This window comes from Typopeltis vanoorti, chromosome 4 (assembly GCF_054136105.1).
Source record: "Typopeltis vanoorti isolate ZY-2024b chromosome 4, IOZ_Tvanoo_1.0, whole genome shotgun sequence".
Classification (NCBI taxonomy): Eukaryota; Metazoa; Arthropoda; class Arachnida; order Uropygi; family Thelyphonidae; genus Typopeltis; species Typopeltis vanoorti.
Genome location: NC_143552.1, coordinates 38,610,564 through 38,898,921, shown reverse-complemented (window position 1 = coordinate 38,898,921; position 288,358 = coordinate 38,610,564). Strand labels below are relative to the sequence as shown.

At 35.3% G+C, this 288,358-nt stretch overlaps 2 protein-coding genes across 2 annotated transcripts; one reads left to right on the top strand and one right to left on the bottom strand.

Moving 5' to 3' along the window:
• The first annotated feature begins 152,635 nt into the window (after positions 1-152,635).
• Positions 152,636-226,662, top strand: LOC150107237 (uncharacterized). Its single transcript, XM_090391746.1, has 19 exons — positions 152,636-153,121; positions 154,006-154,115; positions 161,921-162,101; positions 168,036-168,107; positions 199,890-199,953; positions 204,211-204,287; positions 206,998-207,068; positions 210,847-210,979; positions 211,752-211,822; positions 213,129-213,198; positions 213,603-213,740; positions 215,352-215,486; positions 217,275-217,328; positions 221,302-221,370; positions 221,550-221,621; positions 222,562-222,648; positions 223,943-224,052; positions 224,175-224,201; positions 226,623-226,662. Exons 1-19 carry the CDS (start codon positions 152,636-152,638, stop codon positions 226,660-226,662), a joined length of 2,067 nt encoding a protein of 688 aa, XP_090247872.1.
• Positions 226,663-226,809: 147 nt separating this feature from the next.
• LOC150107236 (uncharacterized) lies at positions 226,810-276,549 on the bottom strand. The gene is made up of 8 exons (XM_090391744.1): positions 276,180-276,549; positions 244,099-244,699; positions 237,968-238,038; positions 236,443-236,651; positions 234,324-234,444; positions 230,947-231,016; positions 228,219-228,337; positions 226,810-226,887 (listed from the first exon to the last, which is right to left on the bottom strand). Exons 2-8 carry the CDS (start codon positions 244,685-244,687, stop codon positions 226,810-226,812), a joined length of 1,257 nt encoding a protein of 418 aa, XP_090247870.1. The 5' UTR covers positions 244,688-244,699; positions 276,180-276,549.
• Between the last annotated feature and the right edge of the window lie 11,809 nt (positions 276,550-288,358).

The following is a 288,358-nucleotide window of genomic DNA, read 5'->3' as shown; positions in this document are numbered from 1 at the left end:
TTGTTAAGGTTATAAATACAGTGATATTTACCAATAATTGTCCGGACACCTCTGTTATTATTTGAAGTTATAGAGCAGTCCAGGTTTGTTAATAACAAAAGCCGGTGTACGGATAGTAGGAAGCAGTATTTCATCGTAGCAGTTGAATGCAGGTGGCAACACGACGTGAACTCAGTGACTTCGAGAGAGGTATCATCGTGGGCTGTCACATTGGGAGCATGTCCATACATGCTATGGCCGCTCAACTGGAGCATCCAAAATCAACGGTTGGCGATTTGATCAACAAATGGAGACGTTCTGGCATGACTAGTGCAGGATAACACCCAGGGCGGCCGCCGGAAATGACTGTCAAAGACAGGAGTGTGTTAAAATGAGTGGCAGGCAAACGCCGGCTACAATCGGCACAGAGCATTGGTGATGAGGTTCCAGAGCACCAGTAACACTATGCTGAGCACTACTACTGTATGAAAAAACTCCATTTACTGGATTTCCACTCAAGAGCAGCGGCACACAACAACATCACAACAACAACAACGAAAAAGGCGGCTTGTCTGGCCTGGTGCAAAGAGCGTGTGAACTGGACAATTGACCAATGGAAAACGGTATTGTGGAGCGATTAATCACGGTTCACCTGTTTCCCGTCTGATGGTAGGGTGTTGATGTGGAGGCAGCCTGGTGAACTCTTGTTACCACAGTGTATTGTATCCACAGTAAAGTTTGGTGGTAGAGGAGTAACTGTGGAAACAAGAGATGGGTGTTAAACGATTGCTCTGGCCTGCGCAGAGCCCTGACCTCAACCCATTGAACACCTGTGGGACGAATTGGAACAGTGATTGAGGTCCAGAGCAGCACGTCCTCGATCTGACGCCAAACTCAGTGCTGCTTTGATGGAAGGATGGAGACAAATTCCACCTGATATCTGCCTCACATTGGTGGAAAGCCTCCCTCAAAGGGTGAAGGAGGAGATGAAAGCCAAAAGTGGACATATCCGATATTAGGTTTCGCCTGCTGGTATCAATTGTGAATTGCTAAAGTGTCCGAACAATTATTAGCAGATAGTGTATCTTCAACCTACCCATTTTGAGAAAGGCCCCAGTATTACAAAAGCCCTCTTTCTTGATGGAATTGCAACCTTTGAATGTTGCACTTTCCTTTATCCTGTTTTAGTGCTGAAATACTCCAATAAAAAGATTTGACTTCTTCGATTATAGGCAGCTCTGTCATTGCAAGAAATTAAAATTTTAGATCATCGTATAAGTGGAGACTCATTTTCCTACTATTGAACGATATTAGTAGCCGTAAGTAATATATATATATATATATATTAAACAAATCTACTTTTTTAGAATACTGAATAAATTTTTGTGCCATTTGTGTTAAATATACTACTGCCACTCTGAGAAGACTAGTTAAGAAGCCAAATACTTTAAAAAAAATGTTTTTATTTATTATTATTTTTTGTTGTTGTTGTTTCCGATATTCTTTGGCTATCGGAAACCGACAGCTAAAGAATACGTGCTAAACAGATATATCAGACTATGTAGACATTCTACTGCCCAATCATTAAATTAATGGAGCTCGTATGAAGCGAATTATTCCATCATGATATGCTATTAAGTCTGTAACTTCATCCTTCCTCTCTTACTCAGCGAGCACAGTCATACTGTCCACTGCTATGACTGTCGCTTTCCAAACTTTCATTGCCAGCTAAACGTAAGTCTTATGTAATCTCCAAGCTCTCCAGGGAATGCTAATTCCCTGGAGAGCTTGGATTATTAAATGCGTTTAACATTTCTTAATATTCCTTAAGTTGGCGTGTTTATTCAATCCTCCATTGTATATTTTCTTCATATTAAGAATCGTATGTAGTACGATGAACGCCATGCGCATATTTTTCACGAGCTTTGCAATCATTTAATAGAATAATTTTAAAATAGTATGTTCTTTCATATATCATTTCTACAACAGTAATCCCATAGTAAATCGAATAGTTAGGCCATCAAACGTTGCCTCTGGCCTCTCCAAAAGGGCATCCTTTTGAACACTATGCGATCGGCCACTGAATATAGGAAAACGTCACTTACGCAGTGTATAAGCAAAATACTTTGTCACATGCGTCACCACGCGTTCTAGACGATTATTTAGAAATGCTGCTACTCAGTAATGGTCAAGAGTGTTGATCACAATAGGGAAAAACAAAGCATTTTTCGGAGTTCGATAAAGGCCTGACTAGCTGGTGCCACGATTTGGAAAGCAGCAGAGTTGACTGTTTTCTCAAAAGTTGCGATATCCCAGGCATTTAATCATTGGAAAATAACCCACATTGCTTGTCTAAGATGCATAACTATGGTTCTAAGATAGTTTGTTAGGAACGAGATCACCATCGTCTGAGAAGGCTTGTACGGACAAATAGGACTTCCTGTGTTCAGCACTTGACAAGCATTTAATGAAGGCTGTTCCCAATCTATTTCTCAACTGTGGGCAGGGAATTGAAGAAGTTCGGTATTAGTAGTCGCATGCCTCTACGGAAACCACTGATTTCGGCGAAGATCCGAAATGTTCGTCTACATTGGTATCGGGAACACCCTGACTGAACATTGAAGACCGGAGAAATGTAGTGTGCCCCAATGAGTCACGAATACTTTGTTCTGAACATATGGCAGGCAGAGAGTTTGGCGGGAGCCCCATGAAGCAACGAACTCAGTTTGCCTTGTAAATGCAACTAAAGGTTCTGGAGATGGTATGATGGCGTAGGTCATGTTTTGTGGGTAGAGACCGGGTCTCCTGATATTACTGGAAGGTCGGGTGTCCTCTAAAAAATATCTGAACATTGATGAAGTCCATCCTGCAATATCGAATTTTTTTTATCCAGCAGGTGACGTTTGTTTCATGGACGACAATGCTACTGTCAGTCGTGCAAGAATTGTTCAGCAGTGGTTCAGCGAGCATGACAGCGATTTATACCATCTTTCCTGGCCATGGCACAGCCCTGATCTGACCCCTATTGAGAATGTATGAACATTTCCAACAAAACAGATCCGAGAGCAAAGTTTTTTTTCGTCAAATCTGAGCCATTTAAAGGACTGTTTAGTGACCCCTTACACACACACGCCAAACCGCACATGTGCTGTAAGCTGTGCTAAAGGAGTTCCAACAAAGTATTAAATAAAAATTTCGAATTCAGTGGCTGATATGTGTAGTAGGGCGAATTGATTTTAAATCAGTGCAACTTGCACAGCGGAATATTGTCGTATGAGAAAAATAAACACTTTTAAATCATCATAAAAACTAAAAGCTGACAAGATGTAGCTGGGTCTAAAACGTGAAAATTAGTTTAAAAAATAAAACGAATATACAATTATCTCGTTTGTGATTTTACAAGTTTGTTAATTTGATAGCCTTTTAGAAAGGATTAAAAAACATCGAAACAGAATGAAATTTCTGTGTTTTATGACAGTGTGTCTACATAATTCACACATTTTCCGTCTCTTCAAGACCTACATTCTTCACCTACAATCGTCTTTCAGGTTCTCCTTAGATAGAAAAGGTGAATGCCTCTGTTGTGTGTTCCGATGCCTCTCAGTTATAAAATTCCAGAAGTCGAAATGCCTTCTTTTGTTTGCACATGATTTTGACCAAAATCAAATTGGCCAATTGATTTTATTTAGTCACTGAACATGTATTTTTCAAGCAAAATGCCTAATGACATGAAATGTCTAAACCATTTGGTCACTAGTGGGATTACGGTAGGCATCTCCCAATACGGTCAGGCTTTTCTTGGATTAGACCGTATTTCACGGTTTTCGGTATAATAAATTATCAACTCCCACACGCAAGTGAAATTTCGCATAAATATATCTTTAAGAGATAGCATGCGAAGCTTGAGACACCTCTGTGATGATAATACTGTATAACTATATGATGATGATACTACACAAACTACCTTGAATAGTGCGTGCAGAATAGGTGTTCCAGAGACATGACGAAAACATGAAAGAGAAAGTGAAGACGAAGAGGAGGTAGGAGAGGCAGGAATGGATTAACACTCGAATATAAATGAATGTTGAACAGCTGCTTCTGCTCGCGATTATTACAAGCATAATAGAAAGTTGAGAAGAGGCGGATATCAGTTCAATATGACACCGCCAATAGGCATATCTGTAGAAAAGACAAACGGACGAAACATACCGTATGTACGATATCAATCGGAAGGAGTCCATAAGAAAGAGAAAACGAGCATAGATTAGTCGAAATGCCTTCTTTTGCACAACATTAAGAATTTTAAATTCGGTATTTGGTGTAGTGTGCCAAACATGAGAATATTCTACGACTTGGTGGAGTAAATGAATAGGTTAGAAATAATGCCTTGAGAGAGGAAAAAGGCACTCCATTTCTGAAGGCTGTGTAAGCTGTGGATTTGATGTGTTTGTGCCAAAAAAGATTGCAGTAAATGTCAGCCGAAGAAAAAGGATCTGATCTCGTCCGGCGATCTGCTTATCATGAAAGAAGAGGTGTAGTGAATATTTTCTCTAAAAATGAAGCCTGGACGAATTTTATTGCATTGACGTTGACTAGGTTAAAAATCGAACGAAGATATCATTCTTTAATGCACTGGTGGTAAAAGATCTTGAAGTTTAAAACGTTGAGTACTGACAAGTTTAAGAAATGAGTAGGAGGAATAGATAGACTGGATTTGAGGTCGGTAAAAGAAGGTCATTTATGTACAAGTGAAAAAGGGTATCCAAGAGAACATACATCTCGAACTCTCTTGAAAGACGAAGGTACAAATTGGCAACCCAATTGCAGAGGATGAAAGTTAGATAATAGGATAGCAATTTGTTGAGCAGATTTCTTTTTCAGACCCGATCGAATGTATTAGAAATGTCAAGAGCAAAGCATAAGTTTATCCAAACACTTCTGTGGTATTTGTCTGGCGAGATCTAACCTAGGGTGGAAGTTTTGATACGGTTGTAAAATAGCGAAGTCCATATAGCAATCATATTGTTATCGCTTTTTATTTTTATTTGTTTATTCAAAAGGGTTGAACGTAAGTCATTTTTACCCTGCGAGGTAAATGCTATTTGAGTATATACAGGGTTTCCCATAAGTCACGAAGAAGTTTAAAATGTGAATAACTTTTTTGATTATTTTTTTTTTTCATTTCATTTTATTCAGGTTTTCTAAGTAACATTTGGGAAATTAATCATGGAATCTTTCCAAAAGTTCAAGACCCAATAACGAACCAAACTCGTGCAATTTTATTTTGAAAATTGTTTCGCGTATAATTTAGCGAGGATCTGCAATTAATTGGCCGCCATGTTTTCCGGATCTGACAGCTCCTTACTTCTTCTTATGGGATTCCCTGAAGGAAAAGGTATATGTGAACAAGCCCCAGATAATCCAACAGCTGAAGGAGACCACGAATGGTCTCCTTCAGCTGTTGGAAAAATAAGATAATTAATAAATAAATAAGCTATTAAATCTTTAAACTCCCTTCGTAACTTATAGGCCAACTTTGTAAAGGCATACAGAGCCTCCGTGGCTGAATTAGTTTTGACGGAGCTCTTTGATTGGAAAGACCTGAGTTTGAATCTTCCATGTGATGCGAAGTACCTTCATCGGGGATTTTTAATCAAAAGTGAGTAAGCCGTTCTCATACGGATACCAGTTAACTCACCAGAGTTTCTTCTCTCTCTAAATATTCAGTTTTTTTTTTATTTATTTTCGTCCTTCAAAACACGCTACCCGGCTCCGTGAACAAACACACATCTTTAGACATGGAACACTACTGCAAAAAGAAAGGAACCGGAAACCGTCTCGTTGTATCATAATTCCCTAGCAAAGTAGCATTGCTATTCCACTAGCCAGTAAATTGAGGAGAAACACACACACACACCAAGCGCACAGATACGGAAGCTGATAAATGCGAGAATAGAATCCCTTAGTTGCACTTCTAAATATGCCTGTGGGATAACAGAGCCAGATGATTTTTGGTATCTAAGTTAATTAAGATTTTCGATGCCTTTCTTGTGAAAGACATCGAAACATGTAAACATGCAGTGGTTTGCTTTTTTATATATTTTAAGAAGAGATTCTTCTTGATCGCCTATGAAGCAGTTAATATAATGATACCAAGAAGTGTGCTCAGTCTTTGGGTGGTGCAATGAGAAGCCGTTTGGATGAGAGAGAGAGAGAGAGAGAGAGAGAGAGAGAGAGAGAGAGAGAGAGAGAGAGAGAGAGAGAGAGAGAAAGAGAGAGAGAGAGAAGGCAAAATCACAGATGAGCAGAATTGCGCCTACAGGTATTTGAAAGAGTCCAAGACGCACCCCTGCCATTTGTACAAAAATGGAAGAGTTCCATTTTTGTAAACCTTTCACCCTCAGATTAGGATTTGTTAATGACTACATTTCATTTGTATTGCGCTTCAATGTAAGCTGAAAATAAATCTGGATTTCCGTTCTCAAACCACTCTTGCATATTCTAAATGTTTTTCTTAAGCTATCTTGATACATTTGTGGGAAACCAAGACTTTGTAAAAAACGAATTTTCATTGGAATTAGTAATGAAGGCCAACATTCGGAAGGAGAATTTCTGTAGCCATCGTTTTTGGATTAGGAGTGTGCAAATAGTAGTTTGGGATAGAAAGGGAGAATAAAAGTATTGGAGATCATCCCATATTGTGAGTATGGATTGATCTCCAAAGAACAGGAACTTGAAAACACATGAGGGAAGGGCTCTTCATAGGAGAGGAAACTGGCCTAAGATTATGGTTTGAATTTCCGAGAGATACGGTGATCGCTCTGGCATATTTGAGAGGGAAACTGGTTAATAAAATGAAGGGTATTAGAAAGGAGGGTATGTTTTGGTATTTTAGTTGATAGATAGAATATTTATGTTAAATCGCTGTTACATGAAAATACTAGCCTAATAAATGCTGCTAATACATTTGGTACAACATAGCTAGTCCATTGGATATATGTAAAATGGCATCTGCTAGATCACTGGCCGTTAATTTTTATGTTGTATCTGGAATAAGTGAGAAGTAACGTCTCGTAAAGTGAGATTACTAGCTGCGTCCTTTGCGATGCTCTGCTTCTAACAGGATGATTTTCTATGGAAACTCTTCGCATAACTTCGGTATTTGGTTGAGTTTTCATGTTCAAAATTGGAATAAAAATATGATTTTTTTTTCATATTTTTTATTTAATGCTGTGAAAACTGATCGGAAAGTAGAGCACTGGACATTGATTTTTTTCCGCCACAACAATTCTTCCGATCGGTCTACTTTACGAAAGAATTTCTGACCAAAAATAGCACAATTGCCATTCCGCATCATTCGCATTTTGTAAAACTGGGCAGAAACGTTTTTTTGAACGATTAGTATTGGAAGAACGATGTGACGGTATTTTTGCTATTAAACCACTAAATAAAATAAAATAAAATTCTATTCCCATTAAGAAAATATGTATCTGGTTAAAAAATAATAATAAACAAATAATAATAAATAAAAATAAACAATCATATAGGTAATAAAAAAGAACAAATTTATTTATTTATCGATGAATATACAGTTAATAATAATACGAATGAATGAAACCATCCATGGAATTTTGCCCCGTTGACAATAGTGCTCAATTCATATTAAAAATAAGAACTCTTTATAGTGTCTGTGATTCTTAGTATTCAAGAATTCATCAGCATATTTACTCTGAGAAGACTGATCGTTTAAACTGAATATTAGGAGAATAGACGGCTATCTGAAGAAATGATGAAATGATGAATCTGAAGAAATGATCATAGAACGTATAAAAACAGGGGCTGATTATATTCGAAACCAACGGATTACAAGTTCTAAGAAAAATACTAATGAAAACACTGATAAAGAAGCGGTAATTATATTAATTAACAAAAAATATTGCATTTAATCCCATATAAGTTAACTATTTCTGTTCCCACTCCCTTCTTCTTTTCTTTCCATGAAAAAGAAAGACGTTAATGATGATGATGATTATCGTCATCATCATAGTCAGAAAACATTTAAGTTACTCATTTGAAGGCGGATTTAACATAAGCGAATTGTAATAATGACATTTAAGATGAACCAACACTAGTTAAGTATTTCAATTAGACATTATTATGGTAACCCACGAGCAACGATAACAAATGATTGTTGACGTACACAACTATTGTGCGTCCTTTCATACACCCATCAAACAAAGAGCTACTTTTCTTTTTATTTCACCTATTTCTGCTTCCAGCTACATCGCAACAGTTAATTCTTACAGTCCCGTGGCGCCTCAGCCGCTCAGAGTGGGCCGCTCCGACTGTCAGCGGCATGGCTGACAAATCGTGACAGATAGCGCCGTAATCGGAAGCGTCGTGGCCCGTTTCCGAGCCTGACAGCGCGTGCCTGAAGTGGTGCCTATAATAAGACATTTTATAACTCTCTGTGTCATCCGCTGTTGGCACTATACTGACAGTTGGGCGGGTTCTAGGCACGCTCTCCTGCCAATCATCGTGATGCCAGCGCTCAGTAGTACCGCCCTCGTGGCTCTCCGCTAAGTAAACTATAGCCAGTAACTAGGGGGATGGTTGTTGTAGCAGTAAGGGCAGTAGGAGGCGAGAATCTGGGTTCGGCATTACATCTGTGGCACAGAGAAAGAATCGGAAGAAGAGATAAGAAAGTCGAGGACACCAACATGTCGTGTGCTTAGTAGGACAGGTTACTCTCAGAGATATGTCGGCTTGTTCGGAAGGTCTTGCGTGATGCGTGAACGCACGTGTTTCTGCTGTCGGTCATTCTCTAGTCAGGTGTCGCGTCCACTGTATCATGCAGTTGAGTTCAAATGACAGCAATTTCTCTATACAGGAAACTGTGTCACTGGTAGAAGCTACTAGCTCTCCCCCCATGTCTGCTACCTCTACTACGGCAGCGTCGCCAACGGGTGTGTCCGGTCTAACTTCGACGACGACCTCATCATCACCCGTTGGAAACACCCGAACGGACAACCAACATGTATGTAAATCCGTAGGAAGAAAGGAAGCGTCGGCCAAAGTGATTTCTTTCTCGGTAGCATCACTGCTGGCAGACGAAGCTGACCCAAGATGTTCTATAGGAGCCCGCAGCGGTTCAGCTAAGTTCACTGTGCACAGGAGTCAGGACTCGAAGGAGCTTTTTCATCAAGCCGAACTTTCTACGGCGCTGGAAAGTCCGACGAAACAAGCGAAGCAATTCACCGTCGACGGGATCTTGGAAAACGTGACTAAGCCTAATGTGGTGCCAATTGGCAGGTATCCTGCAGTTCCTCCGCCCTCGTTCAGCAAAGTGTTGGCACTACCGCCTGATGTTGCATCTCCGTGGACTCATCCCCTCGGAGTTGCACTGCCATGGTTCCAGGCAGCAAGGACTCTCTCGCCTATACAGAGTAAGTATTTCAATTTTAATTATTTAAATAAATCAGCGTTTTGACTAGTTGGGATGCTGTGGGGAAAGAATTATGAATGAAAGGAATATGCAGGTCAAAGTTCACCTAAAGTTATATGAATGCGAGACTGCCGTCATACGTGCCATGCTCTTAGCAGTCCAGAGTTATTAATTTTTCTTCTTCATGTCTTGTCGTTCTTTTTCTTTTTTTCCCTTGCTGTTGTTACAATATTTTCGATTTTTAATTTCAAACCAATCCTGATTTTTTCCTGCTCTTCTAAAACTTTTAGACCTTTTCCTATTGGTAGCAAGCATTATTTCCTATTATACTAACTAACATCATCGTCAACAACCATTGGTCCAATGCTCGTAGGTGTCCAATACCAACTATATTACCAAGTATTATATTAATTGAAAGTATCAATTCATAAATAATTCTCTTTGTCTTATTCTTACTTAGCAAAAATAATTCCCAAAATTAACACGTCTTTATTAGCTATCACAGCTTGTCAAACTAGAAGGGATTTTCTTTTTAAATGGATTCTATCGCATTTTGACTGTTGGTGACTTTTAAAGATATTCGAGAAACGTATTAAGTGTAGCTTACTTACTGAAAACTCTAAGTAATGAATATATTACTGAGATACCAAGTAGAAGAAAAGGAAATGAGTAAATGGATTGGGTTTGTCATTTTTGCCATAGCAAGGATCTCTTTGGAAACTAACAACAGAATATTAGTAATCTTAATTTCTTAGAACAATAGTTTTATTTACTGTAACTTTTCAAATAAGAAATTCTAATAATAATAATAATAATAATAATAATAATAATAATAATAATAATAATAATAATAATAATAAGTGAGATTTTGTTCTAAGTTAAAGGTTATTTAAAAAACTAAAACGTTCGACCCTAATGTCATATAAATAAAATATTCGGATGTGCCATGATTTGCTAGAACAAGACGGTGATAACTTGTTTGCAATATACGCTTAAAGGTTCATAATATTAAATTTTTATAAGGAAGGTGTGACTTATGGTACATTAGTATCAAAACTGTCAGTGGGATGAGGATTCCTTAATTCTGAAACCGTGCTCTAGAGATCAAACGTAAAACTTTTCAAGCTACTTCAGGCCTCCAGCAAGCAGGGTGATGATGCCACACTGCGCGATAAAAATCATCTACTCCCTAAAGACATTTACAAACACGCCTACCTACAATGGGATTCGACTTCACAGCCTGTCGGTTAGAGAGATGTTAAGCTATCCATTTGGCCATCCAGGTTAACAGCCTGATTCAAGATAAAGAAAGTTATAGTCATAAAAAAATGAGAATAGGTAGATGTATAATATCTTAATTATGTATGGTCCATTTCTCAGTTAAATCTTCATGTCTAAGAGACGTAGATCTCCTCCGACCTTAAACGAATCGCTGAACAAACGGCGAGAAACTCTGTTGTATTCAGTATTAGTCCACCATTTAATCGCCACGTCCTCTTTTGAATAATCTCATTTCAACAGTGCCCGGAACTGGGCTCGAATATGGGATTCCGACAAGAATGGAATTCTATTAATAATAACTTCGTATTCAGTTAAAAGATTAGTCTGTTAAAGCAATGTAAATGATGTTGAAACGTAATGAATTATAAATCCCCAAATTTTAAGATATAATCTCTTTCTTCTGTAAATGATGATATTATTAAGAATTAACATTTTTATTTAAAAAAAGTGTTTAAAATTAAATATCTTTAAATGAAAGAAATAATAAGCTGCAAAAGCTTTAACTGTTTGTGGTCTCCTCTACGGATTAGTAATCGTTGAAACTACGATACATTAATGACTAAAATAACAATAACAACAACAAAGAAAAAAAGAATAATAACAATAATCTCATTCCTCCCACAAAAAAAAAGAAAAAAGGAAAAAAGAAAACATACAAACGCTTACAATTTTGTTGTTTTTTTGTAAACAACAAGAAATGAGCTAAATGGGTTTCTCTGGAAGTTTCAGATTTTCCATCCTTTTCACCTACACTTGAAAAGTCTTAAAATATTTCTTACATTCTAGATTAACGGGATTCGAACCTCGATATTTCGAATCCAACTCGTAGTCAATATTAATAACGACCTTTAACTTTAAGTGAAAAAATGAATTCTCCCTAGTGAACTACTTAATATTATTTAATTAAGTAGTTTATTATGACGAATTCATTTTTTTACACTTTGAAAAATTAGAATTATTTTCAGCTACGGTTTCAACAAATTTACGAAGTACACCAAAAATAATCACTAAGAATAATTTCGCATTGAGATAACGAATCAGAGTTGTTCTCCATGTCGCATTTGATATTTCATACGATAAATTATACGTACTTTTTTCTCTGCAATATATCAGACATTTTTAATACTTACCTCATAAATTTCATAATTAGTATGATTTCAGGGAATAAAACTCGGGTCTTCAACATAATCCCGTACACGAAAAACAACTAATAATATTTTATTTACTTATTTATTTTTGTTTTGCTATCATCTTACTAATTCAAATGATTGTATTGAATTCTTAGAGAACACTTGCTAGTTTCACTTAATTAGGAATGGTGTCTTACCATTGACATCGCTTCATGATATAAGTGATCGTAAGTCTTACAAAAAAAAAAGTAAACTTTCAACCGATGTCAATTGCATCTTATATAAACGAAAATTTACTCTTTTTTAAATAATTGATAGAAGTCTACTTAATTATGGAGGATAAAACTTCATACATTGAAATTTTTGAATTTTAATTTATTTTTCATATATTCCATTATTCTAATTCATAATGTAAGCGGTAACGAAACATATTTATCATCCCTGAATGCTTCTCGGCCATTATTCTAACAAATGTGTTGGACAGTTCATTCAGATCGACGAATGACAGATGGTAGTCAGTTCATTATGTAATTATTTACTCAACTATCGATAGTAAATCTTAAATATAAATTTGCTTTAAAACTCTTGGAAGTACCTTTGTAAACACATCAAATTGATTTATATGCTCCTTATAAGTGAGATGTCTTTGAAACTTTATAAGTATTGTGGATATTTAGCGTCACTAATGATGGTTACAGCATCAAAATTAAGGTAAAGTATTATAATAATATTTGAAAGGGATACGTAAAGTACTTGAAATTTCAAATGCTTCAGGCAGTTTATACTTCGCATGCTTATCATCGTAATCATCTTAAGATGCTAAACATGCGTTACCTCAACTACTGTTGCGTACTTCGGTATTAAATACGTGATACTTTAGAAAATTACCTGAAACTGTGCTTGAGATCAGTAAAGTGTTTTTCTTTTTTTTTTCCTCTTCAAATCCTACATATCTCGGGATTTGAAGAGAAATGTACTACGAGATATGTAGTACATATCTCGTAGTACATTTTATAATATTTTATCTCTACTTAATATTCTCTGGACTAAACTGTATTGAAATATTGTGTGAACTATATACGTTTTTAGTCAGAATATATTTCAAGAATACTAAAATAACAGAAACAGATGTGGCAGAAGATTCAAAGCGATGCTAACAGAGTGATAACTGGAGTTTGTATTACTAACAAGACAGTTTGAGGTCTGCGTTCTCGCTAGATACCCTAAGTACACCTGTGGAAACAGATGTGCTTTTTTGTATATTTTTCGTCATTTGTTGAATGAGCGAAGCACAGAATTACTAATATTACGTAAATATCTCTATTCTGTATTTCAGGTGTTCAAGCAATAGTGAAATTATAACATATAACAAATATGTTCGTCACGCAACTGTAAGAGAGAGAGAGAGAGAGAGAGAGAGAGAGAGAGAGAGAGAGAGAGAGAGAAAGATTGACTTAACAGTGGAAAGTAGGGGTATTTGTTTATTCAGATTCGGCAGATGAAGTGGCTACACATCCTATACGTTTCTGTTCTTTCATTCTTTGTGAACATCCTTGAAGATGGAACCTCTTTGGAGAATATATTTTGAGATGATCATATAAGCATGATCTTTCGCAGGCTTCAAATTCTCTGAAGGTTTAGGCAACATCAATGGCAAGTTATATGCGAGGTTTCATGACGATGGACAAGTTAAGAGAAGATTTTTCCGGGTTTGTTTATATTTTCATTATAATAGTGAGAAACAAAGAGAAAAAATTTGATTTGCGTATAAGCGAAAATAGGTGAGTATGATTGATTTCGATATTCTGAATTCAGATAATATGAGTTTAATGTTATCTTACCGTCCTCATCTTTTCAGGAGCCAAAATTATATGTTGGAATATTAATATATGTTGAAGTCTGTGAGAATTTACTTATAAGTTTTCCCTGAAGAATTCCGCTCATAGTTGACATCGAACCAACAGAAATAAGAAAAATGTTGGTCAGTAGTTAGTGTATCTGTTTTCCAATCAACGGCAACGGGTTCGAATCCCGTCGAAGGCATGGATGTTTGTGATTGTCTTTACATGGGAGATGCATCTCAGTGTGTAATATATTTAAAACATGCTTTAAATATATTTTTACTTTGTAATAATATATTTAAAACATATAAAATTAATAAATAATCGAACAGATTCTTAGCCTATCCACGTTACTAATGTATTGTAATTCCCCATCCTTTGGATTAGAGTCACATAAAAAATTAAAAAAAAAAATACGTTCCATGGTCACTAGGATTCTCTCCATACCACTGAGATAGCAAATAGAATTTACTAATGCATATCCATTAACTGTCTTCTTAAATATCATGCATATCTGCAGTAACTTATGTTGGAAACACAAGTCCGGTCCTGATCTCCCACTTTAAATCCATTTGCAATGCAAATGCTTGCATAACTAGGGGGAGTGAAGTGTTTTCTTATATTTTAACATAGATTCGAACACAATTTGTATATGTTTTCCATCAACAAAGCAAAATCGATCTGCATATTCGTGACACGCAATATAAAGAAACAGCGATGAAAATGACGCAGCATCAAATGTACACCAAAATAATCAGCTACACCAAAATGCATTCCATAAAGATCACTTTGAATGCACAATACCGGTTGAAAGAAAGCAAATGCCAAATTAAATGGGGGAAAATCGAGATTTGACATCTGGTATTTCCCTCGTAAGTCCAGTGATAGCCTCACATCTGCCTGCGCTCACTTTTCATGGTAGTGCAATCAGGACTTATGAATGAAGCCTATTGGACAGTGGCAGATATATTAGGATCACATAATCATATAACGCAACACATCTAATACCGTTGTCGTGCATATTATTCAGGATACTTGAAAAACAGTATTTTGCTGGAGTATAATCTCCTCCTTGTCCTTAATTTAACTTAGAATGGTTCTGTTGTGTGTGAAGGTCGGATTTTTCAATCGTAAACAAACAAACAAACCAATTAGCCAGAATACGAGAAGAATACAAGCGATTAACTGTCATAACGCACAACCTACATAGTCGTAACTGCTTCGGGCGTAAATCCAAAAACAACCCAGCAACAACAGTTAACTCGAAGGCCATCACAAACCTTCTTTGATGTAAAGGAAGTTGGGTGAAAACTGACGCTGTCTTGCTTTGCTCGTATTGAAAATTAAGTGGAAAAGCATATGCATTCTCAAATGGTATAATTAAAGACCGTACCAGAAGGTAAATACAGCATAACGAAAAAAGAAATATATTTCTTCCATAGCATAAGTCAGTGTCGAATTTAGAACTACTCATTCAACTCAAAGCAAAGAGTTCGAAATCAGCCACTTTTAGGTCTCCTAGATGGGCAAATTCAGCAAGTGGAATCCATGGCTTTCAAACGTAGAACAATATCGAGGATTTGCTTTGAAATTAAATCTCAAACCCACTCAATTCTGCACACTGTTCTCACACTTGCCGGAGCACCGAATCTTCTAATGCTCTAAAATTCTCGATACTCTTCTGAACAGACATTTACTTCCGCTTTAATTTTCCGGAAGGCACTTCCACAGGCACTATTCTACTAAACTGGTTTCCATCATTTTTCTACTTTTTTCAAAGCTTATAATAATACAAGAAATAGTCGCTCAACATCCGTTCAGAATCAAGTGCAAACACACTGAAATATTTTCTTTTCCTCTTTCATTGTATCTTCTTCCACTCTTTGAAAAATCCTTTTCACTAAGTGTTCTCTAAAAATTTCCTTCTGTTCAGAAGAAAAGAACATCAGTACGTTCCTTCTCTCTTTCTGTTAATCACTGCTCATATATGGCCCTAATGTGTTGCAAGGATTAACAACTAATCAACTATCTACACACAAGCATGTACATTCGATTTCACTCTGCACAATTTCATTAGCAAAGTTTTACACATAAGTTTATCTAAATTTAACGGATAATTAATTGGGATTAGAACATAACAGTAAGCTTTAATGCATATTATGTGTTAGCATCGTGTATAGGCAAAACTTCAGTAATCTGAGAACCTTGATCTGAAGATCAAATATTGAACTTTTTCATACCATCTTATTGCCATAGAGTTTTTAATGTCTTCGAACCTCCAGTAAGCAGATTGGAAGTCTCCCACTCAATAATGAAATTCATCTGCCATCTAAATACAATTACAGGCATGTAAGCAGCGGAAACGGAAGTCATGCTCAGCTAACAGGGGAGGCAAACACAATGTTACTCAAATAGGAATATGTTTTCATTCTGTCCGTCTGTTATTAATTTATTGAATTTTTTCATGTACATTTTTCCTGAGGAAAACTTTAATTTTGGTAATAATAGATTTATTGAGGAGTGTATTGTTGTTGAACTCCTTTATAATTGAATAAGTTAACATATTTTGTTGTTTTTTTCTCTTTCTTTTTTAAGGAAATATCATAATGTAAAAAAGCAGTTGTGATTGCCTAGATCGGGAATTTGTAAACGCCTCTTTCTTAAATGTAATTAAGTCATAGGCGTTTGCTGCAGCCTTTGATGGTTCGAATTTTGCACAAAAACAATTCATGACTCAGGCACTTTCCCAATCTGTGTGTGTGTGTGTGTGTGTGTGTGTGTGTGTGTGTGTGTGTGTGTGTGTGTGTGTGTGTGTGTGTGTGTGTGTGTGTGTGTGTGTGTGTGTGTGTGTGTGTGTGTGTGTGTGTGTGTGAAAAAATTGTTACTTAGTGCCATAAATTGCTCAGCAATCGATATATGAAGGCTTGGAATAGGCTTAATAGGCACCGAAGTTGATACTGAGATATTTTAGGCTTTTTCAATTTCTAAATCCCTCATTAATAAGGAACCGTCACGCTCTGGCGTGTTTCATGCTAATATGGAAGTGATATTTGTATGCTTTAGGTTAATATGCTGGGAAGCTCGATGTAAATTTCATACTTAAATGATATTTGAAATTTTGTACACGTAATAATATTTGGTAATATGATGGAAGAACATGTCACCATTCTAGTCAGTGACATGCAAGTCTCTCTCTCTCTCTGTGTGTGTGTGTGTGTGTGTGTGTGTGTGTGTGTGTGTGTGTGTGTGTGTGTGTGTGTGTGTGTGTGTGTGTGTGTGTGTGTGTGTGTGTGTGTGTGTGTGTGTGTGTGTGTGTGTGTGTGTGTTTTGTGTGTTTGTGTGTGCCAGAGAGAGAGGGAGAGTAGATAACTTGTGCTTTGAAAGGTCCAAACCCTAACGCTTGTATAAATTTAGATGTATAAACTTAATTTCAGAGAACTTTATTTGCATATCGAAAAACTTTCGCCCTTCATCAACTGAGTGGTTTTTGATTAATCAAAATCAACTCATCTAAACTGAACTCCTTGTATACTATATAGGAACTTGCTTTTCTGCTTCTTTTATGAAGTTGATAACACCGAACGCTAATGTGAAAGAGATGCTATAGAATGATTTTATTCTAAGCTATGCAGAAATCAATGGTGATGACGTGAATATCAATTTTCGTATTAAGTTATATGCCCAAATCAGCACATTAAATATGAAAAGTGAAAAGTTTCTTATTTATCCGACAATAAATACATCCTTCTATATCCACTAAAAGATCAATTGGAAAGAGATTTGGTCCTCAGTTTAGAATCAGTCCATCCAAACTGATTTCTATGAAGACTTTAGAACATTCTATACTTTAAAATAATTAACAATTGTCCATAATTTTATAATTGATTAGATTACCTTTACAGGTTTTAATAAAAATCTTCCCGTACTGATTTATTATTATTATTTTTATTTATTTTTTTTTTGAGCTTCAAGAGGGTTCATTTGTACACCCACACAATAAGCACACCAGGAATCAGCTGATCATATACCGTACTACAGTTCACCGTAAACTACCACGGCACCATCATCTGTCATTCACTAGTTTAAACAAACGCTACACGTTCAGTCAACAGGCTTGGTTTCGAATGTTTCATTGTGCGCCATTTGATTGCTGTGCGTTCTTCCCGGAGACGAGTTCCCACTGTTCGGCACGTGCTAAGCATCGCTAATTTCTCCATTCTGTTCGGCGTGTTTGTATGTTTAAGTTGAAAAGGAAATGAACACAATGAGTTAAAAAATAAAAAAATAAAATAAAATAAAAGCTAGAAGTAAAGAATTTTAGTTTGGATCAAGATGTGATTTTTTATTTGACTCTAGGTGCACAATAAAAACAAATTCCTTCTTAGTCAGAACAGGAATTACCAAACATTTGAGGCTTATTAAATGTATAAAAGCAAATGTGATTACTTTATAAGTGGCAAAATATGGAATTCGTTGAATAACATCTGGAAACCATATGGGCTGAACTCTGTTAAAACCAATCCCACAGTCGTTGGTAAATTTAATGTAGTAACAAAAATAAATTAAAAAAAGACTCTGTCTGCATGCAAATAATTTATTATTTCTTTTTGAAAATAAAATACTAATAAATAAAATGATAATTATCATATATGGATACAAAATAATCTTGAAGAAATAAATAGAAGTTTAATTATGTTTAAAATATCAATTTTTCTATTGATATTTCATTGAATTTATTATCTTCATGTAGATAACTCTGAACTTTTATGGTAATAATTATCGACTATTATATCTAAAAATTGATTTTCACCGAAATTTTAATACCTCACTTGTTTCAGGTTTTAATCTCACTTGTTTTAACCAACTTATATTACTAATTTAAACTGGTATTCATTACCTCCCGTATACAGAACTGGTTCGAGTTCTCCCAGTACGCCCAAGGAAAGTTGGCTGAGCAATAATAATAATAATAATATTAATATTAATAATAAATTTAAATTAATTACTATAAACCTTATGTGAAGAGAATAGTTTTTTTGATTGAAAAAGTTTTTTTTTCCCGTTTTTCTAAATTAGAATCTCAATAAGCGTCTCATCTTTAATTCAATGAGCTTGGGATTCAAATCCCACTATGGCTCCTATGTTTGTGAATACGTTTGGGAAGCAAATAATTTTCACCGCAAAGTGTGAGAACGTTTCTCTTCTTATTAGAGGTTTGATAAAGTTGTGTTTGGTCTATAGGGCATGATTCCCAAATTATCTTATATTTAGGCGTACCAGAAGTACTGAAAGTGCTATGGGTTTCGTGCGTGGGATTATCACAAGAGAAATGTCTAATACACCTGCTTATCAGTAGATCTGCCTCGCTTACCTTTCTGAAAAAAAAACAAATACATACAGGAAATGCTTACATCACATTCTGTGATTTAAAACCATAACCTCCGTAGCTCAGTCGGTATGGACGAAGCCCTTTGGTCAGAAAGACCTGGGTTCGATTCCCGCCCATAACGTGAAGAACTTATATCTATTCTTTTTCGACTAAAGATGAGTTAGCCGGTCTTATACTGAGGTAGAGTTTTTTCCCACTTAGAAACTCGGGTTTTTCGTCCCAGAACAAGCAAATCATCCCCATAAACACACACGGATTTACGACAATATGTGGAAGAGATAGGGTCCCCACCACATCTCGTAACGCCAGTAGTTAATTAACCATGGGTCAATCCATGGTACTCAACCTCCTAGATAGGAGATGGCACTTGAATAGGATGGGGATGTAAAACCAATCGAGCAAGTATTTAATTTAATGAACCAAAATTGTAGATAATCCGAACCGATGCTCTGCTAGTTTTAATATCCAGTCTATGGGAGTGAATACGAAAAATTAATAAATCGACGATTGTCCAATACTTCTGCAATATTATGTAGAGATAATCGTGGAAATGTATGAAAATAATAGCAAATGATGTAATATCTTGGTATCTGGGTATCGTTGAAATTATGACCTAAACATATAAAAGCGAGGAGTATATCATGCCAGTTAGGACGTTTGGACTGTTTTAACCGAATTTCAAGAAGAAAATAATAATCTCCATTTATCAATCGGATACTCACTGCCTGGCTGTTAGATGTCACAACTGAATGCTAAATTCTGCACTTTTTTTTAATCAATCTGAACAGCTTGAAATAAATTTTTCTGTTGGTTCAACGTTAACTTTTTTTTTAATACACTAGGATTACATCCTTGGGCAGACTATAGTTTAAATAACCGGAAACCCTACCATCGAGACCAAAGATAGAACTTCTTCAAGCATCGTCATGCTTCTAATCCTAATAGCCTCGGCGGGACCTCACAATGGACGAAGAAATTCATTTATTATCTAAGATGATTTCCCACTGTTACTATTTTCATTCTACTTTTAAGAATAGTGATTTGGATGTTTTTAGTGCAAAAACTACACTAAAAAGATGTGGTCCATAGTGCAATGGTCAGTGTTTCACTATTGAGCCCAGATTATCTTCGCTAATGGGCAAACACCATTGACTGGAGGCAAGTGGATCGTTGACTTTCCAAGAAATGGCCACATTGGTCGAACTAGATGGCTGCAGAGAGACAGCTAATGGTGTGATATGTTGGTGTATTTTGTCTGTTAAATGCAATATATAATGTAGAAATAACGTTTAATGCAACAAAGTAATTTAACAATACATGATATTTCTCAGAATAATGATAAAGATTGAAAAACATAGAATGGAGGGGTTAACACACCCTTCTTGGAAATCCAAGTTCTCGATAGTCTATTGACGCGACACCCACCCACATGAAAGTAATACATTTGGAGTGAACATTTCAGCTGGTGTTATACTGGTGATTAAGCATGATAATAATCTTAAATCAAAAAGGGTACTCATCAATTTAAAAAGCTACAGTGGGTCATTAATTTTAGTGTGCCTTTCTTTATTTTGTAGTTCCATATTTATATATAAATCGATTATAGGAATGAATATAATATACAATATTCTGATTAAATATTTCGGCTTACTTTTCAGCTTTGTCGAAATATATACATCTGTGGCATTTCTTACTTTGGGATTCGATCTCAAAGAAAACAAAAAAAAAAAAAAAAAAACGAAAGAACACATCGCTTCTTATTTTACATGCATTATTGGGACATTTGGAGTAAGAACCGAAACAACTACTAAGGTTATAAGGGAGTGTATTACGTCTGTTAGTTGCGTGTGATCTTCTGGCCGGTTTATTTGTTTTGTTGGATGAAAATTCAGAGGTTCCGAACGGCAAAACCCTACCACCTCCATATGAGATTGGATAACTCACTCTCTCTCTCTCTCTCACCTTCATCTGAAGAGCCCTAATAAATGTTCTACGCATCCCGGACTGAATTCGAGCCGAAATCTTTCTAAGCAAATGACATCGTCGATAGCCACTGAGCTACGGAGGTTCTCACTTATTGGGCTAAAGCAGGCTTTCCTAAACGTATTTTATTGTCATACGGTACTTAATTTTTTTGCCATCCCATAGTCAATGTTCTCTGGCCATTTTGTAACCTGTCTAAGAACGAGTAATTCAAATTTTGTCGAAAAGCTATAATTAAGACATTTTCACTTTCGTGATGTAATACGAATGTTGTATTCGCAACCAACGGGAATATATCACTCTTTCGAAGGAGCCTGAGTGGCCATACAGAAGAGCTCTATTTAGTGTCGAGCTAATATAGAGATGAAAGGTGTTTCTTCCTATTACATTCAATTAACATACATACTGTAATTCCTTCATGGTCTTACGTTCTGCTAAACGATCTTAACCAATCAAAAAAGCTTTCGACCGCAGTCTTCAGAAGAGGCGCTTATCATAGAATACAATTTGTACACACATCCACTATTATATCTCTTGAGAACTGAGAATATTCTACCCTTCTGTGGGCATTTTACTTCTTTCAGGAAAATTTTGATTTCATTTCGCTTTGCTGTTATGAAACTCAGAAGAAAAGAAGAGATGAAACATTAGTCAACTACTACAACTGCTACAATTAGTCTCTTTCTCGAGTTTGACTCTTCCCTCGTGGTTTGCGATTCGTTACATCTTCCGCTCTATAAAACAGGCTGTGAGTTCTAATTGCACTGTGATCATTGATGTCTGTGGATGTTCGTAATTGTTAGAAGAATTGTTGGAGTTGTGAATCGGCTTAAAAAAAAGTTTCATGTTTGGTTTCCAAGGTTTCCAGATAGGACCCCACCTACGAAAGGATCACAACCTTTCTTAGGTGGGGAAGAGATTCTGCGTTTTGTGCTGTATTTTGATTCTTTATCTTCCACCTTTGGACAGCACTATCGTATACATTCTTTTCTGCTGCCAAATGCTGTTTCAAAGTATTAGTTTTCACTTCGAATTCGTTGCATTTGCACATATCCAAATAAATAATACAACAAAAATACTCCTTTTTATTAAAAAAACCGCTTTTCAATTTTTCAGGAAGGTAGTAAAACGCCTAGTAAACATTGAACTGTTTCAGGAATACTGATTACAGAAGAATTTCCAATGTAGATAATCATACTGGAAAACAAACTCTACATTTAAGATGGCTAAAGTCATTATACTTCGTCAATATTTTGAATTACCTTCCCTCACTCACTGCCACCCAAACAAATCCCAGATATGCCGTTATTAGTTAGTGTGTTTCTCGCTTTCAGGATTGTATTCGTGATCCGATTCCCATATTTGAAAATCTGCAAGTCTATTTCAGTACAAGGAATTTAAATATTGTAGTCATGGCCTTTCAGGTCTGGAAAGGAAACACATAACTGACAATTCAATTTGACGTTTCTTTTTTAGAGTGACGTCATCATTCATTCATAATCGCAGGAAAATATTTCACACCTTTAGTCATACTAAAAGTGTTTGAGGAATGGTACAACGCTGAGGCATACCGTTTCATATCTTTGTACATAAATTATATGGTTGAAAGACCTGGGTGTGTAGGCCATCTAACACGGAAGGAAAAATATTTAGTTTCAACTGAGGTGTGCTAGTGGTCTCTTACGGAAATGGCATCCGAAAATTCAGTTGCTTTCTGCTTTAAAACGCACGCACATAGACAAGTAAGTCTTGAAGGCAAAAATAACCAATCGGTTGGGGAACCCACAGTTGTTAGACCTTTTCATGCTTAGCTATCTTTCCTATTCTCAACAAGAACTGGATAATTTAGGTAATGCAAATGATAAGAATAAAACAAAATTGTAGATAATCAGACAAGTCACTAAATCTGTCTAATATCGATTTTAATCAAACTCCGTGTGTTCAGCTTCTCCGTATATTCATGCAAGCAATTAAATCAATAAGTCACAGGTATTGACTTAATGTTGCCAAAGTGAATAGCGGTTTACATTATTTTTCACACTTCTTTTGAATTTACAGATTGGCATCTTAAGACCACCACTAAGACTATTTATTTCACAAGAATAATTCACTGAGAATAAATCTATCATTCCTTTTCAGTCATCATAATTTAGATGAATCCATCAATTTATGATCCAAGTAAAATTTATCCCTTTTTTCCCGCGAGCACTTTTGACACGATCGATAAGGATCTAGTTTTTTTTTTCTTTTTTTTTTGGACAGAAAAAGAAGCAGAAGCCCGGATCGAAATCCATCGAAATCCATAGAGTTTCATGCCGAAAAAACTATCTGCAGGCCCAAGTGTAAATGATCACTTGGTAAGTACAACACCAGGGCAACTCCATGTAAAGGTGGAGCAAGATCCCTCACTAACTTTAATATTCTCTCATAATGTAAAAGCCAGCTCCTAAGAGATGTATAAATACTGTTTTACATTATGAGAGGAGGTCACTACCCAGACCGGTTTCAACCTTTTTCGAGGTCTCATTGCATGGATTTGCCCTGGTGTTGTACTTACCAAGTGATCATTTACACTTGGGCCTGCTGATAGTTTTTTCGGCATGAAACTCTATGGATTTCGATCCGAGTTTCGTACCCGGCTATTAAAACATAAAGGGATTTACCATCCCCCTTTCTATTAACAATTTCGCCGGTAAAATAGCCTTTCGGCTTATTATATTAAATGAAGCAGAAGCCCCTTTTCTCACTTGGCGCATCTTAAAATAAACGAATACAAAATGAAATTCAAAATCAAGATTCCCCTTCTAGGGCCTTTTACCAATCATTTGCCTTCTCACCAAACAATATCTAGCTTTCACAGCTCTCTCTCTCTCTCTCTCTCTCTCTCTCTCTCTCTCTCTCTCTCTGTGTGTGTGTGTGTAAGCAGATCCCGACGAGGGAGATGACGGTTGAAATAATATATATATATATATATATATATATATATATATATATATATATATATATATATATATATATATATATATATATATATATATATATATATATAATGAATTATATAATGAATTATATATGAATTATATAATGAATTATATATTATTATATATAATGATTATATATGGTTTGAATATTCTCGTTGACTTACCAAGGAGGGTATCACAATTAAACCCTTTAGCCTACTCAGAGTAGCGATGCAATATAGGCTTATAATGTTTCTTGAGCAGAATTCAAATTGAAAATGTGCCCGAGGGGTGAAATAAAGTGATATTTTAAAGGCTTATTCAGTATTCTATCTTTAGTTATTATTAGAAAAACGTCAGCGCGGTTAACCTGGTGGCTATGCGCTTCGCAACCATATGCCAGGGGAAGGAGTGTCCTAGGTTCGATTCCCGTCGGTAACGTGAGGAACTTCAGGGTTTTCCTCAGCCATAGCCAAGTTAGCCGGTCTTGGGAGTGGATAGTAGGGCTTTTTCATCCCATCCCGCAACCAGGCAAACCGGCCCCGTGAACACACACGGATGTACAGTCATAAATACTTAATCCCCCTATTAGGGAGTTCATCTCGCCCCAGTAGGGACGGGGGGGGGAGGAAACTCCATACCAATAGTTCTGTACCACTCTCATGATCACCAAACTTTTTTTGAATTGCATATAAGAATAAATTCCTCCACAGGTGTTAAATAACTCATGTTTGCAGATGTCTTTATTTATGCAGGCATCTACAAACACAATGTTTATGGATTTCACATACAGAATTTCTTAAAACAAACGGATTATTTAGCTTCTTGGAATTATGACAGAGGCAACTAAGGTTTGTGAGACGCCTATTATTTAGGTTAAACGTGGGCCTCCCCAGAGTACAGATTGTCGTCTATTTTCGGGATGATAACTTACCACCTTCATATGAGAGCAAATAAACCTGGCTTCAACTGAAAAACTATTTATTTGTAAAGTCTCCTCGTGTCTTGCAGGATTCCGATCCAAGAGTTTATGATCGATCAGCAATACAACATCCTCAGGAGAATGTTACGGGGGGGGGGTTCTAAAATAAGTAATCTACTTATTTTAGGTTCTAAAATAAGTTCTAAAATAAGTATATATATATATATATATATATATATATATATATATATATGATAGACACTTCTCTGTCTCATATTTAGAATTTATTTTGGAAAAGGAAATAATAGGGTGCCTTTGCTATGTCTCTTTCCTTTCTTATTTTAATTACCTGAACATTTTGCTATTAGAAACTACGATATATATTCGAGTTTTAATAAACTCAAGGCGAAGGATACTTCTTTTATATCTTAAACATCTTAAGCGAATTTTGAAAATGTCATTAATGATATGCTGAAACACCCTTAACTTCTTCTTATGTTGGTGTTTTTAATTCAAAAATCTGTTACTTAATAAACAACTTTAAATTGTATTTTATATTTTGGAATGAAGGATCACCAACATCTGAAATTCTGTCATGAGGACTCTTTCATCACAGAAATATCACTTACATAATTAACAGTTTGACTAAAATTTGATTATGTATACGTGTTTGGATAAAATATCAAAATTGTGGTAAAAAATTATCATGAAACAATATTGTTTATTATCGATAAAATTATAAGTTTGGTATAATTCAAAATTACTTAAAAATAAAATCAATTATCATAACCCCAATAATGTTCTAAAACAAAAACCATAACAAATGTTATGTCTTTAATTGTAATGTCCAAATATTTAAAGAGACGGAGTAAACATGATAAGCACTACACTCTACTATTGGCGAAACTGCATATAAACAACAGTGGAACTGCACGACGGACAGTGCCGCATCACGCTAATAGCTCACGTCTCACTATGATGTGCATATGCTTGCGTGCGTATCAATATGACACTGCAATAAACACAGTGCTGCTAGTGTCCTTCGCCCTCCTAAGTGCTAGAAGATGATTTTTATTATTTTTTATACAAAATAAGAGGATTGTTGATGATAAAATTAAATATTACAAGCAAATAGAAATAAATTAATAAATATATTTATATATCGAGAAAAATTGGGGATGCTACAGTTCCGCGGTGCCTATGCACGAGCCCCCCCCTTGGTGGTCTCATTCCAGAAAATGAGTTTCTCTCCCAATTAAAAGTTATTCAGTAATACTTACACCCACGGTGGGATGAGCACCCAAGTCCTACGGCTTGTAAGCAGTGGAATCGAATCCCAATTCCCAATAGATCATTACTCCACTTTGTTCAAAAATGCCCCTTCAATCTGAAGTATCAATGGGAATATAACTGAAACATTTCACTCAGGTACAACACTGAAGATTATTCAGTCTTTAGTAAAAATGAATACAATTTTTATTTTGCGCGCGCACAATTTCTGAATCGTATGCGTAGTGTAAATTCAAGTTAAGTGAGCGAATGTTGTTTTAGAATTACAGCTAAAACCACAAATGCTACGAGGCCAGTGTCCTGTATCTGAGGGTTTGCCTGTTTTCTAGAATGAAAAACCCGGGTTTCCTGAAAGAACAAAAATCTTTTCACCACTACATGAGACCAGTAACTTACTTTCAGGTGACGTAGAAGAAAAAGAAAGATATATATAATAATAATAATAATGAAAACTTAGGATGGTTCTTTATGTGCTAAATAGGATTACAACTCTGGGCTTTGTAAGCAGAGGACATCGTCGAAACCAACTGTACTTCAGAGGCCACCCAGAAGTAGGAGAAAGTAACAAATGATATATTCAGAATCGCTTCATCCTTTATTCCTCTGTTATTTCAATCATTATCTTAAATGAGAAGAAAAGCCAGAAAACAAGAGAAATGCAGAGAAATATAGGTCTGACCTGCTATTTATAGCAGTTTGTCTACAGGCGATAAACCTCACTCTACCTACGACCTAACAGCATGCGAGCTAAGGAGATTAAACACAGATACTCAATAAGCTTGTATCCACCGCCATCACCTGATTATACATAGCGTGATACGAATGATGAATACCTGTAGGTAAATAGTTGTTGGGAGACACGCCAACCAGTAGATAGTTATCTCCACGAGTCTTCTCGTTTAAGTCCGCTTCTTTGGGAGTGATAGGTTTAGGATTCTTTGCAGCGATCGATCAGATGCTCGCTGGGAAAGCATTTATATGAATTTTATTCGGAAAGCGCTAAAAGCCACAGGATTGGAATACATTATAGAATATTATATCCTGAACAAGTTAACTATAACAGAATACCGAACAAGTATGTAATGTATTTAACTTGTTTCAAATATAATACCTGTACTTATCGTGTTTATACTAAATGCAACCTATCCTGAACAAGGTTTATTTTACGCTACATCTGTCTGTAGTAAGTACGTATACTGGATAATACAATGTAAAAGTACAGTATGTAATACAATATTATCCAGAACAAGTGCAGAAGTTTTCTTCTTCCTTTTATTTATTTATTTATTTTAATGAAATGGCTTAACTTGTGCGAGAACCTGGAAAAGCAAGATGGAACAAGTCATAAGAAAATATTATAGTATATAATTCCGAATTTTTCGTTGTACTTTACATGGATAACCTGAAGAAGCTGTAATCTATTGAAAGAGTCTATTTCGACTATCTGGAGAGAGAGAGAGAGAGAGAGAGAGAGGGGGGGGGGAATGCTTCTTCATTCAGATCTCATTCTGTCATTAATTTCTAGTAAAGCATGCAGGTCATTTCCCTGTTTCTATTTTCTGAGGGCTTAGTTTCCATTACTCATTACAAATCTACTTCCCCCTACACTCCTACAAGCTTTCTGACTGTCTCCAAGAGAACAACTCAATCGTTGCTTTGACAGCCGACACCGAGTTTCGTGAACAGGGTCAATTTAGCCAACGGCTTTTGTTTCCTCAAATCAGCACGAGGTGTGAAGCCAGCGGCCTTGCAGAGGAAACGCACGTTCCGGCGAGGGGTGTGGCGCCATTGAACGAGAAGGTGTGTAAGCCTGTTAACTCTCGCAGTAGTCTCTCCCCTCCTTTCCCCCATTTCAAACCATCGGGTCGGTAGGCGCTCTGATATTTGTAGACGCTACTAAAATTAGGACTTTGCATGCTCGCCTAAAGGGAGGGAAACAGAGGAGGTTATTTTGCCCTACCGGAACTATAGGAAGGGGGCACTGGCTTCACTAAATGAAGATGTTGATTCTGGAAACGAATACTACACTGATGTCGTTGAACATGGTAGATTGCGTGCGTTTGGGCAATAAGCCTGATTAGATGCTATTGGCTCGTTACAGGTATGTTCATTATTCTACGTTTCCTTGACAAATTTGACTCTCCTATCCTTTTTCCTCCCCCCACCCACCCATCCCTCGTTCACCTTTGCCGACGTTGTTCAAATGGTTGCTGAGGCTGATTATCAGATAGTAGCGTATGAGTCACGCCTGACTTTATGACAACTCTTTGCTGTTAGAATTAACCCATACATTATTGACAATTATAATAATTGGAACAGTGATAACTTTTAGGAAGTTTCATATCTTTACCAAGTTGCTAATTTATTTTTGTTTATTATTATAAGATTCGTTTCCTTAATGCAAATGTTCATAATAAAGATAATATTAAGTATTTAAAATGCTACAACATTCTGTTCAAGTCAATAGCCTGGGTAGAATGAGTTGTGTGTGTGTGTGTGTGTGTGTATATATATATACACACACATACTGTTTCTCCTGTTTTTTATATTAATCGATATTTTCTGTTTATCCAACTTTCTCCTGGAAGGTTTCTTCTTTCAGTTATATGTTCGCTTGCACAGTAGCAATAAAATTGTGTATTTATGACTAATAAAAACTGTAATCTAATTGCTGAATAATATATTTATGAATTATGTTATGTTTACCGCAATAAAATAAATCATAAAAGAGAAAACAGTTTTCTGTAAGATATCAGTACCGAGGGCCGAATAAACAAAATGGAATGTTTCTATAAATGTTTTTTTTAAATTATTTTATTACTTTTTAAAATCAGTACTTTTGCATCAGCTATGATGGAATTTCCGCAAATCCACTAAAATATTTTAAGAACCTCTTTGAAAACTACAATTCTAAAATAAAGGATATAAAGAAAAATGCGTTAAGGATATCAAAAGCAGTAACGTCATGCATTCTTTTTTTTTTTTTAATGTCTTTAAGCAATTTAGAGATATATATACCTAAAGTTGTAATTGTAATCCTCATGTGCTGATCATATCCAATATAGCCAGAATGTTGGACTTAGGTGAAGGTTGAAAAAGATTGAAATCATGGAACCAACACAGTCATATTCCTGCTATATCTAATTCCGAAATCTCTCTTTCAAAGAAAAGAAAAAAGAACAAACTGAACTTTGCGAATATATTGAAGAAGAATTGTTTGTTGTTTAGATCAGGCTATTACAATTGTGGCTACATGACGACAATTAAAGGCAAACTAACATTTAAATTAAGCAACTGAAGTGTTTGATAGCATTCTTGATAGTACTTGTAGTTTATTCTTAGATGAGTTCTGTCGACAGTCAAAATACAAGAGAATGATGACGATTATTGACATGTGATCTGAATACAAATAAGTTAGCATTTTAATTAAAATTACTTATGAAGGAAGGATACTAAGCTATCTTTTAGAAAGATCATCGCTATGCTAAAAATCAAAAGAATCTGCAAAAATCAAAAAAATGAAGTTTCGGTCCGAGTTAATAACTATTGTTTAATATTAATATCACCTTCTACGCGGGAGTTGCCTTGATATTGAACTTCTGTAATAAAAAACGCAGTTCTCTATAGGAAATAGAATTTTTTTATGACATGAGAAAGGCTCTTGATTCTCTTTGTCTATTTGTCGGCCATCAATGTTTTTGCCCATCTTCTATTGTTTTTTGCCTGTCTATTTTAGCTCAGTGGCGAAGATGTTATGCTCTCTTTATCCATCTGTTGGAAAGAGCTGGGTTCGAATTCCAACTATGACGCAAGAAACTTCAACAACGATTTTACAGCTGAAAGGGGAGTAGGCTGCCTTTATCAAAAATTAGCAAAATCCCCTCTTACCACAGAAAATTCGTGTGTTTTTCCCCATAAAATAGAAAACTCGGCAAGAGAACACGCGCTATGCTTATGCTGTACATTGTATTATATATACACTTTAGTATTTTCAAATGTCATTTTAATCAACCAACCCTAACTTTATTTGCCGATAAGGATCCAATTAGAACCAAATTGACTGTGTGATAATAACAGTCCTAAAATCAAAGTGTGAAACAATATGTATGGACAATAGGGAACTTCGCATCTCCTTTTATATTAGTTCGTTTCAGGTATCTTATACCGAAAGCAGTCATTGTTTTAAGGCATGCGAAACTATTGCACTGCATCGCATTGACAACATTCATTTCGTACATTTACTCAGTACTGTTCACTGATTTAGCTTATCGTTACCCCTCCTAATGGTGGATAAATATTATCCGGTAATAATTTAAAAAGTTCTTCGAGAGCATTCTGCCAATCATAAGCGAATGTATTTATTGGTTTATTTTGAAACTAAATATAAAGGACAGTTACTCAAGAACAGCACAAGTCACGTCTGCTGGATAGAGAAATCTTAACAGATTTTGAAAACAACGAGAGTGTAGCTAATTCTGATCCACAATGTTACGGGAATTGCTGTTGCAAATGAATTCGATCGAAATCAAATCTCTGATATAAATGGACTGAATCAGTAACGGAAGGGATGAATGATCAATTTATCAATTTAACTTTCTCCATCTTCACGGAATCGAGAAAATTTATAGAGCTTTATTAAAGTTTGGATTGCTCAAGGAACCATTCTCTTAGATGTGAGAAGATCAATATTCGAAATGTAATCCAAATTTTATATAATTATCTTTGAAGTCAAGTAATGCTGGAAGGAAAAGATAAACCTAATTTCTTTGAAAATAAATTGGGGATGCACATTATTTGTTTATTCAAAGAAAGCTCAAAGATTCTGCGTACAAATAAAGTACTGTTAATTAAAAAAAAAAAACAAAAAAAAAACTTTGTACAGAATCAGAATCTTAGATATCCTAAAGGCATGTGATTACCGCTTCAAATAAATCTGAAGTTGGGAATGATATGAAATATCGTTTCATGCACTTACCCTGGAGTCTTAAAAACATTATCGTTGTACTTATCTGGAGAGTCCACCGCTGTTGGACTCTCCAGGTCGGTACACTTAGACAAACAAGTTGTGTAACAAAATGACATGAAAGTCATCGAAGCAGATATCATTAGGTTTCAAGTATAAACTTAATAGGTACTGTATATGCCGTATAACTGTCGCATACGGACACTGCCTGCCAGTGTAGAACAGTCGATAGGATCACACGGAAGTAATCGAATGAAGCTTCGAACCAGGAAAGACTAGGGTTCAAATACAATTGGGGATCAATGGGTGGATATTTATATTGACATTTCAATATTACCTAACACACGTTAGGCGATCTTAGTTTTACTTCTTGAAGAACAGGCAAACCAGATGGAGAACAAGCGCAGTACATCAGAAACTAATTTCAAACACCGAAACATACATCTATACCTGGAAAAATGCAATAATTTTGCTCAGCATCTTGGTGAATGTTGTAACCTGTTGAAAGAAGTAACTTAAATCCTATGCAGATGAAATGGAGAAAACGTAAGTTTTCACCGTTCTGTTTCGAGATTAGTCGTAATTCTGGTCACTTCGTGCCTCTGGTATCGCTTTAGGCGATGAGATTGGAATACGAAAAAGGGGCGGTCAGTACCTGTTTCTGTTTCGTTCATGACATTTTATCACCTATAGGCAGCTTATTTCGTCATGTTCTAGATGTCGTTAGGTTAATATTTACGAGATATGATAAACGTGTATTTTCGGATTTCTCTTTCTCCCGATATCACAGTTTTTATTATTTTCCACGATGTTCACATCAAGTGGCTAAAACTGTCTCAGAAACCTTTCAGAATTATAAACTTGCTTTCAGAAATGGAACAATAAGCAGAACTGAAATATTTCATTTGCTTTCCAAATTCAAAATCGTAGGGACCTTTTATCGTGCTGGAAATTGGGAAACATTCATCAACAAGCACAGGAGGATAAAATGCAAGGTGATCGGCAAGAACTAAGAATCCCCGATCTATTCCGCAAGAATTATGTTTCTGTGCACGAATTCCTTACCAAAAAAACATTGGCAAGATTATTGTTCTGCATACTAATAGATGAAACTGTTACGACTTAAAATGACATCAAGTTATCGGGCTCATAATTATTTTATTATCCAAACTAAAGTGTAACTAACTAAACATACACACGTAAACCACAGTAATTAAATTTTTAATAAATAAATAAACTAAAGTGCCTTGTTTTACACGACAAGGAATCCATAAATGTTTTCTTGACGGATCCGAATAAGGATAAATAACACTGAAATCATCGTCGTCCTTATTGGTGGAAGGGTTAACGTATCAGCTCTCTAACAACAGGCTGTGGGGTACAATCCTACTATGGCTATGAATGTTTGCGAATGTCTGTAGGTGAGATATGAATTTTATCTCTACACCACCTTGATAATTACTGTAGACCTGAATTGTCTTGGAAAACGTCATTGTTTATTGTCTACAAGAGAATTTTCGGCAAGTAGCGCAATTAACCTACATATGGTTGTGGCATATGATCACTTTATATATTTTCTTAGTCGGAATTGACAGAGAAAAATAAATCTGATTTGGTTTGCAGGATACTTCAATGAGTTGGTGTGTTCAATTGGCAATGGACCCCCCCCCCCCCTCTGTGAGTGAGTGTGGTAAGGAGGTCGGCAGTGATATAGTGCAGTTAAGCCAATGAGCTGCGTCTATTTTCCTTGCCAGCTGTGTGTGTGTGTGTGTGTGTGTGTGTGTGTGTGTGTGTGTGTGTGTGTGTGTGTGTGTGTGTGTGTGTGTGTGTGTGTGTGTGTAGGTATAAAGTGTGATCGGGGACCGAAGGAAGGTTCACACACATTATTTGACTGAGTGCAATACGTGTCTGAAATATAATGATGTGTCCAAGTATACTTATTTTTATATAATTTTAATACCGTTATGTATTTTATTATCTGACATAGAACTTTCGCTTCCTAAAAGAAAGTCGTACAGCTAACTCTAAGTATCTTTTATTAGAACAGTTAGATAATGGAATTCTTTCCAAAAGAATTCCGGTACATAATACAAATTACTCCTTTAATAAATTCCATTCTTTACTTAAATATTAATTCATATTTGCATATACGATACAAAAAAATAATAATTTTTCTGAATGCCTGGTATTTAAACGAGGCATTTTCAAAAAGTATATACATTCGCCTACATGCATAACACAGTAGGGCATATGTGTACAAGTCTAAGCAAACCGGGCCGCCGACCACTGCTAGATGTGTTAGTGATGAGCTTGTAAATCAAAGTTTTGTTACTTGGTACTTTTTGCAGTGTTTCAAATTACGAAGCGCCTTGTTTGCATTTACGATATTATCAAGTAATCAGCTATGTCAACAAAAAAATAGGACCTAATGTATACACAGATCTTTGGATGGTTTCGTCGATTTGATGAGGAAAGAAAGTGACCCTCCTCGAGAGTCATCGAGACTGTGAGAGGGATACCAGAAGAATTTGAAATTTCTAAGATGTCGTGCGAGTGAATTTTATCCGAAAATATGAATAAGTAAAGCGAATTTCAGCCACAGATTTACTGACTGATACTGACAGTGAGGTCATTAAACCTAATTCTGCGAAGTTACTTTTTTGAGATTATGCTATTGCTGTTTCCATAGTCGCTGAAAACTATGTGAAAACGTGTTGTAGTATAAGAAGCTTAAATCATTTCTTTGTACAACATGCCGATTTCAGTGGGAGGTGAGTTTTATAGCATTGATAATGTATGTATGTGGCCAATGTTTCACATTGGCCACATACCGCAGGCACTTGAAATATCTGGGAAAATACTGCTGTCCGATACTGATGCTGTCTTTAAAGAATCATCAAAATTCGGTGAAAAGACAGGCACACTAACATTATTGTTTTGACTAAACTAACTGCACAACTATTAAGGGCAATAATTACCCATCACCAACTTCGCTTGGTTGCCAGTATAATCATTATGCCAAATACCCAACTTCCGAAACAGATCTCGGAACTCCAAAGGGAGCCCAAAAATAAAACGAAGAAACCTTGAGGAATTACCTCAAGGCGAATACAAAGAAATGTAACATGGGTATAAATAGTTGGAACTCTCTGACTGTACATCTTCAGAAACTATTTGATGCACCACGGAAATTGAGGAACGAACATAAGAAAGCAGAATCAAAATTGCACATTCCTTAACAATCTGCCTCCTGAATCGCGCATACGTCCTAATCAGCAGTGTCCACACTTATGTTTGGGTTAGAGAAGTCAAATCATACTTGTTTGAAGGTGAATGACAACGATGATGGCTATAATACTGATCGTCAGTGTTTGACCTAACGATGTATTATTGGTTATTAAGATTGAATTAATACAATATTCTAAGAAATTTTTTGAAGTGTTTAGGGTCATACCAGAAGAAACAGAATGACGAAGCCTTATTCTGAAGATATGTGGCATTCTTAATTTTTTGAATTAGTATGTATGCTGTTGATAAGTCGCGACACCGTTTGTAAACATAATGCAATTCATATGAGTTCTGTTTAGTTGCCAACTTATCTCATGTTTCGCCAACCTTAATGTAGATACAGTTTCTTGGAAAACAAGTGACTACGTAGCACTATCGAAGTCTTCAATTTTTAAAATCTAAATTAAAAAAAAAAAGTTGTTAGAAACCATGGATCAGAGGAAGTGATCATTTATTCCGAAAGAGTGTGATATGCAATGATTGTATTTCATATATTCGCGATAGTCCCTAATAAAACTGTATCAGCTGAGTATTTCCAATAAATCAAGTTGACCTTTTCAAGCTTCTGCACACACCGATATAAGCAAATTCTTGCATTTATTAAGATAGTCTAATCTAACTGAACACATTGATGATCAGCTTAATTCTAAGATAAAGATAAAAACGTACTTTCTGATTTGATGGTTATAAAAAGAAGATTTTTAAAAAAGCAAAAAAGGTTTTGAAAAATATACCGCTTTCTTAATGTTAAGATGCTCTCACGGTGTAAGATTATGAAAATAAAGCTGGTTTTTCGTAGCCTTGAAGTTGGGTAACTTGACATAACAAATAACCAAGGCGGTTGAGCTCTTCTCTGGTGCCTACGTTCTCAAAAAAGAAGAATGTAAGATGAAAAATGACACGTCTAAGCCCCTGCGGTATTTCCTTTTATCTCAGGGTCGATAACGTAACTAGCACTTCTTAATCAAAGATTACGTTTTAGGTTACACGTTCTGTGGAAGGTTATGGTCTTATAAAATATAAGCTTTTTTTTGTATGTTTACGTCTATAAAAGGCATCAACTGATGCTTTTTACATATTATGTTTGGCTTTCGAATATTAAATATAATACAAATATTAACAGAATTTTACTCTGAAGGCACTACGTAGATTATGCATTTCATTCTTATAATAAAGAAGGGGATGGTATTGGTCTAATATGTAGAAAAAGTGATTACTGCTAAAAGGATTTTGATTTAGAACAGGATCAGAGCAGCCCCCCCCCCAAGTGGGCTTGTTTATCCCAACAAATAACAAATATGATATCTGAGATCTTTTTTTTTTTTCTTTGTTGAGCAGGGCCTGAATGAGTGCCGTAGGTCCAGATGTTCATGTCAGTCGGAAGTCAAAGCGGTTGAAGGGTGAACAACAGTATAAACAAATATTCTAGGCTGCCATCTGTGAGAGAAAGGTTTTCCACAATGTGGAATCTTTCCAAAAAATCTCAGCACTGTCTAAAACTTATAAAGTGAAAACAGATTTCTATTTTATCATTTGCATTATGAGTTTCCGATATGCTGCACTAGACCAAAGTTGTAGTTTTTGATTGTAAAGTGTTAATGTGCTTTTTCCTTGTCAAATAGCAAATAGCCACCTGTTTATATACACTCGGTGAAGTGAAATACGTCCACACACACACACACACAGTTTTATATATACCGTATTCAAGAAGACAACTTTCTGCGTTACTACGCTATATTTCTAACTACATGAGCATATGAAGTTGATATTAACAAAACATAAAGAAAGTGGGGAGTTTAGAAGGAATGCGTCTTGAGGGTTATACCTAAGAATAAGTTTTTGTTTGCAGTTATGGCCTAAACAACTAAAGCTTATGAGGTCCGTGAATTATGTCTGCTAAGTGTGTGTGTGTGTGTGTGTGTGTGTGTGTGTGTGTGTGTGTGTGTGTGTGTGTGTGTGTGTGTGTGTGTGTGTGTATTTCTAGATGGTTAGTCTGTTTAAGAGATGAAGAAATATTCCAAGTCGGTATGAGACCGATGTTCGCTTTCTAGGCGAGATTCGAACCAAATGTTTATAGTCAAATGGAATCGTCGATAACAACTGATCTACCTCAGAAATAGAATCGAAGGTTTGTTATAGAATTCGAAACGAGACGATATGCTTGATTTGTTTTTCGCCTTGGATTTTCTACTTCTTCTTCCTTTGCGTATTAGGTTTAGCGGCCTGTTACGTATTAGCTTCATCGCATATTACGAATTCGAAACCGGAAATCCCACGGAATAGGTCGGTCACCCCTATTTCAGGAGTATCCTATGTCTGTAGATGCGTGTGTTCACGGAGCCGGTTTGCCTGTTCTGGGGAACGAAAAACCCGAGTTTCCGGGTGATAAACCCCCTACCTCCGTATGAGACGGGCTAACTCACCTTTCGTCGAAAGAGACAAGATAAAGGTTCCTCACGTCACTGATGGGAATCGAACCTAGGTCTTTCCCACTAAATGGCTTCGTCTATACCCACTGAGTTATGGGGGCTCTCCTCAAATTGAATTTTGAAATTTATTGTTTCGTAGCCTCCCTGGTTGGCGAGTGGTTAAGAGTATCTGCTCTCCAGTCAAAAGCTACCGATTTCGATCTCACCTTGGCATGGATGTTTGTGATGGCTCTCATTTACATTTAACGATACAAATATACACTCTTTCAACATGGACTGGTCGTCATGAGAGAAGTAAATCCAATCCTACTGCCATTAGATTGCAAGCGATCCTCCTTAGCAGTGAAAGAGATCAGTGACTAACTTCATTAATATTTCCAGAGATGTTTGCACTTCCATCTCAGGAATTTTCCTTGCAATGATAAACCTCAAGCCTACATATCTATCCAAACCAGAATTGTATTTTAATTTTCATATATAAGAAAAGTCTGAATGCACTAGTTACTTATGAATACGTTTATCTTAAAACGTCATCTTTTATTTTTTAAAAGATGGTCGGTTTAGAGCAGTTAAAATCGAGATATCCCAGTATTTACCACTAAAATTCCACTCCCTGAATGAGGATTTATTTCATGAGTTTATAGTATTTATTAAGGTTACATTTTTCACAGACGAAAGTTGCATTTATGTTTCCAAACGGAGTTTTGCTATTTCCAAATATTTTGAAGTCATTCATTCATTCAGTCATTCATTCAACTTCAACTTTGGCTAGTGAGGGAAATAGATAGAAATGGTTTCAGTTTCATTATGTTCAGCATTTCAGTCGCTTTTGGTACACTATGATTCAGCTGAGTTCAACTTAAAGTTTAGTCATTTCAAAAGGCAAATTCATTCACTCAAACTGTAGAAGTAGTTTTATTCAATATTAAATACAGATGTTGTGAAAGTAACATGAGTTGGATGTACTCCTCCCAAAGTTATACAAAATTTCATAACTGCTTCAGTTAGAAAATTGAAATCCTACAACAAGAAGATGGGGGGGGGGGGGGGAGAATTTTGTTGAACTTTATTATTTTTTACAACTGCTTGATTATAAAAAGACATTTTTCAAATTATATTTGTCCAAAACAATGCACAATTTTACTAGCTCAATACGAATCCTGATTTAGTGAAAATTATTGTATTATCAATTAAGAAAAGTAGTGGAAATAACAATCATTTACACAAATATTATCACAAATGACGCTTTCTTATTTTTATTCAATGCACGTTTAAATATTATTGGATCCATTTTTAATGAATGTAGAAAATGAAATCCATCATATGTGCTGTAGATTTTATCTTTCTTCTTTTTTTCCTGCTAGAACCTGGAGAGCCCCCGAAGCTGCCCGCTATGAAGTGCCAACTCCGGAAACACAAGAGCAATCGTAAGCCCAGGACGCCGTTCACTACACAGCAACTCCTGGCCCTCGAGCGCAAATTCCGTACCAAGCAGTACCTGTCAATTGCAGAGAGAGCCGAGTTCTCCAGCTCCCTGAACCTCACCGAGACGCAGGTAAAGATCTGGTTTCAGAACCGTCGGGCTAAGGAAAAGAGACTGAAGGAAGCGGAGATCGAGAAGTTGCGAATGGCGGCGCGTCCACTGATTCCCACGTTCGGTTTCGGACTGACGGCCGCTTCTCCGTTTCTGCACAACATACCTCCGCCTGCACACCTTGGCTCGATGACAACAACCCGGCCAATGATAGGACCTCTAGTCGCACCCTATCCACTCTATACAAGCTCGCAAATAAACAATATTCAGCTGACCGCTTGTCCCCAGTGAAACGGACACGCGGGGGGGCGAAGAGTATTCGCTCTCAAAGGTAGTTTGTTCCTCTTTTTCACGTTCCACTCCTCGCTCTGGACAGATAGTCGATGATTCGATGTGTGTGTGTGTGTGTGTGAGAGAGAGAGAGAGAGAGAATGAATGAATGAATGTAACAAGATTGCACCGTACTGAAAGTTCGATTTGGGAGTTCCTTTACCAGTTGTAATTTTGAAAGCCCGAAAAAAACTGTAAAGAGTGTTTTTGCGCATGCGTCAAGCCCTAAGGCTGCGTGTATATACAGTATTGACAAGATATTGCCACCTGCTGCTTATTAGTTAAAGCTGGTCGGACCGATGTATGAGGGCTGATGATCCGTGACAATAAAAATAATTTCCTCTGCTCTCACTACTTGATTTATTTCTAAAATGTCGCATAAGAGATGTTATCTTCGTTTATCTACTGCAGACTATCAACATTCGTTTGTTGTCTACTTCAGTTTAGGCATCATTTATGCTACCAATGACTATAACAAAACTACCCTTAGAATTTCCCACCGTTTTTAACATCATAAACAACAAATGGCTGTTCTTCCTGGAACACCATTTATATACCATACCTCTCGTAACTGAAAGTACAATAATTACAGCAAATTATTGTAAGAACAATTACTTTTGCATATAGAAAACGTAGTATTTTAATTATTTATTCATAAATAGTTTCGTAGGCTGATTTTTTGAAGCCTTTGCAATGGAAAACATAAATTAATGTTTTAATGCAACGTACCTTACAAAAGATTGCCTTTCTGTCATTTTTGAAACGTAAAATTGCCCACACATTGACTAGAATTCTGATTAGCTATTTATTTCACATTATCTTCTCCACCCATGTCTAGTCAGAAGAAGACTGATGTGTATGTGTGTCCCTCCCACTCATCAATTCATCTCTCACTCGTATTTGTAATCTTAAAATGTTTGTGATATAAAAGCATGACCTGTCAGAACTGAGACGTTCGAATATAACTCCCCAAAAGCATTTCCCTACTTTCTGTCGTTATAAACTTTTATAAGTAAACCATGGACTGAAACAGTACGTGGAAATGTCAATATACTCCCCTTCATATGAAGACAGCAATGAATACGAAATTCTCATCTTAAATAATAGAATGCATATCATACAAAGTGTTCCACAGTGACTATTGTCAAAGATGGATGTTAGTAGTTTGCACACGTAAACGGGAATTTATTGCTCATAGTAAAAGCTAATATCATTACACTGGAGTGCTTTAATGTTATCAGTACTTTATGACAAGCATCTTAAAGTGAATAATTTAATGAATCTTTTCAAAACTATACTAATTGAGGAACATATAAAGGTCGCTTTTATATCAAAGATATAATAATATTTTAGATATTATTATATCTAAGTACAGTACGGTATTACGCACAGTTTAAAGAAATTTAACTGATTTCTTTTTGAAATTTTTCCAGAAATTAATATTTTGTAAATCAATAAAACCATTCATTTTACCCACAATGCACTGTTACATATATTGGGTCAAATCTAACTGCACGTTTTGTGTATGCAGTCTACAGACAAATCCACTGTGCTTAGACTACATCACTGTTTACATTTGCGGTATATAGGCGCACGTGCCAGCTCGGCGGCAGCCGAGGTGCAGATTGGCGGCAAATGCTCCCGTATTCATTCCGCATCACTGTGCAATTTTGTCACGCACAAGTTACCGTTGAACATCCGGCTCGTCAATCTTGAAAATTACACAATGCCCATAACAAGCAGTAATACACCGCTGTAGCAATAAACTACGCACTGATCATTCTGATTCTAAGTGTGGGAAAACTGCGGTAATGCATCCTGGGCATAGAAAACCATCATCTGGGAGAAACTACGAGGATCACAGTGCAATTCATGAAAAGTTGATAATTTAAGAAAGACAACCTTTAATCAGATACATCCTCTGATGGATGGCAAGTTGACCCGAACTGTTACTCTTGTATTTCGATTGAAGTATACCCATCTAACGCGAGTAATATCTTTATGCAGTCAATACCGACTACACAACGATGTATTCAGGAATATTCCGCTTGCAGCCCACTCTATAGTGGACTGATTTCCAGAATCTTCTGGAGTCTATAGAGGGTTCTACAAGGGTTGTTAAGATCATAAATGGTTTATTACTGATAGTGCTTCAGTTAGGGAGGTTAATCCTATCAAATTATGTGTATTCTTCTGTCTGGTTTGTTTATTGTGCGAGATGACAACCCGAAGTGTCCGGGAGGGATAGTCCTACCACCTCCGTCTCATACGGAGGTGGTAGGACTATCTGTCTTACAATGTTCGAAAGATGAGATGGTTCATTATCGTGCAAAAGTGACCAGCTGCCTGCATCACGATACTCATGCCGTACGCGACGAATTTTCGCTATCAATCGCTTCAAAAACTTCGAGATAAAACTCACCATTGACCGTTTGGCCAGGCGTAACGAATTCTTTGTGGATAATGCCCTTGGAGTCGTAGAAACAAATCAGCATTTTCTTTACTTTTGACTTCTCCAAGCGACTTTTTTTCGGATGCCCCTCTTCTGGTGGTCACCACTCAGCACTCATACTCAAAAAGAGTTCATACTCAAAACACCACGTTTCGTCACCAGTAATGATCGTTTCAAGGAAGTTTGAATCCTTGTTCAATTCGACACATTTTTTTGGTCGTCAGTCAACTTGTGGGGAACAAATCGCGAATTCAGTTTACGAAGCCCCAAACGCTCGGTCAAAATGTTGTGCACAGTTGATGTTGGCATCCCCAATTCATCTTCAATCAATCTCACGGACGATTTCGGGTGTACTAATATAGTAAAGCTGATCGGATGACTCTTTCAGATGGAAGTTCTTATAAATGTCTCTTCCCCCCTACCCTTCATAGAAGAAGAAGATTCTAACATCTAGGTCTCCAATAAAAGACACGATCATTCTTACGACTGCGCTACGGAGACGTGGGGGGGGGGGGATCGAACAAGCTATTGTTTTGGTGATGTGGTCGAAACATTTTTATATCGGCAAAAGTACTGTTTGACGATTAAAAAAAAAACGCACCTTTTCCACCAAAACACATTCTTAACACAGCGCGTGATAATGTATTTCCACTCGTTTTCATATTGCATTCATGTTTTTGTAATACAAACCTCAATTTTTATATTTCTAGCCCCATATTCCTTCTACAAATGTTATTTCAACTACATTTTTTTCAACTATCCAAAAGTTATACCCCCCCCCTCCCCAGACAAGCACCTGTCTCCTGAATTGACTAAGTTGATGACCATCCGGTTACAAGAGCTAAGAAACGTTTTAGCTGTTTCTCTGTTATTTTTAGAATTATATTTTGTTACTTTTTACTATCTTGATTTCCTCTAAGAAATTGTCTAAAAACACCTGAAGTGGGCGACTGTTCGTTCTATTATCCAAGAGAATGGCAAAAAGGTCAAAACCTCCCATAAAAGAAGAAATATGGAAAACGTGGTGATAGTGGGTCCAAGAATTCTATAGGTATAAATCATGAACCGCCTAAGGCAGTTTGCATCTTCTGCCCAAGAGGGAGCCTAAATTTTCGAGTTTAGATATACCCTATTTATTAGTCATTTTATGCTTATTGATGACCCTGCAATACCTTATACGGCCAACGGTTATGTGCAGAGCATATTTTTGTATAATCAGTATAAAAAACCGTTTGCAGTTATATATCAGATTTTGGATTGAAAAACGAATAAATTGGATTGCTTACAACCGGTGCTTTAATCCATATAGAGTATATACATTAAAAGTGAGGATGACTAGATAAGTGCATTCGCATCTTTGCTTGTAATATAATATCGCAGTAATTAATGTCTTGTCTCAAACTTGGTGGATAACAATGGAACGTGAGAAGGGACAGTGTAGAATCCACACTGTAGATAATGCGGTCCTTAAGATATTGCGAGATTTGAATGATATAAAACACAAATATATTTTACTGTATTTATTTATTAATTCCGCATTATAGAACAGCTCCCTGCAGTGTTCTTCATCCGTTTGAAGCATGTATTTTTTTAATAAACTAAATAAATCAGTGTAATATTCCTTTCGAAAACACGGTAAGATGAAGATTTCAGAAGAAATTATAAAAAAATAATAATATTTCAGTGCACCACCATACCGTTTATGATGAATATTTGTGTATCTTGTTTTAATAGTTTATCTTAAAACAAACTCAAGACATAATTCATTTTATAGTACTTAAGTAGTGGATGGCAATAACTGACGGTCTGTTCACAGAGGACATCTTAATTAGCTATATTTTTTTTTATAAAATATAGATAATTTTAATAAAATATTTTATTGGTGTTATACGAAAATTTGCATATCGTCAATTAATGCGTAATAAAATGAAATGTTCTACAACTAATAACTGTTTCTAGGTAAGCGCTGCGCCCATCTAGAAATAACTTGAATATAGACACCAAATATTCAGCTAACAGACTGTTAGCTGAATATGTTGTGTTAACAATAGTGATCATAGCTTGTCAATATTATTCTTTCAGTATACTTCAAGTAAAAAAAAAAAGTTATTCATATCTCTTAAGAAAATGAAACCTGGTCAACTATTAAAACAGAAATGTAATTCCCATTTCTGTTTACACAACTGAAAATCTAATGATGAAAGTCTTCTCTCACGAAATGTCTAACGCAAACTAAGAGTATACAATTAAACTTATATGAGATATGAAAGGAATCGACAGTTTGCAATTGCATTGTTTGACAGAAGATAAACGCTTAACAAACTTCGTCCTTGAAATATTACAAGCTTAGGAAGCGGATGGCGTGACTGTTACTCTCCGAAAGCACCATTCTATATAATTCTCAGAATGGTTTGTTTACTCATAATACCCTAAGAGAAATTTCTTTTGCAAACAAATACACGGTGATTGTAATTGATCCGCTAAATTATTTTCCTTCAAAACATGTCACAAATATGAAATTTCAACAAAGAAATCCATAAATTAGGTGTAGTAACTCGTTCCAGAAAAACAGGAAGAAAAATAGATTTTTTTCCCCAAAAAATAAACACACGATTTAAAATCTCGGTAATGAAGAATATACCACATTGTCCGAGGAGAGACTAATACTGCACGTCGAACGACGCACGCGAGTGTGGTGACGTCATAAGTTATTGTAAGTCACGCAAAGTTCCTAAAGGAAGAACTAGGAGATGATTTTCATCTCCGAGTTATTTCAGTAAAAATGAACGAGAAATAATAATCTGCATTACTCTGAAACAGTCCCAAATGGTCGACTTTAAACTTTCATGATGATTCGATAACCTTCCATCTTTCCAGGTGTTTAACAGTTATAAGGATTCATCATACAAACCATTTGTCCGACGGCTAGGAACTATATTTATCGCGGATGACTAATGTACTTATCTTCAATATTACACATAATCAGAATCATTGCATAATTTTTGTGCAAATTTAAATATAACACTTTAATATATAATCTATTAATAACAAAACATAATAAAACAGTCACATGATTGTGTATACCGTTCAAATTTAATTATAGATTAGATGAGTGAGATGAATTATACATGTCACTAATTCAACAAGTTTCTACTGCTGGTAATATAACACTTTCAGAGAATAAATCTGGCTGTGCTGTAATCCGAATCATGCGTAAGACTATTATTGCAATTCACCTACATACTACCTACAGTAAAATTTGTGCAGGTGTTGCTGATGGCTACCTACACAAATTATATACGTAATAACTTTATTAGGATGTATCCTCAGCCCGTTGTTCATACGCTATTCTCGAAACGTTTATTTGTTTATTATTATTTATTTCACATGCTATCTTTAACGTTGATTTGCTGCTAATCTAAAGCTGGGATCTCGTATAATTGAAGTAAAATGCCTCGATTCTTCTATAAGTCAAATATTATGTTCCGATCCTTGACTATATTTTCAATACTTTCACATTTGGTAATCAGTTATATGCCATTCTAAGATGCTAAATGAAAAGCTGAAGTGATATTTAACAGGAGTAGTAAAGTTTTGAATATGGCATTATTATAACAGGCAAGAAAATAATCACTTTTGGGAGGAACCGGTTATTTCGATGGAAACACACGTGCTGTTTTATCCTACGCTTGTCCTTGAGAACTTCAGGAATTTTCAAGTTACCTGTGAACACTGACGTAATCAGATATTTTTGTTGTCTCAATAATATAACCTAAGGTTTATAAATTACAATTTGTAATGCAAAATGAAGTTACTACTGTAATAACTTCATTACAGAACCAATTGCAGTACGAACACACAACACTTAACACAATATAAATAATGCTATAAATAATATAAAAGAATATAAATAATACCCCGAATTTCAATGCTTATAAGCATTGTTATCAAAAATTATTACAAAATCATCGACATAGCCAAAGCAGTTCAAGGAGCACATGGAAACATCTAAGACTCTTCAAAGGACAAGACATCAACAACCAGGGCTGGCGGAAGCGGGCATGCAGAGCATGCGGGCGCCGCCGCGAAGGGGGCGCCGCTGCCGAGGCATGGTTAGTAAGTTCATTTTTCGGAAACAAAATTTTTATCATAAAAACAAAAAATTCTTAGAATGATCAATATTAAAATAAATAAGGCCGAATATACCGAATAAAAATTATAAGAAATTGTATATTGCAGCCTCTTTGATCAGCTGGCTGTTTACAATTTTGCAGCTAGAGCAGGCTAAACTTGCCTGCAGAATGTTGTGTCTACTGCAGTCTATCTAAAGTGAAACGGCGAACGGTTTTTATGCAAACGAATTTTCGTACAAAACATTTGTTGCTAGTTAGCCAGTCATATGGTACGCATCTCGGTAGGCTGCTGACAGTAGCGCAGTGCGGACTATTATTTCGTCTCTGTGTCGAGTTGTGTAATAATTTCTTGTGGGTATAAAATAGAAATGGAATCAAAAATTTAAAAAAAAAAAAGGTATCCGGTACACAAAATCGTAAGCGTCATGCTGCGATAGAAGCAGATATTAAGAAACAAACTGGGATAAATTTGTTAAAATATTAAAATATTCTGATGGAGATTGTAACCAACTCGATACATCAGAAATCAGAGTTGAAGAACCGTGCATATCATCCAGTTTTCATGAAAGTACTATTGCAACTGAACAAAATAACAAGACGCATGATTTAAGTGAAAAACAGTTAGGAGAAATTTAGTTGTAGTTGACCACAAAACTAACACATTGTTAGTCTCTGTAAATGTAGAAGATCCAGGTGAATGGGGAAATATTGATGAAAAATTACGAGTTGTTTTAATTGAAATGGGGCCTGTTCAAAAAAAAATATATAATATATCCCAGAGATACATAGGTCGTAAATTTGGCGACACGTATTATAATAGAAAAATGGAAAACGGGGAGCTCGTGCCAAGAATATGGCTCATTTATTCCGAAACTTTAAATTCTGTTTTTTGCTTTTGTTGCAAACGTTTTGGACCTACTGAATCAAGTAGTCTTGTAGAAGGTTATAACGATTGGAGAAATTTAAGTAAAACTTTGCATAGACATGAGCCTAGTTTAACTCACATGAAAAATTTCTTAAAATGGAAGGAACGTGATAAAATTTAAAAAAAAAAAAACTACTATTGATTGCCAGACTCAAAGCATGTATGAAATGGAAAAGAAACATTGGACGAGTGTTTTAGAACGCTTGATTGAATTTATAAAATTCCTTGGTCGCCAAACTTTAGCTTTTCGCGGATCATCTGATAAATTATATGCAAGGAGTAACGGCAATTTTTTAAAATTAGTCGAACTGTTTGGGAAGTTTGATCCCGTTATGGAAAAATCATGTTAAACGAGCCCTACATCGAAACGATAGAGAACACTATTTGAGTAAAGACAAACAAAAAGAAATATTGGAAACTTTAAGTAACGCAATCAGGGATACAATTTTATTATCAATTCGAAAATCTAAATATTATTCCATAATTTTAGACTGCACACGTGATGCAAGTAAAACAGAACAAATGACCATTATGATTCGCTTTGTTTCCTGCGACAATGGAATTGTCAGGAAAAACTTTTTAGGTTTTGTAGATATATCAGATTACACAGGACGTGGTTTATGTGCAACAATAATGGAGCAACTGGAAAAATGGAACACCCCCATTGAAGACATGCCAGGTCAAGGGTATGACAATGCAGCAAATATGAACGGTAAAAAATATGGGCTCCAAAATTTCCTTTTGAACAAAACTCCTCGAGCTTTTTACGTGCCATGTGCTGCTCTAAATTTAATCATTAACAATGTAGCCAAAGTGAATGTAGATATAATTAATTTCTTTGCAATTATTCAAGAATTATACAATTTCTTTTCATTCTCTTACAAACATTGGGCAATCCTTTTAACGTTTGTAAAAAAATTAACATTGAAACAGTCATCAAAAACGCGATGGGAAAGTAAAATTAATGCAATCCGCCCTCTACGATATCAGTTAGGAGAAATTTACGATGCACTTTTTGAAATTTTAAATAATGAAAATTTTAATAAAGAAACTCAGTATGAAGCACAAACATTATGTGCTAAAATAAAGGACTACAAATTTATTTGCTCTCGTATAACTTGGCATGATTTACTTAACAGAATAAACCTATGAGTAAAATGCTTCAAGAAAAAAATATGAACATTACACTTGCTTTACAATCTGTCGAAAACTTAAAAATATTCTTACAAGAGTATCGATCAGATACAAATTTTAAAGAAGTTCTAAAAGAGGTGGATGAAGAACAAGAATTTAAAACTGGTACGGAAGTTCGACGACGTAAGAAGACACGACAATTTGACTACGAGCCAGGCGAACGTTCCTTTTCCAAGTTGAAATTGATTAAAACCTACTTAAGAGCAAGTATGTCACATAAAAGGCTTGTTAGTTTGGAGTTAATAGCTATTGAAAATGCTATATGTGAGGAATTGGACATTAAGACCATTATTTCTAATTTTGTGAATATGAAATCAAAAACCCTGAAAATTTAATTTAAAAAAATTCAAGTATATTTATGTAATTTAATTATTTATGTTATTCTGTAAAGATGTTATTTTTTGAATACTTATAGTAAATGTTCTAATTATTTCTGAATTCTTTTCTTATTTTCCCATCTATCTTGAGTTTCTTTTATTTTCCTAAAAGATAGTTCCACTTATAAAAATTATTAAAAAATTTTACAAGTTTCTAAGAATTTAGTAACTTGTAAAATGAAAAAAATTTTTAAACTTTAGTTCAAATAAATTTTAACTTTAATTAAAATTCATTTTAATTTTGTTAGCGATTTGGGTCGGTGAGAAAGCCCGAATATAATCCCTGTATCATTATATTCAACGATTAAAGTGAATTGGCTTTGTCAAAATTTGCATTGACTTTTAAGAATTTTTTGAATATTCGGGTTTTTAACGATTATCCTGCCTAGTCAACACCCCCGGTTCGTTACATTTAGCGAACCAACGTGTGGCTGTTCTGTCAAAATTTATTTAAGAAATTTCAAATAATTTAAATTTTTATTATCGTGAAAGAACCACACCACACACTCCCGGATCGTTACAAGGGGTGCTTAGATAGAAATTGCATGCGGGCGCCAAAGACCCTAGCGCAGGTTCTGACAACAACAACAACAACATCAAAAATTATTAATAGCCGGTTAATATATATATATATATTTACATTATTATTTTTAAATGACTAAATATGCATTGTTTAAAATTTTGTTTTCATTTATCCATTAATATTTCAACATTTTTTAAATATATATATTATTGTCAATGATGTTACTGTTGTTGTCACGCAAGCATCAGTTTATTTATTTATTTTTTATTTATTTTTTATTCTTTTGTCCTTCCACAGTCAATTCCTCAGCCCCTGAGGGCTGTGGATTGACAAAGTGAATGGTAAACAAACAGGCCGAGCACAAAATAGTTGAAATATAGTATTTTTTAAAATGATGTTAGCTTAAAAGTGCCTAATTTTTTAAGTTCATTAGTTGATTTTATTTTGTGAATTTTAAAATTGGTTCATTTTTGTTCCAACTCAGAAATCATAACTAAGAAAGGTTGATCCTTTCTGACAGTAGGAAATAAGAGTCTCTCCTTCAAAAATCCACTTCATATTTTTTGAAAAATAGTTTTAATCTAGACTGTGTTTGAAATCCCTGGATTGCTGATATGTCTCTCGCTTTTAGATGTTTTCTTAATCTTAATCATTTTCTCAATCATTTTGATCTGTTTTTAAAACTGGTGATGAACTCATGGATTATCGTGAGTTAATGATTACCATGAGTTTTTGATTCTATTGCATTAACATCGGTTTAAAAATTTGCTTGAAATATATCGCTGCTGGTTTTCGTTCGAGTTATCTTGTACTCAGTATCGGCATTCATAGCTTTCTGCAGATATAATTTTCGTCTTTAAATAGCTAGTAATTATTTGAGTGCATATACGATCAAATGAAATCCTATCCTATTCAATTCAAAATGTATCGGGTAGGCTACGGGTGACCGTAGACAAGAAAAAAAAAAACGCATTAAGTGTTAACCAAGCTGAAATTGTGGGCACTAATCTTAAGTAGTTCACATGAAACGGAAAAAAATCAAAGAAAATCTTATCAGGATTAATAATAATAATAATATATATTAATCGTTACGTGGCAAAATTTTCAGAGGAATAAGATAATCTTGCTGTTTTCATGAGTTCTCTTGAGATGTCTTGAGTCTGCATTCAGTTTAGAAAGCTGAGCTTAAATATGACTATTTTTTTTCTCTAATAAAACTGCACTGACTGGATACAAACTGATTAAGATGACAATAGAATAAGAGATATCTGTTGGTAAGATTATCAGTTAACGAAAGTAATTTAATGTATTAATCAGATAATGGTATGAGGATAAATCAACAAATTGCTACTTATATACTAATTTAATAAGAGTATTTTAGAAATATTAATTTTAACATCAGTCACCAACATAAAAACATACATTTAAAAAGATATATTCTGTACCTACAACAAATATAGTTCTTCTTCTTCTTCTTTTTTTTTTCCCGCAGCATTATTTACACAACCCCAAAACCCTCTGGTGATTTCATTGACTTTTTTTTTTTTCCAATCATCATTTTTGAGGCATTTCTATTTCAGGCATTTGTCCAAACTATCATCAGAAGAAACATATTATCAGTGGAATATTTAGTTAATGGATTTTACGAAATGAAACTTAACACAAAACGAGCAGGCAATATTGCCTCAACCATTACAGCACTTGAATTTATCTATAATACTAGAACTACGTATTTTTGTTCCTAGTTGTGCCAATGGAAAGATTCTAAAACACAGACTTCTACTTTTTTTTTTTTCATTTGAAAAAAAAAAAAAAATATTTGGAGGACAATGAACATTCCCTCAGCACCCCGCTTTAGGAGTGGCAATGTCCTTATCGACATCATTTATCTAAATAGATCTGTTTTCTAATCTTGCGGACACTCCTTAAAGCTACTTCAGGCTCAACAGGATGTCGCGACATCCATTTTAAGAATTTTTGTCCTAATCATAGCTACTAATGTTGCAGCGATAACAGGTAGACAATGAGAGCCTAAGGTGTGCTGGTATGATACGTGGACATTTCAAGTAGTCATTTCTCGTGTTTATTGAATCACGCTGATTTTTTTTTTTTCCTTCCCGGAGTATATCCCATAAAGATTATACCAAGTTTCTCACTACACCATTTCTATTTCTGCCTAAGTTCTAAAATCACATAAATGCACAACACATCAATTAATTAATTTGGATTTTACTATTAAAACCTTAATCATTGTCTTTACAAATAACGTCACAATGAAATTAAAATAATTTTCAAAAAATATTTCGTTCGTTTTGAAAGGACTGTAAACAAAAATTCTCAAACTAAATGGAATTTAAATTTAAAATTTTTGAAATAAATGATCAGATGAAATTTAAACAGAATTTTGAATCATAATAATATAATCAAAAGTCTTCAATACTGGAATTCTTCCTAATTTGATAATTCCATAAATATAATGAAAAATGAAGCAATGAATTAATAAAAAGCGAAGTTTGTTATAGTCGAAATTTTATAAGTCAATATAGAGTAATAGAATATAAGATTGCTAAGATTATGCACATTTCTACCATATTAGCTATAATGCACATCCATTCTGAGTGTTGAACGACTGTCACTTAATAAACCAAAAGCAAAAAGATCAGTGCAATATTGCATCTACATGGGAGATTGTAATCACTAAAGGTGTCCACCACTTGCATCATCGTGTGGCAGCGAAGAATACACGCAGCTAATGAATAGCTATAAAATATCAGATCCACCCCCCGATTTGACTTGTGCCGGTAAACAGGAAAGAACTAGTAATAGACATGGATGGCAAAAATACCCTCTTCTCATCAGAAATCATTGTACAGAAAAAGTACAGCTAGACTGCCATTAATAACTCATATATTATAACTCCAAGTGTGATACTCAAAGATATAACTTTTTTTTTAATTATAATCTGTTTCTCAGGATAACGTAGGCTCTGTGATCAAACCATTAGTAAATGCAATAATTTATGAATGAATGAGAGAAAACTTGAGTTCTCTCTCTCTCTCTCTTACACTCGTTTGCTTTCTCTTTCACAACCATGTTAACGCTCTCAGGCAGCTACTGACATACCTTTAAACCATGTTTCATTTCTTCTGATAATGGCTTTGTATCATAGAAAATTGTTATTATTATTATTTTTGAACAATAATACTGCAGTGCCCTGGAATAACAGACACATCGTTTAGAAATATTTTAAGGGGTTCAGTCTTAACATAGACGCAGTAATATTTCAAGATTATTTATTCAATGAAGATCATTCGTAAAGACGTTTTTTCAAATGAAAATTTCTTCTTCTTCTTCTTCTACGCGTTATTCCCGCTTTCCATGCAGGGTCCGCGTGTTACTTTAGATGCGACTTCTTGTTAGTACTACTCCCAACCGACCCGTCGCCTGGTCTGCCGCTGGGGGGGGGGACATATTTTTGACTGTAGAGGCGTATGTTCACTGGCCGGTTTGCCTGTTTGCGGGATGAAAAACGCCAGATAAACTGGGGGAAAAAACCCTACTGACCGCGCCCAAGACCAGCTAACTTGGCTATGCCTGAGGAAGATCCTCAAATTCCTCACGTCTACAATGGGAATCGAACCTGGGACACTCCTTCCCCAAGCATATGGTTGCGAAGCGCGAAACCACTAGGTTAACCACGCGGTTTTCAAATGAAAATTTATAACTATCGAAAATCTGAGGGGGGGAAAACCAACAAAACATTGTATCTATTTAAATAATTGAAACTTAACTATAATTACTAGTATAATCAACCCCCAGATAGCCAAACCTAATTATTTTTAAAGATGCTAATATTCTCATCACGCACAAAGTCCGACTTTAAAGAGCCAGAGATATATGAATGAATTATATGTGGGATATGAATCACGCGCATAAGTGATGTACATAATGCAAGAATAGGGCGTGTGCGCCTATCAGTGTAGTTTACATTCAAGTTTCTTTATTGTAATAGAGGTACCTTTCGGCAATTTTTCTGCAAGTTTACTCATGAAATGACATCATCTATTTCCAGATTAAATGATTCTATACAACGATATCTTATATTCATGATGTCCACTTAATATTCCTTTCTTATAGTCTCAAAGAAAGTGGCTGTTTACGATGGTTCAAAGATGCCCATAAAAAGAATTCGCATACGATACAAATTGCCCGTGAAAGGAATGAATTTGTTCGTCGTTCTTTTGTGCAGAGAAGATCGATCATTCAGACAATGTATTCACGAATCCTTTCCATACGAACAACCACAAAGGATATTGTGATTAATATTCTGTTGGTGAATGCATTACAATAATTGTAATAATATTTTGCATTGTTGAATCTTCTCTCCCCACATTCAGTTTCCATTTCTTGTTGTTTTTGCACATTGGAAATGATTTTTTCTCCTGATGAGGGAAAGTCCGTTGTCCTGCTCAACCATCTGAGAATAAGCATCACAAATAACAGGTTTTGAGGTTTTCCAAGTTGTTACCGCTCAGTAGCTAACTGGCCAACAATGGCTACGTGTCACGAACACTTTCCACGCTCAAGGCGTAAGTTAAAACGTGCTGGGCTATCATCGTACGAGCTATTCATTTGAAAACTCATCATAAACTCTCTCCCCCACCATACTTCTTTCCCCAATGCTTGTAAAAGCTATTAGGAAAATTATTTTCACATGGATATAAATGAAGGTAGCATAAATGAGTCTGCGTGCGTGTTTCTATCCACTTATGGCAGCTGCTTGCCTGATAATCGCGCAACTAACTTAAACCCATCAATTAGGAGACCTGCGTTCTCCCAGAGAAGACGCACACACTGTCCCGGTTGCTACGGGTGCTTAGCGTCTTGGCGACGCCCTGTATTTGTTCGGTAAACAGTTTATTGGCTCCTTTTTTTTTTTTCTCCCGCTTTTGCGTGTTCTCTAGACAGATATTCCCTGCTGCTACTGGCACGACGCCTATACAACTGTGTACCTTTTCCTAAATGTACAGTTCCTTGTCTTTTTTTTTTTTTTGTAGTATATTCTTTTCGCGATTGTGTTGAAACTGTTCAATCTATCCAAGTAATGGATTTCGGCGAACCAGTCCGGTAATAGAAAATTTTTGTATTGGTATACATCGAAATAACAGTTTACTGTGAGGGGCGGAACATGGTTAGGAATTCAATTTGGAATTCTGTGCTAGGAACGTTACAGTACAGACTTGCGTGAAGAGAGAAAGGGAGAGATTGAAAAAGAAGTAGCCAAGAAACGTAGATGAAAAATGCACGGTTAACCACAATTCATTAATAATAAAATGTACAGAAGAGTAAAAAAAGAAATGCAGAATTCAAATGTTGTTGACGTTTGCACTTTTAATTTCTTATATTTCGTCATCTTTGTACATTCATGCCACATTCTCATTTCAAATTGCAATTTGAAATGAGTCGTTGGGAGAATTTTGTAAAGTTGAGATACGATAAAACTCTAGATTGGTTATATTTTCAGGGCTGGGATCGTAATCTCATTTAATGTGATCTCGCACTGCAACTAAAAATCTTAAACAGATTTTTAGATGCATTGCGAAATCACATTCCAGGCGTTATTCGCAGTCAGAAAGATTTTTCAATGTTTTCAGAACTATGGGTAGTTTAAATCTTTTCTTGATTTAAACCAGATTAAAAGAAAAAAAAGCTTGGTTACAAGAAAAGAAGCTGAAGTTGAAAAAATCTTACTAAAGTATCTGATAAAATATTCTTTAATACGAAAGCCAAACTTGAATTTTATGATGTCGAAATTTTCATTAGAATTTATTTCTGCATGTTAATAAACTATTTCGTTGAGAGCACAGGCGCAATGTTTCTATGACAACAATAAATTCTGCTTTGTAGCAATGTGCACTGATACTCCTTCCAAACGATTTTTATTTGAGTACAATTTATGTCAGAAATGGTATTGAACGAAAAATGGGATATTTTAGGAGCGTACTGTTATTGGTTAAGAATATTGAGAAACGTGAATACTACAAGAGTTTCTGATGAATTCACCGCTAGCATATTACTTAGGGATAAAGCAAATCCAGAGTATCATAATTCACTAATATAGCATGAGATACCTTTTCAGATTCAACGTATATGAGAAGAATAGCATGTAAATTGTCACAGTATGGTTGCAGTTTCGCGCTTCTGATTTATTCAGAATTTGAACATCGCTGTTTTCAGTTTGCAAATAAATTTGTGGGCAGATGTTAGAGAATTAGTGCCAAGTTAATTTTCGAAATTAGACAAATAGTAGAATTCTTAAGTTATTTGTCCACACATACTGTTACCAAACACACCGAAAAACGAAGGTAGAATTCACACTGTAAAAAGAAGGTAAGAATTCATTCTCCTTTTGAGTCCATTCAAATCCGCCTTCTCCCATTTTTTTTGTTTTTTACACAAGTTACTGGTTACTGGCATAATGTCGTTTCGTCTATAATTAAAAATTCCACACATTTCCGTATTTAAGTTGTGATTTATTGTGACTAATACGGATATTTCAATATATTATTAATATATCTACTGTTGTTATTATTTATTAGTTAAAATAAACATATAGTCAACATGTTAAAGATCACAATAATTGCACTTTGGTATGCACAACGAAAAAGAAATTCAATCAGCAATCAGACCTACGATAGTTACCGGTTATTAATGTAATTATGGAGCGGATCGTTCTTGAAAATTTTAAACCTAATCCACACTACTTCAAATAAAAACAACAACAAAAAAAATGTCGTGGTAATCTTAATCAACGTGCCTAAAGCTTATGACATACTTGCTGGAACTTTGTTAGAAATGCCAAGTAAAGGCACATTGAAATAGGTAAATTATAAGCACTAACCTGCATTAGAGGGTTACCAGTAACTAGTAGAGTTCTATAAGAAGTCGTTCGTCTTCCCACTCTCTTCAAATATCTATATGCATGATATTACCCAGCTACTCGCAGAATCAAGATTACTCAAGTTAAAATAGCATGATCTTTGGAATTTGCCTTGATGCTGATATGAACTAAAATAGCTGCAAAGTCTTGATAATGGCGATCCAGGCAGTGCAGATTCAAACCCTATTCCAGTATAGATAAAAGTATTAAACTATCGGATATTATGCGAAGGATTTTAAGGTACGCTGAAACAACCTATGCTCTCTCTCTGTCTCTCTCTCTCTCTCTCTGTTTGTGTGCATATATGTGTTTCAGTGTTAATGCAATGGTTTGTGTACATCTGATCTCTTGCCAGCGCATCAACAGAACTTCTAAACAATAACCAACCATCAAAGCTCCTTTATATACTTTATAGGTATAATGTGCAAATGAAATAAATGTACCATATTAGTACATGCTTTATTTAATTTATTCCATTTATTGTAACCACACAGCTAACAATCAACTTAACATTTTCTTATATAATTTTCATGTAATTTAAGATACGCAGATGATACTACAATCCTCATAGCAGAAACTAAGGGAAATCTGGGGTGGTTAATTGTGATGGTGGTTAAGAGGGAAAGCAACAAAAGGGACTTAATTTAAACATCAGCAAAACAAAAGTGATGCCTTTTGGCAATTTGGATGAATTTAAGATTGAGGAATATAAAACAGAGATCGTTGAAACTTGTGACTTGCTGGGGTCCATAATAAGAAAGGATGGTAAATGTGAAGATAAAATTAAAATAAAGATAGCCATGGGGGGAAAAGCTATGGCAAACCTGACAAAAATGATGATATGTACAGGCTTTGATGTAAAGGCTACAAAAGTTAGAACTTTCAAAGCAATGATATTTCCAATAGTGATGTATGAGCCTGATCATTTAGAAGAAAGACAGAAAACGGATTGATTGATTTCATTTATGAGCGTGGAGGAGACTATTAAGAAGCCCATGGATTGCAAGAATTACTAATAAGAAGATATTTGAGAGTATAAAGATAGAATGCTTCTTGAATGCTTCTAAACAGAAGCGATCATCGCCTCCTTGATGCACTTTGAACATGCGAGCAGATAAGGCAGTTATGTTGGGGAAGATTCAGGGCATGAGAAGAAAACAGCATAAGATTTGGGCCAGCATAAAGAACTTACCAACTTGAACTTATAACTACTGAAAGAAAAGACAGGAGGCCGAGTGAGATGAAAGTTCTTTTTTCGCAAGATTACCAAGAGTTGAAAGCGACTGGATAGCACATAACAACAACAACAATATGTTAAACCAGCGGAAATGTATGTCCTTCATATTCTGGCAAAGATGATTAGAGAAAGATTGCGAAGTTTTTCTACCTTCTGCAAGACGTCGACTATTTGTAATTTCTTTTAGTAGAAGTTAAAAATATTGTGCGAAATTCATCCAGAAATAGGAACATTAGTTTCAAGCTAATATCTTATGAGATATTTAATTCCGTTGACTTTAGAGAACAATCACAATTTAGTCTTTAGAGAACAGAACAGTATTTTAAGTATTTTAAAAAAAAAAAAAAAATAGGAAATCTGGTAACGCTTAAATTTTTTTTTTTTTTTCCACTAGCCAGATGAAGCCTAAGAATGAATTTCCTATCTTACGAGAAAAATTAGTCCATTATGAATAAAGAACTACAATAAAGTCTCCGGAAGGAAAGAGAAAAAATCGGAAGAAACAATAAAGAGATAAAAAGAAAAATAGAGAAAAAAAGAAAGTAATATAAGAAGGAATAATAATGGTAGGAAGGAGAGAACAGTACGACTTCCATTTTTCTTTTCTTTCTTTCTTTTTTTTTTTTTTTTTTTATTCTTTCAGCATCAAGTTACTTGCACTGTGGAGAGAAAGCCACATGTGGGAATAGTTCGGATCGACAGGTATTTTTGCACCCAGTTGTCAACGGCGACCAGCTCGTCTGTGACAGATGGTCCATGCGAATGTAACTACCGTTTTACGAGCTGAAATAAATTCTGTCCACATACACTTTCCTGTCGGCAACGCCAGCAATAATGACATTGTTGTTTAATTGTGTAAATAATGAGGGTGCCGAAAACTTCCAAATAATCTCCCTCTGTGGATTGCGGAAGTTTTATTAATCTTTTGCTTCGTTTCCACTTCCGGGACTCATTTATCACGACGGCATAATTTTTGGCTTCAAATTGCGGCGTCATTAAGCCCTTTTTAATGAGGGAACGGCAGTTCTCGGCTTCCTGGCTACGTAATTAGATTCTTTGTTTCACAGATTCACTTCATTACGTACCATTAAAAATGAATATTAAGTGGGGGCGCTGTTGGCACACAATATTTGCCTCGTGACAATAGCACGGGTGTCAATGAGTTTTACTGCTCGAACAAGGCATAGGTTTTGAAAGTTTTCCTGACAGCAAGCAATTCTGATAAATGATTACCTGGCTTCGTTCGTTTCGTATTACCTGCTTAATAAACCTGTCGATAGCGCGTGGGGGGGGGAGGATGTCCAATTAATTATATTTGGCTGTTTACTACGATATGAACGGCGCTTGGAGGATCTATTACTTTCTGACAACCTAATCGTCTGCAATATTGCCGACGATAGCAAGAGCGATATGTTGCCATAGAAACCGAAATTGTCACCTGGTCTTTGACGAGTCTTAACATCAACGGGGGGGTGGGGGGGTGACGTGTCGGTGCCTGAAACAGATCAGGCCGTATTATATCTATGTGTACAGATAATCTGCGCATAACGACAATGTACGTTTCTAATTCGGTCACACGTATTTGGTTGACGAATGAAGGACGTCCGAGTCTATTATACAAACGAAGCCGATGGGTTGCTTGCTTAGAGTAAGTGAGCAATCGATGGTAGGGGAATTGTTAAGATTGCGTTTAAATATGAAGAAATAGTAATCACTATGTATGCACGTAGATGATCACACCGGCAAGGAAACAAACAGACAAAAAAAAAAAAAAAAAAAAAGAAAGAAACATAAGTGCTGTGAACGCAAATGTTTCTGTGCCCTAATCCGTGTCAATAAGGTACACGTGAGCGATGGTAAAAAGAACCATGGACCTTTTCTAATTCATTTTCAATCGAGGAAGGAGTTAGTTTGCTGGACACCTTTCACAGTTTCTTGCTTTTCTCCAGATAATTTTTAAATTGTTCTCTAAACATACTTCCGCGAGCATATTAGCCGATTATCACGATATTATAACTGAGTCTTCGGGATAACACAAACACTACATTTGTTTACGCCATGTTAAGTATATAGTAATGTGAAGTCATTTAAATGTGTTAAATGTGTAAAACAAATATACTCACTATTTTTGAGTGGTATAAGCAGACTGAAGTGTGAAGTAATGAAAAAAAAATGGAAGACACTTCCTTACATTTTTGTGCGTGTGTGTTTGCGTTATTTTTTACTTGGATGAAACTCTGTATAAAATAAAAATGTCTTAAGAGAGAAGGACAAGGATTACCTGTAGCACTTTACAACTAAACAAATATTTTCAATGTGACTAACGATCATGAAAGTTTAGAATCTCTGATTGATTCTAAAGATTAAAGCAACTATTTGCATTAAGCGATGCGATGACTCCAATCCCTAAGTCTAATGGAAGATATGCATTGTGTAGTTTCAAGGTGCCAACTGCGACGTGTCTTTAAGTGACTGCATTATCTAATATCTTTACGATAAGAAACGAATCTAAACTATGAGATTAAGTATTACAACTCTCTAAAAAAACACAACTGTAACGGAAATCACTCTAATACATCGTTATCTTTATTGCTGTGTAGTGCATTGATGAACTTTTACTCAATTATTATTTGAAAAACTTGAAATGGTTTTGCATAATAATTAAAATAACAGAATAGCATTCTAGTATGGTTCGCTGGTTGTTGTTTTTATTAGTTTTTTAATTGCTTTGTTATAAAATATACCACAGCATTTCGAGATAGATTATTTAAAATTTTCAGTTGATCACTGGAATCTAATGCAATCTGGAAACATGTACGGTGTACGACAAATAAATTCGTGGTGTTACCTTTATTGTCAGCATTTAAACGCGGTACAATTATCATATTTAAGCGAACATTTTAAGTAGTTTAAAATGCTGTTTCGAAATCAGAAGCTAGTCTTAGCAAGCAGTCCTAGACAACACTCCTCCCACTTGGCCTTGCAGTGGTTTCTACGCTGACAGCAAAGTGATGGGTATCGCAATCATCTTCGCATTCCCTTACTCGGCCTGTAAGGCAACGTTTCAAAGTAGTCACCAGAATTGACAGCAATGACAGAAACTTAATGGAGACATCATGCTCAATGACTTAATGGTCGTGAAGCCGGACAAATGACCATAGTGAGTAACTGCTCATTACCCCCGATCTTTCCCTATCCTATTATTTCCTTTGGTACGGGAGGGTACCGGAGTGTCATACGTTTTATAGCCTCTTGCCCTAGGTAGGTGGGCTCCCTACAAGTTTCTAAATTCACTCCCTTTCTTAAAACGTTCTCGGATTCATTTGCCCAAGGTCAATTGACGTAGAGGTTGTAAATATCGCTTCGGTTGTCAAAGGAGGGGTGCTTGAAGTGCATCCGTCAATGTAATGACTCGTTGTAGCATTTTACTTCTTGCTGGTAGCTGACAAACAAATGAACTGCAATAAGAGAGGCAATTGCTAAATGGCACCATTGTGAAGCAGTTTTGCTCAGAGACAGTTGAGTACATTTCTGGATTGTAAAAAGAATTGAATGAAGCTGTTCCAATTTACTTGAGACGGCACTAATTATGTGCGCTTCAGACAATGTAGGAAGTTTGCACTTGACAAAACAAACTGTTTTAAAATGCGATTAAGTACAGAACACATAAGTGCAATGACGTATACTATATAAATAAACGCTATGAAATTGCAGAGTCTTTTTTGAATATATTAAGTTCTGGCTGAAAAAAAATGCATTAAGTGCCTTCTCATCAACATACTTAAAAGCCTAAATCATCGAAATACCCGTATATCAGCTTTTATCAGCGTTTTCTTAAAATTTCTGTTTCAAATTCTTTCAGGTAGGAACCAGTCTAAAGTTTTAACGTCGTGAGTTCTAATTCATCATGATCATAGCTAGGAAAGGTGCAGCCTAATACCGAAACAATTCATTTCGTATTTACGCTGAAGAAAATCCTGCTGTGAAATATTAAGAATAAGAACAGACCTAACACTCAATTATATATGATTACACAGGGAGGATTAACAGCTTTCTCTCAGATTAACCACATTAATTAAGTTTATATAGAGCCAAGTTACTTGGTCCTGACGGGTCATTGAGTCGAATATATTAAAGAGGAAATGAGATTCATCTTTAGTTTTGGTATTTACGTAAGCAAATTGCATACATACGTGTTATAAGTTACCAGATCATTTAACCTTATTATTCTGAGAAAGTTAAAAATTATTTCAGCTTCTCAGCTTAATATAGTGATGACCTCGTTCTGAAAAAAAAAAAAAAAGCAGCACATGCGAAATAAACAGATAAGAAGAGTGAAATTAAAAGGGAAAAAAAAACAGAGTGATATAAGAAATCGTCAAAGATTACACCTTTTATCTAATGCAGTATGAAGGCAACTCATATCGAAAATCATACATATTTCACAATCTTATACACAACTTTCTAATTTTACTTTTCGCTTTTGTGTTCAAATAAAAGGCTAATATATTAATACAGGACTGTGCGATTGCTTAATTAATTCAGGAAGAGTCTTTCTGTATAATCCAAAATAGCATAAACCGCGTATCACAATATATATATATGAGTACATCGCATTACAGTTATATGTTTAAACAAACTATTTCTAAACAGTTTACATGTAGTGCATTCATCATTGCGAGTAAAAATAATGTTTATTTTATTTTATTTTATTTAGTACGAAGGGTACGATGTGCCCGATCTCCTATTTTACTAGGAGATCGGGCACATCACAATTCACTGTTGATAGTTTCCAGAATCGTCCAATTAGAGATAGCTATGAAAAATATAAAATATGTCATCAAAAGATCATGCAATAGAAGGATACTAAATTAAGAGACTATTGTGGAAAATAACTATATTCTGCTGAAAAATAAGTTATAAAAAACTTGAAAGTAGACGAAAATCTTATATGATGATCTCTCCCGTTTCTTTTAATTAATTAATTAAATTTTTATTTTCATTTTCATTTTAAACTAAATAGGTGGCTATAGACTCCGACTATATTTATATACAATTTGAGAATAAATACTGAAGGATGAATACACCATAATTTGTTTCTTTCCTGTTTCCTTCTTGTGTTTTTATTTTAGTAAGTGAGAAAGAGCAAAGTCGAATGTCTAGCCCAAAGAAATAATTTCATCAGCTTTTTTTCTTATGTATATATATATATATATAGTATGTGTGTCTGTGTGTGTGTGTGTGTGTGAGAGAGAGAGAGAGAGAGAGAGAGAGAGAGAGAGAGAGAGAGAGAGAGAGAGAGAGAGAGGGACCATCGCTTAACTCGATTTCCTCTTTTGAACAGAATGAAGTGGGGATTTGGGTACCCAAATCTCAAATGTCTAAAAGTACGACACTTTTTGCTAATATCGAATTCTTTAGCATCTCTGACTGGTTACTCAATGGATCTGAGGAAGGAAAAGACAATTTGAGTGGTGGACGTTGATATCTCCAAGGAATATGACCTCACTGTTTGGATATTTCGGCCCCTAGAAATTGAGATTTAGAGATAGGTAGCAAATTGTCAGAATAATTATCAGAATTTTGAGACCGGTAGAGACAGCAAATAAATGTGACAAGATTTGGTAAGGGAATCCGGAGTCAAAAAATGTAAATGTTTCGCTCTTAGGACGGAAGAAACTGTTTAAAGTGTAGATCGGGTATAGAAGATGTTTCATTCGTCAGCTGAGGTTCTTAAAGAATAATAACAAGCTGGTTAGATGACTGTGGGTGATGGAGTACAAATTGTTTATATCTCTTAACGCGAGAATGTTGTAAAGTGTAAATGGAAACTTTTTCTTTGTAATGGTTATTTGTGTTTGTTTTTTTTAATTTCATGTTAGATTTTTGTTGTTTTTATGTTTTAAAATCCTTTTCCTTTTTTTGTTTGAAATATCTTGTAATTCTCGTTAAAACTGCATTTAACTAATTTGTCCTTCTTGAGGGACACGCATTGGAAGGTTAAGCGACTAGCAAAAACACCGCCCACACAGAGGGAAACCAGTCACCACTCCAAGCGTGGTCTCGACAGCCCCACTTCATACCAACATACTTGGTCCCCTACAGACACGAACTGGCAGATAAGAGGCAGTAGAATTTATCACTAACTGATCAGAAGCTATAGAATTCGTTACTATCAGGTTGGATCCCTTGTACTATCTAGAGGCCGTTCTCTGTGTAACCGTTTTACTGCTTTTACTACTATACCCTCGAATCAGGGAAGATCCATGTTCCTATAATGTAACTGGCATGTACTTGAAGAGTAAAATTCAGTGGATCGACTTAACGGTCTCTCTGTCTCTGTCATATATATGCATGGTGAATGTTTGTATTTAAAGTAGGTCTATCGATTGGTAGTGATTTTCTGTTATTATAATATACAGTATACATTATGATAACATATTATTTATGTATAGATGTCTATGAGTATCTTTAAGAGGGAGATGAATTTTATCGCAAGGTGTGAGACCATTGCCCCGCTTATTGGAAGCCTGAAGTGCTACGTCAGTCACGATCTACTTCCAGCTTACTGCATAAACACAATTTTTGACTTCGAATAAAATGTGCCTCTTATTCTGATTCAGGAGAAACAAACAAACGAAAAGAGTTTTACAATCTTTCTCTTAGTATGAGGGGATAAAAATCTCTCAAATTTAATTTAACTTACGTAAGGCAGCGGGAAACCACCTTGCTCATAGTCACTTCCCTAGTATGGTAGCATAGCTGCCCCTACCATCCGTAAGGATGAAAGTAAATCCTTCCATTCCAAGGCGTAAACATTTCATCTACAAACCAAACAAGTGGAAGCCACTTGACATTTATTGTTGCATCAGTTTCTTTAGAAAGATCCAAATAAATACTTTGGTTCTGTATCCACAGTCTCTTCAGACGGCCCGAGAAAAGTCTGTTGTAGAATAAAGGAAAAAAGAAGTAATGAAAAAAAAAAAAAATCAGAAAAAAACGAAGATCAAATTATTAGCGAAATGTTCTCCAAGAGAGAAGATATGATGGGCTAATAATTTCGCCATAGGTTTCAATAGAAAAAAGGATGGGAAACCATCTTCTGTAATGAATATGTGATGTAATGTAGAGGAAAAAGCATTAAATATGATAGTTTGTTTCTTTGTTTCCCTTATAGTGTTTCATTAATAAAAGCTTTCTTTCCTTTATAGTGTTTATGCTATTCGTCATTTGCACATGAGTGAGAAGAAATTATAAAACTGCAAAAGTATTGAAGTTCTTCTTCTTCTTCTTTGGTGCATCAATCCGAAGATCGGTAAATATAGCAGCACATCACAACATCCTGTCTTGTGATTTCCTTTTTATCTCTTCATAACTCTTAGCGCCAGTTAGCATCGTTATGTTATTTATATATGAAATTACTGGTCTGCCTCGTGGCCTCTTTCTTTCTACAGTCCCCTCCATTATTTCTGAAATCAGTCCCCCATGTCTCAAATGGTGTCGACGTTATGATGGATAAAAATATGCAGATCAGCAAACCATAATCAAGAGAAGGTGCACAGTCTATTTCCAATGTTCACTGTGTGAGAGTAGAAGTGACGTCTTCTCTACAGCATACATCACCGCTTTTTATTCTGGAATTGTGGAGTTTGACATTTGAATCAACGCGAAAGAGAGAGAGAGAGAGAGAGAGAGAGAGATTTTAATGATGTGTGTGTGTGAACGACCCTACTGTTGCCGAAGCAACAAAGGTTATTAAACTAGTGTGTAAACTATAAGGTCAGCATATTATCATCTGTTAATTGAGTTCGTTCTTGTAGCCGAAGTGCCTGTTTTGAGGGATAAGAAAGAAAGACAAAATTTAGGCAGCAAAAAAAAAACAAAAAACCACTCCGTATGAGACAGGCCAGGCGTAGTTAAAAGATTAAAACAGGTTTATTATAATGCAAATACACATGATGTAGTTTTACTAAACAATTAATTTAATTTATTAGTTTGGTTGGACGGATCCAACTCTCAGTTAACAGGCGCTTGGTTTAAATCTTAATGTGGCATCCACACTTGTTTAAGCCTTTATGCGTTGAATGATTTTAATCGTGTGGTGTGGTGTGAAACCGTCAGCCTTCTTCCTGTGGTGACTTGAAAGATTGCGTTTTGTCTCTAGAGCATGATTTCCGGAATAGTTGACTCTCAATCCACACCATGATACGATGAGCACGATAAGCTTACAGGCCTTTGTGTGTGCGTGCGTGCGTGCGTGCGTGTGTGTGTGTGTGTGTGTGTGTGTGTGTGTGTGTAATAATCAAGGCAAAATGAGGGGATATCGAGATCCCAACCATCTCGTTTCGCACTATACTCGTCGCAGTTATTTTAGGAACAAAGAGAAATGGAGGATCTTAATTAGGTTACCGAAGAGGGGACTAGGAATTTTTTTCGAACTGAACCAATCGTGTGATGTTTATTGAAGATTTCTTATGTACCGTGGATGAAACAAATTGGCTGGCATTAAAGACTAAGTAACTAACACTGTAAGACTCGCATAATATACTTTTAATTGTTTGTGTTCTCCAGTCAGCTGAGGAGAAAAACATCACCACCTACGCACGAGACCAGTTAACTCACCTTCAATTGAAAACTTATAAAGTTTCCCCGAGTCTTAAATGTTGATATTGTAACTTTAATTACGTCAAACTAATTTTCTGGGAAATGATCGTGTTTTTTCTTTCGAAATTGCGTTATTATTCTCTCGGGAGTGCCATTTAATGGTGAAGAAAAAGTTACTTTGTTCTTTCTGTATCGATTAAGTGAGCGGAAATTTATTTATAAATATTTCGTAAATGTATTTCTCTTCGTTTATTGTTAATGTCGTCGCTTCCAATTAAGGAAAACTAACTTTAGACTGCGAGCGACTAGATTTCTAATTCTCAGACGATTAATCACATCTTTAGGGTTAGTTATTTGCTTAGATTGGTTTTGGTAAATTGTAGGATATGGTGATTAGTCTTATGTCTAATATAGAGCTACAAGTAAATTAAGTGGGTTTTCCTACCAGCTCGCTGGATTATGGGATAAAAAACCTTCCTAGCTTCTCATAAACTGGCAAAGTCAACTTCAGTTGAATAGCATGATAAATGATTTTTGCATCTAGGACTTTATTCGAACCTAGGACGTTTTACCCAAATTACTTTGTCGATACCGACAAAGTAAAGGAGGCTTGTGGCATAGTCTCAGTCCTTAATTAGAAACAAAAATTATTTTTTTTTTCTAAAGTAGACCTAGAAGGATCTCCAGTGAGTAAATAATGAATCTATGTTGATAACAAGAAATTATATTCAAAAAGGCTCATCATTGAAACATTTATTTGTCTAATATTCCTGATTTTCTTAACTCAACGGTACTGTTGGAATCCGAAACGCTTGTGATTTTTGCGCTGTGAGGCGTGAATATTCAAGAATTAGCGGCGACATGGTTAAGACTCATAAAACAAGCTGTGTTGTGTCGCTGACTTCTCACACATTATGGTTAATTAGAACCAGAAGAGAATTTCCTTTAGCTCTCTCTCTCTCTCTCTCTCTCTCTCTCTCTCTCTCTCTCTCTAATGACAGATTTCCTTCCCCCCGTTGTCATTTATCTTTCTCCAACTGAAAGTTTAAGCTGCCTACCTAGGAGGTGGGGATAAGCAGGATCAAAATTCGTAAAGTATGTCTCTAAAAGCTACATTTTTCCCCTTTTTGTGTTTTCTGTTCATTTGATGGAAACTTTTTAAGCTGTATACTTGATTCATGACCACGTTTTCAGTCTGTTTTAAGTATGTTGTCATTTTTTTCCCCTTGGTTGCTGTTCTTTCAGCACGCTCTTCGTTGGCAGCGTGGGTGTAAACGTTATATGTCATAAATTGTCTTCTCCATTCCCCAATCTTCCCTCGAGTGAAGCGCTGTCATAATATATCGAACCAGACGTTCTCCGCCTTCTCATTTCTTATTTCCACTTTTTCGTGTCTTTTGTTTTTACATTAAGAAAAGTGCGGTGATAAACCGCAAAGATCGCTTATGCATGGTATGCAACTAAGCTTGAATCGGAAAGCGACTAGGTGTGTGTGCGTGTGTTTGTGAGAGAGAAAGAGGCAGAAAGAAGGAAAGAGAGAGAGAGACTGACTTTATCATTCATCTAAGCCTTGGCCCCTTCCCTGGGGTGATCTGCATAGCATCTATCACTGAGCGTCTCCAACTGTCACCCTTTCTCCGACAGAAGCGAAACTCTCCCCCCTTTTCTCCTCATTTCTTCCAGCTTACTCGCGTGCACTCATTACCCCCTCGGAGTAAGAAGTTTGTAAAACTCCCGACTTTCTTAAATGGTTTCTTTATTTATTTATTCAAATTCGGGATTACCTCCACCGGCACTAAGGCGGTACTGTATATCATTTTCATAGCGATCACATCGTTTGCATACAGCGTTCAAAGTCGCGCGTGTCTTTAAGTCCCTTTTTCCTTGCCTTCGTATCTACCATTCATTCTGTTCGCCGGCTAAACAGTGCTTCATTAGGTGCCGTCAGGAAAGGTACGGAGCGTACAAAAAAAAGGTAGATCATGCTAGACCAGGAAATACTGATCAATCACACATTCTCCTGTAATCCCAGAAGGGTAGAAAGGGATTGAGGACTGAAAGGCGTTGATGGGCATTATAAGCTGTTTTTGTGAAAGTGTCGCGTTTTTATTATGGCTGATCTTAATGCTTCCAGAGGAATTATCAAACACGGGAGCGCCAGATGAACAAGAAAAACCGTGTGTGGTTTGGGATCAAGCGAGGCTTACTGTTCTAATTGAAGCTGTAATCTAATTCCTGATCTACACACACCGAAGGCAAATACGCAGCTTAATGCGTTAACCTCCAGCTCAATCAACAGTCGTATTAATACTCTACTGAGTTTTAAATCATGCTTAACGATGTCTGGAGTAAACTACGTCATTCTAACATGAAGGTTCTCAGTGCAAGGATTCCTAAGTACGTTCTGCATATGGAGAACTGTCCATCAAAAATACATTTTGCTAAAAAATATTGACTTATGAAAAAGTGTCTTACGAATTATGTACAACTTATTTCAATTGATAATTTCTGTTCTTAGTAGAGGCTCAAGATAATGACCTCAATACCCCTTAAAGACACCAAACACTTCAGTAAATATGCGCAGTTAACTCATGTCATACAGAAATGACTTATGGCCTAAGTTATCTGGACACTAATCTACTTTTCACAGATACTCATGTAATAGTAATCATATCACATGTCTGCGTACACACACACACACACACACACACACACACACACACACACACACACACACACACACACACACACACACACACACACACACACACACACACACACACACTTCATCATAGAATAGAATTCTTTTTAATTACGTTTCATCTTGTCTGAATCCCTCATGTTCAGAATATTCTTATATTGAAGTACAAATAGTTGAATTTTATTTTGTTTATTTTTTCAGTCTTTACCTTTTCAGTAGGGGAACAAATTAGGAATGATTCCACTCTATTATCACTCTATCAATCTATTATTCGAAATTTTTAATGAATTTAAAACGATGTTTCTGGACATTATTAGAGTCCCGATTTTATTCAGATATGTCCTATCGGAAACGTTTAAGAACTTTTTTTTAGCCACAACCAACTTTGTTGTTGAGAAAATAATATATTGCTTTCAACTATTCACTTAAACTAGAACAATAATCCTTCATTCATTCTATTTGGAAATACCCAATACCAACACATGTAAAAAGTGCTTTTTAGCTAAAGTGAGTCAGTTTCCTAATGGATATGACAGAGATTTTCCTCATGAAAACTTGAGTCACTCTCTCGTACAGAAAAGGTCAAACAAGATGAAAAGTATTTGACTTTAGTTTCCCCAAAGTAATTCACATCACAGGAAAGTATTATTATTATTATTTAATTATAGTTAGTTTCACAACATGATTAACCAACGAACCGGCCTTGACGTCAATAATTACATGGATACGGAGGACAAAAAAAAAAAAAAAAAAAGCCATAACTCCAAAACATAAAAGTTTTGGACGCCAGGATGGTAGTACAGAAAAGGTTTGACGGTTCTTACTGTATAGTATTTGGAAATTGGCTGAACATGCTAACTATAAACACTACATCTTCCCAACTAGAAAATTGTAGGTAAATGTTTTTGCTCTCCATTCCAATAAATATAAAACTGGAAGAGAATATTACGCCAAATGACAAATTTACACCTTATGAATTTTGCTGTGAATAATGGACTGTATTGGTGCTGATAAAACATCACTGCCTTAAACTTCTTTTGACTTCAGTATCTTAATCATTTATCTTAAGGAATGCACACTTTTAGAACTGCATGTCTGTTCTGTTTAGTCTGATATTAATATTTTTTCACTTTAGTTCTCCCCATCCCACACGGTTTCTATTTTGTTCATTTAAAAGTATGTATATTTCAATAAGTTCGTATTTGAAACTTTCCTTCTTTTGGGAAGTCCGTGACCTATAATTATAATAACTAAAGGAAGATGAACAAAAAGAAAAAAAAAAAAGTGCCTACGACATCATAATCACCCACCAAGTGAATAACAGCAGTCCCGCTGATCGGCAGGTAATTATTCTATCCCCTGTATAAACTGACCCCGAAGTCTGTGGGCAGCCGCAATCAGCTGGTGGTACCCATGCTCTGGAGGATTTAGACGAAAAGCTAACACCATTAGCCAGAAATCGAGCGGACTTATTGAAGTCAATTTGTTGAAAGCGGACAGGGAATGCTTAAGCTACCGAATATCACTGATGGCAGAGCTCGCTAGGGCTGATGGTAAGCGCCAGTCATGTTCCTTCATTCGCCGGTTGATTGATTCCGCCTAAATGGCTGACTCCACATCAGAGACACCCTGCGGTGATCGAATGCCCACCGCCGGTGGCTTTGCGGGACTACAGCTGCCATTCTCATTCTGACCAGGGTCGTCAGTCAGCGACTGGCGTGATGGAAGGATATGAATCACAACGGAATATTAATAACGGAGTCTACATGCAGCTCGTAATAGCGTTAAGCCTATTTTTCGGAAACTTGCGATATTAAAAGGACGGGATTAGCGGACCCTATTAATTCTAATTACGCAATGTGGTGGTATAGTTTTCATGCAAATGTGCCTTCGTCATACAACGGGCTTTGGCAATATACAAGTTGTATGACTTTGTCGCAAATCTTATTAATCTTAGGTTCAAAAAGATTGAGAAAACTGCGTAATCAGGGGATAGATACAAGCCATAAAGAAAGAGCAAAATGAAGATAGTGTCGACACAGTCTTGTGAAAAATTAGCACTTAACAGAGGGGAGGAGAAGGCGAGAGCATCTAGGGTTGTATCGTTTGGCCGCTGCGGACTAAAAGTTTAATTCCTGTTTATCACTTTGATAACCATTAGAAACATTAAGGCATGGAAAAGAATACCAGTACATTATGTTATATATTATTGAAGCGGTGCTACTGGTAATAATTTGTTAATATTGCCAGTTTCATAACATATGCTAATATAAGTAGTAAATATTCTCTTTTTTCTTTTCTTTTTTCTTTTTCTTTTACTCCCTCCAACGACTCTTCCTTGATATATTCAGAGGAAGGATGCATAGCTTGGATGGAAAGACCTGGTTTGAATTATATTGTAGAAATGCTTCTAATTACTTTCATTCAAAGCAGAGATAATCGATTGGTTTTGCCCCACCTACAAGATTGCATTTTGAAGGTGACCATGTTTATTTTATTTTATTTTATTTTTTAAATTCACTAACAAGTAGTATGTTTTAATTTGTAACTGTTTTGCTTTCTGAGCCTTGTTTTGGTGGCATGAGTTACATGTTACTTCAAATATAAGGTCCCATCATTTAACCTGTTACACATTATAATAATAACGTTTTAATATTTCTGCTTCTTCTTCTTCCTAACATGAATCTCAGGCCAAGTGGCTTGTTCCGGTCTCATGCCACCTCTTTCTTGGTCTTTCGATTCTTCTTTTCCTACTTATTTTGTATCTGTATAATATTTTTGGTAGTCTGCTGTTGTCTATTCGATTTAAATGATCTAGCCATTTTTGTTTATACTGCCTTGTGTAGTAATTAATTGGTTTCATTTTCAGGGATTGTAAGATTTCTTCATTTGTTTTATGGTCCCACTTGGTATATCCCGCTGTTTTTCAGAGAAACTTCATTTCTGAAGGAGAAGAGAAGTGTTTGAATTCGTTTTTCATCTTTCCTTTTTATGGTCGACGTTTCACTTCCGTATAGTAGAGTTGGTTTTGACAAGATATTATGTAGTCTGATTCTAGCGTGTTTTTGTACTAGGGATAGTTTAAATATATTATTTATTATGCCATTTATTTTGACAAAGTTTGATATTTTGGCGTCGATGTCTTTTTCTTCTTCGTATGATAAATCACATCCCAAGTATCTAAAAGTATTTATTTGTTCTAATATTTTATTATCTATCACTATTTTACTTCCTATTAGGTTTTTGTTCCTTTCAATGGCATTATTTTTGTTTTTTCTTTAGATATTGTCATATTATATTGTTTTTAGATACCATTTAATGATTTGAATGATCTTTGTAAATCATCTTCTGATGTAGCTAATACTATTTGATCATCTGCAAATAGTAGTGTATCTATCTCCATTTGTGGCGTTATTTGTATACCAAATGGGTTATACTGTTTCCAGATTGTTATAATTTTATATATATATATATATATATATATATATATATATATATATATATATTGAAAAGCAAAGGTGATAAGGGTACTTTCCATTCTGAGATGTGTTCTAATTTAACTGCTATTTTATTTCCTGTATACATTTCTTGAATGGATTGTAAAAGTTGGTTTGGTATATTTTTGTCTACTAACTTTGTCAAAAGCTCTTTCATAATCAATAAAGGCCACGTGTGTTTCTCTTTGAAATTCTTTTCTCTTTTCTATTAATAAATTTAAAGTGAAAATTGGATCTATGTAGGATCGGCCTTTTCGGAAATCATTTTGTTCTTCTAGTAGTTTATCCTCTACAATACTGCTTAGCTTCCCTTTTAATATTCCTGCATATAATTTATATCCACTACTTAGCATACTAATTTTCCCTGTAGTTATTGTAATCGTCTTTATTTCCTTTTTATAGATTGGAGTAACCAGTGCTTTTTTCCAAGAGTTGGGAATTTTTCCAGACATCCAAACCATAATAAAAAATTTCAGAAGTCTTTCACTAAATTTTTCATCTGCATTTTTGTATAGTTTTATATTTTCTTCTCCTGCTGTTTTCCTATTTTTCATCTTCTTTATTGTTTTAATATTAAAGATATTATACTCTTCTTCTATTACGCATTATTCGAGCTTCCCATGCAGGTCCGCGTGTTACTTTAGATGCGACTTCTTGTTAGTACTACTCCCAACCGACCCGTCGCCTGGTCTGCCGCTGGGGAGGGGGGGAGTATATTTTTGACTGTAGAGACGTATGTTCATGGGGCCGGTTTGCCTGTTTGCGGGATGAAAAACGCCAGATAAACTGGCAGAAAAAACCCTACTGACCGCGCCCAAGACCGGCTAACTTGGCTATGCTTGAGGAAGATCCTCAAATTCCTCACGTCTATAACGGGAATCGAGCCTGGGACACTCCTTCCCCAGGCATATGGTTGCGAAGCGCAAAGCCACTAGGCTAACCGCGCGGTTTTAAGATGTTATACTCAATTACATTATTTTTTTTTTACATTCCTGCTAACTTTTATAGTTGGCTTTGATATTTTATGTATTTTATGAGATTTTTGATGTCATGAGTTACACGTTAAGTTTTAAGTTGGTACAAACACTTGAGATTTTTTCCCCTTTATTAATCTACGGTACCGGAAAATTTTATGAATGCTTTACATAATTCTATTGAAGATAAGGCACATATAATTGAACATATCTGAAATCTAAGGTCTCAAAATTTTTCTATTCTGAACAAATCTCTAAAGATGAATGGCTTATATCGGCACCTCAGAGAACAAGTGTTTTATATAGCAATACATCTACTGAAGGTCAAAAACCTGTAGTACCTTATTACTGTGGGAAGGATAAGTTTTTTTGGTTGCAAAAAAAAAAGTGTATAGATATAAGAGAGTTGATTGAACTTGAGGAAGAGTTAGTTTTACTGCACGTTAAGCTGCAAACCGACAGTTACATGGCGAACAGCAATTACGTTTAAATATAAAGAGTTTGATGAGAGCGACAGAAATATAAATACATAGTACCAGTGTTCTTATTGTGATAAGACAGTGGAGTGCCTGTAAGATGGGTCATTCTAATTCCAACTATCATCCTTTATGTTTCCTCTAAATCAGGGCAGCTCTTAATCACTACTTTAGCTCTTTTAATCGCTCTGCCTTTACCACTTGAACAATGTGGTGAACAATTTTTACACCACAAGCAGGACAATGATCACTAAATTAGATGATTCTGCCTCAGATAAAACTCCTTTCGTTCATTTCTTAAAAATAAGGGAATCATTATGGCAAGTTTCGATAATGTACGTTATACAAGTAAGAAATATTCGGTAATTTGTTCAGAAGTGATGCACTTTAGCACAATTGTGGTTCCAGTTTGCCCTACTGACCTAAAATCTTTATTATACCCTGAAATGTAGTGTCCAAAATACTTCTTACATGATGTCCTTTACACTTTTTCGAGCAGCGCAATATCATACTGGATATGTAGTGTCGTTAACATTTGGGGTCGAAAATTATAACGTTTGCAGAGACTTTATAAACTCATTGATACAAAATTATAATTTAAATATTTCGGCAAAATATTGAAATATAAAAACAAGTGACGATATATTATCACAAATAGGTTTTGGAACACAACTAGATTACGATACGTGTGTTGACTTATGGAATATCGTGGCGAAATTTAAACGAATGCATTTATATTCGATTATCTAGATACGTATAGATAAGAATATGTACCTTTTCTACATTCGTGTATGTATCTTATATGTTTCTTTCTGATGAGTTCAGCTCAAAGAAAAATCTACACCGATAAATACTTGCAGATTTTTAATATGGCACAGGTTATATGGTGATAGGATAAGTAGATAAATGGTGAGGAATACTTTAAGTTATGACACAAGATATGAATTACGCTGTCATTTCTAATGCTGAATCTTTTAAAGCTAGTGAAAATGGCCTCTGCTAGCACTTTCCTCACACGCCTCTCCAGCTCACCGCAAATGGAGAGGCGTGTTCCTTGCAACTTAACCCCTGATTATGTTTAATGTAGTCAGAATGTTTCTCTCTCTGCTGTCTAGTATAACCCTCTATGGTCAATCACTTCATCGAACCACTTTGTTGACCATAATACAAGAGTCGGTGGTTGATGCTGTTCTCTCAAAACCTGTGAGACACTTGTCATGGAATTACTTTTTGCATGCCATGTAGGAAGCTGTAATTATTTTAAGGTTTAAAAACGACTCCACTATATACTATAATAAACATTCTTCAGAAGTGAGCACGTTTTCACTAATGCGCTCGAGAGATGGAACAAGGAAATTGCTATACAAAGCATTGGCAGGGTTTTCTCCAGTGTTCTTCTTTAAGGTTAAATTATTGTGGATAAGATTTAGTTAGAGCGAATGCCTAAGGAGTCTACTGCAGTAGATGTGAAAAAAAGTATATGGGTATTTAATAACTATAATAATTATTATAGGTATTAAATATGTTATAAAAAACTGCAAATCGAAAAGATTATAATCTTTTTGATTTGCAGTGTAGTTTGATTTAGGAATTGTCAGTTTATTCTAGCTTGATCCCATCATTACTATTGCTGACAATTGTTTCTGGTTATCGTTTTAGGCAATTATATCATATCCATGAAATTCTTATTGTCTTATGCATAATCTATACTATAGATCGGCTCATTGTTGCATCATCTCGTGATTTTGGGAATGTACATGGAACCGTTAACTTCGATGAGGCAAGATGTAATGTCCAGCGCTTAACAAATTTGTCAAAATAGGCATGGCCCACAGTATTCTTTAACGTGGTTTTGAAGAAGAACATCTCTTGATCACACTATGCACTTTTGGTGTTTATGCTCCACGATAATTCTACTGCGTCTATGACTGCGAATTTTGTTTGACAATACATATACTATATATAATGCTCTTAAGCCCGTTTTTCCCCTGAAGATTCGAGGTTGAAGAGTTCCTTGTTCAGTAACAGTATGCTTTTCATCTTGCCCTTACAGTTTCCATATAATGGATATTAAGAAGTTGAGTGTCTCTAAAATCGGTTGAGTTCTCTAACCTGCATGTGGAATTTGATATTCGACGTAGATAAGTTACTCCTAGTGGCATTTTGAGTGAAATGAACGAGGTGCTACGTGCAGTAATCTTTATTCTCGTTCACCGCTGACATAATTTTCATCGTCATGGGTCTATGGAACTAATGGCATCACAAACGTTACAAAATACTCAGACTTTTGAGTCGTAGACATTTTATTAAAGTGGATGTGGACTATTATAAAAATCATATGATAACGTTAACGAGTGATACCAATGATTGCACGTCGAATGAAAAAGTGTAGCTCTCCTTTTATTTCTGAACAGTCAGTGTACGTAGGCTATCATATTATATTTCGACCAACAGATGGAAGGTGATATAAACGCTGGAAACATTAACTTTAGATTTTTTTCTTTAAAAACTTTTTTATTTTATTTTATGCAACTCTCCTTGCTATTACAGTTACTCAGCAGTCTTCACAACTGGTCAAGGACGAGACGCAGTATTGACACACACACACACTTCCTTCCATCTCATCTGATGAAGGCGATAGTTGCTTCCTGGACGTGCGTGTTCGTTTGAGGGAGGCTCCAATAATAGGGTGATCATGTATTATACTTCAGCTCATACTTACACGGGACGCAATTAAGTGACCAATAACTGTTTGATAAGAACCAGCAGTTGATCTCACTCCCCGCTGATCAAAGACTGGTCACTCAGTGAGGCAAACTTTCTCGTTCGTCCCCACAGCAGCCCCCCTCCTCTCTCTCTCTCTCTTCCTCGAGCGCATTATCTGTGTCCGCGCTTTTATCACTTTGCCGGCAATTGGACTACGTAAAGCTACGACCCGCGACAATGCATGCCCGTCGAGCGGCGCGGAGCTAACAGGAAAGGTTATTGTAGCTTCGGGGACGATATTCAATTTCGGTTCGACAACTCGGGGTGTCTTTATATGTGGTTATCGATAAGCTACCCGTTATCGGTGGCCCCCTCTTCTAGGAGGGGGGGGATATATGTTGGTAATTCAATCAGACCACGACGGGGTCAGTAGCCGGTTTTACCAGGACCATTACTTCCAGAGATCAAGTCTAACGACTTGTTCGAAATTTCAGGAGACGACAGGCAATGAAAAAAAAAAAAAATTTAAAAAAAAAACTCGCCGATATAATTTTATTTTTATTCATTTGCTCGAGTAGAGTCGAAAGTGATATGAACACAGAAGTGTGTGAACGTAATGGTGGCTGCTTCTCCAATGTTCATACAATTGTTAATCATTGAGATATAAAAATATAATGGAAATGAAGGGAATTTCTTCATAGGAATTTTAATAATTTTTATCCATTTATCGTATTTCATTCTCCCAAGGTTTTAGCATTTTATTTCTTTTTCTTTTTTTTTTAAAGAATAATTGTAAATGGACAAAATTTAAATTGTATGAAATATGCAGATGATATAATATTATTTAGAGTTATTGTTCGCTGGCTAAATTTTGAAAAAAAAACTATTAAATACGGAATAAAATTAGGATGGTCTGGTATGACAAAACTTAAATACGTATGAGAAAATTCACATATCAAATAATTTAAAATTAAAGTATTATAGCGCTATGATATTCTTCACAGATCTTCTTTATGTTGCAGAAATTAGGGTTATCAAAGAGAAAGGAAGAACAGAGACTGGAAAGCATTGAAAACATGTGTTTGAGGAAAAGAAAAAAAACATTATGGAATGGAATGAAAACCAATCAGGTTATGAGAGAAGAATTACAAGGAAATAGATCAAAAACATTAAGTGCATGAATGGTTTGAACTCGTACAGAAATTTAAATAACTCAGCTGCTGATAGATTGGAGTGAAAAGCTATTATTCATGGTAACCTCAACCCGCCAGGCTGATTAGAGTGGATGATAATGATGAAACTGGTAGACAATTAAATCTCCGCATTTCATATTGCTCAGGTTAAGTGCAATTCTGCACTTAACTGTCTTGGTAATTCAAACTAGTATTGATAATTCTAACTAATACTGATATTTATAACTATAATTTCATAATTTATCTATCATTTAAGTACTTTGTATGCTCTAATTTGTCTCCTTAGCTGACTCGATGCAGAAGCCCATTAGTTCGAATCCCGTCTAGAACGCAAAGAACTTTTATTGGGGCTTTTCAACTGAAAGTAAGTTAGCTGATCTCACAAGCAGGCGACAGAGTTTTTCCTCCCCTAAACTCGGGGATGAAAAACTCTTTTTTACCCCACAAAGAGGCAAACCAGGCCTCGTGAACACATACACTACTTACAAAGAAGTGAAGGGCCACCACATTGAGAGGAACAAACAGCCATAGCGCCCACCTTCTTAAGATGTATGACCTCTTTTCTCTGCTGAAACAGAAACAATGTTACTGGCCATACTTTCCACAAGCGATGACAATTTTTGAAAATTCTTCCTATAATCATGTAATGAGGTCCTGGACTGTTGAATAGCGGACGTCCCTTGATCTCAATCGATGCTCCAATTCATCCCACAGGTGTTCAGTTAGGTTGAGATGAGGGCTCTGTGGAGGCCAGTCGAGCGTAGTGACGTTCATGTCCACAAACCACGCAGTTACAGCAGCAGCCTTTTTCAGGGTTCTTTTGCTGAAAGAGACAACAATAAATTCTGTAGAAACACCATAAAGTAAGAAATTTTGCATTTTCCAGAATGCTCAGATATATCTCGGAGTTGAATTATCGTGGCACGACAAACAGAGGTCTGAGACCAAACTACGAAACACAAACTACGAAAAACCCTACCATCACACTGCCACCTCCGAATTTCATAGTTGGGGTTACGCACTCTGGTAAGAGAAGTTCACCCGCATCCGCCACACCCACACCCGTCCATCTGCTCGGTAAAAGGTGCAGCGTGATTCGTCACTCCATAATATAGCTTTTTAATCTTCCACGTCCCACTCTACAAGCTTTTTGGAATACTAAAGACGACGCTGCATGTTGTTCGGGTAATGTGGAGTTTGCATATTGCGAGCTTTATCATGGAAACCCATATTGTGAGTCTCGCGTTTGATTTTTTTTTTTTTTTTTTTTTTTCAGATTCGTGTTCCAGTCGATGTCCGGAACTCCGCATTCAACGTGTCGGCCGACGAATGGCAGATTTTACATATTATCCTTCGTAGTACCAGCACTCACCGCACTTACATTCGGTGAGTGGGGGGTAAATCGTCCACTGCGGTTGCACTTGCAGTTGACTCCCTGAGCTTCGATCTCAGTATGGTATCACCGACTGTTGATCTGAGATGGTCCAGTTTGACCGAAAGTTGTAGATAGGCCTGCAACATGGCATCCTTTCATCAACTTTCCTTCAAACTCCGTCAGTCCCTTCTCGCAGACATTTCAGCCGGACACAGCTGTACTGACTTAGGAGCATTATATTCCTCCAGTTTATACCAGCTAAAAACACGCGACTCGTTAGATGGCACGATGCACCTTGTCCGTGGGGATGTCTGTTAACTTCTCTCCGAACTGTGTATGTATAGACATAAAAATAGAATCGCAAGTCGGCTGCATTCAATTGTCTAAAGCCTCTAATAAAAGGTCTTAATCCGTCTTGGACTGACGATAATTGAATAGATGAATGGATTTGTGTGTTCGTTTATTCTGAGATGCTCAAAATATTGCACAAGATATCCTGATATATTCTAAATATATAAGAAAGAGGGGGAAATAAACTGAAGAGTCTTCTTGGATATAAAAGTTTACTTTCCTCTACCAAAGATCAGTGATTTTTGGAATCTTATGAGTAAAGGACTAGTAGAAGTAGATATTATGTTACTGTAGAATCAACAAATCCACAGCCTGTTTGTTGGACAGCAGAGATCCAGCATGCAAATATCATTGACTAACATGTTCAAACCTCGGATCGACATTCTCTTTTTATAAACGCCGATTCTTCTTCAGTCGTTTTTCGTACTATTTCCCCAAGGATCTTAAAATGCTTAGTGGGGTGAGTGATTACCTATAGCAAGTTGTTTACTGGAGTTCTTAAGGTATTAAGAATCAATTCTGCACCTGTTCATTGTTGTTGTTGTTCTAGGATTGTGCCCACGTTGCTATGTGTATTATAGCTAGAGCTTCTGTGTCTAGGCTATATTTCTCTTCGTTTTCTCGGCATTCTCCCTTCAAGTGCATGCTTAGTAATGGAAGCGGCGACTGGGAAAGTCATTATAAATAATTATCAGGTCTCAGACTGCATTGGAATCCCAATCTTCTTAGAACTGACATACTGTAAAGTAATTTTGGTCGCAAAAGAGAACAAGGAAATAATTTGACATGAACACTCAGTACAACCAGTTGTTTCTAAGCGGTATTTCGTGTACTCAGGAAGAATCTTCAGTGCTTTAGTTATGAAAACACTGCTTAGAAAGAAGTCAATGAGCACTTCCACTGGCAAGGTACATCGTACCATGCTTTGTAACGAGTCATGTGTTTGTAGCTGGTGTATATTGGAGGAATTGATGCTCCCAAGTGAGTGCAACTGTGTCTGAGTGAAATGGCTGCGAGAAGAGAACTGACCGCGTTTCAAAGAGCAGTCGAACGGGATGCCATGTTGCAGGCCTATCTGTTTGGCAAATTGTGGACAAATTAAGTCATCTCAGATCAATAATCAGTGATGCCATACTGAAATGGAAGACTAGGGAGATAATTGCAAGTGGATGATTCACCACACTCACCGAACGTGACCGTAAGTGCTAGAAGGATAATATGTAAAAACTGCCATTCGTCGACCGACACGTTGAATAGAGAGTTTTGGGCATCGACTGAAACACGAATCTGCACAAAAAACATTCAGAATCAAGGCCCACAACATGAGTTTCCATGGTAGGATCACAGCATGCAAGATCCACATACCCGAATCAAATGAATGTGCAAACACGTTCATTTGATTCGGGTAATGTGCAAACACGCTCTTTGCACCACGTCTTCAGTGGTGCAAAGAGCGTGTACAGTGGGGCATGGAAGCTTGGAAAGTTGTATTATGGAGCGACGAACTCCACTACACCATCAACCGTGGATGGACGGGTTTGGATGTGACGGATGCCTGGTGAAAATCTCTTACCAGAGTAATCCCAACTATGAAATTCGGAGATGACTAGGGCCGGATTTAGACTTGCTAAGGCCCTAAGCTATACAAAACCCAGAGGCCCCCTACTGTTTTAAATTACATCAGCTGGTCTTTTTTTTTATTTTAGGCCCCGGCAGATTGCGAGGCCCTAAGCTGTAGCTACAGCTTATTTTACGTATAAAATAAGCTGTAGCTTATTTTATACGTAAATCCGGCACTGGAGATGATCCTGGGACCTCTATGATGCCACGAACATTGAACTCCTAGAAGAATCTGTACATTCTGGACAATAAAATGCTTCCTACTTTGTGGCATTTCCGCAGAATCGACCATGTTTCTTTCAGTAAGACAATGCACCGTGTCTTAAGGCTGCTGCTGTAACTGCGTCGTTTGTGGACATGAACATCACCACACTTGACTGGCCTCAATAGAGTCCAAGTCTCAACCATATTAAACATCTGTGGGATGAACTGAACAGTCAAGGCGGATCAAGAGACGGTCGCCCTACAACAGCTCAGAATTTCATCACATATCCACAGGAAGAAGGTCCAAAATTCGCATTAATCGCTGTTGTACGCTTGCGGAAAGTATGACCCGTAGGATTGCTGTATTTATGGTAACGAAAGGAAGTCCTACATTTTATTAAAGTCGGATCCATGGTTGTTTGTTCCTCACACTACGGTGTGTCTGTTGAATTCTGGTGTAGCAAAAACGAACAAACAAACAAAAAATAGTTCGTATATTATTTCTACAAATATCATCAAGATATAAAGATATATTTTCTTTTTATCACGTGACTTGTTTATATGAGTCCCACACGCCTGAGGATAAAGACCCTGTAGTACATCAGTCTGCGTATGTGAGGGGGAGTTAAGAGAGAGGGAACTTATTCGTATTCGTTTTGAATACCTTGGGGAACACTTGATTTGTACAGAAATCCAGAAATTTCAGTTATGCCAATAAAAATTCCATCTAGTAAGGTGTAATTATAGGAATAAATTTAAATACGAAAAGTATAATTATTTTTTATTATTTAAAGATCATTATTTTCCGTCTTTCTTCGTGGATGTGAGCTTGTTATCTAAATAGTTCAATGCTATCTCGCCTGCTACTAAAACATTAATTTATGTGCAAAGCTCATTTCAAACCATTCTAACAGGAGGTTAGTAGAATGATAAGGACTAGTGTGAAGCATAGTTACATTTTTTTTGAAGACTTTAATGGCTGTATTTTCCAATCTACTCCCAATTATTCAGATGATTACTTTAAGGTTGTATCAAAATTGGCAACGTGCTCTTTTAGATAACGGGTAATAGCTTTGGCTGTTCTCAGCACAGCGAATTTATCTCAGTGGAACACAAGTGGCTGCACAAAACCGCATCTCTCACAACTGCCAGACACAGAAACAATTTCATATTACACTAATAAGAGCTACGATAAAGACTAAATCTACCAGCATTTTTATAGCAGATATTGATCAGTCTTTTCGCTATTATCGCTCCCTATATTTTTGTTTGCATTGTCCGGTTAGCCTAATAAAGCTACAGCCATTTCTTGGAGCAATGAAGCTCGAGCAATTCCCGATTAAACTAATCACATAATGGGCTTTACAGTGAGCTTGCACGTGGCACGCTCTGTGGTATTTGCATTTCGACAGCACCCAGAGCGCGCGGACGCTCAAACACAAAATAATGTCAATCTAAATGATCGCCCTTTTATTCTGGTTGGCTGATTGCACGCACGCTCTGCCAACACGCGTGCGCCGTGGACGAACCATCGTCCCGCTCACTTGCAAAGGCGAGCGAGTTTGCGATCGAAGACTCCTTCCCCTCCCCCACTCTTCTAACCGTGTCGAGAGCGAGTACAGAATATCTCTCGCCCCGCACGCAAATCATTTTCTGTAACGGAGAATAATGTTGTAAACGGGGTAGTGCAATGTTTACTCGGACAACCATTAACGCTCCGACTGCGTTCATCTACGCTTGCAAACGGCAGTCGATTCACAGCCAGCGTCGTAGTCGATCCGATAAAAATCCAGCTAACTTGATGGACTTTGTCGCCATGCATTTTTCATTAGTTCTAAGGAAAAAAAAAAAAAGCCACTTAATCCAACGATTACTGCTTGTTGACACCCAAACAGCCTAATATGGCAAAACGGTGACTATTATGATCCTAACTCAGGCAATTTATCGACATTCGTGATTTGGCAGACGCAAACACGAAGTTTCCGTTGACTAGCAAAACATAATTTGAAATATTATTCAACACACACACACACACACACAAACAAAAGGCAACAATTCTGTGTTTTCTTTCTCATTTTTAATTTTCGTTTCTCGGTTTGAATATTAAAGTCAGATCATGTGATCAGTAGTGTTAGGCATTAGATTATTTCTGTTGACAAAGCAAGCCATTTAAGCAAATTACCAAAGCTTTTAATTTACGCATTGAAAATGGTTAATACATGTCGAGATAGTCTCCATCCTGGTCGACCGATATACATTTCTTTCTTAAGCATAAATCACATTAATTAATGTGATTTATGCTTAATTATATTTTTTTATTATATATATTTAATATATATATTTATGTATATTATATATATATATATATTTATGCTTAATATATTTTTATTGCTAATAATAATAATAATAGTAATAATAATAATAATAATAATAATAATAATAGTAATAATAATAATAATAATAATAATAATAATAGTAATAATAATAATAATAATAATAATTATTATTATTATTATTATTATTATTGTTATTATTATTATTATTATTATTATTAGATACTTCATCTGGTTCATGATTAGTGATCAAAGTTCCATTTCTATAGTTAATAATAAAAATGGTTACTCTGATTAATGACAGCAGGCACTTATTTCACGTGATTTTAACGATTTATAGTTTTCATTTTAAGCCAATAGTCCAGTCAATAGCGATGATAGCATTTGATTGGAAAGATCTGGGTTCGGTTTCCTTATAGGAGTCTAGAATTTAGGATTTTTTTAGATGAAAACGAGTTAGTCAGTATCACACGAAAGTCACCCGTTTCTTTTACTGTAAAACAAATTGGTTACAGAACACACACACACACACACACACACACACACACACACACACACACACACACACACACACACACACACACACACACACACACACACACACACACACAGAATCAGCCATACCAGACTATATAGTTTGCATGCACAGCCATTACGTTTATGATAAGTCAAGTTACTTGGCCGTAAGAGGATACTGGGTCACAACAGATAAAGGTAGGTAAATGGGGTAAATTTTCATTTTGAAATGTGATTACCTTGCGATGAGAAAAATAAAATACTTTCATTGCTAGTTGAATAGCTCTAAATCCTGGTTTATATATGCATTTAGATGTATAAAAGTAATGAGAATAAGTGATTATAATGGATGCGAAGATCACTATCAATGGTGTTCAAATAATGAAGTCCCACTCTGGCGAGGATTCTCTGAGAATTTCTGCTATGTCGGAGGACAAAGGTTAATTTACTAAGGCTTTTTTTTTTTTTTCGTTGCTGTCTAACCATCGAGAATCTCAGTTTGGACATGAGGTCAGGGTTTCTGATGTACGGACGGGACTGGAGATTTCCACTAGTTTCCGAGCTGGATGAAGTTGTCAGCGACACCAACATTTACGAGATAATTATCCATCCTGTCAGACGCCAGTTGTGAAGCGGTCAGTACTGATGTAATTAGTGCTCTTGACGGAGTGGTGCGGCGCGTTGCTAACTCGGGGCGAAAGGTCGCGAGTAGACTTCCCGATAACGGAGAAGAGTGATCGAAGGATCATTTAGGTTTGCTGTCTCGTCTGAGGAAGCGTTAGAAGAATGGGTGTCAAAGTGTTAATTAGTGTTTAAGACAAGTGTGTGAATACCTACAATTTATTAAGAACTCTTAAAGACAGGATTACGTTTAACAATATAGTGTCATGCTTTCAGCTATACAGTGAAAGAAAAAAAAAACCTCTGTTAGGAACCACATTTACCTATTCTCTGTTGTCTTCCAGAACTATATTATTTGCATCTGTTAAAAACGAACAATATTAAATACAAATAAAAACGCGCCCAATGCCCATGATCACCAGAAAAGAACTTCATGTGTAAACCCTAATACATGCGCACGTTCCAGTCGTGTTGAAATTAATGGGAGTTGTTCGTTTTCATTGTTTCCAATTACTGTTATTAACAACCAACACTAGAAGTTTTACATACCTTATATTTTTTTAAAAAAAGAAAAGTCTTCTGGCAAATTATCATGCATAAATTCTTTTAACGACAACTAATTATTACAACAACGGATAAATAATAGAGTTAGAATTACCCATAGCGTGACAGTTTATCACCTTAGCACTGATTTAGCTTGGATTATGATGGAATAGAAACACATAGGTTCCGTTCACAGTTCTGCATTTAATAGAGCCTTCAACAGTAACTACTAAAATCCTTGCAGGAAGTTAATACAATATCAAAAGCAATCCCGGAAAGCTAGACACGTGGATAACGTAACACCAATTAAATTATCAAATGCTTTTAAGAGTGCACTGGGTGTGCCTTCCTTTGCATCGTAAAGGTGTCAGAATTATGACTGTTCATTTATGTGTCGCTATTGCGTGTTGAGCTTAGCCAGATACATGAAGATCAGCTTGGCTTAAATGAACTGAATGATTTCTACATTGGTTTAATTTGTGGTGCCTTAAAAACAGAGCTCAGTGCTCTCCCTTTCATAACACTATTTAGAGTGGTAAGTGTATTTGCTCTTTAACCAACAGGCCGCGGTTCGAGTCCCTTCCTGATCATGTTTGTAATTGGCTTAAGTAGGAGATAAATTTCATCGCTAGGTGTGAGATTACTAACCCAATTATTGGAGCTCCAAAGTGGCTTGACAAAATTCCATGTTTGGTCTCCAGAGTTGGGTTTGGAGACTACAAAAAAATTAAATAAATATAGAAAAAAATCCATAACCTTCCTACAGCATTAAGGTACTATCGTAGCTTTCGTTGGCGGAATTCACATTAAAAAAGTCATAAAAATAAAAACACTATAAAAGATGAACATTAGGTTCTCTTTGCTACTCCATTTTTGGTATTAAAACAAATATAAAATCTGCCGATAGTCTATAAACAGAAAGAGAGAGAGAGAGAGAGAGAGAGAGAGAGAGAGAGAGAGAGAGAGAGAGAGAGAGAGAGAGAGAGAATACAGATTGCGAAATATGGCATTTAACTGTACGCAATCTAATACTTAAATAAAGTATAAAATATCTTAATGGACTTAATTTTCTTGAAACGAAGAGTTTGTTTTGCTTTTGAGAATAGCCGAGAGTAACTCATTTAACGATATGTGTTATTAGCCATTAGTAAACTCATTTCTCTAACTGCCTTTTACTATTGCGATAATGGGAAAACATATTTTCCATTGTGCGTGATTTTTCTGTTGATTTTTCAGAGATTAAACCTCTTTGTTATTACGAATGTTGTTTTCTGTTGCTAAGCTCTCACCATCAAGTAATCACTTAGAATCGGGTACCACGTTGAGTAAGGTAATGACGTAACAATGAGCCACGTTATCATTAATGTTGAATTCTGAGTAACGTCTGTTAATGCTGATTGACTATTGGCTAATGATCATTGAAAATAGTGCAATGCAGTCAATTTAATCAAAAATAAATAAATTTTTTTAAGGTTCATTTCGATAAATGAACAAAATAAAAACTGTTGTAATACCTTTTTCTCTATTTCTTGGTAATATCCATAGAAACTTATACTCTATTTATGCATTTTTTTTTGTTTGTTAACAGCAATCAAACAATTTTAACAGCAACAACTGTACAATGATATTATACTCCTACCGAGTGTCATCCCTTATTATCAAGAACTTCTGTAATCAATAAATATAATCAATATAAACTGCGAATATTGATCTGGGGGAAAAATGACAATCAGTTTCATTCGAATAAACGTGATCTAGTTCCCATATAAACCAAAGATATAATATTGAATGCGGAGAAGATGCGATTTTCCCAGTTGTATAGTGGATGAGAGGTTCTTCACTCATCACTAGTTTAGTCTGAACTACATCAAAAATGTGTTGAGTCCTTTTTGGTGTGGTAGCCTTGAAATAAATGTGGTTAGTTGCTTCCGCTCGGTCTAGAAGAGTACTGCCTTTCACTTTTGTTGTTATTGGTGGTTTGAAATTAAGAAAGCCAAAATCTGTATTTTGGCTTTCTTAATTTCAAAATATCCTATACAAAAGTATTTTGTATACGATAAAAACTGTTTATTACTGTTGGACACTCGACAGAATACAACAGTTCTATTTCTCGACTGGAATGGGAAACACTGATGGGAAGTGAAAATAATGGGCATCTTCCCTTCCTTTCGATTTGATAATCAAATCGAAAACAAGCACGGTGAAAGATGCACCTCAAAAGTTGAATGTCAAATTCAACTTTTCCTAATGGAATGAGTATCTTCATCTGGGAAAGAACTGTTTATAATCCGCAAACCGCACGACCTAAACATTTGCGAGCATAACTTATAAAAAAAAAACTTCAAAAGCATATTGGAGTGCTCCAAGTAAGTATTTGTAATAAACTGATCAATCTACTACCACTTTTTGGAGAAAGCAGTACCTGGAGGCAAACGCACTAGATTGGAACAGAACCGCTCCATGAAACCCTTTGTTAACTTCTTTTGACACAAAACTGCGTGGAATAGCTGAGCGCATCAGATCTCTCTCTCTCTTTCTCTCCTTCCCATCCTTCAGCGCTCACACTTGCGAACACCAGGGCAAAGCTCTCGTAGGCAATAGAAGTGAGTTAGATGTGTCAAACAATAGGAATTCAAATTCTACCGCGCTCTCAACCGGAAGCTATTTCCTTTCATCTTTTTGCCTCAGCCCTTCGGCGTCGTGCTAAACGACTGGTACCGATTTCCGCCAGTAGATCGCCTGTTTTCGTGTCCTCCCCATTTAGTTGTGTGCGAGTACTCAACGCGCGCGCCCGTGTATAAACGCCTATAGTAGCACTTCGGTGAATAATGCATTCGTTCTATCCCGATCGCTGCAAGCAAAGCGGGTCGCAGAAAAATTGAAACTCTACACCTCCCTCCTCCTACTCCCGAAACATTCGCAGCATTAGCGGTGCCTCGAACAGCGGACGCAGTCACGCTCCGACTGTATCTCCGGCACGTTTCCGGACTGTCGCCTCTGTCATTGTAATATATTCTCGAACGAAAGGCAGAAGCTACGAATTTGTGCAAGAAGAAGTGTCATGTGCGCTGCGGTCGGAGCGCGAGCAGGGGTCGAAACGCAAGTAGGCCGTGACTTCCTTCTGGTCGAAAACGGGCTATTTTAATTTACAATGAGAACTGACCTCGTTCGTTCGTCCTGTCGTTTCCGTTCAAAACTCATGATGGCTAGTAGTTCGTATATTTTTAACATCGCAAAAAATTAATTTTATCCCCCCCCCCCTCCAAGGATATAAATCGGGAAATGCTGTATGAAAACAAAGGGACGGGAACTAACGTCCCTTTGTTTTTATACATTAGTAAGCATCACTGACTGCTCTGAATGCTTAAATTCTCGTTAAAACCATAAAGAATCTTTCTTTATATAATTTCGGTTAACATTAATCGTCATTATACAGCAAGAATAGAAGCAATTTCAGCTGACACGGAGGGTGCCACTAGTGCTGCCATCTGGAGGATTTCTTATTTTTTTTAAACCATTTAATTTGGATAGAGAATTAAATTGTATTAAATGAAATTTTAAAGGTATAAAAATAACTGAAGTTCAAGATAAATAATATAGCATGTCACAATACGAGATTTTATTACTGTTATATGTTTTCTAACATAATTAAATTATCTTGTTCATTATACTTAATCGCGTTAATTTCATATATATAAAAGCCAAGAATTGGCTAATTATATAAACATATTAAAATCTGTTTTCGGACTTTTAAAAACAAAGAATGTCTAATTTTATTTTTTCTGATAGTGCAATTATAGACGAGTATGTTTCACGGAAGTACGTAAACGGCTTCCGTGAAACATACTCGGTCTACACAGATAGACTACATGCTGGTCTACACAGATAGACTAGTAGCAAGGAGAAATGCAATGTAATTGCATCGAAAGAGATTCATGTAAAATAAATTTTATTTCGAGTTTTAGAGTGATATGAAAAGATCGTTCCAAAATACTCACCACCCTGTCCTAAACCTGGATCACTCAAGGATAGTTCACGTTAGTCCCGCGTGACAACATTATGCTAAACTTCGGCTCTACTCAAAAGCAGGCCAAAATTCATCACCAAACCTTGGTGGCAAATTTCTACTTCGATATCTTACCAGATTATTTGCGTTGATTTCGCCAGATAACACCTTATCGAACCCCGGAGGAAGAAAAATATCGAATGTCGTTCCAAAACTTTCCTCTTCCAACAAGTGGCCAGCAGAAACCTGCTCTATTCCTCGGATGAGTTCAGCAGAAACCGAAACCTGGCAGATATTGAGAACTAACTGAATCACAGTAGTCCCGTTTTCATATACAAGCATCGAAGTGGTGTATCATCATATTATTGCTATTATTACTTTACTGAGGATCACAAGCAGTCGTTACAAGGGGAAAACGTGTTATCTATTATATTTCGCCTGCAAACGTATTTGTTAACACTTTGAAAAATAAGGAAACACTAAAAGATAATAATTTATTGTCGGTATAATTTACTTTCTCTTCTATTGAAAAGATTTCTTCAAATAAGCGTGCATTGATGTACTGTTATTTCCAATTTTGTGGTTGACTCAATATTTAATTTGTTTTTAATTTCTTTTTCGAAAACTATTCCATTTTATTAAATATAACAATTCAAATATTACTACAAGAATCTATAATAATTAAAATAGTCTGGATCAGAGCTATTTCCTGAAAGTTTTTTTTTTTTTTTATCTTGGATTTCGAAGTACAGGTAATCCTCGTATAACGCGGATGTTAGGTTCCATAGAAATGCCGCGTTATATAAATCGCGTTATGCGAGACTCACATCACATAGAAAAAGTAGGGTTATGTTCCGAAATCGTTTTTTTTTAATTATATAAACAACAAGGACATATCTAACAAAAAATATTTTTATTTAATTCTAGTAATTCACGTAAGTTAAGAAAACACAAACTATGAAACAAATACATTGTATAAAATTATAAAAATTACAAATTATACGTAAACTTCATTGCAGATAATGCATAAATGTCTTAGGCAAAATAAAATAAAGTGCATTTTTAATCTTTCATAGCACGAGGATTTGAGGAACGGTTAATAAACATTGGTTTTGTCATCATGTAATCACCTGATGCATTACTATAAAACAGTAGAGTAATTCTATCTTTGGAAACTTTGAATCCAGAAGCTGATCTTTCACTTTTCGAAATATAGGTGGGTTTTGGCATTTTTTTCCCAATATAACCTGGATTCATCCGCACTGAACACCTGGTCTGCATTATAAATGTTTATAAACTTTGAGAGCTTTTTGTTTAATAAAATTTCATTCCAAATGAATTTTCTTTTGAGAGCAATCTTCTATCCAAATCATTAGAGATTTCTCTATTTTTGCCATTAGAATATCGCGTACACGAGCAACGCGCTTTGCACTTACTGTTAACCCAGTAATAAGACACTCTCGGATTTTATGTTCATTTTGTTTGATTGTTCGAATTGCGATTCATTTAAATTCAGTCCTTACAACACCTCTTGGTTTTTCTCTATTTTTCCAACCAATCCATGATTTTAATTTTTTCTTCGAGAGAAATGAATTTTCTTTTCAATGTTGATTTTTCCCTTTTCGTTGCAGTTTGTGGCCATTACTATAAAAATCAATTTTTTAATTAAAACAAAAAACATTACACATTAATTATGTATGTAATTCACCAGAAACTAAAGGCTCAGCTTGAGATGAACGCACTTATGATTTTTAATGCCTTTTCCTGGCAGAAAACGAAGACAATTTCAACAATAAACGTTAAAATACGGTAAACAATTGACCTACATGCGTGCTAAAGGGTATTTCCCCTAATATGAATTCGCTACTCATAACTACATGCGCGATACGGGCAGACGCAAAATTAACGAAGATAAAATTTGATTTTTATGTCGCACGGTGAAAAATATATGAAAAGATAAAGGGTTACTACAATTTGAAGACCGTGTTATATCGAAACCGCGTTGTATAAGTACCTGTTATACGAGGGTTACCTGTATTATATTTTACAAGGGTTGGTCGTAAGGTATCTTCACGACCTTCTACTTGTATAAAGTATAAACAGCCTCGTATAAAGAGGCTGTTGATTTCACATCAGTTACTTCAGTATCCCATAATACAAATCACATGTACATTCATATGTGTATGTTGCTACACATTATGAGAAGGGGGGCCACTATCTAGATTGGTTTTGACCTTTATTGATGTCTCACCAGTGTGAGCTACACTCAGGAGGAATATACTTTAGTTAAATCAATACAGACATTCGCAATACAGACACCGTATCGTAAGATTATGGTAACGAAACCCAATCTAGGTAGGTTGGGGACCTTAAGGGCCTGTAAGTTTCACGTGAGACAAGAAGGAGGTTTTCAATTTAAAATTAGTTATTTGGTTGATTTTGTTCTTTCAGCACAAAATTACCTTTTCATGCTTTCTCAGAACTCAGTTCACATTTTTACAAATGAAATCACTTTTAGCAAATATTGTAATTATCACGAAGACATTTCTAAGAACAGAAGAACAATTATTTCACTAAATATGTTATTCTAACGTAAAACGATGCAAGGATGGTTGATACACTTTTACATAGAAATGCGGCCACTCTAGATGCTGAATCAGAAGAGCAAATTTCTACTGCACTCACGTCTGCAGCGCAGCGATAAAAGGAATGTAACAAGAGTAGTTCGTCGAGGATATTTTGCAGGATCTGTTAAAAATAAGGTAGCATATATATAAGATGACCATTAAAAAAGGGAAAAATGCAAACTTGATATGTGTATAACATACAAGATTCAAGATTAGTGTATTTTTAATTTCTTATTTCTTGAGAAATGAGAGAGTCAAGATTTTCATTTAAGGTAGAACTGGATTTTTCTATCGCCGAAATTATTAGATCACCTTCAAAGAACATTAGAACTGATCAAATCTGAACAAACAAGTAGTATACATCGAAAGCAAATGCACTTCATTGAAGATTTCTTGTTCATTATGCGAGGTTACGTCGAGGAAAGAACTGTATTAGGCACGATGATGTACTCCTGTATTATCTGTGTTTAATGGGGGGGGGGGATTCCGTGAGAGAAAGCCCAGTCATATTTCTATATATGAACAGCTAATTATAGTTTGGTGAAATATTTTTGCTAGTATTTATTAATTTCTTCGTCCTAAACAACGCTCGAATCCAGGTCTTTCTAATCCAAGGGTGATTCTTTGAGATACACATCTTTGTCAGTCATTTGAATAATAATAACAATAATAATAATAATAATATTCGGAATATTTTTATTTAAAAATTTTTTTTTTGAAATGTTTAATATTTTTTTGCAAACAGGAGGTTAGTTACAAGGAGCTTGCGCGACAGTTAGTGGATGCTTCATAATTGCATGAAAACAGCTCAGTTAAGAGTAATAGCGATGTGCACCAAAAAAAAAAATTCTTTTTTTAATTAAAATGATTCTCACGTTCGATGAAGAATAGGGATTGGTAATCGTTTTTGGTAAAAACAAACACACACAAAAAAAAAAAAGACATAAAGAGAAAAAGAGAGAGAAAATATTAAACTTTTTTCCCTTAAAACTGTTGGCAAGAGTAAGTAAACCAATGAAAGAAGAAATATAAATTAGATGGATAAGCTATAAGTTATAATACATTTTCTCTATTGCAGCTATGTATGTTGAGAGAGAGAGAGAGAGAGAGAGAGAGAGAGAGAGAGAGATGATTTTGAGTGAAATTTAGTGTACCTCTCGTATATCAATAATACGGAATGTGCTAAACGAATAGTCATCCAGTTGGTAAGTGTATCAAGAATATTAATGAAGCAAGAATAATGAGAACTGGCTTCATATAGCACTACTTAAAAGACACGCACACTGATGATTAGTTTCGTAGCTCCCATTTTGTGCTTTGGACTAAACACTTCGAAACTGGCCGTCAGCTCTTTCATAATTCTTAATTTCAAAACAGCAAACTGTTTAGAATGTTGTTAGGCAACTCTCGTTGAAGGTTGCATTTTCGCATTTTTCCACATTTTTGAAACTTTATAAGTTGCAAAAGCAAATCGCTAATTTTCTGTAAAACCCCAATAATGATTATTTTCTATTCTTTCTTGTAGTAGTTTTTGATGTCATATTGGTGGCATTTCTTTTAGATCACTTTCAGAACTACTTACGGTTCAATCTGAATATCAGAAATTCAATCTACGATTCAACCTGACCATCTATGACCTTCGTTGTCTCTACTACGATTTACCTTGAAAAACCAAATGAAGTCTCAGATATATGGATTTGAGAAATACAGAAGAAAATGTAGGGCTAATACCACGTTGCGATTGGTAAAAACTGATTCCTGAATGATGCAGTTTATCCAACACAAAATGCTCAGGCAGGTTGGTTAAGACAACTTAACATGTCCCCTTACTTCATGAGCAGTACGACACTCTCTGCAATTTAGTAGAGGAATCATCTGATTTTGTGTACCCTTTCCAGTGTCCCATTTCCAAATGCAATATAATATATACTGCACATCTACAGTAGTGTTTTCTAATCTAAAACAACAAACCTTGGTGCATACTATTCTTTCCTTTAGATCACTCATTTCGCCAATCTTGGGACAATAAATTAGGCAAATAAATCCCATTTTGATAAAACATTGCAAGCCCCAATGATGGCACTCAACAGAATAACTCATAATTAGGAGATAGAACAATACCCAGCAAGAGGAAGTCGCATGCAAACGCACACTTTCATTACGGAAAATCTGGGGCACTTCTTATTTCTTGTATTTACACTGACACTTGAGTGCGTTAACAATAGACATGCAGCTTTTGATCATCAGGAAAATAGATCTGAATGAACTATTTCAGCAAACAATTCCACAACTCGTCATCAAATTCTTCATAATTATGTAAATAATACAACCAATACATCACCTCCGTTATTTGTATTTTGTACCGCAACGTTTTAATTCATAATCTGTTAACGTTATTGATACTTTGCTACTTTACATTAATACTAAAAGAATGAATGAAATAAAGTGCGCAGTGTAGTATTTCCTTTTCCTTGAACGTTTGTTCTTTTATTTCGCGTTTTTTCTGTTTTTATTTATTTTTTTTGGGGGGGGGGGGAGGCTTAAAGGCCATTAGAATTCAGTCACGTAACACTAAACTAATTCAGATAGTATTCCCAAATAATTTAATAAAATTAGTATGTAAAGAACGCACTAGTATGGATCATTTCTTAATGATGCCTCCCTGGATTTAAAGACCCACAGCATCACCAATGCACCTTGGAAAGATGCGACTCTTTCTCACAGCATCAGCTCAAAGGTGATTACCAATGTTCAAAAGGATTTTTTTCTGGAAGAAATGTCTCTTTGGTCTTCATAAGAAGAAATTTGACTAATCTAATTATTTTGCTATTTTTGCCACTCCATCCGTCATCCATAAATCAGCAATCACGGATCTGAATCAAAGAGGGAGTTCTATATAGTTCTACATTTGATTTTTTTTTCCCTTTGGGGTCATGCAAATTTCGATTTTGAGGTAAACATTTACAGCCATACTGTAAGATAGTATTTTGTGGATTTTTTTAATGGTTCTTTCGATGATTTACTGCATATACAAGACCTTCGATCCAAAAATGAATCAAAACATTTTGTGGAATTTTGTAGACAGCGGTGAGCGATCATGTTCATGTTGCTAATCAAACAAGATTCCTCAGATTTCAATACCTCACTTAAATCCAACCAATAAATAAAAAAAAATCAAAGAAAAACTACTTATATTAAGAATTAGTTAAAAAACTTCCTGCATCCGTGGCCTAAACAGCAATATAAACAGCGCGACTACCTACATTCATCTAAACCGGACTCATTATTTTTAAGGGAAACTTAGCTAGCGACCTCAAAAGCCACGTTCACAGCAGCTGTCTAAACTAAACCTTGCACAGCTCCTTCTAAAAGAACGGCATTGTAAATTCATCGAATTTCCCATCCCATTTCAGAGAATGCAAAAGTTTGAATTCTTTCCATCCTTCGTCTGGCTCAAAATTTTCCTACCAAACCATATCGCATTCACTTGCTGTCACCATCGGTCTTCAAATTCTGATAATCACTGTAACCGTTCTGACTACCTATCTCTAAAGCTCGATTTTCTGATACTCAGATAATGAGGTCAGCTTCCCCTAGGAAGCTGACCTCACTATTTGACCTCACTATCAAATGGAATGATCTACATTACTTTTGCTCTTCCCTTCCATGATTCAACTATTTGCTTACTCACCCCGTAACAAATAATCCTAACTAGAATGAAGGCCACCCCAAATTCTCGACATCTGTCCAAACCTTGTATCTTCGACAAATGTTCTAACAAGGCACTCCTAGAAGGAAATTCAGCATACTATGAGTGGCTCAAGGAGCAAAACTTCATCATCCTACTCAACTACATTGCAGCTTGAAACAACTTTTAAAAAAATGTGAATTTCAAAGCCCAAATAAATCAAACTCGCCTCCTGTTCAAATGATATTCACACATAAAAATAAATAAATAAATATGTTAATACTCGCGCTCATCTGGTAGTTGTACTCTAAAACATAATAAAAGAAGAAAAAAAAAGAAAAAATAATAGTAAACTATTCAACATACTGTCGCGATAGTTCAGAGGTTGGGACAGTACGAGTGAGTCGTAATGCTCCTACTTCAAACCTCTGTGACATATGACTAAATTTTAAAATTTGTGTTTATAGATTCACTATGATATAAAAACCAACCAGCCATCAGCACCTTCGGAGGTTAGTGTTTTCACTGACCACTGGCTGGAAAGACCTGGGTAAGAATCCTATCTAAACTGCGAGAGATCTGTAGGAAGTATTTTCTTGAAAGAGAAGTAGCTCTCATACAAATTTGGTTTCTTTTGGTTTCTTTTTCTTTTCTTTTGGTTTGGTCTTTTGGTTTCTTTTTTTTTTTTTTTACATTTTTAGATACGCCCAAAAGAACTAAACTGGCCGAAACCAGTATATCACACCCGCTAAGTGTATGTTTTATATAGGTTTATCTGTTTGGTGAAATGGATAACTTGAATTTCCATAGGGAAAAAAATTTGAACCAAATGTTTTCATCTGTCAAAGTATGTGTTATCCAGCCAGGTTATGATATTTTCGAGATGAAAAACCTGGATTTCAGTAGGAAAAACCCTGTTATCTGTGATGGGAGCGCCTACGTAGCGCAGTTGTAGGAAGGCACAGTTTTTTCATCTTGTAAATGAGAACACAGCTTCTAACTTAGAATATATAGATATTCTATATATAGCCTAAATATATAAACTTAATATATATACAACATGTCAGGACAGTTAATCCAACTGTCCTGACATGTCATCATTTAGAGTTATGTGAAACCAAGTTATAATGAAACGCCATTGAGACCAACACATTAATGGGAAAGGTGATAGTACACTAACACAAGTTTTATGGAATTCAGTGCCTAAAACATTAGAGAGAGAGAGAGAGAGAGAGAGAGAGAGAGAGAGAGAGTACATATGAATAATCAGATCTCCTTTTCATCTGTTTATTCAAAATAAGGGATGCTGAATTAGTTTCCAGATCCAAGTTCTTCTTGATGACGCAAATAAGTGAATTTGGAAGTATTTTAAGTAACTCAGGAATAATCATTACACATTTCGTATAAAGATTATTCCCATAAATTTACACGTCTGAATAGCATAAATTTACGAGCTGCACCATAGAATTTTAGTATTAACATACCATCAATGCGTCACCAAGAGATACAGTGCGTCTATCACGCGATCTGCATTCAATCCGTAATAAACTGGAGGGGAAAAAATTCAAGATAATGCAAACGGCGAAATTCTGCACAGGAAAACAGCAATCGACTGACATTTATCGCAAGCGATTCACACCCCTACAGGGGATGTTACCAGCCGCAGAGAGAACTGTGATGTGTACGCAATTACTACTATCGTCACCATATTCCTGTAGTTTTCCAGATTTACGGGCAAACAAAAGTTGCTGATTAAGGACATAAAACTACCCGCCCATCACCGAACATTCCTTCCCCCCGTCATCCGACAGGAGAAGAAAAAAAAAAAAAAAAACAGGAACAGCAGGAGAGACAGAGTGAGTGAGTAAGAGAATGAAAAAAAAAACTGTAATATGGAAGATGAGAAAAGTAGAAAATATTACCTTTTTTTATTATTTTTTTTTCTTTCCTTTCCGTATCGATAACGGAACGTGGGAGATAAGCGCGAGCCGATAAAAACCCCCCGAGTCGACAGTGGCAAACGGTCTAATGAATTAGAGAAATATTATAACGGCCTATAATAGAGAGTCGTTAGGGGGAACATCTTCTTGGGGCAGAATTGTAACTGGCTTTAATGGGTTGTCGCCAGGAGAGACAAGGCGATCAATAGTAATTTAGGGTGCTGTTCATACATCACCTGCTGCCCAGCAGCTAATGACAAACGCTGCTTTATGTCGTGTAATTTTCTATTTACGCTGCGAATTAATCGCCCCCATTGTGCTTTCATTGGCTTTCCTTTGATGTCTGCGGACGTACAAAGCTCGCTCGCTGCATTTTTCCATTAATGAATAAACGCGGCAGTTTACGTTATCGTAATTGCCGAGATAAGGGTATTTCTACTAAGTGGAGGGCGATTTTGGCCGTCTTCAGCAGATAAGAAAGCTATTGCAGTAATTTATGACACGATAAGCCCCCTGGAGCCAATTAATCTAAATCGTCTGCGTATTATGTGCACTAATAGTCATTTCCTGTCACCACCTCTCTCTCTCTGCAGACGTTATGTCTCTTAGATGGTGATAGATGGCGCTACCGACGTTGAGTGACATTTCAGAGATATTATTTTTTCCAGTTTCATTAGTAAATCTGGAGCATTAGCCCAAATGTTAAAGGTAAACAGCCCTTCTCACGTTTAGTACCTGTTACGTTTGCTAGTTCAGATATTTGTCATACATGACAATGCGAGCACATCGATAGGGTCCAACATGCAATATTTCATTACCCCAAACCGTAACAAAATGATTGAAGTCTATTGATGGAGCATTAATTTTCTTTCACGTAAGGCATCGGAGAGTGACAGAAACCAAACGTGATCATGAATTTGCAATAAAACATTCAAGAGCACGTTACAATCGCTCAAAAGTTAGTTTGAACACATACGAGGTGCGGCCATTATTAATTCCAACCTTTTTTAAACAAAAATATTCGAGAATTGATTTTAAATTTACAGAGAGTCTGCTTTCTCTCTTTGCACTCTGTAAAGAGTAAGGAGTAATGGTTTTGCATTAAGTCTCAATTAACGATTTTACGTAAACATATAACACCAGAGTGACTCCCTGATTGGTTATTATTGCCTCGTGTTGGTTTTCCGAAACAAATCATATACATTATGTAATTAGGTGCTTTGCTAATATTTAAATTGTAAGAGTACCTACCTGACAATCTAAACATAAATGAATGCAATGGAAATTTTACCAAGGTAATTACTTAATTATGAACCAAACAAATCTTAATGAGATCTTTTATGGGATATTCATAGACGGTTTTGATATTCGCTTCTTTGTATAGGAAGCTATATTACTTTGTTATTATATTCACTTGGCAGCAGGCTTATTGTTCCATTATTCAACTACTAAAATTCATTCTCAAATATAGTTGAATTCCGGTATTAAAATAAAGTAAGTATATTCAGAAAATAAGTAACGTAAATAGATCTCGGAGATGATAATCATTCACTCCTGAACGGTGATATACATTTTAACGTCATCCTTCCTTTATATTTCAAAGCAAAGTTGAAAGTTGATGAGAATCGCATAGAAATTATTTGTGTATCACTCAGCCTCATCCACCGGATGTCCCATACAGTTGATTTCTGGGCTTTGTTTAGACCAAAACAAACAGACAAGGTTCTTTACAAACCAACAGTTTATCTGCATAATATTCTGCTGGAATTGAAAAAAAAGCAAACTTATAAAATTATTAGAGTGCACATTACAAATCTGTTAATAAACAAATGCTGAGGCAACTAAGCGAAAAAAAAAGGAAAAAAAAAAAACATTTATAAACGCGTTTTCTGTCTTACGCGAGATAGGAACTCAAGTTTTTCCAGTCAAAAGGGAGCTTTTTTTTCCTTCCCAATTGCACTATGGATGGTCTGTTTATAGTGTCATTGTCAATAGATTTACAGTATTGGAGTATTATGATATCGATGTACATCATCGATCATAATATGAGACCTGAATGCACAGCAAACCGTATAAGAGGACTCCCAATGCGATATTCCACCAATCCAAAACTTCTTTATTGAGCGAATGCATTCCAATAAGTAACTGTGCTTCCTAGTGATTACCAAAGCCAAATGCAACTACCAAGCAAGAAGATTACATAAAAAGACTGATCGCTTCTAATGGCTTTCCAGTTATCATAGTCCACCTTACAGAGAATAATATTTCCTTTATTTATACTTTAGACACTTCTAATTGGATTAATTTTTATTTTCGGTACAGAATTATGAACCTTCTTCAGAAGTACTTTTCAGTTGTTTCTCAAAATATCTGATAAATAAATAAATAAATAAATTAGCTTGCGATGATAATAAACGGCTATAATACCCCTCACGAAGAGGTACGGCGATTTCATGAGGTCAATATTGAGCTATTGGCTGTAATGCATTTTTAACTGCAAATTTGTGTGTGTGTGTGTGTGTATGTGTGTGTGTGTGTGTGTGTGTGTGTGTGTGTGTGTGTGTGTGTGTGTGTGTGTTCTGCTGGCTGGTTTGTCTGTTTTGAGGGCCGAAAACCCTCTACCTTCGCATGAGACAGGCTAACTCATGGAAAATATTTACGTTGGTATCTCATCTCATTGATGAGTTTCGAACTCGTGTCTTTCTAACGAAAGGGCTTTTATAAACCAACTAAGCTACGGAAGCTCTAAATCAGGAGTGTCAACTAATGTTTGCATAAGATCGACATTGTCCATACAGATCTACCTTTTCCAAAATTGGAGTATAAGGTATAAGATTTCTAATTTATGTTTAGACAAAGAAAAAATTATCGTAATATTAATTATTATTATTACAATATATTATTATAATTATTGTAATATTAATTAGTTATAATGCTTAAAAGAATATTGTAGTTTTTTAACCCCACTGATTAAAATAAACATCTCATTTCGAACTTCCTGATGAACTAGCATTACTTATTCTAAACTGCAACGAGTTCACAATTTTTGAGTAATTAGGTGTGTAATTAGTCAATGCATTTCTCAAACATGACTCCAAATGCTCGAATGTTAATGTGGTACGATATTTTGACTTAGTAATGTTCATTTGTGAAAATGCCGATTCGCACAAGTATGTCGAACCAAAACAAGCATAAATATTTTCTGCATATTTTTTACGTTGGGATACTTTCATTCCGGTAAATATTTCCAAAATCTCTCTTCGTGTGCCCATGCTTTGACGTAAACATCATTTCTTATTGTTATTATTTCTTCTTCTTCTAGCATAACAATATGCATATCAAAAATAGAGGAAAGGTTCTGATTTTACGTTGGTATCAAATGGAAAAACTCATGAAGAGAATTACATTCTCATATTTCTTGAAATCCTGAAAGCGGTCATCAAATTCTGCAATTACTTTCCGAATTTCACCAATATATTTATTTCCGTTGAAATTAACAAAAGCAGAACTACTTAATTGTGCGGTCATATGCGGAAAATTACATAAATTATTATTTTCAAGCTTCGCTATCAGTTGATTCAATTTTTCTTTAAAAGCATTGATAGAACTAATCATATCAAAAATTGTTTTTCCTGGACCCCGAAGTTCTAGGTTTACTTCATTTCATTTACTGGTTATGTCGGTCAAAAAAGCTAAATCCAATAGCCAAATATCATCTTTTAACTGTTCGTATTCATTGTCCCTATCGGCAAGAAATTGTTTAATTTTTTTCAATTAAATCCCTAAATCTTTGAAGATATTTTCCCCGACTTAACCACCTGACATCAGTATGCATAAGCAGCTCAAAAGGTCCATCATTATCACTTTCTTCCATTTGCAACTTAAAAGGCGCCTTTGCAGAGTTTTTACCCGAATTGAATTGGAAATCTTGAAAGCTATGTTCATAATTTCTTTCATATTTAAAACTTTAGCACACTGCACTTGTTGATGTATAATACAATGATACTGTAAGAAATTAGGAAAATCTTCATCATGCCTACGCAGCGTGATAAAACCGTTGCGACGACCTGTTAAAGCTGGTGCTCCGTCTGTGGTAATTGACACTAGTTTATAAAGAGGCAGTTGAATGGTCTTGCTGTAACTCTTAAAACTGCTAAATATATCTTCACCCCGTGTTTTCCCCTTTAACGGAATGATAGCAAGTAATTCTTCTTTAGTAGAAAAGTCTTTAAAAACCATTCTAATAAAAATAATCATTTGGGCGATGTCAACTGCATCAGTAGATTCATCCAACTGAAGTGAAAAGGCCTGACAATCCTTAATATCCTGCATTAGTTGCTCTTTTAGATCCAAATTTATTTCTTCTATTCGTTTTGCAACTGTATTTCGTGATAAATGTATTTCATTGATAGCAGCAACTATTTCTGATTTATTTTCAAAATTACAAAACAACGATTCAGCTGCTGCAAGAAATGCTTTTTTAAAAATTGCACCATCACTAAAGGTTTTCTTATGTTTGGCAAGAATATGGCTTACTCTTAACGATGACATTTCTTCAATTCTTGAATTTTGACTTTTCATAAATCACTATTACGTGGATACGCCGTTTCATAGTTGCTGTGCATCGATTTAAATTGTCGTTCCAAGTTCCGTTTTTTCGGTGGAGAAACACTTCCATTGCAAATCAAACAACAACATTTCCCTTTGATCATAATAAAGAAATAATCATGTTCCCACTCTTGATGATAGTGATATGTCTTTGCTTTTTTCGTAGTAGTCATGATCGTACAATTTTAAATTATATTAAAACACTTTAAACTTCAAATTTTAAACTTGTAGCAGAGCACTAGCACAAAAGAAACAACCGAGTTTATAATATTGCTATCGTTTATACATCCATCTTCACGTGTTATGTTTGTACAGTGCATAAAAGCGAACAAAAACCCAAAGTGGGCGTGTCTATGAGGGCACATACATTTCCAAGTAAACTCCACAACAAAAGTCTCATAGCGGGAAATTTAAATATTTTAAACTAATATTTGTGTAATTTTTCGATTGAAATTTTTGAAATAAAATTCAATTTAATAGAATTGAATTATAAACTGGAATTATTGTACAAAAAATATTTATTTTAAGTTTTTAATTAACGTAAATTTTAAATAGAACCATAATATAGATTATTATTTGATAAATAGGTTAACATTATTTATTTGCTTTATCGTATTCGGACTCATCTGTATATTATTTTGAAAATTAAGACAGAATTACGCGATCTACCCTTAGATCGCGATCGACGTTATTGACACCCCTGCTCTAAATCATCTGATTATATGTAGGCATGACAAGGCTTGAAGTGGTTTGATATATATGTGTGTGTGTGTGTGTGTGTGTGTGTGTGTGTCACCTCCGTTTTTTAAAGTTTTATGTGAGCTTCTTGGGATTGTACTAGTTAAAAAGCATGATTTCAGGAACATTTTCTTTGCTCAAGTCTTGGATCTCTTACCTCTACCGTCTTCAATGTTTCAAATTATGATTAATTTAATATGATTTGATTTGTGTTCTGTTCTCAAGACCTTCCTAATTAAGATTCTGTGTTCCCATTCTGTGTCGATGCTGTTTCTGAATAATTCTTCCCCATTTCCGTTATTTTTAATTATTACTTAAGTTGTCCATTTAATGAGTTGTCTTAGTCATTTTTATTCAAATAAACTTTCCTCCCTTATGTATATCCTTGTTTTAACAAAAAAGATCCAAACATTTTTTTTTGAAAGTCAATCCCATAATTTATACTTTATCATTTAAGTGAACAATCTAAATAATCTATCGGATTCTGGCATATTTATACAGTCGTTATATAAATTATGCGGCATCATAAAATAGGAACTCATTTTTGATTCGGATAGTTAGTTTTATTGTGTATTAAACTTGATTGCTAATGTACCTTAGTCGTCCATAGGTATCCATTCGTTTTTGATAGAAGTTATAATCTGCTGTAGCTGTCTTTAAGTTGCACACTTTTATTAACAATAATCAATAATAATAATGTTGTAACTGAATTGCCATGATTAGCTTATAATATTTTTATTATAATACATCCAAGCAACCAAGGCTGCGGGATCAGTATATTGTCTGTTAATTACGGTGTTCTCTGCACGATTTGCTGTTCTTTTGTAATTAGTTTTTAACCAAAAATATCGGATAACTTAGATCTGTTCTTAGGAACTCGGAAAACAAAATGAAACTTGTAATCATTAATAAATAAATAATATAAAAACACAAGCCTTCATCCGACATTTTAATACTTTCCTGTTTGGGAAAATAAGATGTATTGAACTGTGGTTTATGTGTGGATTATTTGTGGTAATTCTGTGGGAATAATCCTAAAACATGAAGACGAGAGAGAGAGAGAGAGAGAGAGAGAGAGAGAGAGACTTATCGGTGCTACTCGAAATCAGGATGAGAGCGATTGCAGAAATGAGAAACTGGTCATTAGCGATAATCGAAATGAACAGATGTGTAATGTAGCAAGCTGAGAGTTGGTAACTGAGATACAATCATTACTTAGCAGTAACTTTTACGTGCGCACAATCATCGTCAGCCACTTTCTAAACCACTTAATTATGGCCTGTTTAAGCACCATCTTTCGTGAGATTCCCCGTGGTGTTAATTACATTTGCATTGCAGCTAATGGCTTATTAGTCATAGAAGCAGCACAAGCAGTTACGCTCTCTTTGATTTAAAACTTCCGCTTCCGGTATTATTTGCTTGATAATTAACAATGAAGAGCGTGCTACACAATGGCTGCTCTTACACTTCGAGTGACCATTCGCTGTTAAAACGTGTCGTCTCGAGATTATTCCCATTGTTGGGCGCAGCTTTCTTAACTGTTGTGGCAAAGACGCAGGCAATTTTCTTGGTGTCATTACGTTTCACAGGATAATAATCTCGAGAAGGTTTGTAAGACGACAGATGTAAGAGGAGGGGAAACCGATGGAAATGGAGAGAGAGAAGTTTAAATGCGATTATCACTCGGCGGGAACAATAGAAAGCAACGCACCATTGCAGACACCTCACAATTACAATATCCGGTTATGAAAGGAAGGGTTAGGCAATGCGCTTCGGCCATACATATAAAGGTTTCATTGACATGCAAATGAGCTGCTAGCGTCTCACTTACGGCGAAAGACGAAGGAAGAAGTGGATGAATGTAAAAAGGTTACATGATGATTATACAATCTGTAATTTACCCTAATATGTTAGAAATGGTGCTGGAACACAACTTACCAGATGTGCATCATAAGTAAGGCTACTTGATGTACACAATACTTTATTTTGATACACCTTGTTTATTTACTGAATAAGTTCATTTCCTCTCAAAGAAAGAGAACTCAACAGCTCTAGAATGACTACACGTATCCTTAAACAATGCAGTGATCGGTGCAACCGACGAATTTATCAATACATATTATTATTATTGGATACATTATTATGACCACATACATATTATTTTCGATCTAAATTATACTTTTGAGGTTTATACTTTTCCATGCCCATACCGAAGTGAAATGAAAGGAAAATCATTGCCCCGTGTCGCTGGATAACAGCACAGTTTGAGTTTAAAGACGGAAAGAATTGACAGTTTGTCTAATAAGTTATCTGCGACCCGAGTAACGTCAGCATCATCATGAAGTTAGTACTCATGACAAAAAAAAAAAAAAAAAAAAAAAAAAAAAAAGTTCAGACGCATTTTTATTAAGTTTTAAAAGACTGTAACATGACCGCAGTTGCCCCCCCCCCTTTTACCATTCGTGGGAGTTATGTTCCTGAAAATTAATGCGATGCGAAAGTCTGATAAAAAAAAAAATGAGACTTATCTGTATCCAACCCCTTTATATATATGCGACGTTACTTCTTATTTTATTTTTATTTTTCATATAATTCATGTTGTAAATACACAGTAATATACAAGGAATGTTACTTTCTCCCAATTCCAAGAACAGCTAGTGAGTGTGGGAATAATCTTACTTTAGGGTATTTCTGAATGACCTTTAGGCTAAAATCAGGACGTGGCCTTGACCAGGTCGAACTAACATGGCTGTCACTGCTTTACCGAACGACTACGATTGGCTGAGGCACGACAAGCATGAAGTAATTCAATGCATTTGCTGATATCTCCGAACTGCAACTGACTGAACCACTATAACAGTATGGTCCAGTTAAATTCTGAGTCTCACAATGTCTGAATTTGGCTGAAATTCATTGATTTTATATAATTCTTCAGTTAGCCGATACTGAAACGCTTCTCATAAATCTATCATTATCTCTGACTTTGAAAAAAAAAACTGATTTAAATATATATATCTATATATCTATCGGGAAATCTTCCTAGGCATACGAGATGTTCGGAATTCTGTTAATTAAATAATGGAGTTTGTATAGTTCGTATTTATAAAATTAGGTATAATACTTGTTTTAGTAGACATTACATTTATTGCAGGGAGTTGTGAATATTACTTATAAAGGCTTAGATTTTTAATCAGTTGCAGCTTTTGATTGTTTTAAAATACCAAATGGCAGTGAAAGTTAAACGGTTATAAAACAATATGAAAATACCAATCTGAAAACCGACATTGAATATGTTAATCTATATTTTCCTTAATCTATAAGAAACCTATAAGATTATGACGTCATCTCGAGCGATGTTTTCCTTAGAGCAACAAATTGGTATTCATGAAGATATCTTATATCAATGAAATGTTTAAAATAATAATATTTATGGCTTTTTGAATTTTTTAGACCTGTCGCATGATGTTAATAGAATTTTCTAATAAGTTGGGATTGAGTCGAAGACAGCTTCATATACATTTATCGTTTAATTATTCAAGAACTATTCCCTCCATCTATGACTCAATTTAGCGTCTTTTGTTTGTGCAACAAATCAACAAACAAGCATCCGAAACAGCAACAGAGAACAGAGAGAGAGAGAGAGAGAGAGAGAGAGAGAGAGAGAGAGAGAGAGAGAGAGAGAGAGAGAGAGAGAGAGATGTATAGGAGATTTGAAAGGGAATTCGAATTGTCAGTAACTATCAGCCTTCAATGATAACTTCTCTTGATGATTGCATCACGATTGAGATTGATGCCAAAATATACATCATATGAATATTGAATTAAAAACACGCATTGAATTCGGTGAAAATTGTTATTTATTTACTGCTATATATCCGAAGACTCTTTGTACAAACAATTAAGAAAACAGACAGACAGAAATAATTTCGAATTTCCTTTACGTTCCTTTACAATAAAGATCTTTGAGGATAACTATTTATTTTTTCTTCTTTACCCATTAAAATCAAATGATGCTGTTCACCAACATATAATCATGTCTACAAGCATAAACATTTTTTTTTTTTGATGGAACTACTTTACGAAAGAAAGCATGAAATTATAAACTGTGCATCCTGTAGTGATCGCTGCTCATGTGAAAGTTCTTCACTTTTCTTTATAGAAGATATTTTAAATCCTTCATAGATATCCCGTTGCTATTTTTGACTGAAGATGCGCAAAGCGTTCGTCTAGGTCTGCGGACTGTGGTAAAATGTTGCTCGTGACTATTTATTATTAATATTGATTATCTCTGACAAAAAGCACAATTAATATCCCAAACATCAACAGTTATAAGATTATGACGTCATCTCACGCAATGTTTTCCTTACAGCAACAAATTGGCATTACCACTGTACCCACGACCCGTTGCGTCTCCTTAACTAGCTTTTGGCGTGTCCGACAGGGTAATGGATAGGCCTGCCTGACTGCTGTTCTCATTAACGACCTTGTCGACGGATTAAATCGTGATGAAACAGAAAGCAAATAATAACTCCGACAAGAGAAGCGACCTCTGTGGGAGGATTAGGAGCAGTGATGGATGACCTTTTCTGTTTTGCGATTAGCCAATGATGTGTAAGACTGGAATATTGCATTTCCGGCCTTACTGCTTGTGTATAATGTGTCCTTTATAGGGGACAAGGCGAGTGGAGTGCTTTCTGTATATTATTTTATAACACTGGTGACATTCAAGGAATTAAGGTGACATAGATTACTTAACAACTGACTGAAAGTTAATTGAAAAACTTCAGTGTTGGATATATCTACCTATTTTTAATTTTTGCGCTTCTTCAGCTGACATAATAATGTCTAATAAATGGTTATGTTGATTATGTTATAAGAAAAACAGAATGTATTTATGTTTTGATGAGAAAGGTATCCCACTTCGAATGCCTTAGTGGTTTGTATGAATCCAAAGTTCAGTTCTGTATTTAGCAACAACCGAATATTTAAGATATGACACTGATTATAACATTTTTAAGATTATGAATAGAACTTGACACTTCGAATCCTCAAGATTTCCTTTTTTAAATTATAATATTGAACAATTTACAATATTAGGGTCTTGTCAAAGTAATACGAACTTTGAATCACTTTCATAAACTGCAAAGGTAAAGTTTGTACATATTGCTACTGATCTTTTCAAACAGTTCACCTTCATTAGAGAAAGCGAATTAGAATTAAGTTCATAATAATTTCATCAAAATATTAAAGATATCGCATCGCTCAACGAAATCCACCAGAAACATGGGACTCGCATGAGCTGCATATATGGTAGGTTTGCATCCGGTAGAAAGTATCTAAATTCAAGTGTGTTATGCAAAGGATCAAAAGCAATCTGAGTGACTGAGAACTCTCGGGGAGGATGATGATAGAACGATTTAAATTTTTTTATTGTCATGTTTAATGATTACAACAAGGATGTAGCAATGCTCCGGTACTTGATATTCGGGAGACCTCTTGATGTCAATACGCAAAGATTGAATGGCTCTGTCTACTACTCGGTCATCGTTGCCAAACTAAGTAGAGTCATTTATATTGTCTATTGACCCCAACAGAATAACGTGCTCCTCAGAAAGCAGGTGCTGTCCAAGATAGGTAAAAAACAAGATTTTATCTTAATGATTTTATCTCAATGGACATTCTCCCAACCATTAGTCTAAATCGCATTAAGTATCTCTAGGATGCCGCAAAGCGAGGTATTCGTGATGGCAAGATATCAATGTCATAAAATCTCATGGAGATGCAGAATTAATCGTCCTCTTCAGCCACGATACTAGCGGATTGTTGCCATAATATGGAATCGGTGCCATCCTTCAGAACAGCATCTATTCGCTGTTCTAAAGGATGACGATAATCCAACTAAAATTACCAACTTTAGTTGGATTGATAATTAAGTTAGATTGGTAAGTATACTTACCAATCTAACTTAATTGGTAAGTATCCAGTATGCATGTTACTCTAATGTTAACTGTATTCAAAAAGTAAATAATTATGAAAAATTTGTTTCTTCTGGTAAAGTTATGACCACGGATATAAACTTAAAGGGAGAGGAGGATTTTCGGTATACAGGTAATCCTCGTATAATGCGGTACTTATACAACGCGGTCTACAAACTTAGTAATCCTTTATCTTTTCATATATTTTTCAACGCGCGACTTAAAAATCAAATTTTATCTTCGTTAAATTTGCGTCTGTCCGCATATCGTGCATGTAGTAATAAGTAGCGAATTTATATTAGGGGAAATACCCTTTAGTACGCATGTACGTCAATAATTTACCGTATAAAGTGTTTATTGTTGAAAATTATCTTCGTTTTCTGCCAGGAAAGCGCATTAAAATTCATAAGTGTGTTAATCTCAAGATGAGCACTTTATTTTTTGGTGAGTTACATACAATATGTAATGCTTTTTTTTATGTAAAAAATATATTTTTATAGTAATGGACACTTAGCACACTTTTGCGATATACTTGTTTGTTAATAGGGATAAACCCACCCGCTGTAAACTGTCAAGGTAACAATTGTACAAGATTGAAGATACATTCGGTTTCGATCAGCACATGAGACTCAACCTTCGCGAACTTCTTCATAAGTGCCCCCATCTCTTCAGCAATGAATTAATTGATGGGGAAATAGATTTAAATGAGGAGGAACTGGTACAATTAATACAATTAATTAATAGATGACGTCGAACCAAATGGCGAGGAAAGTTCTGCCCGAAGATTCTGATTGTGATGAATCCGTCAAAGAATTCAGATTTGTACTTGGACTTGGCAAGAAAGTTATTTTAGGGATAATGATCTCTCAATACAGCGCTCCGGAAAATTCACGAGACAATTGGATATTTTTCTAGCTCCGTATTATGACCTTAATAAAAAATTGTAATGTAAAATTGTAATCATCGATATCTGTGAATCCCCCTTTTAGGTAGCAGACTGCATTCGTCTCCCAGTGTGATGCTACCCTTCCTCTTATTGGAGGTTCGAAGCATCTTGAAAAATTATCTTAAAATCTTTAGAGCAGGCTATTCGTATTATTTAATCCTTTTCCCACCTGCAGTGATAAATATACGATAGGATTACAATCTCTCATCACTAGAATTCACATAAATCATTCATTATTTATGAGTAATAAAGCATATTATGCAGCTGAAATATATGAAGGTTAACTTTGTAAACTTGAGAAGTAAAATTGACACCTATAGAAATAAGTTGTGATAAAAAAAGACTGTCTGCTTTGCTAGAAAGAAGACCTCTTCTATAGATTTTGCAGATATCCGCTTCCCTGGGTTTTTCTCATTGTTCAGAATTCAATGTTTATGATAACGAATAATACTAGAATGAATGGTCGTCGTTTGTCACTATAGTAATTTCTCATTTTCAAGTGTATTCTAAAAATGGCTTCATACACTTCTTGGAAAAAGTCAACGGGCACGATAGTTTACCACATCTTATTAAGTTGGGCCATGACGCTCACCTTAATAAGATGTAGGACCTTCTTTCACGGCGATGACTGCAACAATCCTATAAGGCACATTTTCCACAAGTGCACGACAGCGATCAATGGGAATTTTGAACCATTCTTCCTGTAGGCACGTAATGAGATCCTGGAATGTTGTGGGGAGGACGTCCTTTCACCTCACCCGGCGCTCCAGTTAATAGGATTGGGATCAGGACTTGGTGGAGGCCAGTCAAGTGTGGTGACGTTCATATCCACCAATCATGCAGTTAGAGCAGCAGCCTTACGACACATTTTCTCTGAAAGAGACAATGGTCAGTTCTGTAGAAACGTCAAAAATTGGTAGCATTACAGTACATTGTCCAGAATTTTCAGATACCTCTCGCAGTTCAAAGTTCGTGGCACCATAAACAGAGGACCCAGGAAAAACAGAACCTTACCACCACACCGCTATCTCCGAATTTCATAGTTGAGTTACGCACTCTGGTAAAAGATGTTAACCTCGAATCCGCTACACCGACACCCATCATCTGCTCAGTGGAGGGTGTAGCGTGATTCGTCGTTCCATAACACAGCTGTCCAAGCTTCCACTACCCACTATACACGACTCTTTGCACCGCTGAAGATGGCACTGCGTTTTGGTTCGGGTAACGTGGGGCTTGCATATCGCGATCCTACCATGGAAGCCCATGTTGTGATCTTCAGCTCTGAATGTTTTTTGTGAAGATTCAGATTCATCTACTGTTCCAATCGATGCCCGGAATTCCACATTCAACGTGTCGCCAGACGAACGGCTGTTTTTATTCTCTGCGTGTGAATCCATGTCAATATCACTGATTATTGACGTGGGATGGCCCAATTTGTCAACAATTTGCCGAACAGATAGGCCTGCAACATGGCAACCTATCACGACGCCTCTTTCATACTTCGTCATTCGTACCCCCCCCCCTCGCCATTTGACACGGACACAGTTGCACCGACTTGGGAGTATCATATTCCTCCAATTTATACAGACTACAAATACGTTACATCTCACAATGAAGCTTGCACATGGGGGTGTCCGTTGACTTCTTTCCAAGCAGTGTATAATATTAAGATAGTATCATTTTACGTAAGTGAGATATAAAAGTTATAATCTAGAATTGACACATTTTCCACAAGTGAAAAATTTCTGAAAAAATTTCTCAAAATGCCGATTTCAGCTGAATTTATCTAACCAGCGGATAAAAGATTCTCAAAGCATTTATAGGTACCCATGGATTAAATGCAAGCTAAAGTTCATTTATTATTATATTATTCATGCTGATGCTGATCTTAAAACTAAAATCAGTTCAGAAAGAATCAGAAGCATATGGAAAAACAATCGTCGTAAGCTGCCGAATGTCGCTCAGTTTTAAATAGAACTGAGCCAAAGAGTTGATTTATTTTCTTGTATCAGTATATTAATTGAACTACATAAGACGTAATAGTCATTTACTTAACGAAAATATGTTTTTTAGACTGCGTATGATGTCGATAGATTTTATATAAGTATTAGAAGAATAATGGGACGTTAGGACAATTCTCAACATTAGTAGTGCACCAGTGTCGAGCATTGTCCTAATAAAGAATTGCTTCAAAGCCTAGGGCATCCGGTAGCTTTGACTGCAATTGCAAATGAATGGTTTCATTGGTTACTTGGAGATATTGGTTACTTGAAGCATTCAATATGGATAAAATGATTCACTTTTCCATAGTGGCTTTAACATTTAGCAGCAATAATAATAATAATAATAATAATAATAATAATATGATCACAACAATCAAAAAGTTGAAATAAATAAATTGCCAGTTTATAAAATAAAAGATAATAAAAATTATCATTTTATAAACCTAGAATTCTATTCTAAATTAACAATGTTGGAGACGATTATATTATGGATCTGATTAATCTCACACAAGGAAGTACATACTAACAAATTAGGAAATGCACATGCAACATAATAATGACTCAGGCGATTTTACAATATGATATGTTACTTAATGATTGTTGCATAATGAACGAAAAAGCAAAGAAGATGATGTCATGATTGGTGTGGGAGAAATTAGAATTACTGAGACTTCACTAAAGGTCGAGAATGATCTGAGTAGTGGCACTTCCATAACTTCACTTCCCTAACATTATACCATTCCGTAAGGAAGTGTACTTTGCATTATGGGATGCTAAGGGAATTAATGTGAAGTAAATAGCTTCTATATACAAGTGGCCTATTCGAGAAGATACTTCACGCGCAATTTTTTTTTTTTTTTTGCTTACACTTAGATAAAGAATTAAACAAGAATATAATTTGTTATCAAGTTTAAAAATCATACGCGCCTAAGAGTGAATCCACTGCCTGCCATGTTCACTACGGGTCTTTGCGTACAGGATATCCTCTCCGAGTTCACTATATTACGTTGTACAAACCATAATTAATAAAAATATTAGGAGAATACCTGGAAAATATTCAATACAAAATAAGGCAAATATCTATCTAGTGGATTTTCACTGTAATTACTTTGCGCTTATTCTGCGTTGAGACATATTGCATTATCATGTAAGAAAAGTCAGGATTTCTCTTGAGATATCCTGAGGGTCTCCGTATTTAACTACAAACAGTGTGAATGTCCCCCTGACTTATGATTCCGTTCGGAGAAGAGTAAGGAGAGGATCGGAAGTAGAACTAAGGTCATCCACGGCACTAGTTTACGTGGAAGCATATATCACCAAATATCTAACAATCTTTGAAAATGGACAGTATAATAGAAATTAAATGGATATATCCGCATTATGAAGAATTACAACGGAAATCAATTGATATTCATAAATAACCATAATTAAAAATAGCTCCAAAGAGTTTAAGTGCACCACTGACATGGCACGCTTACATTTGCTGCTTCTCCTGGTGAGCTAAAGTAGAAATCCAAGTTACCCTTAGTACGTTTTGGCAGTTAAAAAAATGCCAGTATGAAACTGTATACTCCGTAATACTATGGCGTTACGTTAATTTATGCTTTTGAGTTCAAAATACAAGCTAAATATATCGCTGGAGCCCCTTGGACCTCAAATATAATACATTATGCTTAATTATGATAGCCAAAGACTTTTAACCCTAAAGTGAATTAATGGAGAGCGACAGGAAGGAAGTGCAGATTCGCAATATGACACCTGGAGAAGCCATAAAGGAAGGGAAGGGAGGATCAGAGGAAACTGGAAGGTGATAGCAAAGAAAAGTTTAGGGAGGGGAGAAGTAAAAAAATAACAAAAAACAATCAATCTGAGCATGAGGGAGAGAGACTGGCTGAAAGATTCAATCGAATTTCTATGAATTTTGAGCAACAAACATATAAAAGTAATGCATAATTGAGTCCAAAGGAAAATAACTTAATATCTCTAAGGTATTATTTGCATAAGAACAGGGCAATTGTTAATACCATGCTAAAAGAAAGGGACGAGATGATGAATATTCTGCAAGTCATAACTTGGATATTTCGAGTATCCGTTTAAATATAAAACATTAATGGGGATAAATTTAAACATATGGTAATCAGTTGTCAGAGAAAATAATGCTGAGAATTTGATGCATTAGGGAATAATGGTTATTATTATCGCAGAAAAGGAGAATGGCTTAAATGATATACATTGAATTCTCTGTTTTCGATTTGTTTTTCTTTTTTTCTGCTGCTCAAGGTTTTGCACTTAGAGAGTTAAAATGTTCAATTGCTGTTAAGTGTACCCTTATCAGATCGGACAAGGTTTTTAAAGTAATAACGCTTAGAGGCGAATCTCCTCCCCCCCCCCCTCTTCTTTCTAGAACGAATGCAATATTTACAGTCTTTGAAAAAAGTAGATTAAGGCTGTTTTTATTTTCATGAATTTTTGTATTGCTGATTTGAGTAATCGAAGTGTTTCTCAAACTTTTAATAACATGTATTTGCTAACGTAACTACCTTTGTTGCAGCGATCAAATCTTCCACTCTCTCTCTGCAGCGGCATATAATATGTTTAGTTGTATAAGTACACAATTTACTTTCATTTTCTGTCATCCACTGTCTGGCAGTCGTACATAAACCATCTCTTTTAATGTTAGTGCATCGTTACTGTATGTTAGGTTTCATGAAATGCTTAAGTTTGCTATTGAACTACCTCCGTGACGATCGCAAAACAACCCATGCGTGACTGTAACAGCAGCTTCGCAAAACACGCTCTATCGGTAACCCGATCTCTCGAGAATTCATGGGCTGTATACTTACTCTAAACAATTTCAAAAGAGTATAATTTAATAGATTTCATTAAAAATTAAAATGAAACGATTACTTTAAATAGACAGAAAGTAAAAAGTACGATTTTTTTTCTTTTCTTTTCTGCAAATGTTATACATTGAAATAGTAATTTTTAAACTAATTTCTGAAATTTGGAAGACGATAAAATGGAGAGAAAAAGAGCAAGAACGAAAGAAGAAAACGTGTGTGTGTGTGTGTGAGAGAGAGAGAGAGAGAGAATACATAAACCTCAGAAAAAGGTTCAAAGTTCATTCTTCCTAAAAACCATTTCCTTTAGCTTGCTGTGTGCACAAAGGTAATCTCATTCCTTCTCAGCACGCGAAATATGTGTGTGTGCAAAAGCGGTAAATGGTACACTTTACACATCCCTGTGTTGGGTGGGGGAGGGTAGCAGGGGTGGTCCCTTCTTATTCCTTCATATCGCTGCGGAAATGGAAGCGAGGGGTATTCTGGCATCAGAGTTCTTTCTATGCGGCATCCTTTCAGGTCTTCCGGCGGCGTCTGCGACAGGGATTACGGGCAGCTATCACCCCCATATATACCGGAGCCTAGGGATGACGTTTATCAGCCTTATTCCAGTAGACTGGTTTGACGATACACGAGCCCTGCCATCAAGCCATAAAACTCCATTAGAGAGAGGAAATTACCGTGTAAACACTTATCTTTTTAACGATGAATTGTATAATAGCTTTCGGGCTCTCCTTATCTGGCTCCGAGAAATGAACCCATAACAGGCGCGCATTGATGCCTAGTGTGACGACGAAGCCGCTCGGGCACGCTTGACGGGAGGGAAACCCGGTGATGACAGGTCGTCATTTTTGCTCGGGTACTGCGAGCGGGGACTTTATCACGATGAAGGGGTAATGGTTTTCATATTCACCGCACCCGTGGGACAATGGATTGTCGCGCGCTGCAGAGGTCTTCGCGAACCGGCCCTATCTTCTTCACCTCGCTGATTTGTTGAACTGTTCACTTATCCGCCGTATCGGCACGAGCGAACTACGACATGCTTCGCTGACTGCGGCAATAGAAACAAGAAATCGCAGTTTTCCCTTCTGTAGCCCTGCCCCTGGGTGGATTCATCTCGTCTGCCTTTTTCACGGCACGCGGGACACCGAGATGAAAGGGAACCATAGCAACGGTGTTTTGTCATCCGGAGTTGAGCGGAGGAAGAAAAGGAGTGGAAATAGAATTGTACTGGATGGGTGCGCGGTAATAACCTTTGGCGAATAAACCTTTGTTCTTCGTAGTGTACATTCGGTTGTGTGTGGTAAGATAGCCGAATAAAGTGCTGCTTCTGCAATCAAAGTGAGACCAGAGTTACGATCATCACAGCACGGCTCAGTAGTCAGGATCCTTCTGGAATATAATCCGGATAGCAATGAAATTTAGCAGAAACACACACACAAGAGCAGAGTGGAAAAAGGAAAAAAAAACATGCAACTACACACTTTTCCATTAGCAAAATAACATGTGTGAGAGAACAAGATGACTACTTTCATGTTTTTCTATACTCTAAAACTATTTTAGGTAATTGTGCAATCGACGATACCACTCTTCGCATTCAAATGATAATAATAAAATAAAAAAATAAAAACACTCCGCGATTACATATAATCTCACACTTGCTTAGAGAGAATTCGACTAGGGTCTAAATCGCAAAGGGATTTTAATTTTATCGTATTATTTCTGGCGTGAACCGCATCGAACAAACACTCAGTAAAAATTGTTTTATTATTCTACTTTCTTACACTCATTGCTACACTGGTATTGCAAAATCAAGGAGCTTGCAACAAAGAGCGTACCATGTATTCTCTATGTTATCATGATGGATGACTCCTGTCTACAGTTTTGCCGAGGATAATACACTCCATTTGTTCTACTCATTCGGCAAAACTATCCGCTGCTCAGACATTCAAGTTTCAACATCATCTGCAACCAGTGCTTTAACACTGACTTCATACCATCCTTCAACCGGATGAGGTTAACCTGGTCATCTTTAATGCCATCAAAACGCACTTCTTGCCTTTTCTTTCGAAAATGGATCTCAGCTAGCTATCCTTACCCTCAGTAATACACAAATCATCAGAGTGGATCAGATTTCTACCTTGGAATTATATTTATCTCCAGCTTCTCTTTGCATAAACACATCATCAATTATGCACTTAACTTCTAAAAAAAACTGGGCATGTTTTTTTTTTTGTTTGTTTGTTGTTGTTGTTGTTGTTATAGACACTACTTTGCACTTATCTAGTTACTAAAACTATATGCACACAATCTGAAATCCATCCATCCTTAAAATACTCTTCACATGTCACGGGTGATACTCCTAAAACAGCCTTAAAAATTCGCCAAACCACCAGAGGAGAGGGATTCAGTTAATAGATGATTTATTACTCCTTCACTAACTCACCTCAACCCCCACCCCACCCCGCCTCTCTCTCTCTCTCTGTCTCACACGCACACCCACACACAAGCACTATGTTCAGCTGTGTGTCTTTCTACCTGTACTTCCGTGAACACTGTTCTAATGAACTAATAACGGACATTTCTCGTCTTTCTTTTAGGTCTGTTCAAACAGCAACAACAGCAACTGTCCAACATCCCTTTTCAGTACAAATACAAACACACCAAACCTCCTTCTTCTCCTCTTTTTCCATCTACTTCTGTCTTCTTGAATGTCCTTTCTCACGAACTGTTCCACAGCAACTCAAACTTCAGCTCTTCATTAAGCATATTAATAGAGTCTTTCTTTTAACAGAGTTGAGTAGTTGAAGATCAATAGAGTTCTTCAACGACCTGTATTTTTTGCCATTTTCCCTGAAGAAAACAGAACCAATTGGTTGAAGAACTTACGTAAACAACAAATATAATTCTCCGGACTCATAACCACAGTTGAGTTGTTTTGAAGTAGTTCAAAGCAAACCAAAATTTTTATTTCTTCGTAAACTAGCATTTGGTTAGATTCAACGTGCAGTCTATGGCTCAGTAGGATACCTCATTATGTGTGAGGTATCCTATTGAACCATAGCTCAAAGTAAAAGTGAATGAAAATCTTGAAAAATGCATGAAATGAAGAAGAAATCATTCAGTTCTAATAGCAGCTACTGTTGTTTCGTGCTCAGCTTACTCAAAAAATTCGGCACTCCATAACTTCTTTTTATTTCTTGTTCCAAAACTCAGGTTGGCACTCAAAGGCAAAAGATTTGATGGCGCCATCACGATTTATAAAAATGATTGCAGACGCCACTTGCCGATTTAAAAACAAAAGATTTCTTTAAATATACTCAATGACAGTACGAATGCCGGATGGTTGTATTGAGCCTCACGGGAAGAACTTCGAAGGAGAGTGCATGAAATATCTAATAAATTCTGAAATGCATTTTTTATTTAATTATGTAATAACATTTCGTAATTATTTTTCTTAATTATGTAATAATTAAGTTATTTTAAAGTGCTTAATTGTATAAAAAAGAAAGGCTATTAATTGAAAACATCCATCATTTTCATTTCGCCAATAAAAGAGAAAGACTGTGTGCTGTTCTTCGCTTGAAGAGTGGAATTTTCAAAGTTTAGAATTAGCGCAAAGGCAATCAGACATTGCGGTATCAACAAATTCTACATATTCATAGCTACTGTTGAAAAATGTCGAGCATTTTTCTCTCTCTCCATTATCATTTACGCATCTCGCAATATTTATATGAAATATTTCGCAATATTGTTTTCCCTTTTTTATTACATTTTATATAATTATTTCTACTTTAAGGCTATACTCGTTAGCCACGTCTTTCAAATGCGTCTTTCTGTAAATATTTTCATTCATTTTCTCCCAAGCAGTTTGGTGAGAAGTTTGCAGTTATGGCAGGAATACATGAGATAAAAGTTCAGTCGAAAAGCACAAAAGGTGTCGTGTTGGTGAGTATATGGGTGATGTAATAACAAATAGTTTTATGTGATATTAATTCACATACGTTAACAGGCGGCTGGAGAAAGAAACAAACACTGATTTTTTTTTTTTAGTGAGTTATTTACGACTTGATCTATTGCGAAATGAATACAGAAATAGATAAGATTTGCTCATTTATGAGTTTACGTTTGAGAGAAGTTCGAGATCCATCGCCTTTTCCCTTTCTTTTTTTTTTTACAATCGACTGTATCTTTGTATTCTTGTAGCTCAACATCAACTTTGGCAATAAACACTGCAGGCTACACCGATGTAAGCATTATGACTGGTCCGCAAAGCGTTGGATTTCCATGCGTGATATGGAGTAACTAGTGTCATCCCATCTGAGAATTTTGGTGACGTAGTGGTTGGGAACCTTTTTTCAGGGTACGCACTGTTGCTTGTGATACAGCGCAATGTTCTCTACACTGTCATAGATTAAAAGAACAGCATTTGCCATATTAAAGATGCTGCAGCGACCAGATTTTGAGAAAAATAATATGGACCAATTGAATCCTATACAGTCTTGATCTTAGTTCAATAGGACACCACTTAGAAGAACTGGAACATAACGTAGAAGTAGACTAGTGTTTATAACAATAGTACTAACCGTCGCTAGAATGAAAAATGCGATTAGATTCATAGGATATCCTATAATTCATTAAACTGGGGGTAATTTAAGATTTCTCCGAAGTGTAGCGCTTTCCCAGCACTTATTTCAGTTTCAGTGTATCATATATTAAACACAATATTTAAATTGTTTAAAGGGTTTATAATTAATATAAATTAAAATCTGCATTTCATATGCAGTGTTAATGTTATCATAACACTGAAATCGAAGGACTAGACCTTAGCATCATTTCATCATAATGTTCATGTGTAATCCTCATTTTGTTTTGTATGCAACTGATATATTAAAAACATAAAAACAATACAACATTAATTCAAATATAATTACTGCCTTTTTGTTGTTCTTTACATACTTCATAAATGTATTTTGATGTTTTTCACATTTTACACACATATTGTGAGCTAAAACGATTTTTTTTTGTTTTAGGTTTTAGTCGTAATTTTTATCTTACTCTGTTCTTAGTTTGTTTAGGTTGGTCTGATTTTCTAATTTTTTATTTATTTCCAGGACCGGAACAAGTTCCGTCAATATTTGCTCTTCCTTTATATCTTATCCGATTTATCGTGGCGCATGAAGTTTAACGAATGACCTGTTATTGTATTTGAGGAATGACCTTATCACTGAAGACACATCACTGTTTCCCGAACTCATCACTCACACGAATGCAAAAGAGTAGTTGAATGTTGAAACCTAAGAATTCGATTTAAAGTGGTAAAAATCACATTTATAAAATTCAATAACAACATGTACCACCGTGTTCCATCAGTCTCCATGTGGGCGTAATCGTCCTAAGCTTGACATATATACTAAAGGCTCCCAATGACAATTGAATTGTGTACTATGCTTGACTTGTGTTCATTTTAGGTATTGTTATCATAGACGAAGCTGCTCTCATTTAGAAGAGGACTTCTCTAGAGTGCTGAATGACTGCATCCAGATCTCGACAGGGGGGTAGTTCATCGTTATTAAACGAAGCGATTTGCTATTTTCAGTGCAAGCCAGTAACAACAGCACCCCTCAGCAAGCAAATATACCATTTTCTCTTCGCTCGTCATATCATGTTTGTGTGGTTGGGGGTAATCGTGCGAAAATCAGCCGTGACTGAACGCTGGTAAAAGGGCAGTTTATGAATCTCCTGTTTAACTACCAACCCCCCCCCCTCCCATCCCTCCTATTCCGACACTGATATAAAACCCGGATTGTGTGAGGTGTCCCCGAGCGTGCTCTCACCCTCATCCATCACCCTGTAATCGATCTTTAATGAACGCTGGCCTATGTTCTGTACTCGGTACTAAGTCGAGGGAGGGGGGGGGGGACGCTGCAGATGCACGTGCTTCGGGTGGAAACGCGAGGTGCTGCCGCATAAAGAGAAACTATTGTGAGATGCTTATTCTGGACATATGCTTCGAAACAAATTCTAAATGCTGCTCGAAGCGTACTGTTCACAGAGCGCGTGCTTGTCTATCGGACGCGTTAGTCAGGTTTTATTTAGTCATTAGTTAAGTCAACTGACGAATCTAGATTACGAGCCTTTTCATCGTTCTTTTAATATTGCAATAAAGAAATTATGGACAGAAGTTCATATTTTCTTGGACTTACAGAACTTTGGGAAAAGAAACAAGCTGTATGAAGTCCTAATACGCATTACCTTAGCTGCTATTATAAGTCGAATGAAGAGTGCTATGAAAGAAGATAAAATTTCGTTTTCGCACCAAACAAAACAAAAAAAAAAGCGAATGATCAAAGGTCTCATACTATAGCAACAGCATTTAACCACAATCTTCACTAAGAATAATTGTTACATTATGGTATAACTTAGCTGGAAGTATGAAATCCGACAGTCTCAAACTGCAGCTCGGCTAGAATTATAAACTTAAAAAGAAGATTCAAAGAATATCAGACAAATATCATCAAGGAACTGCCACACACGTACAGTGTTGAAATTAAGCATCCGCGATTACAAATGATGTGTTTAGCTGTCACAATATGAATCCATTTCCCTTCGTAGAAGAAATGGTAAACAGTAACTCATCAGGCAATATGACGGTCTTCCGTTGCTTAAAAATTCATTGGAACCATGGATACCCAAACAAGTATTGGAAGGAGTATTGAGCGAAGTATAGAGAGCCAAATAAAAACAATAATTCATCCTGTGACGTTCGTCTTAGGCAATTTTAATGCTGTCACTGATACACACAAAACTCTACAAGAATCGGTTTTGAATAGTGATGCTGTTAAACTCCGTTTTTTTGCCGACTGTTGTTCTTGGGCGATAGATGTTCGTTTCTTTTTCTTTCTTTCTTTCTTTTTATTTATTTATTTTTTTTTTTTCAGTTGGACATCAAAGTTCTAGACGTTTCGTCTTCCCTAACTAAATTTAATTGAGGAGATGATTGATTCATTCTATTTCCAGTTTTAAATGTCTATAAGGCGTGTGGTTTCCAGCTAGTTTCTCCGTTTTGCTTAGCAGGGGATCCAGATTTCGAGGAGGAAAACTCCGCTAATTCTGTGTGAGACTTACAAACATACGTTCGAGTGAAAAAAAACCGCCGTAGATTGTCCGTGTCTCTTCCTCTTTCGTCCTAAAACGGGATTGAATCCTACGTCTTCCCAACCAAAGGGAATTTAATCACGAACGCCGTTCATGTCCGCTAATTTTATACCAGTACTTTACGACCTTATTTCTGAGGTCATTCCTAATTGTATGAATATGGATTCTCAATAATTAGAGAATTGTGAATATTTTAGACCTACCATGAAAATACTTAAAGAAAGAAATATTTTATATAAAAATGAATAATAAAAAGAAGAAGAAAAAGCGAGATTACAGATCAGGTTAATAAACGTTCCCATAGCCTTAATCACATTGAATTATTATCCTTACTTCTTCTACGGTGGTAGTGTAAACTTACGAAGAGCAGTGAGGTCAATACGCCACAGTATGCGATTCTGCAGTATCATCTTGCCGTTCATACACCATGAACCAAATATATTTTTATCTATTCTTACAGAAGGAAATCGAGCGAAATGAGATTCGGTGACAAAGAACTCTTTCTAGAGAGACTATGTTTGATTTATCGGACAGGAAGATTCATCGATGGTTCCTGTGCTTCATAATATTCGTCGTGCTCTTGGTATACGTTTATATGAATAGCAACATTCGTACTTTGTTGACTTGGATTCGAGTTCGGTATCCAGGAGGAGTAATGAATCTTTAAACGAGCGTGTCAAATAGAAATGAAGTTGGTTGCACATATATGTTGATAGTAGGGTTATTTCTCCCTGAAATTGAGTTTTTCATTCCGCAAAACAAGCAAAGAGGTCGGAAGAACACACATACACACACACGCGCGCGCGCGCACATCGCGCAGTTAACCCTTAACTGTGCTGGTAAAAAAAATTACATATATATTCTGGTGGGGTCTGAGACCCAAGTGTTAAAAATTACAACTATAGTACTACTGACAAGATGAATGGTTTTTCGCATTATTTTATATTTACGCATATTTTTGACAGACATGCAAGGTGTCATCTGAACATGCGTCCTTCCGCAACTGTGACAGATCATGGTTGTCTTTCTATCAATGGCGCTGGGACAAGAGTCACATCTATCAAAATTTCCTCGATGGTCTTGGCTTGAAGTTGAAGCTGTTTCGCCTCTTTTTTTCTAGTTCATTTTCTGGAGATTATATAGAAGGCTGTTGCGCGGAGTTTAATGCATTCGAGGATTCCATCCGATATTAATACTTTCCAATAAGAAGTTGGTAGGTTATCTGCAGGCAAGGTAAGAGCTGCTCCCCTTAGTGCGGGAAGAAAGATGGTAATATTAGCAGCACGTGTTCTTCCTTTTCTTGTGCTGTCTTATTCAATTTGAATCATTTTTTCCCCAAAAAAAGTTTCCAGTAGTTATCTGTTCAGCTTCATCTGAATGGTCTGATTCCTCAGCATTGGTATTTATGGTCACTCCGCATGATGAAGTCACTGTCTGCATCAGATTTAGAAACAGAGTTATCCTTATTTTACAATTCAGCTATAGTGTCTTTCATAACAGCTCTTCTACTATTTGCCACCATTTGTGGGCCTAGAAAAACAGGGAAACAAAACTAACCTATTCGCAAATGAACTGTACCTCCAAAATAAAAATTTAAAAAAAAATACAAAATAGAACAAGAGGAGTATCAGTGACGAAGTTACAACCGTAATAAAAAAAAAAGAAAGAAAAAAGGAAATGTCCATACTCTTACAGCAATTGAGATTAGGGAACATTATTCATATGACTGGGAATGGTTCAAGTATTCATGTAATGTCGCCGTCTACTTTGCATATTCATATGGATATTCTAATATTCTTTCACTCTGGTTGGCTAAATGGATAGCTTAACGGGTCTTCAACCGACTAGCTGTAGATTCGATTCTTGTCCTGGGCATGGATGTTTGTGAATGTCTTTAGATGGAAACGAATCTTCTCTTCGGTTGTGAGACCATCGTTACTTTCTTGGGAGGTTTGAAATGGCTAGGAAAAGGTTGGTCTCCAGAAAAGTTTCCCCAACGCGTAAGATTAAATAAATAAATAAAAAAATCAATAAAGTAAAAAAATAAAAAGTCGTTTAGCACAGTATTAATAGACTATAGTATTATAGCTTTTTAATCTAAAAGTTAGATGGCTCGCGTCATCCCCCCCCCCATGAACGTAGATTAGTGAGTACAATACAATATACATTATGCATGTTCACATGTAACTGAGTTCAGAAGGAGGAGAAAAAAGTAGCAATTATGAGGAAATTCTCTTTTTTATATAATCCCACTTCATTCCTTCCAATTGCATTATATTATCGTGTATTTCTTGCAGTGGGCTTTCTGATATTGTGCTCTAAATCGGTAATGTTTCTGTTCTACTCTTCGTAACTGTTTGTATAGCTGAATCGTGTGAATTAACTCAAAAAGACATATCTGATATAAAATGTTTTGGCGGTTTCAGTTTAGTCTATAGTGAAAGTAATATTGAAATTAATGTTATATGAAGAGCACTTCCCATCCCTATTGTCCCTCATGAAATGAAATAAAGCACACGTCTCACGGATGGAGAGAGAGTGTAAGTTTCCAGTTATGTTATGATTGGCCAGAGAAGATAACTTTGCAAATGGGCTTTTTCTACTTTAGCAAACGGACATGCTATCAAAGAATGTTATAATCAGTGGCCTATGAGTTCGTTACATTGGTAAAATCATGTCGAAGGTCATGGTGCAACTTGTCTAAAATATATCCAATGGAAACGTCCAGGAATTATTTTTTTTTAAGTTGGGGGTTCAGATTAGTATTATCCCACTGCGTAAAGAGCCACACAGTTTCAGTTTCTACGAAAGGACTGCTGCATTAAGCTAAGCAACAAACACGGCAATAAACAGAGTACACTATGTTAGTATAAAAACATTTTAGCTGCTCCGAAGAGGGTTGTCATCCTCCCCTAAACGGAAATAGTAACGGATAATGCATGTCCTTTTGAAACTGAATTTATTTCACCTGAAGAAGTCGGTGCTCCGACTTCTTCAGGTGAGAAATAAAAAACATAAGACATAAAAATAACAAGGTAAAAAACATGGACTTTCCAGCTTAATAAAAAGTATAATAGTAACAGTCATATTTGAATAGGTGACCGCGTGCTACCGTTGGCATGAGTTGAATGTGTGCGACAGCTAATTTTAGAGCGGCAGTACTGGATTGCTGCGCTATGGGAATCAGGCAAATTGTAGCTTAGATTGTTGTTCAAATGTGAAGGGTCCAGAACTATTTCTTTTGATTCGATAATTCTTCTTTCGAATTCATCCTTGCACATATATAAATTACTAGTTCGTTCCCAGTCAACTTGATGTGGCTGTTCTTCAAGGTTAGAGTTTGCCGAGAAGAGGACATGACTGGAAAGGGCGCTCGCTCGTGTTCTACTGTAAGAGATGTCACTGTAAGAGATGTCTATGTTCCTCAAGACGAAGTGAAACAGATTTATCTGTCTGGCCAAAATAAGGTCGACCACAGTCGTACAAAACTTTATAAACACCAGGAAAATTGGTTGTGTTTTGGTTTTGGTCGACTCAGAAAAGAACGACGTTTTGGCAGAGTAGTATAGCCGGTCTTTATGTTGAATTTCTTCAAACTCTTAGCTAGTTTTGGGGTAAGAGAGCTGATAAATGGTAACTGTATATGAATCGTCTTCTTGTCCAGGATGTTGGCGTGGTCTCAAACGTTTAGTGATGTTATGAGACGAATATCCGTTATTTAAGAAGGTGTTTTTCAGGAAGTTAAGCTCTGTTTGAAGGTCTTCTTCTGTGGAAGTGAGACATCTTGCTCGATGGGCAAGGGTGGAGATGATGCCCAGTTTCTGAGGAGGGAAGTGATGAGAAGAACCATGCAAATATCTATCAGTGTGGGTGGTTTTTCGAAAAATTTAAATTTAAGACAGTCAGGTAATCTGTTGATCTTTAGATCCAAGAAGGGGAGAATGCCGTTAATCTCTAGTTCTGATGTGAATTTAATGTTCTGATGTTGGTTATTTAAATGGTTTAGGAAGTTTTGCAGTTCCTCTAAACTATGTCCCCAGATAAGGAAGACGTCATCAATGTAGCGTAACCACAGTTTAGGTTTTAAAGTAGCTGAAGAAATAGCTTTCTCTTCCAAATCTTCTAGAAAAATGTTAGCTAAGACTGGGGATAGAGGGCTGCCCATAGCTAACCCGCTAGTTTGTTTGTATATTTTATCTTCGTAGCAGAAATAGCCGGAATTGATGCAGTGAGTTAGAAGAGCAAACATTTTTTTAGAAACCTTGTACTTAAGAAGAGTCAGAACTTCATCTGTAGGTACATTCGTAAACAGAGATACGATGTCAAAACTCGCCATTCTGTCAGAGTCTATAAGATTCAAATTTTTTATTTTTGAGATGAAATCTTCAGAGTTTTTGATGAAGGAGGAGGAATTGCCAACGAAATGTTTTAAAGAAGCTTCCTTCTTCACCTGAAGAAGTCGGAGCACCAATGAAACTAGTCGTGATGTATTAAAGGTTTTTGTTATACTTTCTCGGGTTCTAGTCAGTTAAATTTATATATATATATATAACATACCTACACGATGGATTGACGAACCGGTAATGACCCGCCCCTTTCAAAAGGCGGGAAAAGTCCGTTACACACGATGATGACTAGAATCGAAGTTATCAAGGAGATATCCAGGTGTCCATTGCTTTATGTACTATGATTAATATTTAGATTTAAAACGACAGTGGATTACCTTTAATAATTAGCTAAACAGCAACTACAACAACAATTAGTTTCCTAAGTAGTAAATAATCGATGTGCTCTTCCTGTTTAGAAAAAAAAAAATATATATATATGTATATATTTAATTATATGAAATGTTCAGCTACTGATGGTATCTTTATGAAGCTGCAAAACTAAACTTTTAATTTCATCGCAACCCGGCAAATATTTGTAGTTTGTTCTGAGACAAACAAAGTTTTATTGATGAATATTTTCAAATGAGCACTCTTCCATTGAAATATACCTCCAGCTATTACAATTTGGATTTTTCACTTTTATTTTATTTTATCGATTACACTGAAGACATTGTTACAAATTCGGTGCTGTGTTAAGAAATTAATATAAAGTTTTCATGAAAAGGTATAAATACAATTTTTTGGGCAAGTGCTATATATTTATTTAGAAACGTAGGAGGGGAAGCAAAAATGACATAACAACCGGAAGGAAGTTATAGTAATCTTTAGAATTTATTTCTTTATTTTTTCGCTAGACACCGCTTGAAACAAGTTCGTTCAAGTGAAGCTCATTTTAAAAATATGTAATTCTCCTTCGTCTGTAACAACGAAGAATGTTAGTGAACAAATAAAACATCATAGTCTTCTTCAACTTCAAGTATCATGTTGTTTGCTGACATTTTGAGAAGTGACAAAGTGTTCTGTTTGCAATTTTCTTTTAACGGGAGTCCATGCTAGTCAATTATGTTCAGCGCAAGAAAAGTCTTCCAAGCTTTCTTTAGCACTTTAAGACACTTGAATAACCGAAAGGAGGCTCTTTACAAGAGGAAAAAAAAGCTATGAGGAGAATAAAAATCTCCACAGAAAGAACAGCGTATATGCACCTCTTTACTCTTAGCTCATCAGACTTTGATCTCTCGTAAATATGGTGAAACGTTGAACTTCTTATTACCGGAATATAAAATCTGGGAAAGTTACGAAAATTTATTTAACAACCTATAAAACATGCGAATATCTTTTCTACTCTTGTCACCACGCTTCAAGACTGATACTTCCTTAAGCCTTCAAACCATTTATTGTCCATACAAGCGTCTGTCGAAAGACAGCGGCGAAAGAGAGTCTTTTACGACTATTTGTGACGGTACCGTATCTCTTTTCAAGCGAACAAAAGACTTAAGAAATGGCTTTTTTAAGCAATTCTATTTCTTTGTGTGAGTGCGTGATATTCTTTGCGACTGTAAATTCCAGGTTATAAATTTCTTGTGCAAGTCTTACTCGTTCGGCTTTGTTATAATGCTCGCGCCATCGACGATGGGAAACGGGAGGACCTGGGGATGATTATTTTCTTCCACATGTCCGTTTTCAAGAAGAGGGACAAAATACAAGAAGTGGTATTGAACAGGGCCGTGAATAGCATTACTGAATATCTGTCTGGTTCCTGCAGTTTTTTTTTTCCTTTTTTTTTTTTTTTAGAATATAGATGTCTGTTCTAGTGGCAATACAATAATAAATTGTGCTCTGCCGCCTGCCAGACGCTAAAAATCAGAAAGGAAATCCCGTAATGACAATAAGTTTGAGTGATGTTTGTTGCCTATGGTGTTCAATACTGTAAATGTAAGAGCCGTTCGCTGTTTGGCTTCTACCCGTATGCTTACTATTGTTTTCAAATGGTGAGGTGTCTTGACTTTGCGCGGAGAGTGTTCATGAAAAGGTATTACAATAAAAAAAGAAAGAAAAAATCCCGTAAACTGTAAAGAGAACGGGATATTTTTCCACTTGGCTTCTCCCCAGACTGCTTGTATCAGCCTAAGTAGATTGTCGATGAAATCTTGAGAAATGGTTTGTCAGGTGGATAAACACCTTGGCTCGGCGCAGTCATTTATCTGGTAGTCTGATCATGATTAAGTCTTATTTTATTGTCCAGTTTACACTGCTGTTCTCACAGAATGATGCCATTTCGTAGTGTCCAGAAACGATAAGTGGCCAAAACAAGAATTGAGTTATATACAACTGTATGCTTCAAGATAAGTGAATATTCTTTTATTCATTTATAAATCTTTTATTCATTCTAAAAAGATAATGTTCTGGTTTATCATAGCATAAACGTATATTAGATCTTCAACATGCAAAATTGTTAAAGCGATTCTCTTTTGTTGTTATTCATGCATTTATAAGAACCGTTGACAACACTGACCAAAGTTAAAAAAGTGATTTTTGTTCCCAAAAATGACAGAAACATTGGGATGACTTTAACATTAGTACAGATCAGATCGTTGGCAGCTACTGCAGAGAAGTTTTTCTGGAAACTCAGAAAGGCGAAGATTGATTTCCAGGAATATTTTATTTCACTGATAGCCAAACGTTTTCGTCTTTAAGTGAAAATATCATTTCATACATCCATGATTTATGTAACTAGTTATTCTAAATCATTTTATTGCAAGTGGTATTCTTTCCAGATATAACTGAAAAGAATTTATTCAGAATCTATGCTTAGAGGACTGTAAATGATTCATATATAACATTCAAAATATACCAAACTTAAAAGTATTCTGTTTTTGATCAGTGTTTCTGGATATTTAGATTTATGACAGAATCAGTTGCAGGTATTTTTTTTTCTCGAGATGTTATCAGTTTCTCAGGATCACTGCCAGTCATAAATTCCATAATTCCATCCTCCGTATTTCTTTGTATTATCTGTCATATTATCGTTCGCTTGTAAAGTTTTTTTTTTATTCTTTTTTTCTTTTTTTTAAAAACAAGAATTTATTAGTCAATTATATTTCCTGATCCGAATTGTTTTCATAGTTATTTACTTATTCGCTTTTTTTTTTCCAGTGACATGTCTTATTCACGACATGCTTTCTTATATCTTCATTTATGCGATGTTTCCTTCGTAACATCCATCTTTTCAAATCACAACAACAACAACAACAACAAAAAAAAACTGAACATCTTCATTTAAAAATGACAAAGATATCCAGCTATTCTCTTACATCTTCAGGTAGTAAACCAACATCCTCAATATTACAATACGATAAATAAATAAGTAGGATACGATAATACTAGAAAAACCTTTGAAGCCTGCATGGATTAATTTCAGAGGAATAACTGAAGAGTTAATTAGAATAATGGAATAGTCCAGAAAATCCACATATTGTTCAAAAGAAAGATTTCGGTATTGCTACCACACATTTATTAAGATAAATAAATATATAAACAAACCCGACAAGTTTCGCATATCGTTTGACTTACATCTTCAGGGGTTAAAGATAACTAAAACTTTAAACACAAGAAATGAGGAATTACTCAAAACAGTCCATTAGATGTTGTTATGGCAATCTAACTGTTCATCAAATTAAAAAAATACGAATGCAGAATTGATACACTCGTTAACGTACGGCAATGCACTTTCATTAGAAATACCTCGTTTCATATCCCGTCTGGGTCGCGTAGAACCTTTATCAATGATTTTCATCTGATGGTGTTAGCTGGTTTCATACGGAGGTGGAAGGTATTTTCTTCGGGAAAATAAGATTTTTTGTTCCACAAACCAGATAGAAGAACACACGCGATTTTCGGACATAGGGTACAACGGGGATGAGAATTAACCACCATTTTCCATCAGATCTGGTTGCGAAAATCTAAATGGTTTCTACATTAGCGTAAAAGAGGAACGAAGGTTTGATTTTCTGGTTGTAAATATAAGTACAAGATATTCTTTAGACACTTAGCTCATGGAGCAGTAAATCAAAGAAGACACGAGAGTAACAGTATCCAAAATAGTTTCTTGAGTGTCGTCCGGTGATATCAATGAACTCTAGGATATGATAATAAGTGGTGATATGATAATATTGAAGTGATTTTTTAGTATTAGGTGGAGTCCATTAAGACACGAGGCAATTTTGTTGTGTGTTCTCCTGCCATTTTGATTTATTCAGATTCCTTCATGAAACTCTGTTGGAATTGCGTGATATTGGATGAGTTATACTGATGAGAAGTCCTTCTGAAGATATCCCCGAAAAGTCGTCATGTGAAAAGTTCTTAAAGGATTTCTCGAGTTCTACACGGCGTTCGAACTCTGATATTCAGAACCAAAGAAAGGGGGAAAACTGCAAAAGTTTCTGAATATCGACTTACTAATATTATAGCCATTCTTTAACTCTGGAGATTTTGATGCTTTAAAATTTAAAAATTATAAAGTAGCTTTATAAATGATAAATGAATCCCATTTATGGAGGTTAATCTTTTAAATAAAAGTTGCGAAAATGGAGATTCTGTGATTTTCTAAAAAGTGTCATTCGTCTTTCCAAACTTAATACCCAAATTATCATATTACCTCCTTAAAATTAATTTTAAATGTATATTTATTTTAGTTTCTTGCATTCGTACAAGTATGTTTACAAAGGAAACAATAGCAAGTTGAACATTGGTGTTATTGTTAAGCTCATGCCAGTGAAGTGACCTTTTTAATATTTTCGATTATTTGTCAGCTGATTTTTAAACAAAAGACAACACTGTGTGAGTACCATAACGGAAAAAGCTAATTTGAAATTAAATAAATAAATAAATAAAAAATAAAAATAAAATAAAACAAACTTGTTTGCATTTTTCTTACACTACTACCTTTCAAATTTACTAATTGCAATGACAAGCAAGCTACACCTTGTTTGCCTTCACACTTAAATAAGTAAATAATTATCCGATGAATGTTTTGTTTTTAATAAACAAAATAAACAAAGTATTGTTTTCAGGAGGCAGAAATCCTCAGAATTAGCCAAGAGCTATTGAGGCTGTTCACCCCACATTTCCATTCCTTTGTCGTAAACCTGTCCATCACTTGTTACGAAGATCTTTATCGTGTCAGAAGCTCTTGTACAGAATGCCAGCATCCTACAAGCGACCGTAATGGAATGTTAACTAAGTGCTGCTTTTAGACAACCCATAAAGGGGGGTTCGAGAGCCTTAATTGGATGCTGTGCTTGTAGACGCTGTAACTGATATTGAGTGCAGGTCACTTCGAAATAGTTGACTCTTTGTGGAATTCATAACCGAAGATTTATGATCAACCATATTGCAGACAAATGGGTCCCCGGCTTGGTCTAAAAATAGAAAAGCCTATTAAATATTCCATGGAAATATACTACCCTGTTTGATAAATGGATATAACACTGTTATTTCTATGAAGGGCATCATCATTCACACATAGCCCATAATATGTGTATTATGTGTATAAGAACTCTCTCTCTCTCTCTCTCACTGATGCGCGCGCGCGTACTTTATTCGGTCATATCATTCACAAAATTTGTTTCCGGTATGAACCATATATATGAAAATATTCAAATATAAGTTAACAAGCATCCTTTATAAAGAAAGACTATTTCGACATAGATTCATTGACACACATCGCTTTTCCGCACAGTCTCCAAATGTGTTTATGTATTTTCTCCCACTAAACATCAAGGTATTCGGGGTTGAAGAGATTGGTACAAGTATCTTTATAAAAGGAAACAACAGCATGTTGCATATTGGTGTTATTGTTAAGTGCATGCCAATGAAGTGCCCTTTTGCTTCAGACTGATGGAAATTAAGAAATCCAAATTCACCACCATAGGAATTCTTCAGAATCTTCAAGTTCAATGACTTTCAGACCGGAATCTCTAGGTAGTAAGGCATTATTATAGACAACAGTTGTTCGTGTGGAATGATCTTTGCATTGTACGAGTATACTTCCACCAAATCATGATGAATTTATGTGTTTAGTACCTTAAACATGCAGAAATTGGATTATACTGAGCATCTAGATATATGATCATGTTTCATGCTTCCATCTAGAAACCAATGGGAGCAACCTTAATGCTTATGTAATGCCATCTCGTGGTTGTATGTCGAAATAGACAATGTAAATACTCTCCTCGTCTGTTCAATTCTCTCTTTGGAAGATTCACTGATATGTTGCTACTATTTATTTATTTTTATTTTATTTATATTTTTTTTTTTGAAACTCTCGCTTGTCATGTTTACTTCATTTCTTCCAATTCATTTGTGCTTCGTTAAGAGACCGTACCTATACACATTAATAAACCAAGATAGTGAAACAACAAGATAGCGAGTTTATCTTTTTTAAAACATGAAAATAAAGTATCAATTAAATATAATACTGAGACAGAAAGAAGTATAAAAATATCAACCAGATTTCGAATAAATTAAAATGAAGTATTTGATTTTTTGTTGAACTTAAGTTCATTTAGGGACTTCCATTATAATTTATCTTGGATTCAATCAAAATACTGAAGTAAAAGTCGAATTTCTATTATTATCATATATCCGGAATATGAGATGTTAGAAATTTTCCGGACAGGATCCTCAAAATTGTACCGTTCATGTACCATAACGCTTCTAAAAAAATCTAGCATTCAATTGTAAACAGTTATCTCAAACATTATGCAATAATTTCCAGTACAAATGACTGTGCTTTAAACCTGGGGGATTAATAGCGGAATTCCTGTTTAGAAATTTCAATAAACAAGGAGGAAAACTATAAAGTTCACTCACAACATAACTTTGAATAACCGACTGGACATCCTCTCACAGCTCAACTGCCATTAAGATAAGAATCCTCATAGCTAACTGGTCTTTGAGAGCAAAGTTTTACAGCTGGACAGAATGAGTGAGTGTATTGTAGAATGTAAACGAAATTGTGAATATTACAGGAAACAGTTCAACCTTGAAGGCATTTTACGATGTATGTACATTATATGTGTCTATACTTTTTTTATTATAATAAGCAAATGGAAAACACCTGTTAAAGGCATCGCACACGATTTGCATTATAATTAAAAACCAATTAGAATAAAGCATCTGAGTTGCTGCAGGTGTTCCTAACAAAGATAATTTTGTATAATTCTGTACGAAATTATCTCCATAAATTAAACTGTACATTCCTAATTTGAATTTTCTCTATTTGCGTGTTTACCATTTTAAAGAACATCACTGAAGTACAGTCGGAAGAAGAACCGCAGTTTATGGTCGAAGTGACTTTGGGTTCAAATTTTTAGTAGGAGTCGAGGAACTTTAAAAACATTTTTTAGTAAAGGTGAAAGTGAGTGAGCCGGTTTCATATGTACAAGGGATGACTTTTTGCACTTGAGCTACTCGTATTAATCCTGTTGAGAGGATTAACCGATTTATCCTAATATACTTGAGAACCATAAAAACTATGACATCTATAATAACTGCAATGGTAAGATGTTTTAATCAAATCTGTTAATTGACGATAATATGACTATATTAGAGAATTTCAAATATAAATCCCCTAATGTATCCTTCTCTCTTCTGGAGGGAAGATACTCTTTTAGTCTTGATTGTTTGGAAAGCAGTAGATAACCATCTTGAGTGCATTCCCAGGTGCTGCATAAGAAACAGTTTTTTTTGTAAAGAATACTTACTCGAAGCACTTCTCTATGGTCTATTTGATTTGATGAGCTTTGAGATTGTAGACCTTAGTTTCTTGGAGAATCACCACTTACTTTTGTCAAGGAGCGGAAAATCTGGAAGCTGTTGAAGAAACAAAAGGCCTAGAAAATTTTCCTTTAGTGTGTAGCATTTTAATATTTAAAGGTACTTGAAGCTAAATACAGAGTCGAGTTTAAATTGCCACGATTATAAATGAGATCATTATACAAGAATGCTATTGTGAAACAATTTTTTCATGATCCCAAATGATCATTATTCTTATAATCAGCATTGCGAAAAGTGAGATAATTTTTAAGTGTTTAACTTAAGATTAAAATAGGATGAAAAAAAAAGACAAGGACAAACGTCCTTAGGATTCAGCCCAAAAAGATTCCTTAATTATATTAGGCAGATTGATTTTTCTGAGTTTTTTTTTTTTTAACGAACATCATTAGCAATGACTTGGTTTAGTCGCACAAACCCCTAAGATGCATTTCAAGATGTGTTGAGAGTAGCCGATTATCGACTGAGATATAAATAGTTGTGCTCCTAACTGGTCCAAGCTCCGATAGCGTTAGCACATACTTGATAACACCCTAACTACAGTATATTTGTGTATCTGGTAATCAGCAGGGTTAACACCAGAACCAAACTTCCCGGTTTTTCTCTGTACTCTTCTCCGAAAATATCTGCATTCATTGCATTGTAAAACGAACTTGTCAAGAGCGATTTGTAGTACGGATACCTACTTGAAAAGCATGGTTATAATTTGTGTGTGTTAGTAAAATCAACACTTTGAAGTACTTTACTGATTAATTATCAACGAAAAATATCCCAGCATTTTCCATTTGCTGTTTTTGTTTTTCCAGCTCCCTCCGTCATCCAATGACACATTCAGCATCGTAATGAAGGCTTTGAGTACATCAAACCACTAAGCCAGAAATGATTTTTTTCTGTGATGGTGAGAAAGAACCTTTATTATCTTATCGCAGTCCGTGCTTGCAATATGTAAGCGTTTCCCCTGGCACGTGTCCCTGATATTCATAAAAAAAGCATCCCCCTGTCGCTTCTTTTTCAATTTATTTAAGCGAGAAAAAAGTACTCGCACTTACACGTCACTAATACAGGTCGTATCAATAATTATAAAGAAATCTTTTTAAGTCTATTGATTTATTCAATGAGACGGAGCCTTTTACGTTCTGAGATTAATGATTCGAAACAGGAGAAGGGGAAACAGATACCGAACAGTTGCTCGTCTCTGGCTTCTTATCTAATCACTGGATCGATTAGTCTATCGTTTGATTGATTGGCTCAAGCGGATATACAATGGACGCTAAAAAAACGATAGACTGACAAAGGCGGTGAATAATGTGGAATTTTTTGCTCGCTCTGATAGCTGTTTTCTTTATTTAAATTTTTAATAGGCTGATCTGTCTGCAAGATAAAAGCGCACTGATCGGTTCATTTAGTTGTTGACTGGTTCCATTTCGTCCGTGGGCCTGAATGGATGGTGACAAGTGAACACACAAAATAGTTGGTAATTCGAAGCACAGATCTTTATACGGCCACACACACACACACACACACACACACACACACACACACACACACACACACACACATGCATTTGTACTTTTTTTCCCTTCAAAAGTTAGTGTTAGCTAAGCAAAGATAAGAAAATAGTGAATAAGAAAAAAGAGAACCGCTTTTTACAAATCCACTCAAAGATAATGGAGTGGAAATAATAATAATTACGGAAATTATTTTAATACAAAATAGAGGCTTGATTCTGTAAACGTGGATTTCAGGTGGATGTTGAAGTTTAGTTTTAAAAATTAGAACTGGCGTGAAATCCATAAAATTATTTTAGCCATTGTTGTCATTTCAGAGAAGACTAATTTTATGAGGGTATTGTAATATAATGACGCTCTGAGATTAAAATGAATGACACTTATGATTTCCAAACTATTTTGCTAATTAAACAGCTTATTGTTAAAACTTATCATCTTTATAGTAGCAGAGAAAGTACAATCCTATCCTTCTCTTCCTCATCGCCATCATCATTATCATCCTATCAGATGGTAGGCCTAGTAGCCTGTTTCAAGCCTTCTTTTGGCAGATCTGAGCAGTCTCCTTCATAAAAATGAAAGGATGGATCGAAGAACATGAAAAGGTTTCTTCACATACATTCTGTTTACATAGTGAAACTAGTTTTGTCTATATTGCTGGTATATTGCATTATAAAGTATTACGTTTGGTGTATTCAATAAGTAAGCCGTTGATCATTTTGTTTTTTGATGGACTAATCTTCACTCCCATAGGTAAATATCGGTCTTGCTAATGTCACGTATGATTTAATTGTAGTATGCCTCACCTCTGTACTTTTGTTTGATTAAAAAATCTTGAATAATTAATTAAAATGATAAAAGTCACCCCTAATTAAATTTAATAAGTTTCTTCTCAAAAACACGAAAATTACGCCAAATTCATTTATCAAACAAAATGTATACGAAAGATTGAAATCATATTTATTGACAATTAACTGAACAAAAAAAACCTTGAAATGGACTAGCTTACAAAAGATGTTCAAAACACAAACCTTCCTTGGCACATTTTTTCCCATTCTCTTTATTACTGAGAAGAGACTGAGATGATTGGGTTATAACTGTCATAATTGAGATAATTAGTGAAACAGTTATTTGTTGCACTAATTTTGCCATATTCAAATTGAATTGTTCATCTTAATTGTAAAAGTATCATGGGCTTTCTGTTGCAAAAGTACATTATTCAGCATTTTCCAGACACAGAAATCCTTGGCGATCAGCTCGAAATCATTTGTGTGCCATCTACCAAGTTAACCTCCTGACAAAGTGTCAAGCTAGTTGCGTACTTCGGAAAAATAATGAGGTAGTACTTCGTCCATAAAGGCTGATAAGTTACATTAATGTTACTCCCACCCAAGAAAGGTTGTATATCTGTAGTACATGAGTACCGTAGGTGGGCAAAGGATAATCTTCTATTTTTTAACTTAATTTGTATATTTTTTGCATTTATTTTTTTATCTGATCCGAAAACCCTGCTCTAGATACAAAAATGGAACTTTCTGAAGTCGCTTCAGGCCACACTGGGCAGAGAAATTCATCTACCACCTAATGACAATCACATACATCTGTGCCCACAACAGAATTCAAACCCGCAGATTGTTAGTTGGAGAGCTGATACACTAACCAATCGGACAACCAGACCTGCGATAGATGTGAGAGGAATTTTCTCCAGTTACTGTGTCCTCCAAAAAAGCACGGTGCCCTCAACTGCAGTAGATATTTCACCACAGACAATTATTCTAGATCGTTTAGTTGTCAATCCCATATAATACTGAGGTATAGTGAGTAATGCAAACAACTATGTTGGTTAATTTGCATTTTAATTTAAAGGAGGTTCGTCGGATTATGTGATCTTGTTCATTAACGTTGGCTCTCTTTATGCTGATTAATACAGAATTCACACATTCGGAGTTTTGTGTCTGCATCATTTTCTAGAAGAGTATGCAGCAAAGAGATCGAGATCGATCTATTATTCTATTGTTTTTCATCTATATATTATTTTTAAAGAGAAAAGCTCCAATACGTCCAATTCATTACTCAGTTTTTTTTACATTCTTTTGTAGACTTTGTTTTAGAGACACAACCACAATATCAGCATTTTTAAGCGATTTTAACAGAAGGTGGTCTTTCTAAGCGTTGGAGGCTAGCAACAGTTCATCTTCATGAAACCCATCTCTTAAGTTATCAACTGTTTCTCTGAGGTGCATTTCACAGAGCATTCTCGAGACAGCTTCAATGTAAACTAACCTAAAGTAATCAATACAACTGTCGGGTGACTATTGACTAATCCCAGTATATATATAAACCACCCTGTGAGCTTCGATGTATATACATGTTACTAATTACATGGATGTGAAATGACTATTGAAATTGAAACTACATTGTTACTGTTATTCTATGTGAGGTTTCTTCATCATGAGTGTTCCTAAAAGCTGATTTTTGCTTATTTCGAGGCTGTTCTATAGTCTGCATATCTCCACTCTGTGTTGTTTTGGTTTATTGAATTTCTTGTGCTTTTCAATTAATAATTTCAAAAAATAAAATAAAAATAAATAAATAAAAGTGACCTGCTTAGGATCTGCACTTGCGGAATTCTGCTATTATGACATGTTAACATCATCTTCTTCAGGTGATATATTGTTTCTGAAGTTATTTAATATATATCGTTCAATTCCTTATAAAAATTTGTCCCACCAGATTATTTTGGGAGTGCAGTATTTCTAGTTCTTTCATAGCATAAATCCTGGAAATACTAACCACCTAGTTTTATCATACACATTGATTCTTGCATTCTCTTTCTTACATGTTTATTGATTCAGAAATTATTTTTAACATATTATAAGTTATTTACAGAAATTATGTTAAATATCTCTCTAAATTAAATTATCTTTCTGTCACTTCTCATTCAGCTATGACCTTTCTTCTCTATAATATTTAATCTTATTCTCAATCGATCTGGTTGATAGATACTTCTGGAAACCGTATCTTTTATTTTCTGTAAGCCTGGAAATATCCAACCTCATCACACTGTTTTAATAAGGCCTTATCGTCTTTTGCGTACCTCTCAAATGTTGTTTTAATATACCACAAATGTTTTACCATTCTTCAATTTATTGATAATTTATCATTCGGTTGAAAACGCCACTTTATAGTGAAGTCTTCTGAATTTGAAGTAATCCTCTTCTATACTTTCAAATTAATAGGAACTGTTCAGTTTTTCAAAGCTCTTTTGTTAAGGATGAATTTTGCTAATTTGTTAGGTACTGTTATGTAGTTCATTACTGAGTGTGTTTTTTTTGATATTCAAGTGCACTTATGACAACCTTTTGGCAAGACGTTTATGATTGTAACTTTAATAGATTATAAATTATTAAAATTTCATAATCGGTTAGCTTTCTGTTATTTGATTGCTCGCAAATCAAATAATAGAAATAGGAGATGACTGAATTAATTTAAATATTTCAAGTTTTAGCGTCGCATCGGGATGATTATCTGGACAGGATAATCATCTTTATACCCTCTATCTCCATATACTCAAGTACTAATCAGATAATCTGGTTTTAATTTAATCCCTATTTATATACTGTTCTTTTATTGAATACCTATTTTTTCTTCTAGGGGTTTATGCACCATCAATGCCATTCCTGCTTTTTCTCTCTCATTACTGCTTACACCACTGAAAGAGTATATAATTATTAATTAGTTTGAGCCTGAGCGTATCAACATTTATTTTTGGTCACAGTCATATATTAACTGCAGTTATGATGTTATTTTTTACTTACGTCTTTATTGGTTGTTCATCTTTGTGACCTGCGCCTTTGATATGACAAGTACCAATGATAATCAGATTCTTCTGTTTCCATTTCGTGCCGTTATTCGCATATTTTTTTCATCGTTCTTAGAATCCAACCATTTTGTTTCCTTTTTATAGTTGACAGCAAATTAAATATTCTATCAATTAGTTGCTAGTCGCGAAGTACTAAATCCAGTGGTAGGAGTATCACCTTAAAGCTTCTGTCACGATATATATTATATAATGGTGTTTATTCGTTTGTGTAAACAGGATAAATGAGATTATCTTTGATAACAACTCACAAAACATATACTGCCTAGAATAGAATCAACGGACACTCGTATGTGCAAAGTGCATCGTGCCATGTAACGAGTCAGGTGTTGGTTGCTAGTATAAGTTGGAGGAATATGCGACTCCCAACTCAGTGCAACTGTGTCGGCTGCAAGAAGGATTTTGAGGGCGTTTGAAAGAGACATTAATAGGATACCATGTTGCACGCCCGTCTGTTATGCAAATTGGGTCATCCCAGGTCAACAATCAGTGATACCATGCTGAGATGGAAGCGCAGTGAGTCAACTGCAAGTGCTGCCTGCAGTAGACGACTTACCACATTCACCGAATGTGACGTAGGGTGCTATGAAGGATAAAATGCAAACACCACCATTCTTCGGCGGACAAGTTGAATGCGGAGTTCTGGGAGTCGGCTGGAATACGAATCTGAAGAAAAACATTCAGAACCGAGGCTCACGACATAGGTTTTCATGAGGACTTCAATATGCAAGCCCAACATTAACCGAACCCACGTGCAGCGTGGTGCAAAGAGCGTGTGCAGTGGGGCGTGGAAGCCTGGAAAGCTGTGTTATGGTTGCGACGAATCACGTTACACCCTCCACCGGTGAAGAGTGCGTAATCCCAACAAGAAATTTGGGAGATGGCTGTGTGGTTTGACCACAGCCTGTGGTGACACGAATATTGAACTCCTAGAGGTATCTGAACATTCTGGACAATGTAATGCTTCCTACTTTGGGGCGTTTCTACGGAGATGACCATTGTCTCTTTCAGTATGATAATGCAACATGTCATAAGGCTGCTGCTGCTGAACTGGAGCGATGGGTGAGGTTCGAAGGACATCCGCTCACAACAGTCTAGGACTTCATTACTAGACTGTTGTGAGCATTCATTACAGGACTACAGGAAGAATTGTCCAAAATTCCTATTGATCGCTATCGCACATTTGTGAAAGTATGCCCAGTATGATTGCCGCAGCCATCGCAGCGAACGGAGGTCCTACATCTTATTAAGGCGGGCGCCATGGCTGTATGTTCTAACAGTATGGTGTTCATTGATGCCTTTCCAAGCACGACACGATATTGTTTTTTTTAAATTTGAATGAATCACAGCCAAGAAAAGCTACACACATATTTTAATGTAATAGATGGGAAAAGGATTAATAAATAAATACAGATAAATAATCGAATGCCTTTCATTTCCAATTTGATTAGGTGGAGCTCTTTCAGCACCTCACTTTTCGAATTGCTGGCAGCTGGTCTTCAATCTTAGCTTTTACCGATAGCTTAATTCGAGGTTATCAATGATTTCAGGGTACTTAAGGAGAAAGTATGGCAGACAAATGCTGCCAATCCGTGTTATCCAAGTTTTCTAGAGTAAAAAAATACTACTTTTTGCCAAGAATTGATTAACCGGGAAGTGGCTAAAAGTGTCTAGTTGGCGACTAAATTGATCTACAGGGAGTGGATCAAGTAATCCGGAAATCTTGCTCTAGAACACAAACATGGAACTTTAAGCCACTTCAGGCCTTCAATACGTAGTGATCTTACGGCCCTTCTAAGGATAAATGAATGAATAGCAGTTCCATACGCTTATACAGAACTATGTTATATACAGTATATAAGAGAGAGAGAGAGAGAGAGAGAGAGAAAGAAATACGACATTTTTATGAAGGAAAATCAAAAGAAATTACATATTCTAAAAATTATGCTTAGAAAAGAAGCATATATTACAATTACATATTATAATACGTTACAATTACATTACGTTCGCGTTCTTATTTAATGTAATAAATGTCGTTTTTAAAGCTTTACATTTTGGTAGAGCCGTAAATAAAGGAACTATGAACAGCGTGAAGGGAGGCAGTCACTCACTATCGAGTGAGTGACTTCTGACGTCACTGGAATGACATACATGTTATCTTAGGTCATTCATTCATAATTAGATGACTTTGGATCAGTACATGATGGAAAGTTTGTGGAAAAAAGTGAGGGTGGTGATTCTGCCGGTGTTTTAGTCAACCGAGTTATTATAGAGTGAGAAGTGAGAAGTTTGACAGAAAAGGGATAAGCCACGGAGTGACTTAATACAAACAAAATAATAAATAAATAAAACTCATTAAGGAAACCAAGAACCTGTATTACGTAATTTTGCTAATTATTTGACTCCAAAGCTTCTGTATGAGAGAAGATAGGATAGAGAAAAAATAATATAAAAATAAGATAATTAAATAGATACTGTGCATTTCCTAGTATTAAAATTATTTAGTAGATCAATTTGAATAAATTAACTATGGCAATCATTAAGATAGAATAAATTTCTTTTGACTTCATTAGTTAGTTTTACGAAGCCTTTTTGCCTTCCGTAACACAAATGGAAAAATGTATTCAGTAGAAGGACACTACGCCCTTCTACTGGAAAAGACGTGGGTTCGCTCGTCGTGACGAGAGGGATCTTTTTATGTGCTTTATCAGTCGAAGGTGAGGTAACCGATCTTATACGGAGGTAGCTGAGTCTTCCCCCCCCCCCCTCGAAATTCGGATGCTTCATTCCGAATACGGGTAAATCGCCCAGCAAAACACATGCATTTTAAGGACTAAAATAATATTGATGATTGGTAAAAGGGGTGTGTGTATAGATTAAGGATTAAGTAATGAAGACGGTGAGTTGTATGTAAATGGAGAATTCAATTTGTGTTTTTTCAGTTGCCTAGTATGTAGATTATCCGCTCCTGATGACTCCTTGGAGATTTTGCAAAATAATAATAATAAGGAGAAGAAACTTTGACTGAATTTGGCATCCGAAGATGAGCATGAAGTTCAATTTCTTATTTGTCTGTTCTTAAAGGAAACAAGTTATCTACAAGTTGCACGATTCGCTTCTTGTTAGGTCATCCTACGGCACAGAATAATTTCCGCTTCTTCTTCAGACTTGCAACAACATGAAATCCAATATTCCCATCGGTTCACAGCTAATCAGTCTCCTCGTTATCTTTAAAGCAGAAAATCATATTTTACTCTCCGTGATGAATCAAACCATTCGCCAGGACGGGAAACATCACGAAAGAGCACTAGCTGACCTCGTATTTATCATGAACTCTCGGACATCTCCCTAGAAACGACCTATCTGACGGAGCGCGAATGATGACACTTCACCGAGACTGAAATGACCGAGTCAGGACACGCCGTACGGCCAACAATGAGAGCCCTGTTTATGGTTTGCCACCGAGGGCACGTGAGACGATCTGCGGATGACACCGAGCGACGCGGCAATCTGTCATGACGCTAACTAACTGCAACAGTTGGAGCCTGTCAAGTAATTAACCGAAGAACAAACCCGTGGACTGATGGGAGGGTGCACGCGTGTCATACGAAATTAACACCCCGACATATGATATTTACAAGGTTACAGAAACGGATAAAAAATTAAAAAAAAAAAGAGGCAACGACAAGAATATAAAACTCGTTATTATAAATTACATGACGTAGAGTTATACTCGGGTTGGTTGCAGCATCCTTGAATATTATTTATTCTGGAACCAGAGAAGAGACAGTTTTGCTAAATCAACACGACAGGCGAAATTCTTAACAAGTTCTAACTGTCGAGTAGAGCTAGTTACTTATGCTAGTCATAATTTTGCTTCTTCATACAAATAACAGTCAGCTTGTTTTAAATCTTAGATTACGCAACTCTATAATGATGACATTCAAAAGTAAAGTTTGTTAAGAAATGTGGGAATTAAACTAATATAAATGGTCGCAGAAATTTCACACAGAAACTACGGTTAATTTCGAGTTAATATGCAAATATTATTTCTGAAATCTTTTTTTGTTTGTTTGTTTTTGTTTTTGTAAATATTTTTTATAACGATGACACCAAGAAAGAGCATGCAATAGAAACCTTTGGCGTGATCATCCTGTCCTCAAATGTAGAACAAGATCATTCGATTCAGACAATATTTCTTTGGTGGTTCTGAACACGGGCTACAGAGCTGATCCTTCTTTTATATTTATGCCGTATTAACGCCAAGTTAGATGCTTTATGAAACGGCATGGAGAATGTTGTTAGAAAGATACAATTGCATCGATGTGAAAGAGGATGTAGCAAACAGCATTTAAATATATGCAATGATTAAAATAATAATAAAAATAAACCCTTTTGGGGAATAATTGGTAAAGCGTATGCTCGAAGATTCTTATTTATTATTTCAAACCATACAAAAAAAGTCGATCCAAGTATTTCGGAGTGTTCGTTCACAATTCTGGACTTGTGCCCGCATATTAGCATAGTCTGAGATTATTTTGAATACGAAGGGTATCCTTGTCAGTTACTCCTTTGGTTTATTTTTGTTGTTGCTTCAAAGCAGACTTCAGAAAGTCATTCTTCAGTTGGCCATTTGTTAATTTCAAGAAAAGCTCAGTATAATGAAAACTCCGCAACTGTTCGATTATAATTGTCCTCAGCCATTGACCTTCACTATACTACATTTCCAAGTATTCTTTCAGTTTTGTTCTTGTTATTTGTTCGTCCTTCAATCATAGTGTGCTCATTGGCAGTTAGACACTGTATGAACTTGTATGGTATTTATCCAATTCGTTCAAGTATCTTTATTTTGTAAGTAAACCCTCATAAGTAAAGACAGATTTCTTGTGTTGATTTCTTTCTGCGGAATTAATATGCCTAGAAGACAGAAATTACTGATTAGCTAAAGAATTGCATTTCTTTAGCTAGAAAGGAAGCACTAGCTATATAGCGGTGTATAAATTGCAGTGTTATAACGCCAAATAAGAAAAAATAATAAATTTAATTTGTCAAAAAAGAAAATCAAACAGGAACACTTTTTTTTTTTTTGAATCACAGTATCAAACGAGCTCAACATTGGTCCTGATGAATGGTGGTCCACATTAAACAAATAATACCAAATGAAGAGTAATAACAACCTTTCTTTAAACTTCATCTGATTACATTGTGTTGATTTCTATCCGTGTTATGATAAGTTTGTCATCTGAAAAGACTAAGTGCTGAGTGGTTCTTTATTCAAATTTAATCGCTATTTCATTAGTAATTATATTTATTTCGAAATCAAGTTACGGTCAATATTTAAAACACAGTTCTTTAGCAAACATTTGAAACACAAATTAATGTTCACAGGAAATTCCAATTTATTAGTTTGTACTTAAATTTCGACGCTTCGTTTATCGAGATTTCCCTTGAGAAGGTCTTTTCGTCTCTGTCTTCCCCTGCTTTAAATAAAACATAAGCACTCTGGAATAGGACATACGTTCAGTAATATAAGAATACAAGTCAAAAATCTGTTGAGTCGCGTCTGCATGAAAAAAAAAAAAAAAGCATAAATTGCATAAAAAACCTCCTTTACTTGACCAATAAGAAAAAATAATTAATTTAATTTGTCAAAAAAAAAAAAAAAAATCAAATAGCAACACTTTTCTGCAATTTAATTTTTAATTAAATTGTTAAACCAATTCTGCAATTTAATTTTTTTTTCTTAAATTGTTTTTGTTGAAAAGTATAAAATTAGAATATTTTTAGAAACGGATATTTAGAAAAAAATAAAAATAAAACCCTCTTCGAAACCATGTAGGATTAGACTTGAAATGTTTAAGTTCATCACTTTTGGATTTCCGCCAGTTATTTTGCCCAGACCAACTTTTCCCGCACTGTAAACTGAGCTCAAACCGCGGCATGTTCAAATGAAATATTTATTTATATTGGTACTTTTTAATATGATTGTTATAAAAACTGAAATTGGAACCAATCACAACTGGACAGATTGTAATAAACTGACACTCGATTCTGTCACAACATGTCACATAGTTTTCATTTACACCTTGTTCAACACAAATTCCGTGACCGTTTTTAAAAGTAATTGTAAAAACAGAAAATGTTTATATAATTAATTACACTAATTACTTATAAATAATATCACAGTACACATTTTAAGATCACTAGATTTGCATAGCACGAGTATGCAAAGGTGTTGCATTTCTAATCTGAAGAGCGCAGTTTTTCTAACAACCATCTTACAAAATAATTTGTCTTCTTTAAATTTCTTTGTGATGTGATGTCACCGAAGATGCCCTTTCGGCTCTTTTACAGCTCATTATAGTTCCCCCATCTTTCATCCTTCATGAAGCTTTGTTTTACAGCTTCCTTTTTCATGTTTAAATAAATAACAATTGTATCCACGCAATTAAAGCAGATTTCTTTGTTTCTTCATTCGTTTACAATAAATAATATTAAAAAATAAAATGCTATGTTGAGAGTAACTATAGCAACCTAATTGTTGCGTCGGCAAAAAACAGTTGATCACTTCTCTTAAGGGAATTACGGAACCAACAGTTGGAAGGAGAAAAATAAAGAAAAAATAAAATAAAGAAAGAAAAATAAAAGAACCGAATGAGCATCTCGATTCTCATTATTTTTATTCTTTGCTTAATTTCAATAAATTTGTTTTCTGTCACAAACAAGTAATTACCAGATATTCGATCGAGTTAAGTTTAATTAAAATGGCATCGGGATATTAAATTATAGGGTGACTGTCGACCAATCATCTTTCACTCAGCTGCGTCCTCTTTCAAGTCATGCAGAAATAAGTTATTGATCATATCAATTTAATATTTACTGCAGATATGCGTATATGTCAAGGACGGCGTCGCTGAGAACACGTGTCACTGCCATGTTACCTCAGGTTCCCACACAGTCAGGGCAATTAGTGGAGATTCCGAACTCTCGACCTCTCTATCTCTTTTGGAACAAAGAATAGACGCACGCAATGTGCTTCGTTGCCCTTTGATGATACCGAAATAGAGGGCAGCAGGAACATCTTGAAATACAATTACTTCATAACGATAACGAATAGAGAAATTCCATCATACATAGTATTAAAATTCTGTTTTACGAATGCGAATTTATACCATTTAGCAATTAATTTATTTTTTAAAATATAAGTGCAACTTATATATCAATTTTTACTTTTTATTTATTTAAAAAAATCTAGATAATTTTCTAAAATTATATATCAAAATTTAATACACCTTTAATATTTCTATATCTGCAATATAAAAATAGTTCTTACTAATTAGCAAGAACAGCTCCCCGTATGGTTGCTGGGATAAGAATAGCACCAATGTAGCTCATGCATGTCGTAAGAGGCGACTAAAATTGGTACTCAGGGAGGGTAATGGATGGCAATGCTGTAGCCAATGAAGTTCTAACTGATGCTCGGCTATTGCTGTTATCCTCTTGCCATGATCAGAGTTTTATAGCTCAATAACACGAGAACGACTCAATAACACAAGGACGAGAACAGCTTTTCCCCGTGTGGTTGGCGGGATAAGAATAGCACCAATGCAAATCTAAGCATGTCGTAAGAGGCGACTAATTGGACACTGAGATTTGACAGTTTGAGTTCGCTTTCTTAAGGTTTTTGCCTTAAGGGAGCAATTTGAGTTTCCCTGGGAAGGTGTTTTTTGGCACGGCCCGGTGAGGGGCTTTGTCAGTGAATGCTTTTCTTCGGAATTTGAGCGGTTCTGCTCGGTGGTGGTGGTGGGTGGAAGGCCATCATTGAGTGGAGTCAACGCTGAGAAGGACGGTCTTTTGGCCACTATTGAGTAGTCTAGGGATCGTCTTAATTTTTAGAGATTGGCTTTATTTACGTATCACCAATGTAGCTAATGCATGTATTAAGAGGCGACTAAAATTGGTACCCAGGGAGGGTAATGGATGGCAATGCTGTTGCCAAAGAAGTTCTAGTTAAGGCTCTGCTATTGCCGTTACCCTCTTGCCATGATCAGAGTTTTGTAGCTGAATAACACCATATCCTTCACTGTCCTCTTCAGACAATGGGGATTTATGAAAAGCATTCTTGCTTCTCCCCTTTAAGCCAGTCCTTATAAGGACAAGAACAGCTTTTCCCCGTGTGGCTGCCGGGATAAGAATAGCGCCGACGTAAATCCATGCGTGTCGTAAGAGGCGACTAAATAAATGGGCACACAGTTTCGAGAGTTTTGCTCTCTCAGGTTTCTCCGGAAGTTCGCTCCCGGTGAGGGGGCTTAGATTTCGGGAGGTTTTGCCTAGAAGTGCATGTTTTGAGTCTCCGGGGAGGGTGTCCTCCGGCACGGCCCGCTTAGGGGCTGTATCGGTGGATGCTTTTCCCTGGAATATGAGCGGTTCTGCTCGGTGGTGGGTGGTGCCCCATCACCGAGTGAAGCCAAAGCTGAGTTGGACGGTCTTTCGGCCACTATGGAGTGGTCTAAAGATCGTCCTAATTTTTAGAGTCGGCTTTACTTAAAAAAAAGCACCAATGCAAATCCAAGCATGTCGTAAGAGGCGACTAAATGGACGCTGAGATTCGAGAGTTTGAGTTCGCTCTCTTAAGGTTTTTGCCTTAAGGGAGCAATTTGAGTCTCCGGGAGAGGTGTTTTCCGGCACGGCCCGATGAGGGGCTTTGTCGGTAAATGCTTTTCCTCGGAATATGAGCGGTTCTGCTCGGTGGTGCCCCATCGCCGAGCGGTTCTGCTCAGTGATGGGGCACCACCTTTAATTTAAAAACTTGCTTTAATTTAAAAAAAAAGCACCAATGTAGCTAATGCATGTCGTATGAGGCGACTACAATTGGTACCCAGGGAGGGTAGTGGATGGCAATGTTGTAGCCAATGAAGTTCTAACTGAGACTCGGATATTGCTGTTACCCTCTTGCCATGATGAGAGCTTTATAGCTCAATAATACCTTATCCTTACACTGTCCTCTACGGACAACGGGGAATATGAAAAGCAAACTTGCTTCGCCCCCTTTAAGCCAGTCCTTATAAGGACTATAAGGAAAAGAATAGCTTAGTTAAAATCAGTTCATCATAGTGTTTTTCATATTGGACTGGAAAAAAAAAGGAATATTTATGGGGCGGTCTATATTCGACTGAAAAAAAAAAAAAAAGAATATTTATGCGTTCATGCAGCATGAGTTTATAGTCTGCGATGGGTTTCAAAAAGTGAAAATTCAAATCAATATTAGTAAACCTGAAAGATCTAGTGTCAGATAAGTAAATCAAATCAGACCGTAATATTAATATTCATAAAGAATATATGGAATTTTATTCACAACAAGGAAGAAACAATTACAATTGCTTGAGAATGATTTTTATTCGTTCAAAGTAAATTTAAATTATACACCATTAACATTTTTTCTTCCATTATTTATAACTGAAATTACGTGGAATACGTAATTATTTTGGAGCGGTGATTAATACCTTTGGAGGGTACTGGATGTCAATGTTGTAGCCAATGAAGTGCTAACTGAGGCTCGGCTATTGCTGTTATCCTCCTGCCATGATCAGCGCTTTAATAGCTCAATAACACCTTATTCCTACACTGTCCTCTATAGATAACGGGGAAGATGAAAAGCATTCTTGCTTCGCCTCTTTAATCCAGTCCTTATAAGGACGTAATTATTTGTTTTACTTCCGCCTGTGTAGAGGTAATACCGGATATTTTGTTTTTGTACGGAATATTTTTCATATAAATAATACAGTACGCGATACTGTACATGAAATAATTCAAGAGAAATGAATTTGTTTTCTTTCTGTGTACCATTACCAATAATCGAAGTGTTTCAAATTAAATCATATTGGAGTTTGTGTATTTTCTTTCTTTCTTTTTCTTTTCTTTGTTCTTTTCTTTTTCTTTGTTTCTTTTTTCTTTTTTTTTTTATCTTGTCAGTTCCCTAGTTTTTTTCTCATAGATCTCGTAACGCAGTAACGGTCTGTTACCTGTATGCCATAAAACATTTTCGGTGTCCTAGTTACTTTTTTTTAATCACTCCATACTGAACAATGAAAAAAAAAAAAAGAAAGAAAGAAAAAAAAATCCGATTTTCCTGTTTAGGAATAGTAGCCGTATCTGACATCTAGATTTACCCATTTCAGCATGCTTATTATCCCTAATTACGGTTTGCTTCAGCACGATATTCTACGCCCTTTCCGCTAACGTATGCCCCAAGCTAGAAAAATGGCGCCGGAAAATTAGTCACTACTGCGAAGATATCACGCCCCCTACTCTACCCATGTCAGACGACGAACGTCTCTTTTTAGGCAAAAACAGCCACTTTTTTAAAGTATAACGAAGGTCACTTTTCATGAAATCTGTCATTATGATAAATGGCGATATTAACCGGAACTTAACTGGAAAAAAAAAATCGCTAAAACTTTCCCACTCATTCTTGGAGCTGCGCTGCTATTGTTACATCATCAGCACCTGGTGCACGCGCCAGACTGGACAGCGTAAAATTTTCACTAATAACTGTTTCCAAACAGCAACATAATTGTTCACACGTGACGAGCATGAAAATAACGACTGCGCGAAACTGAACACAACCGAAGCAAAAAAGCAGACTAGTCACGAGCAAGGTCATCACGATTCACAGCGTGACACGAGTTATCTTAGGCTCATATTTTGACACAAAATGCTTCGCTTTACAAATTGCTCTATGTACTACACGTTGGGTGAAGTAATTGTGACAAATGTTCTAAGATAAGTTCGTCTTTAGCCACCCGTATCGTATCGAATAGCATGTGGCAATGAACCGTTATCGAAAATTTATCATCCCAAGAGGATATACACACCTGTCCGTGCTGCCATCTCTCGGCCAGTATCGTATAATGATGATATAATACCTTTGCTATTAAAGTATCAAATAAGAAGTAAGAAGTATCTGCGCCATTTAAAAAAAAAAAAAAAATTAAGAAAAGATTAAACTGAATAATGTAAGCAGTTTACAGCAACATATATTTTAAATATTTATCAGTAAGCATCAGAATAAAATATTAGAATAACATTTTTTGTTGTCTAAGTGGGTAAAAAATCTGTATTTTGATGACTTATATTACCCATTTATAAACTTCATATTTTAAAGTATTTATTCCTTTTTTTTGCTTCATTCTGGCTTTTGTCTTTTGTTTTGTCACTTTCATACAAACAATTTTAAAATTTCCCTAATCTTCTCTTCTGTCTTTCCTTACAATTCTTCGTTTCTCCGAGTTCCTCTCTCTCTCTGCGTGCGACAATCTTTCTGCGTATTTAAATATCTTATTATACGTAGGGGATAAAGGGAACATCACTTTCTCACTTGCTCGTTTCATTTAATCTTTCTCTCCCTCGTTTATTCACCGACACAAGACACGGGATGACATTAACGACAACTATTATGCTCACTCTCTCCACAGTGCCCATTCCGTTTGTCCGCAAGTACCGCTCCGACGCTCGCGAGAAACCACGATCATCTCTTATCTCTTTACACCCGCAGTGACTGCCATTCACCCAGGCAATAAACCAGAGACGATGCTCGACAGGGGGCAGTAGTGCTGACAGAAGAGGCATTTACATAGTAGTTAACGCTATTTAATTAGATGTAATGACATCGTCAAAAGGAACGCAACTCCCCAAGCAGGAACGCTCAAAGAGCGTTAATTAAATTCAAATCATTTTACTATCTCGTTCGCCAACCCTTTGCCGCAGTTCTCTTCGTAGGAGATAAGGCTGTCATTAAGTGAGCTAGACTCTGGCTACACCCTTGCATAAAGACAAAGATCAATACAACAGAACTGAAAAGACCCGAAAGAAGCGACCCCTAGCGGGAGCTGGACCATTTCGACATTCTTTTGTTCGCCAGTCAGACCATTTCGGGTGAACGCTCCATTCAATTACCGTCCAATGACAGTTTGCGGGAAAGCGAAGATTACCTCCCGACAAAAGGAATAGGGTTGGCGCGTGCTTCCAGTCTTCTCCTTGAAGGCGAGGAACAAAAGGTGCTCTTTAAGATTCTCATTCGTCTGTGCTATCGGGGGGAAATTTCGGAGGTGATTGTCAATTATGTGGAGATTGACTTAGAAACGTGGGTCAGTACGCGAACGTGCAGGTGGGAACGCTACAGCCACTCACAGACTACGGTGTGGGTTGGGTTGGGCATCACCAACTTGTTCGCGATTTCATCCACCAGTATGCTTCTTAGTTTTCTTTTTTTTACGTCGTTCTCTTATCCTGCAGTAAGAATGACAGAAAGATTTCTCAGGGGGGGGGGGGGTAGATTCATTGCGGTTCACTTGCATCTAGCAAATTCCCAATTCAAACACTTAAAATTATGAAGGGAAAAAAGTCTGAACTCGCAACAATATGGAAATATATTTGGGTTATTTTCCAGGTGCAGAATTATTACTTACAGTAAATTAGCGCAATACATTTATAAGAAAGTAATATCATCTCGGTGATATGAGATTAAAATGAAGGATCGCCTGCATAGCTTGATGTAATTTGTTTCCTTCTGTTTTTTTGAATTTTCTTTATGAGAGGTTCGACTCCCACTGTTTCATTAATGCTTGTAAAAAGTCTTCAGATGACGGCTTCTTCAAACACTTGGTTTAATATTTGGTTATCATTATGTTTCCGATCGGAGGCTTGAAGAGCATTAAAAATAAATAAATAAATAAAATATTTATTTTATGTTACGTTACTAAATTACCCGTGCTTAAAATGTTTATAAATGAAATTTAAAAAAAATAGAAAATGAGATATTGTAGTTCTTATTATTATGATCATCATCATCATCTTCTTCCCTGAAGATAATGATAACTATCTTTCCTGAGAACTTCAGGGAGTCAGGGACTCATCGAGCGAGGCCATACATCACCCACATCAGCCATCATACCCTCTCTTAAACTTATTCCCACTGGATGCATTAACTACTTCAACAGGCAATCGGTTCCGCTCACTCCTGATATGTAAGAGAAAATCTAGCTCTCACACCACTCTTAATCGCAAACAAATGTAACTTCAACGGATAACCCCTTGTTCTCTCCCCACCTTCCATATAAAGAAAATATCAAAAGTCGATATCCTATAACAAGCTTTTAGAAGTTTACAGACCTCTATCCTCCCGCTTTCTCCTGTTAACCAGAGTTTGTATTCCACATACTCGCAACCCGTCCTCATAATCTAAATCCCATCATCCCGATATAATCTTTGTAAATGATCTTTAGAACCAGGAAGACAAAATCTGCGCACAATAATCCAGGAGCGGTTCTTATCAAGACCTTTTAAAGAGGAAAATAACGTATTTATCCTTACATCTCCATGAATGTATCAGCATCGCAATTATCTTCTGAGTTTCATTTGCAATTTTTGCTATGTGACCTTTGAACTTATTTTATCGTATTATATTATATTTATTTCTTTTAAAATAAGTTGTTTTTAATACTAAAAAGGTATATATATATTCATTATTTATATTCATAAACTGACCAATGGGATAAAACAGATTAGGTTACTTAGATTAAACATCTCGTCAGATATAGATCATTAGAAGAAACGGATATTTTAAACAGGCAGAGCAGTGATGTGCGGTTGTGCAAAATAACGAAATGGTTACACGTGCTGAAACATTTGAGATAAATACTCATATATGTCATATGAACATGACATGTTAGACATTAAACGAATGAATAAAATCTATAGCTTAGTCGTTTACGATGATACTCTTTAGATAGAAAGACCTTGGAAGACCATGAGAGAATCAAGCTACCAACTTGCTTTATATATATAACTGTTGTTTAATTTACAAAAAAAAAAAAAAAACACTGCTTGGAAAGAAGTCAAGAGAAAAACAACAGAACTCCTGTAATAAGCGAACTGAAGTGAGATATGATGAAAAACGAGAAAATTATTATTCTAAACATAAAGCAGTTAAAAATAATAGAAAGTTATTTTAGCATATTCAATCCTCGTGAAATGCTGTTATATTTTATGACACGAGCGAGTCTCTTGCTTTTCTCTTTAACAATAGTTTTACAACAATGAAAAACCAGGTAATGCAATGATTTTATGTAAACTCGAGACTGGTTATTTGATGTAAACTGTGTTAAAGGATTTCATTTTAAAATACTGAATCCGAATGAATTGTATTCAAACTCTCTGCTGTGTGAGTATTTGTAATTTGCAATGGCTCAACGTTTGGCGATTCTTTCTGGCAAGTTAACTGTACGGTTATCTCATGTAAATGCCATCCGATTTACATCGAATTATCTTGGAAACCAGGCACTGAGTTTTTCACTAACAAATTCTTCCGTCCGCAGCGAAACTAGTGTCAATCCTGCCATTATTAGTAAGATTGTGAAATTTGGATGTCCCGCCATGTTTACAATTCGTATTTATGACAATTTTGTGGTTTGTTATGATCATCGGACCAGAATTCCCTGTTGGACATTGGAGCACCTTACAAAATGTAGTATTAAGCCTAACGCACATGTAAAAAGACCAAAGTATAAGTTTCAAGAAGACCACGTCATTCATCCATACTTCCGAGGGAAAGTATGTGATTATAGAGGCAGTTTGTATAGTAAAGGTCACATGGTAGCTGCAGCCAATCAGAAGAGCAGTGATAAACATATTAGACAGACGTTCATGTTGACAAATGTTGCTCCTCAGGTATGGTCATAAAAAATAATGCTCTCTCTCTCTCTCTCTCTCTCTCTCTGTGTGTGTGTGTGTGTGTGTGTGTGTGTGTGTGTGTGTGTGTGTGTGTGTGTGTGTGTGTGTGTGTGTGTGTGTGTGTGTGTGTGTGTGTGTGTGTGTGTGTGTGTGTAAATGCCGATTCATTTTATTAACGGCTACGACCTCCGATGTTTATTTTAGAATGAAAACAGTTTTTGGTCGTCGACAGAGTAAGCAGTATCATGCAAAGCTGTGCAATGCGTTAATACAGAGAAATGGAAAGTGAAATAGAAGAATAATACGCTAAACGTGGAAAAATAACAATAATTATGATTGTTTTTATATTTTATCGAAACTATTTCACGAAGTTACGATAATACATGATCTGCGGCGATCTAGAAAAACAAATACGAGTTTTGTTAAGAAGGATATTCATTTGGGAAAACAAACGGACGGATCCATTCGAAAAAATGCAAACATCACGTGACAAGCACTCGAATTCATATCACTAGAAAGTTATTAATAAGATTAATTAACGACACCTTCAAACGCACGAGATTCATAGTGGTATATTGTTATGTATGCATCCACTGAACACGGTTAGACTGTAGTGGGGAAGTTATGCAATAGTAGTACACGAAAAAAAGTATTTGACATTTTCGACGAATTATAATCTCTGATTTATTATTATTTTTCATCAAGAATAAATCATCAAACATTGAAAAACTGCGTGTGGGTGTGTATGTGTGTGAGAGAGAGAGAGAGAGAGAGAGAGAGAGAGAGAGAGAGAGAGAGAGAGAGAGAGAGAGAGAGACTGAATACCTTCAGTTTAAGCACGATAACCAAAGTGTTCTGTCTTATTACTTTTTAATTTGTAGCATTCTCAAGTGAACGGAGGTGCTTGGAGCAAACTGGAGCGTTACGTTCGCAAACTTACTGATAAATACAAGGATGTTTACGTGTGCACCGGACCGCTTTATTTGCCCAGGTAAGAATCCTTTAATTTCTTTTTTTAATCGGTGTGGTATGTGTTCTTTCTTTTATGCTGATCATACTACGAGAGGAACACGTGACATTTGTGTACTCGTCGATGCACAATTTTAAAATGCCATTTCGAAGATAAATACACGTTTGGAAATCATCCATTCCCGTCCATCGTCATATATTTATAAGACCTGAGCGTTTATTCATCTCTGGCGCTGACAGTTTATTTATTTTTTCTTTCTATCAGGAAGAGTAGTAGCCTGGTCAGCTTCGAATGCGTTAACCTTCCAGGAATGCAGTCAGTAGGAAAAAACGCAGCACACAAGTTTCGGCACTCGAAAAATCACTCAGGTGGAACATTTCCTGATGGATGCACAATGCATATCACGAAATGTCCTCCTAGAAATTCCAGAGGACTGAAAAAACGTTTTTTTCTAAACAATTATTATTGTTTAGAAAATTTAGAGAAGTGCAAACGTTCTGTAAATTTTGTTTTTGATTATAGTTATTAATTTAGTTTAGTTAATTGATATATGACGTCATGAAGAGCACTTTTGTGCCTCACAGAATTTTGTGAGTGAATTCTGTTAGAAGAAATTAAGGGTCGTAGAATTCCATCGCACACAGAGTTAATAGGACAACCTCAAGCATCCGACTGAACATCCGCTGCCTCTCGACTGAAGAACGGATAAGGCAATTCCGGTAATTGGACCACATTTTTTTTTGTTAAGCTAAACGCACAATAAAGAAATAAAACCCGACAAGTTTCGTAAGTCGTTTGACTTATATCTTAAGCGGTAAAAGGTAACTTAAAATTTAAAACAACAAAAAAAGAGAAATTATTCAAATATAGTTCATACTATACAGTTGTAGCCCTCTGACTGTTCATAAAATTAAAAAATCAGAATGCAGATTCTTTATTTCTTTATTGTGCTTTTAGTTTAAAAAAATAAATAAATAAAGAGTGGTCCAATTACCGGAATATGCCTTATGAACTTCTAAACCAGAGATAAACCTCCACTTACAATGAAGAACGAATGTTTTGCATTCTATCTGGCATTATAAATGTCCGGTTTTTGTTGGGTTAATTATTTATGTGAGAGGAAAACATGTATGGGTTATCATCCCAAATTGGTTAACTTTGAATTAAATGAAGAGACCCAGAGGTTATTTTATTTTATTTATTTACTGTTAACTGCTATTTACCAGTATAGTATTTTGAGCCTTTATTAATTATATGTTGATTATTAAACCGACATGATACTATAGAATCTTTCTTCAAAATAATATTTTAATTTTATTATTATTATTATTACTGCTATGGTATGAATTCTTCGTTGGATTATTTATGAAATGACACGTCAGATGTCTCTGCATAACAAATGGTTGCGTCTGCGGAGAAGTTTAATGCATCGTTCTCTTCAACCTTCAGAAACAAATTAGCGTTCAGTGCTGACTTGCCTTACCCGTGCGATGACCAAAACAAGAAGACAACATTTTGTTTAATTGCCTACAGTTGTATACCCTTTCATAGGTCAGTGACCGTTCATAGTAAACCTGCCAGAAGTGATCGCCGCCATCCGTCCACCCATTTTTTTCTCTTCTTTGCCAGATGACGCGTTTGGTGTCGCCAGTTTTTTCCTTGCCAACATTTTTAGCACGAATCCATTCACGGCCTTGATTTCGAAACACCGCTAGTTTTTATCCACACACTACAGCGGAACAGAGTTTGCATTGCGCAGAAATGTTGCAGCATGAATTCTCTTTGAAGAACATGGTCACGAAATAACTTAGAACTTCTCTTAGAAGAAAGCAAAGTGGTTTTAGTATTGTATAATTCGCTTCTGAGAAGCAAATATGTTGAAAATACATGAAGGTCGTCTAGAAATCAATAAAAATAGATGATTGATCGTTTTTATAAAGCTCGATATGATAGTACCATGTTGATATAAAACTGAAATGTAAGAACTAATTCTACTTCTGGAATTAAATCGTGTCGGATGGGACCTCAGACAGAGGATCAAATGCAGACAGCAAGTAGTTTCCTCTTAAAAAACGGCAAAGTTGGTTTTTTATCGTCCTCATTAGGTACAATATGGGCCGTTGATGGCTATAATGGATTACCAAGACGTGATTAACTATCCTATCCTAGCGAAATTCAATTTACGAAAATCAGTTTACTTGGTCGTAACAACAAACCATCAGAGTTAACACGTAACTGGAAGATGGTGATAAGACAAATACAAGGTGTCTATATAGAAATGAAACAACTCGAATTCACATTATAAATTTTACTAAAAAAACACAATCACTGTGGTTGCATTTCAACTTCATGAGACACATCCGCGTATGTCAGGATACGTAAAGCGATGTCTGCAATGATGAACCACCACAGTCGAAAGGCAAACCACGATGGTTTTCAGTTTCTCTTCATCCATATGGATTGCCAGAGAGGACCATACGCACCTTGAACAGCATCGAGATCGTCTGATCCCTCTCAAAATTTTCCGGTGATGTTATTATATAAAAGGCAACGTACTCCAGAAAAGTAGACGACACTCTTCAGCTGGAAAAGCGTTTTGCCATTAGAAGCACCTCTGTATTTCTTCATATGTTAGGGAAAATGAATGAACCACTTAGTCCCCGCTATTGTTAATGCACATTACTGCTTATAAGGTAGAACTATCACAGCGATCACATCATGTTTCCTAATACAGGGTAGCCATAAAATAATTTTTCCCTCTTTGAAGGCATCTGTAGCTAAAAACCAATAAACGGAATAAGACCAAATTTTATATTGAGACTTTTGAAGGTATGGGGAGATGATTTCCGCGAAAAAAATATTTAGTTCCAAAAGTCGCCGATAAGGGAAATTTTGGCGCTGGCGGAGCCGAAAGCAGTCAAATATTTGGTAAACGCAGGCAAATAGGATTATATAAATTTTACTGTGCGTACGTGACAGCAGCGCCACCAATTCCACTTAAAAAGGGATTGGGAACGTTCAGGAAGTTATTCGAATGACTGACGAATTGTGCTCAATATGCGTCCTAACATGCCTCAGCGTGCTTTACTTGTTAAGTTCTTTTAACTTAAACAGTGCAATGCCGTAGCGGCCCTTCGGGAATTTAGAAGGCTTCATAACCTGCGTACATGTCCTATGTCAGCTGTAGCACTGAGCTATGATTAAGAAGTTTGAAGAAACTGGATCACTAGGAGTTAGACCTGGCAGAGGAAGGAAAACAGTGCAAGAAGAGACAGTAACAGACGTTGTTACTGTGGTGCAATTGTTGTACATAAGAAAGGTCAGCACATTGAAAATCGTGTATGTGGTCCAGGGGATCCTGATTCTGATGAATAAAACATTATTTCCTGTGAATTCATGCACTACATTAATTTCTGTATCTGTCGCAAGTTGTTGTTGTTGTTTTAGTTTAATTATTATTATTATTATTATTATCATTGTAACGCGCCACTTATTATGTATGTGGTTATGTAGTATGTATATACATATTATGTATGTATGTATGTGGCGTAGGAATGGAAAAATATGCTTTGGGTTTCGGACCTTTCAAGTATGTCCGGGGAGGGAAAAGAGAAAATTTTAGAGCAAAACCAAATACATTGCATATCTAATTATAAGAATAGGCTAAGTCGTAATTTATTATGTCTATACATAAATGCCAGGAGCATTAGAAACAAAGGGGTTGAGTTTGTTGCTTTATTGAATACGATCTGGTCTAAGATTGTTGGCATTAGTGAAACCTGGCTATCAGAATCAGATATGGTAAGGGATCGAGTGTAACGGATATACTATTTTTAGGAATGACAGAAGAGTAGGAGAGGAGGAGGAGGAGGAGTACTACTAATGATATCATATGACTTAAGTCAAGTTAGGGTAGAAATACAAGAAAACAATGATGGTAACAATGTCCCATGTAGCGATGAGTTTGAGTCTATTTGGTGTGAAGTGGAGGTTAACTGAATGAAATATATGGTGGGTGTGGTGCCACAGACCTGGCAGCTCAGTTGTAGGGGACGAAGAAATGCATCGCTAATTTAGCCTATGGGTACCAAGCGAATGATCATTATGGGTGACTTTAATTTTCCAAACATTGACTGGGTAGAAGAGAACTCTCATGATCAGAAAGAACAGGAATTTATTGAATTGTTGCGGGATAACTTTCTCAAGCAGCATGTGAAAGAAAGAACTCGAGATCAAAGAGTGTTGGATTGCACATAGCGTCGGAAGAAATCTCTGTCAAGAATATAGCTATTTTACCACCAATTGGTGACAGTGACCATGCTGTTCTTTCTTGGGAAGTATCTACTTGTATTGAAACTCCGATTAAACCAGGCTACATGCTGAATTACAAAGCAGGAAATTATGATCAACTTAGAAGAATATTATCTTTGGTCCCATGGTATCAGTTACTGAATGGAAAAAATGTCAGCAATGCATGGGAATCTTTGAAAAAGTGCTTGAATGAGGCGGTATCTGAATGTATCCCTAGTGTTCGAAGAATAAATAGGTTGGGAGTGAAATGGATGTGCAGCCTTATTGAGCTAGAGATACGCAAGAAGAAGATGATGTGGAAAGAGTATCGTGAGAATAAGAGTGAGAGGAATTATGAAATATATAAAACTCAGGCCAGGAAAGTAACGAGTATTGTGAGAAAAAGCTAAAACGGAGAATGAAAGAAATTGGCAATGCAAGCTAAAGGCAATCCAAAAGAATTTTATCGTTATGTCTCAAGCAAAAGAAAGAATGAATGTGGAAGAATAACTTTATTGAATGCAGATGGTACACGAGGGTCGGAAGCTAAGGAGATTGTATAGTTAATGAGTGCTCACTTTGCTAAGATATATAAACCAGGTGTGTGTAGTATGCTGCACAGTGCTACTGCTACGTTGGATGAAGAGTTAGAGGTTCATGAAAATGAGGTTGAAGAGCTTTTGCATAACCTGGATAAGAATTTGTCAATTCTTATCCAGGGGCAGATGGAATATCAGTCATTTTGCTAAAGGAATGTTCAGCTGAATTGGCTAGACCTTTCACACATTTGTATAACTTGAGAAACCGTAGGAATGGAAGGAATGTAATATAGTTCCATTGCACAAGGGTGGTGTAAACACTGATGTGTCTAACTACCGACTTATTAGTATTTCTGGTATAGTAGTGAAGTTTTTATAGAAGTTAGTAAGAACTCGCATACAGAAATGGGTAGACAATCATTCTATACTCTGCAGGGAACAGCGTGGGTTTAGTAAAGGCAGGTCATGTTTTAGCAGTTTGCTCATATAACAACATTTACAACAATATTACGGCAAAGTTGGATAAAGGGAATGGACACACTATGAAAATGTTGGATTTTCTAAGGCATTTGATAGGATACCACACGATAGGTTGTTGCGTAAACTGGAGCATATGGGATTGGAACATAATTTATTGATTTGGATCAGGGGATGGTTAACAGACAGATATCAAAAAGCGGTATACAGTGGGTGTGAATCTGCCTGATTTAAGGTAACCAGTGGTGTACCTCAGGGTTCAGTCCTTGGGCCATTATTGTTCAATCTATACATTAATAACTTCAAGCAGGGTCTATCATCAGATTTACAATTGTTTGCTGATGATGCGAAGATAGGCAGGGCAATCAGGGATGCTACTGATATCCAGCAATTACAAAATGATTTGAATAGACTGGAAATCTGGGCAAACGAAAATGGCTCTCAGTTTAATGTTAGTAAGTGTAAAGTTATGAGCTTTGGCGTGATCAGAATTCCAGCGGCATATTATATTAGCGGGGTTATGCTACAAGAAACTGAAGAAACAAGGGATCTTGGTGTATTGGTGGATAAGAATTTAAAGTTCAAAGGTCACATAGCAAAAGTTGCAAATATAACTCAGAGGATAATTTCTATGCTGAAGCGAACCTTGACATGTAAGGATAAGGAAGTAATTTTGCCTCTTTATAAGACTTTGATAAGACCACACTTGGATTACTGTGCACATATTTGGTCTCCCGGGTTTCAAGGGGATAAAGAAGCTGTGGAAAGGGTGCAAAGAAGAGTTACAAAGATTATATCCGGATTATGGGATTATGAGGACAGATTGCGAGTATGTGGATTACAGACTCTGGTTAATATGAGAAAGAGGGGGTGATATGATAGAGGTCTATAAACTTTTGAATATGTGTTATAGCATTTCAAATGATGAAATTTTCATTATATGGGAGGCGGGAAGAGAACACAGGGCATCCATGGAAGGTAAGGTTGTTCTCTGTGAAGAAAGAGGTAAGAGCTAGGTTTTTCTCTCAGAGAGCAGTGAGTGAGTGGAATAATTTGCCCTTAGGGGTAGTGAGTGCATCTAGTGTAAATGAATTTAACGGAAGGTATGATAGCTGGGTTGGGTAACTTACAGCCTCCCTCGACGAGTCCTTGACTCCCTGGAGGTCTCAGATAATAATAATAATAATAATAATAATAATAATAATAATAATAATAATAATAATAATAATAATAATAATAATAATAATAATATCCAGCTGGAATGAATGACGCGGCTGTTGCTTACATTATATTATCCGCTTGTTTTAGGCTCCACCAGGGCCCAAATTTACCCTATCGGCGATTTTTGGTACTAAATCTTTTTTTTTTTTTTTTTTTTTTTTTCGCGGAAATCATTTCCCCATGCCTTCAAAAGTCTCATTCCGTTTATTGGTTTTAGCTACAGCTACCTCAAAAGAGGGAAAGTTTTTTAATGGTCACCCTGTATAACGGAATGTTCTGTTCCCTCTATATCATATGAAGCGCGTGAATGACGGTCGGTATCTTTGAGCTTAATGTGGTATGTAGGGAAATATAACATCCATGACAGAGGCATGACAGACTAGCCTCTAATGAAGTGCTTTATTTCTAACACAGCTCTCAGATCAATAACTCAAAACTGAGTTGAACACTGTCTTTTATACGGTTGACTTAGTGTTTTGGCTAATTTCTCTCTTAATTCATATAAATTTATGCAAATCGCTCCCGGCCACACCACCTTCTTCTGATGCTTCTTCTGTTGTCCATTTCCAGTAACCTGTCATCTGCACTAAAATCTGTGCCTAAATATCTGAATATTTGACTTGTTCTATAGGCTCTCTGTTCAGAATGCAGATGACATGTTCAACGGTTCTACCCATTTCAGTAGTTTTGGTCTTTTTGTTGTTGTTGATTTTCATGCCAAATATTTTATTTGTTATTCAATTTAGTTAGTGAATCCTAGAGACTTGCACCAGATGTGATTAGGAGTAAACATCATCTGCATAAAGCAGAGCACAGCTTGACATCTCCAATTCTAATATCAGGCCTAATGCCATTTTCCTTCATAATGCAATCCTTATGGATGATGAATAAGAGTGGAGATACAGTACATGCTTATCTTTCACCTGATTTTACATCAAACCGATTCTTTGTATTTCCTTTAATTCTATCTGATGACTTGCAACATAAATAAGGAATATGAATTTCTTTGTATAATTTTTAATTTACCCCATATAACTTGTACTGTTTTGAAAAGCTATTTCCTGGGCACCTTGTCATATGCCTTTTCTAAATATATAGAACTTAAGTACAGATCCCTGTTGTATTCCCGTGATTTGTCAACTATTTCTCTCTTTGCATTAAAGTTTACAAGTTGTTGTATTTCTGTGTAGGAGACACCCTGTATATATCGAAAAATAAATGAATAATTTTTCTAATATATATCGTCCTTTCCTTAAAATAATTATTTCTCTTTCCCTCTCTCTTAAACATGTGTTTCAGGAAGGGAACTGATGGCGAACTCCACGTAGGTTATCCAGTGATTGGACTTAACCACCTTGCAGTACCCACTGCCTTCTTCAAGACTGTTTTGATGGAAACCGAAGAAGGAGAGACTGACCTCGAATCTTATATAGTACCCAATGAATATGTGGATAACCGAATACGATTAAAAGCATTTCAGGTATGTTGCAAAAATCGGTATTTAATAAATAAAAAGAACTTATTTTACGTTTTTTTTTTTTTTCATTTTATGAGCCTCTGTAGCTCAGTCAGTATAGACGAAGCCCTTTGGTCGGAAAAACCTGGATTCGATTCCTGTCAGTGAAGTGAGGAACCTTTAGTCTGGCCTCGTTTGACAAAAGGTGAGTTAGCTGGTCTCATCCGAAGGCAGGGGGTTTATTCACCCGGAAACTTTCGTTTTTCGTCCACCAGAACAGGCCAACCGGCCCGTGCGTGAACACATGCATCTACAGACATAGGACACACAAGGAGGCGTAGGACTAACCACCTAATCCTCCATAATCCTTCAGAAAAATTCTCGAAACCGCAAGGTAAAAAGAGGAGAGAAGGAATACTGAGAAGAGATTTCCATTTTACGAATTACCAGATTTTAAAGAGCCATTTTCTTTAGAGAAAACAACAACAACAACTATAGGATTAACCTGAGATCTTATCCAATGAATACGTTGCTCAACAAACTTAACTCATATCAATAACCTTCTCTTATGTATGTTTCTCGCAATACTCCCTTTCTGTTTTGGTCAAATACAACCGTTCAACAGTAGTCTTCAATCTTATTGTTCTTTGCTATATTTTGAGCAGGAGAATTTGTTGCCCAATATTACAAGGAAACGTTTCTGAATTCTTCCAGAACTCAGGAGCAGAGAGAGAGAGAGAGAGAGAGAGAGAGAGAGAGAGAGAGGGGGGGGGATTTGTTACATTTATTCAGCATTTCTACTTAACACACTATACTCAAAGAGAATTAACCCACATAATAATTTTATAACAACAGGATTTGAATAATCCCTGGATATTCAAGTTTGTACACATCGATAATGAAGATCACAGAACATTGTGGGATAAGACCACATAAAATGACTGTAGATTAATAATATTTTTTAAAATACATATCTGTTGTGTTTATCCACCTCGCCTTTACAAGTGTGTAAACATTTATTCTCTAGTCTGAATTCTTGAGCAGAAGTGATGTAATATGGGATACGAAGAATGTTAAGTAGGTAATATCACTTCATTAAGTTTCGAGCAAGGAAGGAGGTGGTTTAACAGATGTATTCTTGATGTGTGATTTCCTGTATCCAATAGTTGGTGGGAGTAACAATGATAGATGACTAGGAAATTATTATAGAACAAGATAGTTTCCCGAGAACTTTGGAACTTAGTTTCTCGTTGCCTTCCTTGCCCAGTAGCATTATACGCTTGTGTTCAAGGGCCTGGTCTGAGGGACGGAAAACCTAAGATTCGAGGAGAATAATCTTCCACTTCCGGATATGTGACCGACTGACTCACATTTCATTGAAACGTCCTAATAAAGGTTCTTTATGACACCATAGATGGAATTCAAACCGTGGTCTGCCCAATCAAAAGAAACCAAGCTATGCTGTCTCCGTATTCTTAGTAAGAAATACTCATGGTCTGTTGTGAAAAGTAACTCGAGTTGAAAGATTCTCTTACGGATGATGAAAACTCACATTTTCGGTAATAAATATGAAAAAAAAAAGATGATTAATTATACCAAGCATGCTTGTCCATTCACTGTTTTTTTTTCCCTAGAATGTTTCGAGTTGACCAATCTCATGAGCAGGCAAGTAGGGTTTTCCCTGCAGTAAACTCAATTTTTAACTTACAAAATACTTACGAGAGAGAGAGAGAGAGAGCGTATTTTCTCTTTTATATATAAAAGCGGCATCGCTTCTTGTGGGGCCAGTTTATCTACATGCATGAATTGTATCGCTGTTTAATCCGAAACACAGCAGTGCATAATATAAATAGCAAACCCCAATAAAATTGGTCCTATGCCATGTGACACGAAATGACATTACATCACAGACATCACGGTAAACGTCACCACAGCAGCGCAATAAAAAGATTCAACGGAAAGATTGAGAGAAGAATAATTTGAAGTTTTTTTTTCCTTTTTTTTTTTTTCGAATTCTGACCGCTTGTAGTACGTTGGAAATTCTGCTTGATGGAACACATTTCACAAATCGGATGAGGCGGAAAGAAATAAAAAGGTGCCGTTATTTTAAACTAAAATTATGTGATTTGCTACTGAATAAATTTTTCAGGGAATGCAGAGTTACAGATGCAAATACAAATAAACAGTATGAGTGTAACTGCAAACCGTCGTCAGATATTTTCAGATTTTACTGTCTGTCAAAACATCTGAATCCCGTGTTTTAAAAGGAGCAATTAACATATGAGATTTTTATGTGATGACAGCTCTTCAGGTGTTGTACTCGTGAGTCCTCATTTATGTTTGTTAAAAGAAAAATAAAATAGAATGTCATATCTGATATTTGAGAGGATTAGGAACACATGTCATGCCAAGTTTGAGCAGAAATTCTTGCTAGATATAGCAGAGTGACCAAGAGACAGAATCTAATTGGGGAAATCAATCTTTGGCACGTGTTTTGTCGTATTTTGCTAGGTATTATCTTCCCGTTGGATCATGTAACAAATTCTCAATGGATAATTCGCTGAGTGCCACGAAAAATCCAATTTGGAATTAGGATTATCAGATGAAAAAAAAATCCATTTTGCATTTTTTTCGGAGGCATCTTTGACAGTTTTATCCACTTTCAGCAGAACGTAATACACATTTGATTTATTTTGAAATCGAACTTTTTTATACCTGAAATAGCGGACATACGTATCGTACAAGCGTGAACTTTGCAAAGTAACTCTGTAAGATTTCTGCTTATGCCCAGTAGATGAATTTGGTACAAACAGCAGCAGTGTCATCTGGTAGTCTTTTAAGGAGAAACTGAATAGATACTGAGAATCTGTGTACTACCTAGAATGTGGAATAAATTCTGAGGCTCATTCGGTTGGTACAGTACATCTTATTAAGTCAATATATTCCTATTAGATGTAATGTATCATTATTTTTTTTTCTGTAAAATGCATATTCTCTGGCCGGTTTATCTGTTTTGAGGGATGAAAAACGGAAGATTTTGGGAGAAATGTCAAACCCTTTTGAACGTCGTATGAGACTGGCTAACTTAGATTCAGACCAAGATAAGATTTTTCCAACGAAAAAGTGGAATATCATTAAACTATGAGCTACGGAGGCTCCACTGGTACGTGCAGAAGAACTTATGAACTTCACAGGAAGTTCGTAAAAAAATATATTCGCATAATTAAGTCGTTGAACGATAATTTATCTAAAAACTAATTCATTCATTATTTTGGATGACTGATTTAATATTTTTCATGATACACCGAAGCACTTATTTTCTTGTGGATGAAGTATTGTTTTTTAAGAATCATTGATGATTTTAATAATTATTCTGTTTTCTATTTTACTAAAATATCATGTGAAAGTACAGCTAGAAGATTCTGCTTTTCATGGCGGTGGCAATGCTTTAATTTCCATTCCTATTTTTACCATAATTTAACTTCCGTTCGCGGTTATCAACGAACAGAACGTGGGAAGCAATTCTCTAAAAATGAGTGAATAACCAGCTTCAGCGGAAGCTACTTATTTCCGGTTCTTTACATTTTTAAGACTGACATCAGACTTTTTTTGTCCGATGAACTTGAATTTCGACAGTAGAAGAATAACACTTAAATACTGCCAACTGATTTAATATTTGACAGTCTTTAAGATCGCCTGGACCACACACACACACACACACACATACATACCACAGGGATGCAACTGGCTAAAATAATATTACTTTTTTTTTATGTTATTGCGAATCTTACTAAAAATACTTCAAACGTATAGAAGAATAGCACTTAATATAATTAGACAATCCAGAAACGCTGCTCTAGACAACAAACATGGAAAGTTTTTCCAGCCAGCAATTCTTAAGGATGTCTTGCAGTCAGGTGTTGGTCGACTAGTTTATAGGAACCGAAACGTTTTCTAAAAAAATATTTCAGATCATTACACCACTTCCGAATAGCCCGCAAAGAATCCCCCTACACAGAATGGATGCATAAGACCCATTCTGTGTAGGGGGATTCCCCACACACAGAATGTGTAGGGGAATGTTCTATAGTAAGGATTGCTAATAAGCGTTCCTTACTAGAGAACGCTTATTAGCATGTTAAAGATTAAAATTCTGATTTCCAGTATAATAAACTCCCGCTAACCTCCCTTCATTAATCTCACAGTCGATATTAAATGTTCCACTTGAAGAAAACCAGTCAGCTTAAGAAAGATGCCATCGACGACCCGAACCATTTAAATGTCCTCTGTACCCACTTATTACACTGGACAATAAAATTTTAGAACAGTCATACCCCCCCCCACGGATTAATTTAGTCATTTCTCATATATTTCAGTTAAAAATTAACTAACTACGGTTTGTGAGAGATCCAGAATAGTTTCTTATATATATAATAGAGTACTTATCACCGGTAAATGTCCGGTCCGTCATCGGTTTGCCTGTCGCTTGTATAGCTTCAAGATTCTCTAGCGAGTGTTCAGCAGTAGTCAGCCAATATGAAAGTGGACCACATTCCTGGTATCGTTTCTTCATCTTTGCAATTTCTGATGGAAATGTTCGCCGTGCTTATCACTAACCATGCCGCAGTTGTCGGGGAAGAAATCAAAGTGGGAATAAAGCAAGTGCATTTTTAAGGGTATATTGCAGCCAAGTTTGTGATATAGAGACAAGTCCTCAACCGGTCCCATGTAGTTTTCTGCCCTGACATTTCCGAGGAAGTTATTTGAAACCAGACGACACGCGTCCCAAGCTTTTTTCTCATTACCCTATAGGAAGTTGTCGAACATCTCGTCGATGAAGAGCACTCGGATCTGAGGATCCACCAAAACTCCCTCTTTAATTTTCATTTCGCTCAGTCAAGAGAATTTATAAGCCAGGTAATTGAAAGCTGTTCCCATACGGTCCATGGCTTTTACGAAGTTTTATTACCAGTCACCGAGTTTGGTGTGTAGCAGAATCTTCTGCTTTCATGTGGTATCATTTTCTGATTTCAGAATTTTGTGCGTTTCTGCCAGTGCAGGGTATTGCACATTCTTCTCTCATCTTCAGAGATTTTTCCTGCAGGCCAGTCTCTCTTCACATAGCGCGGAGTCCTTGCTCTTTGCCATGCACACACACACAAAAAAAAAACAGCATGACGTACCTCAGCTGCAGACAAATCAGCGAAGACACTACCTTCAAGTCACCTCAGAGATGGCAACCGTACTTGCTGTATTGAAGAGAGTCCAACATCTGTTTTAGGTTGACGTAAGTTTCTTTCATGTAGATAGCATGTCCGACTGGAACGGATGGACGCTGGTTTCCATAATGCAGCAACATCACCTTGAAACTAGATTTCGACGAGGCTATGAATGGTCGCCATTCGTGTCGGTCATATTTGATTCGAAGGGCATCAGTCCATTTACATCGTAGGAGAAATACAAAGTCAGCTTCCTTTAGGAAGTAGTTCAAAAACTGCACATGAGGAGTGCAAAATGGAATCTTCTCAAGGAAAATATCCGAGTAGTCACTCGGATATTTTCCTTGAGAAGATTCCATTGTTCAAGTCTTAATCCCATTAACTCCGCTTTGGACTTGGACAACTCCAGATCTCGAACAAGTTCGTTTACTTCTTCTTATGTGAGATTTTGTGGTGCAAATGACTCAATATGTTGCAATCAGGAAATTGAAATACAGCATTGCCAAATGACACCTATGTACGCAATGCGGACAGTCTCTCCTAAACAAGAACCAATCACGTATTGTTATAAACTGTTGGTAGATGCAGACACAATACACATTTGTTTGTTTAGCGTTTTCAAACTGTCTATGCTATTTCTGATTTTTTCTAATAGCATTTCTAATACATTATTTCACAAATTACGCTTTTACGCTTTTCTGAGTTTCTTAATTTCAAGTTTACATTTCTTTTGCTTTAGGTTCCAGTTGAAAAAATCGAAAGAGTTGCCGGATTCATTTTCTTTAAGACTAATAAGAAGAACTTTAGATTAGTGAATGGCATGAAAAACGGACAATCATATTAAACAGAAGCGACCGGATTGGAAGAATGTTCGCTGGCAGGGGGTGATCGTGTGAACGGAAAAAAAAAACTGGTTTTCACGTTATTCTTTTCTTCGGGTATTTCTTTTGGAAATTAAATTAAAACCAGTAACAAAACAGCAAGTTAAGCGTACTTTAGCATCGGATTCAGTCTGTGTTTTCTAGTCATCGCATTAAAAATACACGTTTTTTAGTTATTCTAGAAATCCAGACTAGTTTAGAACATTCCAATCACGTACTAAAAACCAGACTGGAATTGAATTCTTAATTTATAAGTAGATCTACTGTTTGATTGTAATATAATTTATAAAAGAAAATATATACTCTATAACAGAAATAAAAAGAGAATACTGCTACCAAACTCACAAGAGAACACAAGTACAGTATTTCCTTATATCATAATTCTCTCTCTTTCTCAATAGATGGCATCACTGCATACGGTAAAAAAAATTGCCAAATTTGTTTTAAAATAACACATTATACACAATTATTTTGGTATGTATATATTTTGAACATAACTGACAGTTATTATCGCACAATTAGATACGCCCTCATGGGCGTATCTAGTTCCTTTAAAGATATTTGTTGATCTACTATTGAACAGATTCTTATCCACGACATTCAACAAGAGGACGGGACCAACCTCCAAGAAATCATTGAGAAATTTGAGTTACCTAATTCTGTTAAGAGATGGCAGCACATTATAGAAAGACCTGAAAGCACATTTAGTACAGCAGTTTTTTTCTTTGTAAAGATATAACAAATAACCGTATCAGCATCATTCTCGGATGCGATGTGAGATGCATCTTGCTATTTAAAATAACGCTATGGATAAGGAAAAGTTGCAGAGAACATGTCATTACACTCAAGAGCACAATACTCGAAATAGTCGGGAGAAACGGGTGATCTTTATTACGGATAGTTTATTTAGATGAGATTTAGTTGAGCTGCAGGTCGAAGGGATTGGGAGAAGAGTCGGAAATTCCTCTTTGGAAAAGACCGAAATATTTCACAGTTCGTTCATAAAAAACGGACGAACATTAGGTGATTCTAAGTGTATAAGTGTAAATTCAGTTCAAATACAAAAAAATGAAACCAAGTGTATTCGTCAATGACCTTAAAAACCGTACGAAAGATTTCTTTTTTCTTTTATTTTTATTTTTATTTGATAACTATACAGGGATACATTAATTTTGATCACCCTGTATAGTTATCAAAATAATGTAAGCACTCAGCGCTTGGTATTGCATTGGATCTTTGTTGGGAAGAAAATGTAATACAATTGTTTAAGCTGTGTATTTGTAAATACTGTGTATGACAATAAATTTTGTCAAAAAAAATGCGTATGTATCAAACATGAATGTACCCAATATTTTTACTGAGCATCTAAATGCAACGACAATATTTTGATTGTATGTACGAAAATACTCTTTATGGTAATAATATATTTTTTCATTGTCAAATTATTATTATTATTAGTAGTAGTAGTAGTGGTGGTGGTGGTGGTGGTGATAGTAATAGTAGAAGAAGCTGTAGAAGCAGGAAACTTACACTTTTAATGTTATTTTTTCATTTCATGTAATTTGTTATCTCGTTATCAGATAATAAAACAGCAACGAAGCTGTTTTTATTATCTTTCAATATTATGCAATATCAAATGGAAAAATCTGATCTCTGATCTCTTCTTCACTTGGTGCAGGATTACTGCAAACTGAATTCATTTTTTTTTAAGTTAAAATCTTTTTATTCAAATAATATTTAAGAAGTAATCTCAGTTATTAGTTCCACTACACAGCAAAATTTTCGAATTTATATTTAATTAATTGAAATGAATATAAAATAATGCAATGCGAGAAATTTCGAGTGATATTTTTAACACTCTGAATCAAACAAAGAATCTGCGTATTAACTTCAAAAGAATACTTGACCGGAAGTTGGTTTCTCGACTAATAAATGATTATTTCCACGCACCTGGGGAACATTCAGCTGTTGTGCGTCTCATGCTCATTGATAAACTGGCTTTTAAAAACAAGAAAACCTATGTTTTTTTTTGTGTGGGGGGGGGGACTATCTTTCCATATAAACGAATATTATCTCCGTTTCATCTTCGAAACGTTCGCAATAATCGAAGAGATAGATTGGAGGAAACTGTTCAGGCAACAGGCAGTCTTAGTTCTTATCCCAACACTTAAAAAACTGCAAATCAGTGTTTGAGCATTGTGAATATTTTGGGTCTTTGAACTAATCGAGCAGTCTGCGTCACTACAGGAGTCTCCACATGAAAGAACCCTTCTCCCATGACGGGATATTAATTCTATACAAATTCACTGGAGACGTTTTTTAGGATTTCATTTCGATTTTTTCCCGACGAGGATTTTCAAATGATCAACATGGATGCCAGAAAGCCTTTTTTTTTCTCTTGTTGTTTTGAGCCCGCTTAAAATAAAAAAATCATTATTTACGAAACACTGAAGTGTATAGTGCTACTTATAGTAACATAATTTTTCTAATTTATTAAGTTTTAACTGCGCTGTTCTTTTCTGTAACAGTAGAAACTTTGGAATAAAGCTTTTCTGATGGGCAGAGAGTCCCGAGAACACGAGTGAAGTAAAGTGCAGTGAAATATTATTTTCAGACTGATGACGCAAGCGAAATTGCGCAACGCCATAACAGACAGATAAAGTGATTTTCACTTTTGCAAACCGGGTTAATTAGATAAGGTTTGCTTGCAGTGAGTCATTTTTATTAATACAAGGTATGGTATTTATTGTTAATATTTACATATCGCCAATAGAATTGACATTTGGGTTGGTTGGTTGCAGAATAAATGATTGCCACTACTTGATTGACATGACTTGACATAGTAACGATATGTTTGTGTATAGGACCGAGACGTTTCCCTAATTCTATATCTGCGTTCTCTTACAAAGTCTGACGAATTTAATTCAAAAATGTTAAATGTTGCATTGTTATCACGAGCTTCAGTTTTATTGATTTCATTTTAAGGATGTCTATGAACATAGGAGAAAATTTATACTAAGAAATCATTAAATGTTTTCTTCCGGTCCCGTTTACTAGAAATAAAAAACACAAAATTCAAGTCTCTGAAACTGTGATTTCTAACAATTGGGAAAAAGACAAAGGATCCTAAAAATATTTGTCCTCAGTTGTTATATTTTTATATTTTAAACTAGGACATATCTTTCGGAGAACCTGTAACCTCTAGGGAGCGCTTTCCCTGGGTGGCGGATAGGGTAGACCACTAGATATGGTAGGGTGGACTGAATATGATGAATAAGGACTCGTGGACTAACAGGGTCACAGGGGACTATCATTTCGATAGCAAGGGAAGTGTCTTTCCCATTGTCCCCCTAGCTGGGTCTATTCTGTCCTCTCTCTTCTTTGAAATAGGCCCCCTCCGTGCTCTTTATCGTTTCCTATATGGCATTCCTCAGCCAACTCATGTAACTCATGACCCTAATGCTATTAGAGTAATTGAGGGCTATGGGTCATTCTATTTCTATCTTTAATCTATCTATATGTCTTCTCCTTAAAATGTTCTCCCACCACGTTAAGGCAAGCTTGAAAGCCTCAAGATAGCAGCTCCATTACCAAGCTAGACTGCAGATGGCCAGTAACCTTCTCAGTCGAAATTTTAATTCACTAAAAAGACTCATGAAGACAGTAAATGGACGGACTATTTTGATAACGATGGTATTGAGCCCGAAACAGGCAACTTGGGCTATATACCTGGAAAGGAAGAAGAAGAAGAAGAAGAAGAAGAGGAACTAGGACATATGTGAGCCAAGATCTCAATTTTTCTTTATCAATTGATAAACCGGTTTTTTTAGATCCTTTATCTTATTCTTCAGCATTACAGTTTCTAGGAGCTCTTTGAAACAGGGATACGGATTTATCTGTGAAAAGAGCCTTTCTCTCTCTGTAAAAATTCAATTACCATGACTGATCTTTGAAGGTAATAATAAATAGCATATTAGGAACAAACGTGAGCTCAATTCTTAAGCTTATAATTATAAATGCGAGTTACTCTAATTCCTTCTTGGTCTGAAAATTATTTAAAATTATATTGACGCCGTTTAATCTATTACAGATTATCTTATTTTTATGACAATGAGTGCAACTATCGTTACATTAACAACTTATAAATTGTTAAAAATAGAACAAATGCAAGAAACTTAGTTGGATAGATATGTGCTTATCCCACTAGGACATTTACGCTATTAGTTTGAAGGATAAGCTTTAGAACCAAAACTTATCCTTCTCGTAAGTGGCACAGGTAGTGTTACATAAGCATTCCACTCGAGTAAACACAGATGTCAACTGAAGGAGAGAGAGAGATGATATCATGAACCCAAGGTTACGGAATGAAGTGTCATTGAAAATACCAGATAAATTAGGGGAGTAGAAAATCCAACGAATCAAGTTAATTCTATACCTGCAATATGCTTTAGTAGACCTAAGTAAAAGTTATCTGTGTTCGTGTGCGTCATTTAAATCCTGAAACATCTCAATAACCTAATTAAGTAGAGCATTGCAGTTAGTTATCTTCACAGAAGGCAACACCCGTGTTGGTTGCGAAACGAACATGTGAGTCACAGCAGATCACACCCACGATTTTGCCCTATCGCATTAAGGTGAAGGATTCGGACCTCTGGGTACTGTAATTTTCAATAAAGTGTCGGCAGCGAGAATCGGTGCGTATCAGTTTTCTCTTGACAAATGTTCCGCGCTGCAAGAAAAAAGAAAAAAAGTCACACACGTTGTTGGCCTTCATTTTTTCTAAGAAGGATTACGTTCAGTTCTCAATAAGTTTCAATTAGAAACGGTTTAGTTCTTGAAAAACATTTCAGTATTTTAAGGAGATTTCAATATTTTATATATTTCTTTCAAATCTGACCGTTAGTCAGATTTGAAAGAAATATATTATTTCTGCAGCTAAAATGATGTCAGTAGTAGTTTATAAACATTGCATGACTCTTCCTATGCCTAAGATTAGGATGTGAAAATGCCAATTCATTTTTATACTTTCACTGATCAGTCTTAAAAATATTTTCATTGTGTATCTTTTCTTACTATTAATTCATTTTTCATACATGTAAATAATCACCAGAATCAACTTAGTGAATACGGAGCACGTCTAAGTAAATTTCGACGTGCTACATAACAATCTCTACATCACTGGAGATTGGTACATTACAATCTCTAGTGATGTAAATGTGGGAGTTTCGCCTTCTTACATCAGGTTAGTTTTCGAAAAAACGTGGAACTGCAATAAATAGCGTAGATGTGAATCGAGTAGTCTTCTCCTTGTTTTCGATTTTAAACATTAAAATTTCTCGAAATTAAGTAAGTGTTGATTTCTTGCTTTTTATTATTTATTGATTTTCTAAATCCTTCAGTAAGTTGTAAATAGAAAAGAAATTCTCAGCAAGGAAGATCCCTTATAGATTATAAAATTATGAGCATAAAAAAGCGGTTTGCTTTTTTCTGAGAATTTTCTCATATTTAAATGCTTTCATTTTAGTTTCTCTTGAGAAAAATTCTTAGACTGCTTGCGAGCTTGAAGAGAGAATTTAACAAGGTTTTTAACGGAAGGATATGCGACATCAACTCAGAGATAAGCTCCTGTTCCAGATGACATTCAAAAACAAATGGCATTTCGGAAATGATAAGAAGGTTTGCTTAAATAAACCATGCAACTAAACTACAGATCTTACAGACAGATGTGGACTTCTCATTTCTTCGTTTATCGTGTTTGTTTATTGCCCAAATTTCACTGTCATATAATAATGTGGTCACTGCTAAAGTATTGTATATTTTCAAGAACTATTTCCTTTTGTACTATATTTAAATTGAGTGTTCTATTTATCAGACCTATAATCTGTAACAATTTTGAAGTTTTTAATTTATTGACTCTTTCTTCTTTCTTTTTAATATGATATTTCATATCCAATATAATTGAAAGTATTTATCTGTTCTATTATTTTATTATTAATAATTATTTTACGTCTAATATTAGAAGTAAAATAATTATAAATAATTATTGTCTGCAAATAATAGCGTGTTTATTTTGTTATTCCGGGAATTTTCTATATCTTGATTGTTTAAAGTATTTCACTGTATTAATATTTCATTAATGTAAATATTGAAACGTGTTGGAGACAAAGGGCATCCCTGTCTTACTCCTTTGTTTATAGATTGTTTTTCAGACAACTTTTCATTTATTTTTATTTTTATTTCATTATCTTTGTATATATTCAATACTGTATGTAGTAAAATATTAGGTATATTTATTCTTTGTAATATATCAAACAGTATATATCTGTTTACTTTGTCAAATGATTTTTCGTAATCTATAAATAAAAGATGACTTTCCAAATAATTAAATTCTCTTCTTTTTTCTATAAGTAGTTTTAAAACAAAATCTGCATCCATTGAAGATTGTCCTTTTCTAACTCCATTTTGGCATTCTAATAATATTTGTTCACTGTATATTCTCAATTTTCATTAAGTATTATACTATCTACGAGTATGAGTACTATATCTACTAATATCTTTGTAATTAGCAGGTTTTGTGTTATCCCCTTTTTAAATATAGATATTATTATACTTGTATTTCATTCCGTTGGTATTTGTCTATTTATATATATTTTATTTAGACGTTTTAATAATCTCGGATAAATTTTATTTCTAGAAAATTTATACCTTTCAGAGTTTATCTCATCTCCTCTTGCTGATTTGCCATTCTTTATTTTATGTAGGTTATCCTTTAATTCATTCATTGTTATCATATCCCTTAAGGTATCTTGTAAGTTTCTGGTGTGATTTATTTGATGTTAGTATTATCTGGCCAGAGATCTGTGAAGTAATCCAAGAATTCTTTTACATCTATTTCATAATTTATATTTGCAGTTTCTTTTATATCTGCATTCATGTGTTTTAGTATTTTATATTAGTATTTTATTGGGTTTTATTTTGTATGTCATTTTCTAGATGTGATACACATTTTTCCAAGCTTTCTCTGTGTCTCTTTCTGGTTTCTCTTTTGGCTTTTGCTCGTCTTTTTTTAAACTCAATTTCATCTTCTTGTCTTTTGCTACTTAACCATCTTTCAAAGGCCAATTTTTTATTTTCAATTATCGTTTTTACTTCATTATCCCATATATGTAATTATTTATTTTTATGATATTTTTTGTGTGTTCCTAGACTTTCATATACTTCTGATGTAATAATTTCTTTTATATTATTATTATTATTATTATTATTATAAAAACCTCCATGGACTCAAAGACTCGTCGTGGCAGGTCCACTGCTATACACACAGTTTATCATACCGCGCCTTAAATATATTCACTGTCTCTGCGCTCACCACACTCTCGGGCAATGCATTCCAATCACTCACCACTCTCCATACAAAGAAACCTGCTCCTCACACCCTCCTTATACAGCTTCCAGGGATGACCTCTTATTCTCCTTCTATCTTCACCCATTCTGTGCAAAATCTCCCCGACATTAATCTTATAATAACCTCTTAACAGCTTATATGTCTCGATCATACCCCCCCCCCCATCCACCTGAAAATTACATTTTATCAATCTGTCTTCATACTGTACATTCTATAGACCAGAAATCACCTTAGATATTATTCCATTCATTCTCGATGTCTTCATTTTCTTGTATTTTTCGCGTATACAAATATTTATATTATATAATTCAAGTCGTACAGTTCAATGTACAATATTATACAATACAATTCAATTATTACTATCATTTTCTGTTGGTAATTACACTTATTTTTGGCTATTTATTTTGTTACAGTTAATAAAAATGTTTTCTTATATATATATAAATAAAGTAAAATACATTTCGTTTAGTTTATAATAAGTTACTTGTTTTAGTGATAAAGTAAGTTAGTTTGTTTATTTATGTGTAACCAAGGGCCGTAGCAATACTGGTTACTAGAGAATTAAATTAGTTCGAAACAGTCACTGCGAGTTCAGTGACCGTATTTATGAGGGCTTACCTTATACGGTTTGATTTGATGTACATGTTAATATATCAATCTCCTAAATGAATGAACTAGTTATTATATTGGTACCTTAATTGGATATGATGTGTGAGGTATAATGATCTCTTATACTGTACGTTTAAAGTAATTGTTAACATTGTTTAGTCCCACGAGGTAGTCTCTCAATCTTTTTATGAATGCATAAGCTGAGGTTATAGATTTAATTTCATTTTGGGAGTTTATTGTAGCTGCTTGTCGCTAGGTATTCGAAGGATTATGAGAAATTTCTTTATTTGTCTTGGGTACTACAAGCATGTTCCTGCCGCAACGTAATCCATAGTCTATATTATATACCAAGAAACTTTCAGCCTTTCCTTTTCACGTATAATAGACAACCATAGAGATATAGTTTCTGTAGTGGTAGAATATTATGAATGACAAACGTATCGTTGGCTGAATGTGCGAAGTCATTAGTGGTTACGGCTCTAATTATTCTATTTTGTATTCTTATTAATGGAAGCAAACTGTTGTAATAATCTCCAACCCAACAGATGATGCCATATTGCAGTGAGGAATTTAACCAAAAATAGTATACACATCTCAACAATGCTACATTTACAAATTTTTTAACACAATATATTCTGGTAATTATGAACCTAAACTTATTTGTTAAGAAAGTGGTGTGGGAGTTCCACTTCATATTGCTATCGATATGGAGATCCAAATACTTGACTGATTTTTTATTTTTTTTTTTTGATTAATCTACAGTTACATTTTAGGATGTCACTACATTTCCTTTCATGCCATTTATGGTTTAATTGTTGTCTAGCTTATCTGTTAACGTGAAGTACATGTACCTCGTTTTATCATTAATGTTAAGTCCATTATTGTTAAACCATTTACTTACTTTTAACATATCACTATTAATCCGATTTTTTAGATCTTCAAGGGTTGTTTGTGTGTACTGTATGTCGTCGGCAAAGGATATTATTTTGCCAAAAAGTTTGTATTTACATAAATCATTAATATATATTAAAAATAGGATGGGTCCTAGTATCAACCCTTGCGGGACTCTGTATTTTATTATTTTTGTTGCGCTTTTAAACGTGCCGTAGCTGGTATATTGTTTTCTATTATTCAGATAGGATCTGAACCAGTCATTAGCAATTCCTCTGATGCCGTATTCGGACATTTTCAGCAGCAATAGGTGATGATGAACACAGTCGAACGCCTTAGATATATCAAGAAAAACGGCTGCTGTGTGCATTCCTTTATTTATTCCACTGCAGACCGTTTTATGAAACTCCAATAGCACTTTTTCGGTATTGAATCTAAACCCATATTAATTAATTGCGTAAAAATATATGGTATTTAAATAGCTATTTAAGCGTTTTTGTATTAGAATGTCAATAACCTTTGAGATTGTGGATAGTATAGATATAGATATTGGTCTGTAATTTTTTATTTCATTTCTGTTCCCTCCTTTATATAGAGGTACAACTGAAGCAGTCTTTAAGTGTTCTGTAAACTTACCGTGTTCAAAGTATTTATTAATGATATTTGTAAAGAACTGTAGTTTATGTTTAATGATAATGTTTAGTTTTTTGACATTTAAATTGTCACATCCCATTTTTTCACTCCTTTTTTAATCCGATTACTACACTCTTTACCTCATCTTCCTTTACTGCGTGTAGATACATGGAATTTTTAATCCACGGAAGGTGACTCGTGTACTTCATCCTTTCTGCAGAGTCGAAATCACAACTACCATAGTTTGAAAGGGATTGTTCATTTCGTCAAGTACATTGGTGACGTCACTTCCCTCTAGGAATTCGCGCGTTTTCTGCTTTGTGTTACCTATTATCATATTAACCAACCTCCATTCTTTACTTTTATCATTCATACAAGAAAGAAATTTCGATAGGAGATGATGTTCTTTTGCCTGCTTTATTTTTTCCTTTTAGGTGTGTTCAAACATTAAATTGTAGGAATTTTTCCTATGCTTACGATAGAGCTTCTCTTTTGTTATTATCATATTTTTTTAGTTCATCTGTTATCCAGTGTGTGTGAACATCCTTTTTTGTAGTAACTCTTTTGTGATATTGCGATTTGCCGTTTGCATATTTAATCATTTTGATAAATTCCTCATATAGCTGATTTATGTCTAATATGTCGGTTGGAGGCAGTTGATAAAGTTTTACGTAGTTCTCAACATTATAATTGGTGCCAATTTCGAATATTTTTTGACTACCTGCACAGCTCATGTCAATGCTATTAGGTAAGGATAGTTTTAACAGTAGCGAATGGTGATCTGTTATTTTGCTAAAGTATATTGCAGAGGATACCTCATAGGCCATTCTGTTTCTTATGAACATGGGATCAATACAACTTGCTGAGTTGTTCGTTTCTCTCGTATTGCCATCGATGTAAGCAAAAAACCCATGAGTAGATAACATATTTTTATATTCTTTGGTTTTACTCTTACTCTTATAAAGGTCCAAATTTATATTCCCCCACTAGTATGACATTCCCCCCGCTAGTATGACTATAAATAATGATTATAATTATATAATCGTTATTTAGCTCTGATAGAAAGATCAACTGGACCATCGTGTGCATGGCATATAGCAAATATAAGTATATTCATTGCTGTGTCGTAAATCATTACAGTTTCAGCGCTTTGCATTTTTGATTCCAGTCTATGAAATTTATAAATATTTTTCCTAGCGTATAGAATTAATCTACCTGAACGATTATAGTCGCGACAATCATAATATGTGTCGCAATTTGCGAGAGAATAACGATCAACCTCAAGTTGTTTGATCCATATTTCATTTAAGACTGGTACATCTATATATGATTGGATTTCTGTGAAAAGTAACATTAAATTATCAAAATTAGACCATATCGACCTAATATTGACATGATATATGTTGAAATTCTTGGATGAGTTTGTAGTAGTGTCAAAAATATTTTACGGACGTTAGATTATATAGTTTTTTACCGTTTACAGCTGCATCAGAATCTAAGCTAATCATGTGGAATCTTAAATCCATTTAGGTCTTCATTGTTCCATGTGGAATCTTAAATCCATTTAGGTCTTCATTGTTCCATGTGGAATCTTAAATCCATTTAGGTCTTCATTGTTCCAGTTATTCATAGGTAACATTAGGTGTTTACTGCCTTCTTTGACTGAGTTCGCTGAGGTCGTCCGGTGTTTTTATCCGTATCACTTTTGTGTTGTCGTTCTTTCTCACGAATAGTACAGTTTACCATCTCTTACCCATACATATTTGACTGCATCACTTGCTCTCTTTTGTTTTGCTTCATAAAGGAGTTTGCTTATTGAGTTTGGTTAAGTGTTCGTTTATATAGACGGGCGCCGGTTTTAACTGTTCATCAAATTGTTGAGCTGTAATCTTGAATTTTCGTGCCTCCGTCATTCATTTATTTTTAATATTCTTGCTTTCTAGTTGAACCATAACTGGCATGATGTCTGTTTTTCTGCTGGTGGGTAGTCCGTGGGCGAGCAAGAAGTCTTTCCTTTTTACTCCAAGTAGATTCACCAATTTTAATTCTGAGTTTCTGGTAGACCGTTTAATTCGATATTTTTCATCCAGGAGCACTGCTGAATTTCATTAACTTTTTTTAAATTTCATTTCATTAACATTTTCATTTCATAAATTTTGCTAAGCAGTTATTAATCCTTTGTTGGTATAAATTTCTTATACTTGAATCATTTAGTAGTCTCACTTTGTAATTAAATTTTGTTTCTCTAGTTTATTTATTTTTTTGTATTTTTTTGTAACCAGTTTGATGGAAACCTTAGTCTAACCTACACTAAATAGTGATCTGTGTCGAATTCTAACCCTCTTCTGACTTATCTAGGAAAAGGTTTGCTGCTTTTTCATTTACTATAAAATAGTCTATTATTGATCGCTCCTCTTGCAAACCATGTGTATTTATGTATATTTTTATATTTGTAGAATGTATTCATTATTTTTAAATTATTATATATCATATAATCAATGATTCGCTTTCCATTTTTGTTTACTGTTGGTTCTCAAAAATTTTCTATATTATTATTTTTTTTTTTCATTCCTATTCTGACATTAAGATCTCTGGCTATAATTATTTGGTCTGTTATATTTAATGTTTCACATATTGCTTGTAATTGTTTGTAAAAGTATTCATTTTCTTCTTCTTTTCCTTCTTCAGCGGCACACTCCAACAACTGTTAAATATTATTTTGTTTAATTTTAATCGCACTTCTAATATTCTTTCATTCCAGTATGTATAATAACTTATTTTTGCGTTAATTGATTTATGGATCCAAATCATTACACCAGCTTTTGCACGTATTTGTTTGTCCACTCCACTATATGACATGATAATTAGTCGTTTCTTTGTTCCTTTAAGTTTCTGTAAAAGATAAAACAAAATATATAAAAATATATAAGTTAAAACAAAAACAAAATGAATATGTTTACGTTACAAAAACAAATCTTTCATATTCAGTTCATAATTTTGATCCACAGAAACAATTATTTGATTACATTAATGCCAAATGTCTAATAAAATCAAAACTTTATCAAATTATTACTCATTAATATCTTCCCAGTTTAAACATTAAATAATTTTTCATATAATCACTTTGTATTTTGTTTTAACGATAATCAGACTTAGAAGACGCTTTAATCCCACAGTACATCGCTGGGGTGGAATGGAAGAAGGTTGAAGAGGGAAATTGTTACCATTAGGACTCGATGTGGACTGTACTATTTAGGAAATATAGGAAGGAGAGAGAGAGTTCCAAAACGCCAGCAGAAGGAGTGAATAACTATGAAGAAACTTCAGTCAGTGATTTTTGGAGTAGAATTTAGGAATTCAGGGAGTAGAAATCACTGGGTAGAAAAAACAAAAAAGCTTGAGTCAAAGTGAAAAAGCTAATTTTTGAATGCAGCGGAAGCAGAATTTGTTTATGCTTATGCCAAGAGAGATTGGAGGTTAGAATTATCATATCGTCATGACCAGAAATTTGGATAATTCAGAAGCAGCAGAGTGGTAATTTTTATAGAAAAATAAGATACAATGATGACTGCAATTTTCACATTGAGGGAGGGTTTGTAAAATGAAAAGAAGAGTGTAATGTACTATCATAAGCAAAATTGTAGATTGAATAAGCGGTCCACTAGATTAAGGATGTCAGCATACTTCCAACACAGCAATGAAACCAATAAACAATAACTAACCGGTGTCATCCTCAGATAAGCTTAATAAAAAGCTTCTCAAGGATGAAAGCTGAGAAATTACATTTCGACTGAGATTAACAAAAGGGAATAAAAATTCCTTATATTATGTTTATGTGCCATAGTTACAGCGCTTAAATACATTAAATCAAAAATTGTAAATATATATAACAAATTGTTATTGTATAAATGCTGTAAAGACGTAATTTTATTCAACTATAATTTTTAAAAATGACCAACTATAGTAACTATTATTAATACATTATACAGAAAAAAAAAGAAAATTTGTATAAATTTCATTGTTTCGAAACAAAAACAAAAAAAAAACAGAAATAGGTGTTGTAAATATGTAATCATATGTAAATCACATGTGTTGTAAATATGTAATTACAATATGTAATAATAATTTTAACAAAAAATTATTATTGTGAGAGGGCGTTGTGAGGAGAGAGAGCAATGTGTAGCCATACGAACGGTTACATTGTGGTATTGTTACATCGCTACTCCCGTTTTTATAGTTTTAAAGTGGTTCTGACTCCTGCTTTTAATTTAAAACTGATGCAGCGTAATTCTACTTGCCACACTGAAGACAACAATGTATAATTCACCGAAATCGGCTAAGTAGAATCCAAATTATGAGCACAGAAAATTGAACAGAGTTCACTGTGATCACCAACGAGCAGAGGACGTCGCCATCTTTACAATCACAATATGGTTAATCAAGGGAAGAAAGGTGAGTCATGAAGTGCAATAAGTGCCAGAAGAATTTATCATCCGACAGAAATCAGATAACGTGTAGGAAATGCCTTAGGAATCTTCACTTTACATGTTCCGGAATTTCAGAAACAACCTAGCAACGTAAATCCAATGCAAAAAGAGAGGAATGGAAGTGCCTGTATGGCCGAGGGAGAGAAAGAACAAAGAATCGCTGCTACCCACGGTGCAGCCGATTACACCGGAGGCAAAATCAGACAATGAACTGAACAGACAAAAGAATACAGGTGAGTCATATATTTTGAATTCCGTAAATTTATTAATATAAAAAGGTTTAAAGAGTATAAAAGCCAGCTTAGTAGATCTTGTCCAAGAATCTCTGATAATCAGAATGAACAAATGACAAAACAAAATTGGCGAATATGAAGATTTTGTTAAATATAATAATTCTTCAGTAGAAGAAGTCTTGCAAACGGTAAAATACATTAAAATCAGTATTAATATACTAACTAAGAGGCAGAACAATTTGATGAAAGAGACATCCGAACTCCATCAAGAACTTAATTCCCTAAATTTCCAATACAAACTTTTAAATCAATAACAACATAAAACAGATCTTGTCATAAACAGTCTTCCTGAAACTGCATCTACAGAAAATCTCAGAGACGTAGTTTTAAAGTTAGGCCATGCAATTGACATCCTCCTACAGCATAATGACATTCAGACCGTAAATCGCATTCCCAGGAAGAACACAAAACAAAGCTTGCCATGCACCAGTCATACTTTTTGAGAAAAGCTAGTCCACAAGAGACAATCTCATAAGCCAGCAGACTGAAATAAAAACAGATGCTAAGGGCATAAACACATCTCTAGAAGAAAATGCACCAATCTTTCTATCTGAGTATTTAACACCATTCAACTAGGATTTATTGTACCAAGCAAGAAAAGCAGAAACAGAAAAAAATTATCAATTTTTGTGCATCAGAGACAGCAAGATATTCTTGAGGAAGTCATAAACTTCAAAGTGGATACAAATCAAAAGTTTGGAAAGACACAGATAGGCTGCCAGAGTGAAACAAAAGACTCCAATTTAGTTCAAAAAGAAGTCCTCAACACAACAAAAATGAATGTGAACCATTAGATAGATGTAATAACACCAGCATAGTCAGCAATTGTACTTTTGACTCAATCGATGAATGGAAGAAACACACAGTGCACATCAGGAGTCTCTCCATTTTGCATATTGATATCAGAAGCATTAGAAAACATTGGCTAATGCTACAAGCCTATCTGAAGAATTACACCAGCGTAATTGATATATCGGTCCTAACGGAAGTATCCGGTATTAATGATGGAACAACTGCTTTCCAAATTCCAGGCTTTCAACAACATAGATCATGCTGCCAAACAAAAAGAGGGGATAGAATATTAATATTTATCGAACATAAATTAATAGCAAAATAAACTGTTTATCAGTTTGACCATGCTGAAACCCTTTGCATCGAAATCATTAATACCACCAATCGACAGCATCTCATAATACTAAATGCTGTTTATAGCCCACCAAACTCAACGTGATAAAATTTTTGTACGAACTAAGTTGCTGGCTTTCATGCCAAGAATTTTGCTCAACCGAATACCTAATGATAATCGACGACATAAACATAAATATTTGAAACAAAAACCAGAAGAGCACTGTACAATACCTAGAGACACGCTATCCATGAATAACCTAATATCAACCATAACATCATTTACTAGAGAAGAAATATTCGGAAATACTATCACTGCTTCCTGCCTAGATCAAGTAAATATCCGGGCACCACCAAATAGTTATACTGCAGCAGTCATAAAGTGCAAAGTAGCAGACCATTGCTTCACGGCTTTAAACCTGCGCATAAGACAATATCCATGCAATACTCCACATATGAAAAGCAACACAAAACAATAATAGACGAAGAAATAGTCAACCACGAAATAAGAAAAATCGACTGAGTACACATGGCATCACCAGATTCAACAGATATCTTATACAACAAAATTAAACTCGCACTCGAGGAAATATATAAGAAAGCTGCAAAGAAAGTCAGAATTCGTTCAAAAACAAGCCAAAATCCTTGGATAAGGCAAAACTTAATCTTAGATATACACATAAAGGACAATCTATGGAAACAATTAAAGCGACATCCAAATAACGCAGCTTTAAAAACCGAATATAAGATAACAAGGAACAGCCTTACAACGCAAATAAGAAATGCAAAAAGAAACTACTACAGACAAAAATTAACCTCTGCACAAAACAACATGAAACAAACCTGGCATATGATCAACGAGATGCTAGATTATGCTCCCAATACCACCGCCTCTGAAACCATAAAACATAACTTCATGAAAGACGCAAAACCTATCTAACAAATAGCAAATGACTTTAACCAGTACTCTGTAGACTCCATCCAAGAATTGCACAGAAATATGCCTCCAATTAAACAACGTGATCCCCCACTTGGACCACAATCAAAACAGACATTATGGTTTCCGACCATTAAAGAAGCAGAACTTCCCTCTGTAATACATCAAATCAAAAACAAAACAAAGGCCCAGGAATTGATGGCATAAGACCTAAGGATATCAAGCATCATGCAACTAGCTTAGGCCCTATCCTAATAAAATTAATAAATAAAATATTTAAAACCGGACAATTACCAAGTATGTTAGAGACTGGCATAATCACACCCATATAATCGTACAAACACGGAAAAAGAAATTTAATTCAGTAATTATGCACCCATAGCGACACTACTAATTATCAATCAAATTATGGAGTGTACTAAGGAAACTCGCAACATATACATAGAACTTTCATATCATCCCCAAAACACAATACGGTTTTCGGAAAAATAAGGGAACAACATCTCTCTTGGTAGACATTAAGAACATAATTAATACCGCCTTTGATAAAAACAAAATTGCCATCGTAGTCTTTATTGATTTCACTAAAACATTTGACACACTCACACATCGAACCTTATTAGAAAAGCTGAGACGTGTTGGAATAGATGGAACTCTGCACAGGTAGTTTACAAACTACCTTCAAAATGGAAAGCATATCACACGTATCGAGTCAAACCGAAGTAGAGTGCTACCAGTAACCTGTGGAGTGCCACAGGGAGCTGTGCTCTCCCCAACTCTTCAACATTTACATGCACGATATTAATTAGCTACCTCTCAAAGGCAAGATCTTCCAATACGCAGACGATACAACTATAATATCCATTCATAATAATGCATGCATAATCCAAACAAATATGCAACATGACATAAATCTGCTCATAGACTGGCTCACCAAAAACTCCATACACTTAAACTCAGATAAGAAAAAAATAAACGGTATTCAGAAATCCACTGATTCAACCAGTTGATAACAAATACATAACCATCCAATACACTCTCCAACATAAAAACACACACAGAACAGCAAAACCACTACAATCACTCAGGTTGAAACAATACGATACATGGGAATTTACTTTGATGCAGATATGAACTGGAATAGCCACATAAACCATCTAAAAACAAACTCCGAACAATAACTAGCAAACTCTACAGGTTAAAAGTCATAATCCCCACATGCCTAAAAACACTAATATACAAAGCACTATGCCAAAATATACTAAGATACGCTATAACAACATATGCTTTCTGTGCACCCTATAAACTAAATAGATTAATATCATTACAGTACAAAATGATAAAACTGATCTTTTGGAAACAAACAGACAATTTCGAATTTATATACACTACAATGTCGAAACACATAAAACTAAAAGCAAAACAATTATGTCACTATGCAGCTTTGCTAAAACATTATTTTGATACCACTTCAGAATAGCCAGAAATGCATACCGTATAGCAAGACCTCAGACAACTAATTATATCTTATATAAATATAATAATCACTATGGAAAGGCCACACAAAGCTTCCACATCACAGACATGCTAAATAAATTACTTTTTGATGACAGGAACATTACAAACTACAATAGCTTGAAAAGAGCAGTAAGGACATATTATGAACAAGAAACATGCAGCCTACACACCTTACAAACTTAATGAAACACAATATATTCATGCCTTCCAGCTCAGTGAAGCGAAAGACATTTCAAATTTTCGTGCGTGCGTGTGTGTGTGTGTGTGTGTGTGTGTGTGTGTGTGTGTGTGTGTGTGTGTGTGTGTGTGTGTGTGTGTGTGTGTGTGTGTGTGTGTGTGTGTGTGTGTGTGTGTGTGTGTGTGTGTGTGTGTGTGTGTGTGTGTGTGTGTGTGTGTGTGTGTGTGTGTGTGTGTGTGTGTGTGTGTGTGTGTGTGTGTGTGTGAATTTCTTAACGTAAGGCTGTAGTGGGTATCAGACCTATGAAACTTCAGCCTAATTCCCAACACAGTAATCAAACTAATATATAATAATTAACACCGGTTTCATCCTCAGATAAGCTTAATAAATAAGCTTCGAAGATAAAAGCTGAGAAATTACATCTCAACCAAGATCAACAAAAAAGGAAAAAAATCCATATATTACATTTAAGTGTAATATATGGATATGCGCTCGTTGTTATTGTATAAATGATTTAAAAATATAATGTTATCAACCGCAACTATAAATGACCAACTACAGTACCTATTATTAATACATTATACAAGAAAAAAAGGAAAATTTGTACGAATTTCATTGTTACAAAAAAAAAAAAACCAGAACTATATCTTTTGTAAATATGTAGTCATATGTAAATTATACGTATTGTATATATGTATTTACAATATGTAATCAAAATTTTAATAGTAAAAAAATGAATTAAGAAAAATAATAGTAATTATTATTATTATTGGAGCACTGTGTAGGCATATGAACGGGTGCACGGGTATACTGCCTCCCCATTTTTTATAGTTTTAAAGTGGTTCCAACTTCTGTTTATAATTTGAAAGTGTTCACAAGTAACTCTACCAGTCACGCCAGAAGACAGTGATATAAAATTCACCGAAATCGGCTAAGAATAAACCAAGTTTTGTAGTGTTGAAAAGTGAACAGAGAGGACTGCGTCAATAACGAGTGTAGAACAAAAGACGTCGCCATCTTTACAATCATGCCACGATTGCTCAAGGGAAGAAAGGTGAATCATGAAGTGTATCAAATGACTGGAGGATTTATCACGTAAAATCAATGCAACACGCAAGGAATGGAAGTGTGTAATCTGCAGGAAGAATGAAGAAACGCACCTGAGGCAGCCACCTACGACGCAGCCGATTATGCCGAGGCAAAATCAGATGACAAACTGAACAGACAAAAAAATGCAGGTGAGTCCTATAATTTCAACTATTTAAATATACTAATAGAAAATGGTCTAAAGACTATAAAAGCCAGCTTAGTAGATCTTGTGCAAGAACTCTTTGACACACAGAACGAAGTAATACAAAAAAATCTAGCGACTATGAAGATTTGGTCAAACGAAATAAGTTAGCTGTGATGGAAGTGTTGCAAACTGTAAAAGACATCAAAATCAGCATTAAAACACTAAATGACAGGCAACCAATTTGAGGAAAGAAACATTCGACCTCCGTCAAGAACTTCATTCTCTAAAACTAGACTAAGAATGTTTAAATCAGCAACAACATAAAGAAGATCTTGTCATAAACGGTCTTCCAGAAACTGCACCTACAGAAAACCTCAGAGACGTGGTTTTAAAATTAGGCCATGTAATTGATATCCCCCTACAGCTTAACGACATTCAGACCGTAAATCGGATTCCTAGGAACAGCAAACACCAAGGCTTGCCACGACTTGCACCAGTCATAATTAGTCTTAAGAGCAAGCCCACAAGAGACAATCTCATAAAAGCCAGGCAAGCAGAAAAAACCAGTTGCCAAGGACTTGTACGCACAGCAAGACAATACACCAATCTTCCTATCTGAATATTTTACATCATTCAACCAGAATCTGTTGTACCAAGCAAAAAAAGCAAAAACAGAAAAAAAATTACCAATTTTTGTGGATCAGAGATGCCAAGATATTCTTGAGGAAGTCACAAACTTCAAAACTGATACAAATTAAAAGCTCAGAAGATATAGAAAGCCTGCCACAGTGAAAAAGAAAAAGCCTCCTAATTAGTTCAAAAAGAAGACCACAATAAAAATGAATGTGAACCAATAAGACAGATGAAATAACACAGGATATATTGGCAATTTCACTTTGATCAGACCTTTCAGATCATTCATTTGACCTCCCAAAGATCAGCCTACTTCCAACACAACAATCAAATCAATAATAAAAAAAAAACTATGTCTAACTGGTGTCATCCTCAGATAAGCTCATTAAAAAGCTTCAAGGATGCAAGCTAAGACATTTCATCTCAACTGAGATCAACAGAAAGGAAAATAAAATATTTATTTATTACATTGAAGTGCTGTAGTTACAGCAGTTTAAAATATTAAAAAGCATAAATTTAAAAATATATATATATATATAGCTTACTGTTATACTATAAATGCTGTTAAAAATCTAATATGATTCAACTGCAAGCAATAAATTACCATCCATAATAACTATTATTAACGCATTTTAGAATACAAAAAAACGGAAAAATTTGTATTAAATTCACTGTAAAAAATATATGTAATATGTAAATATATGTAAATATGTGTATATATATATATATATAAATGCTCTGTAAGATGATAAATAAAATGTTAATGTTAAAAAATATTATTATTATTTATTATTATTATAAATCATATTAAATATAAATTATCATTTAAATCATTTTAGTACATGCAATTGTCATGCACATTTGTGTTCGTTAAGGCAGCGGTCTTCAACCTTTCAGACAGTGCGGGCCATATTAAAAATTTCAATGAAGCCTGTGGGCCACTGAGCTACTGTTTACTGCGGTATAGCTTAGTGGCCCCCGGGCTTCATTGAAATTATTTTCTATTTAATCGCGTTTTAATGTTAAGTAGTTATTTTTTCAAAATGGCCGGCGGGCCACGCCAAAGAGCTCTACTGGCCACAGGTGCCCCGAAGGCCATGCATAAAACACCCCTGATGTAAGGTATTATAAATATTATATATGAATACTAAAGTTTGATTGAAAAATAATAATAATAAATAAATAATAAAATTATTATTATTATTATCATTATTATTATTATTATTATTATTATTATTATTATTATTATTATTATTATTATTATTATTATTATTATTATTTTATAATATTTTATTATTATTATTGTATGTAACTTATACTGAGACATAATAAAATGTAAAAAAAAAAAAAAAATTATTATGATTATTATTATTATTATTTTATAATATTTTATTATTATTTTTATATATTATATATAAAAATTATTGTTATTATTATTATTATTATTATTATTATTATTATATTCTAAATTCAAAAATTCTGTATAAACCTTATTGTAAATATTGTAAATATTATTATTGTATGTAATTTATACTGAGACAATAAAATGTTTAAAAAAAATTATTATTATTATTATTATTATTATTATTATTATTATTATTATTATTATTATTATTATTATTTTATAATATTTTATTATTATTTTTATATATTATATATAAAAATTATTATTATTATTATTATTATTATTATTATTATTATTTTATAATATTTTATTATTATTTTTATATATTATATATAAAAAATTATTATTTTTCTCTTATTTAAACTCTTCTATTAATTTCAAGTACAAAGCAAGAAGATAAAGGTCAGCCAATAATCACACAGACTAAACACAATTGGCAACAACCTACAGATATTTTAAGAAAGAACATAACATTAGAGCTTACTTAATAAGCAATTGCTTATTAAGTAAGCTCGATGGAATATTTTATCTATATGAAAACAGCCAGTTCTATTTATGCATACGTTTCCTTTATATTTATCCAAAGCTGGATGACATAAGCAAAATCCCCCTGCCAATTGACAGTCACAGAATCTATATTGGTGAATGGGTGTTAACTGAAAGGTTGCCAGGAAGCTTATAAGTTGGGTGTTGGTTGATTTCTCGATTATAAGAAAGAATTGAAGAGAGAGAGAGAGAGAGAGAGTAACTAGGCAGATTCAGTGGGTACAATGTTTGTTGTCTTTCTTAGTGATGAGTTGAATGGGGGCTAACGTCTAAGCTGCAGAACAGTTCTTATGAATTTAGGATAATTTGAAACCGCGACGAACATAAAAGTGTCAACTCTGCATCATATACCCGCAGAAAATTTAGAGACAAGCTATAATACCAGTATTTTCTGAACTAAAGTTGGCTTTGATATCTTTCCAGCGAAAACCGAAGAACACATTGACTGTTAAGTTTAGAATATAAGAAGAGAAGGAGGAGATTTACTAAGATATCAGTGCAAGAATGTATAAAAATAGAAGATTTACTTTACTTTGAATAATGATGTAATAGAAGCATCCGAATTATAAAGAATTAAAACTGGATTGAATGCACAAAAGTTACTTCAATAATAACAGTTGCAATTACAGAGTATGATTGCCATATGAACATAATGATTTCTTTCTTTCTTTCTTTTCTTTTTTTTTTTTTGCTTTAAGTCTTCTAAAAATCAGTTTTACATTTATGATAATTAACTTTAAAATTTTCGATGAAATTTCTTTCGAATCTAGAATTTACTTTAGAATTTTCGATAAACAGAGGAAGGAAGATTAAAGTTTTGATGAAAGTCATTTGTCTTATGTTGCTGTCTTCTTTGCATGATCACCCTCCCTTTTGGGAGAATCAAAGAATGTGGGATGCAGCAATTGTAACTAAAAAGAAAGGATATACGTGTCCATAAGTAATATTTCTAACAGGTGTTTAGTGAAACTTTTGGATCAGAAAAATGCAAACAATAACCCAATCAAAGAAATAAGTGTATCAATTGCAAAGATCAGCCCAGTTCGCATTCTCATAATGCTGGAAACAGATGAATGATAAGAGATGTGAGGTGATCCCATATTCATATATGAGGGGAAGAAATTACTGATTTCGAATATGATTTCGCCGTGAAACATTTAACGGACGAACATCCGCATCTTGGAGGATTAGTAGTGAATAACGATCAACAGTGTTTGAAGAGTGCTTAGAGTTAATCTTGCATGCCAAGCATGTGAACAATTTGTGTGAGATCAACGGTGATAGTAAATGCTAACAGCATCGCTATCTGCTGCGTCATTATAATTGAGAAAGGAAAGCCACTTGGAATTGTGAATACGAGTAAGATTTTCTTGTAAGATGCTTTTACTATTAGAGATGTTGAACGGGAGAAAGCAAACTTTAAAGAAAGAAAAAATGGAGAAAAATGTAAAAAATGATGAGCGTTAACGTAACGATATAGATAAAACATAATTTTCACAGAGCGAAAAAAAAAAGAAATTAACTAGAGGACGAAAAATGAGTTGTTCTATTTTGGCGGACTTCTCATACCGGTTATCAGAATTAATATATGCAAAAATTATCTTTCAGATGAAAAGTGCATAAAATGTTGAGGTGGTTCTCAATTTATTATTATACACTATTCAATAATTTTTTTTAAATTATTTCTCAGATAAATTAAAAACATTATATGAAGACAAATATGCTAACAAATACTTTCTCGTACATAAAGTTTTTTTTAAAATAATAATAATAACAATAACTGTTTACAACATATATTATTATAATATTCATAATGATGATTATTACGGATGTTTCTTTGCAATTTTACACTCTATATATACAATATCAATGGATATAATCACTCTATATTGCATACGTTTGTTACAGGTTATTACATACGTTACATACATTTGATTACATATGATACATTACTTACATTTGTTTACATATGATACTTACATTACATACATTTGTTTACGTATAATACATACATTACTTCCTTTGGTTTACATGTGATACGTACATTACATGCACTTGGTTACATATGATATATCTTGGATGAGAACTAATTTCTCTGCTTTCATCCTCGTAGCTTATATGTAAGCTTATCTGAGGATGACACCAGTTGGTTATCATTTATTGGTTCTTTTTGCTGTGTTGGGAAGCTACGAAATCTATGATTGAGAAATTCGCGCGCGCGCACTCATTCTCTCTCTCTCTCTCTCTCTCTCTCTCTCTCTCTCTCTCTCTCTCTCTCTCTCTCTCTCTCTCTCTCTCTCTCTCTCTCTCTCTCTCTCACACACACACACACACACACACACACACACACACACACACACACACACACACACACACACACACACACACACACACACACACACACACACACACACACAAATAACTCGGAATGTATTGATGCATCGCTGAACTGGAAGCCTGAACGAATATATTGTATTTCATTAAGTTCGTATGGTATTTTGGGTGCGTGTTTCTTGTTCGTAGTATGTCCTTAGAGCTCTTTTCAGGCTATTGTAGTTTGTAAGGTTTCTGTATTCAAAAGGTAATTTGTTTATCATTGTAGGGATGTAGAAGTTTCGCGTGGCCTTTCCGTATTGATTATTGCATTTATATGTGATATAATTAGTAGTCTGAGGTCTTGTTATACGGTATGTATTTCTGACTCTCCTGCAGTTGGCATCGAAATAATGTTTTAACAAATCTGCATAGTGACATAAATGTTTTGCTGTGAGTATTTTGTGTTCTGACATTGCAATGTATATAAGGTCGTGATTTTCTCTTTGTTCCCAAAAGATCAGTTTTGTCATTTTGTACTGTAGCGACAATGAATATCAAATTAATGATATTCAGAAATGAATTATTTCTGAATATCATTAATTTTGTCTTTTCTGTTATTAATAATAATAATTTTATTGTTATTATTAAAAATATAATAATAATAATTTTTATTTTTTATTTTATTTTTTTTATTATTATTGAAATTATGATTGTATATTCTAATTGCATATTTACAACACATAATATTATATATTTACAACAGGTTTAGTTGTTGTTGTTTTTTCTGTATAATGTATTATATTCTTTCTTTGGGAGGCATTTTTGATTTCTTCCTGGAAGCTTAGCAGAGCTTATCTGAGGAAGATAATAGATGGTGGTGGTTTCATGGTTATGTTTTTATACTGGTCGCAAGCCAGGTGTTGATTTGTCTGTTTCTTGGTACGTGCTTGGAAGACTTCAACTACTATTACAGTTTAACTTTTTTTTTCTTTTTTTTTGCAAGTAGGGTTGGATTTCGACATGGTGTGTTTGTTTGTTTCTGTTCTTGTAGTGATGGTTTTTGAGAGGTGTGTGTGTGTGTGTGTGTGTGAGGGAAAGAGAGAGAGAGAGAAACAGGAAATGCTCTAATTTTCATTCTCGCTATAATATTTATATAGCACCTGTTTCACCTCTCTGTATGTTTCTAGGTTTCTGTCGTCGAACGGCAGTTTGTTTATCATGTCAGGTACGTAGAAGTTTCGGGTGGCTTTGCGTAGTGATTGTTGTACTTATATGTTATGTAGTTTGTTGACTGTGGAGTGGCGTAAGTGTTTCACCTTAAATATTTTGTGTTTTGTCCGTGCTTCCTGCATAAGAGAGGGTTGTTCCCAGAATATCAGTTTTAGCATTTTATCTTGCAACCATTGTAGCCTGTTAAGTCTGTAGTCTGCGCAGAATGCGTATGATGTGATTGCATATCTTAAAATGTTTTCATATAATGCTTTATAGATTAGTATTTTTATGTGGGTTGGGGCAATGTCTTTTAATCTGTATAGTTTGCTTGCTATTATCCTAAGCTTAGTATGTAGGTAGTGTGTATGGATATTCCAACTTTGATCAGCATCGAAGTGAAGTCCGAGATAGCGTGTTGTTTTCACCTGTGTGATGGTTGTGATTTTAGGTTCTAACCTTTGTGTATAGGAGGATGAATGTTGGACAGATATTTAGTTTATATGGGCAGGGTTTGGGGGTTTTTGAATACCATTAGCTTTATTTTCTCTGGGTTTATATATATGCCGTTTTCGGTTAACCAGTTAGTAATTTGATTGATTTGATCGTGTTGCATATTTGTGTAAGCGATATTTTCGTTGTTGTGAATGGATACTATGGCCGTGTCTTCTGCGTACTGGAAGATTTTACTTTTTAGGGGAAGGTGGCTTATGTCGTGTGTGTATATATTAAATAGAATGGGAGATGGGTGACCTATTTCCAAAATCTCTGGACAGATGAGAACAATGAATTAAAATTTTATAAGACAAAGAATGACCTAATAGAAAATATCACAATGTTAGAACTGAAAAATATAATAAAGAATATGAAAAATAGGAAAACGCCAGGAGAAGACAATATAAATATAGAACTATACAAAAATGCAGGTGAAAAATTTAATGAAAGACTTTTGAAATTTTTTAATATGGTTTGGGTGTCCGGAAAAACCCCTAACTCTTGGAAAAAAAGCACTGGTCATCCCAATCTTAAAAAAGGAAATAAAGACAATTGCAATAATTATAGGGGAATTAGCCTACTGAATACAGGATATAAAATATATGCAGGAATATCAAAAGAGAAACTAAGCAGCATTGTAGAAAACAAATTACTAGAAGAACAAAATGGCTTCCGAAAAGGCCAATCCTGCATAGATCCAATTTTTACTTTAAAATTATTAATAGAAAAGAGAAGAGAATTTCAAAAAGAAACACATGTGGCGTTTATTGATTATGAAAAAGCTTTTGACAAAATTAGTACACAAAAATTGTTTAAAATATTAACCAATTTAAACATACCAAACCAACTTTTACAATCTATTCAAGAAATGCATACAGGAAATAAAATAGCAGTTAAATTAGAACACACTTCAGAATGGAAAGATATATCAAGAGGAGTACGACAAGGATGTACCCTCTCACCTCTGTTTTTCAATATATATATATAAGTGAAATATTAACAATCTGGAAACAGCATAACCCATTTGGTATACAAATGACTCCCGCAAATGAAGATAGATACACTACTATTTGTGGGGGGGGGGGTGGGGGGGGGGGGGGGTGGGGGGGGGGGGGGGTGGGGGGGGGGGGGGGTGGGGGGGGGGGGGGGTGGGGGGGGGGGGGGGTGGGGGGGGGGGGGGGTGGGGGGGGGGGGGGGTGGGGGGGGGGGGGGGTGGGGGGGGGGGGGGGTGGGGGGGGGGGGGGGTGGGGGGGGGGGGGGGTGGGGGGGGGGGGGGGTGGGGGGGGGGGGGGGTGGGGGGGGGGGGGGGTGGGGGGGGGGGGGGGTGGGGGGGGGGGGGGGTGGGGGGGGGGGGGGGTGGGGGGGGGGGGGGGTGGGGGGGGGGGGGGGTGGGGGGGGGGGGGGGTGGGGGGGGGGGGGGGTGGGGGGGGGGGGGGGTGGGGGGGGGGGGGGGTGGGGGGGGGGGGGGGTGGGGGGGGGGGGGGGTGGGGGGGGGGGGGGGTGGGGGGGGGGGGGGGTGGGGGGGGGGGGGGGTGGGGGGGGGGGGGGGTGGGGGGGGGGGGGGGTGGGGGGGGGTTTGGGTTATACAATATTAGCATGGATAAGAGGACGGCTGACTGTCAGATATCAAAAAGTGGTATACGGGGGTTCTGAGTCAAAATAAGCAAGGTTTAAGGTAACAAGTGGTGTACCACAAGGATCAGTGCTTGGTCTACTGTTATTCAATCTGTATATTAAGTATATTGGGAAGGATTTGATAAGCGACATACAGTTATTTGCTGATGATGAAAAGATAGGTAGGATAATCAGGAATGCTGCTGATATGCTGTCTTTGCAGAATGATTTGAATAGGCTGGAATTGTGGGCATGGGAAAATGGGTGTCAGTTCAATGTCAGTAAATGTAAAGTCATTCACTTCAGCATGATTAGATGTCCAATGTCGTATTATGTTGGTGCGATTAGGCTAGAAGAAACTTGTGAGGATAGGGATCTTGGAGTGTTAAAAGATAGGAAGTTAAAATTTAGGGCCCATGTGACAAAGATTGCAAATGCAACTCAAAAGATAAATGCAATTCTGAAACTAACGTACACATGTAAAGTGAACGTTAGTTTCAGAGTTACAAGGCCTTGATAAGACCTCACTTGGACTATTGTGCGCGGGTTTGATCTCTTGATGTCCGTTGTGATTCTGATATATTGGAGAGAGAGTACAAAGGAGAGTGTTAAAATAATATAAGGCTTGTGAAATACTGATTATGAAGAAGACAGATTGAGAATTTGTAGACTGCAGACACTATCAAACAGGAGAAAGAGGGGTGATATGATTGAGACTTACAAACTTCTGAAAGGTTCATAAAGGATTTCAATTGATGTAATTTTTCAATTTTTGAAGGTGGGGAAAGGACGAGAGGGCATCATTGGAAGCTGAGAATCAAGGCCGCCAAGAAGGGTGTGAGGGCTAGAGGTTTCTCTCAGAGGGTGGTGCGTGATTGGAATGGATTGGCATTGGATGTTGTGAGTGCAAACAGTATGAAAGTGTGAATGAATTCACGAATAAGTATGATAGCTGGTGTATGAAGTATGTAGCCTCCCTCGATGAGTCTCTGACTCCCTGGAGGTCTCGCTTAATAATAACAATAGTAATAAATTGTTTTTGAATTACAATCTACTCGTACATATTATTCTAAATTTGAGAACCATACATCTCCATTACATTTTATAGATGAGTTTATTACTTGTCCTATTATGATTTATTTCGTGTGTTGTCATTATACAAATATTTCCTAATTTTTATTTTGAATGAAATATCTGTCAAGAAATAACTGTTAAAAGGGAAATAGAATGTATTCTCTTGTAACTATGTTTTTTTTTGTTGTTGTTGTTTGCTTTTCATAACAAAAATCTGAATCTATGATTTTCAGATCTGTCATATTTGTCTTGAATTGGTGTACTTTTAATACACGAATCAAATTTCATTTCATTTATGTCAAAACTTTTATACCATACCAGAAATATTTTTTGCCATGAAAGTTTGGTAGAATTACTCTTTTAACTAGAAACTGAACAGGTAATGATAAAGTAGATCGATAATAATTCGATTTTTCTCGTTTTCGTTGATTTGATAGCTGTGTTGCATTTCTTTTGGTTCGAAATACCCAACTTTGAATCCCTTCTAGGACCGGAAGTAAAGCAAAAACCCTCTTTTGCCATCATTCCAAAACAAAAACCAATCATTCATTGCGATGAAACATTTACAGGAAATTAATCCAGATACTTATTTTAAAAAAGTGCTGAACTTGTTCCTGCTTAGAATTCTTAAGTAGAAATCAAAAGTTCATTTGTTTTCCAATCTAAGATGATAAAAATTAAGATTTTGAAAGCGGTTGTTCCATCCTTGAAGCCATATTTAATTTTTAATCAGAATCTTTCGAGAAATTGTAATTTACAGGTGACATAAATATCGGTATCTCGATGTAGTAATTTGCTCGATATCTGTAAAAGGTATCGAAGACTTCGATTTCATAATGATAATCAAGACATGGAAACCGAAAGAGAAGTTACCTTTTCCCTTTCTTTCTTTCTTAGGAAAGGCTTTATCTTTCTTATACAAAATAGTGTTCATCTGAACCGAAATCACAAATTCCCCGACTTTCTTTTAATCGGCTTAGACCTCTGTCTAAACTGGTGTCACTTTCACTCATCTTTATTCCGTCTGCAAAACTTAAACTATCTTTTCTTTCTCCATCTATTTTCAGCTGTTTTTTTTGGATACAGCTCTAGCCAGCTTTCTCGTATTCAGTCAAAGTTGTAATTTAAATTTTGAATCAAGGATCATCCTTAATATGCCTAAAATTATTAAATGGTGCTGTAGTCGTTGATGTTGAAACCGGTTGAAATTTTTGAATTTATGAATCATACTTAAAGATAAATTAGTACGGTTTGAGATTACTGCTAATTTCATGATGATCCAATTTCTAGTAACACATCTTTCTCATTCTGGGGTTATTTCAAACACAAAGACGAAAGATTACAAGCTATTCATCAGTCGGTGGAGGCTCCTAGGGTCAAATGACTTCCGAAGGTGAAGAAAAAGAGATGTTAAATATCCGTCGGAAAATGAAGGATTTTATCCATAAAAACAAAATAAAAACAATTGATAAATTTCGTTTTTCTTGCTCCCCTTTATTATTATTATTATTATTATTATTATTTTGTTAAGAGATTTTGTGTTTTCTTCGATTAATTTCGTATTATTTTTACTTTTTGTATTATTTCTAATTAGTTTAATGTTAACTTCCAAGATGAAATGAAGCGAACATGAGGGGTAATGAGTAGTTTGGTATAAATAAATAAATAATAGTTATTATTATTATGTACGATTTTCAAGGATTCAAAGACTCATGGATTGAGGTCATAGATCACGCACACCAGCTATTATATCTTTTCTTAAACTCATTCACTGCTACTTCAACAGACAAAACTGTTCCAGTCATTCACGGTTAGAAAAACTTAGCTCTCAGCCCTTTCTTAAATGTGCTCAAACTTATTTTTTCTCGGGCATCCTCATTCCCTTTACTCCGCCTTCCACATAGTGAAACCTTTTATCAACCGATATCCTACATCGAATTGATAGTCATTATCATTTTCCCACACTTCCAGTATATTCAAAATCTTCCAGTAAACGCTGATTAGTAGCATCCCCCCCCTCCCTTATCTTTGCATCATCACCAAACAACCGAAGATTTCCTGTCAGGTTCTTCCCATTGTCATTTACATATATAATATGTAAATGATACTGCATTATGCATCTTAGAAATCAGCGTATATGCCAAATACTTAGTCACGTACGTCACCACATGTTCTCGGCAACAAATTTAGAATGCTGCTGCTAGTCAGTAATTGTCAATAATGTTGATCACAATGGGAAAAACAATGGATCTTTCGGAGTTCGATAAAGAGCTTATTTGGCTCCTCTGGATGGAGCCGCAATTTTTAAAACGCCAGAGATCACTGGTTTTTCAAAAGGTTTATTTAAACATTAAAGAGACTATTGTTAATTTTTAATTAAATTAACAGTGGTGTTTTCTGTTTTATGGAGAACCTGAAATGTTGTGTAATAATCACGTATTCTTCCCACCTTGCAGGAAGGCATCAATGTCGACAGTATAAATGCTCATATAGAGGTCGCTGACGGACTTTTAATCGAAGTAAGTGATCGTATGTACTTTACGTAACATTTTTATAATAAATAAGTTTTATATTTATAGATATTATTTCTGGAAAATATCTCATGTTACACCTTTAAATTAATTTTATTTTTATAGATATTTTATCTATTTTTCTTTAAGAGAAAAAGACAAATAGGAAATATAGCCATAAATATTAATAACTTTTATGTTTAGTTTTATGTGTTTTTAATAATAATTAAGTTAAATCGCTCTCTTCAACTGATGTCTTCCTTCAACTTGCCTGTCAAGTTGTGCAATTGTGAACCAAATTCAGTACGATTAATAAGTAAAGACAATACGAATCAATAAACGTGAGAATTAATCAGTGTTATCATAAATAAATCGAGTGCATTTAAAACCCACTTGAAATAAAAAAAATAGTACATAAAGAATAATATCACACTTCATATTTACTGAATCGATCTATTCGACACGCTGTAAGCAGTTTTATTTATTTATTTTTTACATGCTGAATTGTCTACACTGCGACATTTAATCGTAGGTTTTACGCTAATATATTTTCCAAATATATAATTTTCAGATATATATTTACTTATTTACTTATATCAGGCACAACATGAGTTGGAGAAAATTCCCGAAATCGTTAGAAATGAATCGTTGGAAAAGAGAACAAGTAAGTAATTAACAAGAAAACTGCAGGCAGTAGATTGATTAGCATTTTACTGAAAGCATATCTTAATAAATTCTGAAAATATCTCAGTTTCATAAAAAATATGATCCAGAGATTTTTTATCAAAACAAATGCAGTGTGTGTGTGTGTGTGTGTGTGTGTGTGCGTGTGTGGTTCGAAATTTCTGGGTTTGCATCCCGTCTACGAAGCAAATGAAGCTTTTCTAATTCTGAATGTTCAATGAAAGTGAAATAATTAGTTTCCTACGGCGCTGGAAAGGTTTCTCTCTCTCTTCTCCTGGAAACTCGAATTTTGATTACTCAAGAAAGAAGAAAGCTGCCTAAAAATACATGCAATCAGCAAACACAGTACACCAGGCAGAGAGGACTGACCACCCTATCATCAATTAGGTTTCTAAAAATCAATCTCAGTAAGCTTGCTACAAAGAAATTCTTATGTTGTTTTTTCCTTGATAGACAGGAGGTGCTGTCCCTAATGAGCAACTTTTAGTTCCAACTTCGAAAGAGGAAAACTCAATAACATTCAAAAATCAATACACATCCAATATGGTAGCTACGATTGTTTTCATTGTCCAAGGGTGAACTAACTCCTTTGTAAGATTTAAAATTACTAGAGATAATTTCCTACAGTTAATGCGTGGCTCTGTAGCAGGTGGTTCCTTATAACTCGAGACTTTTTTGTAGGTGAAGATAAGACAAAGCACTTGCATTACATTCGCATCTTCTTCAACCAGATATTTTTAAAATAATGCAAAAGGTAATAAAACTCGTTTCCAGTACAGCTAAAATAACTAAACGTTGAAATAAAAATAACTGCATGCAAAAACAAGAAGAGTTATATAGAAATAATCGATATTAAAAATATGACATTATTTCAAATTCCAATATAGGTGCAAACTTGGATAGCTTCTAAATTTTGATCAGAGAACTCATGAGAATACAAACATGGTCATCGGAGTTGCCTTAGCTTGCCTACTTAAAAAACATGAACGCTGTCCAGGCGACACATTGTATTGTCACATTGCTACCTTTTATTAGTTAATTTGATAAAGGTTCCGTTAGCCTGACAGCTCTTTCGAACTAATTGGTTTTCTTCCGAGACAGGAAATTCAGTTTGTTCAAATTTCTAACTTCCCAAAACTCCTAAGTGACATGAAAGGACACCCTTCCAAAAGCTCAAAAACTGGATATCTTACGAATCTCTGCGCTCCGCCTTATCAACGATCCAAACCTCAACCTTACACAACCAGAAGCATGTTTGCCGGCGTGGTATTCCGAATGTTTAGCGAACTCGTTCTCCAACAGATCACGGGTTCGAAGCTCGCTGTGGGCATGGATATTTGTGGTTGCCTTTAGATGGGAGATGAATTTCATCGCCCGGTGTGAGACCACCACCCCGATTATTAGAGGTCTGAAGCGGTTTGAAAAAGTTCCGTGTTTGGTCTCTAGAGTTGGGTTTCCGGACTAGGTTAAAAATAAAATAAAAAATTACAAAAAAGTATAGAATTGATAAAAATGGCAAAAAATATTCTTAGCCCACTCACGCTTCAAAATGTACTACCTTTCGTTTGTGCGAATCACACATAAAAAAAAAAAGTATCACCACTTGCCAACCATTCGCTCGACGAGTTGGCAGACAAATGGATCTAGGGCGCACACGCCTACCGTTCCATTCGGCAACCGGGCAATTCGATTGTTCAGATTGCCAATTTCAAAAACTCGTCAGTGACCTAAAAGGTCACATGTCAATTATGTACAAATAGTGGATATTAAAGATCCAATATTTATATCAAAGCCCAATTTATTAAAAACTTGGACAGTTTCGTGATGTTGTCCGAATACAATCCTTGACATCAGAGTTGCCTTTGCTTGCACTACTTAAAAGACACGAACACTGTCCACGCATCCGTATAGTCTCCTTTTATTAGTGTATTTAAAGGTATTTGATAAATATATTTTATTTAATTTATTTGATAAATAAGAAGGAATTTTATGAGATATTTTTATCTCTTCATTTTATCTCTTCAATCACTGAACATCCTGATTTACGCTCACGCGTAGACCCACACTTCACCGTGCAGGCGTTCGAAACCGAAATCCTAAGGAAAACAGGTTGGCTAATCCTTATTCCGTGTGTGTGTGTGTGTGTGTGTGTGTGTGTGTGTGTGTGTGTGTGTGTGTGTGTGTGTGTGTGTGTGTGTGTGTGTGTGTGTGTGTGTGTGTGTGTGTGTGTGTGTTCACGGGACCAGTTTGCATGTTCTGACGGACGAAGAATTCGAGTATTCGGAGAAACAATTCCTCTAACTCCGTGTGAGACCGGCTTACTCATCTTTGGTCGAAAGAGACCAAATGAAGGTTCCTCACATCGTGGACGGGGAATCGAACTGAGATCTTTCCGACCAACGGGCTTCATCTATACGGACTGTCATAGGAGGATTATTCACTGAACACAGGGTTAAAAAACAAATTAAAGAGCTAAAAATGCATCCAATAATTCTTTTGTTTCTTTCAAAAACATGTAATTTACCTAAAACATGAAATACTTTATTTATACCAAAATGTACATCACGAATACACATTCTTTTTTTATTTTGATTTGAAATGTGTACAATTCTTATTGCTTGAAATCTTCCCCAGTTTAATTTTCAAATGATTGTCCTACATAATTTGAGCTCTTCTATCCCTTCAGTTCTGAAAAACTATTCAGTTTTCTTTAAGCAGAATTTAGGCAACTTTTGATTCTTTGATTGATATCCACATAGTATAATTATTACTAGGAATAAACAGCAGATAATTGTAGCTGGAGACAAAATTACGAATCACTGAGTGATTATAGAAGCCTTGGTTACAATTTAATGATAAAAACAAGTAACCAAATTGGTAAATTCAAATATAAAATGTATAATATCAGTTAAAGATAAATATACAATAACCGGAATGAAATGCTTTTAGTTAAAATGATAAAAGTACTGATATACACTATCTCATCAAAAGTATCCGGACACCTACTTGAAACTGTAATCAGACTTTCCCTATGACACACTTACCAGTAGTGGACATTAGGGTGAGTCCACCCTTTGCTTCTATGACAGCTTTAACTCTACCTGGGAGACTTTCTACCATGTGTCGGAACGTTTCTGGAGCAACGGAAGCCCATTCTTCCTGAAAAGCTGAAGCCAGAGCAGTTCGTGATGTGGGTCGTTGAGAGTGTGGAGCGAGTTTGCGTTCTTTATCCCGAAGGTGTTCTATGGGATTCAGATCCTGGCTCTGGCCCGACCAGTCCATTTCGGGAATGTTATTGTCCACAAACCATTTCTTCACAGACCTTTCTTTATGGAAGGTATCATTGTCATGCTGATACAGATAACAGTCATCGCCGAATTGATCTTCTACAGTAGACAGTACGCAACGGGTTAAAATATCATTGTACCCGTCCTCATTTAGATTTCCGTGTAGTGTTATGAGATGGCTAAGTCCAGACCATGTAAAACACCCCAACTATAACGCAGCCTCCTACAAATTTCAATGTCCGTCCGTTGGCACTATACACGCTTGCAGGAATCTTTCTCCAGGCATTCGCCACACCCAGACCCTCCCATCGGACTGCCACATGGTAAAGGGTGATTCATCACTCCACATCACATGCTTTCAGTTGTCCACTGTCCAGTGGCGTCGCTCTTTATGCCACTGTAGGCGGTGCTTAGCGTTCACAGGAGAAATATTTGGTTTATAGACAGTTGCTCGACCATGGAACTCCCTTCCTCTTCACTCTCGACGCACAGTCACGGTGCTGGCTGGACAGTTAGTAGCACTTTTATATCAGTGTCTCCTTTTATACCAATAAGTGAGGTCGTAATGACATATAGACGTCATATAATTACAGAGGGGTGTCCGGATACTTTTGATCAGCAGAACTCCCAGGTGATTGTTTCACTCGATGTCTGGCGATTTCATTTCCACAATCCACCTTCTTCAAAGCTCAGCGGTCCCTGTCTGTCATTGAACACGGCCTACCCTACCGTGGTTTTGTTGTGGTTGTGCCTTCGCGTTTCCACTTCACAATCAGGTTACAAACTGTTGACTTGCCAACTTGAGGAAGGTTGAAATGACATCTAGACGTCATACGAATTATAGAGGTTGTTCGGATACTTTTGATCAGATAGCATATTGTTTTAAAATTGTACCATACAATTTATTATATAATATCTCCTTAACTAATTTATGTTTTCTTACTTCCTAGGTGATAGAGAAAAAATAGATAGTGCCATGAAAGATGTCGACATGCTTGAAAAAGATATTAGCGATTTTTATGACAAGGTGATTAAAACAATTTATCCGTCATTTGGTCTATAGCTCGTAAAAGTTTAAGTCTTAATACTTTAATTTAATTTATTGATTAGATTGCATATATATATATATATATATATATATATATATATATATATATATATATATATATATATATATATATATATATATATATATATATATATATATATATATATACAGGGTGTTCGGGATAAATTTGACATATTTATAATTAATTATATTTTTCCGTAAGTTACATGTATTAACACACACAGGTGGATAGCTGGAACCCACCTGAATCATGGAAGAGGATAACTTGTATCATGATGATTCGTGCCCGCCATCAAAATAAGGATATTACGACTGCTGCCCAATGCTCCCTGAATACAGTAAAAACAATCAGGCATGAACTAGAGACTTGCAATGGTGACTACGAGGATGTAGCAAGAAGAAAGATCCCTAGCAGACGATCTGATTGCGTTCGTACAGCAGAATTCCTCGCAAATCTGCAGGAACAGGTGTTGAAGAACCCTGGCATTGGAATTCGGGCTTTGTTCGTGGAGTTGCTAACTGTAGTCAAGCCCTGGATAACAAGGGTAGCCAATGGTAGGCCGTATGTATGGCAGCAGGATTCGGCCCCTTGCCACACCTCTGGGAAAAGTCAAAAATGGTTGTCTGAAAATTTCTACGACTTCACCAGTCCAAATGTTTGGCCTCCAAACTCCCCAGACCTTAACCCCATGGATTATTTTGTATGGGACGCAGTTGAAAAAGACACCAATCGCACTTCCAGTAATACAAAAGCCCAGTTAATGGATAAAATTAAAACAGTTTTTGCGGCCCTTCCCAGGGAGACTGTAGCATCAGCTTGTTCGAGGTTCCGAAGCAGAATTGAAGCTGTGATCGATGCTAATGGTGGTTATTTTGAGTAAATCTTGTTGATAGTATTGTAATTAACTCTGCCTGTAATGTTTTTTTGTCAATTCATTAAATTTAATAGATACAAAGAAGATTTTCTTTTTCCTTACGAAACTGTCAAATTTATCCCGAACACCCTGTATATATATATATATATATATAAAGACTGCCGTTAACTAGAAGCTACCTGATTATTACGCCGCTCCTAATACACCATAAACACTTTTACAAGTACAAAGTCCAGAAGATTAGACGTTTGGGAATGGCACTGGCACGTCTGGTACTGATTCTGGTACACTGATACATCAGACACAAGAAAACAGAACCGTCAGATGTCTGCCTAATAAAAAAAAAAAAATGTCTGCCTGATTTATATATATATAAACTATTATATATTACTATTATCTTTTGTCTCCATGGAGTCAAAAGGCTCTTCGCGGGAGACCCCGCATTGACAAACTAACCATTATTTACACAATACCTATCATACTTCTCCTTAAATTCAATCACAGACGAAGCATTCACAACCACCTCTCGCAACGCATTCCACTCCTTCACAACCCTCCAAGTAAAAAACCTAGTCCTAATACCCTTGTTAACCACACTCTTACAGTTAGCCACACTCTTACTATTATATATAATAGTTTAATATAATATATATACTGTATATATGTTAAAGATACCAAGCTATTTTAAACCTGGTTTTACTCCATTTCCCAAATAAGCAAACAGAGAAGAAGTCAAGTTTGCGCCTGCAAGTAGTGCGCATCTGGGCGACCCCGCACGTAGTGCAAGTCTAGGAAACTCGTGGTAAAGGTGGAATAAGCTCTGATCACTATTCGTAATATTTACCCTTAATGCAAAGCACATCTCCTGGAGGAGATGTATGATGCAATGTATTAAAGGCAAGGATATATATAATATATATATATATATATATATGTATCGACTTGTGGATATATATAAATATATATATCCACAAGCGTATGAGAGCGATCAGTGGGAATTTTTGACCATTCTTCCTGTAGATCCTGGGCTGCTTTCGTGCTGACGTCCCTTGATCTCACCTGACGCTCCAGATCATCCTACAGATGTTCAATAGGGCTGATAGCAGAGCTCTGTGGAGGAGGCCAGTAAAGTGTGGTGGGATGTTCATGTCTACAAACCACGCAGTGTTTGTGGACATGAACATCAGCAGCCTTACAGAAGTTACAGCAGCAGCCTTATGACACGATGACCTTCTGAAAAAGACAATGGTCATTTTCGTAGAAACGTCACAAAGTGGGAAGCAATGCATTGTGCTGAATGTTCAAAGACCTCCCGGAGTATGTGTATGACACCCAAACAGAGGTCCTAGACTAAACCAGGAAATACAGGAATATAACATCACCCCACCACCTCAAAATTTCACAGTTGGAGTTACGCACGCTAGTAAGAGAGGTTTACGAGGAATCCGCTACATCCACACCCGTCTATCTGCTTGGTAGAAGGTGTAGCGTCATTCGTCATAACATAGCTTTTCAAGCTTAAACATCCTACTATACTCTCTCTCTTCACCACTGAAGACGACGCTTCATGTTCGTTGTGATAATGTGGGGCTTGCATATCGTGGTCCTTACGATAGAAATCCTTGTTGTGAGCATCAGTTCGGAATGTTTTCGTACAGATTTGTGTTCCAGTCGCCCCCGGAAATCCGCATTCAAAGTGTTTTTCATTAAGATATGCAAAATATCTCTAATGCACACCAGAGTTAAATGTTATTTTATTTATTTATTTATTTATTTATTTTTAATTTTCATAGTTCACCAAGAAAGTGAAAGAAATCAGGAATCTTTATGATGATTATAAAGAAACGAAAACCGGCAGAAAGATGTAAGTATTTATTAATATTTATTACATTACATATAATTCGAAATTATTAATATCCCCAACATAAAATCTACTGCACACTCGCCGAGAGAGATAATTAGAACAATGTTGACTCTGTATGCATATGAATACCGAGAAACTTACAAACCTAAGAGCAATTTTATTATTTTCCAGCAACTTTTAAATTCCCAAATAGCGTTTAACTAACGAAAGATACTTCTGAAGTACGCCACAAATATTTAATAACAGTTTCTGTTGTACTCAAAACTATGGAATAAACTAGTGCGCGATTCATTTTCAGAAATGTATATCTAAATGTTTGTTCGAGACAAACTAAATTAATTCAATTTATTTAGCCTTTCCAATGTGAAAAATAATTTTATACGTATTTCAATAATGAATACAAATTTAAATAATATTTTATTACTTTAGTGTGGTATGTAGTTATTTCCACACGAAAAAAATAATAAAATAAAGGAATGGGGAGTGCTACGAGGAGTAAAGATAATGTTGTATGTGTCTAGGACAATCTGAACGAATGTGATGTCTGTGTTGGTGGATGGGATGCGTTAGGACAGGGTTCGGCAACCGACGATCCCAACATGCATTTTTGGCCGCCCATAAAAAGTTGACCATACGCACATGATTTGTAACCCGTATGCTGAATTATTTAAATAATACATTTTATAATATGAATAATAAATGAAAAATAATTTTATCCCTATACTTCGTGATATCATCTGTGCAACTTGAAAATAAACAAAAGAAAACAACTTTTGTTGGTATTATTGAAGATTTATATACGGAAGTTTCAACAAGATTTGTTGATTTTCATAAAAATAGCATTGAAATGCGATTATTTTTGAATGCTTTTAATGTCGACATTGATGACGTATCAAACCAACTACAGATGGAAGTTTTGGAATTACAGCACAATGAAACATTAAAGAACGCATTTTCGTTAGAAAATATCCAAAAATTTTATCGATGCTGGAAGGATTAATCAGTTTCGCAAATAAGATGGTAGTATCCTTTAAGGACATTTGGAAGCACATACATTTATGAATAAGCATTTTCTGTCATGAGTTTTAGAAAAAATAAATTTTCTTCTCGACCTGACTGATGAACTTTGCATGCTTCGATTCGAATTTGCACCTCAGGTTGTAAAGTGGATCTAGATAATCTGGCTAAGGGAAAACAATCACAAAAGTCACATTAAGCATAGAGATACACATATCGTGATGCATAAACTATATTACTTTGTTTTTACGTGATAATAATTTTTCAATGAGTTTCATTTTCGTGCTTGTTTCATATCTCGTACTTAAAATATTTCTGTTTTTTTTAAATGGATATAATAAAAATTGATAAGTTAAGTATTTTTTCACTCACTATTTTCTCTTAATTAAACGCCTGCGGCCCGATTATTAAAAATAACAGTTGAATGTGGCCCTCGACTCTGAAAATGTTGTCGATCCCTGCATTAAGACAATGAGTGTGTGTGTTGATAATTTTCTGGTTTGAAACAGATCAAAAGAGAAAGTAAAACAGTAAGAAATTATACGTTCGTGGAAGGTTTGTACTTCAGATCTATTATTTGTACTTCGCTGAATCAAATGACATTTTTATGTGGCATCAAAGAAAGGTTTCCTTGTAAACCTGTACTGCTACGCGTTCTGTGTGTGGGTGTGAGAGAGACAGGCAGACAGAGAGAGAGAGAGAGAGAGAGTAAAAAGAAAATATTTAATACGCGTAATTTTACTGGATATTTAAAATAGGCTACAAGAGATATTTTTGCCTATTTGTGATGCTTATGTGAATATCCTTAAAGGATGGAAGAAGCCATCCTTTAAGGATATTTTTTATGCTCTTCCATTCTCGAAAGGATTCAAACCTATAAATTTTCGTATCCCACCAAGTACGTTGGCTGGGATAAGAGAATTTTTCATTTTTACTTTTATTCATTTGCTTGCATTTTTATTTATTTTTAAATAATCTGGAAACCCTTCTCTAGAGACTAACATGAAACTTTTTCAAGCCACCTACAATAGCGAGACAGTGGTCATATGCTACAGTTCAGTATAACGTAGTATTTTTCTGTGGTACTCGTACGTCAATTTTACACAACACATCCCAAGTATCATGACGATGCTCAATACCATGTTGCATACGTTATCACTACATGATGAGAGAAATTATATGGAACAACTAGATGGACCTGAAAAGAATCCCGATCATAACCAAACATATATTTGAGAAGCAAACTAGAATGTGGGTTGTAAACAAAACCACTGTCCAACAACCATCCTGTTGATTATGTTTAAAGTGGAATATAGTGGTCAGGACCAGCGAAAGGCCCACAGTTCCTCCCCATCAGTTTTTCCCACCATCTTTCAAATCAAGTCGATATGATATATCTTGAAATAAAACCATCAATAAAAATAATGTTATGGTCAAACGTTTTGTGGTTTATGATAACCATGATATGAAAAAAATAGAGAAGACTTAAATTTTAAACAGTCAATTCCATCTGCTTTACAGGATCATACTAATAGAAAAAGGATAGAAGAAATTGTGCAGAATTTTTATAATGATCTTTGTGCAACTAAGTGCCAAGTTTCAGAACCTATCATTCCAAAACCAAGCAATATACCAGATGTACTTCCAGAGGAAATAGAGCATGCCCTTAAGAAAATGAATAAAGGTAAAGTCTCAGGACTTGATCATGTTAAGGCTGAAGAAATCCAACAAGGTGGACCAATTATTTTCAAAGCTTTGGCTGCCAGATTCACGTGGTACTTCAAAGAATGAAAGATTCCAGAGGAATGGAAAACCTAAAAAACAATACTTCTATTCAAAAAAGGGAACAAGGAAGAAATAAAAACTATCGACCAATCCGTCTACTCTCTCACATATATAAGATCATGAACAGAGTAATAATGAATAGAATCCAAAAGCTCTATTCAGCATAGTTGGAAAAATTATATCTTCTGGCTTATATTAGTTTCCTTCCAAGCCGTTGTGAAATGTTTACATTAAGACGTCCAGCAGCTGAATTCTCAAACTCTTCGCAATGAATATCGGCGTTCTATGTGTCTTTTTGATTTATAGTTTTGCTGTAGGCAGCTCCAAATAATTTAGAAGCATATTGATTATATATGTAAACACAAAATATACTTTCATAAAATAAGAGAATATAATTATATATTGAAAGAAAGTTGGTTTAAGAATATCATCATTGTATTTGTCGACAGATGGTGGGGAGCATTAGGATTTGGTTTGCTGATTCTTTTGCCAACAACTGTATTATGCATTGGTTTAATATGTGGAGCATGTGGCCATGACAAGAAAAGATCCGCAGATGATAGGTCCTCCTACTCCAATTTTGGTGGGAATCTTTTAATGTTGTAAGTATTTCTTCTTTTATTTTCTTTCTTAATCTTATTAGTAAGCAAATACCTTTTGATAACAGTATCTTTTATTTTGCAATTTCTAAATATGTGTAGATAAGGAGTAAAGTGGAGAGAGTGAGGATATAGGGAAAAAATCGTAATGCAAGAAGAACATTTGGAGAAGTAATTTAGATGATTATATGTTGAAGGAAGAAAAGGGAAATAGATCAAGAAACTTGATAATAATATATAGAAGGATAAATATCTGTAGAGAAAGAAGTGATTTATTGTGCCAATTTATAAAAATAAATAAATAAATCTCTATATTTAAGAATAATCTGGAGTTAACAAATACTGTACATTATTTTATTGCATTTCTCTTTTGACAGAGCTTCGTATATATACTTGATACTTTGCTTCCTTTTGATGCTTCTGTTGATGGCGCTATTCTCAGTTGGAAGCACTGCTCACCTGTTCGTATGTATTCCATTGTATGAAGACGACATGGCTACAGTGAACCAAGTAATTATTTTATTGAATAATTATGTCAAATTATAGAAAATTTAAAATTAATTAAAAGGTTTCTCAATTTATTTGACAACAGATCTTTCTTTTTGAAATATTCCCTGGTATGATTAATGGTTAAACATAGCGTTATTATTACTGACCCTATAATTTGTTTTATAATATTTCATTTTTTTCGTTTGCTTTTAAAGTATTTCTAAAACATCATAAGCGATAGTTTCTAGTTTGTGTGAGGCTGGGCGTTAAGTCAAAGAGAGAAATTTATGAAAGATATGCGAACAATCGTGAATCGAACAAACTGAAAAATAGAAGTAGTGACCAGATGTTTACATGGAGACTGAGTCTGCTTGACACGTGGTGTATGATGAGTTGTCCATTTTTCACGTGTTGTTACTTTAAATAGCTTTTGTGAAGTAAAGTAGATTTTACATTACATGTCATTAAATGTCACTAGTAAATAGACCGAATAAAACCTGAAAGTATAGCTCAATAATATCTTGAATGTGTGCAATGCATACTATAACTGCAGTAATTATTCAGCTGTAGTTTCAACATATTAAAAAATACCAGTGAGACTTATCTCAATGTCAGTTACATGATTTAAAAAGAGGATCGTATAGGTTTAGGTTCTGTTTTAAAGGCTTATTAAAAATTCAATGATAATACGTCGAGGTTGTCTAACTTCAATACTTTCCTCTCAAATTATTTTCTAGAGACCAAATAAAATTAAAATATATCCTTAATCTTTGTTAATTTTATTTCTTTTCAGATAGCGTCAAAGTTGATATCAGCTCAAGGCAATGAGCTTCTGCAAAACATTGTTCCCAGTGAAGTGATCAGGTTAGTATTTGTCAAATCGAATTTAATTCTAGTACTTGTGAAATTGTAATAGTTGCATATTTCTTAACCAGGCAATTAGCTAAGCTTAGGATGTCCCATGTATCTTCTGCATACTTAAATAAAACCATTAAATCCTATATTTTTGTGAATTAAATAATCCGTCTAAAAATCGTTGGGTAGTATTAAAGTGAATTACGTGGAGGGTCAGTAACTAGGATAACTCCGCATTAGAATACGAATCGCAAGTTAAGCTGACTCAAGTACAAACCATAACAATAATTAAAACAGAAAGGGTAAAATATCTCAGGTAGTCAAATATTTCCATGCATATTTGGATATAAATATTATACTGTTTTTATTTCCATGTATGAGACTCTCTAGAGTGAGAAAATGAGATTATCTTCTATCCAAGGTACTAAAACATTCGTTCATATTTTATTTTTATCATTATTTATAGGACACAAACATGACACAAAAAATGGAGAGTCTAATATACAAGGGATGGGAGAAAAATTCAAAAGTTTAATAGCAAATAAAAGCCAAATGAAAAAGGCCTACAGAAGTAACGAATAAAATAGACAAAGAGTGTGGAAAAGTTGTTAGAGAGAAAGGATAAACTGAGTCGTCAGGGAATTTTGGTTGAAGGACAACAACATACAAGAGGATGCCAAGCAGAATAGATTAATGGGGGGGGGGACTTTATAGAAGATGTAACTGAAAGGAAATTGATTCTGCACTCTTCTCAACATTGATTAGACGCAGAACACACATATACACTTGTGGAGGGGGGGGGTATTATCACAAGCAATAAAATATTGCAGACCGTGAAAAGAGCATTCTGAGCATAATCCTACAAAATTTTAGGAACAGAAAATCGAAATATTCATGATTTACAATCAATGATTTCACAGAAATAATTAAGCACTTCTTCACCTCATTTTTCAAATTAGGTGTTTCAAAACCAACAGTAATGACTTTTAATATGAACAACGATATTCATCTTCGGCCTTTTTACGCATTGTAACTGAGCAGGAAGCTATTCACACATCTGGAGAAATATAAAATTTAATACAAGTTTCAATTACGTCAAACTGGTCCTGCTTTCTTAATTTACTTAATTTTCATGGTAAATGATATAAGGCTACTACTAGCGCAACGTCGAAACACGCGAGATAATATAAGAACTCTTACTTCGTCGTATGTAAACTGAGAATAATCCCTTTCATTTCGTTTGGGCAACAGTCGTATTTCTACTATAACTATATTATTCATGTCGTCCTAAATTAAACAGTGTTTTATTTTATAGAAAATGCTCTAATAATAGCCCGATAGTTGAAGCCTTCTCAGTAAACTTGAGTCGAATAGAAAATCTTGAGGTAAGCTTCTCAAATTTGTTATATATTAATATATACATAGGCGAATATATAACTTTGATTAATCCTTTTTTCAAATGTAGGTTTCTTATTTTTGTATACAATGCATTATAGTTTGTGTTAATTAAATTATTTATATTAAAATATCGACGATTATACTTCATTTTGAAAGTTCAATATAATGTAAATGTCTACAGCATTCGGAGTAAATTTAACACGCTCTTCGACACGTAAGGTATAAAAGTTAATAATTAGACTATTCTCAGTGTCCTCATTCTAAAATGAAAAGCTTTTATTTTATTTATTTTTTAATAATGATTATTCGAGCGAAGAAATCATATAAATTGTGTTCTTAATTCGGTTTCATTGATAAAATCTAATTTTTATATTTTTTTATTATTTTATAGGAATTAATTGAAAATGAAATAGGCGAATTTGATACTGACTATGTGTTGAAAACTGCCGATAAAATTCCAAGCAAATTTGTTGATATTATAAATGCTTCTACTGGTTTACTGAAAGATTTACAGGAAATCACGAAGACGGTAACAAAGGTTTATTACTACTTAGGAACCAATAAATGTATTTTTTGTTACTACATCACTTCGCTTATTTTTTTAAAGGAAAATTACGCATGTGCATATTATCCACATTCTGACAATCATTACAGAAGATAAATACGCTATATTTTATCTGTTTGTTAAATAATTATATCAATACTTAATAAAATTGCTAGAAAGATAAATAAAAATTATGCTTGACGAAACATTACTTCCAAACAACGAAATTATTTGATTCATATAAAATTTAAAGCGTAAAAGTTTCTTTAACTGAACATTTTAAGATTAGGTAACTGATGAAAGACATGTTGGATTCTCCCAGGTGTCAATTATTTGATATAAATACAAAATTCATTCTCCTTTCTTCTTCACTGCAAGCAGAGAATTCTCGTCTTATATTGTCAAAAGATTGAACATGCAGAGTTCCTTAGATATTTTGTGAATTAACATTTTTATTCGTTAAAAATTCAGAATCAAGATATCAACTAGTCGAGAAATTGGTTTGGACACGTGTTTACTACCATGTTAAAAGGCTTTTTTTCTACTAATTTGCCAATGAGTCTCTGACACCATTAAATATGTTTTGTAAACTTATAACACTCATAGTGCATTTGTGCTGTAGATACACTAAATATTTTCCTATTTTTATTAATTTTATATTTATTTATTTATCATACTGTATATATATATATATATATATATATATATATATATATATATATATATATATATATATATATATATATATATATATATATATATATATACAAGTCAAGTCAAGTTTGCGCCTGCACGTATTGCAAGTCTAGCTGACCCTCAAAGTAGTGCAAGGTCAAGGCAACTCATGATAAAGGTAGAATAAGCTCTGATCACTATTCTTAATATTTATCCTTAATGCACAGCCCATCTCCTTGAGGAGATGTATAATGCTATGTATTAAAGGCAAGGGGCTACTACCCATGGTAAAATACTTATAAGCTCTGTATTACTAAATTCTTGGTATTTCTAGCCTGGCTCCCGCTGATGCGACCTCAATAAAGGTCGAAACCGGTCTGGGTAGTGGCCCCTTGCCTTTAGTACATAGCATCATACATCTCCTCAAGGAGAAGGGCTGTGCATTAAGGGTAAATATTAAGAATAGTAATCAGAACTTATTCTACCTTTACCATGAGTTGCCTTGACCTTGCACTACCCGCTGATGCGACCTCAATAAAGGTCGAAACCGGTCTGGGTAGTGGCCCTTTGCCTTTAATACATAGCATCATACATCTCCTCAAGGAGAAGGGCTGTGCATTAAGGGTAAATATTAAGAATAGTAATCAGAACTTATTCTACCTTTACCATGAGTTGCCTTGACCTTGCACTACTTTGAGGGTCAGCTAGACTTGCAATACGTGCAGGCGCAAACTTGACTTGTTTGTCTGTTTGCTTACATGGGAAATAGAGTAAAACCATGTTTAAAATAGCTTGGTATCTTTAACATATATATACGGATATATAATTAATCGATCATTCTATGTTTCGTTAGTAAAATTATGTTTTCCTATTAATGAGTAAGCAGTATATATATATTCAATTAATATATTCTCTTTACAGCTTGAAAGCGATGAAACGTTTCAAAATCTAACAAAAATTAGAGATGTGTTACTCGATGCCTTGAAGGAAGAAGACTTCGAAAGCATCGAAGATAGGATAGATGAAGGAGTGAAGGCAGTCAATCACTCTATACTGGTAAATATTCTCATCTAAATTCAAATAACTGTTTTAACGCCACGTTTATAACTTAAAAGTGTTCTGTGCTGTGGTGATTGAAATTTCATTATATATTTATTTATTCATTATTTTGATTACATTTTATTCATGTCTGATAATTTTCCAGGGGAAGGCTAAGGTTTAAATATCCAACCTCTTGCTGTAATGATCAAATATGGAACTCTAACCGAAGAATAACTTCGGTTGTCCAATAAGCGTGGTTGTGATCTCACACCAGGCAATGAACATTTATCGATGCCCAAAACCTATTGACAAAATTAGCATTAAAGAAAATGTTATGAGATTGGCATAACATCGCCGCATAACGGAATTAGAACCGATATCAAAGCTATCATACGGTATAAGGACACTTTGGTCATATAGTACAATCAAACATACAACTGCACCAAATTCTAGAGTACAAGGATACATCGTGCTACATATTCTCTTACTGCAATATCTGTTCTCACACTTTATAGCTATTAGTTTGTCAGTAGCGGAGTTTGATAATGTCTCTGTCTTTATGCAGCATTCTAAGCAATAGTTTTCTTTATTTATACGTGACCTATCCAACCTGCATGCTCCAGTGGACAAACGTATTCTCTGTCTAACCAACAGACCAAGGATTTTAGCCAGACAGTAGACTGAATATTTATGGAAGGTTTGACGTAATAATGATTTTCATCGTCACGTATAAGACTGCTAATTAGAGGTCTGAATTATTTGAAAACGCCAGTGGTTAATATTTAGCCTTGAAGGGTTTTCGGTTCATTAAACTCTTAACTTACTCAAAGTACTAAATGTACGAGAGTTTGGAATGAACTTATAAGTTCACCTAGGAAAAGATTAAAAAGTGCTGAAAACAATATTTTGAACTTAAAATTACTTTTATTTTTTAATGAAAGGGAAAACTCCAGTACGAAGTGAATCCCATTTACTAATTAGCCTCATAACATGAATGATGCAAATGAGAAGCGTGATAAATGGTAAAAATTTCAGACATAATCACTTTTTTTTTATTCGAACTTTTTGGGTGGATAGCAAACAACACAAGACAGTACCTTCGGTAGCTAGGCTCACAAACTCGTTCACGTTTTTTTCAGCTGCAATCCTTCACTAACCCAGTAACTTCACCGTGATTATCATTACACTCAAAATATTTCAAATTGTTGTAAAAAAATAGGCATACAACATATGGTTTAGGTCAAAAACACATAAAAAAAGCATCTCCATCCTTTCAAGACTCCACTTCTCATCCATCTTTTCATCATCATTCCTCACTTCTCTTCTAAGCATGTTTTTACATGTTTGTGAATATACACTCATACACTTCGTTTTCAGTTATGCCGAATCCTTCTGTATCGTTAAATGCCTACCAACATACAGAATAGTTTTGTTTTAAATAGTCTCACTTTGAAAATAAATGAACAATAAAAAGATAATGTCATCTTGGTTTCTAAGGTAACTCATCTGAAATAAAATTATAGTGTAATTTTTATAAGCTGCTTCGCATCCTCTTTGTTCTCAGTTATGCCGTATAGACTCATTGGCGTGTAATAGGTTCAGATAATAAGGTTGTATCCTTATTATCTGAACCTAGTCATTCACTGCTATTTATTATACTATGGGAACTTAAGAAGTGAATATAATAAGAAAATTAATTTCAAATACACAAAACGCAATTATAAATAGCATTATTTTTATATAAAATTAATTTAAATTTCAAAGGTGAAAATGCATGCACTTAACTTTGTTTAATTTTTATAGCTCCAATCAAAAGGCAAACTTGCAGCTTCAACCGAAGTCATAGAAACACTAAAGGTACATAAACTTTTCATTATTTTATAGTAATGTTTTCTGACATTGTAAGAAAGATTATTCTTAAATACTTCATAAGTAAAATAACATTTAAATTAATCTATTATAGTTTCTTGTCTATAAACTGAAATTGCACTCGATGATACTTTAAATTTTTATTAGTTTTATTTTAAATGCTTTATTAGTTTAAATCTTGCGGAGCGACCAGAACTAGAAAGCTTATGATATTACTGTAAGAAATATTAAGATTTGGCGACTTTTTTTTTCAGCTGACAACATTTAAATGGAACGGACAATAACAGACTGTACTGCCAAAAATACTGTACACATAAAATAAATGGAGAAAAATATCGGAAGATCAAGAGATAGAGCAATGGCTTACGACCGGAACAGGCCTCTTGGCCTAAAATCTATCAGAGGAAGAGTCCTATTATTATTTCTATTTGTGTTCACTGCTCGTTTTATTTTAATATAATTCTCATTTCTTCTGAGTAATTAATATTTTCCTCTAGGATCTGGGAAAGGAAAAAATATGAATTTTTTAACACACTCATACATCGAAGTGTGTTTCGCGTATATATACGAGGGACGATACGAAAGTAATAGGTATTACATTTTCCCTCAGAGAATATAATTCATTTAGCAATGTATTTTACATACATTAATTCTCTGTCTTTCGCGAGCTTTTAATTTGTGAGTAGTTTCCAAGATTCTTTGTACACTTTTGTGATCTCCGAGCGAGACACTGTATTCCGACCCATTAACAGTGTTTACTCCAACACTAGAACTCTTCAGAAGAGCATGGTTATTTAAGTTCCTTGTCGTCTGAAAAACGGATTGGTTTAAAGGTTCACCTTGAAAGCGAAACAAGTTGTAATCAGTGAATGTCATATCCGTGCTATAGGCGGTATGATGAAGATCACTTTAGGCAAATATTTCAGTGGCATCCCTTGTGAGCTAACAGGTGTGAAATTGGATGTTATCCTGAAGAATAAAGACTTTATTCATGTTTCTGTGAGATGAACTACACGAATGTGTTTCTTTAATTTCTGTAAAAGTTTCCATGTACCATTCCAACTAAATTGATCTCGTGTGATTTTATACAAAAATCCACAAGGAAGGCAGCTAACATAAAATTTCAAAAGTTTCATCTCCATACAAATTCTACAGATGAGTATGAACTAGCATCTGATTCATTTCTGCATTTAAGAATTCAATCAACTCTCTCTCTCTCTCTCTCTCTCTCTCTCTCTCTCTCTCTCTCTCTCTCTCTCTTGTTTTCGTATGTGCATCACTCACAGCTGTCATTTTGAACTCCTTACATACGGTGTGATAGAATAAGAAATCAGTACTCCTGTCCATTCAGTGATATTTACATCTCTGTAAATATAACTGAATGGAAATATCACCGCCCTCGAAATGAAAGAAAAACAAAACGGGAAACATTATTTTCGTATTGCCATCTGGTATATTAACTGAAAAACTCAATGAATAGACGTAAGAGTTTCCTCAAAGTGCATATTTTGTTCACTTAATGCAATTCTTATTATTATTTGGAAGCTTCACTTTTAATTTAGTACCCTAAGTACTAAACATCCGTAGTTTTGTATTTTTAATTGCTTGAGTTCTAGCAAACTGCGATTATGTTATATTCACTGAACTTGTATTGCTGTCTCCGCACTATTCGATAACATTGTCCGCATGTCTTCATTCACGCAGAACATACTTCACTCTACAGTATGTCCATTACACCATTTAGAAAAATTAACTGTATTCTATCGCACACATACATCAAAGTATGTTTTGCGTATATACGAGGGAAGGTAGGAAATTAATGCGTATTATTATTTTTTCATCAGAGAATATAATTTATTTAACAATGGCTTTTACATAGATGAATTCTCCATGTTTTAGGAGCTTTCAATCTGTGAGCAGTTTCCAGGATTCTTTATACGCTTTTGCTATCTCTGAGCGAGAAGTTGTATTCCGATCCATTAACAGCGTTTACTCTTCAGAATAGCATGCATTAGTTCCTTGTAGTCTGCAAAATGGAATGGTTTAAAGATTCACCTTGAAAGCGAAGTAAGTTGTAACCAGCAGATGTCAGATTCGGGCTATAAGGGGGATGAGGAAGATCACTTTAGGCAAATGTTTCAGGCATCCCTTGTGAGCTAATAGGTGTGAGATTGGACATTATTCTGAAGAAGGAAGACCTAATTCATGTTTCTAGTGAGACGAACTCCATGAATATGTTTCTTTAATCTTTGTAAAGCTTTCATGTACCATTCTAAATAAATTGATCTGTGCGTTTTATCCAAATATCCACAAGCAAGAAGATTAACCCGGAATTTAACTATTCTCACTTGAAAAGTTTCTTCTTCCCGCATATTTTTAGATGGTTATGAATTAGCATCGGATTCACTTCTTCTGCGGTGAAGAATTTAATCACCTTCTCTCTCTCTCTCTCTCTCTCTCTCTCTCTCTCTCTCTTGTTTCCATACGTGCATCACTCAGAGCTGTCATTTTGAACTCTTTAAGCACGGTGATAGAATAAGAAATCACATCTCCTGTCCATTCCGTGATATTTAATTCTCTGTATCGCACTCGCAATGGTGGAAAAACAAAATATGAAGCATTACTTCCCTACTGCCATCTCGTACAGGGTGTTCGGGATAAATTTGACAGTTTCGTAAGGAAAAAGAAAATCTTCTTTGTATCTATTAAATTTAATGAATTGACAAAAAAACATTACAGGCAGAGTTAATTACAATACTATCAACAAGATTTACTCAAAATAACCACCATTAGCATCGATCACAGCTTCAATTCTGCTTCGGAACCTCGAACAAGCTGATGCTACAGTCTCCCTGGGAAGGGCCGCAAAAACTGTTTTAATTTTATCCATTAACTGGGCTTTTGTATTACTGGAAGTGCGATTGGTGTCTTTTTCAACTGCGCCCCATACAAAATAATCCATGGGGTTAAGGTCTGGGGAGTTTGGAGGCCAAACATTTGGACTGGTGAAGTCGTAGAAATTTTCAGACAACCATTTTTGACTTTTCCCAGAGGTGTGGCAAGGGGCCGAATCCTGCTGCCATACATACGGCCTACCATTGGCTACCCTTGTTATCCAGGGCTTGACTACAGTTAGCAACTCCACGAACAAAGCCCGAATTCCAATGCCAGGGTTCTTCAACACCTGTTCCTGCAGATTTGCGAGGAATTCTGCTGTACGAACGCAATCAGATCGTCTGCTAGGGATCTTTCTTCTTGCTACATCCTCGTAGTCACCATTGCAAGTCTCTAGTTCATGCCTGATTGTTTTTACTGTATTCAGGGAGCATTGGGCAGCAGTCGTAATATCCTTATTTTGATGGCGGGCACAAATCATCATGATACAAGTTATTCTCTTCCATGATTCAGGTGGGTTCCAGCTATCCATCCTTTCTGACATCTTGTATATGAATGAAGAAGGGTCCAAACTTTTAAATGAAGAGAAGTGTGTGTTAATACATGTAACTTACGGAAAAATATAATTAATTATAAATATGTCAAATTTATCCCGAACACCCTGTATATCAACTGAAAATCTGAATGAATAGATGTAAGAGTTCCCTCAAAGTGCGTATTTTTCCTTAATGCAATTCCTATTTTTATTATTATTCGGAAGTTTCACTTTTAATTTAGTGCCCAACAATGAATTATTAATTTATAAGCATCCTAGTTTTTTATTTTTAATTACTTGAGTTCTAGCATACTGCAATTATGTTATTTTCACTGATTATATTGCTGTCTTCACACTATTCAATAACGTTGTCCGCATATCTTCATTCACGCGGAGCACACTTCACTGTATAATATGTTCATTACGCCATTTAGAAAAATTAACTGTATTCTGTCGCACAGTTAAAGAAATAGACTTTATATTATTACACCAAAGAAACTAACTTGAGTGTTTTCTTTCCATCATGTGAAGAATGGCATGCAATTTTTGAAGAACACTTTGGATAAAGTTCTTTCCGTACTTAAGAAATATATTAATGAGGTAAGCCAAACTTTTTTTAAAAAAATTTTAAAAGAAAATTTGGAAAGTTAAGTAATAAATTATTTTTGTGTAGCTTATACCAGAATTAAATCAGATCACATAAAGGCTAATCAAGATTTTCCCACGACTACCTCCTTGTTTAATATATTTTATTTTTTTAATATTGTTTTTTTTTCTAGACAGCGGGTGATTATCGAAATTCCATAGTGGAAAAGTTCAAAGTTCATATTGGAAAAGCTTTCAAAGCAAAGGTAAGCTACAATTTAGAAATTTAATAATTTTTAAGAATATTGAAATACTATTAAAATATATTAAAAATTTAAAAAATAGCATTTAATAAAAACTGACAATATAAGAATAATTTTAAAAAATGAATATAAAAGAATAAGAATGTAAAACACACCAAATTAAGATTTATAAAATGAAAATCAAATTTGTTATATGGCCCACAAGCGATAGATAATCCATGTTAAGAGAATGATCTAGGCTGTTTGATGTGACACACAAAGAATCATCTGAATTCAAAGAAAAGAAATGTATGTATGTAGAAATATTCAATTATAGAAAGAGAATAATGTAAAAATATTTTATTTGAAGACAACATTTTATATCTTAAGGAGAAAAAAAAATTATATTATCAACAATAATGACAATGTCAAATACAAAAGCAATAAATCAAAAATTGATAAAATTAATACTTCCAAATTTTTGAAATGTATTGAAATGAATCAGAGAACGGGATTGTTTAAATCAGGGGTGCTCAACGTGTGGTATGCGTACCCGTTAGGATACGGGAATTTTTTTTGGGGGGGGGGGATTGGGTGTAGCCGTGAGAACCCAAAAGTCGCTAGATCTAGTCGCTAAGTTGGCAACACTGATACTTATTAATTTCTGAGAACTGATGAGTGATGAAGCGCTGCGCTGTAGTTCATGTCTATAAATGTTTGTTAAATTTTAAAATTGTTTATGTCAATCTTTGTGTTTATTGATATATGTAATTTATGAATACAAAATTTAATTTATATATATATATATATTTTTTTTTTTAACGCATTAAAAAAAGTCAAATGGAATGAAATAGAAAAGAAAAACTTCACACATACGTGTGTGCGTGTATCGTAAGTTCAGCATATGTGTTTGTTATTGTTTTTTTTAAGAAAAATTCCTTTTGTATGTTATGTTATGTTACAGGTGAAAACAGTTGGAAAATGTAAGCCGTTGCACAGCACGTATGTTGTGACGAAAAGGATTCTTTGTGAACATATTACCCAGCCTCTTGTAAGTAAAAACAGTTTATAATCACTTTAATTAACATAAATTGGACTGTTTTTCTTATTTGTATAGAATTTTGATAGATAGAAATCCCTCAGTGAGGGACCTAGTACAATGTAATTATCTTATTTTCTCATGATCAACATAATTAGTTTCCGATTCAATATTATTACAGAAATAACAATATATGGATATCCGAGCGGTGGGTTAAAATAAACCATTGATCAAAGACTATGGAGACCTCTGACCAGAGTTCTGAAAAAGATTAGTGGAGTGAACAGATTGCATCAATGGCAGTATCACATTAAAATTGAGGATATTATGAAAGAACTTGACATTATTAGCATTCAGGCAGGTATTAGTAGAGCTAATCTCAACTGGTATAGTCACTTAAACAGAATGGAAGAGGAAAGATTAGCAAAATAGGTGTTTGATGCTAAGATGGCAGGAAAAAGACCCATAAGAAGAAGATCAAGAACTAGGTGTATTGATAGAGTAAAAAGTACCTTAGAAGAGAGAAGTATAAGATCTGATAAAATTGGAGTCTTGACAGAAAACAGATTAATTTGGAAGAAAATGTTTGATCTGAAGTTAGTAATTATGTAAGTTTTTCATGTAGTACTATCATAATATCATGTATACTTGTGGGGAATTTGGGAATGATGATGAGGAGGAAGAAGAACAAATTTGATATTTATTTCAGAATTGTCAGTGTTTTTTTAAAAAATATGAAATAAATTACTGTAGTAAACCTGTTTATGTAAATTATACTTCTGCATACATGACAGAGGCCGATTACCATCGCTGTCTGCGAATTGCACTTAGAATATACTGCTGGTAGCTGCTTGAAAAATCTATATGATTGACGCCTTAGAATTCATAGAAGACCAAGTCAACCATGAATTTGACCAAATCAAATTCCTGATTGACTTGGTCTTCTATGAATTCTAAAACGTGAATGACTTGTGGAAAATTCTGGAGAATTTGCCACAAGGTACGGATTTAAGAAGGGTGCTTAGTTTAATATAACATATCAAATACGATTCTACAAATAGAATCGCGATTAGCCTCTACAATAATCATCCCAACCATGCTCTCTTGCCCACACTAAACGTCTTAACAAAGTACAGTTTTCAAATAATATCTACGGAGTTACCATCTCTTTGTATGTAATGTTACTTCCAAGCATAGTAATATACACATACACCTAAAATACTTTAAACAATACTAGAATCCATATTCAAATTTATTATTGTTAAATATTTGATTCTTACATTCCTCATCGGTACTTTGATTTCAGAACGGCTTCTGGTTTGGCCTAGGCTGGTGGTTGGTCGTATTTCTTCCGGCATTAATAGTGGCAATCAAGTTGTCCAAACATTATTTACGAATGACGGATAACTCAGAATTGTAAGTACTAAATACTAAGATATTACCAAGTTAGCTTTGAATTTGTTATATATTTTTTCCCTTTTTTTGTATTGTTATTGATTACAGTTATGCTTAATTTGATTTTGTTTTACTCATTTTAGGGAACGAGACATGGGTTTCCTTGAAACGTATGTAAAACCTTAACATGTATTTATACATTCTTACTTAATATCTACACTGGAGTTTTTGGTTTTTTTTTTTTTTTTTTTAATTTGAAGTGCAGTTCTTTAGGAATAACACAATATTTGAAACCTAACTTCAGTTCACAAGTCTGTTATTATAATAGCACAGTATTTTGTTTTGTTTTTTAATTTACTTTAAGTGTTACCAGCCTGAAGAAGTCATTTTTGACGAAACATGTTGTGTGCTCCATTAAATTAACTTGTTATCTATTTTCTCGGTTTCAGTCAGTCAAAAAAAGATGAACATATCCAATCAACATATGCAATCAAATCAACGTAACTACTAATTACGGTTATGTTTAATTTGATTTTGTTTTACTCATTTTAGGGAGCGAGACATGGATTTCGAATCTATATAGATATATATCTATATATCTATATAGATATATAGATATATTACATATAGATATATTACAACTCTTAGACCTAATATTTTTAAAAAATCTTTTGGCAACGGCCTCTTTACAATAGCTGGAAGATTTGTAATATCCATAACTGCCACACATAGAACAAAGTGACTCAAGAATATGAGTCACTCCTAATCCTAGCGAGATTTAACGAGTGAATATTTCATCAGTTTTATAGTTGATTTTCCTAAAGTTGTGCTTAACGAAATCCGTTTTATTTTTCCAAAGGATCGACTAACTAGGAAACTAACTGAAAAAATACTAGAAACCCTCCTCTATTCAATGATTAGAATTGTATTTCAATACAGATCTGATAGGTATTGAAGTTCAGTCAACAGGAGCCTTGTAGTTTAGACAATATCATATCGTCCATACCTTTCAGCCGAAAGACCTAGATTCGATTCCCATCCAGGATGTCAACGATAATCTCTGTAAGGACTTTGCATATAAAGGTGAGTTATATGCTATCATACGGAGGGAGCAGGATTTTACTGCTGCTAGTAAAATTGGGATTTCATCATTCAAAACAGCACACTGGTCAGACGAAACACCCATTTAACACATATAATACACTGGCCTAATTCGCATAGAGCTTCGTTAGCTTAAAAGTCTAAATAATACCAACGACATTCCGAAATGGCCAAATTCAATACGTGCTATTGATACATATTAATTTTGTCACTTTGAAAAACAAAAAATAAATATTACATATATTTTCAGCTAATTATCGAGAGAACAGGAAATAATAAACGTAACCTGCACTAATAATTATAATTAAATTCATTTTAAAACTATACAAAAAGGCTATATTCATTTAGTATAGCATTCCAACTCAAAATATAAAAGTATTTATATTTTATGAGTTAAGGTGTATAAAAAATGACTATCATCAGATTTTGAGGAGCCTATTTCTTAGCGAAATTATTCTGTTCACATTATTCTAAGATTGTATCTTTGAGCATAGTAGAATATTGCAGATAACTGACTGATTTTTTCTTTCAGTCGTTTTTTTTCCAGACCGTAGGTGACTTTATAGGCTTTTGCCCACAAAGTAGTCCTGGTGAGATTTTTACATGATAGTTCACCATTGCTTTCCCCAATCCCCCAAGTTCATCCGGGTTCGGGATAGGCATATGGCTGGGACGATTCATTACTGTAATCCATTTGTGTTCACGGGGCCGGTTTGTCTGTTCTGGGGGACGAAAATCCCGAGTTTCAGGGTGAAAAAAACCCTATGAGGTGAGCTAGCCTCTCCATATGAGAGGCTAACTCACCTTTAGTCAAAAAAGACCACAAAAAACTTCCTCTCTCACTGACAGGGATCGAACTCAGGTCTTTCCGATCAAAAGTTTTCGTCTATACTGACTGAGCTACGCATATTGCAAATAGTATTTATATATATTGATAACAATACTGCTTATCGTTTAGATGCGGAGTGATTTCCATTTGCAAACGCAAATCAAAATCTAATGCTTCAGTATTATCTATTTCTATAGATAATCCTCTGTAGACGTAGAAACACAATATTTGAATTTAATATATACTTCATCAATTTAAAACTCTTTCCTTAGTTCAGATTCTCAGTAAATGGAAAAATGAAATTGTAATTATATATGAATTAATATTCCATAATACAATCTATAAACCTAACAAATATTTAATTTTTTTTTATAATTTGGGTAGAGTTTGCTATTTCTATTATTAAAATATCCCATGACGAATTATGTTAATAGGCTTAGGAATTTTTCTAATTTGATTCTCTTAAAAATATATAGTTCAGTATTTAACAAAACGAGAATTTAAAATAAAATGATATGTGAATGTGACCAAAATAAATTATACGAAACTGTAAAATCTACATTTAAATAGATCCCTTAAAACTGCTGCTGCAACCGTAAATACTTATCTCTGTATTTTTAATGTATATGGACATCTTGAAACCGTTTTCGTTTCTGTTTAGGAGACCTCAAGATCACTATTCCATTCCAAAAGCAGGGTAAGTATCTTTCTTTTTCATGTATTGCACTAAATTGCTATTACCTCATTATCCTTACTCTAGTCTAGAGCACTAGAATTATTTCATTAATCATTAGTGTCTTATAAAACATTAATACATCAAAACATCAAAATACGAGAATCCCTTTTCCTTAATACATCTTGCTTGACTTACGCAGGAGAGAACCAGGCTTATGTCCACAATTCATTACTAAACATATATGCGCTTTCTATAAAATAAAATATTTAATAATTGTAATCAATCATGTATGTATGTTATAGAATTGAGTTGGAAATGATGTATGGAAGCTGATATTTGTCCCAGTTATCAGCACCAAAGAAGTTTTTGAAAATCACCTTCTGATATATATATATATATAAAATATATTATCGGGTTAAATGGGGGGGGGGGGGGGTGGGGGGGGGGGGGGGTGGGGGGGGGGGGGGGTGGGGGGGGGGGGGGGTGGGGGGGGGGGGGGGTGGGGGGGGGGGGGGGTGGGGGGGGGGGGGGGTGGGGGGGGGGGGGGGTGGGGGGGGGGGGGGGTGGGGGGGGGGGGGGGTGGGGGGGGGGGGGGGTGGGGGGGGGGGGGGGTGGGGGGGGGGGGGGGTGGGGGGGGGGGGGGGTGGGGGGGGGGGGGGGTGGGGGGGGGGGGGGGTGGGGGGGGGGGGGGGTGGGGGGGGGGGGGGGTGGGGGGGGGGGGGGGTGGGGGGGGGGGGGGGTGGGGGGGGGGGGGGGTGGGGGGGGGGGGGGGTGGGGGGGGGGGGGGGTGGGGGGGGGGGGGGGTGGGGGGGGGGGGGGGTGGGGGGGGGGGGGGGTGGGGGGGGGGGGGGGTGGGGGGGGGGGGGGGTGGGGGGGGGGGGGGGTGGGGGGGGGGGGGGGTGGGGGGGGGGGGGGGTGGGATTGGCATTTGTAGCACTTCATACTTCTTGTTTGACGATCTTGCTGTATTTTCTAATATGGCGTCCTCCTTTGTTCTCTTCTCGCGTAGTTGACCAACGTATACTTCGAACTTTGAATACTTATATTTTACTTATTACTTAACAGATACTTACAGTTTTTACATCTATATGTTCGTCTTGAAGAACGGAGTTCACTGATGTACTTTAAATTTTAATTCACAAGAAAAGATCTACTTTGCAACTTAAAATATGGGAGCATCGAAATATAATAATAATAATAATAATAATAATAATAATAATAATAATAATAATAATAAAGCCACTGTTTTAAATTACTTAAATCATAAAACTAAAATCTTCTTATATTAAAGGACAATTTTATTAATCTAAAAGAAAACAAAAGTCAAAACATTTTTCTTACTAAGAGAAAAGTTGTTTTCCATTTATGTTTAAATTTTCACTGCAAAACTGATTACTGATAAGAGAAATAAAAAAATAACTCAAAACGATGATAAAATATCTCAACTATTCCACTAATTCGTGGCGCAGGTTTTTCTAGAAAACTGCATTAATACACTTAGTGTATTAGAAGAAAACAAATCAAACTTAAAAGATCTAGAAATATTTCTAAGAACAGAAGAAAACCTGTTTTCATCAATACTTTATTAACTTCTAAACATTGACATTTACCATTTAAGGCTTGTTCTCCAAGGAATATTGGCGCTTGAAGTAGTTCTTTTGCTTTGATCTGAATAGGTATGCCAACTTCCTCTACAATAGCTGAAAGATAATAAATAAAATAAATCCTTCAGTATGATATTCATCCATAATTTTAGCCAATGAATGGGAAAATACTTCAATAACTAATTCCAATAACGAATTTGTGAAAAGATCTTTTCCTATACTTCTTTGTTTCCACAAATATCAAGAGCAGGTAAGTAGGGTTTATTTTACCTGAGCAAATAAAAGCTCTTTAGTTCATCTTTGCTATGTGTAGGTTCAATCTCTTCGAGTTAAAATTAAGAAAAAAATGATTTGGCATATTTTGTCTACATTTCAATTATCACCCGTAATATTCGCAAATCCTTCGTAACTATGAACATAGTAAGTAGTGCCGACAGTATTAAGACTACCTGCATACCGATTTCAAAAACAGTCGCAAAGAATTTCACCTACTCCATTTGTAAAGTAAAACAGGATTTATCTATTTTGTTTTAAGAGATTGATTTCTTTCCAAGTAAATACCTAACTTATCTAGTCAAGGATGGAATAATTCCCCTGGAATTGATCGAAACAAAAGGGCACAGAAAATTCGTTTTTTCGAAGCTTCTGATTCTTGATCACCAGAATAAGTTCTGATGATCTAGCGTAAGAAGCTGTGCACTCACAAGGTATGCCTTCGATAAGAATGAGAAATATGAAATCATGACGTCATCCATAGAAAGGGTGGCAAGGGTAAATACGATAACAAATCAGCACCAGGGCCAGCATCATGAAAATGAAACTGAGCATGATTCAATTTTGCTGATAGATCTTATCATATTTATTTATTTATGTATTTACATTTTAGTTTATTCCTATGATATTTTGAATTACACTGACACATTTTAATTTTCTAGAATTTTTCTTTCACTTCCCAAAACGCTCTGAATACTAATTTATAGAAGGATGGCTTTTATCGGGGTGTTGGGTGTTATTTTTTGGCATTTTTTTAAATTCAGTTACACTGATTTTTGTGCTGCTTGGCATCCAATTCGAATTTTTATTTTACAATTTTATAGGGTTTTATTTCCTCAAAACAGGCCAAGGGGACAGAATAACATGCACATCTACAGACATATTATATTAATTGCTAGATGGAAGATTAAGCTCACCATTTTATCTCTATACTGCATATTATATATCTCAGGTAAAGATCCAAAATACTTAACCTTCTAGATAGGATGACACTTAACAGGACATGATTAATGTCCGACGATTGAAGCCTCTGTCGGTATTGACGAAGTGAACACCTAGGCTTGAATCCCACCTTAGTAAGTGAAGAACTTTTATAAGGGCCTTTCAACCGATGGTAAGCTAGCTAATCATTGCAATACCAGAAATGATATCCCTATCATTTCATTTTGGCACTGTCCATCATTTATGCTATTAGATTTGTTGGGAATCAAGAATGTGATTTTGCCCACTCTCTCGTTTATTTGTTTCCAGTGCTTCAATTAGAATCGAACTTTTACTTTATTAAAATTATTTTTACCAAATGCTTCTTTCATTTTATTTCGTCAGTAAATAGAAGTTTGGAACTTCTTGTTATCTGAAGATGTATGAATTCATTAAATGAATCGGAAATTGCAACTAGTACATTAAGCACCACGTTGCAACTTAAGGTGTTTTCTGTTGATTAATTTGTCTCTCTTTCATGTTCCTAATAAAACTTTCAAATTCGAAGAGGATATTGTCGAGCGACTAGCACATGATATGATACTCTCTAATTTATTGGAAGTTCCGATACAGAAGTTTTATATTTATGAATCAAAATTTGCTTCGTATTATCGCAGTTATTTGATTCTTCTGAATCTATTAATCCATAGGAAGTTTGAGGCAATTTTTAAATGAATTAATTTAAATGTATTATAGCCATAAAATGTGACGCGAACTCTATCAACGTACACAGGCCCTACATAATCTCCGAGGTTTGGAAGCTTCACAACATAAAATTGAGGTCACAACCCCGACCAATAGGCGATAACACAAACACTTCAAAAACAGAAGCACCTACCCGACCTGACATAGCATCCACTTTCCCAATGTGTTCAGATGACGACCAAGAATAGTCGAAACGGACCGCACCCCGTCAACCCCCTTTCCCTTTCCCCCTTCCTATATAAAAAATCAACCCCTTCACCTTTTCCCCCACTCTATATAATATAATAATATAATATATATGTTTTTATATATATTACTGAAAAAAAAACAGGTTTTTCTAATTTAATTCTCCCAATTTTCTAATTTAATTTTCCCAAATTGCCTACCCCCCCCCCCCAGCTCCACACACTCAGTAGTTTTTCGACATCGCAGAAAGAAGAAAAGTCGCAACAGCCAGAAAAAAGGTATGTGTATATTTCTCTTCCTTATGCTACATATACTTTTTGGTACATTTACATCTACTATGCCCTAAGAATCCGTGAGTAAATAGCCAGGCACTCCTAAACTGAAGCAGGCAAAATAGCCGTAATTATAATAGTTTATTATGAGGAGTAACATGGGAGTTTTCCCAGAAATAATATACATACTTTTTAAATGTTTCTAATTTGCTTTTCTACTTCATAAACCAAATAATAATAATAATAATAATATTACGTTGGAAGAATAAATATGTAAAAGATACTTACTCTCATCCGTAAGTTTTCCCTTTATGTCATTGAGTGTATCTTTTAAGTGGCTCAGCATATCGATAAATTCCTAATGAGAAATCATAAAATAAGTGAAATATAAGGATAGAAAGAAGTTGCAACTCTCCCATTTTTTAATAAGAACAGGATGTTAATTAGATATATAGACATAAATAAATGGTGAAATCGAGATGGGGCGTCTCTCTCTCTCTCTCTCTCTCCCTCTCTCTCTCTCTCTCTCTCCCTCTCTCTCTCTCTCTCTCTCTCTCTGTGTGTGTGTGGGGGGGTGAGATTAAGTTAAGATCTTTCTCTCTCTCCCCGTTTTGAGAGAGAGAGAGAGAGAGAGAGAGAGAGAGAGAGAGATCTTAACTTTCATTAAAGGGATTATTATTATTATTATTATTATTATTATTATTATTATTATCATCATCATTCAGATTACAACACGGAAATGTTATGTTCTTAATTTTCCTTATAGATCATGAATTTATTTTTAAGTCTGCGACTAAAAACTTTAAACCAAAATAAATAAATAAAATGAGAATTTCTGACAGTTTTGCTTTTGATAACTTCTCTCCGCAGAACGTACTTTTTATCACTTGTTTAAGAAATTACCGAATGCTCGTCATCTATCTTACTCAAATCATTCTACATAAAAAAATCTACTTTTAAAACATTTAACTTATTTAACTAGTTTCACTTACTTAAAAAATAATAGGGAATTTGAATTAAAATTGTATCTAAATTTCTTAAGGTCCAAGAAGTCATAAACATACGAGTATTATCCATTGAAGATTCGTTTACTATTTGCATCTTCCTAAACATATTAGTTGAAAATTTTTCATCAGTACTATATTATGAATATTCAGAAGCCATTTTTGTACTGATTTCCTACTTTTATTTTAGTTTTTTTTTCAATAAAGAATATTATTTTCAAACCAAAGTATGATTCAAACTAACGAGTGTTATTTTCAAATCATGAATAGTTATGTTGCATGAATGTCATCATGATTTATGATGTTATTATTCTTAAAATTTAAGCAGTTTACAATTCATTATCGAATTCGTGTCCTATTTAGCGACAAATTAATTTCACTTCGATTTATTTTACTTCTTGTTTCTATTACTTCTCTAAATTAATTTATTTCTCCTTCAATGTAAACATCAAAAAACATCAGAGAAATAAAAAAAATTATCTTTCACGTATTGTTCCTGTTTTAGTTTCGTTGCTTGTAACTTCTATTTCAGCATCATGATGCTTTTAGAGGTTAAATATAAGCCTTCTATTTCTCCAATCACTTCATCGTTTTCAAGATTTGAAACATTTACTTTCAGGTAACCCTATTAGAGACTGCCTCCAGAATAAGAAAATCTATCAGAATATTTTATTCTTCTCAAATTTTATTTAAATAATCGTTCCAAGAGTTAGAATTGCCTTCTTGCCCTTCTTCTCATTGCTAATATATTTTTAGCCTAATCTGTTAATCATTTTCTATAATTTAATAATACATTTCTAGGTGTGACAAATTAAAAATATTATTCAACGATTCTCACACTTTTCTACATTATTTATTTTAGGAATGAGAATGATAAAGCATTGTGTAAAGCCTTTGGAGTTGACTCCAGTTTCCCATATACCCCTCATGATATTGGACAGGCATGACCTATTTATATTTCCTGAATATTTTTTAGTTCTGAAGGAATGTTATCCTCACTGGTTATCAGACAATTTATGAGTGCCGATTCAAATTCACATTTGAATATTTTGTCGTCATCCCTTCCCATATCAAATCTTGTTTTTCCTCTGTAGCCTCTTCGTCTAGATCTTCTCGATGATACAGTTTTTCTAAGTACTCCTTCCATCTTTCCTTATTTCCCCCCTTATCTATATGAATGTTACGTGTTTATTTTTGATAATTGTGCTTCTAGTCTTGTTATGTTTTGGCTCATTCCATGTAAAATGTTATAAGTTTTATCGCTCTCTGAGTATTGGTTAAATCATCGGTTTCTGTGATCTTCAATATATGACATTGCACTTTACATTTTCATTTATCATATTTTGAGTGTTTATATTTTTCTCACTCTCTCTTCTTTTGGACAGCTTTTGTATTTTCTTATGTATTTTGAGTGATCGATAGTTTTTTAATGATCTATTCTTACTCATACGCAGTCATTGAATGCTTGATAATTGCGTCCACAAATGAGTGCACATGAATTCTGTCGTTTGCTTCCGCTTTCTCCGATTTCATTGTCTGCTTCGGTTTTCTGTTTATTTATAGACTTCATATTGTTCGTGGGCTTTTCCTTGGTTCCGGTAGCTCATTTCGTTGCATTTCAATAAAACCAAATTGTTATTACTATCTATAGCAACTCCAGGGTGTATTTTTTATCATTTTACTTTATTTTTAAATATATTTCTTGTCAAAATATAACCTGTTTGATATTTTCTTATATCCCCTGGAATCTTCCAAGTATACGTAGTTTTTTTTTTACCTAATCCCAGGAATTATCACATTAAACTGGTCACAGAACATTCTGTGACCAGAAAGAGGATATCTACAGATCTCCTCTTTCATATCTCTATATGCTCTTTCTCTTTCATCATCATTATTGTCATTGTTATTAAGCATGTACGTTTGTATTATTATTATTATTATTATTATTATATTTGTTGGGTTTCCTTATGAATTGTTTACTTTTGTACCACATTTCTCATTGAGGACTATTGTGACTCCACATTTTTTGCTCTCTCGTCATCTGAATAAATACTTCATAAAATCATCTCATTTCACTAATTTCTAGTATGGATATTTTCCCTATCCATTGCTCTCTCTCTCTCTCTCTCTCTCTCTCTCTCTCTCTCTTTTGATTTCCTAAATTACATTTGTCGGAAGGTTCTCACATTTAGCATCCCAATGAACGTACAAGGATTTTGTTGGTACGACCTTAAGTGCCTCCCCCCCTTCCCAGTTGTGCACAAGTATTGAGTCAATGGGTGCTTTATATTTCTTAGAACTTCCATCCATGTTGCTACCTTACTTGAGAAAAATACAAGTTGACATTGCTTTGATTCCTTATCCAGCAATAAACTTCTAAGAGGAGTCGGTAGCCATTTTTCATTCTTCATGACTGTTTGCTTACAACACTATCTTCCTGATTATTACTGATCATAATTAATATATGTTTCCGTATTGATAATCGCAATATAAAAACATTTACCTGGAATCTCTGGAAATCTCAACGAAATTCTCTATTACCAAATTACGGATTTAAATATGTTACACTTAATGAGGTATAGTTTGGCAGTTATAATATTTATCGCATTTATGTTTTAGAACCTAGAAAGGAAATGAAGATTTATGAGTAGTAACACTCACTTCAGTGACATTTTGCAAATACAGATCAAGATCACTCAGAGAACTGTTAGCAATAATGACGGTTCTGTCACCAGTCCTGTGCACTTTCTCTCCAACGATGAACATACATGCGATGGAGGTGCTATAAGAGAAAAAAATATATATTTATTTATTTTTGGTAAACAAATCTAACTTGGAGAAGATAAGCAAACCTGGAGAAGATCAGAACTATATAAATACGCAGGAACAAGATTCAAAGAAAGACTCTTATTATTTTTAAATAAAATTTACTCAACTGGTATCCCCCAAAATAGAATGAAAAAAAGCAATTGTGATTCCTATCTTTAAGAAAGGTAGTAATAGAGATGGCCCTAAAAACTATAGATGTTTCAGTATACTAAATTCCTGTTACAAAATATATAGCAGAATCTTAAATAACAAACTAATGAAATATTCCGAAAACTTTATTCTAAAGGTACAGAATGGATTTAGAAAAGGACGATCATGTATAGACCCAGCCTTTTGCCTAAAATTAATAATAGAGAAAAGAAGATAATATAATTTAGAAACACATATTGCATTTATTGACTTTGCAAAAGCATTTGACAAAGTTAAAAGAAACATATTATTTAACATATTAAAAGAAAGACAAATGCCAAATAATATACTAAAAGCTATCACAATTATATATGAAAATAATCAAATACAAATAAGATTAAACCACGAGCTATCATATACAAGAGAGATAAACCATGGGGTCCGACAGGGATGTCCCCTCTCAGCAACTCTTTTTAATATCTACTTAAATGAAATAATAATAAAATGGAGTAAAAATTTACATCAAGGAATTAAACTTTCACCTACAGTTAACTTAAACACTCTCCTCTTTGCAGACAACCAAATAATAATTACAAATTCTGAAGATAACTTACAGAAAGCTATTTTAAATCTAAATGAGATATCCAAAGATTATGGTATGATAATATCAACGGAAAAATCAAAAACTATGGCCTTTAAAGGACAAGATCCAGCAAGAACTAAAATAGTAATAGATAACAAGATCTTAGAACAGGTGAATTCATTTAACTACCTAGGATGTATGATCACATATGAAAATGAAAAAGATATAAACGTAAAAATTGCAAAATATTTAAAAATAACAGGTGTAATTAACTCTATATTTAAACCAAACCTAGTTCAAAAACAAACCAGGCTAAAATTTGCAATACATTAGCCTTACCGGTGTTAATGTATGGAAGCGAAATCTGGACAATAAAACAAAAAGACAAACAAAGATTAACAACAGCAGATATGACGTTTATGAGAAAAACTGCAAACTATACCCTATTTGATCACAAAAGAAACAAAGATATTATGAAACAATTAAACCAAGAACCAGTAATAGAAAAAATTAAAAAATATAAACATAAATGGATGGAACACGTTCAAAGAATGAAAACAGAAAGATTACCAAAACAAGCCTTAAAGTACAAGCCATTAGAAAAAAGAAAACCAGGACGTCCTCTTAAATGATTCAACGATGACTTCTAAGGCCGGAACAGGCCATGCTAGGCCTAAATCCTTGATACGTATGATGATGATGATGATGAAACAAATCTAACTCATATGTGAACCATAAAAATCTGCATTACTTTACGGCTTATGAAAATTCTGTGGGCGAGATCAGAAATAAATAAATACGATACAGAATTACATAAGTATATTAATGTTTAAGAAAATATTCCTTCTCGATAATTTATATATTAAATGACTACACCATAGTTAAAAGTAACCTGTCCCCACATAATCTGTAGCAGCAGTATTATTTACCATTATCATAACATTTTTCTGGGACACCATATTGTAGTAAACAATGGACACCAAAAGAAAAGATAAAAGGATTTTTATGTGAATCCCTATTGCCAAAATCCTCACGTTTAGCATAGTAAATGAGGCTAAGAATTAGTTTATTTCAAACCTACAGCAATGATTAACTTTCCAAAGTAAATATGGTACTAGTAACGGAAGTCCTGTAATGTAGACTTTTTTGAACAATACCCAGTGTAACTATGTCCTCACTTATGATGTAATAATTACTCTGAAATTGAAGTACCACTAGCATATTCACAAGAATACTTACATTAATAAAACAATAAGGACGAACATAACCAGTGAATAGCTCTGCCTCCAGCAATCAAGACTCTTCGTCTGTTTCTGATACCGTTTTGCCCCACACTTGTCACAACAGCAACGGCACACAAGCACAAATAATGCTGCGAAGAACATCACTATTACGAATATAAATCCAAACACGATGCAAACTGTTTGCCCTGTGTTGGCTTTTAGCACCTGTTGAATAAAATGTGAACGTTATTTTATGGAATATCTATTACTGCTATAATTGCATATAGTGCTGTCAATAATAATAATAATAATAATAATAATAATAATAATAATAATAATAATAATAATAATAATAATAATAATAATAATAATAATAATAATAATAATAACTAAACAGTTAAATGCATACCTGAAAATGTAGTCTTACAAATGAGACATATTCTCTAAATGAGACAAGACATATTCTCACTGATGAGACATATTCTCTAAACTTGAACCATATTCTGTTTAAGTTAATAAAGAAATTTGTATTTTTTTTTTATTATTATTAAACGTTTGTAATCGGCCTACATAAAACTTCGGAATTCAGCGGTTCTGATGGCATTTCATTTTTTTGGGGTTTTTTGTAAGATATCTGTAAAAACGCGCGTTAAAAATTCAAATTCTCATCGGGTGGTGGTAATTTGTTGTAATATACGGGAAAGAACATAATATCATTAGGAATTGTATGGATTCATCATTTGCTGTAATTTATGGTTGAGTTATGGAAAGTATGCTTATAATCATTGTACCGCTCGCTAATCCATCGTTTGTTGAAATGCCACTTCTAAATCAAGATCTTTAGATTCAATTTCGTAGATTTTGGATTACGTTAGACTGTGCGTGATAAACAGATTATTTCTTCTTTTTATTCAGAAATATTCTTTGGTGTTCTGTCCATTTAAAGAAAGTCCCTACATCACTGTTTTCTCAAAATTTCATTTTGAGGCATTCGTATCTACTGTTAATTATTCCTTTCTTCTTTCTTTCTTTCTTTCTTTTCTGGTTTCACACAATCGTTCGGGTTTTGGATATACTTATACCTGAGTTCGAGTCCGTATAGAATGCGAAGAACCTCCATGAGTCCATTCGAATGCACGTGAATTAGTCGGACTCATATGGAAGTTGGAAAATATTCTCTTGCAAACTCGGGTTTTCATCCAGAAAATAGACACGTCTGCAGTATGAGTATGCAATTAACAGGCTTTTAACAGAGAATACACGCAATAAACAGGAACGATACAAAAGTCGCATATCCATAGTTAATTCAAATATGATATCTAATAGTTAAAATCTAAACCTAATGTAAATAAAAATGAAAATGTAACTGAATAAAAAATTAACTGAAATGAAAGAAACAATACGGAATTCAGTTGATATCTTGAAAGTGACGAAAAAATGTATTTCTTTATTTAAAAAAAGTTTAAAATATTTATATCGAACGTTATGTGGAATTTCAGGTAGATAGCAGTCTAGTTTCATCATATTTAACAAACACTCACCTCAAAAACCACTTCTTTAACGTCACTTGCCTCAAACGTTTTGTTTCTGAAGATATATTTCAGTAGAATATCTGAAACAGGAATGCAACACTGAATTAAAATTAAAAAAAACGATTTTTATTAATATTGATTGTGATTTCATAGAAAGCATTAACAACTGGATAAATTATCGGGAAATTAGCACAAAACCAGTTGGCACATAATATATTGAAAGTTACAGAATTTGCATTTTGGAATGACGTAACGTAACAATCAATAAATTCGTCATTTTGCTAAGTGACAATTTTCTTTCGTAGTCGAACATCAGTTTGAAAATTTTAAATAAATCCTTTGAGATAAATGGAAAACACAGTTTTGTATTTCTCAGACATCATCGTTGTGTCGAAACTGATGAAGTCATTTGGAGTGAGTCTATAATGAGAGGTTCCGTACTAGTTAGGCACCCGTGGATTTATTTGGCTGTCAGTTGGATGTTGAAAACTGAAGCAACGTTAACATTTATATGGTTATGTGAATGTCCTACGAAAGGTTGTTAGCTATAGTAACGTTACTATTTGTACCTTGGTTGTGGTACGTGTTACATAATTCGGTCGGCTGTTCTGCAGACCAAAGATAAAATTTTTGAAGTTATTTCGGGTCTGTAATAAGGTGAATGCTGGTCCCACATCAGATGATGAAAGTCATCTCTCACCCAGTCACATTCAGTGAAGCATGCACATGTCTTCAGTGGATGCGAACCCACTGTCTGTTGGCATGGGAGTGGATAAGCTAACTTCTCTGCAAACTACCTGAGAACTTGTTAAAAAGAAAGAATAAATATTTCCGCAATAATGCTATATTTGAAAAAATACAGATGTTAAGATAATAATTTATTTAAGAAGTTTAAAGAAAATATTTAATTCATAGTAACATATGCAGTAGTTATTTTAAGATTAAATGCCAAGTAGCGAGTATGCCTACGTAGGAAACGAAAGCATACTTGTTTGCTGCTCAAATGGTAAAGCAACTATAGATATTACTCAACACCGTCGTTTCTTGATGAACGTCCATATTTCTGTATCAGCAATATTGTTGGGATGAAAAAATCTAGGTTCGAATCCGTCAAGCGCAAGGTAGAGTTTTCATCCCTCGATATAGGCAAACCCTCCATATTAAGAGATGCAAGTTTAGGGACATAATACGCTGGCTTCATCCTTGCTATAAGTTAACAGTGAAACTGATAGCTCAACTATACAGCGAGGAAACTAAAAATATCATAAAAGAAAAAAATAGACCCAAAAAAATAAAAATCGGAATCGCAAAAATGAAAAGTATTAATAAGGGAGGAATTTTAATTGAATCCAAAGAAAATAACTTGATATAGACGTGATACATAACGAAATCTTTAAGGAATGTAAAAACACGTTAGTAGCAAATCCCAGTAAGAAACATCTTCCAAGGCTAATTATATATGATATTCCCATTGAAGTTGATACGATGAACGCAATTGGCTCAATCCGCTTGTAGAACAAAGAACTCTTCAGTGACGATACAAAGATGACACAGGAATTCATTATGACAAATAAAAAAAAAATGAACAAGAGAAACTTGATTATAAAAGTCGATCCAACGGTGAGTACGAAATTGCTGAAAACCGGTGTTAAAATACTGTGGAAAATTTGCCATTGTGCAGACTACGTAAACGTTCTGAGATGCTTTAACTGCAGTAAATTCCACCATCATACACGACACTGCAGGAGAAAAACCACCTTTCCATTCTGCTTTAAAGAATATAACTTCAGCAGGTGCCCACGAAATAAGTCCGATATGAACTGCATAAATTGCCAAAATCACAACAAGCATGCCAAAACCAAAATGGACCAAAGACATGACATTAAGCAAAGACTGCCCAACATACAACTACTATAGACAGCTCAAAATTCAAAACATAGATTATGGAAAGCAATAATAAAGCTAGCAAGTACATCACTACTTCCCTTGCATACCTTCAAATAAATCTTCGAAGCTCTATAAGGGCTGTAAATAACTTAATAGAACTCATAAATAGAAAAAATATGGAAATATGCTGCTTTCCAGCTAATTACGAAATATATTCCAAAGGAGCAGAAAGAAACAGAGCTGCAATACTCGCGGTCAATCCTGAAGTCGAGGCAAATATTAATTCCTCAGCACAGCAAAGAGGACTCGGTATTTATCGATATTACATACAAAGGAATTAAATCTTTTGCTGCAAGTATGTACCTAAACTATCACACTGACATAAAGTACGAAAAAAATGGGCATAATCGTGGATTTTACCATCAACCACGGCCTACTTCTCGGAATAGATAGTTACGCCCATTCGGCTTTATGTTTTATCGAGAGCACAAACAATAGAGGTAAAATTTTGGAAGAGTTCTTAGCATCAAATTCCCCACACATATTAATGATGTGTGGGGAAATATTTTCAAATGATGACAGTAACACTCCATCATTTGAAAATATCATCTCATCTTCTTTATACCCTATTTTACCTTGCGGTGTCGAGGGTCCATTGATCATCGGACCTCAATCCGTTTACAAGATAAGGTGGGCAGCCCTATGTCCCGGTATATCCTATGGCCTGTAGTGTTAAGTTCTCAAAGCCAGTTTGCCTGCTTTGTGGGATGAAAAACCCCAGAATAAACTGAGGAAAAAACCCTGCTGTCCACGCCCAAGACTGGCTAACTTGACTATGGCTGAGGAAGATCCTTCAAGCTCCTCACGTCACCGACGGGAATCGAACCTAGGACACTCCTTCCCCAGGCATATGGTTGCGAAGCGCACTGCCGCTAGGCTAACCGCGCGGACTCTTGAAAATATCAGAGGAAGTAAATTCATTGATCTGACAGCAGAAAAAAAATAGCTATTTTACCCAAGGTTTCTGAATGGAGATGCGAAGAAGAGAAAAGTTGTTCTGATCATCGCATATTAAGTTTCATTATCAGTAACAAAAATTGAAACGGAATACACCACACAAACCATCGTATTAACATCAAGTACTTCATTAATAAAACCAATATAGAGATATTTGTAAAAGCATTAAAAATAGAATTTTCATGCCCCTATTCTCAGAACATCACTTTAATGTATCAGCGAACAACAGCTCTGCTTAGACAAGAACCTAACCGTCTGGACATCAGTACAATTGATATAATTTTGGACTTATATCAATACAGATATAAGTCCAAAATTACAAACCCGAAAACAGAATCATGGAAAAAAATCTGTATTGTTTCAACCGTATCGAATCATTGTAATTGTATATATAGACTTCCTTGCTTCTTCGCTTTCATCAGGTCTGAAAAAAATCCAGCGACCAAACACTCAGAACAACCAAGAAGCTAAACATCGATGGAGGAAAATCAGAACCTTTGTGGAACGACGAACCAACAGTCCTAAGAGAACGTGTTTGCGCGCTTAGACGACTATACCAAAGAACATACAATAACCGAGATTTAAGAGAGAGTAGAAGACAGAACTACTATAAAGCCAAATACAGATATAAGTCCAAAATTACAAACCCGAAAACAGAATCATGGAAACAAAACTGCATTGTTTCAACCGTATCGAATCATTGTAATTGCATATATAAATTAGCAGCAAGCAAGCAAGAATAGGACAACATCTATATTCTCAACTATCAATAAAAACAGACGACACCTAGACTAAAACTTAGCAGAAACTGCAGCTATTATGATAAACAAGTTTATTCCCGATGAAGAAATCCACAAAATTTACAGACAAGGAATACATCAGACATAAATATCTCTAATGACGACTTATTTACCACTAATGAAATCGAGTCAATATTAAGATCAATATATCCAAGAAAATGTCCTCGAGAGGACGGAATAACCAGGATATACTCCTAAGAGCGTTTGTCGAATTCCCCGAATCCATAACAATAGTTTACAACCAATTCCTAAAAAGAGGGGGATTTCCATTAGTATGGAAACGCTCTAAAATTATACCCACAATTAAACCAGGAAAAGAAACATCCGACGAAATTAGCTAATACAGACCAATCAGCCTCATAAACGTTGCTGTTAAGGAGCTAGAAAAAGTTCTGGTAAACCGAATTATACACTACGTCTACTCAACAAACCTATTAATTAGTACTCAATAATTAGACCTCAATCAAGCACAGTAGACGCAATTATGCAAGTATAAGAGTTTACAGAAGACAGTCTACAGCAAAGAAAGATGTACTACTGATCTCACTCGATGTACAAGGAGCTTTCGATGCTTGTCCTGACCAGACATAATCAATCAATCAATTTAGAGATTTAAAATGTCCAAAAAACTTATACTATCTTAGGAAAAAAATTATTTTAGAGACATAATAGCAACCATGACATTAAAAAACCACAGCTGTAAAGATAGAAGTCAAAAGAGGCTGACCGCAAGGCTCCTGCTGCTGACCAGGCTTCTGGAACTTCCAGCAGGACTAGCTATTAAGACTTCCTTTCACTAATTAAAAAAAAGTCATAGCTTTTGCCGATGATGCGATGATAATGATTTGGGGATGCGACTGCTTACAGTTAGCAGTAGCAGCCAACGAAGAACTCTTTAAAACTGCAGAGTGGGCACGCGAGAAGAAAGTTACCTTCAATAGCACGAAGTCACGTGCTTCACATCTCACGTAAAAAATCAAAACAACTTGTAACGGTCTTCCCAAACAGGGAAGTTCTCGAGTTAGCCAGTGAGCTAACATACACACATAGGAGTCACAGTAGATGAAAAATTTATCTTCAACAAGCGCATCTCATATGTTGCGAAGAAAGCTTGCAAATTGTAAACCTCCTAGCAAAGTCGGCAAGGATTAAGTGGGAATTAGGCCAATGATCGCTGAAAACAATATAATTTCTTATGCTGCACCTGCCTGGAAACATACACTAAAATCAAAGAAAAACCAACAAAAGCTAAACAGAGTTCAACGTCTTATAACCGTACATATAATTAAAGGATACAGGACAATATCTTTCGAGGCAGCTTGCCTAATTGAAGCTCTAACACCGATCTGCCTGAAAATACAAGAATTCTCTCTTATGCATAAAGTCACTTCCGGAAGATTATAACGAAAATTACATTGATCCAAATTGCTACGAACGTCTGCTTCACTACAGTGTATGGCCTCACCCAGCAAAGAGAACATACATTAAAGAGAAGGAAAGCTCTGAAAGTGACGAATTCCATATATATATATATATATATACACTGACAGAAAGAGGCCTAGACTTGTGCAAAGAAGAATGGAAAACATCGAAAAACGGATCAACAACAAAAGATTCTTTCCAAGCATCAGAGGCAGACTCGGACTAAAAAACCCACCCGATTCCTCCAGGTTTAACCACTCTACTAAGGGGACACAGATAACTAAGACACTACTTACACGTGTTCCATAACGTGGAATCGCCATCATGCATTTGTAGTCCACACCTTCAGCAGACTGTTGACCACATACTTTACGACTGTCAGCTATTTGACTCCATCGGATGCCCATAATACAACACGTCACTACTTCCGGAGACAAGCGACCAGTGTCAAAACAGAGACTTATCGAAAAGTATTACATAGAATTAATTAAATTTGCCAATAATATCAACTTCCTGTCGTTGTGTTGTAATATAAATTACTGATATTTTATGAATTATATAGTGTAAATATATATAAACATATAAATATGGATGTAAAGTTCGGAATATGTACATATAGATGTAAAAACATAAATGCAAGTATGAATATTGATACAAAATTGGAAATATAAATGTTAATGAGTACATAGTAGCTACATGTAATATATGCATTGAATGCAATGGAACATGTAGGAAAAAATTACCTCCTGGTAGGGTTACTTATGGGAGGCGTAATATTAAAAAAAGAATGCTTTGTATTTAAAGTTAAATTTAGATCTATTAAGACACATCTAAAGTGAAATTTGAATGTGTATTTTTAGCGGCTTTATTGTCTTGTTAGAAGCAAATTCACTATTTCCAACTGTTATAATAAAATGAAGAATAAAAGCCACTCCTTAACATTTCTTTTATTTGAACCAAGTCGACAAATGAAATCAATTGAATCGTCTCTTATTAACAGAATATAACACGTACCTGTAACTTTTCCTATGTCTGGTTTCATCGAGTTTATAAAGCCATTTGTCATTTCATACCATCCTCTTAAAGTTGCATCTGATAACCGCTCTAAATTAGATTCTGCAGGCGATTTAGTAGGATTGAAACCTGTAGTAACTTCTTCTTTAGCACTGGTATCTGTATTAACTTCTTCTGTAGCGCTGGTATCTGTATTCACTTCTTCTGTAACACTGGTCTCTGTATTAACTTCTTCTTCTGTAGCACTGGTCTCTGTATTAACTTCTTCTTCTGTAGCACTGGTCTCTGTATTAACTTCTTCTTCTGTAGCACTGGTCTCTGTATTAACTTCTTCTTCTGTAGCACTGGTCTCTGTATTAACTTCTTCTTCTGTAGCACTGGGATCTGTATTAACTTCTTCTTCTGTAGCACTGGGATCTGTAGTAACTTCTTCTTTAGGATTGGGATCTGTATTAACTCCATCTGTAGGAATGGGCTCCGTAATATCGTCTTCTTTAGAGTTAATATAGACACTTTGCGCTCTCACATGAAGGGAACTGAAGATCAGAATAAAGACTAGCACAAGTCCTCCAGCCGAAAGTGCACGCATCTTTTATTCCAACTAAAGAAAAATCAAGTAATCAGTTATATCGTATATCAAGTATTAAATGTGATATTTCTTGGTAATAACTATAATAAGTAACTATTGGAGGTTCGGGTTATTCATCTTTATTCTGGTTTTATAATTAGAAAATAGAAAATATTAAGATTGTGAATCAATGTGTTTTAATTCTCCCATATGTTAATTATTTCGAAGGAATTAAGGGTTTTTTGTGGTTGTTGCTGTTTGATTTTGTTCTCAATTACGCCCAATGCAAATAAGGCCAGAGTATACGTCTTAATACGGCCAGAGTATTGCACTTAATTATCTCTCTCTGTTGCGTATATTCAATGATTGCGGAGTGAAGTAAAAATGTATATTGTCCTTGGATTTTGGACACAGTCCAAAATCCATGCAAAAACTACATTTTTAGCAAGATATTAAAAACATTTTCACGTCGCAGCCAAATGCGGACATAATTCATTGCCAGCATAATAATAAATTATATTACACAAAATGTGTTAAATTTCATAAAGATTAAAGTGCAATACGTTTTACAAAGTTACAAATTTTCTACGGACGTAGTTAAGGAATTAATGCACTGCTCGTCTACGATGTAGTGTGGCATTGCAGTCCATAAAAATGAATTCTTTGCCTATACCCCACGTCATAGCACCAAGGTTCACTTGTCATTGTCCGCTTTTCCAGCACTTGTAGTTCGGTGCATCCATGAAACATTATGCTTCCCCACACCATGACCCCAGCACTGACGTATCTATCCCTTTTCAGAATATTCTCGCGCTGGTAAGCAGTACCAATTCATGCCAGACCAAGTGTCGTCTAGAATCGGAGCAGAGACTAAACGATTCTCATCTATAAAGAGTACAGTAGTCAATTGGTGACTTGTCCAATTTTTATGGACACTGAAATACGATGAGCTGTGGGCAAAGGGACACAAACTAGAGGCCTTCGGGCATATAGGCCTAATTGTCGCAGACGCCTTGCCACAGTTTGTCGAGATACCCGCGTACTTTTGTCAAAATGGAGCCAACCTGCAAGCTAACTGCCGTGCTGCGTCTATTAAGTTTGCTGTTAAAAGTTTGCAACTTTATTCCTTCACGAAAAGATCTTCCTTCCGACACAATTCGCTTAGTGCAGCCTTTTGACTTTGTAAGGATTTTTGTCACGAAGACTTGCGAATTCTCTTTAAACTGTGTACTGGTGGCGAGGAGGCGCGGCAGTCGTGACAACGAAAGCAGACGACGCTTGGGACTTCTATTAGCAAAGTCTCCGCTGAGTAGTATCCATTTTTAAAATGTGCCCGAAGTGAGAGAACAAGTACAACGTTAGTGTTTGAAAGCAAATATAATTTTCTAGTTAGATCATATACTACAGTATAATAGGTCATCAGCATTGCAAAAAGAGCTATGAATTAGTTTCAGCGAGCATTCATTCTGCGTAATGATCAAGACTTTCACCAGCTTTACCATTCATCACGAGTCCGAGTTTTACTGGCGCAGTCGATAGGACCTACAAGGTGAGAGCAATTCGTTATGTAAATGCATGCTCCCATGTTTTAAAGTTCTATTTTGATTATTTGGGTGAAAGTCTGTTTTAATACAAAACAAAAAAAAATGGCGTTCGGAGTTTGTTCCATCCTGGAACAGTAGTAGTTTTGATTTCTCGCCAGAGAAAGAATACATCAGTATTCAAATTTTGTTCCATCCTGGAACAGTAGTACAATAGTTTGGATAAAAGAAAAACACGTCAGTGTTCAAGCTATATTTTCGTCCCAGATAAATCAGAATAGTTTTTTTTTTTAATTTATTTTGTTCTGTTCTGCATTTACCGATTTGTCCTGTTTTGCATGTTTGTTCCATCTTGGAACAGTCAGTACTTGTGATTTCTCACTAGAGAAAGAACACGACAATGTTATCATAGTTCATTTTTCCATACTGTTTTGATAGTTCTGTTTCGAGATTTAAGTTATATAGTAGCGGTGTAAAATCGCTACTATATGTATAATATATATAAAATCGCTAATATATATATATATATATATATATATATATATATATATATATATAGTCACGAAGACTTGCGAAGACTATATATATATATATATATATATATATATATATATATATATATATATATATGTATATATATATACATATATATATATATATATATGTCACGAAGACTATATATATATATATATATATATATATATATATATTTGTGTATTTGAAAGTGTAGTAAATTGTGTAGTTGAAGTTTTTATCTGATAATATTGTAAGATTTATCTATACTGATAAAAAAAATCACCCTTAAAAAGGAATCAATTGCAATTTTTTTTTAAATGCCCAGAAAGAGATGTATATATTTGGCGATTATGGGACTCATAATTAAATTCAACATATACATCTCTTTTTGGGCATTTAAAAAAAATTGCAATTGATTCCTTTTTAAGGGTGATTTTTTTATCAGTAAAGAGAGTTATTGTTAAGCACCATGGCTTATTTAACCAAAGGTAGAAAGGAAGATTTACGTAAATTGGCTGAAGAATTGGGAGAGAAGCCAACTGTTGAAATGAAAGTGATAGATCTTAAAATGATTATTACGGGAAGTAAATTTTATGAAGAAGAATTTGTTAAAGGGATGTTGGAGACGATTATTAGTACCAGACTCGAGGAAGAACTGATGAAGAAAGAAGAATTAGAAGCTCAACGGCGGAAGGAAGAACTAGAAGCCCAATGCCAGAAAGATGAATTGGGAGCCCAACAGAAAAGAGAAGAAATGGAGTTCGAGTTAAAGAAACTGGAAATTGAAGCGCGTGTTCAACCAACCTCAACTCCAGTATCCAGTGACAATAAACCATATTGTCTTGAACTAATTAAGCTAATGCCTAGGTTTAGATTACAAGAGGATGACATTGTGATCCTATCCCTGTTTGAAAGACAAGCTAAGAGAACCAAAATAAATGTTAAAGACTGGATATCATGTCTCTTGACTTTGTTACCATTTGAGATTGTCCAATTAATTGGTAGAGTCAGAAGAAAATTGCGAAGATTATGAATATATTAAAGCAATTCTACTAAAGAGATTTAGACTGAATCCTGAAAGTTTCTGAAAAAAGTTTGTGATGCACCAAAAGGTTGCTGAAAAATCTTGGAGGGACTTCTGTTATGAAATAACTAATTATTTCGAAGAGTGGATTAGTGGCCTTGATATCAAGGATTTTGAAGGGTTAAAAGATCTAATTATTACGGATCAACTGAAGAAGAAAGTACCACATGAAGCAAGAGAACATCTCTTAGACGACTGGGCAAAATTCGTTTCTCCAACCAAGTTAGTTGACAGATTGGACGAATACGACAGTGTTCGTAGTACATCAAGGAAGCCCATTGGAGCTATTCCGAAGGACAAGGTTACTGAAAAGTTTAGACCTTATACTCCACCTGCTGAGCGAACATTCAAGAATAAGTTATTATCTCCCTCTCAAAGTCCACCGAGATGGTACCAGCAGCGGCGAAATGATGATTCATACAAGCCTCACTACAAACCAATTTGTTTTACTTGTAGAAGGGAAGGTCATATCGCCAAGTTTTGTATGAAAAATAGTCAATTAAAAGGTACTCCTGCTACAGCACACAGTAACCTAGTTCAAACGTCTACCACTGGGGATGACGATAAATCAGGTGTGTTGACTGCCAAAATTTCCATTCCAGTATCCAAATCAGCGGACATCGATCGAAACGTAGATGATTTGAAGGTCGTCAAAGTCAAATGTGGAAGTAGGGTTTTAAATGGAATAATAGATACGGGAGCACAAATATCGGTAGTGCGCGAAGATTTAGTGGCAGATACGCCCCATGATGGAGAAAGTAAAATAGAAATATCTTCTGCTTTCGGTGAAAATGAAATAACACCCTTAAGGATTTTTGAAATGAAAATTGATGATAATTTACATGGTAATGTTCCAGTCACCTGTGCCGTCTCAAGAAGACTGGTTACCGATCTGCTACTGAGCTCCTCTGCCTCTCTGCCTATGAAATGCTGGTCGAAAGCGTCGAGCTACATGAGAGTAGTCATCATTGGGAGACACCAGTTCTGAAATCAAAAGATTTAAGTGATAAACGGTCAGAAGATGATGAAGACGAAGATATGCCTTCGAAAATAACCAGTACAGCATTGGCAGTCAGTACGATATAGTCCCCACCAGGTGAAGAAAATGTGTGGATACCAGAAAAAACAAAATTCGAATTCGGCAAACTTCAAGAGGATGATGAGACGCTCCGAAGTGTTTTGAATGGGCAAAAAGGCAGAAAAATGCCTATGCGTTTGACAATGGGGTTCTGTTTCATAACGAACATATTTGTGGCGAGAATATTAGACAAGTAGTGCTACCGTGTGTGAAACGAGAAAATGTCTTAAAGATGGCACACGAAATCCCTCTTGCTGGCCATCTCGGCGAAAAGAAAACCCGTCAGCGAATCAAGTACTCATTCTTTTGGCCTACCATTAAACAAGATGTGAAAAAATATTGCGAAAGCTGCAAGGAATGTCAGATGAGAAGGACTGCTACATATAGAGGTAGAATTCCCATACGACCTATCGTCAGACCAGAAACTCCGTTTGAGGTATGGAGCGTAGATTGTGTCGGACCGTTAGAACCTCTATCGGGAAGAGGACATCGATTCATAATATGTGCTGTTGATTTATGCACTAGATGGGCCGAAGTCATATCTGTCAAGGAAATAAGTGCTAAAACTACATGTAATGTTCTGATGAGGATTTTTACTCAGACTGTATTTCCTAAAATGGTCTGTACCGACCAAGGTACGAATTTTACATCTAAACTCACTCAAGCTTTTGAAGATCTGCTAGGCATAGCTCCACGTTTTTCCACTCCAGGACACCCTGAGAGTATGGGCGCTGTTGAACGTTGGAACAGAACTTTAAAAGAGATGATGAATGAGAATATACAGGAACATGGAAGAAACTGGGATTTACATCTTCCCTATCTTCTATTCGCATACCGAGAAGTACCACATAGCACTACTGGGTTATCACCTTTCCAGTTGGTATATGGAAGATTACCTCCAGGCCCCTTATCTTTTTTAAAGGAAATTTGGACTGGTGGACGAGGCATCCCAACCACTGCCTCTCGCTCGATTGAAAATTATTTACAAGAGCTTCTTGAAAATCTAAGAAAAGCTCATGAAATTGCATCCGAGAATGCCAAAGGGTCTCAAGAACAATACTCCTCCAGATATAATCTTCGTTCCAAAGAAAAATCCTTCATTGTTGGTGAAAAGGTTTTAGTACTGTTACTTTCATCCTCTCACAAGCGTCTAAATACTTGGACAGGACCTGCTACCGTCGTCCAACTTACTAGACCACATTCTGCGAAGGTTGAGATGAAGGATGGAAGTATCAGGGAGCTCCACATAAATAAGCTTCGACCATATATATTAATCATGTCGGTCTAGTTTTCGAACTAGATGAAGATTTCGGAACACTCCACTATGCACCCGCTGACAAGATGAATAAATCAGTTGAGGATATTAGGAAACACCTTGAGGATATGAAAGCTCTCTTGACGGGAGAACAAAAACAAGAACTTTTTGATATCCTCCGGAAATATGCAGATGTTTTTAGTTCCAAACCTAGTCATGCCAAAGTTGACGGACACTCCATCAAAGTTACAGAGAACTGTTCCCCTAAGAGACTCAAACCCTATAGGGTGCCAATCACTCTACAAAAGGAAGTAGATCGACAAGTCAAAGAACTGTTAGATATGGGTCTCATTGAGCCAAGTGTCAGTGAATGGGCTCATCCCGTGGTTTGTGTGGCTAAGAAAAATGGAAGTCTCAGACTATGCATTGACTTTAGATTGCTAAATAGTTTTACTATTCCAGATGCTTATCCAATGAAAATAGCTAGAGATTTACTATTTGAGGTAGGACAAGCAAGATTTATCACTGTAGTTGACCTCACCAAGGGATATTGGCAAATACCTATGGAAAAGGAAGCAAAGCCCTTCACCGCATTCGTGACGCATTCTGGTCACTATCAATGGAACGTCTTACCGTTTGGAATGAAGAACGCTGGAAATACATTCCAGAAATCATTAGATAAAGCACTAGCTCCTCATAAGGCATACTGCCGATCTTATATCGACGATTGGCTATATTTTCTAAAACATGGTCTGAACATCTCACCCATATAGATGAAGTCTTCAAAACATTAAGTTTGGTGTTAAACCCACATTAAGGTGGGTTTAACAGTAAACCTAGAAAAATGCGAATTCGAGAAAAATCAAGTGAAGTTCCTAGGTCATTTGATTGGATCCGGTCAACATTCCCCAGATCCAGAGAAGGCCGAGGTTATAAAAGGTTTAGCGACACCAGCGACAAAGAAGGAAGTAAGAAGTCTACTTGGACTGGCTAGCTACTACCGTGACTACATACCACGATTCTCCCAAATTGTATTACCACTGACAAATCTGACTATGAAAAGTGTCCCAAACAATATTCCTTGGACTACTGATGCTGATGAAGCTTTTACGAAACTCAAAGAAGAGCTTATAAAAATGCCTTCTTTGCATACTCCAGATCTCGACAAGCCGTTCCAGTTGTATACGTATGCATCAGCAACAGCAATTGGCGTATGCTTAGCTCAAAACAACGAACAAGGGAAAGAATTGCCCATTGCTTTCTTCAGTAAGAAACTAAATTCCTGTCAAATGAAACGGTCAACCATTGAAACGGAAGCTTTTTGCGTCTTGGAAGCGTTGAAAAAGTTTGACACATGGGTATTTGGTGCTGAAATACAGGTAATTTCAGATCATAACCCTCTGACCTATCTAACTAAAAGTGTCCCTCATGGTGCCAAGTTGTCCCGATGGGCTTTAGCCATACAACGTTATAATATGACCGTTACATATAGAAAGGGTAGTCGTCATGGTAACGCCGATGCCCTTTCCAGATTAAAAACTGATATAACTAATTAATGTTATTGGCTTGTTTCTTAATAATGATTATATATTTTCTTGATGTTTAGTTAATGATGATTATATATATATATATATATATTGTTTTGTTTGTTTGTGGGAGCTGCATCGCACCATAAAGCTCTCACCTCATTTCTTGTATTTTAGAGCCAATTACTCGCCTGAGTTTTCTTTTAGATGCAACATCGACACTCCTGTGACGGATGTGCTTCCCCCAAACGGAGTTGTAAGGATTTTTGTCACGAAGACTTGCGAATTCTCTTTAAACTGTGTACTGGTGGCGAGGAGGCGCGGCAGTCGTGACAACGAAAGCAGACGACGCTTGGGACTTCTATTAGCAAAGTTTCCGCTGAGTGGTATCCATTTTTAAAATGTGCCCGAAGTAGAGAACAAGTACAACGTTAGTGTTTGAAAGCAAATATAATTTTCTAGTTAGATCATATACTACAGTATAATAGGTCATCGGCATTGCAAAAAGAGCTATGAATTAGTTTCAGCGAGCATTCATTCTGCGTAATGATCAAGACTTTCACCAGCTTTACCATTTATCACGAGTCTGAGTTTTACTGACTTTTATCCTGTTGAGTGCTTGCACGTGTTTCCTTTGCGCACGAATCGAAAATGTGAATCTGTATACGCTTTCTACCCGAAATCGTCAGTTGTGCATATTGCCACAAGCTGATTCGTCTGAATTTGCAGTTTGTGTGTGTGTGTGTGTGTGTGTGTGTGTGTGTGTGTGTGTGTGTGTGTGTGTGTGTGTGTGTGTGTGTGTGTGTGTGTGTGTGTGTGTGTGTGTGTGTGTGTGTGTGTGTGTGTGTGTGTGTGTGTGTGTGTGTGTGTGTGTGTGTGTGTGTGTGTGTGTGTGTTGTTCTCAAAGTTTGTGAACAAACATCTACAAAGTAATGGACAAAAATATGGACACACTGAGCTATCGGGTCGTGTTATCGGTAATTGCAATGAAGCGTCTACGATGCACCAAACAAAAATGCACTTGATATGCAAATATATTCTCGACGTTCTTAGGGGCGTGTGTATAATGGCAAACGGAGGCCTGTCACCGCTTATTGCATGGAATACAGAGAGGACTTCGGTGACTTTGAAAAGGGCGTGATTGTTGGAGCCAGACTGGCAGATACGTCTGTTGCTAGGACAACTGAAATTGAGCATTCTGGTTCAGGAACAGTCTCTAAGGTCATGGCTGTTGACAGGATAAACATCATCAGCAAAATGTAATAGTGCACGAAAGCGCTTACTGCAAGAGAGGGATGTTTGAGCATTAGTGCGCTGTAATCACGAAAAAAAGAGGGATACTACTGAGTAGTTGTGTGAACAATTCAGACCTGTCGTCCTTTGATCACACACGTCGTCGCATGCAATGGTGCAAAGATCACAAGCAGTGGACTACACAATCGAGAGATGTGGTGTGGTCCGAAGAATCCACGTTCTCGTTTTTTGGTGCAAAACGATGAATACGCGTGTGGCGTCAGCAGAAGGAAGCTCACCAGCGAGAGTGCTTGTTTCCAACTTTTTTCCAGCTGAAAGGTTTTCGTGGTTTATGATGGTCTTATGGTATGGTGTGGGTCCACTTGTTGTATTTGAAGGCAACGTGGATTCTGCACGTTATCTTTCAATCATGAGTGATCATCTTCATCCGGTATCGACACACTTTTCTCCAGCTCAGCCATTTCAACAATATAATGTTCCTTCATCGAGCAAATGTGGACACCAGTGGTTTTTGCGGAACATGACGTTGAGGTGTCCTGTTTGTCATGACCACCACAATGAATCGCCAGGTGTAGTAAATCCTATGGAACATTTATGAAGCATTTTGGAGCGAGCACCGTTGCCCACTTCCAAAGTCAAAAGGCGAATTGATTCAGTTTCTATCGGGCGAGAGGTGTAAAATTCTTCCTGTTGAGTTCCTCCTGACGGAGTCTCTTCTACGAATAATCCAGGCTGTACTAGACGCCCACAACAGACCAACGCCTTAATAATCGAAACGTGGCAATGTCTATTAACATTTTGTGTCATTACCTGTAGTCAGCTGTTGTGAAATCATTCCTTCTTTATTTGACTCTTTTAGCTTAGTTATCAGTCAAAACATCATTTGGATCACTGAAATTGCCAAGTACAAACGTTACTTTCAAAATGATATAAACGGTCAGATACGAGATACGAGATACGAGATACGAGAATTCTAAACTTCCCACCATTTTGAAATCAACACTAAGTCATTTTATGGTTTAGTCAGTTACTAAGCTTACAATTGATCCAACTGAGGCGATATCTCAATAAACATTTATACTTCTTTTAGGTGCAGAAAGCAAGCATTACCAGAAAAAGAAAGGCCAAAAACGAGGATGAAAATTATTTGTGAGAAGTACAAAGAAGTTTACGGAAAAATGAAATACTTTCAAAAACAGGCTTTGAGGTGTTCTATAAAAATGAACAGAAGATTTCAATCAGTCTATTAAAGAAATAAATAACAGCATTCTTATTACCAGTTTGGTTTACGATCTAATCTCTGAAACCATTCCAAAAACTAAACGCTTTAAAACGGAAACAGCCTGAATGTGTCAAGCAAGAGGATGTGAATGTGCAATACATGTGATTATCAGAAACTATATCCAAATGCCTGATCCGCCATTTTTTAGTAAAAGAGGTGGCTAAAGAAGAAGGGATGCACAGCTACATAAAACTGAAGTGTTAATAATCCATGATATAAGTTTTGTAATATTCCCTGCATCGCCTATCTTACCAGAATGTTTCTTTGGGGAACATCAACAGCACGCCAAATCTCCAGACGAATGCAGTGATGCACGATGCATTTTAAATCCATCAGAACATACTCATCCTCACAGCTGTGACTAACAGTTTTAATTTTATAAGCTGTATTTAAGAGAGAAAAAGGATATTCGTCCTATTATTGGAAAGATTCGGTGGTCGAATTTCGACACGGAAGTGTCATTTTAATTACACAAAAGTTAGATATCTCACGTAGAAATATTTAAAGGATATGCTCCACCAAAACGGAGAAGAAAACACGGTAATATTTTAATACAAATCCTGCCTACGAAAGGTGGGAAATTTATAACACATTCTAATATCATGAGTGAGACGAGTCATATAATCTTCGAATTCTATTCTTGAGAACAGACATGGAAAGTTTCAAAAAGCAGATGAAACGCAGGCCTTTCTCAAGCCTCTTCAGGAATTCAATAAAGAGTCTGGTAATCTTACATCGGGTAATGAAAATCATCGATACCCCCAAAAGACATTGACAAACATCCAATGATATAGTGGGATTAAAGCACACGAATTGTAGACTGGAAAATGCACAAATTACCAATTACTCACCCAGAATAGTAGACCGACAGAAATGATATACGGGCCTTCGTTATTTCCCCAAAATTGCAACTACCGGTTTATTATGCTCTACAACCAACTGTATAAGAGGAAGAATAAAAATAAAAAGCTCTTCGTTACGTAGTGTTTGCCTGCCTTTGTTGCAAAATTAAAACATACAACAAGTTAAACTGTTTTTATAATGTCATTTAAAACTATCTCTCGTTATGAAAGTTACTAACTCATATTCGAGATACATTAAAATTAAAGTGCTATTTCAACAGGTTCCTCATGTTTTAGCTGATATTATAGTGAAATGAAAAGGGCCTAAATTTATGAGTTTCAGGAACAGCAACAAAAAAAATACTTACATAATCAAAATAAATAAGTTTTGCTTATGATTACACGTGGCTCAAAAAAATTATTTACAAGGTGAAGCCTTATAATTGTAAGCCATCCAGAATTTATGGAGTCTGAGAAATTTACGGATTTGATGCCATTCTCTTTTTGTCCAACGCTTGTTGGAATGGAGTTGATAGAACAGCATTACTTGCAAACTTGCTTCTTCATAAAATTCTATTCGTTTGTATTTAAAATTTTTCCTTTATAAAATACACATACATATTCATGTAAAATACACAAAGCCAAGGTTATCACTTAATGACTCAGAGCTAAACTATCTTTGTTACATATTTTTAGCCATGGATAACAATGTATAACCGTTACAAATTATATAAAATAGTGGATTCCTTTATTGCCTCTCCCCATGATACACAAGAACAAAATAAAACTATTCATATTCCCTCAATCCGGGTACATCTGAAAATAGAACATGTTTTTATTTATTTATTTATTTTTATTTTTAACATGATCCACACAAGAACGTTTATAAAGCTATGTAACATTTAAGTACAGTGGGTTTGTTAAGGATTTTTTATTATTTGCTATTTGTTTTACTTTGGGTTATTTTTTTTTTATTATTTTTCATAAGCGCTAAATAAATATAGCATACGCTGCTGTGTTGTATCAGGTCTTAAAAGACCTGATACAACACAACAGCTATATATGTTTTTATTTCAACATACGAGGGCGCAACAATAGGTTATTTATTCTTTCGTTTAGTCCAGTGGTCTCCAAACTTTTCGCCGTGAGGGCCACATTGAGTACTTCAGCACTGTTGAGTGGGCCGTAGTAAAAAAAAACTCTAGAACTAGATATATGAGTTTTATTGAAAGCAGATAAAAACTGATTACAGAGTATGTGAGATTAAATTATCAAATATTAATGACAACGAACACTATCAGCAAATTCTCATATTTTTATCATAAATTATAATAAAACCATTAATGTGAATGATGTAACTGTGTTTGTTTTTAAAATCTTATTAAACTCAGGTTCAAATTTTGAAGTGCTAATTACAAGTAGCGATTTAAAATGTTCATCAGATAAATTTGCTTGTATTTTGACTTGATATATTTCATTTGGGAAAATGCAAAGATACGTTGTCCCAAAAAAAAAGATAAATTTACAAGCAAATTTCTTTAAATTTGGGAACTGCTCAGAGTTCAAAAATTTATAAAAATCGATCACGTTTCCTAGCTTATATTATCTTTAATATGTTCAATATCATATTAAAAACGAAGATATTAGGAAAGAACTTGGCATTGTCAGCATCCAGGAATGCGTTAGCAGAGCTAATCTCAGGTAGTATGGTCACTTAAATAGAATGAGAGAGGAAAGATTAGCAAAACAAGTGTTCTTTGCCAGGTTGGCAGGAAAACGACCCAGAGGAAGACCAAGATATAGGTGGATTGATACGGTACAAAGTGCCTTAGACGATAGAAATATAAGATCTGATAATGTTGGAGTCTTGAAAAGTAACAGACTGATTTGGAGGAAAATTGTAGATAGGAAGTTAGTAATAATGTAATTTTTTCATGTAGTACTATCATATCCTGTACACCCCTTGAGGGTACATGGCAGGAATTTGATGATGATGATGATGATGATGATGATGATGATGATGATGATGATGAATATGTTCATTTGCCTGAAGTTCAATAATTTCCATTTGAAGTTGATTTGGGACATCAATAACAACACAGTCAAACAGATTTTGAAATAATCTTATTTCCCTAGCATTGGCGTCCATATCAGCAAATCGCATCTGAAATTGTTGTGTAAGATCTGAAATAACTAAATTTGCGAACGAGAAAGGAAATTCAGTTTCACCCTTTTTTATGCAATTCTGCACAGTATGGCATATGAGAAAAGTTACAATTTTTCAGCTGGCCTTCCAGAAGGATCAACTTTGCTCTGAATGCCTTGATATGAGATAATAAATTACAAACTGTTATTTTCACCCTGCAACTTTAAATTCAAATTGTTCATGTGATTCATTAGATCTGCAAAAAATGCCAATTTCCAAACCCACTCGGTATCTGATAAAAGTGGTTGGTAACGGTTTTTCTTGGTAAGAAATATCTCAATTTCATTCCTGAGATGAAAGAACCTTTTTAAATTAAGCCAGAAAACTGCAGTATAATATGTCAAGTCAACATACTCAGAACCACATTCCTCGAGAAAACACCTAAACTGGCGATGATTAAGTGCATGAGAGCTAGAAATAACAGGTTTCAAGACACGGCTCATATACGTATTTTCGACAAAGTGATTGTTGGTGGATAACACAGTGAAGAAACATTCGTTTTGATATTTCTGCATCTTCACAAGCTTTTGTGATTTGCCCAACCAACCCCATTTTTATACCAGACATGTTTTTTCCTCCATCAACTGTCAAGCACTGCAGACGATTCCAGTCCAAATTATATTCTGTGTTAGTGTTTTTTGAATTTCTTTGAAGATATCTTCTCCTGCTGTAGTACCATGCATGCTGCGAAGTGACGCTAATTCCTGTATGACATTAAGTTCATCGTCAATGCCACGTAAAAATACTACTAGTTGCGAGGTATTACAAACATCAGTTGGTTCATCCAGCGTGATTCAAAATATATTCGGGAATATATTTTTAACACAATTTTAATTAATGCATTTGAAATCTATCAACATCCCGTTTTTTTTTTTTTTGAGGATTCTTATTGAAAAATTAGTCCAATTGACGAGCCCGATAAAATCATATCGCGGGCGACATCTGACCCGTGGGCCGTAGTTTGGAGGCCCCTGGTTTAGTCCCTTATGTATCCTGAGAAATTGTCGTACTCTGTAGATGTTGGTTTTAATACACAAACCCACACTTGAAATTAAGTTACAGAAAAACTGATTTATTAAAATTGACCAGAATATTTTTAAAATATTAGTTGTTTTTTTTTATCTGATCTTGAATTATCACATTACCTCAAATACAGTAGACAGAAACTTTACTAAATATTAGAATATAAACTTTCTTAGAATAAGACCATGTTCTTACTGTCAGAATTCAATGAATCTGAGAGATAAAAAATAATAAATAGATTCTATGAGTTGACTTACTTATTGCTCTTGTTTTTGCACAGTAGTCCAGAAAGGTATGGGTACTAAGCAACAAAGAAATTATAGGTGGCGGATACATAGATACGTGGGAATTTATCTCTCTCTCTCTACAGATAGTCTTTATCAAAATTTTGATAAATGATTAATACTGTTCAAAAAAAGGACTGATAATCATGCTATTTTTCGATCTTAGATTATGATCACGTGTCCAAAATGCATGTTTATATATTATAATTTACGAAATCTACCCTAATTCCAGATCAGATTTCTGTTTGGGAAAGATGAGCGATGAGTGTATTATATCAGTTGTATTGTAGAAATAACCACATAAAAATAAAGTAAAATAAAATAAAATAAATTTGTGTTGTAATCAGTTTGTTGAATAACACTATACAAACCTATTCAACATAGTAGTGCCATCTGAAACGTCTATTTTTATTTCTATAGAGATCAAATTGCAGTCAAGCATTCTGGTCACTCACTAATAATATTTGAGACAACTCTTCTCATTCTTGTCTCCATCATTCACTTCCGATGGTGATATTGTAGCATCATCCAAAAACAAAACTGACCTACTGTCACGATGTCTTCTTGCAACTACTTCACGGATTGCCAAAGCAAAGCACCATCTGCAAGTTTACTAAGAATTGTTCATTGCATTCCTTCTCTAGTCGACAGACTAGGGAGGAGTAAAAGAAGTTATTCAAGCTTCTTCCGATTTAGGAAATAAATTAGAAGAATCTTGGAGCTCAGACATCAATAAGGTCATCTGATAATGATGGTATCGCTCCTATTGTGATAAGAGCTTGTGTCCCATAATTAATACCTCTCCTGTCCCTCCTTTTCAGTTTTTTATACTGGAATGGTAGCTACCCTAATAGCTTCGAAACAAGACTATGTTCAACCCATTCTAAAAAACAAAAAGTGATAAAACTCAACCAGCAAACTATCGTTCAGTCGCTGTTACTTGACTTCATCTGTTTCTCTCAAATGAAGACTGTCACGAACAATTAACTTTCCCATCTGGAGGCCATCCAGCTGATCAATGAACATTCATACGCAACTTTTGATCGATAGCCACTCTCCTAGCCGTCACTACCCACCCCTCAATCCAAGAAAATATTGAAAATATTTGGATAACTTCATTTGGTGGAACATCACATTTTAAAGGCATTCTATTGGATATTGTACACGGTCTTGATCAGCAAACTCTCATCTTATTGTCTACTTCTCTTTGACAGCAATTAGACCAACTGGTATTTCATCTTTCACAAAATTGCTAAAAATATTTCCATGCACACTGTTTCAGAATTATTATTATTATTATTATTATTATTATTATTATTACGTGACACCTCCAGGGAGTCCAAAGACTCATCGAGAGGAGGGTACCTACTCTACAACTCTCTGTCTACATCACTCAATCCACCAACTACAACGAACTGCAACTATATCAACGCCATCTACCGCCCACCACCACAATTGCCATCTTTAATTCCCTCGTTGTGTACAAACAGCAGTAGTTTATTCTTTCTGTATACCTATTTGATCATCACCACAACATATTGCTACATGAGGGAATGATGAAAAACCTTCTGCTGCCGGTGTGAAGAGGAAATTATCAACATCAGATAGAAACTTTTATGGAGTCAACAGTAACTTATTGAATGAAATTAAACTGTCTTGCTAGTGACCTGAATTTATTTAAAGAACTGTTAAAGTATTTTGTCCTCGTATTCATCAATGCCTTTATAATCTTGAAGAGAGAAAAAAATCAGTTTTTATAAATGAAAACAAACTCCTGATTTAATTTTTTGTGTCAAAAATTGATTTGTTATTACTCTCATCCAGGGGGATTTTTTGAAAATATATTCAAATTAATAGAACTACTACACACTTTTGAAATGTATCTACTAAACGAAAGAAAACAGACATTTGGTTTTATATCACATTTCTCAAAACAATCGTTTAATTATTAAAATTTCAATTGCTTTTATAAAACAGATACAATAAAAATATCTGAAGTTATATTTTGGGAAATTACAGTATGTGTTCCGTAAGCAGAAGAGATAAGACGCCTATCAGAACAAGTGCTCCTTGTTTTTATCAATTGAATGGGTGACGTTTGCAGTCATGAGTGTAGATAAAAGATTAACAAGTGTTTTTAGATAAAACAAGAGGAAGACAAATGTCTACCATATTGTTCTTTCAAGTGTACACTCTAAAGGAGAGAAGGCGAAAAATACTTTTCGAAAAAGTACTTTACTAACAGAAATGTATGTCCTCTTCTGGAAATGAGGAAACATTCTAGTGAAACACGACAGATGTGGGAACGATATTCTGAGCTTGAACAGATTTATAGAGACTGAGGAGGCTATCGATGTTATATATTTGTTTCAGAAAAGAATATTTAGAGTGCTCAGTCCATAAAGATATCCAAATCCAAGCTCAGTAAAATCTGCGAAGTTAGATGTGGATTTTGTTTATGATATTATAGTAATCTAATTCACGACGTGTTGTTCAACTCGTAGTGTATTATTTTACTAGCGTAGATGGGCAGAAATTCAAGAGAGAGAGAGAGAGAGAGAGAGAGAGAGAGAGATGACTGTTCCAAGAGACATCACTGGAAAGAATGAAGGAAGAGGAAAAGTTTATTGAATGAAGAGAATAATTAATATAAGGTCATTTTTACAGGTAAAATAATGCATAGAGCTAAAGATAATAGGTAATTTCTTGGGTGCAGAAGAGGCAACATTTGTAATTGTTATCAGGTAATCCCAAGAAAGATTTTTTTCCTTTCCAAAAAATAAGACCGAACTGATTTTACTATCACATTGAAATTATTAAGTTTATTAGCATAACACTTTAGGAGATCATAATTTAGGGTTGTTAAAAATTATGAGTTTTGCTTTCTGAAGAGCAAGGTCTGTCATACGAGAAAAAGTGTGTACTGTTATTACAAATCTATTTAACCGGTTGTGAACTGGAGAAAGTCGTTAATATATAAAAGGAAGCTGGTAGGCGAGAGAACAGAGCCTTATGGAAAACTAGCGTTAATTGCGAAGCTTAAAAATAAAGATCCATCAGAAGTATTGGAAGTCTAGATAAAGATGGCAGTTCGCTTAGAAGTTAGAACAAAAACCATGTGATGGGTGCTGACATGATCACGTTTTGTACAAAACTTGATTAAATGCTTAAGGACATCGAAAGCAACCATTTTGAGATTCTTCAAACGTTTACGTGGCATTTGTCCAAAGATGGGAGAATTGATGGTTACGAAATGCATAGTGGGAGTTATTTATTAGTTCCAAGGCTTCAAGGTTACGTAAAAGTTGAGTTTTAATGGTTTGCCCATCAGTTTAGAAATCTAAATAAGAAATCTGAAATAAGTGAAACTAGAGAGTAATTAGATGGTCGCCTTCTTTGAAAAGAGTTAAATGTACAGATGACAAATGTATTTGATAGGATGGATCAAAGCGAAAAGGTTTTAAGTTAGAACTGATGATTATTGATTGTAAGAGGTGAAATTATATTTCCTTTTTTAATAATAATCATACTTTTACTACCCTGATTAGAATTAGATAAATCATCGAAATAGCAGGAATACATAAAGGTATTAATTATACAGGAATTATAAGGAAAAATATAGATATTCGACATAAGAACGCCTAAACTATCTGATCAAAACCATCCCAACATCTCTTCGTATTAAGGACATTGGAACAGGCATAAAAGGAAGCACACGGTCTTGAAATCTTTACAGACTAAAATTAAGAGTAAAATTGGCTCTACTAGAGAGTTCAGCGACTTTCGATGGAGCGCTATCATAGGATGCCACTATGCAACAACTCAGTTCGGGAAATTTTTCTACTGCTGCATCTAATTCAGTCAACTGTTCAGTGATATTATTGTGAAGTGGAAACACCGAGGAGAATAATAACACAATCCGTGCTTGGTAGGCCACATAAACTCATTGATCGGGACTGGAGAATGCGCGAGAAAAAAAAATGCCTGTCTTCTTTTGATACACTGGCTGCAATCGCGTTCTGAAATGCCTGTGGAAGCAGTCAGACCACAGCTATTCATCTGAAGCTGGAGAAGAAGATGCGATTTCCTTAGCCCCATATTCACTCACAAACCTAACGTTAACAAAAGCAATGCCAAGCGTCGGGTCAAGCTCGCTTCCATTGTATTCTGCAGCAGCTGAAACGCATTCTCTATCGTTATGAATCACGCTTTACCATCTTGCAATCGGACGAGTGTGCGTTTGGCAAATGTTAGGAGAACGCTACGTGCTCGAAGTGTTGTACCAACTGTGAAGTTTCATGGAGAGGGAATCATGATATAAGACTGATTGTCATGGTTAGGGCTAGGTCCCCTTAGTTCGTGTGACGGGGAATCTTAACTTTACGACATTTTGGATAATTAGGACAATAGCAGCAGTTTGGTGAATGAACTTGACTATATCAAGAAGACATGCTGAAGAACTTGAATGGTCTGCACATAGTCTGAATTCAACCCACATCAAACCTGTAGGATGAATTGGAACGCTATGGTCCAAATTGCTAGGCATCAGAGACCGACCTAGCAACGTACCAAATTCTAGTGGAAGGCCTTGATATGAAGTCTTCAATCTTGTGGCAAGATTGAAGACTGTTATAGTAGCAAAGGATGTACGAACTCTGTATTAATGCTTTTGATATTAGAGTGAGAATTTGGATGAGTAACCGTCGGATTTTTTTTTATTAGATAGTGTATTCGAGGAAAACATGAAGGCCTATAATACGGTGCTTTAAAGTCAAATATTAGGACAAAATTACAACCAGTGCATTGAAATTAATTTTAAGCAATATCGCTTCGGATGTCTGGACAATTCACTTAGTTAATGTTCTTCTTTCTATTAATGAGCTACTCATGAAAATAGTATAATTTGATTTCTGAATTTTGAGTTAAGAAACAAAAAAGTGTTATTGCTTGGAAATTAGGAGATCTCAGCCAGCGGATAGATTTTTATATCTCTTTTGAACGTATTAGATTATTTATAGTATTTAATGTGCTAGCGGTCTTGATTGATTCTTTAATGGAGTGATAGGTGGTATAACTTGTTCAAAGGATTATGTATATAATCAATCGTATTTATTGCAACTTCAAATGCAATTATCTCCTCATGTAAATATGTTTATGCGTGGAATAAATGTATTTAAAAGACCAGACGTATTGATAGACCTGAACATCTGTTGCTGACCTGATCACGTTTGCAGCATTAAGAATTCTCAGAAATCATTTTTTTTTTAATCTAAGCGGTTTGTTTTAGGTTTTCTCAGCACTTCCCTATACCCAAAAAGAAATGATAAAAATATAGGATGCATTAGTGTTGAGTTTTTCTGTTCTTGGTAGCAGGAAACAAATGGAGTAGCACAGACAGACCAAGTACATTTTAAATAATTTTACAGCGCCATTTATACAATATGTTTTTTTTTTTCAGGTAAACTGAAAATAAAAGGAGATGTTCAGGGATTCCTTTCCCTCAACCCCGAAAAGGAGGTTTATGGAATTGCGATGTTTATTTATTAAAATAAAGAGCCAAAATGCTTCAGTTCGGTGATGCAAAAATTATAAAAATCAAGTGGATATTAAATCTAGCATTATTTCAAAGCCGAATGTAGAAACTATGGAAGTTTCGTAAAAATAATTTGACCAGAGAGCTTACGGGAATAGACCAGTCGGCGTTTACAAGTCGCCCTAGCGAGGACCACTTTACAAAACATGCACGCTGCCCAGGCATCCATGTATTCGCTTTCTAATTTGGTCCATTTTTTGATAGGTTTCACTGGCCTGATAGCTGTTTCGAACTGGTTGGTTGTCTTCAGAGAACAGGCAGAAACATTAAGAGAGCAAAAACTCTCTTTCAATACTAAGGAACTTGAAACGTCGGTGAGGTGTTTATTTTACTAAATAAGTTACAATTTTCTTGTTAATAAATAGCAGCATATTAACTATTGTCAGTTTTATTGTTACCGGTTCAACAATAAATTTCACCAAGTTATTTTTATCTGATAGCTAGTAATAGTAAAGGAATAAATAATACATTTATTCCACTGAATATGGAAACAAAAACAGCCTTGTAAATGGCCAAAGTTAAGCCTACAGGCTTCGGCAATAGTCAAAACTTTTGGTTTGATGTGATTTAAGGCCGAAACAACAAGGCCATTGTATTGTAACTGTTAATTTTATTTGATGTAACTCCCACCAACGAAAACTATAAGCCTATAGTGGCCTATAAACGTAGGTAGGAAGATTATGCATGCGTTTTATATGTTTACATATTTTATGTTAATTATTTACTTGCACATAAAACGAAAACCCTGCAATAGAGACCAAACATGGAATTTTTTCAAACCACTTCAGGCTTCTAGTAATCGAGGAGGTGTTCATTCACACTGGGTGATGAAATTCATCTGTCTCTTAAGGGACATTTCAAACATCCGTACCTAGGGCGGATTCGAATTGGCAGCCTGTTGGTTGAAGTACGGATGCTTTAACCATTCAACCACACAGACCAGTTAATTGAGTACATTTCTCGGTCCATCTACAGATTTGTAGATGAAAAACCCAGTTTTCCAAATAGCAAATATTCTGTCACCTCTATATAATATTTAATAACTCACTTTCAGATGAAAAGGTCTTAACACGGGTCCTCGCTTTCTAGACAGATTCGAACGAATTTCTTTTCAATGCAGATATCCCTCCTAGCAAGGACGCTGAGTAGACTGCAAGATGGAAAAAAAATCAACCTTCATTTCTATAGAAGTAAGTTTTATGCTTCTGGTCATTTCGATTTACTTTATTGAAGTGGTCCGAAACTCGGTAAAAAAATGAAAGCGAAAGTGGGTCAGAGGAGATCTTTCTTAGATTGGCCTTTACGCTCATTTATATTGGAAGAGTGAAAAAAACACCTGACTAGCCGTGCACAAAGTATGGAAATTAAAGAACTGACTAAAGGTGGGCTACGAAATTAAAAGTAGCTGAAGAAACGCCGTCTTTTAAGAAAATTGTGTATGGTTATAAATTGAGCAGTATAAATGAGAAATTACTTCTACAATATACCGTGAATGGAGAACTGATTAAGAATAGATCAAGCGTGTTAGCAGACTGGTGATTTGACATATTAAACTATGAGTGAGCTACCAGAATTTAGCCACTGCGTAAAGGAAATATTTCGTGATCTCTTCCAGCTTGTTCACTAAAAATGGAAAAAGAGGAACCTGTTGGAGCTCTGAATATTAATTACCAATGAAAGAGACTTGGTCTTTAGACCAAGAACGGAACAGTAGAATATCAATTTGTGTATTAAAAAGTTAAAAAGAGAGTGATGTTTCGTATTCGGAGAGTGACAGGGTCAGAAAATGAACTGTAGAAGAGGTAAGAAATCTTGTCTCATAAAAGTTTCAAATTAGAGCATTTTAAAAATTAGCATTCTCTGTCGTAGAATATCATAAGGCATAAATGCTACCCTTTAGAAGGAAAGAATCAAAAGGAGTATAATTACGATCATCAAGGAACTGTTTATAAGTGTGAATATTTTTTTAAAAAATGTATTCATTTAAAATCTTCGTAATTATCACTGCTTGCTTATTTTAAGTAACTTAACATGCATGTCAAAATCATCTATGAATTTGTTATTTTGACATCCTTAGCTTTTTTTTTTTAAATGACGAATGTTATTCAATAATATTAAGTCTTCAATCAGTGTGAGTCACTGACGAAATTATTGAAATATCTAAATTAGATTATCCGTCTAGATTATCTATGATGATACATTAAATGTCTATATACTTTGTCACCAGTGTATATTATGTTTGTTTTAATTAGGAAATGAATGACGTGTGGAACAATATTGATCTCTGATTCGTCGAATAACATTTTGGCCTATTCATGACAGTGATAAGATTTCCCGATTAAATATCTAAGTGGGAACTGATTTATGGAATTTACATTGGAAGTTTGGGAAAGCAAGGCTGGTACCGCATTTTTGCTTTCCACCAACAACGAAATTGAAGCCGCAATGTCTGTTTTTAAAGGATTGTTTTCAGACTGCCAATTCTCTATGATTTGCAGATCGTAGATACTTGTAGTATCTACGATCTTCCAATAACTCCAATAACTCCGAACTCTCAATAACTCCAATGCAACAAACTCCCTTTAGATAGTGTGTTTTATTTTCAGCACTGAGATCACTGGTCATTATAACCAGAGTAAACTGTTCCAAAAACACGACATTTTTTCTGCTTCGAACTTCTGTGTTATAATAATGATTTACGGTAAAAATAACGTAGTTGAGTATTATGTTATCGGGAAAAATAGACACTTTGTTAGGTGTCTGTCTGTCTGAAATCTTTATTCGACATTCTGAGTAATTGTTTCCGCTTTACTCAATGACATAAATGGTCACTGCAAAATTCCAAAGTTCTGGTATAGTTTATATTTGTTTCGGATTTCCAATTGCAGATTAATCTTTGACATCTACAGCTGTGATGTAACTTTTCGAATTAATATTTTGAAGATAATGGAGTCATGGTCTTCAACATTTGCAGATACATTTATAAATATATTCTAATTTGCAATATTTCCTTGATGTTTACACTGTCGCTTTCCGTAACTGACATTGTTTCTCATTTATATATTTAGAACTCTCTCTCTCTCTCTCTCTCTCTCTCTCACTCTCTTCCGAGTGACACCTCACGTAAATACTTTTATAGAAATAATTTCTGTCGTCCATTTGTACGACTGTTGGTTAAAAGTATTAGTCGTAAATGCATTTCTAAATTGTTTCATTACATACATTTTTAAAATGCATTTCACACAGTGCTGAGAACACCAAATGAGGGTCAGAGGGGATAAAATAATTCAAGAAAATAGTGTCATTTTATGCTTGGTGGCAGAAGGAAATTCTTTGTGCTGGAGAGAACAATCTAGAAAAAATAACTATGAAAAAACTCGAAGAAAAATTTGAACGCAATAGCAAACTGGCTTAAAAGACATTAACAAAGCGAGTGAGAATACAAATATTATGGAAAGTGATCATCCTAAGATGAGAGCATAATGTGAGAATGCATTTTTGTGGTTTTAAATAGAATATTGTGGTGTGTGTGGAACAGGTTTTAGACACAGCGAGGTAATTGCAGCTTAAATATGAAGAACATGTATTAAACAAGTATACTTAAATTACATCAAAGAAAGGTGGAATACATTTTAAAATGCACAAATTAGAATAAATTAACTATCTCAGAATGCTTTTGTAGAAAAGGTCATCAAAATCTGAAAACCTAACAAGTCTGAAGTGTACAGTCATCTCGCTTCTCCTCAGTTTGTCCAATGCAAAACTTCATGAGAATTCTTTGCAATAAAGATGGGCAATAAATGAAAACAGAGAGAGAGAGAGAGAGAGAGAGAGAATTTAATAGAGGTTTTGTTTTACAATGTGTTTCTCCAGATCAGAGATAAAAAAAATCTGGTCTTGTACTGGTTCTAGTTTTCTTCCAAAGAACTGCATTTAGAGGAAATAGTATATCCATCGAAAGAAGAGAATGAACGAAAATTGAGAAGGATGGTGTTGAGACTTTGCTTTGATGTACCATCCTGTTTATATGTGTTTTCCTCAAAGATAGAAAACTGAAGTTCTCCATGAAGTAGAAGAAGAATGTTTTCGTGTACTGCTAAAGTAAATTCTATATATTAGAATGGACTGCATCAAAGTTCATCGCTGAAGTAGAGAGCTCTAATATAGAACTGGACCAAACAGCGAGGGTATTATCATGATTATCATATCTATACCAGTTGCTAAGACTGGGATGAAAATCGTAGATGAGACACTGCTCATAATGAAATACTTCACAAGCATAGGGGCAAGAGGACTTCCCCAGAGACTTGCCCTTCCATTTGTTGGTACAACTTATATTGAACAGTAGAATATCCAAGATATATTACAAAAATGAAAGAGTTGGATGACTTCAGGTGAAAAACCAACTTTGAGTAAATTTCCTTAGTTTCTCCTAAATAATAGTCAATATATATTGGAAGCTATATCTAAAATGATCAGTGTTTCTAATATGCCAAGGCAAAATCTACTCTTTAACATTTTTAATATCCGTATGTTCTTAATATGAGTAGCATTCCTATGAATGGAAGAGTGAGATGAAAATCTGCTTAGAGATTTTATAAGTGGAACAACCAATAAATCATAGGCCTTAATGTCACTCTTAGTTTATGGATCTTCAGAAGATCAGGTAACCAGAGGGTAGGGGAAATATGAGAAGCCTTAACTTTTTTTCTTAATGTAGTCATCCTAACTAGAGACATGATCCATAAATTGCTAAATTAATTTGCTTATTGCGGGATCGAAGAAAAGGGACAATAAGCAGAACAAGCCTTACTTTTTCTTCTCTGATAGCAAAACGTTTATTTTCCATAAACGTTTGGTATTCTACAAATTTAATTCAGAAAAAGTTAAATTCGGAGAAAAGGGTTTCTCTTCGAAAGAACTCAACCGATAATCCATAATCCTGTTAGCTGTATTACGAAGAATAGTGTGCTCATCTCTCAATACAATGACAGAAGCTCAATAACGAGAAATTGCATAAACAGGATCTTCAGACAATAATAAAACTTTCTTTTGTGTCAGAGGCCGACCAGAGATATCACTTACCAGTTTTTCAGTGTTAATAGTGGTTGAAGAAGATTGAGTGTGAATGCTCTTGACTAATTGTTCGCCGTTTTGTTTTGTGTACCACGGATACTAAAAAGTATCCCTTTTATGAGATTTTAAAAATTCTACAACGGAAATCATTAGGAGACATTTATGATGGAAGAGTGTCTTTAAAAGATCTAATGACTGCATTTAAAAAAACTATACATTTCTGGGTTTCATTTATTGACATACTAAGAATGATATATTGGCATAGGAAATCGAAACGTTTCCCTAATTCTATATCTGCGCTGTCTTACATCGTCTTACGAATTTTATTCAAAAATGCTATTGTTAGCATGAGCTTCTGTTTTATTCATTTAATTTTAAGGATATCTATGAATATAGGAGAAAATGTATGATAAGAAATCATTCATTTTTTTCTTCCGGTACCCGTTTACCAGAAATAAAAAAACACAAAATTCGGATCTCTGAAACTATGATTCCTAATAATCGGAAAAAAGACAAAAAATCTTAAAAACCTCTGTCTTCTGTTGTAATATTTTTATATTTTAAACCAGGATATAAGTGAACTCATAGTTCAATTTTTATTTATCAATTGATAAACTGATTTTTCAGATTGTTTATCTTATTCTTCAGCATTATAATTTCCAAGAGCCAATTTGACACGGAGATACGGATTTATCAGTGAAAGAGTCAACTCTCTCTCTCTCTCTCTCTCTCTCTCTCTCTCTCTCTCTCTCTCTCTCTCTGAAGAATTTAAATAATATGGCCCATCTGTGAATGTGATAATAAAAAGCATATTAGGAACAAGTAGGGACTTTATTCATAAGCTCATAATTTTAAATGCGAGTTTCTCTAATTCCTTCTTGTTCTGAAAATTATTTAAAATTATATTACCGTCGCTCAATCAATTTCAAATTATCTCAATTTTCTGAGAATGAGTGCAACTATCGTTACAATAACAATTTATTATAAACTCTTAAAAATAGAAAACAATGTAAGAAACTTAGTTGGATAGATATCTGGTTATCCCACTAGGACATTTATGCTATTATTTTGAAGGATAAGTTTTAGAACCTGTTAAGCCACGGATTGTAAGTGGCACAGGTAGTTACATAAGCATTCCACTCGAGTAAACGCAGATGTCAACTAAGGAGAGAGACGATACCATGAATCCAAGGTTATGGAATGAAGTGTCATTGAAAATCACAGATAAATTAGTGGGAGTAGAAAATCCAACGAATCAAGTTACTTCTACGATATCCTTTAGCAGACCTAAGTGCGAGTACGGGAAAAGTTATCTGTGTTTGGGTGCGTCATTTAAATCCTGAAACATATCAATAACCTAATTAAGTAGAGCATTGCGGTTAGTTATCTTCACAGAAGGCAACACCCGTGTTGGTTGCGAAACGAACAGCTGAGTCACAACAGATCTCACTCACGACACTTTACCGTATCACATTAAGGTGAAGGATTTGTACCTCTGAGTACTGTAATTTTCAATAAAGTGTTCGTAACGAGAGTCGGTGCGTGTCCATTTTCTCTTGAGAAAATGTTGCACGTGGCGAGAAAAAAAAGTCACACACGTTGTTAGCCTTGATTTTTTTCTAGGAATGATTACTTTCCCTTCTCAATAAGTTTCAATTAGAAGCGGTTTAGTTCTTTAAAAAACATTTTAATATTCAAGGAAACACAGACTCATAAAAAATGCAGTTATACGTTTCTTTCAAATCTGACCGTTAGTCCTAATTATTTCTGCAGCTAAAATGATTTCGGCAGTAGTTTATAAACACTGCATGGCTCTTCCTATGCCTAAGATTGGGATGTGAAAATGCCAATTCATTTTTATACTTTCACTGACACAGTCTTAAAAATATTTTAATTGTGTATCTTTTCTTACTATTAATTCATTTTTCATATCATGTAAATAGTCACCAAAATCACTTTAGTGTCCCCTATCAATCTCTGGTTGAAGTGTACGTGGCAGCGCCGCCCTCTTACATCAGGCCAGTTAAAAAAAACAAAAAAAAAACGCAGAACTGGCAATAAATAGGTACATGTGGATCAAGGGGTCTTCTCTTTGTTTTCGATTCTAATTAAAATTTGTTAAGATTAAGTAAGTGTTGATTTCTTAAATTTTTATTTTTTTATTGAATTTCTAAACCCTTCAGCAAGTTGTTAAATAGCAAAGAAATGCTAAGCAAGGAAAATCCCTTATGGATTATAAAATTCTGAAAAACAAAATCAGTTTGCTTTTTTGCTGAGAATTTTTCTCATACATAAATGTTTTCATTTTTGCTGTGCTGTGCTGTTATAATAGTTTCTGTTGAGAAAAATGTTCTTAGACTGTGAGCTTGAAGAGGAGAATTTAACAAGGTTTTTAACGGAAGGATATGCGACATCAACTCAGAGATAAGCTTCAGTTTCAGGTGACATTCAAGAACAAAGGGTATATCGGTTTTGATAAGAAAGTTTGCTTAATAAACCATGCAGCGAAATTACAGATCTTACAGACAGACGTGGACTTTGCTATCTTAAACAGCTAATATTCTCTCTATCTGAGAATTCACGATATCAGAATCGGTCTCGGTATAAATGAACTGTATAAAAATTATAATTAACGAAGTAGTAAAATTATCTTTACATTAACGTCATAGCATAAGTGATAGCAATGTGAATCGATTAAGAATTATCAAGTTCAGAATTATTCTCTTTGAAATATGTAGTGAAACTTCGAGAAAGGTTCATTGCACAGCTAACATTTAAAAGGTGAAAATGTGCTTTAATGTCTTGAAATTTTCTTGCTTTGAAAATGGCCTGCTTTGCGCCAAACATACTTGAGCTCAAAGCAAGACTCATAGGATTCTTGCATACCATGTCGCAAAATGAAAATGTGTTTATCTGATATCGTTATTTCATTAACACTTCAATTATACCAAGAAATGTTTCAAATTTTCACTTTTTTATGCGTTGCAGAATATTGCGGGATGTGTTGACACAAGAAAAGAGTAGGCGACACAAGAATTTTACATGAACAATAGCGAACTATTATTTCCCAACATTTTTCCAACATTATTTCAGAGACCTCATAGGCAAACACATGGATTACATCAAATTATTCCATGGGATTAATTTTCAGAAGAATCTGAGAGAACGACAATAGACTTCTGAATGTAAATGAAAAGCGAAGAGCACCCAGTTACAACGGCGTTTCTTTGTGATTTTATTTTCGTGTTTTGCTAATATTCGAATTTATTTCGTAAAGTATGACATGATGTGCTCACTTTAATAGCCGCCAATAAAATTCTTATCGACAGCTGACAATAAAAACCGTCATGGGTTATGGCTAATATCCATTCGAATATGTATACTTTCCCTGTATCCAATTTACCATAATTGGATACAGGGAAAAAAAGATTTTGACAGTTCCAATGTCAAATCAAATCCATCCTCATATGGCCATTTTAATCAGTGTAAAGTTGAGAGAAGTAGAATATAATTTCTTCCTGTGGTATATACAGTATGTAAGCAGAGATTTGTTCTTAGTCTGTAACTCTGCCATCCCCAACCTCGATTGTCTCTTTATACCAATTTAGTTATTATATATAAAAAATAAATTAAAAAAAACATAAAATTAGTTCTTTCAGTATTTAATAATCAGATCAGATGTCTGCCATTTTAAAATCGTGTTTTTTTAAAAAACATTTCACCAGCCAGTCTGGTTGTAGAAGGTCAGCATACTTGCTCTCCAACTAACAGCTGGGGGCGCTAAACGACAGTAGGTCGGAGGTGAAGTGATGAATTTCATCGCCTGGTATAACAACGTCGCCATGATTTTGAAGGTAAGTGGCTTGTGAAAACGTTCCCTGCTTAGTCTATTGAGCTGAGTTTTCGGATTATGTGACAAATATAAAAAAAAAAAATAATAATAATAAAAACTTGCCAACCTACGATTCCAGTGCTATACGTTTACAATCTTTCGTGGGTGGAAACCACGTAACTTTTTATTGTTTATTATTTATTATAAACAAAATTTTAAACAAAGAGTCCTGAGTTATTTATTTTTATTATTATTTTATTTATTTATTATTTAATTTATTTGTTTATTTGCTGTTCAAAACTGCTAACATTGCGGGAAATACGAAAATATTAATTTTACAATTAATAATCGATTTTAGCCCATTCTCGGGGGTGAGGGAGTTAAAACGTAACATTAGTCATGTCATCAAATACTTCCATACCGATAATGAAAAGAAAATATTATCCGCCTTGTTACAGAAATAGTTCAGCTAGTTGATTACACTTATATGGTCATCGCACATGTTGAAGCATATCCAAAACACCTGATGGTTGTAAAAATAATAATGATTGCTAGGAAATTAAATGGATCTGTTTCATTTCTTTATGATATGTATTGGAAGTACATACGAGGGTTATTTCGAATATCCTGCACCCTGTACTCCAGGACTTCACGTAATCAGTGTTAGCACTGCTAAACAATGTTTAGGCGAGTCTTCTATTACAGTCAGAAAACCTTATTTTGTCGATATGTTTTACGAGTCCGGTCTGATCATTTGACGAGGTTTCTGATCATTAACCTCGTCAGTGGTTGTGCAACGAATCCCAAGGAGTAGTTCTTTCCACTAAGTCAAAAGATTGACATCTGTAGAACTCAAGTCAATATTGTATGCAAAATAAAGGAAGTATTTGTCGTTCATCCATACTTGTTAATTAAGAAAGCTTCTTTACGTGAAAAAAAAAGTAGAATCAGCGAATTTTTGGAAAAAAATAGACAATTTCTAGAGTATGGATGGATGGCAAGTATTTCCTTTATTCCATGTACAATCTTGACATGAGTGACGATTGTTTTGTGTGTGTGTGTGTGTGTGTGTGTGTGTGTGTGTGTGTGTGTGTGTGTGTGTGTGTGTGTGTGTGTGTGTGTGTGTGTGTGTGTGTGTGTGTGTGTGTGTGTGTGTGTGTGTGTGTGTTCGTGCAGGACATACATGTGGCATCTGCTTTTCAAAATTTCAGTCAGAATTCTGAAAACAGGTGTGGTTGAGGTGCTTGATTCATTTAAGATTTCATCAGGTTTTGCTCAAATATTTATCCAGAGACTGTTCACCAATAACCACTGGTCTGTCCTCTGTAACTTGTTACTAATTATTATTGCATGACTTGAGTAGAATTTTCTTCCAATTTGAAGTCTTATTTCGCGGTGCTAAGACACCAGAAACAGAAAGTGAGCACATGGCGTGTTTTTCTGAGTCCAGCTTGCGCCTTGAGTGAAGGTGGGAACTATTATTTCATTTCATTAGCCACGCATGTGCTGCGCAGAACTTTTCATATGACCCTCGTAGTTTATAAGCCGATGATCCCTTACTTAAAGGAAATAACATGACAGTTCATTTTATTTCTTTTGACAGCCATGTTTAATTCTTAATGTGTTCCTATTACTGAAATTAATTTGTAGTGATAAGAGATACGAACCCATTTTTTGCCGCTGAGGATCATTAAATATGACATTTCCTCCATTTATCAGTGAGTGCTATTTTGGGAACAAAATCAAAATTTTTCATGCATTACAAGAACAAAAGTATCAGCAACTCGTTTCGAAAAATGCAGAATGACTTGTTTGTGTTATTTGATGTTATTATAATGATTTTATTGCTTGTTTAGTCAACCCATTCAGGGACATATCAAACAAATGAAGTGTTAACAATAAATTTGAGAAATGCAGACATCAACTCGAAAGTTATCGGGTATTTGCGAGGATCTTTTGAGTTATGTAAAATGAGTTTAGTCGGTAAAGGTCTGAGACTAGTTCGCTGCATTGTATAATATGTTGTGCAGTCTGGTGATATGAGTCTTTGTAGTTCAGTCGATATCGAAAATGTTCTTGAACTGAAAAAATCCAAGTTCAAATCCCGTAGGACTCGAAGAATCTTTATGAATGCTCATAAGGAAGAGTCCTCTCTCCTGGAAGGACTATTTTTCTTCACGCAAACAAGACAACTGGACAGAAGAAGATACGCACTTAGACTGGGTAGCTTCATTCCCATGATAAAATACGAAACTCGCTTGTGATAGCATCGTCCCTTTATTAATATTTCATTGAGTGCTTCCCTTCACTTAAACCAGTTCGTTCATGACAAATGCGCGTGCGTTAACGCAGAAATCTCAAATTATATACACGAGAAATATATGCGATGAAAATTTTTATAATAGCAATACGTATATGAGAGTGATTTTTAGGATAATCCCACGAATGAGATATTGTAAATTTATCGTAAATCAATACTGCTAGCGGTCTAAAGGTTAAATAATCTAGATGCTCTACTTTAACAGACAAAGCGTGCAAAGTTTTCAAGTCACTTCTGGCTTCTAACAGACAGGGAGATGTATATACTCCGGCGAATGAAAATCACCTGCTGCTGAATCACCTTTAGTAATAATATTATTTCAGAATATCTTTTATTTACCGAAAATACAGCGTCCGTTATGTGTACCGCCAAACGAACTCCAGAAGTTATAGAAATGGCGACTTCGTGTTATTGTCCACTCGACTAAATTATGACGAGTCCCTTTAGGTAAAGTGAAGTTTGATAGCTTGAATACTGCAGCCTTTTTATTTACTTAGAAATCCACTTGGGAGACCACAGCTCATAACATGAGTAAGATCAAAACGCTTTAGAATTGCCATATAAAATTACTGATGGATGGCGGTTAGCATGAAAGACAAATGACACACACAACATGTGAATCCAATAACCGGCTGTCATCGCTATTTTAGATTTTCACTTTTCCTATTTCGGTGATTAGTCAGAAACAGACAGTTATAAAGAGAATAATTCAAAAATAATCCATTGTGTCGCTTTCAACAGAGATGATCTTATTTCAAATCAAATTCAGTATATTTTAACTACTGATCAAGACATGCTTACCTTTATAATGAAAACCAGATTCTCAGCTAGATTTTTCTCACGTGCACACAAGATGAAATGCACATTTTAGCCTTAGAATTTTAAAACTGAATAACACAAACGTAGGGCTCTCCACACTAGAAGAATGAACACGGTTGATAAAACTGAATTTTGACAAAGAATTGTTCTACAATTTCTTTTCTTAACACTCACCATAAAACAGAAGATTGATTTAATTTAATTCAACTACCTCGCTTTTTTTCCATCGCGTTGACTAGTTACTCTTTCACTCGTAACACACATATACACAACGAAACTATCTAGCAACTAGAGTGAAAGGACCTTTGTCACGCTGTAGACAGGTGGGCTTTGCTCTGATAACGACATGCTTGGGTAAACAAGCATTATGAAGTGTGCTCATAAGTCAGTTAGTTAGTAACCCGTAGGAACAGGATACCAATGTTTACCGGTGAATATTAGGTAACGAACCCTACCCTCCGAACCCTCAAGGGGGGAAAGGATTACACGCGTCATATACTGAGCGATAATCTTTAGTATTGTTAAACAAGGTGTTTTAATCTGTTCACGAATCTGTCAGAAGCAAAGCTGCCGGAAATGACGATACAACATCTTAGTGACAAAAGCGGAAACAACACTTCATACTTCGAAAATCCATGACGTGAATATTGCTTAAAATCATTTAGTGACAAGGGCTGTAATAAAAAGGAAGAGGTGCGGGTTGAAATAAAGTGTTCTGACTAACCGTTATTATTATACCAAGAGAGGGCGCTGTGATTCACAATAAATAAAAAAAAAAGAAGTGGATAATGAATTTTGATTGTCGCAAAATCCCTGCTTCTTTCTATACTTTCCGGAAGTGATGGTATAGGAAGTGGGAGTGTCGTTAGAGTTCCAAGAATCACTTCCCCAAAGGCAACTATGTCCTTAAGAGATTAATGTATTTGTTTGCGATGTTTCGATAGCGCTGTGATTCAAATTGAATTAAACTGTAATTTTTTATTCTAAACTTATCCATAATGAGACGTGATCGTCACCATTCTTTTAATCTCATAAATAAATTGTTTTTCGAGGCAATGTCTCGAAAAACAATAAATTGTTTTTCGAGACATTGCAAGTCTCCAAACTAGTTCTATCGTATAAGTTAACAGTTTAATATGATTATAAATTTAAAACACTTTAAAATAATTACATTAGTATTGTATTCTACTGTCTATTAATGAAAACAACTGGATGTATGGAGAAGCGTGCATTGTCTGTCTGTAACTACAACGTTAATCATAGGACCTCTCCGACTTCCTGAAACATAAGAGTAATCTTATTATAATTTCCAGCATTTGTATAACCATTATGTGTAAGAGAAATGATCTAAATATTGTGTTTCGAATGTACGTACACCCTCTCTAAATAAAACAATGTTTTAGAAAAAAATACTAATAAAAAATGAACATACACTTTCCTTTAGAAGAGCTTGTATATTAAATGGCAACTTGAAAACATTCAATAATAAGCAATTATTTATTTATTAGATATAAAATCCAGCATAAACTTTTGGAATTAAAGGTCGATCTCCAGACTTAAACAAACTTTGTAATTCGACTTGTTTTCTCAAATTAAATTAAAATATTTCTATTAACAATTATAGAACTATTGTTAATGGTCCTAGTTAGGTTCAACATCATGCTAATATCAACTGCATACCGACAGCAATATGAAGTGAAAACAACTCATTATTTGATAAAGCATGATTGAAAAAGCAGGTAACTGTTGGCATTTCACACGGGAAAACCAGAAATATTCTATTGTATAGGGGATGAATGAGAAGTATGATGATTATGATAATAAGGAAGAGAAGGGCAGGGGAGAGAGAGAGAGAGAGAGAGAGAGAGAGAGAGAGAGAGAGAAGAGAGAGAGAGAGAGAGAGAGAGAGAGAGAGAGAGAGAGAGAATTCATGCTCTGACTCCCGTATCTTAATGTAAATTGCCACAACAGTAATCGTAAACAACGGGCCAGGCCTACCATCCATCGTACAAAAGTCTACTGTTAACCTCACAAACACGGAAGACCTCATAATTGTGAATGGCGCATCTTTATCTCTGGCATTCATATTTTAAAAGTACCATTTATGTTTATTGTTGGTTGCCTGGTTTTGTTATTTTTTATTGTATTTTTTATTGTTTTTTTTGTTGGGTGGTTGGTCGAGTGGTTAGCGTATCCCCTCTCCAGCCTAAAGACTGCGGTTTCGAATCCCGCCGTGGGCATGGATGTTTGTGATTGTCTGTGAAAATAATAATGGTAATAGACAGTAGATGACGTTGGTGTAGTTGCAGTTAGTTGTAGTTGGTGGATTGAGTGGTGGAGACAGAGAGTCGTAGAGTAGTTGCCATCGCTCGAGGAGTCTTTGGACTCCCTGCAAGTGTCACGTAATAATATTTAATACGTAATAATATTGTTTTTTTCCTTCATATTTTTTAAATTTTTACTTTTTCTGCTTTTGAAACTTTATTTTTAATTTTCTCAGTCACTGCCACCAAACAAATCTTCCTCAAGCTTTACTTCATTCTTTCACTCTTCATTTATATCAACATTATCTTAGAGGATTAGTCTTTAATCTCAAACATTCATTTCATTCCTCAAACTTCCGTTTCTAAAGATAAAGTTTTTATGGTGTACTTCCCTTCTTTGCAGAATTTCCCATTTTGCATTCAGCCTAACATATATACTAGTAAACTGAAATTCAAATACAAGTATAATCCTAAAATAATCTTCTGTGATGTTTTTATCTGTTATGTAATTGCACATTCTGGAAACACAGTTATTCGCTAATCTTAATTAGTACACCAAAAATCACAAGGTCCTAATATCGAGAGAAGGGTTAAGACTGAGTATTTTCAATTTAATTGTTTCGGAAGTCATCTCATGAAATTAATGGGCCAACGTAACAGTCGCACTTCAAGTAGATCATGTCGAAAGAATAGAATGAGCTGCAGTACTCCCTTTTTATCTGAGAACCTCCTGAAGCGGTGAGCAATCGGAGGTGCTCAATAAATAAGCCAGTAAAATTTTCAATTAAAAATGGGCGCATCCAAACACATTATTATAGGGATTGTTGCCTCTCAACAATGTGAAAGCGAATAACAACAAATTCATCAAACGAACAATCAAAGAATCAAATAAATGTAACACACATATTCGCCGTAATCTAGTATGGCTACCGTGCTTGTCTCCAACGTTCCTACATTATCAGAAGAAATTACTTCCGCCATTAACACACTACTAGATCTCTCTCAAAACAACGAAACAAGCCAATCCAAGATCAGAGTAGTATTAGATTTATATCGCAAGTGGAAAATTGAGAAAATAGGTAACTATGAATATGGTTGGGACGAATCAGCTATGGTGAAAAGCTTAGAGGAATATGATTTTCAAAGAAGTGTGATTTATTCTCTGGCCAAGGTATGCTTTTGGGAGAATATTAGTGATATGAGTCTTGTGGCTGAAGTAATTGTATGCATGAACGAATTCGACAACTGCAGGGAACTCATGACACAAGAGCTCCTTTACGCGACTGAGATAAGTGAGTTATGGTCATGGCCAGAAAAAGACATTCCTGATAGTAGAACAGTGCAGGAGACCCCGCTGTCTTATTTCCTCCGAACGGCGAACGTCTCCAAGTTGACCTTTGACGAAGGCACTTGCTTCGTCGATATCTTGTGTCTTGAAAACGGTGTCTTCTTTTACGATTTCACGCCCAATGAAATACTGCTGGTGCTGAGGTACGGAGCTACGATTAACATCGACGAATTATTGTTGCAGTATTCGGAAAACGTAGAAGTTCACATATGTAATTTTATCGTGAAGTGCATGGAGAGTCTGGTGCTGAATGAGCTCAAAGATTCGAATGAAGAAGAAATCAAAGCCTTTCAGGATAAAACGAACTGTGCCCAGCTAACCCTTCGAGTGGCTCCTCAACTCGCGCTCTGGTACTTGCAGACCGCCATCGATTACGAGGTCATGTGGAGAGATCAGGCTCGTCTGCCATTTGAGGAATTCTCTGCAAGAGAATTTCTTGATTTGACGTTTCCATGGTTACCCTTGTTGAAACAACGGTGTCTGAATCCGTGTGAATTAACTCATCTTTGCAAACTGGTCATTAGACGTTGCTTGCATGTAAATTGGCAACTCCCCAATGGCATCCAGTGTCTGCCTCTCCCCCAGCCTTTGCGGATGTATCTCGATCTCTGTTGGGATTGAAAGTTCAAATTTCATTAATACTTCAGAAGCCTGGTAACTAATTTGTCTTCGTCGAGATGTTTAAATTATTTACGGATTTTGTCTACTATATATATATATATATAATTTTAATGTGAGTTAAGAATTCCTTTTATAAATTCGCAAATTTTAATATCAGTTCTGGTGGGTAATATTCAACATATCATTTATATTTAACTGTTTGTCACGTCCCATCATTGGCAATAAAGGTATAAATACCTTTTTAATGGTACTGCCATGAAATTTAATTCTATAAATCAACACCATGTATGCTTAAGGCAATGAGGAAGTAGAAAGGCATGCAGAATGTGTGATAGCAATGAATTCATAGTTATTTTATCTCTAACGTGGGATTTCCACAGCTGATATGTAAGTCTCTATGACATCTTTTTATAATTATAATAATCTAGTGTTCCGTTGTTTAAAAGTAATATGGAAGCAAGTAACGCAACAAAACTTCGATAAAAGTTATTTATCAGTAGCATATTTTCGGGTCTTATTTTTAATCAGGGAAACAAATACTTCCCGAATAAAATGCAATTTTTAAAATCCAAATTAACTCAGCGTCACTTGAAAGGCACATTCTTAATTATCAAGAATTCGTAATTTTTCTTCCTAAATTTTTTAATCTCTTCCTCTCTTTCATACTTTGGGTTTCTTTGTTTTTTCCAGACGTTTTATGTCAGGTTGAGATCCGGATTTAATGCAAGCCTGATAGTGAGTCGGTTCAGTAAAAGTGCTACAATGTGCTCGTAGATGTCACTGCATCATCCTTAAGTGTCATACATTTGTCACCATTTATCTTCCCAGACACTACAACCAACTACTCAAGTCCATACCACGGGGGGAAAATCAGATCGGTCACATTTGTTACCAAATTTCATTTGTGGGACTGGGCACTCACGATTTAGATGTGTTGGAGATGGAGCGATGAGTCACGAGGTGTCCCTTTTCCGGAACTCATCCTTAGAATCTTTAATTCTGCGACATTAGTATGCGACACTCTACGAATCTTAGATCCTTAGAATGTCGCATACTCCGACATTCTAAAGATCAAGCAGGATATTCTTTATATCTCTCAACTATCTCCGTCCCCCCCCCCCCCGCCATGGTTGATGTTTGTCATATACGCAGCTTCCCATTCTACGGAATGGGAAGCTGCGTAGAATGGGAAGCTGCGTAGAATGGGAAGAATGGGAAGCTGCGTAGCTTCCCATTCTACGGAATGCGAGATTGTGCACTCTTTAAGTTAGTGTCCTAATACAAGCCTGAGCTCTTCAGACTTCTTCGGTTCCTGCTTTATTATATCCATATTATCCTGCAAGATTTCCTTACGACGTTTCTAGACAACCTTCCGTTTCTTGGCCGATATTCGAAATGCATTTACATTTGCAATACTTATTTCAACACAGCGTACGAAGATATATTGCTTGAAATGAATTTTCTTTCACTCTCTCTCTCTCTCTCTCTCTCTCTGGAAAAGAAATAGCGTTAGCTGAATTTTATTAGAAAAACCAAAGAAGAGTGTTTCAGCTGAAGCCAGTTTAGCTGATATACGGAGATTGCAGAGTTTTCCTAACGGACACTAGTAGCGTGTATCACGTAAAGGAGATGCAAGAAACTAGTCTCATAGCCTCAATTGTTTCGGTCGTAATTACAGCCAATACTACCAATTGTAGTTTATGGTTTAGTTCCAGAAATACTTCACAAAAGAGAAACGATTGTCTCAGTACAGTTGAAATTCTGAAAGAGAGTGGACGAGTTTTGCAAACACACCAATACATTACGTCTCGCCTTCACTCTGCAGAATGTCGTGGGTTAATCGAGTAACTGTCCAGTGTTTATGTCAGACGAATAGCGCACATTCTGCTTGCTAACTCAACCTATAACATGCTCTTCATCTCACGTTAATAAACGTGTTTATAAAATGTACAGGAGATCATTCTTCAAAGCTAACGACAATCTGCAGAACATTTGCAAGCAACTCTATAGTTTAGTTGTTCCACAAACTGACCTTCGTATAAATTGAATTTCACTTATTGATTTAACATTCTTTTAGGCACTTAATGGTCTCCTGTTGAGTGTACGAGCTTGGACTATTGTTCGCAAAATATTTAACCACCCGAGATGGTTATTAATAGATCGATAACGCTTTCACATCAAGTTTACTGACCACGAATTGAAATATTTTCACAAAATAGAGAGTTTGATTCTTGACGGATTGGATTAATTTCTTTCGATCTCGAAATATTCGAGGAAGCTGTACCGTGTCATCAAGAATCACCTTCAGAAGAAAAAAAAATTAATACAGAGTGGGCAATCGTTTATTCTGCAACCAACTCAAATGTCAATTCTATTGGTGATATGCACATATCAACAATAAATGCCGTGTATTAATAAAAAAAATGACTAATGCAAGTAATATTTGCTATCGCATGCATACCAGAGTTGTTCGCTTACTTCCCTGCAAACAAACGTTTTCTAATCAAACCGATTTGCAAAAGTGAAATTAAATTATCCCTTTTATCTGTCTGTGATGACCTTGCGAAATTTCGCTTGAGTCATTGGCTTGAAAATAATATTTCACTGCGTTTTGATGCACTCGTATTCTCAAGACTATCCACCCTTCACAAAAACTTTACCCCCAAGATTCTACTGTACTGTGACAGAAAACAGCAACGCAGTTAAAACTTAATATAAATAAGACAAAATATATATTACTACTTTAAAATATAAGCACTGTACACCGTATACACGATACAGTTTCGTACGTAATGAATTTTCTTATTTTAAGTGGGCTCAAAACAAAAAAAACAAGAATTCTATCCCGTGACCGAATATTCAAGTATGAATATTCGGTCACGAGACAAGGGTTCTTTCTATGGAGACTCCTATAGTGAAGCAGACTGCTCGATTAGCTCAAATACTCAAAATATTCTTAATACAAAAAATTCGTATTCTTATTTTTAAGTGTAGGGATAAGAACTAATGCAGGCTTTCGCATAAACAGTTTCCTACCATCTATCTCTCCGGTTACAGTGAACATGTCGAAGCTGAAACGCGGATAATATTTGTTAATGTAGAAACATAGCCCAAAAAAGTGATTTTTCTTGTTTTTAAAAGCCAGTTTATCATTGAGCATGACCAGCACAACAGTTTAATGTTCCCAGGTACGTAGAAATAATCATTTATTAGTCGAGAAAGAAAGTTCCGGTAAAGTTTTCTTTTAATTTAATACGCGGATTCTTTGTTTGATTGAGAGTGTTGAAAATATCATTTGAAATTTTTCGCATTGCATTATTTTTCATTCATTTCAATTAATAAAATATAATTTTAACTTTACATTAGATCGTATATTAAAAACAAATGAATTTATTTCGCAGTAATCCTGCACCAAGTGAGGAAGAGGTCAGAGATCAGATTTTTCCATTTGATATTGCATAATATTGAAAGATAATAAAAACAGCTTCGTTGATAACAAGATAAAAAATTGCATGAAATGAAAAAATAAAAGAACATTAAAAGTGCAAGATTACTACTTCTCTCCTCCTCCTCCTCCTACTACTACTACTAATAATTTGACAATGAAAAAATATATTATTACCATAAAGAGTATTTTCATACATACAATCAAAATATTATTATTGCATTTAATGATCAGTAGAAAATATTGGGTACCTTCATGTTTGATAAATACGCATTTTTGTGACAAAATGTATTGTCATACACAGTATTTACAAATACACAGCTTAAACAATTGTATTACATTTTCTGCCCAATAAAGATTCATTGCGATACCAAGTATTGAGTGCTTTCATTATTTTGATTAATATACAGGGTGATCAAAATTAATGTATCCCTGTTTAAGGCCTTTGCCGTCCAGGATCCACGTGCTGGAAACTTTGCAAGAATACATTGCGCGTCATGCGGAAGTGATATATGAGAAAAAAATAGTTCCGAATTCACCACCAGGGGCGTTCTAATCACCAAATGCATGGAATTTACAGATTACGCAACTCGGCAGGTGCCAGAAAGATTTAAAAGATGAATGGAGATACAGAGTTTTTCACCCTCATTCTGCTTGTCAATACCATCAACAGTGTTGCTCTAATCTTGCCCCAACGTGCTTTTGTTGGTGAAGTTGTACTACCCTAAACAATTGTAATGCTCTTGCTACCCTCCGCGAATTTCTTCGCCTGAACAAATGTCGCGAGGTCCACTATCTCCATGTGCTCTGCGACGAATGATCAGTCGTTTCGAAGAAAGGGGATTGTTTGGAGTTAGACCTGGTAGAGGTTGTAAACCAATCAGTTCAAAACAAGTGAATGAAGTTGCTACTGCCATTCTGGACCAGACCGTGAATAACAGCGTTGATTCCTTCAGTGAACGTGCTGTATCAAGACACATGGATGTGCTTTACACAACTGTCTGGAAAATTCTACGGAAGATTTTGCATTTCTACTCACACAAGGCAACCTTGAAAGAGAAGTTACGCTCGCAGGATTTTGAAAGTCGACTGACATTCGCTTTAACGTTCCTTGCTCTGAGTTGGTCTCTGCGTGGCCTTGGATGATTTTATGGGAGATTCACTTTCGCCTGAACTGTGAATACCCACAATTGCCGTATATAGGCTAAGCAAAACCCTCATGCAATCCAACAAATTCTTTGGCATTCACTCAAAGTTACTGTCTGGTGGTGGTTTACAGCTTCGTTTATCATTTGACAATTCTTATTTGAGGGCATTCGCTAGTCGGGTCCTGTGACCTGCTCAGTTACTGCGTACAGGTATTACGATATGATAAACAATTTTGTTGTGCCACAGCTACAGCAGCACCTGTGAATGGATTCGGTCATTTTCATGCAAGATGGGGGGGGGGGCCTCCACACATCAGTCGATCGAACTGTACAGGAGATTCTTCGAGAACGTTTCACGGAAGCTAGAGTGATCAGACGTCCGTTTTCCACTGCATGACTGCCCCGTTCACCTGATCTGACTCCCTGTGATTTCTGTCTCTGGGATTTCTCAAAGGCACGGGATCACCCTGATAACTTGCCAGCGCTGAAAGACAGCACAACACAGCATCAGTCCTGATCAGCTGCGTTCTGCCGTTGAACGCAGTGCAAAGGATTCATTTTGTGGCATACCGGGAAGAGCAGCACATTGAACAGCAATGACGTGTAATTAATGCTCCAAATTACATTTCATTGCGAAAAATAAATACATAATAATAATAATAATACTTTATTAGTACTTTTTGAGAAGAATTAAATTTTTTTATATAACTAATATTTATTAAAAATAAAATATTAAACAATTTCCAATTATTAAGAGTTGTTTCTTTTAGTTTATTTTCAGATAATTTACCAAACTTTCTAAGAAGTAAAACAAATTAAATATAAAACTTTGGGTCAAGTGTAAATTCTGGGTTCAGTTAGAAGTTCAGCTAAGTGGACTCTTCAAACAAAAGACGCTTTTTTATTGTATGGCTGTGGGTTGTGTTGTTGAGGAATTAGGACGAAGTAGCTGTGAGGTCAGTGTGTTAACTGCGTGTTCATTTGTTCATTAGTTATCCTCCTGAGTTTCCAGGAGGATAACTCTGCCGTCTCCTTATCAGACCGGTTCACTTTCATTCAAAAAGCCTCGATAAAGGTTCTCCCTTCTAGACGTGACTCGAAGTCTTTCTGCCCAAAGGACAATTGTCAATATCGGCTGTGTTTACGTGGCGCTCCTCGAGCTTAGTCAGATTGCATACATTTTATGTTTTGCGTACGGCTTTGTTTTTTTATTTTTATTTTTAAAACATGTAATTTTATTTTTAAAATAATAAAATTCAAACTCGGGTTTTTCGTCCCCCATCTACAGACATGGGACATTCCGGGAGGTAGGGCTAAACCACCTTATCCTGGAAGCGGACACGGTTTCAAATCGTAATAGGCAATGCATAATACGAAGGTAACGGGCAACTAGGCCTAATATACGTGAAAGGACAAACAGGATGTAGTCCATTGGCATTTGTTGAAAATTTTACGAAACATCTATTTTTTATTGATTTATGTATTTTGTAAAAGAGAGGTATGATTACATCTGTGAGTGGATTTCAGCTTGAGGATAGATGTCACTGAGTAGATGTCTAAAGAAAAAGTAAGAATTCTCCGCAGAGACAGCCGACTCATAATTAGGGAGAAGTCTATCTTATTCATAAAATGATTTAAAAAAAAAAACATTATCCATTTTAATAGATATATTTAACAGAATTTTTCACTAGACTATAACTGGAATCCTTCTTTCTTCACATGGGTATTTTACTTGAAAGGTATCTAAGATAATTTCTTTTGTATTATTTTAATGTAAATGTCCTTATCGTTATTTTTTCTCTATTTAATGTCAGTTGTCTTTTGCTACACTTCAACAGTAAGTGTAGCAAAAATACATAAACCTTCGAAAGTCTCAATATAAAATGTGTCTCATTCGTTTTATTATGTATTAGTACAGATACCTCCAAAGAGGGGAAGTTAATTTATGGACACCCTGTACATTAATAAGTTTTGGACATTTAGCTAGTGGTGTTATCCTAAGCAGTTCTGACAAAACGACAGATATTAGTTCAGTGAAAACTGTCATTTTCAAGAGTTAGAACAAAAAAGAAAAAAGAAATCTTCCGTGCAGTTTTTAAGGTCAATAACAAATATACTTGGTTTCATTTTTGTATTTGAACTGAATTTCCACTTAGAATCTTCTCGTTCTCTTACGCTCTTTATGAATAAAACCCGGCTATCAGTTCTCTTTCCTGTAAAATTCTTCGGTCCTGTCAAAACAGGAATTTCCGACTCTTCTCCCACCCCTTAGACCTCAGCTTAGCTTAGTAAACTGAATCCAAATAAATTCGTCGTAATAAAGAGCACCTCATTTCTCCCGACTATTTCTAGTCTTGTGCTCTTGAGTATAATGACATGTTCTCTGCAGCTTTTCTTGTTCTTAGTATTATTTTAAGTAGCAAGTGTGTATCTTGCTTTTTAAAAGGATCTAACGCATCTGAGAATGATGCTGATCACCTACGGTTATTTGTTGCCTTTACAAAGAAATTACTGCTGTACTAAATGTGATTTTTGGTGATTTTAGTTCTTTCCATAATGTGCTGCCATCTCTTAACAGTATTAAGCAACTCAAGGAAGAAAGGTGAGCAAACCTTTATCTTTTTTCTTTTTTTTCTTTTTTTTTTTCGCAATGTCGTATTAATTTTGTAAGGGGGAAGAAAGTGAGTTAGAGTGATAAGGGAACAACTTACTATTAATTAATTCTCTCTGGTTTAATTCATAGAGGAGGAGGAAATAACGAACAGCTAGAAGGAAAATTTTCTACGCATAAAAACGAAACTGCTAAAGATCACAAAAGTCTTTGTCTGGTTGGCTAACTCTTGGCAAATGATGCATGACAATTAGGCTGGATTCATGGAATCAGTCCTTGCGATGTAGAGTTCAATAATAAGTGACGTGAACCTTTCCAATGATTATGCTAATTTCTTGAAGGTTGGTCCTGTCCTCTTGTTGCATGTCGTGAATAAGAATGTGTTCAGTGGTAGATCAACAAATGTCTTTAAAGGAAATTAGGTGCGCACTCAAGGGTGTATCTAATTGTGTGATAATAACTATCCATTATGTTAAAATATGTGCATATCAAAAGAATTGTTGTTTATAATGTCATGTTGTTTTAAAACAAATTTCGCAATTTTTTAGTGTGCAGTGGTGCCATCTATTGAGAGCGACAGAGAGAGAGAGAATTATGATATAAGGAAATATTTGCGTTCTCATATGATTTTGGCGGTATTCTCCTTTCATTTCAGCTACAGAGTATATATTTTCTTTCCTAAATTATATTACAAAAAAGTGGATATTTCAATATTTCAATACGT

Excerpts from the sequence above, each read along its gene's own strand:
- LOC150107237 (XM_090391746.1), top strand. The coding sequence starts at position 152,636 with ATGGCTCAACGTTTGGCGATTCTTTCTGGCAAGTTAACTGTACGGTTA. Across the intron at positions 153,122-154,005 it reads TGACAAATGTTGCTCCTCAG|CATTCTCAAGTGAACGGAGG; the intron begins GTATGGTCATAA and ends TTTAATTTGTAG. Across the intron at positions 207,069-210,846 it reads ACGAAAACCGGCAGAAAGAT|AGCTTCGTATATATACTTGA; the intron begins GTAAGTATTTAT and ends CTCTTTTGACAG.
- LOC150107236 (XM_090391744.1), bottom strand. The coding sequence starts at position 244,687 with ATGCGTGCACTTTCGGCTGGAGGACTTGTGCTAGTCTTTATTCTGATC. Across the intron at positions 236,652-237,967 it reads TTAAAGAAGTGGTTTTTGAG|GTGCTAAAAGCCAACACAGG; the intron begins GTGAGTGTTTGT and ends TTTATTCAACAG. Across the intron at positions 228,338-230,946 it reads GGGAAAACTTACGGATGAGA|CTATTGTAGAGGAAGTTGGC; the intron begins GTAAGTATCTTT and ends ATTATCTTTCAG.